We start from the raw sequence: 286790 nt of genomic DNA, 5'->3' as shown, positions 1-286790 counted from the left end.
AATCAATCCCTATACCAGTCTGCTGTTCCCACATGCTTCAAGAGGGCCACCATTGTTCCTGTTCCCAAGAAAGCTAAGGTAACTGAGCTAAACGACTACCGCCCGTAGCACTCACTTCCGTCATCATGAAGTGCTTTGAGAGACTAGTCAAGGACCATATCACCTCCACCCTACCTGACACCCTAGACCCACTCCAATTTGCTTTACCGCCCAAATAGGTCCACAGACGATGCAATCTCAACCACACTGCACACTGCCCTAACCCATCTGGACAAGAGGAATACCTATGTGAGAATGCTGTTCATCGACTACAGCTCGGCATTCAACACCATAGTACCCTCCAAGCTCGTCATCAAGCTCGAGACCCTGGGTCTCGACCCCGCCCTGTGCAACTGGGTACTGGACTTCCTGACGGGCCGCCCCCAGGTGGTGAGGGTAGGCAACAACATCTCCTCCCCGCTGATCCTCAACACGGGGGCCCCACAAGGGTGCGTTCTGAGCCCTCTCCTGTACTCCCTGTTCACCCACGACTGCGTGGCCACGCACGCCTCCAACTCAATCATCAAGTTTGCGGATGACACAACAGTGGTAGGCTTGATTACCAACAACGACGAGACGGCCTACAGGGAGGAGGTGAGGGCCCTCGGAGTGTGGTGTCAGGAAAATAACCTCACACTCAACGTCAACAAAACTAAGGAGATGATTGTGGACTTCAGGAAACAGCAGAGGGAACACCCCCCCTATCCACATCGATGGTACAGTAGTGGAGAGGGTAGCAAGTTTTAAGTTCCTCGGCATACACATCACAGACAAACTGAATTGGTCCACTCACACAGACAGCATCGTGAAGAAGGCGCAGCAGCGCCTCTTCAACCTCAGGAGGCTGAAGAAATTCGGCTTGTCACCAAAAGCACTCACAAACTTCTACAGATGCACAATCGAGAGCATCCTGGCGGGCTGTATCACCGCCTGGTACGGCAACTGCTCCACCCTCAACCGTAAGGCTCTCCAGAGGGTAGTGAGGTCTGCACAACGCATCACCGGGGGCAAACTACCTGCCCTCCAGGACACCTACACCACCCGATGTTACAGGAAGGCCATAAAGATCATCAAGGACATCAACCACCCGAGCCACTGCCTGTTCACCCCGCTATCATCCAGAAGGCGAGGTCAGTACAGGTGCCTCAAAGCTGGGACCGAGAGACTGAAAAACAGCTTCTATCTCAAGGCCATCAGACTGTTAAACAGCCACCACTAACATTGAGTGGCTGCTGCCAACACACTGACATTGACACTGACTCAACTCCAGCCACTTTAATAATGGGAATTGATGGGAAATGATGTAAATATATCACTAGCCACTTTAAACAATGCTACCTTATATAATGTTACTTACCCTACATTATTCATCTCATATGCATACGTATATACTGTACTCTATATCATCGACTGCATCCTTATGTAATACATGTATCACTAGCCACTTTAACTATGCCACTTTGTTTACTTGTTTACATACTCATCTCATATGTATATACTGTACTCGATACCATCTACTGTATGCTGCCCTGTACCATCACTCATTCATATATCCTTATGTACATATTCTTTATCCCCTTACACTGTGTATAAGACAGTAGTTTTGGAATTGTTAGTTAGATTACTTGTTGGTTATTACTGCATTGTCGGAACTAGAAGCACAAGCATTTCGCTACACTCGCATTAACATCTGCTAACCATGTGTATGTGACAAATACAATTTGATTGGATTTGATTTGATCTAAAACCATTGTCATTTATATTTACAATCCCCTCATCCAAACGGCTTACTCATTTACCTAGCTCTTATCAATTTAAAAATTACATTGCATGAAGAATGGTGTTATTTCTATCTGAAAAAGAAGAAAGTAGATGTTGTTCCACTTGGAACCGACAGGTTCCTCGACCTTATTCATCATTTCATTGTACGTAAAGGCGGTTGAATTATGTGGGAATTGAGTCAAGATCAGAATACCTCCGCAGCACCTTTAGGTCTTTGATCTCTACCCCAAACGAATAGTGGGTGAATCGCATGCTATTCTAATGTTTAAGTTCAAGGTCAGAATATGTGTAGAGAGAAAAGTGCATACAAATCTAATTACGTTCCATTTATGCGCACTTAGCTCGGGTCGGAATCAGATCCTTTGCTTTTAGTATTGCCATGTTTATATTTGCTATTTTATGTTTTACTCTGTAAGTGTCCTTGTATATCTTGAAAGGTGCAAATAAAATGTATTGTTATTATTATTACTAGGTGCCTGACTTCTAGGGAGTTTTTCCTAGCCATTGTGCTTCTGCTTTTGCCTCCGCATTGCTTGTTCATTTAGGCTGGGTATCTGTAAAGCACTTTGTGACAACTGCTGATGTAAAAAGGGCTTTAAAAAATACATTTCATTGATTGTTGTTTTATATTTGACAACACTCGGCAGCTCACAGGGCCAACAAAAACTCCCCCCAACCTCCCTGCCTGTACACTGTCTATATGTTAAAGTTGTCCTCCTATCCCTCTCATGTTCTCCTTTCCATCTTCCCCTGCTAAAGTGACCCCTGTTGAGATGGAGAGAAATGGTCTTAGGTGACAGTCATAATGAACAGGATCATGTTCACTCAATAAATCTAGGGGCCCGTGCCGTGCTTTTGAGCGTAAATCAGTGAAATGGTAAGGCCACCTGTCTGTCTCCATCCGTCATTTCCACTGTCACCTCCCGCTAGTCTGATGGATCACAGTTGCTGTAAAATTAGACAGCCTTGAATCTAATTTATTTTCTTCACTCCTCAGCTGCAATCTCAATCGCTGTGGCTAGCTGACATGCGAACGTCTTCCATTCATTGAGGGGAATCTAGCTCAGACAGATAGGGACTGACTAACACAGCTTTATCTTCTCTGTGTGTGTAATGTGTGTGTGTGTGTGAAATGTGTGTGTGTGTGTGAGTGTGTGTGTGTGTGTGTGTGTGTGTGTGTGTGTGTGTGTGTGTGTGTGTGTGTGTGTGGCTGACACGCGGAGGTCTTCCATTGAGCCTCAGACAGATAGGGGAACTAACACAGCTTTATCTTGAATGAGGAAAGGGGATTATAGTCCCTGACTTCAGTGCATCACAATGGAAGGAGCGTGTAGGTGTCAGATTTCCTTAAATGCCTTAATATTTAACATTCAGTTGATGTTTAAAGATTTGAACGAGTGGTTCTTTTAGTTAAATCAAATGTTATTGATCGCGTGCACCGCTGAGTAGGTGTTATGCCGGTTGCAGCGAAATGCTTATGTTCCTAGTTCCTATCAATCAATGCAGTAAATGTCAACAAGCACACAATAATCCAACATTTTAAAATAATCAAACATTTTGTACAGCAGAAGATATATAAATAGTACGTAAACATAATTCAAGTGGCTAGTGTTCAATGACTATGTACATAGGGCAGAAGTCCCTAAGGTGCAGGGTACAGTGCCCGGTGCTATCTGGCAAGTGACAGTGACTGAGGGGCAGAGTAGGGTACTTGGCAGAGGGCAGGGTATTGAGCAGAGGTCATCTAGTGGTGGCTGTTAATCAGTCTGATGGCCTGGATATAGAAGCTGTTTCTCGGTCTCTGGTTTGGGAAATGTCATAATTCCACTGTCCCGCAGCCCATGCAGGAAATTCATAAACGTAATCTCGCTCAGGAAAAAAGCACCTACACATTATTTTTTCCTTATTACTATTTGGTTCACAACAGTTGGGGGTTGTATAAACCTACCTGTATGCCTCTACGGCCTGTGCAAGCATGTATCATTTTCCAAACGCGATCTTTCCCATGCCAGTAGGCTAGCTAGCTAATAATTCACCACGGAAACCGGAAACCATTAGAATTCCATTCATTCATTAACCAGTGCAGTGCGACCTATGTAGGCCTATTATCATCGTTGAATCTCTGCTAGCTAGCTACATGCCAATGATTTGTTTAGCATAGCAACGTCAAATGAATAGAATGATTCGAATTAACGACTGGGTCAAAACATGAGAAAATAACGCCCAGCCCCGCTTTGAGGATAACACCGTGCCACCGACGCCGCCCGCTACCAAGAACAGTGGGCTCTCATTCTCCATGGCCGTTAAATTAGTCATAACTGAGTCAGATTTGTGGGCCTCCTTGCTCGCACACGCTTTTTCAGTTCTGACTTTGTTGTCTTTAAGCCATTTTGCCACAACTTTGGTAGTATGCTTGGGGTCATTGACAATTTGGAAGACCCATTTGCGACCAAGCTTTAACTTCCTGACTGATGTCTTGCTTCAATATATCCACATAATTTTCCTACCTCATAATGCCATCTATTTTGTGAAGTGCACCAGTCCTTCCTACAGTAAAGCACCCCCACAACATGATACTGCCACCCCCATGCTTCACTGTTGGGATGGTGTTCTTCGGCTTGCAAGCCTCCTCCTTTTTCCTCCAAACATAACGATGGTCATTATGGCCAAACAGTTCTATTTTTGTTTCATCAGACCAGAGGACATTTCTCAAAAAGTACGATCTTTGTCCCCATATGCAGTTGCAAACTGTAGTCTGGCTTTTTTATGGCGGTTTTGGAGCAGTGGCTTTTTCCTTGCTGAGCGGCTTTTCAGGTTTTGTCAATATTGGACTTGTTTAACTGTGGATATAGATACTTTTGTACTTTTTTTTGTACTTTTGTACTTTTGTTTTCTCCAGCATCTTCACAAGGTCCTTTGCTGTTGGGCCCATGGTGTTTATACTTGCATACTATTGTTTGTACAGATGAATGTGGTACCTTCAGGCATTTGGAAATTGCTCCCAATGATGAATCTGACTTGTTGAGGTCTAAAAAAAGAATTCTGAGGTCTTGGCTGATTTCTTTTGATTTTCCCATGATGTCAAGCAAAGAGGCACTGAGTTTGAAGGTAGGCCTTGAAATACATCCACAGTTACACCTCCAATTGACTCAAATGACTTGAACTGTATGTGTATACTGTATCCTATACTATTCTACTGTATCTTATTCTATGCCTATCTGATATTGCTGGTCCATATATTTTTATATTCTTAATTCCATTCCTTTACTTAGATTTGTGTGTATTTGGGTATCCAGGTCCGTGCAAAAGTAGTCATCCCCCTTAGCGTTTTTTGAATTTTGTTGCAATACAACCTGTAATTTATTTGGATTTCATGTAGTGGACATACACAAAATAGTCCCCAAATGTATTTTATAAAAAGTTAATAAAAAACGGAAAAGTGGTGCGTGCATATGTATTCACCCCCTTTGCTATGAAGCCCCTAAATAAGATCTGGTGCAACCAATTACCTTCAGAAGTAACATAATTAGATAAATAAAGTCCACCTGTGTGCAATCTAAGTGTCACATGATCTGTCACATGATCTCAGTATATATACACATGTTCTGAAAGGCCCCAGAGTCTGCAACACCACTAAGCAAGGGGCACCACCAAGCATGCGGCACCATGAAGACCAAGGAGCTCTCCATACAGGTCAGGGACAAACTTGTGGAGAACTACAGATCAGGGTTGGGTTATAACAAAACACCCCAAACTTTGAACATCCCACAGAGCACCATTAAATCCATTATTAAAAAATGGAAAGAATATGGCACCACAACAAACCTGCCAAGAGAGGGCCGCCCACCAAACCTCCAGGCAAGGAGGGCATTAATCAGAGAGGCAACAAAGACACCAAAGATAACCCTGAATGAGTTGCAAAGCTCCACAGCGGTGATTGGGGTATCAGAGCTGGGCTTTACGGAAGAGTGACCAGAAAAAATCCATTGCATAAAGAAAGAAATAAACAAACATGTTTGGTGTTCGCCATAAGGCATGTGGGAGACTCCCCAAACCTCTGACCAGAAGGTACTCTAGTCAGATGAGACTAAAATTGAGCTTTTCGGCCATCAAGAAAAATGCTATGTCTGGATCAAACCCAACACCTCTCATCACCCCGAGAACACCACCCCCACAGTGAAGCATGGTGGTGGCAGCATCATGCTGTGGGGATGTTTTTCATCAGCAGGGACTTGGAAACTGGTGTGAAGGAATGATAGATGGTGATGGATGGCGCTAAACACAGGGAAATTCTTGAGAGAAACCTGTTTCAGTCTTCCAGAGGTTTGAGACTGGGACGGAGGTTCACCTACCAGCAGGACAATGACCCTAAGCATACTGATAAAGCAGCGCTTGAGTGATTTAAGGGAAAATGTCTTGGAATGACCTAGTCAAAGCCCAGACCTCAATCCAATTGAGAAACTGTTGTATGACTTAAGGATTGCTGTACACCAGCGGAACACATCCAACTTGAAGGAGCTGGAGCAGTTTTGCCTTGAAGAATGGGCAAAAATCCCAGTGGCTAGATGTGGCAAACTTATAGAGACATACCCCAAGAGACTTGCAGATGTAATTGCTGCAAAAGGTGGCTCTACAAAGTATTGACTTTGGGGGGGTGAATAGTTATGCACGCTCAGGTTTTCAGGTTTTTGTTTCACAATAAAAAATATTTTGCATCTTCAAAGTAGTAGGCTTGTTGTGTAAATCAAATGATACAACCCCCCCAAAAATCTATTTTAATTCCAGGTTGTAAGGCAACAAAATAGGAAAAATGCCAGGGGGGGTGAATACTTTCGCAAGTCACTGTATGTTGTGTAATTGTTAGATATTATTGCACTGTCGAAGCTAGAAGCACAAGCATTTCGCTACACCTGCAATAACATCTGCTAAACACGTGTATGTGAACAACAACATTTGATTTGAACTGTTGAACATCTGATCTTGTGGTTGTTTGTGGGGGAAGGGTGGGGAGTGTGTGTGTGTGTGTGTGTGTGTGTGTGTGTGTGTGTGTGTGTGTGTGTGTGTGTGTGTGTGTGTGTGTGTGTGTATGTGTGTGTGTGTGTGTGTGTGTGTGTGTGTATCCCACATCTGTAACCCACAGGGTAATAATGTTAGGAACAATATAGGATGAATCACAATAATTGCTTGCCAAAAATGTAATTGTTGTAATGCCAATCCTGATTATAGGTAACAATCCTTCATATGAAATTACATTATTACACATATTACTTGTTAATTGTGGAAATAAATTAAGATATGCTAGATTTTCAAATACACAGCACATTTGTAAAGTATTCAGACCCCTTGACTTTTCCACTTTTTTTTCGTTAAAATGGATTATAAAAATAAAATTCCCTCATCAATCTACACACAATACCCCATAATTATAAAGCAAAATCTGTTTTAAAAGATATTTTAGCAAATTTATTCAAAATAAAAACTGAAATGTCTCATTTACATAAGTATTCAGACCCCTTACTCAGTACTTTGTTGAAGCACCTATGGCAGCGATAACAGCCTTGAGTCTTGTTGGGTACACCTGTATTTGAGGAGTTTTTGGGGTTCAAGTCCGGGCTCTGGCTGGGCCACTCAAGGACAATCAGAGACTTGTCCTGAAGCATTGCATTGCATTGTCTTGGCTGTGTGCTTAGGGTTGTTGTCCTGTTGGAAGGTGAACTTTTGCCCCAGTCTGAGGTCCTGAGCACTCTGGAGCAGGTTTTCATCAAAGAGCTCTAAAAACATCCCCACAGCATGATGCTACCACCAACATGCTTTACCATAGGCATTTTCTTTTGAGAGACCATCCTCTTACAATGGAAAGTATAAGGTCATGCTGATAATTAGCTCCCTGGATGCAATTCCTATGGCTTCCACAGGGTTCAAGGTATGTTCAAGGTTTCAAGCTGGTAACTTCAAAAATGAATAAAAAATATCACTTTTAGTACAGGGACACTGTCTTGGAAATGTGTGTTTGCACGCGCTATGTAGACAGGACGCACCTGTTAAAATCGGTTTCCTGTTGAACATACTTCCTTCCGTAAGAAATATTATAGTTTGATTACATTTTAGGGTATCTGAGGAGTAATTTGTAAGTCGCTCTGGATAAGAGCGTCTGCTAAATGACTTAAATGTAAATGTAAATGTAAATAGAAATGTATTTTGACTTGTTGAAACAAAATTTAGGGGTAGAGTTTCAGATTCCTTTATCTGCATGTTGAAATTGAGCCAACTAAACAGACTTTTTGGGATACAAAGAAGGATTTAATGTAACAAAACAACACTACATGTTATAGCTGGGACCCTTTGGATGACAAATCAGAGGAAGATTTTCAAAAAGTAAGTGAATATTTAATCGCTATTTGTGAATTTATGAAACCTGTGCCGGTGGAAAAATATTTTGATTTGGGCCACCATCCTCAAACAATCGCATGGCATGCTTTCGCCGTAATAGCTACTGTAAATCAGAAAGTGCAGTTCGATTAACAAGAATTTAAGCTTTCAACCGATATAAGACACTTATATGTACCTAAATGTTTAATATCCATAGTTTTTATGATTATTTATTTGACTTGCGCACCCTCCCGCTAGCGGGACGCCTAGACTTAGGAATTAAGAATGATGGAGGCCACTGTGTACTTGGGGACATTCAATGCTGCAGAAATGTTTTGGTACCCTTCCCCAGAGCTGTGCCTCGACACAATCCTGTCTTGGAGCGCTACAGACATTTCCTTCAACCTCGTGGCTTGGTTTCGCTCTGACATGCACTGTCATCTGTGGTACCTTATATAGACAGGTGTATGCCTTTCCAAATCATGTCCAATCAATAGAATTTACCACAGGTGGACTCAAATCAAGTTGTAGAAACATCTCAAGGATGATCTATGGAAACAGCTCAATTTCGAAACTCATAGCAAAGGGTCTGAATACTTATGTAAATAAGGTATTTCAGTTTTTTTTATACATTTGCAAAAATTTCTAAAAACCTGTTTTTGCTTTGTCATTATGGGGTATTGTGTGTAGATTGATGAGGAACAGAATATAGTTCTCCCATGGGCAAAGTATTTCAAAAGGGTTGATGATATGACTTAGTAGATGGATTCTTTTTAAATTACGGTCCAAATAATGATGATCAACGCTTCTTTAAAAATAATAATAATAATTGATCAAGCTTACTCTGTTATTATGGTGGGAGATTATAATATGGTTTTAAATACCTCAATGGACCCTAAAGGAAATCACACTACAAACTATTACCCTCATACACTTAAGGAAATCACGAATATCATGGATTTATTAGAACAAGTGGATTCATGGAGGTATACCAGAGAACTATTATTAGCATGTTTCAACCATAAAAATGATAGATTATCAGATTCTCAACAATAAGTTCTGAAACAGGACCCAAGTGATAGAAAAAAGATCCAGTCCATAAAAAAAATTGGAGGCCCCTTACACTTCACTGTTGTGATGCAGAAATTCTAGAAAAATGGATAGCATGTCCTGGATAACATGTCCTAACACTATGAAAAATCTGGGACACCAGGCCTGGTATTCATAGCTGACTTTGAAAATAGTTTTGATAAAGTACGACTGGAATTTATATATAAATGCCTGGAATATTTCAATTTTGGAGAATCTCTTCTTCAATGGATTAACGTTGTATGTATCGTTACCCTAGGTGTAAAATAGTAAATAATGGCTACTTCTCAGAAAGTATTAAACTGTCAAGAGGAGTAATACAAGGTTGTCCACTATCGGCATATCTATTTATTATGGCCATCAAAATGTTAGCTATTAAAATCAGACATAACCATAATATCAAGGGACTTGAAATCCAGGGCTTAAAAACAACGGTGTCATTGTACACTGATGATTCATGTTTTCTTTGAAATCCACAATTTGGATCCCTCCACAGCCTCATAGAGGATCTATACAATTTTTCTAACATCTCTGGATGACAACCAAATTATGATACGTAATTACTATATTACGTATTGGATCACAAAAAAATACAACTTTTACATTACCGTGTAGTTTACCAATAAAATGGTCTGATGGTGAAGTGAACATCCTCGGTATTCATACCCTGAAGAAAGAAATTATCTCACTACAATTTGTTTTATAGAAAGTTAGCAAAAAGAGATAAGCTCTTGTGACCATGGAAAGGAAAATACCTGTCCATTTGTGGAAAAATCTCCCTGATTAACTCCTTAGTCATATCCCAATTGACCTTTTTACTTATGGCCTACTTGTTTTTTAAATGAGCAAACCATATTCAATTTTACTTGGAACGGCAAGCAAGACAAAATTAAGCAGGCCTATTTATATAATGAATATGAATTCGGAGGGCAGCACTTATTAAATATTAAGCATTAGACCTCTCACTAAAGGCTTCAATCATACAAAACCAATACTTAAATCCGAACTGGTTCTCTAGCACATTAGGAAGGATGTCTCACCCCATATTCAATAATGGCTTTTTTTCCCCCATTATTCAGATTACAACCTCTAACTTTAGGTTATTTTCAAATGAAATAATCTAAAAAATATCGCTATTTTAAAAACAAGCCATTGAAGGTTGCAATTTCAGTTTAATCCACCAGAAAATACTGAACAAATATTACAACAAACATTATGGTTAAATTCAAATATACTAATAGATTTAAAAATATATATAATGTAATCTTTGTAAATTATATTATAAATATGACTGGTGGAGTTATATCACACATGCAGCTAGCAAATATATATGGAAATCAAATCAAATCAAATGTTATTTGTCACATACATTAGCAGATGTTAATGTGAGTGTAGCTTGTGCATCTAGTTCCGACAGTGCAGTAAAATCTAACAAGTAATCTAACAATTCCCCAACAACTACCTAATACACACAAATCTAAAGGGGTGAATGAGAATATGTACATGTAAGTATACGGATGAGCAATGGCTGAGCCGCATAGGCAAGGTGCAATAGATGGTATAAAATACAGTATATACATGTGATATGAATAATGTAAGATATGTAAACATTATTAAACTGGCATTATTTAGAGTGGAATTGTGTGAACAGGCAGTGGCTCGGGTGGTTGATGTCCTTGATTATCTTTTTTGGCCTTCCTGTGACATCGAGTGCTGTAGGTGTCATGGAGGGCAGGTAGTTTGCCCCCGGTGATGCGTTGTGCAGACCGCACTACCCTCTTGGAGAGTCTTGCGGTTGAGGGTGGTGCAGTTGCCGTACCAGGCTGTGATACAGCCCGACAGGATGCTCTCGATTGTGCATCTGTAAAAGTTTGTCAGGGTTTTAGGTGACAAGCCAAATTTCTTCAGCCTCCTGAGGTTGAAGAGGCGCCATTGCGCCTTCTTCACCACACTGTCTGTGTGAGTGGACCATTTCAGTTTGTCTGTGATATGTACGCCGAGGAACTTAAAACGTTCCTCCTTCTCCACTGCGGTCCCTTCAATATGGCTAGGGGGGTGCTCCATCTTCTGTTTCCTGAAGTCCACGATCACGTTGAGTGAGAGGATGTTTTCCTGACACCACACTCCGAGTGCCCTCACGTACTCCCTGTAGGCTGTCTCGTCGTTGCTGGTAATGAAGTCCACTACTGTTGTGTCGTCTGCAAAATTGATGATTGAGTTGGAGGCGTGCATAGCCATGCAGTCGTGAGTGAACAGGGTGTACAGGAGGGGGCTGAGCACGCAACCTTGTGGGGCCCCAGTGTTGAGGGTCAGCGAAGTGGAGATGTCGTTTCCTGCCTTCACCACTTGAGGGTGGCCCGTCAGAAAGTCCAGGACCCATTTGCACAGGGCGGGCTTGAGACCCAGGGCCTCCAGCTTGATTATGAGCTTGGAGGGTACTCTGGTGTTGAATGCTGATCTGTAGTCAATGAACAGCATTCTTACATAGGTATTCCTTTTGTCCAGATGGGATAGGGCAGTGTGCAGTGTGATGCGTCGTCTGTGGACCTGTTGGGGTGATATGCAAACTGAAGTGTGTCTAGGGTGGCCGGTAAGGTGGAGGTGATATGATACTTGACAAGTCTGTCAAATCACTTCATGATGACAAAAGTGAGTGCTACAGGGAGGTAGTCATTTAGTTAAGTTATCTTTGCCTTCTTGGGTACAGAAACAATGATAGCCATCTTTAAGCATGTGGGGACAACAGACTGGGATAGGGAGCGATTGAATATGTCTGTAAACACACCAGACAGCTGGTCTCCGCATGCTCTGAAGATGCGGCTAGGGATGCCGTCTGGGCCAGCAGCCTTGCGAGGGTTAACGCGTTTAAATGCTTTACTCACGTGAGCCACTGAGGAGTGGGGGAGGCGCAATCCTTGTTAGCGGGCCGCGACGGTGGCACTGTATTATCCTCAAAGCGGGCAAAGAAGGTGTTTAGTTTGTCTGGAAGCGTGACGTCGGTGTCCGTGACGTGGCTGGTTTTCTTTTTGTAGTCCATGATTTCCTGTAGACCATGCAAAATACATCTCGTGTTTGAGCCGTTGAATTGCGACTCCACCTTGTCCCTGTACTGGCATTTGTTAGATTGCCTTGCGGAGGGAATAACTACACTGTTTATATTCAGTCATATTCCCAGACCTCTTTCCATGGTTAAATGCAGTGGAACGCGCTTTAAGTTTCTTGTGAATGCCACCATCCATCCACGGTTTCTGGTTAGGGTAGGAAATGTCTGCTCTACTCAAAATTACAGGCAACTTATTGCAGCATTACGGCAAAAAATGGAAGAGAGCAAGTGGAAGGGGGAGAAAGTAAGGAACTTTTCTGCATTAAAGACCAAAATTGGTTAAAGAAAATTGTGAATAATAGAAAATTATACCAGTTAATTTTAAGGTTTGACAACTGTGCCATATAGATTGCAAAATAGTTGGGAAGAGATTTTCTTTGTACCGATTCCATGACACATGATTTATGAAAAACACTTGATTCAATTTCAATTTAAATGATTATACAAAATCTTTGGAACCAATAGAATGTTATATATAGGGGGGATAAACCATCACAGCTCTGCAGATTTTGTTGCGAAGAGACAGAACCATTAGATAATTTGTTTTGGTACTGTCCATACAGTATGTGACTTGATTTTGGTCACAGGTTCAGGAATGGCTAAAGAATTGCAACATTTACCGAACTCTGCAAATAGCACTAATGGGTGATGTAAAAAGTCATAGTCAATCGATCAATAATATAATAATGCTCTTAACCAAAGAAAAATGTAAGTTACAAACTTTAAAAACTATGAGAATAGAAAGGTTCAGAACTTGTGAAACATCTCAGCACAGTTGGAAAACAGAAATCAAAACTGGATGGTGTTCAGAGATAGATGGGAGGGGTTCAGTTGAAGGGTGGGACAAAAAACAACAAGATAACTAATGTAAAGAATACTGTGTCCGTAAAATGTACATAGTATGTATAAGCTGGAAGTAGTAGCCTAAATGTTGATGCCCATTAGTTTACTCCAATTAGGGAAGTAAAATATATAATGAAGCAACATATATACTTTTTAGAAAAGTGCATTCGGAAATTATTCAGACCCCGTCATTTTTTCACATTTTGTTACGTTACAGCCTTATTCTACAATGGATTACATAATTTTCTCCCCTCATCAATCTACACACAATACCCCATAACGTCAAAACAAAAACAGGTTTTTAGAAATTGTTGCTAATTTATTAAAAAATACAAAACAGATACCTTATTTACATAGGTAACCAGACACTTTGCCTCCATTAAGGGGTAAAGGTAATAACATGACTCAAAACAGCAGTTTTACTATCCATAACACACATTCAAGTTGGCTATTTCATTTGATCGGGGATCATGATGTTGAAAGATGTTGATATCAAACATTTTTGTCAATGAATTGTCCCCTAACTTACCACTGGAGCCTAAACAGTAAGACCACTATGGGGCACAAACCCAGCCCCTTAGAATTGGACTTGTCTTAGCTTTACAGTACGCTCTCAGGCTCACTAGAGGGAGTTAGATACCTCGCATTGAGACACGTTTGGTCGGGGTCGACAGAATAACTCAACGGCAACTGGACCAACCAACGTTGCGTTACTACTGCCATCTAACGTCATTAGAGTTGCATCCCACCACATTGCATTCTTTTGTTCAGTACTGTGCTCGGGATAACGATTTATTTTTGAAGCCATGAGGTGTTAATGCAATGTTGACTCAGGTACTGTAGAATCAGCCCGTGGACAGACAGTCACTACTTTAAATGAGCCACTGTCTTTGTCTTACTTTCCTCCCCTGCTTCTTCACGGTGCTATAGGTACACTAGATGGCAAGCAAGTGTTCCTCTAGTTTGTACAACAGACGAGCTGCAGTGATCTGACGCGACGAGAGGGATCAGATTCTCCTTAAACCGTGTTGATAAAAGTCTTAATCAAACGTTGTCCATCTCAGGCGTTTGCCTTATTGAAAAGTTATGATTGAATGTTAATCATGCCCTATTCCACATCCATTGTGTAGCAGCTACATCAAGTGGCGATCGATGTGTTACGTTAAGGGGATGATTTTGCAGTTTTGTCCTTCTACTCAGACACGGACCATTTGAGCGTTAACTTTAAGTTTTGAATAATGGTAATCCCCATTGACCTTTTAGTTGTTTTACACGGTTACACATATCGATGAGTTTTAATGGAAAAAAATGTCAACAGTGAAATATCAATGTTTTTCGAAAACAGGTACATGTATGAAAAAATCTGAGGCAAATGTTAAAATAAATACCATTAATGTAACACCAAATAAAGCAGACGATTAACTTGTTAAGTATTGACAGATAGTAAACAGGTGGGTAATATTTGGGAACACCACTACATTTCTATCTAGCTACAGATGGTATGTGTTAAAATGGCATCATGGTACATGATACTCGCACCACCAGACCAGGACCAGAAATAACTATGGCCACAAAGTGAGTGTTGTTTGTGTGTTGTCTGGGGTGGGATTGAGAGCAGTTGTGACAAATGGACTAGAAAGTTGTATTGTATTGTAAGAGAGTATACAGGGTATTTGACAGCATCGGCCAGTGGTTAATACCGATGAATGGAGAGACATTAGTGAGAGATGCTCCCCGCCAGACAAGAGGACAACAACTCAACTGAGAGACAGAGGGATGATGATGATGATGATGCAAAGGACAGACAAGGTTTCCCATTAGCACCTGTTTGATCTTTGGAACGTGGCAAGAATATAATGGTGTATCTCAAAGGGTCAACATACTCAACTGAGACTGAGCATAGGACACTAAACTGGCGCAGCAGTCTAAGGCACTGCATCGCCGTGCTAGAGGCTTCACTACAGACCCGGGTTCGATCCTAAACGGCTGCGATCGGGAGTCCCATAGAACAGTGCAAAATTGGCCCAGCATCGTCTGGGTTTAGGGGAGGGTTTGGCCGGGGAGGGTTTACAAGTAGACCGTCATTATAAATAAGAATTTGTTCTAAACAGACTTGTCTAGTAAAATAAAGGTTGAATAAAAAGCTATACAGTGTATTTGTAAAGTATTCAGACCCCTTGACTTACAGCCTTGTTCTCAAATTGATAAAATTAAAAAGTTTACTCATCAATCTACACAATACCTCGTATTGAAAGCATGAAAGCAGGTTTTTAGACATTTTTGCAAATGTATTAAGAATAAAAAACAGAAACACATTATTTACATAACTATTCAGACCCGTTGCAATGAGACTGTAAATTGAGCTCAGGTGGATCCTGTTTCCATTGGTCATCCTTGAGATGTTTCTACAACTTGATTGGACATGATTTGGAAAGGCACACACCTGTCTATATAAGGGCCCACAGTTGACAGTGCATGTCAGAGCAAAAACCAAGCCATGAGGTCAAAGTAATTGTCAGTAGAGCTCCGAGACATGATTGTGTCGAGACAGATCTGGGGAAAGGTACCAAAACATTTCTACATCGAAGGTCCCCAAGAACACAGTGGCCTCCACCAATCTTAAATGGAAGAATTTTGGAACCACAAAGACTCTTCCTAGAACTGGCTGCCTGGCCAAACTGAGCAATCGGGGGAGAAGGGTATTGGTCAGGGAGGTGAACAAGAATCCGATGCTTACACTGACAGAGCTCCAGAGTTCCTCTGTGGAGATGGGAGAACCTTCTAGAAGGAAAACCATCTTTCCAGCACTCTACCAATCAGGCCTTTATGGTAGAGTGGCCAGACGGTAGCCACTCCTCAGTAAAAGGCACAAGACAGCCCGCTTGGACTGAGACCATGACAAACAAGATTCTCTGGTCTGATGAAACCAAGATTTAACTCTTTGAACTGAATGCCAAGCGTCACATCTGGAGGAAACCTGGCACCATCACTACGGTTAAGCATGGTGGTGGCAGCATCATGCTGTGGGGATGTTTTTCAGCTGCAGGGACTGGGAGACTAGTCAGGATTGAGGGTAATGTTGAACAGAGCAAAGTACAGAGAGATCCTTGATGAAAACCTGCTCCAGAGTGCTAAGGACCTCAGACTGGGGTGAATGTTCACCTTCCAACAGGACAAAGACCATAAGCACACGGCCAAGACAACGCTGGAGTGGCTTCGGGACAAGTCTCTGAATGTCCTTGAATGGCCCAGCCAGAGCCCGGATTTGAACCCAGATGTTCGATCATCTGAAAACAGCTGTGCAGCGATGATCTACATCCAACCTGACAGAGCTTGAGAGGATCTGGAGAGAAGGATGGGAGAAACTCGCCAAATACAGGTGTGCCAAGCTTGTAGCGTCATACCCCAAAAGACTGGAGGCTGTAATCGCTGCCAAAGGTGCTTTAACAAAGTACTGATTAAAGGGTCTGAATTGTTATGTAAATGTTATATTTCAGTTGTTTTTTTAAATAATTTGCAAACATTTCTAAAAGCCTGTTTTTGCTTTTTCATTACGGGATAGTACTATAATAGAAAGCTTGTTCTTTGTATTTGCAGAAGCCATTAGATCATTTGTTTGTGTTCTGTGCACATTATATACTCTGGAGTTCTACCATCAACTATATACAGTTGACGTCGGAAGTTTACATACACTTAGGTTGAAGTAATTAAAACTAGTTTTTCAACCACTCCACAAATTTCTTGTTAACGAACTATAGTTTTGGCAAGTAGGTTAGGACATTTGTCCAACAATTGTTTACAGACCGATTATTTCATCACAACTGTATCACAATTCCAGTGGGTCAGAAGTTTACATACACTAAGTTGACTGTGCCTTTAAACAGCTCGGAAAATTCCAGAAAATGATGTCATCCAGAAGCTTTTGATAGGCTAATTGACATCATTTCAGTCAATTGGAGGTGTACCTGTGGATGTATTTGAAGGCCTACCTTCAAACTCAGTGCCTCCTTGCTTGACATCATGGGAAAATCAAAAGAAATCAGCCAAGACCCACCCAAAAAATTGTAGACCTCCACAAGTCTGGTTCATCTTTGGGAGCAATTTCCAAATGCCTGAAGGCACCACGTTCATCTGTACAAACAATAGTACGCAAGTATAAACACCATGAGGCCAAGCAGCCGTCATACCGATCAGGAAGGAGATGCGTTCTGTCTCCTAGAGATGACGTATTTTGGTGCGAAAAGAGCAACTCAATCCCAGAACAACAGCAAATGACCTTGTGAAGATGCTGCAGGAAACAGGTACAAAGGTATCGATATGCACAGTAAAACCAGTCGTATATCGACAAAACCTGGAACACCGCTCAGTAAGAAAGAAGCCACTGCTCCAAAACCGCCATAAAAAAGCCAGATTACGGTTTGCAACTGCACATGAGGACAAAGATCGTACTTTTTGGAAAAATGTCCTCTGGTCCGATGAAACAAAAACAGAACTGTTTGGCCATAATGACCATCGTTATGTTTGGAGGAAAAGGGGGGAAGCTTGCAAGCCGAGGAACACCATCCCTTCCGTGAAGCACAGGGGTGGCAGCATCATGTTGTGGGGATGCTTTGCTGCAGGAAGGACTGGTGCACTTCACAAAATGGATGGTATCATGAGGTAGGAAAATTATGTGGATATATTGAAGCAACATCTCAAGACATCAATCGGGAAGTTAAAGCTTGGTCGCAAATGGGTCTTCCAAACGGACAATGACCCCAAGCATACTTCCAAAGTTGTGGCAAAATGGCTTAAGGACAACAAAGTCAAGGTATTGGAGTGGCCATCACAAAGCCCTGACCTCAATCCTATAGAAAACTTGTGGGCAGAACTGAAAAAGCGTGTGTGAGCAAGGAGGCCAACATACCTGACTCAGTTACACCAGCTCTGTCAGGAGGAATGGGCCAAAATTCACCCAACTTAGTCTGGGAAGCTTGTGGAAGGCTCCCCGAAACGTTTGACCCAAGTTAAACAATTTAAAGGCAATTCTACCAAATACTAATTAAGTGTATATACACTTCTGACCCACTGGGAATGTGATGAAAGAAATAAAAGCTGAGATGAATCATTCTATCTACAATTATTCTGACATTTCACATTCTTAAAATAAAGTGGTGATCCTAACTGACCTAAGATAGGGAATTTTTACTGGGATTAAATGTCAGGAATTGTGAAAACTGAGTTTAAATGTAGTTGGCTAAGGTGTATGTAAACTTCCGACTTCAACTGTACCATAAAATCAATATAATTATGAATTTGAGAATTATTCAATTCATTGTCAACATTTGCGGGAAAAAATATATTTTAACATATTATTGGGCAAAAAAAGACCCACACAATTATTTTTTGGCTTTGCAAGGTTTATCAAGACGTCCATGCATGTCCAATTACCACATGGTTTTATCATCTTGGAGGGATGTTTTCTCCTTCCCTCGCTCTGCTATCTATCTGGCATATTCAATATTTTATAATAATATATTATAACTTAATATTATTGTATTTTAAAGCAGCTGGACAGTAACATGTAATTATAGAATGTTAGATCTACACTTCATAAGATTATTAGATTATTATAAATCTGGCCATGCATCTTTGCCAAGAGATTTCAGCAAAAACAAGGGAAACCAGGCAGAAAGCTCCACGCCACAGGGCTGTTACTGTAAAACCACGCTCAGTTTTAAAAAAGTACATTAAAAGTGATAGTGATACTTCATTATCTCTAGGATTTAAGGAACTCCTTTTGTTCTTCCCTTCATTTTAGCTGGAGATGAACCTGTGTTCAAGACAAAACCTTAGGAATGTTCAACTTGAAATAAACCACTTCTTAAAATCCTGTCATTGATTTGTGGTTGAAAACTGGTTAAATTATTATTATTACTTTTTGTGAATTCAACCCAAAAATCGATTGAAGGGACATTTCACAATTGTTCAATTTAAGGTTCATTATCTCTAGCCCTACCACAACATCAACAAATGTGAATACGGTGTTTTGTAGTCAAAAATATGCACACCAGATGATCAACAATGTCATTAGAAACTATTTTGACATCATCTGGTGTGCATTATGTGATTCTAACCAACTATAAGTAGGCAAAGGTTTGTAAACACTTATCTTCCTCTATCTTTCTGACCACAAAACATAGAAACACTCCATTATCACATAGGTTGAAGTTGGGGTGTTGCTGGAGATGATGAATATGAAGTAGAAAAATGTGTACGTTGACACGTTGATTCCTCTTTATTAAATAAGCTTATAACAGAAAGAGCATATCGGTAAAAGATCGGGTTTCTACTCACTAGTGAGGATCTTCCATGTCTTCTTCTCGTCATCGTAGTACTGGACCAGATTACTGGGGAGTCGATCAGGTCCAGGAGGCAAGCCACCCACCAACAACAGCATCCTCTTATTGGAACGAATCCTGGAGTAGTGTGGGTGAGGAGGTGTTGAGGGTTTGGGGGTGTAGAGGGGGTTGGGATTTGGAGCGATTCGGGTGGAGCGTTGGGGTGTGGAGGTGGGTTAGGGTATGGAGTGGGTTGGGGGGGACAAGAGCCGGGAAACATAGATTACATAACAGATATAGATTAAATAAAACAACCAGTTGCACACATAAACATACAGAGAACCGTTTTTTGTTGAGTAGAAAGCCAATTGTAACTAATCCCAACAACGTCATTGTGTTGGTAGTCATTGAATTGTAGCCCATTGTCGTGACTTGACTTTAACATTAATCTGAAGACTGTTATTTATCTAATTAACTAGATATGTTTAATTGTTGCCCAATTCAATTAATCATGTAACTAACTCATTAGGATCTGGGGCACCACGAGAGCGGTTCTTTATAGAGTTACCATCTCCCGAATTAAACTCTAAAAGGTCTTTCCCAGTCACATCTATAACCAGTCAACGTATTAATCAGAACCTCAAATCATGTCATCCTGAACAGTCGTAACCTTGCATCTGCAATAACCTGAGCCTTAATTATGATTCAGTACTACACAAATTGGTTGAATTATTTATTTACTTGCTACTTAAATGGGAATACAGATAAACGTACACACTCTGCACCGGTTATTGACTGGAGACTTAACACGCTGAAAATAGGTCCCTAGCGGAATGACAACAACATGGCTTCTTGTTAAAGAAAAGATAGAGAGACAGAGACACTTAACATTGCAACATTCAGAAACTACTACCACCTAAAGTAACCATATACGTTGCACACGAACCGCCGCCGGCTTTGAGAAACAAATCATGAATGTATTTACGTGAAATGCCTGGGTTCGCCCGGGGTCTCTCAGTGAACCGGGCAGCCTTGGAAAGGGGGTAGGGAATTTTCTCGGCATGCTTGTAAGGCTCTGATAATCCGAAATGGGTTCCAACAAGTCTTCTACTGTTGTCCTTCTTCGTAGTTATCCGGTATCCGGTGACTTGTCGTTGGGTCCTGAACAGAACTACAGAGTTGATGTTCCTTCCATTTTCTCTTGAAGATGCTTCTTTGAAGAAATAATGGCCAGCCGTATTGATAGTTCCCCAGTGTGGTGATGAGAGTAGCGTAATACGATGGTTTGAGCTTAAATTCACTTTCGAAGTAACTTTACTTAGAACAGCTAATCCGCCATACCAGTGATTGTCCGGGAGGTGAGTTTATCGTCTCCACCTCGCGTTGAGATTCAAAGTTCAAACCATTTTAAACATGTAGCTGAAGCTTCACACTTTTCTGGTCCCGTGTTAACTTCTTAACCCATCCTTTATACCCTTTGCTCGAAAGGGGCAGTTCCTGCAGGCTGGCACGCTCCCTGACCTCACTCCGGGGCGGTGATTACTCACTGTGCAAAGTTATGGAAAACACTTTTATCATTTTCATATTACATGCACAACGCATAGTGTGGAAACTTCATATATGTAGTGTGTATACTTTCCAAGTTACAGTATTTCCTTCATAACATTTTTAATGACATCACAAAATAACAAACAAAATTACATTAGTGTTCTATAGTTCGCCTCAGACCATTCCCCACGTTCTACGCTAGAAATATTGTTCCACTATTCGCTTTTGAACGTGTTAGAGTTTCAGCAGGAAAAAGGGTCTGTTGAAACAAAGCACATTCCTTTGGTGAATCTTGAGAGCGCAGGCCTGGACCTTCTCCCTTCATTTACAACTGGACGTGAATGTCAAACCCCACTAGTTATTTTCTCCCCCCTCTGTAGGTGAGAGGGGGTCTGATTGAAGTTATTCATTGCAAACCTTATCTATTTGGATTCTCTGGACAGTCATGACACCAGGGACAGCGCATTTGGAAAGTAGTCAGACCCCTTTCCTTTTTCCACATTTTGTTACGTTACAGCCTTATTCTAAAATGTATGAAATTAAATGTTTTCCTCACTAATCTACACACAATACCCGGAAATTACAAAGTGAAAACAGGTTTTTAGACATTTTTGCGAATGTATTCAAATAAAAAACAGAAATACATTATTTACCTAAGTATTCAGACTGTTTGCTAGGAGACTCGAAATTGAGCTCAGGTGCATCCTGTTTCCATTGATCATCCTTGAGATGTTTCAACAACTTTCATGGAGTCCACCTGTTGTAAATTCAATTGATTGGACATGATTTGGAAAGGCACACACCTGTCACCTATATAAGGTCTCACAGTTGACAGAGCAAAAACCAAGCCATGAGGTCAAAATAATTGTCCGTAAAGCTCAGAGACAGGATTGTGTCGAGGCACAGATCTGAGGAAGGGAACCAAAAACATTTCTGCAGCATTGAAGGTCCCCAAGAACACAGTGGCCTTCATCATCATTCTTAAATGGAATAAGTTTGGAACCAAAAAGACTTCCTAGAGCTGGCCGCCTGGCCAAACTGAGCAATCGGGGGAGAAGGGTCAGGGAGGTGACCAAGAACCCGATGGTCACTCTGACAGAGATCCAGAGTTCCTCTGTGGAGATGGGAGAACACAGCAGCCAGCTCACTCTGACAGAGATCCAGAGTTCCTCTGTGGAGATGGGAGAACACAGCAGCCAGCTCTTTGCAGCACTCCATCAATCAGGCCTTTATGGTAGTGTGGCCAGACGGAAGCCACTCCTCAGTAAAAGGCACATGACAGCCCACTTGGAGTTTCCAAAAGGCACCTAAAGGACTCTCAGACCACAAACAAGATTCTCTGGTCTGATGAAATCAAGATTGAACTCTTTGGTCTGAATGCCAAGCGTCACGTCTGCAGGAAATCTGGCACCATCCCTACGATGAAGCATGGTGGTGGCAGCATCATGCTGTGGAGATGTTTTTCAGTGGTAGGGACTAGGGGACTAGTAGCGCGCACTGCACCCGGCCCGCCACAGGAGTCGCTGGTGCGCGATGAGACAAGGACATCCCTACCGGCCAAGCCCTCCCTAACCCAGACGACGCTAGGCCAATTGTGCATCGCCCCACGGACCTCCCGGTCACGGCCGGTTACGACAGAGCCTGGGCGCGAACCCAGAGTCTCTGATGGCACAGCTGGCGCTGCAGTACAGTGCCCTTAACCACTGCGCCACCTGGGAGGCCCAAGAGTCTGAATGTCCTTGAGTGGCCCAACCACAGCCCAAACTTGAAACCGATGGAACATCTCTGGAGAGACCTGAAAACAGCTGTGCAGCAATGCTTCCCATCCAACCTGAAAATCTTGAGAGGATCTGCAGAGAAGAATGGGAGAAACTCCCTAAATACAGGTGTGCCAAGCTTGTAGCATCACACCCAAGAAAACTCGAGGCTGTAATCGCTGCCAAAGGTGCTTCAACAAAGTACTGAGTAAAGGGTCTGAATACTTTAAGTAAATGTTTTTTATTTTTAATACAGTTGCAAAAATTCTGTTTTTGCATTGTCATTATGGGGTATTGTGTGTAAATTGACAAGGGAAGAAAATTATTGAATAAAAATTTTGAATAAAACTGTACAGTAACAAAACGTGGAAAAAGTCAAGGGGTCTACTTTCCGAATGCACTGTAACTGTATTCTATATGGAAGATTTAGATAACAAAATAATGTTTCCCATCATGGTGGAAAATCCATATTGGCCTATGCTAAATGAGCTATATACAGTAGATCACAGCTGTAACATCTTAACAATCACGCGTATGTACATGATAATACTTCCTATGTATTTGGTAACAACATGTTAATAATATTGTAACCTCTAAATACAGAAAATCAACTTTGTAATATCACAGCTGTTTTTTCTCTGAATTTATGATAAAGCTTTCAATGGCTTGTTTTTCATTCGGTTTCGGTCTAAAGAGGGTTTACAGCCTAAAGATATCTGTTCAATTAGGTGTGAACTCATCAGAACTTTTCTACAGGGTGCCAGGGTTCCATACAGTGAGGCAAATAATACTATGACTGGACAATACACAGTAGCTCAACTACTACATAAAATCTTGCTATTCCATTGGCAAAGACTCTCCATGTGATAGTTCTGAGCCAATTGTGCAGCGTATTCTTGAGCTGTGGGGTTGGTTTGTGAAACACAATTTCAGGGCCACATACTTTACTGTACATTGAGTCCGGTCATCTAATTAAGTGCAATGCAATTAAACAACTAACCACAAAGTAACAGTCGTTTAAACAACATTGGCCATTAATTCCAGGCATTTGCATCCGTTCTCGTTTTACGATTGACTAAATGACCGCCCTCTCATGCACCCACTTGGATACTGGCCGACTCGTGTTTTGGGGGGTTATTCTCACCTGCAAATGGTCACTAAACATAGATAAGGCTAATTCATTGAGGGGAGACAAACAGTGGATTGTGATATGAATATGAGCAGTCTAGACCCTAGATCTGTGCTGTGTCTGGACCCATCTATGGGTATCTCACTGAGACTACGAGGCAATGGCTACATGCTACAGCACATGCAGGCCCTCTCCATTCCACATAACTTTTTATTGGATGTATTTTTTTGGAGTACTTTCCGAATGCACAGTAACCATTTTCTATATGGAAGACTTAGATAACAAAATAATGTTCCCTATCATGGAGAAAAGTCCATATTGGCCAACGCTATATGAGCTATATCCAGTAGATCATAGCTGTAACATCTTAACAATCATGTGAATGTACATGATAATACTTCCTAATAATAGTGTTACCTCTGAATACAGAAAATCAGCTTTGTAATATCACAGCTGTTTCCTCTCTGAATTTATGATAAAACTGTTAATTGGATTTCCACTTATGTGCTCTATAAAGATATTGTGAGAAATAAATAGTGAAATTACCCTGGTAAATAAATAGTACCCCACATAGGCAAGATAATTGTTGATTTCTATTTTCTACAATACTGTGCGAATATTTTTCCAATCATATAGTCTACTGTTTCTGAATGAAGCAGATAACGTTAGACAAATATAAAAGTCAAAATTGCTCCATAATACTTGAGACTTATAAAAACTAAATTGTGTTCTATAAACAACGGCATCATAAAGCACTGCCAATCAATCATCTTCCTGTCAACATCCTGTCCATTAATTATCTCTGAAAATGCTCATCATGACAAACAGACCATGACAAGCCTACCTGGCCATGCAGTATTGTATCTCCCATGGTTGTGTACTGTAGGTGAGGCAGACCAAGCAACTTTCCTAAGTATGGATCACTTAGACCTATAACTCTATAACCCATGAGTTGTTTTCCATTCCTTGCTAATGAAGAAATATACCTACTGGTTGTGTATAAATAGGTTATAAGTTATAGGTGATCTACCCAGGTTATGTCAACACAAATATTCATGTGCTCTTATGTCATATTTTTACATGTGTGCCTACGTTAAGTTATGAGTGACCTATATATTTTTGGAATATATAGGAAATAAGAATAATTTCTTATTTTAGAAGAAATGCCTGAATGTACTGTACAACTATTGACTAAATGTATGTTCCTCCATATGTTCTGCACTTAAAACCTTTACAGAGAAAAAACTATTTTACCAAGAGTAACTAAGTTATATATTGTAGCGTTGGAATTGAGATGGTATGCAAAATAAGGTAGACCATTCTAAAGCATCCTAACCTTATGCAAGTATGCAATATTAGTACCTTTACTAACCTTTGCTAACAACATCTTACACACCACTCCTAACCCTTATTTGTGTGTGTGTGTGTGTGTGTGTGTGTGTGTGTGGGTGTGTGTGTGTGTGTGTGTGTGTGTGTGTGTATCTGTCCTCACCTGCTGGCTGTGGTCTGCCTGCAGTGCTGTCTGAAGGGCATCAGGTGGTAGTTCATGGCGTCCATCAGCAGCTTCTGGCATACAGGGTCACTCCTCATGAAGTCAACCGACTGCACCCTCTCCACCAGCTCTGGGGCCGGGATGAGGGCGAAGCGCAGCCTCTTCATCAGGTCCGGGGCGTAGTGCATGCGAGTCTCCCGGTCATGCTCCAGCCAGAGGACCGACATCTGGAAGAGGGCCAGCTCCGACTCCACCGGGGGCGGCAGAGCATCCAGCATGGCGCACATCTCCTCAAAGTTCAGCAGCAGCACATCTTCCACCAGGTATTTGTTGGCCAGCTTCTTGGTCTCGTCCAAGCCGTGCAGCGCCGCGATCTTGCAGATCTGCTTGTAGTTCTGCACAGAGATCTGGTCGTTGAGGAACTGCACGCTGAGCTTGGTGATCTGAGGGACGTTGAGGATCTTGCTGACCGAGAGCACCTCTTCCACAGTGTCCAGGGAGAGCGTGACATTGGCAGTGTACAGGTACTCCAGCACTAGCCGTAGTCCGATGGAGGAGCAGCCCTGAAGGACTAAGTTGTTGATGGACCGGGGGCTGGCCATCAGCTTGTCATCTGGGGAGGAAGACGGGGTACCACTGCTCCCCTGGTCCTTGTTGTTGTTGGTCCCCTCGTTGTTGAGCATATGACTGCTGGAGAAGAGAGACCTGAAATACTGTGAGCAGGATGCCAGCACGGCTTTGTGGCAGTGGAACTGCTGTCCCTGGGCAGTGAGAGTCACATCACAGAAAAGCTGTTTCCTCCATAGCAGGTTGAGCCCGTGCAGCAGGGTGTCACTGTGTGTAGGGTCAAAGGTGGAGGTTCTATCACCGGATCTGGACATGACTTCCTGACTGTTAACGCCACCTAGGCAACAAATACACCATGCAAGCCATTTAGCCTACCGATAGCCCATTTATTTGTGAATAACATAACATGATATCATCATTACAGTCAGGATGGAATTGTCTCTAATACCTTCACGTTATACCGAGCAAAATGGTTAAATGGTGGATATACACACGACTGAACTTGTAAACCGTCATGCTGCTCCCTCCGATATTATTCTACAGTGAACAATATCGTTCAGTCCGGTATCATTTGAACTTTTGCTCAGGTCGGAAGAGAAAACAAAAACGTATAGTCCCAATAATGTGCTATTCCCTTGATATTGTCAGTCGTTCAAGACAATATCATTTTTAATGGACGCTGTTGTTTGAAGCGCACTGTCAAAACAAAAATATTATAGGAGATGCTGCATCGCCTTATTTATCTTCGATAACGCAATTTAAGTTGTTGGATAAGAGGAAAAGGCAACCCCTACGGTGCCGTGCACGGATACTATGCAGCATTCAGCTAACACTTATCGTTCTCCTCTTATCTTGCTGCACTCCCACAATGAGGAAATTTACACATCCACAAATGCACGCACGGAGTGATACAAAAGCAATTAGTTTGTCCCTCACACAGCCGACATCATCACTGTGCGTGTGCGTTTTCCCTTATACCTGAGTTACGACTATTCAGACTTGAGTACCAGAAATTATTAATTCAATGCAGCTATCCCTCAAATATAAATGAAACACGCACATGGGTATGTTGCTGTATAACGCCAAACATGCATTTACTGTATGAAATATGTTTGTAAACTTGATATAAGCGTCCTGTACTACCTCGTTTCATAGTCGCCACATTTTCTAAAGCGCCTGTCACAACTAAATGATGTGAGCAGCTTGCTTGAGAACAAGCCAAACTTACCTGACTTACGATCTTGACAAAAAAAGAAAGTAAAGCTTTAGGTTCCCAATATTCTCACTTGGCTTTCCTTTGTTCTCCTTTTTCTTTTGCTGTATTCCTTTCCTGTAAAAGTCTATGGTCGGTGCCTCAAAATAATGATTGATTTCAACTCATAAAGTCACTATTTCAGGTTATTTGTTGACGTTGGTAATTTGTTCTTCTGAATTAACAAGAAGTGTGTGAGTGTGTGAGAGGGAGCTGTGCTTTCTGCAAGAGAAGAAGAAGAAGAAATATACGTGTGACAAATTATGCTACCAAGAAACAACACATCATTATCCTTGGGCCTGGGGCTCAGTGAGTCGTAACGAGAGTAATAGGAAATCCACGGTTGGGGAGAGAAACGGTCGTGCATGGCCGGTGGAGAGAGACCATGCAGGGGTATGGATGCTGAAGAGACTCGCAAAATTATGGCTCAAGGCTATTGTAAAAACTGTCGAGCGTAAATGACTGCGATTTCAAACATCTATGGAAGAAAGAAAAGAGAAAGGGGGAGAAAAACCGAGTCTTTCCCTCGCTGTTATAGAGAGAACCGTCAAGTTTTAGTGCGCATTGCTAATTAGTCAATTTCTCTCTGCCTTCACAGACCGACGACTTTGCTGCTGAGCTGAAACTGCTAATTTCTGGGACCAGCCTTTTTTTGGCTGTGAACTGGATGGATGAATGGCTTGTCTCGCACAAATGACAAAAAGGCTGCCTTAATCTCCATCACCAAAATAACCCCTCATCTCATTCTGCTCCTGCTAGTCCTTCAAAAGATGCTCTATACAAACTTTAGTGCTTTATATGCATCACATTTGAACATAGAGTATCGTATTACATGTATAATACTGGTCAAAATTGAATTATGAAACATATTTGTTTGACAAATCATAAGGCCATCATTCCAGTAACCAGCCACATTGTATCAACTTAAATTCCTATGCATAAAAACATCCATTATATTATTATCTAAAAGCAGAAGTTAACTTTCAGATACTTGTAGCTTGATAGACTAATTATTGTGGCATGGATATAGTCCTGCATGGATATAGTCCTGCTGTAGAGCCTACACAATAGAAGGAATGAGTGTAATATGAACCGGACTCACATGATCCATCCTGTGTGGATAGGTTTGATGTAAGTAGATACTCTTTCTATATATTCCGCCTACACATCACTACAAATGAGCCCATACAAAATAGGCCTCAACCTATTTTGACAGCATTTGTAAGTCATTTCACCTTATAGTTGGTGTACAGATGCACTGTCAACTTGAATAAAGACACACCACATATTTGTCTGATATTTGGTATTTTATAACTCATATTCAGGTGGGTCAATGAGTCAGCCATCTTCAAGGCCTCAATGAAGGAGCTCTTGAACACATCCACTGTTATGTGCATGTTACATATGTTAAAAAGCCATACATAATTCTGTTTCTAAAAGTTTTGTTGTAACACTACACGCATCTTGGGAGGTAACATCTTATGTCCAGAACTATCTGGTTCAACTTTTTGGTGTTTCCACTATGTAGTACTGTATCTTATCACTTACAATTCAATTGTCATTCTTAATTGACTATATGCTGCATTAAAATGGATGCCTCATCACAATTGTCATATCAAGGGGCCATGTGTAACGAAGCAAGTCAATCAAACATGTATTTCACACAAAGTAAACAGTGAAAACAAAGCCTTCAAGCAAATCAATTTCAAATCTGTTAAAGCACTTATTAGGTTGGACTGAACTGTCAATTAAATGAAGAGCTCAATTGGAGCAAAAACCTGCACATCCAGTTGTCCCCTGGGACGAGAACTGACAGATACCTCCTCACAAGTTCGAAAATGACAGATAGGGATAAATGGGCTTGTTCACGTACTATGAAATAGAGTAACACCACAAGCAACCATCAGATAATAGCAGGCCACGCAAACAGTGGGTTTATAACGTTGTTCAAAGATAATCCTTCTTGATGCCTTTTGATGGTTGAATGTTTGACAACAGGACAGGACCACTTCTCAACTCAGTGTGGTGTATAAGATCATGTTGTTACCAGAGCCATTTGTTCTTGTAAAGTGGAACCAGGCCATCTGAGCATCCTGCGTACTCATCTGGTGCTTTGGCTGTACATGTTTCAAGCAATGTCCATCACTAGATATTGTTAAAGGAATTAGTGTTTTATCGTGTTAAAACACAATCGTTTTGGTTATACTTCAATCCTTCCAACGGACTCAACATACAGTATAATCACATTCTAGTGCCTAGCTATAACCCATTTTGTGGTATGTCTGGGACTATAATATTTGCCAAAGAAAATACAACAGTCAATTAGGATGGCATTACGCAAGTCTCGGGCGAGCCATTCTAGTGCTATGAAATGACAATTTCCAACTCTTTCAGCTATTTGTAGCAACTCAGTCTCCTGGGGCCACTGGTCTTCAAATTGCAGAGCATTTATATGGTGGTAGGTTGTTACAGTGAGGAGAGGGGGAGGGAGGAAGTGTGTGTGTGGGGGGGGGTCAGTCATCAGACAAGAGAAGAGTTTCTGGACTAATTAAACCCGTTGAGACAGAGAATCACAGTACAGTGATTTACAACTCTCTCTATACCAGTTAACCCAACTCATATTTATCTGTCACATTCATATTACATACACTGTACCGTATGTATTCCTTGAAGAGGGAATTACAATCTATTTTATGGAAGGTAATTGAAAAATAAGGTTGAACACTATATCTACTGTTATCAGAAGCAAAATGCTTTTACAACCACCTCAAGACATAATTCAAATATCAACTTACTTCTGTTGACCTTCTGTTGACCTCCTGTTGACCGGAATATCAACTTACTTCTGTTGACCTTCTGTTGACCTCCTGTTGACCGGAATATCAACTGACCTTCTGTTGACCGGAATATCAACTTACTTCTGTTGACCGGAATATCAACTTACTTCTGTTGACCGGAATATCAACTGACCTCCTGTTGACCGGAATATCAACTTACTTCTGTTGACCGGAATATCAACTGACCTCCTGTTGACCGGAATATCAACTTACTTCTGTTGACCGGAGTTCTGTTGACCTTCTGTTGACCAAGAATATCAACTTACTTCTGTTGACCGGAATATCAACTTACTTCTGTTGACCAGAGTTGACTTATTGATGTACTGCTTATGTATGGAATATATGAATGTGTTTTGAGCTTTAGTGTGAGCTCTAAGGCTGGGGCTAACCCTAGTAGTGGTTTTCAGTCCTGGTAATTGAGAACCACAGGGTATGCAGGCTTTTGTTCCAGCTCAGCTCACCTGATTGAAATAATCAACTAATTATTAGGACCTTGATTTGCAGAATCAATTCTGTTTGTGGTAGGCTGAAAGAAAAGCTGACACCCTGTAGCTGTCAAAGACTAGGGTTGCTGCCCACTGCTCTTCTACATAGAGGATATGCAGAGAAAGAAAACATATTTTGTGTGAAATATGTAGGAATGGTTAAGAAATGTGAATGCGATACGCTTTGTGCATCTCAACAAAATGTGAACTAAGCTGTTTACTTTTGTGAAAGATATCACTAAATATATCGACGCTCTTACAATGTCAATAATGTAAATAACATTGTGGCGATAGGCATATCAACAGCAATACATAGAAATACCGAAATAATACAAAACTGCTAAAATGATTACCGCCCAGAATGAACAGATAAAAGATCAAAGCATTCCATCTAATCAATCCCAATGAAACAAAACATGGAGAATCTATCTGGAAGTTAAAGCATAACAAAGTCTACCAGGCATAATTCATTTTGCTGGCTGCTGCAACAGCAGCAGAGGGTATGCTAAGATAGAAAGTATTATTTTCCTAAATGGAAGGTGTCAGATGGTCACGGAAATGTGATCGGCTGTTCAAGATCACTGCTTCCCATCTGCAATTTGTGACGTGTGAAAGATTCAGCCCAAATGTGCTCACAAACCGGAAATCCTCAGCACTTTCTCTTATCATGGAAAAGCAAGATAACCAGCTGTTTACAGATCACAGAACATATCATATTAATATCATGGAGAGGGTGATATCATCTTGTTTGTAAAAAATATTTTGTTAACTAAGTGTGGTGGTATGGCAACCTTGGATCAGAGGGAAAGGTCTAATTTAGAGATTTTCAATGTAAGTGTTCTAGGTTAAAGACTTTATATTCCTTTCTCCAAAAATCTTTGGAAAATGAATAAAATATGAAGATATTGCGATGCGAAGCACATTTCTAAAATCTCATTATGTGGCAAAAAAAACATTTTTTTGTGTTTGATCACCAACGCTATCCATTTTAACGTGCATAAATTATACACATCAAATAGTAATTCCATACAGAATGTCTGTTGTACATAACATGTGTACAATTCATGTTTTATGATCAGTTACTATTGATTTAACAGCTTTCATTGACAATTGACAACTGCAACTGCAGTTTTTCCCAGGTGTAACCTCAAATTACCTCTGCATCTGATGTCTACTGTAAACTCAAACACTTTCCTCTTTATTTAAACACTGCAGGCTTTCATTGTATTTGATAAGAGTTTCACTCCTGTTGGAGGGATATTATTAGTGTGAGTAAAGGCAGTTCAAGATAAAGTGGGGGGCAAATACAGTTCATGGTAAGGAGGCCCAAACACATCCCCATTCACATCGATGGGGCTGTAGTGGAGCAGGTCGAGAGTTTCAAGTTGTCCTCGGTGTCCACATCACCAACAAACTATCATCGTCCAAACACACCAAGACAGTTGTGAAGAGGGCACGACAACGCCTTTTCCCCCTCAGGAGACTGAAAAGATTTGGCATGAGTCGCCAGATCCTCAAAAAGTTCTACAGCTGCACCATCGAGAGCATCCTGACCGGTTACATCACCTCCTGGTATGGCAACTGCTCGGCATCCGACCGTAAGGTGCTACAGCCCAGTACATCACTGGGGCCAAGCTTCCTGATGTCCAAGACCTATATACTAGGCAGTGTCAGAGGAAGGCCCAGTCACCCAAGTCATAGACTGTTTTTTCTGTTACCACACAGCAATCGGTACCAGAGCGCCAAGTCTAGGACCAAAAGGCTCCTTAACAGCTTCTACCCCCAAGCCATAAGACTGCTGAACAATTAATAAAATGGCCACCCGGACTATTTACATTGACCACCCCCCTCTCCCTTTGTTTTTACACTGCTGCTACTCGCTGTTTATTATCTATGCATAGTCATTTTACTCATTACCCCTATGTACAAATTACCTTGACTAACCTGTACCCTCGCACATTGACTCGGTACCGGCTACTCCCTGTATATAGCATCATTATTGTTATCTTATTGTGTTACTACTTATAATTTTTTTTACTTTAGTTTATTTAGTAAATGTGTTTTTAACTCTATTTTTTAAACTGCATTGTTGGTTAAGGGCTTGCAAGTAAGCATTTCACGGTAAGATTGTTGTATTCGGCGCATGTGAAAAATACAATTTGATTTGATTCACTGCTCCAGAACCTTAAGCATTGTTAACTGTCTCCGACGCCAGTTTCACCAGTTCAATCATCTCCACTCTGCACAGTCTAGTCACAAAAAGAGCAGTTGGAATTTGCTGGAGACAAACTATTCCAGTTATAAACAAAGTCAGTTATTGGCCTGCTCTGTTATTGAAAATGATCCATAACCATGGGAAGGAAGTCCCTCATTTACACAGTGAAAGGTGCGGTTGTCTGTACAGCACCAGCTGCTAATACGTCACTGTAAGGAGAAGTAAAGCTGTGATTTATATAAAATTATCAACTCCTCTAATATGTGGACGGCTACAGTACAGGTTTCATGTCAGCGAAAAGTTAGTGTTAGTACTCATCTAAAGTCTACCGTGTATTAATTCTACTGCTGCCGTTGGTAACTCTGGGACCATGGAGAGGGCCTGCTGCTGATTTTTGAAACCCCCAGATCCTCACACATGGCGGAGTGTAGGCACCATAGACACAGACACGGCTCACAGAGTCAGCCAGCAGCCGGGAGGTGAGCAGAGAGAAGAACAGGCGGTGTCCCCTCCAGAGTGAACACAGGAGCGTACGTGTGTGTGTGTGTGTGTGTGTGTGTGTGTGAGAGGGAGCGAGGCATTCTCAAATGACAAAAGGAGAGTGGATGAGCGATAGAGGAGGAAAAGACAGAGGGGACCGGGAAGTGACACGGAGGGAGGAAAGACTCACCTAGGGAGAGGCTACTGGGACAGGAAGAGGTGTGGTGGAGACTGGAGAGGACATCAAGGTGTGGAGGACAAAAGGGGCCAACCAAAGCCACGGTGGTGTAGACTAGAGTGGTGTGTGAGGGCTGGAGGCTGGGGGGAGAAAGGGGGTGCCAATGTGCAGTCTCCCCCGCGTGATGCATCTACCTTCAGGGTGGCAGCAGACGTGGAGTGGGGTGCGGTGGAGCAAGCACGGGCTCAGTGGCGCGGTCACCTAGGGACGCTGGAGCTGCTGTTGCACGACTGATAGTTATTCCTTGGGAGAATTGTAAGATGAGCCCCATTGTATTAGCAAACCCCTCACTACCCCACCCCAAATTGTATCAATGCTGTTGAGCCACGAATGTCTTTTTTTTAAGGGATGCAAAGAAAATGTGGTATCTTCAAAACAAATGCTGTATTTCCAGTTTTGGTAAGATGTTTTTTTTATCCCAAATTATAGAATCAATCATTTAAATGGAACATACAGTCCAGTCCCTATAGTATTCATGTCAATTTAAACCAGTGGTGGAAAAGTAAAGTAAAAATACCTTAATAGAAAATGACTCAAGTAAAAGTGAGTCACCCAGTAAAATACTGGTATTTGGTTTTAAATATACTTAAGGATCAAAAGTAAATGGAATTGCTCAAATATACTTAAAGTATCAAAAAGAAAAGAAAAAGTATAAACCATTTAAAATTCCTTATATTAAGCAAACCAGATATCACAATTTTATTTTTTACATTTTTGTTGACGGATAGCCAGGGGCACACTCAAACATTATTTACAATCACAGCATTTGTGTTTGGTGAGTCAACCAGATCAGAGGCAGTTGGGATGACTAGGGATGTTCTCTTGATAAGTGTGTGAGTTTGACCATTTTCCTGTCAAAAGGTAACGAGCACTTTTGGGTGTCAGGGAAGATGTAAGGAGTAAAAAGTACATTATTTTCTTTAGGAATGTATAGTGAGGTAAAGTAAAAGTTGGAAAAGAGAAATAGTAATGTAATGTACAGATACCCAAAAAATGACTTAAGTAGTACTTTAAAGTATTTTTTACTTAAGTACTTTACGACACTGATTAAAACCATAGTAGTATGAAAGGGGATGTATAGCATACTTTTCTATCATAAAGCAGAGTTTGGCTGTGATACAGGACAGAACTGATATATAATATATAACAGACATAGTAAATGCTCTTGGCACCGAGGACCTTACACACGATGTCATATTGATTCGAAAAATTCTCAGACATTATGCCTTTTCATTTTTTTACTCTCGCAGTTGTATCTTTTAGAATATTCTTTGTGGCTAATATTGTCAGCACTCCCAATTATTCACTCCACTGACAAGTAAAACAAATGGGGACCAACCAGTGCATTCTGTATTATCCACACCCCTTGGATTCCCCAACAATGATTAATACAATGGCAAGCTGCTATGACCAACCCCGGGGACAAAACTAAACATAAGCTCTCCCATTTAGAAGAGCTCTTTGATAGAGAGGAAAATACTACTTCCTGCTAAATGAGAGGTTATAGCGAATGATGTAGTCACCACACAGTCCGTGAGGTCATCCTAGCTGATGATGTTGTCACCACAGTCCACAGCATGGATGGACAGACATGCTCAGTCTTGTTTCCGACCTTAGAATGGATATAGGTCCCATTACAAGACCTTATTAATATCATCAGGTTATTACCAGGTTATTGCTCACACCATTACATTGATAACGCTCTGGTGGATGGCAGGAACAATATGAATACAACCTGACCGTAAATATACAGTACAGTACATACAGTGCCCTTCATAGCACAGACTGTCCTGTCCTGTACATCATGGACATGCATCGATGTCCAGCAACTCAGGCAAGGTCATCACTGACCAGCACAGAGGCATGGTACTGTACATACAGGCGCATAGGTAGCACAATCCCACATAAAGAGCACAGCATACACAGACACAACACGAACACACATAACATAAATATAACCCAGGCTCAAGGTACAAGCACACAATCACCATACCAACACACAAGACAAAGTTTGAGGGGTTTTGGTAAGAGTCGCCAATACACATCATGCAGATCAAGTTTTTCCATTATAAAAGGAATACTTGTAACGTGTTGAATTCTTAGATCATCCAAAAAACGCAGTGACTCTCTTACACTGACTCTATGCACACTCACTGAACTCTACCCACACACTCACACATACTTACTCCATAAATTTTCCCTGAGACCCAAAAGTACTGGTAACATTTTAAATGCTTAGCAGGACAGTTGAATAGTCCATTTCACGTACTTATCAAGAGAACATCTCTGGTCATCCTACTGCCTTTGATCTGGTGTACTCACTAAACACAAATGCCTCGTTTGTAAATTATGTTGCTGGAGTGTGCCCCTGGCTAAATAAAAATAACAAGAAAGTTGTGCCGTCTGGTTTTCTTAATATAAGGAATGTGTAATGATTTATACTTTTACTTTTGATCTTATGTATATTTGAGCAATTACATATACTTTTGATACTTAAGTATATTTAAAAACAAATGCTCTTTGACTTTTACTCAAGTAGTATTTTCCTGGGTGACTTTCACTTTTACTTGAGTCATTTTCTATCAAGGCATCTTTACTTTTACTGAAGTATGACAATTGGGTACTTTTTCCATCAGTGTCCAACACACACACACACACACACACATATTGATGTCACACGCAGGCACATACACACACTTTCACACTATCCACATATCCTGTTGCTACTGTGTTTATTATACAGGCATATCCTGATTGTCTATTCACTTTTACCCCTACCTATAGTAACAGTCAAACGTTTGGACACACCTACACATTCAAAAGTTTTTCTTTATTTTGACTATTTTCTACATTGTAGAATAATAGTGAAGACATCAAAACTATGAAAAAACACATATGGAATCATGTAGTACCCAAAAAGTGTTAAACAAATCTAAATATATTTCATATTTGAGATTCTTCAAAGTAGCCACCCTTTGCCATGATGACAGCTTTGCACACTCTTGGCATTCTCTCAACCAGCTTCATGAGGAATGCTTTTCCAACAGTCTTGAAGGAGTTACCACTTGTGCTGAGCACTTTTTGGCTGCTTTTCCTTCCCTCTGCGGTCCAACTCTTCTAAAAACAATCTCAATTGGGTTGAGGTCGGGTGATTGTGAAGGCCAGGTCATCTGATGCAGCACTCCATCACTCTCCTTCTTGATCAAATAGCCCTTTCACAGCCTGGAGGTGTGTTTTGGGTTATTGTGTGGTTGAAAAACAAATTATAGTCCCACTAAGCGCAAACCAGAATGGGATGACGTATTGCTGCAGAATGCTGTGGTAGTTTCACCAGCAAAGCACCATCACACCTCCTCCTCCATGCTACACAGTGGGAACCACACATATGGAGATCATCCGTTAACCTACTCTGCTTCTCACAAAGACACTGTGGTTGGAACCATAAATCTCAAATTTGGACCTATCAGACCAAAGGACAGATCTCCACCTGTCTAATGTCCATTGCTCATATTTCTTGGCCCAAGCAAGTCTCTTCTTCTTATTGGTGTCCTTTAGTAGCGGTTTCTTTGCAGCAATTCTACCATGAAGGCCTGATTCACACAGTCTCCTCTTAACAGTTGATGTTGAGATGTGTTTGTAACTTGAACTCTGTGAAGCATTTATTTGGGCTGCAATCTGAGGTGCAGTTAACGTTAATGAACTTATCCTCTGCAGCCGAGGTAACTCTGGGTCTTCCTTTCCTGTGGCGTCCCCATGAGAGCCAGTTTCATCATAGCGCTTAATGGTTTTTGCGCCTGCACTTGAAGAAAAGTTCAAAAAGTTCTTGGAATTTTCCAGATTGACTGACCTTCACGTCTTGAAGTAATGTTGGACTGTCATTTCTCCTTGCTTATTTGAGCTGTTCTTGCCATAATATGGACTTGGTCTTTTACAAAATAGGGCTATCTTCTGTATACCACCCCTAGCTTGTCACAACACAACTGATTGGCTCAAATGCAATAAGAAGCAAAACATTTTTTAACAAGGTCCACCTGTTAATTGAAATGCATTCCAGGTGACTACCTCATGAAGCTGGCTGAGAGAATGCCAAGAGTGTGCAAAGCTGTCATCAAGGCAAAGGGTGGTTATTTGAAGAATCTCAAATTTAAAATATATTTTAATTTCTTTAACACTTTGTTTTACTACATGATTCCATATGTGTTATTTCATAGTTTTGATCTCTTCACTATTATTCTACAATGTAGAAAATAGTAAAAATAAAACCCTTGAATGAGTAGGTGTGTCCAAACCTTTGACTGGTACTGTACATGTACATATCACCTCAACTACGTCATACCCCTGCACTTTGACTCTGTACCGGTACTCCTTGGATATAGCCTCATTATTGTTATTTATTGTGTTAGTATTTTCTACTTTAATTTGCAAATGTTTTTACTTTTTACCTCTGCATTTTTTGAGAAAGGGCTCGAAAGTAAGCATTTTATGGTAAAGTCTACACCTGTTGTATTCGGCGCATATGACAAATACATTTTGATTTGATGATTTGACTGTATTGGCAGGCAGTTTTACCATGGGATATGAAAGGCTTTGAAATAATTGTGGATCACTTTTTCCCTCCCTTCTAACATCCATTAAAATAATGTCACACCATGTTTAAATCCCCACAGCCGGATTTGACATCAACAGAAAGAGGAGTGGATACTTTTTCTTTAACAGCTGTAATTTGTTGTTTCCCAATCGCCATGTTGATTTCTGCTCATTATACTTTGGTTTCACACCGGTAAGTGAGCAAAGTTTGGATTGATTGACTCTAATTAACAACAACAAAATTGAGAGCCATGGATTTATTATCATGCTAGCTAGCCACAAATGTCACAGACTTTCACAAATGATTATCCTGTTAAGATGAATGTATTGGACATCAAGGGAGTGTGGAAACACAGGGAACATGTAGTATTACTATTATCAACATGTAGTATTATTATTATCAACATGTAGTATTATTTGCGTTAACATGTAGTATTATTATTATTAACATGTAGTATTATTATTATCAACATGTAGTATTATTATTATCAACATGTAGTATTATTTGCGTTAACATGTAGTATTATTATTATTAACATGTAGTATTATTATTATTAACATGTAGTATTATTATTATCAACATGTAGTATTATTATTATAAACATGTAGTATTATTTGCGTGATACATTTTGTTTGGCATGTTTTTTACGTGTTGGTCACACGTTGCAAAAGTAGCCTGGAAACCTTATGTGCAGATTTCTAATTTCCTCTCAAAAGTCTGACTGAGAATTAACAACATTAATATATTGGTAGGCCTGCAAGATTGATATTGTTATCAATGAATGGAAAGTTATGTACTATACAAACTTCCGTTGTCTAATAGAGGCGTGTTAGTTACTTTAGATGTTTTATTGTCACATACAGCAGTTAGGTGCCGTTTTAAAGGGTCAGCCACAGTAGTACGGCACCCCTGGAGCTAAATAGGGTTAAGTGCCTTGCTCAAGGGAACGTCGACAGATTTTTCACCTTGGGTATTTGAACCAGCGCCCTTTCGGTTACTGGCCCTATGCTCCAACCACTAGTCTACATGCCACCCTTTTAGAGAACCCTCTTAGACATAAGGTTGCAGAGGAAATATATATTATTGGAAACTTTTGAAGTTTACCAGTAAACTACCAGAATTTTGCTATCTTTCAAGGATTTTATGTAATCTATCTCAAGACATCTAGTGTCCCTTTTGGGTACTTCAGATTATCACAGGTGTCTGTAATAGTCTCTGGCCCTCTGTGAGGCCTTGAACAAGATGATTTTAAAATAAAGAATAGAATGACAAAGCTGTAAAATACCATTGGTGTTTAATATGAGGGTTTCAGCAAGAAATATCCTTTATTTATATATATTTTATTTTATTTGACTATGTCAATATGTATTTCTTGTCGATATTTTGCCATCAAACTGGTTGAAGTAGTGAAAGAAGTCAATAGTTGGAAGAGTTGCAGAGTTAATTGAAAATAGTGGCATTGTTGATTAGCTGCTTTTTTCATTAATTAGGCTATTTTCTATCTACTAGAAACTCATGGACAATATGAATACAGATATAATAAATTAATACGATAAGAATATATACTTTTACAGTTAGTCAAGCATAAATTACCAAAGTTACGATAGATTGCCATAGATTTTCTGTTAATTACCAAAATTACTGAAGATTCCGGTAACTTTGGTAATTTACCGCAACCCTACTTGTATATCTCCCGAAAGCTTGAGAACTCTGCTTGGCTGCACTGTCTACACAATTACAAGTCTAAAAAGGTTAATCTAGGAACCTACAGTAGCAATTGGTCCTCTCTTTGTTAAGCACAGACCTTATTCCTGTTGTGTCTACTAAAACTTGGCAGCATCTCCCTCATTGATATGTTAGACACAGCTGCATCTCCAGTCTATTATTTCCTTGCCTCCATGAGCTCTCTACTGCTCTCAACTCCAGCCATTTTGAAACTAGCCTGGTCTCATAGACAAGACATAACATTAGTAAAGTCATTCAGGGACACTCAAATGAGTAGGATATGTTACGTTTGGTGTGGTTACATAAGACAGAAGGTCACTTACAGTAAGTTGAGGCAAAATTGTACGAATTGCAATTCAAAACGTATCATAGGAATTGTAATTGTAACATATCATATGGAAATGGATGATGCACATCGACAAATTAATACATGCAATACTAAATGTAACATATTATACTAGTTAGAGTGGCCCGGATATACATTTACTATGTTACTATGTCTACCCCTAAATCCAGGTTGTTGAAAAACATTTTTTTCTTCCTGTAAAACTTAGTAAAAAGCCTAATGGCACACACCGAAACAACTCTTTTTAAGTGATGGTCTCTCATGAACAACCAGAGAGGAAAGCTTTATGGGACAAGGAGCAAACTGACCCCCATTTTCCATGATCCCAGACAGACAGTATTAGACTACCTGTAAATCAGTTCCTCCCACCATATCTTTACAACCCGTCTGTTTGAAATAGTGAAAGCCCCTTCACTGACTGTGACATGTCACAAATTATGGCAACAATAAAAATGCCTCAGGTACCATAAAGTGCGTGTGCTGTTTTATGTTTGCAAGACATGCTCTTAATTTTGTTTGCTCATCATAGACTTTACATAATAATACCAGTGTGTATATAACATGTAATAAATGTCAAATATTGTACAGTAGGCCTACATGTGTATATCTCAGTTGTCAAGCATTTTTTCCCATCAATATCTCCACACACTACAGTAGTGCACACACAAGTATACATCAGTACACCCACTAAAATGTAGCAACATTCAGGTGTTGTGTACCTTGAGTCTAGCCTCCAGACAAATGTGATGACAGCCGGCGCCGGTTCAGTGTCATTTATTTGGGGGATTGATTAGATGCGAGGAGAGGAGATGAATGTGTTGGGGCGGTGCCTTCATTTGATATATTGCCATATAATATTTAAGAGATAGCAGACAGTCAGTGCATTTTTCAAAACACTCCCATGTCCTCAAGGTGCTTTTAGAGAGTGAACCGGTTCCCACCTTAGTAAGACGCTGATCTGAAACACGGTCTTAGCACCATTAACCGATGTGAGCGTCTTAGACATGTCTGTTGAGGAATCGGATGATACAATACAACAATATAGCAAGGTTCCTCAACTGTCGGCCGCGTGCCAAATTTGTCCCGTGGGTGATTTTCTTTGACCAAAAAATCTCTCTATTTTTGGGGGGGGGGCACATAAACCACCAAAAATCCGCTCCAAGTAATTTGCATTTTCGAAATCTGTTCCAAAGTATTCCCATGCATAATAAAGCGATATAAGTGATCGTATACAAATGTAAGCAAGGTTTGAAATATCATTGTGCTCTTGGGTACATTTTTTATTTTGGGGGCAATTTCAGCAGAAATGTTGCAGATCGGAAGGTTCAAAGTCCTTCGTGAGACACTAATGGAGAATGGAGTATGGCGAGAAGAAATGGAAGAATGATGATTTACTGGGGATGATGGGTTGATCTGTGGCTGTCTGAAGGGTGGAATTGATGTGTGTTGGAATAATTATATACACAAATGCACAGTGTAAGTGTTTGAGGTCCTCCAATCATGTCGAGGGTGGGGATGTGATTATTGTATGTCTTGCTTTTCGTTATTTATGTTTTGTGTTTTGGCTTCATGCTGTGAACGGTGTGTGTGCTGGTCCTGGTAGTTATGGGTGCACTCGCTTCCACGCCTGCGCGGGCGTCGGGCAGGGCTTGGTTTTCCCCGGCTGTGGAAAATCCCTTTGGTCCAAATCCCTTTGAGCCTTGCTCAAAGGGAGCGGTGGGAGCGGCCATTTGTATAGTCTGTATTTATTGTATTGTTTTTAATTAATAAAAATATTTTTTTGTCAAATACAGTATTATATCTGTTGGGGCTTCTTGCGGTCAATTTGCATGTCTACAAATGATTTGTTATTGTGTTTACGGCCACCTGACTATCCGCTCAAGAAAGAAAAAACGGCCCTTGGCTGAATCTAGATGATGATCCCTGGTCTATAGTAAATTGAATTGTTACCCTTTACATGTGATGAAAATAACACAACTTAGTAGTATTGCACCTAGGGTGCCTCCTTCCCCGAACAGGAACATCTTTAAAGGCCCAACGCAGCCATTTTTAACTCAATATTAAATCATTTCTGGGTAACAATTTGTCACATGCCCTGAATACAACAAGTGTAGACCTTACCGTGAAATGCTTACTTACAAGCCCTTGACCAACAATGCAGTTTAAAAAAATAAAATAACGAGGCTATATACAGGGGGTACCGATACCGAGTCAATGTGCGGGGGTACAGGTTAGTCAAGGTAATATGTACATGTAGGTAGGGGTAAAATGACTATGCATAGATAATAAACAGCGAGTAGCAGCAGTCTAAAAAGAAGCTGTTAAGAAGCCTTTTGGACCTAGACGTGGCGCTCCGGTACCGCTTGCCGTGCGATAGCAAAGAGAACAGTCTATGACTAAGGTGGCTAGAGTCGTTGGCAATTTTTAGGGCCTTCCTCTGACACCGCCTGGTATAGAGGCTCTGGATGGCAGGAAGCTTGGCATCAGTGATGTACTGGGCCGTACACACTACCAATGGTGCAGCTGTATACATTTTTGAGGATCTGAGGACCCATGCCAAATCTTTTCAGTCTCCTGAGGTGGAATAAGTGTTATTGTGCCCTCTTCACGATTGTCTTTGTGTGTATGGACCATGTTAATTTCTTTGTGATGTGGACACCAAGGAACTTCAAGCTCTCAACGTGCTCCACTACGGCCTCATCGATGATGCCTTCTTTTTCCTGTAGTTCACAATCATCTCCTTTCTCTTGATCACATTGAGGGAAAGGTTGTTGTCCTGGCACCAAACTGCCAGGTCTCTGACCTCCTCCCTATAGGCTGTTTCATCGTTGTTGGTGATCAGCCTATCACTGTTGTGTTGTCTGCAAACTTAATGATGGTGCTGGAGTCATGGGTGAACAGGGAGTACAGGATGGGACAAAGCTCGCACCCCTGAGGGGCCCCCATGTTGATGATCAGTGTGGCAGATGTGTTGTTGCCTACCCTTACCAACTGGGGGTGGACCGTCAGGAAGTCCAGGATCCAATTGCAGAGGGAAATGTTTAGTCCCAGGGTCCGTAGCTTAGTGACAAGCTTTGAGGGCACTATGGTGTTGAACGCTGAGCTGTAGTCAATGAATAGCATTCTCACATAGGTGTTCCTTTTGTCCAGGTGAGAAAGGGCAGTGTGGAGTGCAATAAAGGTTGCATCATCTGTGGATCTGTTGGGGCGGTATGCAAATTAGAGTGGGTTTAGGGTTTTAGGGATGATGGTGTTGATGTGAATCATCACCAGCCTTTCAAAGCACTTCATGTCTACAGACGTGAGTGCTACGGGTCAGTAGTCATTTAGGCAGGTTGACTTGGTGTTCTTAGGCACAGGGACTATGGTGGTCTGCATGAAACATGTAGGTATTACAGACTCAGTCAGGGACAGGTTGAAAATGTCAGTGCAGATACTTGCCAGTTGGTCAACGCATGCTCGGAGTACACGTCCTGGTAATCCGTCTGGCCCTGCGGCCTTGTGAATGTTGACCTGTTTGAAGGTCTTACTCACATCGGATACGGAGAGCATGATCACACAGTCATCCGGAACAGCTGTTGCTCTCATCCATGCTTCAGTGTTCCTTGCCTCGAAGCACACATATAAGTAATTTAACTCATCTGTTAGGCTTGTGTCACTGGGCAGCTCGCAGTTGGGCTTCCCTTTGTAGTCCGTAATCGGTTGTAAGCCCTGTCACATCCGATGAGAGTCGGAGCCAGTGTAGTAGGATTCACTCTTTGTCCTGTATTGACACTTTGTCTGTTTGATGGTTTGTCGGTGACCATAGCGGGAGTTCTTAGAAGTGTCTGGGTTAGAATCCTGCTCCTTGAAAGTGGCAGCTCTACCCTTTAGCTCAGTGCGGATGTTGCCTGTAAATCATGGCTTCTGGTTTGGGTATGTACGTACAGTCACTGTGGGACGACATCATCGATGCACTTATTGATAAAGCCGGTGACTGATGTGGTAAACTCCTCAATGCCATTGGATTAATCCCCAAACATATTCTAGTCTCTGCTAGCGAAACAGTCCTGTAGCTTAGCATCTACGTCATCTGACCACTTCCGTATTAAGCGAGTCACTGGTACTTCCTGCTCTTGTTTTTGTTTGTAAGCATGAATCAGGAGGATAGAATTATGGTCAGATTTGCCAAATGGAGGGCGAGGGAGAGCTTTGTACCCATCTCTGTGTGTGGAGTAAAGGTGGTCTAGTTTTTTCCCTCTGGTTGCACATGTAACATGCTGGTAGAAACAAAGTAAAACGGATTGAAGTTTCCCTGCATTAAAGTCCCCGGCCACTAGGAGCGCTGCCTCTGAATGAGCATTTTTGTTTGCTTATGGCCTTATACAGCTCATTGAGTGTGGTCTTAGTGCCAGCAGGAGTTTGTGGTGGTAAATAGACAGCTACGAAAAATATAGATGAAAACTCTCTTGGTAAATATTGTGGTCTACAGCTTATCATGAGATACTCTACCTTAGGTGAGAAAAACCTTGAGACTTCCTTAATATTAGATTTCGCACACCAGCTGTTATTGACAAATAGACACAGACCTCCACCCCTTGTCTTACCGGTGGCAATTGTTCTATCTTGCTGATGCACGGAAAACCCAGCCGGCTGTATATCATCCATGTCGTCGTTCAGCCACCACTCAGGGAAACATAAGATATTGCAGTTTTTATTGTCCCATTGGTAGGATGGTCTTGAATGGAGCTAATTCAGTTTATTCTCCAATGATTGCACGTTGGCCAATAGGACGGATGGTAGAGAGGCGACTAATTCTTACAAGGCACCCTGTATCGGCGTCTCTTCTTCATGCGATGAAGGGGAATTGGGCCTGGTCCGGTGACAGCAGTAAATCCTTCGCGTCCGACTCGTTAAATAAAAATCTTTGTCCAGTTCGAGGTGAGTAATCGCTGTTCTGATATCCAGAAGCTCTTTTCGGTCATAAGAGACGGTGGCAGAAACAATATGTACAAAATAAGTTACAATGTGAAGAAACACACAAAATAGCATAATTGGTTAGAAGCCCATAAAACTGCAGCCATTTCCTCCGGCACCATTCTCATTACTTTGATTGTTTTCAATTAAAATTGTCAAAAGAAACAAAGGAGCAAAGAGCAATTTCTTAAGCAAAAATCTTGCCAGAGGTTTCTGGGAGTGGTCTGATTGGGGAGAGTAAACTGAAGACTAGCTGTTATTGGCAGAGGTTTGGAACTCCATTTCTTATTGGTCTATTAACTAAATTTAACTAATTTTCTGGTGATGTCACCAGGCAGGTCAGAACTTTCAGGAAGTCTTTTCAAGTCTTTTCAAACACCAAAAGGGCATTATCATAATTTTCACAATTTCACAGTATTATTCCAACCTCCGTGTGGAAATACATAAAACACAGGAAAATCACATTTTGACTGCACTGGGCCTTTAACTTTAACTCTATCTGTCTTTACATTTAAAAAGACCAAATTATCAAATTGAACACACACTTTAAGATGCTATTCTATGACAAAGCATGAACGTGGACATGCTAAGGAGGAAATGGAGCTTGTCTTGCTAAAGTCAATGGTGATGTCAATGTCTCCCTCTCTCTCTCTCTCAGCTTGTTGTTTCATACTGCCCCCCTCTGTCCTGGCTGGCAGGCAGGGAGGGGAGAGAGGCCTCAGTGCCATCGACAAACAAACAACGTCTCTATCAACCACACAGCGAACCAGAAGACAGCAGACCTGAATGGACCAACAGTATCCATCACCTGGCTGAGTGACACTGTCACTAGTTCTTGAGTTGAGTTCAAGAACATCTTGGTGAGAAAATATCATACATAAATCCAATGGCCATCTCCATAGCCGAATAGCTCATTTCCGCCATAGTTTGAAATTGTATCATCACAATAATCTAATATAAACAATGTTGTCGAACAATATTTGTATCACAAATTTTATCAAACAGAAAAATCTAAATGTAATAAATATTAATGTGCCACATCATTAGTAGGCCTATAAAGCAATGGGAACATGCTTGATGAAATAATACATTTTCTCCTACAAATAAATACTATGTGGGATTCAGCCTAAATTGAAAGCAGCTTTACCTGGGGGGTCTTCAGTTAGAAAGCCAGTAGGATACTGCACCCGCTACACAACATTATTTTATAATGTGCACACTATTTACCCCTAGATTGCTTCAGGCTAATGTCTCAATAATTTTTACTCCTTTTTTCAGGTCCTTCACACAAAGGACTTAACTAATGATCCATGGACAAAATGAAGCATTTAAATTTATTCATTAATCATTCATATCCAGCTCATTGAAAATGCTAAACTTCCACAAAATGAAGATTGAACATTGAAAAGTGATTGAGGGAGACAGCTTTCTAGGAGAGCACAGAGTGGTGAGAGAGAAAAAGGGAGAGGGAGAAAAAAATGAAACAACAAAAACAGGGCTTAATGTCTACTGAGAGGAAGTTTTTTTGCTTCGGCATTGGTCAGGGTGGTCGAGGTGATGTACTAAGTGCTAGTTAAGGTCACGGAGGGTTTTAGTAGTCGTAATTAGATCTCGAAATCTGGAGAAGCGTAGAGTTTCTGTCAACACTGCCTGTAATTATTCTCTTTTCCAATTAATGGTGACATAGATTAATTATCTGATGAGGCAAAGCCAATTGCAATCATTCACCCAGCTAAAATTAGATCAGTCCTGACAGCAGCATGAAAGTCACCTGTTTCATTGTTATGGATCTGCTGCTGGTAAGAGAGAGGGAGCATAGTGAATTAGTGAAGCGTGCTGGGGTAAGTAAGTTGTCTGGGACCAGGTGAATGTCCAATTACACTGTTATCTGAACTGTAGGAATCTTCTTCTTGTTCAATCCAATGGCATCCGGACCCGCTTGTTTGTTCTCTGCTGCTGTCTCTATTGTCGCAGCATGATCACTGTTACTGTAGTTGAGTCATCTGCCACTGACTGCAGGAAAGCAGAGACGCGCTGAATTGCTTCTGACAACTCCTTCTGTTTGAATGAGGGAGCAAACAGAGTCAATGAATACCAGCTAATTAAGAAAACAGAGTGACGACAGCCGATGGATGACGTTGAGTCGAGGAGGCTAGAGAGGAGAGAAGCAGCCGTTTTGGCGACAGACACAGACATACAGATAACTCTAGTGTTGATTTGATACTCTTTCGGTTCTCGGTCTATCTGTTTCACTACTTGCTGTTTGCTCATCAGGCTGTCTAGAGATAGTGAGAGTAGGTTACACCCAGCGTCTTGAAGGAGAGAGCAATAATGAGAACAAGAGAGAGAGGCTCCTGGTTGAATCGTGGTAAAGGTTCAGTGCGCCTCTGTTTTAAAAACCTCAGAATCCAGTTTGTCTATTAAACTGCCTGGCACTGTCAACCAGCTTGGGAATCTGAACCGGCCTAGCCATGCAGACATTCTCTGACTAACAATTATATCAGAAACAGGATTTTTGGATTACTGTCTCTGGAGACCGGGGCTAGTGCTCGTCTGCTGCTATCATTACTGGCCATTCAACAAGCACTCTGCACTGTGAGCCTTGCCGCTGTTAACCATTGTCAATTATGCCATCCCTGGTGAAAACTGGCAGAACACAAAAATTCAACTCCCAGTTCTGGCAGCGGTGTTACAGGATGACAGAGCCTCCACCACACACAAACGCACCCATACGCCCACCATCCCACACTCCCCGGGTTTCCCAACCCACCGCCCACTGCCTCCTTGTCTGTGAGGCCATCACAATCTGTATTTACAGTATGCAGTTTTCAATAATGGTTCATAAGGCCGGCCTGCGATTCAAATATATATACAAAAGAAATATATATATTTCTTGTTAAAAATTATAATTTTAGGAATATCACTAGCTGCAACAGAATATCATTGTGGATACCGTTATTATGTCTCTGTGCCCAGTATGAAGGAAGTTAGAGGTAGTTTCATGAGCCAATGCTAACTAGCGTTAGCGCAATTACTGGAGGTCTAGAGGAACAGTTCGCATGCTAGCTGTTCGTGTTCATTCAACTCTTGGCAAGTATATAAATGGCTTCATTGCCAAAATCTCGAACAATCCCTTTAATATGGAGGACATTACAGTCATTGGAGGGTTTTTTTCTGAGAAGAAAATTCTTAGGCAGGCCACCTAAGAGGTAATTTTGGGGATTGAAATACAGTTGAGAATCAAAATAAAATCCAAGTTTATTGGTTGCATACACAGATTTGCAGATGTTATCACAGGTGCAGCGAAATACTTGTATTTTTATCTCCAACAGTGCAATAATAAAACATACCAATACTAAACAATACTCACATAATCCAAAAAGATAAAATAAAAATTAAGGACTATCAGAACGAGCAATGTCAGAGTCCGGAATATATATATATATATATATATATATATATATATATATATATTTTTTTTTTAAAACTTTATTTGAACTTATTTTAACCTACATTTGAAGTCGGAAGTTTACATACACTTAGGTTGGAGTCATTAAAACTTGTTTTTCAACCACTTAACAAATTTCTTGTTAACGAACTATAGTTTTGGCGAGTTGGGACATCTACTTTGTGCATGACACAAGAATTTTTCCAACAATTGTTTACAGACAGATTATTTCACTTATAATTCACTGTATCACAAATCCAGTGGGTCAGAGGTTTACATACACTAAGTTGACTGTGCCTTTAAACAGCTTGGAAAATTAAAGAAAATGATGCCATGGCTTTAGAAGCTTCTGATAGGCTAATTGACATAATTTGAGTCAATTGGAGGTGTACCTGTGGATGTATTTCAAGACCTACCTTCCAACTCACTGCCTTTTTGCATGACATCATGGGAAAATCAAAAAGAAATCAGCCAAGACCTCAGAAAATAAATTGTAGACCTCCACAAGTCTGGTCCATCCTTGGGAGCAATTTCCAAATGCCTGAAGGTACCACGTTCATCTGTACAAACAATAGTACGCAAGTATAAACACGATTGGACCACGCAGCTGTCATATCGCTCAGGAAGGAGACGCATTCTGTCTCCTAGAGATGAACGTACTTTGGTGCGAAAAGTGCAAATCAATCCCAGAACAACAGCAAAGGACCTTGTGAAGATACTGGAGAAAACAGTTACAAAGGTATCTATATCCACAGTAAAACGAGTCCTATATCGACATAACTTGAAAGGCCTCTCAGCAAGGAAGAAGCCACTGCTCCAAAACCGCCATAAAAAGCCAGACTACGGTTTGCAACTGCATATGGGGACAAAGATCGTACTTTTTGGAGAAATGTCCTCTGGTCTGATGAAACAAAAATAGAACTGTTTGGCCATAATGACCATCGTTATGTTTGGAGGAAAAAGGCTGAGGCTTGCAAGCCGAAGAACACCATCCTAACTGTGAAGCACAGGGGTGGCAGTATCATGTTGTGGGGGTGCTTTGCTGCAGGAGGGACTGGTGCACTTCACAAAATAGATGGCATCATGAGGGAGGAAAAAATATGTGGATATATTGAAGCAACATCTCAAGACATCAGTCAGGAAGTTAAAGCTTGGTCGCAAATGGGTCTTCCAAATGGACAATGACCCCAAGCATACTTCCAAAACTGTGGCGAAATGGCTTAAGGACCACAAAGTCAAGGTATTGGAGTGGCCATCACAATGCCCTGATCTCAATCCTATAGAAAACCTGTGGGCAGAACTGAAAAAGCGTGTGTGTGCAAGGAGGCCTACAAACCTGACTCAGTTACATCAGCTCGTTCAGAAGGAATGGGCCAAAATTCACCCAACTTATTGTGGGAAGCTTGTGGAAGGCTACCTGAAACGTTTGACCCAAGTTCAACAATTTAAAGACAATGCTACCAAATACTAATTGAGTGTACGTAAACTTCTGACCCACTGGGAATGTGATGGAAGAAATAAAAGCTGAAATAAATCATTCTCTCTACTATTATTCTGACATTTCACATTGTTAAAATAAAGTGGTGATCTTAACTGACCTAAGACAGGGATTTTTTTAATAGTTTAAATGTATTAAAGGTAAGGTGCATGTATACTTCCGACTTCAACTGTAACTACTCATTCAGGGGTTTTTCTTTATTTCTACTATTTTCTACATTGTAGAATAGTGAAGACATCAAAACTATGAAATTACACAAACAGAATCATGTAGTAAATCGTTAAACAAATCAAAATATATTTTATATTATACAGTCTTCATGGTAGTCACCCTTTGCCTTGTGACAGCTTTGCACACACTTGGCACTCTCTCAACCAGTATCATCTGGAAAGCTTTTCCAACAGTCTTGAAGGAGTTCCCACATATGCTGAGCACTTGTTGGCTTCTTTTCCTTTACTCATCCCGAACCATCTCAATTGGGTTGAGGTCTGGTGATTGTGGAGGCCAGGTCATCAGCACTCCATCACTCTCCTTCTTGGTCAAATAGCCCTTACATACCCTGGAGGTGTGTTTTGGGACATTGTCCTGTTGAAAAACAAATGATAGTCCCACTAAGCGCAAGCACCCCCACAGCATCACACCTCCTTCTCCATGCTTCATGGTGGGAACCACACATACGGACATCATCCCTCACCTACTCTGCATCTCACTAAGACACTGTGGATGGAACCAAAAAAAGTTGGGTTCTTTTAATATAGACTGTACTATATTGACTCTGTTTTACAAATCCTTTATTGAGAGTATTTTAACTTTTTGTATTGTTTGTTGGTTTGGCAATGCCACTGTCAGCCAGAGAAACATGCTGAGAAGGATTATTACCAAAAAAGGTAATAAAGAAGAAGAAGAAAGGTACTTGGAAGAAAGGTAGAAGAAAGGAAGAAAGAAGAAAGAAAAAGAAAGAAGAAGAAAGAAGAAAGGTACTTGGAGTCAAACAGACAGGCCTGGATGAGATCTTTAAGGTCAGGGCCCTCCGTAGGGCTCACAAAATCATTTTAGACTCTGTACCTGGACTTTGAATTACTCCCCTCTGGGCGCAGGTATAGGGCACCCCTCAGCAGGAAAAATAGAACGAGACAATCATTTGTGCCAGGTGTGATATCCCTCCTAAATAGCTCGGGCGAATGTTCCCATTGACCCCGTAAGGCCAGCAGGCTAGTCTTAAAAAAAAAAAAAGATTGTTTCATATTTTTTTAAATGTTTTATTTCTTATTTCTTACTATTATTATTTTAATTGGTGCGTAACTGTTATGAAAGTTGTTTTGTCAATGGTGTTTTGTATTTAAACGCCACTTTGAATGTGTACATGACACTGCAACAGAATTTCCCCACGGGGACAATGAAGTCAGTAAGTAAGTAAGTAAAAATCTCAAATTTGGACTCATCAGACCAAAGGACAGATTTACACCAGTTTAATGTCCATTGCTTGTGTTTCTTGTCCCAAGCAAGTCTCTTCTTATTATTGGTGTCCTTTAGTAGTGGTTTCTTTGCAGCAATTCGACCATGAAGGCCTGATTCACGCAGTCTCCTCTGCAGTGTATGTTGAGATGTGTCTGTTACTTGAACTCTGTGAAGCATTTATTTGGGCTGCAATCTGAGGTGCAGTTAATGCTAATGAACTTTTCCTCTGCAGCAGAGGTAAATCTGGGTCTTTCTTTCCTGTGGCGGTCCTCATGAGAGCCAGTTTCATCATAGCGCTTAATGGTTTTTGAGCCTGCTTTCCGGATTGACTGCCCATCCATGTCTTGACGTAATGATGGACTGTCGTTTCTCTTTACTTATTTGAACTGTTCTTGCCATAATATGGACTTTGTCTTTTACCTTACCTTGTCACAACACAACTGATTGGCTCAAACGTATTAAGAAGGAAATAAATTCCACAAATTAACTTTTAACAAGTCACAACTGTTAATTGAAATGCATTCCAGGTGACTACTGCATGAAGCTGGTTGAGAGAACGCCAAGCGTGTGCAAAGCTGTAATCAAGGCAAAGGGTGGCTACTTAGATTTTTTGGGGGGTTACTACATGAGTCCATATCTGTTACTTTAGTTGAAAACTGTTGTTCTGATTAAAGAAGCAATAAAACTGGCCTCCTTTAGACTAGTTGAATATCTGGAGCATCAGCATTTGTGGGTTCGATTACAGGCTCAAAATGGCCAGAAACAAATAACTTTCTTATGAAACTTGTCAGTCTATTCTTCTTCTGAGAAATGAAGGCTATTCCATGCGAGAAATTGCCAAGAAACTGAAGATCTCGTACAATGCTGTGTACTACTCCCTTCACAGAACAGCGCAAACTGGCTATAACCAGAATAGAAAGAGGAGTGGAAGGCCCCGGTGCACTACTGAGCAAGAAGACGTTTACATTAGAGTGTCTAGTTGTGCTAACATCATTTCAAAAGGGTTTTCTAATGATCAATTAGCCTTTTAAAAAGATCAACTTGGATTAGCTATTGGAACACAGGAGTGATGGTTGCTGATAATGGGCCTCTGTATGCCTATGTAAAAATTTCACTGAAAATCAGCCGTTTCCAGCTACAATAGTCATTTACAACATTAACAATGTCTACACTGTTTTTCTGATCAATTTGTTGTTATTTTAATGGACATAAAATGTGTTTTTCTTTTAAAAAACAAGGACATTTCTAAGTGACCCCAAACTTTTGAATGGTAGTGTATATATAATCTATTTTAGAATACGGCTGTAACGTAACAAAATGTGGAAAAAGTTAAGGGGTGTGAATACTTTCCGAAGGCACTGTATATTTTTAAATAATATCATCTTTGAGAACTAACAATCAAATAAAAGCTTGACAATCAGGGAGAATCGAGAGAAGAGAGAAGAAAACAGCATACAGGGCACATGTCCATATATTTTGTTCTAAAGTTTGAGCAGAGGAACACAGCATTAGCGATAGCACAATGCATAGAATTGCAGGAAATTGTTGAACAGCAAAATTTTCTCTACCAAGATACCTTGACCTTTCTATGTTAGTTTTACACTCCTCTTCCAATTGACTGTGGGGAGGTCAGGATAATGAAACTGTCTAGAAAATCTATTCATTTACTTGCCATTATTATTCACCTGATGATAAGACAAGACATTATTTATTTATTGTTAGCTAACAAACGATGTAGGTCCCTGGGTCGCTGATATGCGTGGGCGGGGGTCGCTGATATGCGTGGGCGGGGGTCCCTGGGTCGCTGATATGCATGGGCGGGGGGGGGTCCCTGGCGGGGGGTCCCGCTGATATGCGTGGGCGGGGGTCCCTGGGTCGCTGATATGCGTGGGCGGGGGTCCCTGGGTCGCTGATATGCTTGGGGTGGGGGTCCCTGGGTCGCTGATATGCATGGGGTGGGGGTCCCTGGGTCGCTGATATGCGTGGGCGGGGGTCCCTGGGTCGCTGATATGCGTGGGCGGGGGTCCCTGGGTCGCTGATATGCGTGGGCGGGGGTCCCTGGGTCGCTGATATGCGTGGGCGGGGGGTCCCTGGGTCGCTGATATGCGTGGGCGAGGGGTCCCTGGGTCGCTGATATGCGTGGGCGGGGGGTCCCTGGGTCGCTGATATGCGTGGGCGGGGGGTCCCTGGGTCGCTGATATGCATGGGGTGGGGGTCCCTGGGTCGCTGATATGCGTGGGCGGGGGGTCCCTGGGAAAGAAAAGTTTGAAAACTCCTGTGGAAGGATGTTTTGGGCACAAAGCATGTGCTTCTCTGAGGGAATTTGGTTTTAAAGTGTACACTTCTCAGAGGGTCTTTGTGTTACAAGTATGCATTGCTTACGGCCTTTATTTTTAAGTGTACACTACTCATGCACAACTCGGCATGTCTCTTTGTTAGTGTGGACTATTCTAAGGGGACTCTGTTAAATTGTGCATTACTCTTAGTAAGGACCCTGAGTCTAAGCTGTGCGTAGTGCGTAGTAAAACTCTGCTCTAGTCTGGAGGAGCCGGGTTGGGGGTTTAAAGTGAGGAGCTGCTCTGCTCTGCTCGGAGGGACCCTGTGCTGGGCTGTGACGGGTGACGGTGCGCTGCGCTTCAATACACCAGCTCTTTTGTCCTTCACACTCTGCAGCTCCCTGATAGCTCCTCCCTCCTCCCCCTCCTCCTTTTCCTCATCCTCCATGCTCCACTCCTCCCTGCTCTGCTCTCCCCTCTGCTCTGCTCTGTGTTCAGCTGCCTTGGGCCTCCCCTCAGCCTCCCCTCTGCTCCTCGGGGCTAGGCCTGGGAGACATGACTGCACCCTTCCTCTCTGAATGACTGACTGGCTGTAATGTCTGGCTGGACAAGACCCATCAAAAAGCATGTTGGCAATAAAAATGGGGAAGGAATGGATGGAGAGGAAAATCATCACTAAACGTGTTATTGCTCACTGTGTAGAGAAGAACAGAGACAGAGGGTCTGAAATTATGTTGAATGAGATCAATTCTATTTGGGAATAAGTCTGATCGAATCAAATCAGTTGAATTATATTTGAATCGCAATACTTGTATTGTCTAGGTCTGTGGGACTGTGACCTAGGTAATAGTAGTGCTAGATTGGGAACAGCCGATCGACATGGCTGATTGTCACACCGGGAGAGCAAGGAAAGGAAACAATGCTAACTGTAAACACCTCTGCATAAAATATATAATGGCTATGAGAAAATGTGAATGGTTCCATGGTTGAATGGCACCTACCTGCTACAGTATGACGGTCGGTGAGGGTGCTACAGGACAGGACATTTGATAAAGATTCATCACTCTCCTTCTGTCCGCTTTGACCTCTCACATCCCACCACATATTAGCCACACCCATTATCCAGTAATTGAAGATCTCCACTTCTCCATGCAACCCTGCAGATTCAGAATACGTGCCTACTCTTTTTGAGAATGGTAGCTTGGGGTATTACCATAGATAGGTATCCCAGCAGTAACACCCAACACAGCCAAAGCCTGAATGAGAAATGAGGTAAACTCATAACGTAGCCTATACACAATAAAAAACAGAAGGTAGGCTAACTACACAGCCAAATGTAATGTAGTGAATAAATAGGTGACCTAATGGTGTGAATGTATAGATATAGTTATCTGGAGAGGAGACAGAGCTAGCCTCAGACACCGGGTCACCGCATGCCATTGGCGCTCTCGCCGACACATCATCAATCACGTCACTGTGCTGGCGTTGTGACGACTGTATGTATGGCGGCGGCGTCTTTAACTCTAGTGTGATGACACCACAGAGGGCCACGGTGACCGGTGAATGTTTTACTGTGGGTTAGTGCACTGGTTAGTTCCTTGCAAATGAAGGCATGACGCTCAGCTCGCCGTGTTTTAGATGTGGGAGGCCACACATGCTCAGCATTATATGAAGTTATTATACCGTTATAAATGATTATACTCCCATTCAATTAAAACATCTACTCAAGCCATGGATCTTCCCAACCCTTTAAATATACTGTAGGACTAGGCAGGCAGATTGAAGAATAACCCATTAAACTGAATGGTTATAATGTTGTCTAGGTGTGGATCCACACGGGAAAGAAGTTCTATGGAACACATACATACCTGGATGGTTTTTATTTTCTGGTTGTTCTCGTTAGAGAGGTTCTGGAAGCGGGCCAGTTCAGCCAGGCTGTAGAGGCTGCGTTGTCTGAAGTATTTCACCACAGCTCTGTGCATCCTCTTCTGCAACAAAGAAAGCTAGGAGGGTGGGGGAGACAGGGAGAAAGAAGGAAAGAGGGAAGGGAAAGGAAAGGAAAAGAGAGAAAAAGGAATTGGTAAGGCAGGAGAGGAAATTAATGGCAGTGTTCAAGAAGAATGATGGAGGGGAATAGAGAACGCAGTCAATAGCCCATTCTGCAGTACACGGGCCTGACAGGAATTTCACAGTCTCTTGGTTTCTCTGCTCACTCGTGTGCAGTCATCAGAATCCAGTCACATCTGGCTGCCAGGATGGGGGGTTAATTTTCTCTAAATGCTTCAGCAGTTTTGTTCTAGCCGAGGCAAACTCTGTGACTGCAAAGCTGATGAGTAAAATATTTCTACTTCACCCAGTTTAACTTTATACCAATCCCCTCAAGACATATTTTACACATACACACAGTCATGAACCCCCCACCGAAACTAGAAATTATTCCTAGTCTATTGGAAAGACATGCTGCTCGCTTTATTATTTGAACACAGTTTCAAGCAAAATGGTTTCTTTCAATTCTGATAGATGCCATTGCTTTTTCTTCCTCCCTCCATTTCTCTTCTCTCCCTACAAAGCTTATCATTGCTTGGCAATGTGTTCCCCAGTGCATAGAGAAACTAAAGCAAATTAGCTCAGCCATCAACTGCTGAAGGAAAGACAATAACAGGAATGCTCTTTATGGCGTACCCTGTTAAAAACCTGTGCAGAGAACTCCATCCACATAAACAAAACAATGCTTAAATGCAGTGATAAGAGGACACTTACATGAACCATAAAGTAACTGATCCTATTGGAGGAGAAATAACACAAACCATTTTTAGGTTAACACTTGAGGAAAAGTGTTTGGTTGGAGCATTGAAGCATTTAGCTATTTGCAGGTGATTCAAAAAATAAACCCAACGCTAACATGAACTTACTATTTATGTCAACTAATTACAAATGCCTACATTCAGAATGCGTACGGTGTCTTAACAACGGGTGAGGTATCTGTGTGAGTACAATGTCTTATTACCATGGTGCTACATGTGTTTGTATTATAACAGGCCAATGCCTGTAAAACCATGGTTTGATGAGTCAGAGCTTCTATTGGCTCCCTCTGCTGAATATCTAACATTTTACCGGCTCTTCAAACAACTGAGAACTTGTAACATGTTTGGAGGGAGCCATGTCATTCCTGTATACAGTATTGCTATGGGCTGTCAAACAATGTCTGCCATGATATGATCCCACCAGTGTGCTGTGTCCTTGGCAACTAGTCTTTCTTCTCTGTTAGCCAGCTACTATGGAGAAAAAAAATGTGTCACATTGTGTATTGAGAATGGCAACTGATAGAAATGAGATTGGCAGAGGGATATGAAAATCAGCAAATCAATCAAAAACCAACAATTCACTACATTACCTTAAATCTGTTTTGTATTTTTAATGAGAAAATTTGAGATTTTGGTTACCTAGGTAAACACATTAATAAGTCTAGATGAGATTTTAAAAAACAACACTGAGAAACATTGTCTATTCTATAATGATAGTCAATTTAAGTAAATTACAGGCATATTATCAAGCTTAATTTGGGTAGAGAACGTGAATGCTGGGACGGTGGTGCTATTCTAAACCTGTCTAGAGTTTGAAACAAACAGAAATGGTTGAGGGAGGCTGAATCCAGAGTAAAAGAAAATCAGGCTTTGATCATGAGCGTGGAGAATCCTGTCCACAGGATTTTATTTCTGCATGCATTTCTCACTTGATAACATTCATGCAGTCAGATGACGAATTGCTCAAGTAAAGGTATTAGTCATTTTGGGAAACAAATCATGTCTATTGCTTATTGCCAGTGCAGTGCCGGGCAGTGCATGTTTTATTTCCTGGTTAGGCTATAGAATATGGTTGTCATCTGCAATTCCTCTCAAGATCAAAGTTAAATTGCGTCCCGGACCATAAAGACCAAAACGATTCTGTAGTCTCACAACTATTCAATACCTTTGGGAGTATAAGTTGTTCTGTAGTTTCTAATTTAATACCTTTGGGAGTATTAGCATTGCAAGTGCATTCTCTTTTTCTATTCTTTACCTGTGCTTGCTATGGTTCTCTCTCCCATTGACCACCTAGTGAACAGAAGCTAATGTGTAACATAAACATAATGAAACATGTCACCTTGGAACACCTTGAAAGACAATTCATGCAAACGCATAAAGACTAAGGAGGCATCCGAAATAGCACCCTATTCCCTTTATAGTGCACTACTTCAGACTAGAGCCCTATGGGCCCTGGTGAAAAAGTAGTGCACTATAAAGGGAATAGGGTTCGATTTCGGATGCATCCTTATTCAGAGACCCATTCAAGACTGCATAGTGAACTTAGTCTTTATGCGTTTGCATGAATTCCATCCACCCATCGCCTCTCTCAACTCCCCCTTGGCAGAAATACTACTCTATCACATCCATAATCCTCCTACACTAAAGTTATCGCATTAAGATCAGATTACTGCAGTAACCTCCTCATTGGTTGCCCAACTAAAACCATCCGAAAATAACTGACCATGCAAAGAAACAATCCAATCAACTGGCAAACTGAATATAATATACACTTAACGCCCAGTTAATTAGGTATACCACCCCAATCACAAAAATGGATCGCTCCTACAGACAGTGAGTCACTTGGCTTGCTATATAATGCAGGCAGACAGGCATCGAGGCATTCAGTTACTGATCGATTGAGCATTAGAATGGGCAAAACAAGTGACCTAAGCGACTTTGAGCATGGTATGATCGTCGGTGCCAGGCACGCCGGATCCAGTATCTCATAAACGGCAATCCTCCTGGGCTTTTCACGCATGACATTGTCTAGGGCTGCGAAAACAGCTCGTTGATGAGAGAGGTTGAAGGAGAATGGCAAGAATCGTGCAAGCTAACAAACAGACAAATGAAGGCGCAGTACATATGTGGTGTGCAATACGGCATCTTGGAATGCACAACTCTTCGATCCTTGTCACGGATGGGCTATTGCAGCAGATGACCATGCCAGGTTCCACTCCTATCAGCTAAAAACAAGACGAAGCGGCTCCAGTGGACATTGAGGAGTGGAAAAACATTGCCTGGTAGGACGAATCCTGGCTCCTGTTGCATCATGGACCCATCCTGCTTGGTGTCAACCGTACAGGCTGGTGGCGGTGGTGTACCGCCATCCAGTTTGCAGTAACTGTGTGATGCCATCGCGTCAGCATGGATAAAACATCCCTGTGGACCATTTCCGACTTGTAGAATCTATGACCCGAAGAATTCAGGCAAAAGAGTGGTCCGACCTGGTACTAGATGAGTGTGCCTAATAAACTGGCCAGTGAGTGTAATTTCATATCTTATCATATCATGATTTAAATGTATGATTCAATGGTCATTAAAAAAAAGCCTCAGTTTGGTTCCTTTTGTCAAACACACACACAGCCTCCCGCTTGGCGATCATGAAGGCATTCTTAAGTTCTCTGTACTCATGGGCCAACTCAACCTTATCTTTAAGGGATACCTTTAGGTCAGCCTACAACACACACAGAGAAACACAAGTTCAGTTATACTTTTTTTTAAACCAGGTTTCATATATCTTGATAACAAGGTTTCCTGTCACATCAAGCAGTTGACAGGGCTTATGAGAATGGTCACAGAGAGTATTGGGGAGACATGGCAGGTTGCAGTTTTCTAAGTGAGTACAGTATGCCTGAGGAGTTCCATCATGATGGTTGGTTCCATCCATCCTCCTAGTGGAGGAGAGCTGCTACAGTTCTACCAAAGAACAACACATGCTGAAGCAGAAGTTATACTGTACTTAATACAGTACACGTTGGATGTCAGATACTATATAAGTCATCAAAGATATGGATCACTGTCCCAGGTTGGGCCTACAGACAGGAGAGATATGCATTCTTATGATCCCATAGACCTGGGAGTGAAGTCATGGATTTATGTATTTAGGAAATACTGTACACTCAGCATTATGACGAGCTTACAATTGATTTCCAATAACATATTTTGTCATAGGCTGTTTAGGAGATGGAACGTGTACATGTCTGTGAGACTGTCTCTGTATGTGCTCGTAAGTGTATACCGGTGTACGCGTGAGTCTTACAAACTAGGGCACACAGGGACAAACACAGACAATTAAACTGGACACTATTCGGGGGGGAATCAAGCAAGCAAATAAATAACAATCTCTCTCTCTCTTTCCTCTTCTCGCCGCTCCTCCCCCCCTGTATCCTGGTGCCTATCTCGACTGCACTGTACTATACTGTACCTGCAGAACGAAGGAACATAATGAAGTGTGTCTCTGCAGTAAAACACAACAGCAGCAGCACTAAAGTGATGAGTTTAACCCAGCAGAAAGAGAGGGAGAGAGACGGGCCGTAAACATGACAAATGCCTGCTATTGATTTCAGGTTTAATTACAGCAGGCAAGGCATGCAGCACTACTGACAAAGCCCATCTGATGGGTGCTGTTTTCTGAAGTGTAAATTGAACAAATTACACTTCATTGCCCATAAGAAACTGATGGCGTCTGCGGTTTGTTTGCATTGTTTACTTTATCCACAGTGACTACGTCGAACGTCAGCTAACCGCTTGATTAAATTAACGAAGGACGACACTGTATTGATGGTGGAAACGCTTCGGAAATGTTTGGGTTTGGGGACTGGAGATGGCAGCCAGCTTACCTGCAGGACAACAAGACAAGCTGATTCCATTTAATTTAATTTAAACTGACTCAGTGTTACTCTTTGTTAATGTGTCTACAGTATATACAAGCAACAGAGGTGAATTATGTTTGTTGATGCTGAGGAAACCCGATGAGCATGCCATCAAAAACACACACACATACACACACACACACACTCCTCCTCTGAGCTGATAGCCATGCTAATTGGCTCTACCTGACAGTTAACATCCCAACAGTCAACATCCATAGTGACCTCCAGGGCCTTCCAATGATATGAGGTCAGCATCTTTCTCCTGTGTAATTTCATATCTCAAACGTGTCCAGCCATTACAGTGTGTGCGCCATTCTCTGAGTCACGCACGGCGGTTCCCAAATGCTTCGTGTGCTTATTATGTTACGCTAATGTGGATATTATGTGAGTGCTTTATATTGAACCTAATGATCAAAGTAACCCATTTCCTTATAACGTAGCACTCTCTCTAACTCTTGATCTTTTCATTTGGTGAGAGGGACTATAGGTCTATTGTTGTTTCCATTTGATTTCTTCAAGTGAAAAAGGCTAAAGCTCTTTTTGCATGACTGCCTTTTATCAGGCTAATGGGACTTGTATCTATAAGGAAGACTTCCTAATTCTTAAATTGTCTCACGCCAACAACTTCTTTAAAAGTTGCTGCGCTCGCGGATGCATGGCGGCCTAAGCTCCATTGCCTTTTCTTGTTTTGAACTAATGCATTCTTGATCACCGTTTAATGAAACTCTATACCACATGGCGATTTCACATTAGATAAGCCATGTGAGACTCCCATCAGCCACGAGGCCCTGGCTGGGCTGATCATCCTATCCTGCATGCTGTAGATGAAATCCTTACAATGTATAAGGCTTTAAAACAAAGCATTTAAATATCCAATAATGTACAAGACAGAAAATCTAGTATTTTTTTCCCCACTCATATTCTTTTTGAGGTGAATACCAAAAAATATTAGAATGATGAAAAGGTGTTTTTATCACTGTGCTGTCAATGGTGTGAGGTTGAAAATAATAGCCTTTTGTTGAAATGAATATGATGTTTTAACATACAGGTAACTGAAAACGGCAAATGTCTAACCAAGAAAGATTCACCAATACAGGAGAGACCTAAAACCACTCATCAGTTATTTGTGACTCCTATAAAATAAAATAAAAAGATTGGCCTTGGCTTGTAATTTTAATTGCTGTTGTTGTCTTCTCACAACGGATTGTGGTGAGTAATTCTACTGACGCTAATCCACAAATAACTACACAATAAGCTGAAGACCCTTTCAGACTTTCTCTTGTGTTTGTTACCAATATACAGTACCACTCTGAAAACAAATGCCAATGGGCATGTTTGAAAACAAAACCTTGTGAGTTTCAAGCACTCAGCCTACCTGACGTTAAAACAAGTGGCAAGTCAACATTTCAGGGGAATCAGAATTGTACATGGTCTCAATTCCAGCTAAATGCTCTGTATTAGGAATAACAGTGATACTAAAGTCAAATACAGTGAGTACAACATAAACCAAACCACCTTGTTTTCAACCAAATGACCCAGTATTTAGTTACCTTGGTTTCCTCCATTTTCTCCTGTCTGGTTGTGAACAGAGTAGTATGAGTTTCCACTGTTGACTACAGTTGGTGATATCACGTTCCAAGGTGTTCATGATCAACATAGCTGTTTGGTTTTGAAACTCTACGGCATCAAAGACGAACCTGATAAATGTGAAATACAGGTGAACGGCAATCAATTGATTTGGAATAATGCCAAGCTGATTCCTGTGGCGATATCAATGATGGAAAAGCCAAGACTTCAAAGTTAATAGTGACGCTTCACGCTCTGAGAACAGCATGAATCAAACTAATACATTCAAGCTTTCCAGGGTCTCTGGTGCAACAGGCTTACAATGATAATAAATTCCAAATACTCTAGATAGGGTAGAAGGCCTATTATATTATATTGGCAGAACAGAGGGTGGTTGTGAAGAGAGGAGAGATTCTTACTGTAGTTCTTCAATGACATCTGGCATAGCGGCTGCTGTTTCCTCCATGTGAGGGCCTGTTCTGTACTCTTTGGACTTAGCACTGAGGTCTGCGATCCTACTCAAGGCATGGTTAAACCCGTCGGTAACAGCTTGGTGTAATTCCTATCAATGATAAATGAGATTGAAATGAACGAACCATGAGCCACAAAGAAAATTGGCAGCCTGATTTCAACATCAATAACTTTCAACAAGTCCCACCCACCTTCTGATTCAAAATACATGACCGTATAACTTGAAAATGATGCATGTCTATTAGATGTAATAGATGTTATGGAATGTGTTGTGCTATCCATTACATTTCTCACTATTTTGAAAATGAAACACAGTGGTAAGTGACTCTGTGTAAACCCTTGCTTTATCATACCTTGACTGTATTTGGATGGGCAAGTTTTAGGCTCCGTTCCTTTTACAGACAAACTGAAGTGTTGTTGTGTTCCGTAGGAGAATCACTGAGTTGCTCCCTTAAACTTCACACTTTCTGAAACAGAGAAATTAATAAGCAATTGAATTTGAAATACTCAACATCTCTCACTAAAATAGAAATACAATAAACTGAACATAAAACGTTAGATTACCTCAGATTTATCATTGTAAATCTTTCTCAGTTTTTCCGTTTCAATTTCCAGTTGTTTTGTAGCTGATAACGCCTACCTCAAATTCCTTATGAAGTTCCCATCTGGTGTTTCCTGTGTTGGTTTGCTCCTGGTGTAATTCTGCTTCGATAGTTGTTCTTTTATCCTGAAATACAGTTCAAAACTGAAGAAACTGTTCTACACAACGAATCATATCAGTCTCTTGTCACACTGTTTTTATAACACACCTGAGAGTAAAAAGATACTCGACAGAACCAACCCGTGAAACTCAAAAAACTGTAAAAAAAACAGACAGAAGAGATTTACCTTCAGAATGGCCAGGGCTTTCATCTCGCTCGTCTTTCTTAGGATTCTCAGTCACTTTCTGAGGAGATACTGATGTGTTGCATCAGTAACACTAGTAAAGAAGCCCATTCCATCATTGTACATGGATCTATCTGAACGTCTATCTTCAAGTGCTCCTTTCCTTTCACAAACCCAACTTGTTAGTGAGTCTCCATGCATGGATGAATCTCTAAAAGTATGTGCTTATTTCACTGACAACTAGTGCAGATTATGTGATCGGCAATATCTAATGGTCAAAGCGCTGAATCTAAACATTAGACGTGTCGATAAGGATATGCCACCTCTATATCTAGGATGGATTTACTACAGGTTAGAGTGCATGGATGTCTAGCTAAGTGCATGGCTCTTCTCACACATACTCGCATCCTCTGCTCCACCATGAAGGTCTTCTGCTCCAGCTCCTCCAAGTTGACCTTGGCATTGGGGTGCAGCGTAGCCATCTGGGACAGCTCCTCCTTAGCCTCTGCTCTCCGGTCCTCGTTCACACTGAACTTCTGCTGCATGTGCTTCCTGTTCTTCTGAAGCTGCTTCGCTGACTGTTCACTGAATGACACATACAGAGACACACTCTCGTACGTAGGTACACACACATACATACAGGTATGTAGGCACACACGCGCACGCACGCACACACGCACGCACACGCACACACACACACACACACATGTCAGAGGGACCCACCATCAGAGCAACACTGACCAAGTTCTTGATACTGCAGTGTATAATGGTGTTACGGATTCCTTTCCTTAGTGATTAGTATTAGATAAATATAAATATTGTGATATGAACGAAGTGATAAACCTCTCACTAGATCTTTTTGCTGTAGTCCTCAATCTCCAGTTGATACTCTTTGTTTTCCTCATGAAGATTCAAGTTATCCTGATGTTTCTTTTAAGGAGAGACCGCCGCTTCACCTGCAAGTCTCTGGAATATGCCCGGACACAACATTAGGAGGATATCGTATGCAATAAATTAAATATTGTGAAAAATATGATATGTCAAATACATTGCTAATTCTCTGTAAACAAATTAACAACAGACTTTCAGCATGCTTATAGAGAAGGGCACTCAACATGTCCTGTACTGACACAAATGACTGATGATTGGTTGAAAGAAACTGATAATAAGAGGATTGTGGGAGCTGCACTGTTAGATTTCAGTGCAGCCATTGATATTATTGGACATAATCTGTTGTTGAGAAAACTTGTGTTATGGCTTTTCAACCTCTGCCATATCATGGATTCAGTGCCATCTATCTAATAGAACTCAGAGGGTTTTCTTTAATAGAAGCTTTTTTCTTTTCGAGAAGCTTTTCTAGGGCTACTGAGTGGTGCAGCGGTCTACGGCATTGCATCTCAGTTCTAGAGGCATCACTACAGACAACTTGGTTCAAATCCAGGCTGTATCACAAACGACTCTGATTGGGAGTCCCATAGGGCGGTGCACAATCGGCCCAGCACTGGGTATGAATGGTGTAAGCTGTCATTGTAAATAAGAATTTGTCCTTAACTAACTTGCCTGGTTAAATTTTAAAAAATGTAATGTAAAGTGTGTTGTCTCCTATCCAAAGGTAACTCGAGAGGGAAACACAGAACCAATTGGTAACGCTGATAGTGACAGTTATTTTTCCGATAGAGAGGAACATGAAAATATTACTGAGGAACAAGATGTTTCTGAGCCAGTTCATGCAGATGATTCTGTGAAGTGCCCGTTCCTGCTCCACACAGAAGTACCAGTGCAAATGCTTGGGTACAATCAAACCCGTATAACGCTCCTAAATCAGCTTGTAATAATGCAATTTCACTCAGTCCCGAAGTGTTGTACCAGGTTATAACCAGTCTGGGTACTGTGTTCTTCAGAGAAGCTGTAAGAGAAGTTCGAAATTTGTGCTAAGTCACCAAGGACGTTGACTTTGTAGCAGGGGAGAATGTAGCCAGGTGGTTAAAGCACATAGCTGTATTCCTTTATATCCACTAGATTGCATCAAATTGTATTTGTCACATCTGCTGAATACAACAGGTGTAGCCCTTACAGTGAAATGCTTACTTCCAAGCCCTTAACCAACAATGCAGTTTTAAGAAAAATACTTTAAAGAAAGAAATGAAATGAACAAATAATTAAAGAGCAGCAGTAAAATAACAATAGCGAGGCTATATACAGTGGGTACCAGTACAAGAGTCAATGTGCAGGGGAACCGGTTAGTCAAGGTAATTGAGGTAATATGTACATGTAGGTAGAGTTATTAACGTGGCTATGCATAGACAATAAACAGAGAGTAGCAGCAGTGTAAAGGGGGGGGGGGGCAATGCAAATAGTCTAGGTAGCCATTTGATTAGATGTTCAGAAGTCTTATGGCTTTGGGGTAGAAGCTGTTTAGAAGCCTCTTGGACCTAGACTTGGCACTCCGGTACCGCTTACCGTGCGGTAGCAGAGAGAACAGCCTATGACTTGGGTGGATGGAGTCTTTGACTATTTTTAGGGCCTTTGACGTCGCCTGGTATAGAGGTCCTGGAAGGCTTGGCCCCAGTGATGTACTGGCCCGTGCCAAATCTTTTCAGTCTCCTGAGTGGGAATAGGTTTTGTCGTGCCCTCTTCTCGACTGTCTTGGTGTGCTTGGACCATGTTTGTTTGTTGGTGATGTGGACACCAAGGAACTTAAACCTCTCCACCTGCTCCACTACAGCCCCGTCGATGAGAATGGGGGCATGCTCGGTCATCCTTTTCCTGTAGTCCAAAATCATCTCCTTTGTCTTGATCACGTTGAGGGAGAGGTTGTTGTCCTGGCACCACACGGCCACTTCTCTGACCTCCTCCCTATATGCTGTCTCGTTGTTGTCGGTGATCAGGCCTACCACTGTTGTGTCATCGGAAAACTTAATGATGGTGTTGGAGTCATGCCTGGTCATGCAGTCATTAGTGAACAGGGAGTACAGGAGGGGACTGAGCACGCACCCCTGAGGGGCCCCCGTGTTGAGGATCAGCATGGCAGATGTGTTGTTACCTACCCTTACCACCTGGGGGCAGCTGTCAGGAAGTCCAGGATCCAGTTGCAGAGGGAGGTGGTTAATCCCAGGGTCGTTAGTTTAGTGATGAGCTTGAGGGTACTATGGTGTTGAACGCTGAGCTGTAGTCAATGAATAGCATTCTCACATAGGTGTTCCTTTTGTCCAGGTGTGGAGTGCAATAGAGATTGCGTTATCTGTGGATCTGTTGGGGCGGTATGCAAATTGGAGTGGGTCTATGGTTTCTGGGATAATGGTGTTGATGTGAGCCAATGACGAGCCTTTCAAAGCACTTCATGGTTACAGATGTGAGTGCTACAGGTAGGTAGTCATTTAGGCAGGTTTCTTTAGTATTCGTGGGCACAGGGACTATGGTGGTCTGCTTGAAACATGTTGCTATTACAATGTGAGACCTGTTTAAAGGTCTTACTCACATTAGCTACAGAGATCGTGATCACACAGTCATTCGGAACAGCTGATGATCTCATGCATGTTTCAGTGTTACTTACCTCAAAGCGATCATAGAAGTAATTTAGCTCATCTGGTATGCTTGTGTCACTGGGCAGCTCACGGCTGTGCTTCCCTGTTACTCTGTAACAGCTTGCAAGCCATGCCACATCCGACGAGCGTTGGAGCCGGTATAGTACGATTCGATCTTAGTCCTGTATTGGCGCTTTGCCTGTTTGATGGTTCGTCAGAGGGCATAGCGGGAGTTCTTATAAGCTTCCGGGTTAGAGTCCCGCTCCTTGAAAGCGGCAGTTCTACCCTTTAGCTCAGTGCGGATGTTGCCTGTAATCCATGGCTTCTGGTTAGGGTATGTACGTACTGTCACTGTGGGGACGACGTCATCAATGCATTTTTTGATGAAGCCAGTCACTGATGTGGTGTACATACTCCTCAATGCCATCGGAAGAATCCCGGAACATATTCCAGTCTGTGCTAGCAAAACAGTCCTGTAGCTTAGCATCTGCTTCATCTGAGCACTTTTTTATTGCTTCCTGCTTTCATTTTTGCTTGTAACCAGGAAACAGGAGGATAGAATTATGGTCAGATTTTCCAAATGGAGGGCGAGGGAGAGCTTTGTACGCGCCTCTGTGTTTGGAGTAAAGGTGGTCTTGAGTTTTTTTTCCTCTGGTCGCACATTTAGTAGGCTGATAGATATTAGGTCAAACGGATTTAAGTTTGCTGCATTAATGTTTGCCTGCATTAAAGTCTGCGGCCACTAAGAGCGTTGCTTCTGGATGAGCGTTTTCCTGTTTGCTTATGGCCATATCCAGCTCATTGAGGCCGGTCTTAGTGCCAGCATCAGTTTGTGGTGGTAAATAGACAGCTACGAAGAATATAGATGAACACTCTCTTGGTAGATAGTGTGGTCTATAGCTGATCATGAGATACTATACCTCAGGTGAGCAAAACTTTGAGACTTCCTTAGATATCACGCACCAGCTGTTGTTTACAAATATACATAGGCCGCTACCCCTTGTCTTACCAGAGGCTGCTGTTCTATCCTGCCGATTACATAAATAATGTGTGTAAGCCATTATGGGATTGCGCATGCGCAGTGTATAAGAGTGAAAGCAAGCAATTACACTGGAGAGCTGTTGAAATCCATCGTTGGTCCAACCTCACTTTATTTTTTATCCTACTCTTGTACCCGAGTAGGATCATCATCTGCAGTTTATAAGAGTTTGTTTTGTAATATTTATGCCAGATGGTCATGTTAGCCTGTTGATACTTTCAGATTGACATGAGGATGTTAGCTTCTTCCTAGCTGAATACCAGTGCTCTCAGAACCACTTTGTGGAGTTGATAACACTATTTGAAGTGTGAGTAATTATCAGAATGACGTTTGATTTCATGTAAAGACTCACGGTGTTGTATTTTGTTTCATTTTTTAATTTAAATGTATATAGTGACATACTTTTGTATACTGTATATAGTGTATATAATTTCCCCCAGTGCTATATGGGTGTGGTGAGGATCTACTGTTCCATGTGGGGTTTGGGTATCAAGTAGACAGTGTGTTTGTAAGTACTCATATTGTTTTATTACTAAATGTATTTTTGTTTTTCATGCAAGATGTCATTTTGTTTCTGGACATCTTGTACTCAGACATTTGAAAAATGTTAGAAAGTCTATTCTAGTCTATTCTAACTGTGAACATTGTGGTCTGTGTATTTTCTTGTGTATTTTATAGAAAGCAGAGCCATTACCATTTATGCATTTCTCTTTGTACTTATTGTACTCAGATTGTTTTTATGCACTTTACTAACACATTTACTTCACTTGATGGTGATTTAGACTGAACTTTACTTTATGGTGACCACCTTGCAGTGATTTCCGTCCTACATTGTCCTATTTTAAATGCACGCTTCGACAGAATAAACAACCCCAAATGAGTCTGTGTCCTGTGCTAGGTTTACTTTTGCCGGCTACATTTATGCCACTGACTGACCTTTCTGGACGGCTGCTTCCACCGTGAAATAGTATACATTTTTCTCCCAAAAGTTCACCTCCTCTTCTTCTCTGTTTGTAGTGCTTCCTCTGCATCCTGGCGATCAGCGTCTAGATGTTCAATCAGATACACCAACTTTGTAGTTTCCTTACACAGCGGAGACAACAGGCCACCTTCTGTATGAATTAAGAAAGATGTTTGTACAGTATACGTATACCAGTAGCCTTATCTATTGAAAAATATTGGTCATTATCAGTTAAACTAACCTAAACGAAAATACACTACAAGTGGACTCATTGCATCTGCAAACAACAGGGGCTGTACTGCATATGGACGATTCAGAATAATGTGCACGTTATAGATGCCATTACACTGGACATTTTTGTTACTAGAAATATTCCATTGTGTTCATGTGGCACGAGGCTGTGTACTGTATCCCTCTCATTTGAGAAAAATAATTCACTTCTTTCGGTTCTTGCACTTAGCCCAATGTCTTCAATGTATAACTCAGTAGACATAATTGAAGACTTGGATTCACTGGAATGAAATCTGAAAAAGACGGAACACATTTCTTCACATACCTGAAGAAATAGGCGTATTAAAGGGATAGTTCACACAAATTACAAAATTACATATTGGTTTCCTTACCCTGTAAGCAGTATATGGACAAGGTAAGAGGGCTATCCTATCCTATCCATGCTTTGATTTAGTTTCCCTGGCACAGATTCCGAATGCTAACGTTTAGCATTTGTGGCACAAATCCCATTCAACAAACAAATTAGCATTCGTTGGCAGCATGTTTAAATCATCTATAAATGGGTTAGCTGACAGCGTTACGAAAACGATGCGCACACTTCAATGAGGCAGAAGTCTTTAGGATGTTGTGATTCTGGATGGCCAGGTAGCTAGCAACAATGACAAGAAACTGCCATGTGGGGAAACGTAGGTCGCTCGTTTCCTGCTGGAGCGCGTGCTACAGGTGGGTGTTGCTATGGTGACCAGTGAGCTGAGATAAGGCAGGGCTTTAACTAGCAAAGACTTATAGATAACCTGTAGCCAGTGGGTTTGGCCAGCAAACGAGAGCATACAGGTCGCAGTGGTGGATAGTATATGGGTCTTTGATGATAAAACGGATGGCACTGTGATAGACTACATCCAGTTTGCTGAGTAGAGTGTTGGGGGCTCTTTTGTAAATTACATTGCCAAAGTCAAGGATCGGTAGGATAGTCAGTTTTACGAGGATATATTTGGCGGCATGAGTGAAGGAGGCTTAAGGAGGCTTTGTTGCGAAATAGGAAGCCGATTCTAGATTTAATTTTGGATTGGAGATGCTTAATGTCAGTCTGGAAGGAGAGTTTACAGTCTAACCAGACACCTAGGTATTTGTAGTTGTCCACATATTCTAGGGCAGAACCGTCCAGAGTAGTGATGTTCGTCGGGCGGGAGGGTGCGGGCAGAAATCGGTTGAAGAGCATGCACTTAGTTTTACTATTATTTAAAAGCAGTTGGAGGCTACGGAAGGAGTGTTGTTTGGCGTTGAAGCTCGTTTGGAGATTTGTTAGCACAGTGTCCAAAGAAGGGCCAGATGTATACAGAATAGTGTCGTCTGCGTAGAGGTGGATCAGAGAATCACCAGCAGCAAGAGCAATCATAGATATTTACAGAGAAAAGAGTCGGCCCGAAAATTGAACCCTGTGGCACCCCCATAGAGACTGCCAGAGGTCCAGACAACAGGCCCTCCGATTTGACACACTGAACTCTTTCTGAGAAGTAGTTGGTGAACCAGGCAAGGTAGTCATTTGAGAAGCCAAGGCTATTGAGTCTGCCGATAAGAATGCAGTGATTGACAGAGTCGAAAGCCTTGGCCAGATCAATGAAGACGGCTGCACAGTACTGTCTTATATCGATGGCGGTTATGATATCGTTTAGGACCTTGAGCGTGGCTTGACCAGCTCGGAAACCAGATTGCATAGGGGAGAAGATACGGGGGGAATCGAAATGGTCAGTGATCTCTTTATTAACTTGGCTTTCGAAGATTTTAGAAAGGCAGGGTAGAATAGATATAGGTCTGTAGCAGTTTGGGTCTAGAGTGTTTCCCCTTTGAAGAGGGGGATGACCGCGGCAGCTTTCCAATCTCTGGGGATCTCCGACGATACAAAAGCGAGGTTGAATAGGCTAGTAATAGGGGTTGCAACAATTTCTGCAGATAATTTTAGAAAGAGAGATTGTCTAGCCCGAATGATTTGTAGGGATCCAGATTTTGCAGTTCTTTCAGAACATCAGCTGTCTGGCTTTGGGTGAAGGAGAAGAGGAGGGGTTTGGACAAGTTGCTGCAGGGGGTGCTGAGATGTTGGCCAGGGTAGGGGTAGCCAGGTGGAAAGCATGGCCAGCTGTTGAAAAATACTTATTGAAATGATCGATTATCGTAGATTTATCGGTGGTGACAGTGTTTCCTATCCTCAGTGCAGTGGCCAGCTGGGAGGAGGTGCTCTTATTCTCCATGGACTTTACAGTGTCCCAAACCTTTTTGAATTAGTGCTACAGGAAGCAAATTTATGTTTGAAAAAGCTAGCCTTAACTTTCCTAATATCAATCTCATGACTTGGGATTTGGGATTTGTGCCACAACTACTAAAATATGAGCATTTGGAAACATTACCAGGGAAGCTAAACCAAAGGACGGATTGGTGTCATATCTTGTACATAGACTGCTAACAGGGTACGGAAACCAATATGGGTGAACTATCCCTTTTAATTGCTGTAAATGTAAAGCTTTGGATGAAGACTAACATTGGATAAACACGACACTACTTACATAAAAGTTTAGCTATTTTTCTGTTTTTCATGAGACATCTGATGCTGAACATTTCCTGACTGATAGAGGGGACAGGACAAATTACAGAAATGCATTCAACCTTACAGTATTTCTAGATAGATTGGATCATTTGTTAATATCACTGATATTTGCCCCATAGTTCTCTCTCTCTCTCTTGCATGATCACACTATGACATCAGCATCTTACCTGTTGACACCAGTTCTCCAGTTGCCTCTTCAGCTCCTGAATATGGCAAACAGCTTTGTTGGCACACAGTGAGGGGGTGTTAACCAGGGCACAACTGCGACGTCTGCTGGGGCACACTGCTTGAAGATCTGCCTGATCTTAAAAGATAACAGAAATTACGAGCCGTAAATCAAATTGAAGAGTTATGCCCCAAATCATGTTTCCTTTTGGTTGGCATGATGAAAAGCCAAAAACACATAACTGATTTTCATAAATACTATACATACAAATAACAGTATGACTGTATAGCATAAGGAATGAACATGAAATGTCTATCCCTTCAAATTAGACACAAAGGTGCATATGGTATATCGGACATGTAATCCACTATGTATGAAAGAGACATAGTATTATAAAAAGCAGTGATTGACTTGGGCAGGAGCTCACCGGCACTGAGTATTGACACATCAAATGATCTACTTCTTGTGATGCACAGCAGAATATTAGCTCAGAAGTATTGTGGAGTTCCTGCACCTAAATATGAACAATACAGGCATCCAAAATTAGTACAGTCACCTATTTCAGTCCAAGTCATGCACTTATTATGACAATAACATAATGAGCTTATGTCCTTCCAGTATCACCCATAACTGTTCATAACCAATCGCCGTATTGTAAGCATCAATAAACAGGCCAGGGAAGCTTAATTTGAGCCTCATGTGGCAATATAGACTTGGTGGTTTAAGGGCGCCATCTGGCTGCAGTATAGTTCCTGGCCTAAATACAGAATATTGAAACAGATATCCTACCCAGTCTAACATGCACTTTAGGCCGGTGCTTTCAAGGTACAACATACTTGCAAGTGGAGTGCTCATAGGAAACGTTATTAAGCAAGTGAGTGACTCACCTTTTGTCATGGTCTGTAATTTGATACAGTACATTACACCGGTGGTGTTGTGCCAACCTGTCTCATTGTCTGGGAGCAAGTCAACGTGTGATGACAGAGTATAACCATAGTAGAAAAATGCGAACCACTATCTCTGTTCTGTTTCAACTGCTTTTCAAGTGTTCAGGTATGTGTGCGTGGGGAGGGGTATATCGTGCAAAATATAATTAAAACCTAGTAATCTCGGCCCCCCTTCCCTGGATGGAAATTAAGTGGTTCCATTTAAGGCAGTAGCAGTATGCAATCGCCACAATCCTGTGCAAAAACAAATTGTTAGTTAGATCATTGTTAGTGAAATGAAATCTATTATTTGATACCTACTACATCTTGCCACTGTGTAAACTAATGGCAAAATTTAATCTTAGCTGGCTAGATGTGTGTCATGTGGCATGAAGGAAGGTAAAAGCGTGGTTAATTTAGCCTTGTCTGAAGAGAGTTGAGTTGGCTATGAATTTACTTGTTCCCAGAATGGATATATCCTCGTTTTTTATTTATTTTGTTTTTTACATGTCAACGTCCTGATTCGGGCGCTACTGTAGCACCCACAGCTACTTTTACTGTCTACAACATATCCTGCAAAATGTTCAAAAAAGTATTTTCTGACTAGCTAGCTAGCGGCTACATAAAATACAATAATGCCCCATAAGATTCTATTCTACCTTGAACGGTTGCGTAAACTACCGTGACACGTTGTTGCTAAGCAACACGCAGGTTCTCAACGGGGCTGCATCCAAGAGCACTAGCAGCGGAGGTTTGTTCACTTTACAAAATGCCAAATGTTGCAGTTGTTGTCGACCGCTCGAGGCCCTTTGCATGGTACATGCATAGCTCATCATCTGACATTTTAAATTAGGGGACGTGATGCATTGTATTAATTCAGAGGTTTACACCAAGGTTAGACAAGTGTCTATACATTTTGAGACACTATCAACATTTAAAGCAGGGGTGTCAAACTCGACGCTTTATCGACGTCTAAGTCATCGGGGTCCTGGGTACAGATGTTTGGGGTTAATGCCTTGCTCAAGCGCGGAATTGCAGATTTTTCCACCAGCTACCTTTCGCGCTTACCCGCTAGGCTAACTGGTTGAATATTACGTTTCTGGAAGTTTTACAGTTGAATTGTTTTGGTTAGGAGTCAAAGGGATAACCGATACATATGATTATATTGGGGTAATGCTTGTAGAAATATGAGTCACGAAGCAAGTTTTGATAGCATATTAATTAAATGAGACTCATCCTGATTTTCACGTTTTGTGCTAAAGCTGTAATTACACCATAATTAATGTAATAAAGATGATCTGTTATTGATCATTAATTGATTAAATACTAACACCTAAATGTCAGCTATATCAAGGGTTGGGGTTAATTCAACTAATTCAATTCGAGTTCAATTCCCTCTGTGAATTCCTTGTAATTCAATTCAAATTCCAGGTCAGCCTTTGAATTCAGAGATAATTCAATACCTCTCAATTCCAAGGTAACTACATTTCAATAATTCAATTCACAATGAAATATTATCCCAAACAATTCCACAAATTAAATTACCTCAGGCTTTCAGGCTGATCATGTAACTTTTCAGACAGCCTTACTATAATGGAAATATAAATTATTTAAAACAAATCCTTCAGTAAATGTTTGATACAAAGTGCATTCATTCCTTTAACTGGGAAATTTACAAATATTGACTTGAAATCTAATTCCAAAAATCAATTGTTTTTATAATTCCAATTCCATCAGTGCAAATAGTCTAAATCCAATTCCATAACTTTAAGATTGTTGGAATTAAAATTGAATTCAATGTAAATTCTCCACTTTATGAGTGAATTCAAGAATTGAATTGGAATTTCAAATTAAATTGCTATTGACCCCAACCCTGTTTATGTCCTTATGGCAATCAACTCCACTTGAAAGTCCAATGTGCGCTACAAGTTAAAGAGCAGATATAGGCCTACTATTGGTAGATTTATAACAAACATGTTCTAGGATAGGCCTGGGTCATAAAGACCTCAACTGGATACTGGTATGGAAGCAACACAGGATTATCACAACATTTATAGATTTTATTACAACTTGAATTTGTACAGTTCTACAAAGGCAAATATTAAGGGTAATTACAGCAAACTGATTTTCCGTGCAACACAGCAAACAACACAATATTCAATCAATATGAAAGATCTTAACAGACTGAAGTGTTACGATCATAAAACTGGCCACAAAATCACAGTATAAAACACAAGGACTCATTTCTGTCATCATGACGTGCTTTGAGAGGTTAGTTATGGATCATATCACCTCCATCTTCTTCTGCCTTCAACACAATCCAGCCTTACATTCTGGCACAGAGACTCATTCAGGACTTCTCCTTAGATGGACTTGTGGTTGTTGGACTTCCTGAGCCAGCGATCACAGCGGGTCAAAGTCGGTCCCCACGTGGCAGACATGCGCACCACCAACTCAGGCTCTCCTCTGGGATATGTTTTGTCCCCACTCCTGTACATCTTGTACACTAATAGTTGTACTAGATCCCATCCTGACAGACACCTTGTTAAGTTTGAGATGACACAGCCTTGATCAGCATGTTGCGTGATGACGAGGAACAACGTGGCCTGGTCCTAAATGACTTTGTAGAGTGATGTGACGAATCACACTTGGTCCTCAATACCAACAAGACCAAAGAGATAGACTTCAGGAAGCGTACAACACCTACCTCTGCAACATCTATCAGAGGTCAGAACATAGAGATTGTAGAGGAATACAAATATCTGGGTGTCCCCTTGGACAATAAGCTTCAGTGGAGTAAATGTACAGATCTGATCTACAAAAAGAGTCAACAGAGACTCTACTTTCTCAAAAAGCTAGAGTCCTTTAATGTTGACTGTACTATACTGACTCTGTTTTCCAAATCTTTCATTGAGAGTATTTTAACTTTTTGTAATGTTTGTTGGTTTGGCAATGCCACTGTCAGCCAGAGAAATATGCTTAGAAGGAATATCACCACAGCAAGCAATGTACTTGGAGTCAAACAGACAGACCTGGATGAGATCTTTAAGGTCAGGGCCCTCCGCAAGGCTCACAAAATAATTTTAGACCCAAGCCACCCCCTGTACCCAGACTGTAAACTACTCCCCTTTGGGAGCAGGTATAGGGCAACCCTCTGCAGGAAAAACAGAACTATACAATACTTTGTGCCAGGTGTGATATCCCTCCTAAATAGCTTGGACTAATATTCCTACCGTCCCAGTAAGGCCAGCAGGCTAGTCTCTTTTTATTGGTATGTAACTGTTATGAAAGTTTCAATGTCAATTTGTTTTGTATTTAAACGCCACTTTAAATGTGTACATGACACTGCAACAAAATTTCCCCATGGGGACAATAAAGTCAGTAAGTAAGTACCTGACACCCTAGACCCACTACAATTTGGCTAACACTTTACTTGACACCCAGCATCATAACACTTTATGACACGGCCATAACCATTACATAATATGTCATACCAGCTGACATAACTTTTCATAACCTGTCATTATATGGTCATAACACTGTCATAACCCATATATTTACACCTGTTGTGATATATATTGTGTTATTTTATGGCTGGTTATGACACCTACATAAGAGTGTCAAAACCCACATTTATTTAAATGTTTTTTCTCTGCCAAGAAGTTTCCTTTTGTTTGAAAGTATGTTTCGTAAGTCATTTCTTGTTGTTGTAAGGAATTATTTACAGTCATCTTTTTTTCCATCATAATTTAAATAACATGTAGAAAATACCCTTTATAACACTGTCAAGAATCATTTTGACCATCATAATCATGTAAGTCAGATAGGACTATCACATACAAGCCCTTATGTCAGTCACCAGTCAAAAATAAGGTGTCTTGTCCTGCTCCTGAAATCTGCTCCTGCATTCATCCCAGTCATCAGCAACAAAGCATTGGGGTAGGTGTCAGTCTGACATCAATGTGTGCACTATTACAATGATTATTTAGTATGGTCAATTTCAGATAATTGTATATAACATAAACATACTGTTGACAAGCAGGCTATGGTGTAATGGAATGTTTTGCCTTGTGTGGTAGGTTTTGACACTCTTATGTAGGTGTCATAACCAGCCATAAAATAACTACCGCGGTAGGTTTTGTGGGTTTTAACACTCTAATGTAGGTGTCATAACCAGCCATAAAATAACACAATATACGTCACAACAGGTCTAAATATATGTGGCATGACAGAGTTATGACAGGTTATGACAAGTTATGTCAGCTGTTATGACATATTATGATATCGTTATGACCGTGTCATAATGTGTTATGCTGGGTGTCAAGTAAAGTGTTACCATAATTTGCATACCACCCCAAAAGATCCATAGATTACGCAATCATCATTGCACTGCACACTGCCCTATCCCATTCTGGCCACCATTCATAGCCTGGTTCCTCTCTAGGTTTCTTACTAGGTTCTGGCCTTTCTAGGGAGTTTTTCATAGCCACGGTGCTTCTACACCTGCATTGCTTGCTGTTTAGGGTTTTAGGCTGGGTTTCTGTACAGCACTTTGAGATATCAGCTGATGTAAGAAGGGCGTAATACATACATTTGATTTGATTTGATCTGGACAAGAGGATTACCAATGTAAGAATGCTGTTTATCGACTCAGCCATCAACACCATAGTGCCCTCCAAGCTCATCACTAAGCTCAGGGCCCTGGGTCTGAACCTTGCCTTGTGCAACTGGGTCCTGGACTTCCTGACGGGCAGACCCCAGGTGGTGAATGTACGCAACAGCACTTCTGCCATGCTAATACTCAACATGGGGGCCCCACAAGGATGCATCTTCAGCTTCCTCCCCTACTCACTTTTCACCCATCTCCAACTCAATCATCAAGTTTGCTGACGACACAACAGTGGTAGGCCTGATTAGCAACAACGACAAGTCAGTCTACAGGGAGGAGTTGTGGTCCCTGGCGGAGTGGTGACAGGAAATAACCTCTCCCTCAATGTCATCAAAACAAAGGGGCTGATAGTGGACTTCAGGGGGTTAGGTCAGCCCAATGCATCACGGGGGGCATACTGCCTGCCCTCAGGACATCTACAGCACCCAGTGTCACTGGAAAGCCAAGAAGATCATCAAGAACCTCAGCCACCTGTGCCATGGCCTGTTCACCCCGCTATCATCTAAAAGGCAGAGTCAGTACAGATGCAGGGGGAGGGTGGCACATACATTTTTTTGTCACTCGGGGGGGTTTAATTCCGATTTTTCAGGGGGTGCTGCAGCACCTTCAGTACAGCTATGGGCTCATCCTATATTTGATTTATTTCACCTTTATTTAACCAGGTAGGCTAGTTGAGAACAAGTTCTCATTTGCAACTGCGACCTGGCCAAGATAAAGCGTAGCAATTCGACACATACAACAACACAGAGTTACACATGGAATAAACAAAACATACAGTCAATAATACAGTAGAACAAAATAAAACAAAAAGTCTATATACAGTGAGTGCAAATGAGGTAAGTTAAGGAAATAAATAGACCATGGTGGCGAAGTAATTACAATATAACAATTAATGTGCAGGTAGAGATACTGGGGTGCAAAGGAGCAAAATAAATAAATAAATACCCGTATGGGGATGAGGTAGGTAGATAGATGGGCTGTTTACAGATAGGCTAAGTACAGGTGCAGTGATCTGTAAAAATGCTCTGACAGCTGGTGCTTAAAGCTAGTGAGGGAGATGTGAGTCTTCAGCTTCAGAGATTTTTGCAATTCGTTCCAGTGATGGGCAGCAGAGAACTGGAAGGAAAGACGACCAAAGGAAGAATTGACTTTGGGGGTGACCAGTGAGATATACCTGCTGGAGCGCGTGCTACGAGTGGGTGCTGCTAAGGTGACCAGTGAGCTGAGATAAGGCGGGGCTTTACCTAGCAGAGACTTATATATCTACTGCTGTACACACCTTTCCTATTCATATACTGTTCATACTGTCTATGTTTATATTCCGGACTCTGATATTACTCATTATGATATTTCTTTATTTTGGGATTTGTGTGTATTGTTGGAGCTAGAAACATAAGCATTCCGCTGCACCTGCGATAACATCTGCAAAATATGTGTATGCGACCAATCAAATTTGATTTGATTTGAAGAACTACATCTGCTGGCTGTCTCCAAGTCCACTCCAAACACCCACCAACTAAGTTGTACTGAGAATACCTCCAATTACTACTTTACACGCACACAGAAACTGGAAAAGGATTATTCAATGTGACTGAAGGGCTGCATTTACACAGGCAGCCTAATTATTATATAATTTTTTTGCCAATAATTGGTCTTTTGACCAATCAGTGTAGATATTTAGCGAATAATTAGGCACAAAAAAAAATCAGGGGTGCGTTCAGTTTGATTAATCACTTGCTACGTTGCATGACGGTTTTACTGAAAGACACATTTTACAAAAACGTTCTTCAACGTTCTTGAACAGACTTTGAGGTACGTTTGCTCCGTTTTGTGGGGTGTGGCTTGAAGCAATGAGTGATGGTATTTAGAGGGCAGCAGAGCGTTCCCAACCCACCACCCAACCCCTTTCTGTTCTGAACGCAGCCCATAATTGGGCTGCCAGTGAGGGAGTTTGATTAATCTCGCCCCGGCGCCCGTCTGTAGATGTGTTTTGCACTGGCTGAAAGTCGAAAGCCCCACTGCAAAGTCGGTTCAAAACAGAGGTGATGTAATTAAGCACGTGTAGTAATGAGTAGGATTCTGTGTTTCACATGCAAAAGTGATTGCTTTTGATGGAAACTCTTTATCTACCTTTCCAATGGAAACTATTTTGAAAAGTCAAACATTTATTTTTGTTTCACATGCAAAAGTGATTGCTTTTGATGGAAACTCTTTTATCTACCTTTCCAATGGAAACTATTTTGAAAAGTCAAACATTTATTTTTTTGAAAAGATGATGCCCCATGTTGCGTTGTTGGCAATTTGACCAAACTGCATAGATTACGTTAGTTTGAGAACGGCTTTCGCCCGATGATGTGACAAGCCATAGCGTGACAAGGTAGCGTAAACTATATTTGTATCTGTATTTAACTAGGCTAGTCAGTTAAGAACAAATTCTTATTCTTATTTACAATGACAGCCTGGCCAATTGTGCGCCGCCCTTTGGGACGCCCAATCACGGCCAGTTGTGATTCAGCTTGGATTCAAACCAGGGTGTCTGTAGTGACACATCTAGCACTGAGATGCAGTGCCTTAGACCGCTGTGCCACTAGGAGGCCCCAGCATTATCTTTGGTAGATTATATTAAATTATATTTGTTATTAGTTATTAAAACAAGACAGTTAACCCACTGTTTCCCGTAATTGTAAATAAGAATTTGTTCTTAACTGACTTGCCTAGTTAAATAAAGGTAACTTTTAAAAATACAATTACATGATATAGACATAGGCCAACTGTAACCAAGTCCTCTAAGGAAGTGCTATTTTGTTGTCCTCTGCATCCTCTCTATCTGTGTGAGGTAGCCTGTGCAGCCTAGTGTGGGCTATGGATCTCGACTATTGTCTGGGTTTAATGTGCCCAGCCTAGAACAATCCAGATCTTTCACCGGATGCACAAATCTGAAGCATCCGGTTGGCGTTTCCACTCTTTAGCAAATGTGGTGGTTAGAGGGAGCCCAGTGGCCGGCAGTGGGAGAAAATAGAGCGAGATTGATTTTGGACGACCAAAAGCATTCTCTATTCCGGCTGCAAATACATCGGTTTCCTCCTTAACTTGCTTTAATGGTGTGCCGCGTGATATTTTTTTTATGTCTGTACTGTATTAATAAAACATAATTTTGCACCACCATTTTGAGATTTTTAGACAATTTCAGAATGTTTCATACCGCGTTCAGCCAATCCGGTTACAGCAGTCGGTTGTTTACCCTTAGTTGAGGTGGCCAACATCATGAAGTAGCATTAGCCACTTTAGCATGGTGGTGGAAAATTACGCACATTTTTTCATTTTTTTACCACAGTGGCACGCAATTAAAATTAGATAAGGAGGAAACCGATGACTTTGCATTGTGAATGGAGGATGTTTTATGTACGAACCGTTCGCCGGGGGCCACCAGCGTAATAGCCGCTGGTCACATAGCCTAGAATGATAGTGAAGATCAATAGCTCCCACTAACGGTTTCCCAGGCTATGCATGTGGAGTATGTTTTGTCTTATTTGTTCATTTCTAAACTGTGCTTATCTGACTCCGATGTGATGCAAATTTCTCTCATCAGTTTCTCACCATTCAAAAAATGTATTTATCAGATGGGGATTGTTTCCACAGACCCCACAAGCAGTCAGCACTGACTAGTACAACTCAGAGACAGGGCAGTCCAGTGTAATACACTCCCAGACACACAACACCAAATTGTTGAGACTTCTTATTTACTGGCCATATATGTTACTATAAACACTTTGATGTGATACAGATTTCTCTCATCAGTTTCTCACCATTTTTTAATTATTATTTTTTAGATGTGGTTTGGTTTCACAGACTGCACTTATCCTTCCTGTGCATTGTATTAATGGGTTTATACAGTAAGTATATGGCTGAATCAATATGTATTTGTATGTTTATTTTGTCAACTTCAACATTTGTAAAGAATACACTGACGCAAGTGAAGAGATTCCGCATTACGTCATCGGCAGAAGCCACACGTACTCGAGGCAAATGCTGGGTTGCGCTACTCGAAAATTTCCATCACATCACCGCTACAAAAAGCGTTCGTAATTACAGGAATAGACCGTTCTAGGGGTATTGTACAATTGACCTAAATTAATCGTAATCACATCTATGGACACGGCTGACACGTCTATCCTGGATGTAAACAATGCAGTTTTATTCCTCGAAATCCTGGTAAGTATAGACAGCACAAGTGCACTGGAACGACCTTAATATCACTCGTGTAAAATCCAAGTTACTGTATAGGAACTAGTGAGATCTAGATTTGTTTTAATCCCGAGGCAAATTGCATGTCAACTGTTAGAATTGAAGGATTGACAATTTGGGGGTTAACCGTTATTACGCCTCATTTGTAGTGCCTCTGTCGTAACGGGATACAGATTATCGCAATGGATGTGCATATAAATCTGTCATATACAGCCTGTTGCCTTTCTTCACTCATCATGTGTGTTTGACAAGAAATGTTGACAAATGATGCTCTTGGTATTTCACACTGTCAACCATAGTGTTTCTCAGTTCTTTCTGAAATACACCAGAGCTGAGCAGGATCCATTGTAATTAAAGTAACCAAGTCATTGACATGGCTATCATGGCTCGTTTGTAAAACTGTTATGGCATCATCAACCAACAGTTTGGTACACTACATGACCAGAAATATGTGGACACCTGCTCTTCAAACATCTCATTCCAAAATCATGGACATTAATATGTAGTTGGGCCCCCCCTTTGCCGCTATAACAGCTTCCACTTTTCTGGGAAGGCATTCCATTGGATGTTCTACAAGAGCATTGGTGAGGTCGGGCACTGATGTTTGGTGATTAGGCCTGGCAGTCAGCATTCCAATTCATCCCAAAGGTGTTCGATGGGCTTGAGGTCAGGGCTCTGTGCAGGCCAGTCAAGTTCTTCCACACCGATCTCGACAAACCATTTCTGTATGGCCCTTGCTTTGTGCACTGGGGCATTATCATGCTGAAACAGGAAAGGGCCTTCCCCAAACTGTTGCCACAAAGTTGGAAGCACAGAATGGTCTAGAATGACATTGTATGCTGTAGCATTAAGATGTCCCTTCACTGGAACTAAGGGGCCTAGCCCGAACCATGAAAAACAGCCTCAGACCATTATTCCTCCTCTACCAAACTTTACAGTGGGTACTATGCATTCGGGCAAGTAGTGTTATCCTAGCATCCACCAAACCCAGATTTGTCCGTCGGACTGCCAGATGGTTAAGTGTGATTCATCACTCCAGAAAACGCGTTTCCACTGCCCCCAGAGTCCAATGGCTGCTAACTTTACACCACTCCTGCCGATGCTTGACATTGGGCATGGTGATCTTAGGCTTGTGTTTAGCTGCTCGGCCATGGAAACCCATTTCATGAAGCTCCAGATGAACAGTTATTGTGCTGGCATTGCTTCCAGAGGCAGGTTGGAACTTGGTAGTGAGTGTTGCAACCGAGGACAGATTATTTTTACGTGCTACACGCTTCAGCACTTGCCGGTCCCATTCTGTGAGCTTGTGTGGCCTACCATTCCATGGCTAATTGTTGTTCCTAGACATTTTTCACTTCACAATAAAAGCACTTACAGCTGACCGGGACAGCTTTAGCAGGGCAGAAATTTGACGAACTGACTTGTTAGAAAGGTGGCATCCTATGACAGTGCCACATTGAAAGTCACTGAGCTCTTCAGTAAGGCCATGTTACTGCCAGTGTTTGTCTATGAAGATTGCATGGCGGTGTGCTCGATTTTATACGCCTGTCAGCAACTGGTGTGGCTGAAATAACCAAATCCACTCATTTGAATGGGTGTCCACATACTTTTGTATATATTGTATAAATATCAGCATATTCCCACTGATCCAGTTTTTCTGTTGTTGCAGCAATTTCCCGAAGCAGTTTCACTAATCACCTTTGTAAAGCAGCCAGTATCAGAGTTGTTTTTCTTCCAGTAAGGAGCTCACATTGGGACACAGGGTCAGTTCAGGAACAACAACCACAAACATGTTAAAAAACGGATAGAATGCTTTCTGGATTATGGAGCAAAGAACCATGGTGATCAGACGCCCCACAGGCAGGCAGCATTTACTAGTACAACTCAGAGACAGGCAGTGGTGAAAAAGTACCCAATTGTCATACTTTAGTAAAAGTAAAGATACCTTATTAGAAAAAGACTCAAGTAAAAGTCAACCAGTAAAATTCTACTTGAGTAAAAGTCAAAATATTTGGTTTAAAAAAATACTTAAGTCTCAAAAGTAAATGTAATTGCTAAAATATACTTACGTATCAAAAGTACAAATTATAAAAAATCCTAATATTAAGCACAAAAAAAAGCTGTCATCTAGGCAAAGGGTGGCTACTTTTGAAGAAACTCAAATATAAAATATATTTTGATTTGTTTAACACTTTTTTGGTTACTACATGATTCCATATGTGCTGTTTCATAGTTTAGATGTCTTCACTGTTATTCTACAACGTAGAAAATAGTACAAATACAGAAAAACCCTTGAGTGAGTAGGTGTGTCCAAACTTTTGACTGGTCCTGCAATTTCAATATGTGATGGGTGTTTTTGTTGACGATTGTTGTACAGTTAACTTCATTACTGAACAAAGCAGGCAGCTTTACACACAGCTCTACCCTGCGGTTCTAAATCTGATATCAATTATAATCTTATGGTGTAAAATAACACTGGGCAATCAGTGGATGTAAGTAAATACATGAACAGCTGCAATATATAGCTGATGTCTAAGTGGGGAAAAATATGGGGAAATACAGGGCCATAACTCAAACAACTGCTCATGTCTCAGAAATACTGTACCCCTTTGCTTTTCTTTCTTTGACTGTGGTAAAAAAAAAGAGCCATAATATACATAAGAGACTTATAAGGGAAGGGTTCAGCGTGCCTGAAATTCAGTTAATAACTGGGCAAGAGAGTTTATCTATCCACTGCAGGAAGAAATGTTATAGTTTTAATATTGCTAAGAGAAACTGTCTTTATAGCCTTGGTTTGATTCTGGCAGGGGTGGAGTGTTACAAGTTTTCTGCAATGTTTATGGTATACAATGATTTGCTCATTTCAGGGCAGTTATTTTTAATACTGCAAGTGTATGTGAGCTAGCACAGAGCAAGAGTAATGCTCGCTGGGTGGGCGCCAAGTGAGAGGTTGGAAGGGGCTGCAACTGGAGAGCCAGTAAAGCTGTACAAGAATGTCAAGCCTGCTCATTTGAAGTTAAAGATAGAGGCAGCAGCACAACCTGTGTCCTGACAGTTTCTAATTTCAGATATGTGACTGTAGCTAAGCTAACCCCTTCCAACTGGGGCTGGCTGCTTTTTGTTGTCATGTTTGCCTGGTAGAGAGGGCTTTATATACTCTGTACAGTTGTTATCAAGAATGACAAGCCTTTGGAGTAGCACACAGACAGACAAGGAAACAGAGGACCATGGTACATTCTGAAGGGTATGTTCAACATTGACAAGTTTGTTATCTCCTGAGTTGTGTTGCTTGTGGTTGTTTTCAATCTTCAAAAGGGGAATAGTAGTTTGTGTCAATCTTAGCTATTTATTTCACAGATTTAGAATAGCATTCGTAAGGTCAAATACTTGGCACAAGAGCTTGGCTCTGTTCCTTTGTGATATGAATTGGCAGTTTGAGTATGTTACATTGTTATTATTAGTTAGTTAGTTGCTATGCGTTTGTTGTACTATATGAGACTCAAGTAGATTGTGCTTGGATGATTAATGAATGATTCACTCAAAAGTGTTTAACATTGTTGTAACTTACTTAAACTAAAACGTGACATTACAGACAGATAATGTTTGTTTGCAGTCATCTTTATTGTGTGAATACAGTGTCTAGGAGTGAATGCGCTACTTGCTACCAATTTGATCCAGTGTTACCATAGAGGGCGTTACTCTGCAGAGAAGGGTCTATGTGCAGACATTGTTTTCATTTTTGTGTATGTGTACAGTACCTTCAATTAGCATTTGGCATGAAACATTTGGAAGTTTCTACATGTAACCTGAGGCCACTGCATAATATTTGCATATTTATTTAATTATTCAATTAACTTCTACTTCATTGGTGAAAAGTGGCCAGTCGTGGGAGAAAGAGTATAATGAATCGTTTATAATTTTGTTGTCATTGATGTTTTGCTCCACAAAATCTGGTCCCATTTAAAATGAGAGAGAAGGGGGGGCATTGCACCCTGTTTTTTAGGAATGGAGTGACTGGGTTCTTTGCTACCATGGCAACTTACCACATGACTAGGTGTATTAGATTTCCTTGGACAGTGTGCAGCGAGGCATAGTGTGAGCATTCGCTAGCTGCTGTGAAACGTTCGTCCTTGTCTCGCTCAAGTTTTTCAATGCCCTGTAGGGACTGTCCGCAGGCTACAGTTTTAACAAAAATGCATGATTTAATATGTCCCGACGGTCACCAGGTAAGAAATGATGTGTCATGTTGCCATTTATTCAAGTGAAAATGGGCAGTGTGAGGTGGTCAAAAGTTATTAGCGTTGATGGAAAAAAATGACTCTGGGTTGTGTCAGTCATGTCACAGATTATGTTTAGTGAAGGACTCTTGGTACTAATGATACAGTATCTTGTGGTGATTCAGGCTATGAAGTGAATTGAGATAATAGAGTGTGGATGGGGATACAGTACGTAGAGATAACCAAGAGGATGGTAGTGTTGCTGTTGTAGAAGGGGTGTCAGATACTTAGTACTGTAGTGTTGCATTGAGACTAGCATATACAATACCGTTCAACAAATGTGGGGTCACTTAGAAATGTCCTTGTCTTCCATGAAAACATACATGAAAATGAGTTGCAAAATGAATAGGATATATAGTCAAAACATTGACAAGGTTATAAATAATGATTTTTAATTGAAATAATCGTTGTGACCTTCAAACTTTGCTTTCGTCAACAATCCTCCATTTGTAGCAATTACAGCCTTGCAGACCTTTGGCATTCTAGTTGTCAATTTGTTGAGGTAACCTGAAGAGATTTCACCCCAAATTGGATCGGCTTGATGGGCACTTCTTACATACAATACGGTCAAGCTGCTCCCACAACAGCTCAAAAGGGTTGAGATCCGGTGACTGTGCTGGCCACTCCAGTATAGACAGAATACCAGCTGACTGCTTCTTCCCTAAATAGTTATTGCATAGTTTGGAGCTGTGCTTTGGATCATTCTCTTGTTGTAGGAGGAAATTGGCTCTAATTAAGCGCCGTCCACAGGGTATGGCATGGCGTTCCAAAAATTGAGTGATAGCCTCCCTTCTTCAAGATCCCTTTTATTCTGTACAAATCTCCCACTTTACCATCCCCAAAGCACCCCAATACCATCACATTGCCTCCACCATGCTTGACAGGTGGCGTCAAGCACTCCTCCAGCATCTTTTCATTTTTTTCTGCGTCTCACAAATGTTCTTCTTTGTGATCCAAACACCTCAAACTTAGATTTGTCCGTCCATAACACTTTTTTCCAAATTTCCTCTGCCCAGTGTCTGTGTTCTTTTGCCCATCTTAATCTTTTATTTTTATTGGTCAGTCTGAGATATGGCTTTTTCTTTGCAACTCTGCCTAGAAGGCCAGCATCCCAGAGTCGCCTCTTCACTGTTGACGTTGAGACTTGTGTTTTGCGGGTACTATTTAATGAAGTCAGTTGAGGACTTGTGAGGCGTATGTTTCTCAAACTAAACACTTGTACTTGTCCTCTTGATCAGTTGTGCACCGGGGCCTCCCACTCCTCTTTCTATTCTGGTTAAAGCTAGTTTGCACTGTTCTGTGAAGGGAGTAGTACACAGCATTGTACGAGATCTTCAGTTTCTTGGCAATTTCTTGCATGGAATAGCCTTCATTTCTCAGAACAAGAATAGACTTTTTCAGAAGAAAGTTCTTTGTTTCTGGCCATTTTGAGCCTGTAATCAAACCCACTAATGCTGATGCTCCAGATAGTTGTCTAAAGAAGGCCAGTTTTATTGCTTCAACAGCTTTCAGCTGTGCTAACATAATTGCAAAAGGGTTTTCTAATGATAATTTTGCCTTTTAAAATGATAAACTTGGATTAGCTAACACAACATGCCATTGGAACACAGGAGTGATGGTTACTGATAATGGGCCTCTGTACGCCTATGTAGATATTCCAGCAACAATAGTCATATACAACATTAACAATGTCTACACTGTGTTTCTGATCAATTTGATGTTATTTTAATGGACAAAAAATGTGCTTTTCTTTCAAAAACAAGGACATTTCTAAGTGACCTCAAACTTTTGAACGGTAGTGTACATTAAATGATAGTAGTTGCGGCTGAACAGTGGCACTATTATGAGTAATACTACAACTACTAAAGCTGTTGAGTTAGTAGTGTTATGTTAATGTATTTTTTTGTTGTAAAATGACCACCTGGGAAGCAATATTGTATTGTCTGCACACAATAATGACCTAATCATTGATCCATTACAAACGTGTCACTATTAGGACTCAAGTACTGAAAGAATAAAATAAATGTGTATTTTAATTCAAACTGTCATGGCCCAGTGAGTGTAAGTCATTACTCATGAACAGTTTTAAGAAACCAATAACTAGCCTACTGATTTTGCTGCACTCGTTATGTCTAGGGGTGTTAGGCCTAGCTACATTGTCTGTAACCTGAATGAATGGCTGCTTGAATGTGAGAAATCAGTGTTTGAGGACCGTGTTGGATGCACATGTGCCCAGGGAGACAGCAACCTTACCTTGGTCCAAGGCTAGCTCTGTCTCTCTTGACCTCTTGGTTGGCCAGTCCAAGCAGATTATTATTTGCTCAGATGGTGACAAAACAGAAATATGTACAAAAAGGAAAAACACCAAAGGCATACCCAAAGTAAAGACTCAAAAACAAATGGAAAGCCTGATGGCCACCAAGCAAAACCAGCAGCTTTGTGGCTTGCAAGCTGGGACATTGACTGACAAACCTAATTGACAGTACCTGATATGCTTATCGAGCCTTGGCTCAGCACCTAGACACTGCCACCTGTGGGATGGAGTGTGGAAGTGTGTCCTGGATAGTGTGTTTGTCTTTGTCCTAACACTAACCTTCCCTCATATCATCTGTTTCCTCCTGATCAGAATGATTGAAGATCGTGGGAGGAGTGGTGACATAATGGCGGAGAGACGACAACTGTTCGCAGAGATGCGTAAGTGTACAGGGCGATCTCTGAAAAGTAGTGAACCACACTCATAGTATTATAACTGTTGTATGCATAATAACAACATTCACCAGGTTATTAATAACATTTACCAAGTCATTTACCATGCTACCTCAAAGAAAGATTCCAGTATAGGATCCAATATAGGCTAACACAGCTTACTTTCATTAGCAATAATAGACAGGAATCTATTGTTAATGACCACATGGATGCACTCTGCATGGACAGTGTGTGAAGCAACACTCTTCCCCCAGTAGCTCCACAAAGTCTCATCATCACCAGCATTCCTGCGTTACTGTCTGTCATATTACCTTGCACACAATTTTTTTTTTCCTACAGGGGCACAAGAGTTGGATTCCATAAGATTGTCCACGTATAGGACAGCTTGCAAACTCAGATTCGTTCAGAAGAAATGCAACCGTGAGTATGGCGTGATGTCCTCTGTCTGAGGTTTGATTGGGATTGTCTTGTGTCTCTGAAAACACGTGGCTAAAAGGGAAACGTGTCCGTGCATTTCTATTCTGTCTTTTCACAGTCCATTTGGTGGACATCTGGAATGTGATTGAGGCGTTCAGAGAGAACGGCCTGAACACCATGGACCTCAACACAGAGTTCACTGTGGCTCGCCTGGAAGCAATACTCTCCACCATCTTCTACCAGCTCAACAAGCGCATGCCCACCACCCACCAGATCAATGTGGAACAGTCCATCAGTATGCTGCTCAACTTCCTGCTGGCTGCCTATGACCCGTGAGGATCCACCATGACCGCATCACTGTGTGACGGTCACTGAGCGTGATGATGGGGCAATTGTGTTGCATGTGTTTGTGTACGTGTGTGGCGTGTGTGGCGTCTGTTCACACACAGTCTTTCATGGGAGAACGAAATCCAGACTGACTGTTGTTTTAACAATGTAATGGTCTCACAATAGTCTTGTGTCAAGTGATACATCTTTAGTTCTGATGAAAGACAAGAGAAAGTAAACAGTGAAAATGACATAGTGATGATGATAAATACATTTGAACCATTTCTTCTTGTTTTTACTGCTGTAATTACAGTGTATTAGAGCAACTTAAAGGTGATACACATAGAAATGTTGGTAATTTTTGCGTTGTAATTTCAGAAAATGTCCATAATATATTTGTCACTAATAGTGGAATAATACTGTTTCACAGTATTACTTACCCGCCAGTGTTGTGACTGGCTGTGATATTCGTCTATTTATTTCTCCTGCCAGAGTATCATCTGTCAAACCGGGAAAGCTGTTCTGACCTTGTTTTCTCACATAAACTGAAATTGAGCGAACAGTGTAGAATTGTAGCAACCGGGAAATGACAGAGCGATTTCCACTAGATAACACAGCCAAAAAGTCAGAACAGCTTTCCCAGTTTGACAACAGATGCTGCTCCGGTGGGAGAAATCAATAGGCGAGTATCACAACCATTCAAAAGAATGTAAGTCATACTGTGAAACACTATCATTCCACTATTAGCGCCAGATATATTAATAGACATTTTCAGAAATTATAATACAAAAAAAAAATCCTAGGGGTAGCACCTTGAATGTGAAAGTGTTTAGATTATTGCAGGTATTACCATTGTACTGCATATTCTTGACTTTTTCACAAATACACAAATTATACAAATTATACAAATCTGAAAAAATACTAAACACATTTCTTCTTTTAGGGAAAGCCTCGGAAAAATCTCTGTCTTTGTTGTGAAGATGGCCCTGGCAACCATCTGCGGAGGGAAGATTTTGGATAAATTAAGATGTAAGATACATGGTTAATATTTCTTAAGATTATAGATTAAGATGAAGATGAATGAATCATTTACAGAGAATGATTTGCCCAACATTACTGTCCAGTGTTTACAGATTTCTATTAAATATGACCTATAATTAATTACAATATTAGTGAAATAGTTTTACTTCCAAGAAATGCTAATTGAGTATGCTAAAAAGCATATTTTCTGTGTTGGAATGATGTGGGCATTAGTGGTGCGTGGGTCAGCTGTTTGTGCACCTGCACCCTCCCGCAATTGCTAATAACACATCTGCAACCGCCGGACTATATGTGATAAAGTGAAAATCTGAGGCCTGCACCCGACCGACCCTAACCTGCTAAGACAGAAAATGCCCTGTAGGCTACAGTCAGAGAGCGGAGTGATTTTTTAACAAGGGGGTGCAGGATATCTTTGCCTGATTTAGATATGTTGTTGCATATAATTTCAGACGTTTTTGGTAGGCTATTTGTTTGTCAAGTTGTCTATAATTAGATACATGCAGCTTATCTTCTCTTATTATACACTGAGTGTACAAAACATTAAGTACACCTTCCTATTATTGAGTTGCACGCACACCTTTCTCCCTCAGAACAGCCTCAATTCGTCTGGACATGGACTCTACGAGGTGTCGAAAGCATTCCACGGGGATGCTGGCCCACGTTGACGCCAATGCTTCCTACGGTTGTGTCAAGTTGGCTGGATGTCCTTTAGGTGGTGGACCATTATTGAAAAACCTAGCAGTGTTACAGTTCTTGACACAAACCAGTGTGCCTGGTGCCTACTACCATACCCCGTTCAATGCACTGGTGGCACTTTATAATTGGATAGGACGGGCTTGTGATAATGGCTGGAGCGGAGTCAGTGGAATGGTATCAAACCAACACATGGTTAAATATTTTGTTTTTCCCATTCACCCGCTGAATGGAACACATACACAATCCATGTCTCAATTGTCTCAAGGCTTAAAAAGCCTTCTTTAACCGGTCGCTTTCTCTTCATCTACAGTGATTGAAGTGGATTTAACAAGTGACATCAATAAGGGATCATAGCTTTCACCTGAATTCACCTGGTTGGTCTGTAATGGAAAGATTTCTTAATGTTTTGTATACTCAATGTATGTTGCCCTAGAAGACTAAATAAACCCTTGCTCACCAGAATAATGTAAAAGATCGATAGAATGAAAGCTTCAATCTAGTTGAGATTGGTCAAGTTTGCTCTGTCATCTCTGCTTCTTTCATAGATGTTTAGGGACCAGGGAGAAAATGCAATAACCCTAAAAAAAACGGAAAATATTTTCTTAGGAACATTTCCAAATGACATCAGTTTGACCGGTTGTAAGGAAATAGAAAGCTGTGAAAATGACCCAACATGTTTCTGATAAGATTTCAGTTTGGCTTGGATGCATATTTTATGTGGTTGCAATATGATCAGCTTTTATGATGCTGATTAAGATAGCACCTCCACAGACAATATCTAACTGCACATTCACATTCTCTCAAGATGCCAAAAGAAATAAATTTCTCCACGCCTGTTCCCGAGTTAAAATGTAGCCCACATTTGGTGTATCATTTTACTGCAAGAAATGTTTCATTCTGAGGGAGTTAATATTAAGGCTATGTGAGAGGTTGTAGACCTACAGTCAGTGTTCAGATTTCAGTTTCCATTTAACCCATCTGACCAGTAGGCTACAGTCCTTTTGACGTATCATAGGCCTACAGTCCCTTTGACGTATCATAGGCCTACAGTCCCTTTGACGTATCATAGGCCTACAGTCCCTTTGACGTATCATAGGCCTACAGTCCCTTTGACGTATCATAGGCCTACAGTCCCTTTGACGTATCATAGGCCTACAGTCCCTTTGACGTATCATAGGCCTACAGTCTCTTTGACGTATCATAGGCCTACAGTCCCTTTGACGTATCATAGGCCTACAGTCCCTTTGACGTATCATAGGCCTACAGTCCCTTTGACGTATTATAGGCCTACAGTCCCTTTGACGTATCATAGGCCTACTACAGTCCCGTGAAAAAGTATTTGCCCCCTTTCTGATTTTCTACATTTTAGCGTATTTTTGATACTGAATGTTATCAGATATTCAACCAAAACCTAATATTAGATAAACGGAACCTGAGTTTACAAATAACAAAAAAAGATATACTACTTATATTTATTTAATTAACAAAGTTATGCAACACCCAATGCCCCTGTGTGAAAAAGTAATTTCCCCCTTACACTCAAAAACGAGTTGTGTCACCTTTAGCTGCAATGACTGCAACCAAATGCTTCCTATAGTTGTTAATCGGTCTCTCACGTCGCTGTGAAGGAATTTTGGCCCACTTGCCTGCAGAACTGCTTTAACTCAGTGACATTTTGGGGTTTTCAAGCATGAACTGCTCGTTTTAAGTCCTTCCACAACATCTCAATTGGGATTAGGTTTGGACTATATCAACAATGGACAAATAATGAAACAAATACCAAATAACTATTCATGGCTGGGAGAAGTAATTATTTATAATAAAAAGGATAGGGCTTATTACATAATCCACTAATTTATTGCAGCAGAGCAGCCACAGCTACTCATAGGGAAAGTAAATGATAGGTTAGGGCATTTTAGCTTATGTTTTGTGGTAATTACTACGGATTGCTACCCAGCTCTCATTTGTTTTAGTTTTTGTTTCAGTGATTGCACTGCCTATTGCTGCAATTAGCTAACAATGGTGACAGCTGACAATTAATTTGATCAATTAATTATATATTTTGGAGTAAGCCCCCCCATTTTCTGCCCAGATATTTTTTCACAGATATCAGACCCTGGTGGCATAATGGTATACTCCCAATTTGACCAGTTTCTGAGGGAAGTTCTCAAATTACCAATGACTGTTTTTGAGGCACCTTCCTTTGGCTATACTGAGCAAGCCACAAGAACTTGCTTTGCACAACAGGTGAGAGTCCCATCTACACAAAAAATGAACATCAATGTTCAAGTAAATTGAATGTACAGTGCATTTGGAAAGTATTCAGACCCCTTGACTTTTTCCCCTTGACTTTTTCCACATTTTGTTACGTTACAGCCTTATTCTAAAATTGATTACATTTGTTTTATTCCTCATCAGTCTACACACAATACCCCATAATGACAAAGCAAACTGGTTTTTAGACATTTTTGCAAATGTATTTAAAAAAAAAATGAAATATCGTATTTGCATAACTATTCAGACCCTTTACTCAGTACTTTGTTGAAGCACCTTTGGAAGCGATTACAGCTTCGAGTTCTCTTGGGTATGAGACTACAAGCTTGGTCTGAGAGTCCTTTAGGTGCCTTTTGGCAAACTCCAAGTGGGCTGTCTTGTGCCTTTTACTGAGGAGTGTCTTCCATCTGGCCACTCAACCATAAAGGCCTGATTTGTGGAGTGCTGCAGAGATGGTTGTACTTCTGGAAGGTTCTCCCATCTTCAGAGAGGAACTCTGGATCTCTGTTAGAGTGAACAACCGGGTTCTTGGTCATCTTCCTGACCAAGGCCCCTTTCCTCCGATCCCTCAGCTCTAGGAAGAGTCTTGGTGGTTCCAAACTTATTCCACTTAAGAATGATGGAGGCTACTGTGTTCTTGGGGACCTTCAATGCTGCAGACATTTTTTGGTACCCTTCTCCAGATCCGTGCCTCGACACATTCCTGTCTCGAAGCTCTACGGACAATTTCTTCGCTCTCATGATTTGGTTTTTGCTCCGACATGCTCTGTCAACTTTGGGACCTTCTATAGTCAGGTGTGTGCCTTTCCAAATCATGTCCAATCAATTGAATTTACCACAGGTGGACTCCAATCAAGTTGCAGAAACATCTCAAGGAGAATCAATGGAAACAGGATGCACCTGAGTTCAATTTTGTAAATAATTTTGTAAATAATGTAATTCTGTTTAAAAAAAAATAAAAAATCACTTTGTCATTGTGGGGTATTGTGTGTAGGTCGATGAATAAGGCTGTAACGTAACAAAATGTGGAAAAAAGGAAGGGGTCTGAATAGTTTCTGAATGCACTGTATACAACACGCTATTGGTATAGATACTGTATAGTGGGTGGATGTTGTAATTGTGTATGAAACATCCCATCATATTACTGTATTTTCTTTCTAGTACTACCCCATATGCCAAACCTGTATTTGATGTGTAACCCCATCCTCTACTGTATGTTGACAGAAAAAGGTCTCCCTCAACACATTCCTGGACACGCTGATGTCAGACCCTCCTCCTCAGTGTCTGGTGTGGTTACCACTCATGCATCGCTTGGCTAATGTGGAGAATGGTGAGCCACCACAGCATATTTAACACATTCATGGGATGGCTGCGGGTAGGAATGATAGGTAATTTTGTCTCATATCATCGCATTGAGTCACTACACAGTAGACATACAGAGCTCGCGCTCAGGAACCCATGCCCGAGCGCGAGCACACACACGCAGCCTTCCACCATCGCCCACCTCCCAACCCCTCATGAATGACAAGGAACTGACAACAGAATTAAAGTCTTACACACACTGATGATCACAGAACACCCTCCCTTATTTGATGTAAATCAAAAGAATGCTGTCTAATAGACCTGCAAAACATCCCAGTGCCATTGTTTTTTTATAAAGATATTGGTTGCACCAAATATGTATTTGTATCAACAACCGTTGGTGTGTGTGTGTGTGTGTGTGTCTGTGTGTGTGGTATATATATGCACATGTGTGTGTGTATGTGTATGTGTACGTGCATGCACGTGTTTGTGTGTGTGCCATGCCCCCTGCAGTGTTCCACCCGGTCGAGTGCTCTTACTGCCACAGTGAGAGTATGATGGGTTTCCGCTACCGCTGCCAGCAATGTCATAATTACCAGCTGTGTCAGGACTGCTTCTGGAGGGGGCATGCCAGCGGTTCCCATAGCAACCAGCACCAAATGAAGGAGTACACGTCATGGGTAAGGGGGGTGATGGGGTGGGGAGAGAGAGGGGGGCGTGACAGCATCAGGCCAGCCAGCCAGTGCAGCAACCATTTCTGCTTTGCTTCACCCAATGCAGTGCTATGGGGATGGTGATGAGACTGTGATTCAATTCTCTTACATTTTGGTCAATGACATCAAGTCCTGTATCACATTTTTGAAAGTCATTACTCTGTTTTTAAGTGCCTCTCCCTGCCCTCTCGAAATCAGACGTAGCATCTTTTTGGGTTTCTCCCAGAAATCGCCTGCTAAGAAGTTATCTAATGCTCTCAGCAAGTCTCTGAGCTGTGCATCCAGCAGAGAACCTTTACACCCTATGTTTCCCGACATGCCAGAGAAACCTCTGAACCTAGCCCACATTGTGTAAGTATGGTGTAAGTTGTGTAGGTATTCTATTATATTCCTACAGTAACATAGTAAAACTTGTATTCAATAGCACAATCCTCCTTTTCAATTTCAATACATTTCACATCCATCCCATCATCCCTAACTATCCCCTTATCCCCAAAGTAAATGTTGAAACGTTGTGAATTGTACGTACTGTATATCTACATGTTTTGTAATTGCCTTTATATACATTACACTACATGCTTCTAACACTCAAGTAATAACAATCAGTCAGTTGTCGGATGCACATGATCAATTCATGAGGCGGTAGGAATAACCACAATTGGTAAAACAGATGTTTTATCTTTGCTCAGTTTTTTGTGGGAAAATCAACAAAGACAATATGAAGACAAGGTCTTCTAGAACTACAGTATGTCTTTGATACATTCTTATACAAACCCTTAACAGCCTAAGCTGAGCCCAGTCTGTAGTGTGGCAATTCATTCTAATGGCTGACAGACAAATATTGATTTGGTCATCTAGACCCTTTTCATGTGGAAGTGAATTCAGTTGTACCACTTCACTGTGGCCTTTGTAGTGCATGCATGGGTGATCGTAACACATGTCTTTGTTCTTTTCTTGCTGCAAAATAGAGACACTTGGTAAGTTTGCTTTGAATATTTGCCTAGAATATGTAGAATATGCCTGTAGTACATTTAATTAGATCAACTCAAGTAATATAGAAGGTAGTGTAATATATTACTAGTAGCTAGTACAATATTATTTTGTCCTTATACAGTATACTATGCCCTATAGCTCCTGAAAGTCACTTCAGTTTTAGCACAACCTACTTGTGTGCAGTTTACTACCGATTTCTGCATCAGTTATCCCAACTCTCCTTTGTGCCACATGTGAATACCTTTTTAGGTCATGTAAACAATAAGATTATGAGGAGTCAATGACCTTTGGATGAGTGAAGAGGGAATCCACACCCACGCATTGTTTACATAACAATATTGTCACAATCAGAAACTGCCCTGACTCCCCAGACCCATTCAATGCTCCGTCAGACTTCTGAGACCTAGATCAGAAAGACACAGGCACACACACACACACTATCTCTCTCTCTCTCTCTCTCTCTCTCACACACACACACACACACACACACAGACTCTCTGTCATGTTGGCTGTTTGAACATGATAAAGTTTGTCTCCTGCACAGGCCTCCCAGACCAATGAACAGCACCAATGACTTCATGCTCTCCCACTCCATGCCCACGTCAGGGAACCCTTACTCCACTAAGAAGTAAGTATCTGAGATCAGAAAGACTGCAACGAGGCCTGATGCAGAATCAGGTTACCTGACTACATATTCATCATGATTAAAGATTACTACATCCACTTAAGTCCCCTGAAAGTCCACATATACATATTCATTCTACTAACCAGTCCTTATTTCTGTAAACCTGTATGGTTGTATCTGGCTGGTTGGTACAGGGTAGAGTGTTGGTGGAGGTGTGTGTGAGTGTGAGTGTGTGCCTGGGTCAATTGTTGTGTTTGTGTGTGTTGCTCCTTTCGCGGTCTCACTCTTTTGTCTGGTGTAAATAGCTTGCCTTATAAAACCAAGAATAATGAAGCTGAGCAGAGAAAACAGTTGGCTAGGGCTGCTCCAGATCTGTTGAAAGGAAGGGGGTAAGTAAACCCAGTGACCCAAGGGTGCCTACTGCCTGTGATAATGGTTTGGTGACTCAAATGCATGCACAAACTAATTTAGATAGATATAGGCTTTAATTGAAATGGAACAATATTCCTTATATAGCGCATTACTTTTGACCATGCTCAGGCCTGTGGGGCTCTATTATAGGGAATATGGTGCCATTTCAGACGTAGATATAGTCATTGTAGAGCGTACGCTGTAGTGCTCATTGTCCCAGTGGAGCCATTCACTCTTCTGGTTTCCTACAGTGTAGATGGTTTTACACAGTGATACTCAAGGGGCTATTTGAAAGATGCTAGATAGTGCATGTATAACAAAGACCATTGACCATTCATTAGGGTAGAGTATCTTCTATTACAGTCATTTTCATACGTGTCCCACGTTACCTGGGAGAGTGAAGCTAACTTCTGCAAGTCACTAATATTAGCTTGGAGTCTCTCTCTCAAGTTTCTTTTTACAATGATTAACATACAACTACACTCCTTTTGACTTACTTTTTGTATCCTTTTATTTTCTGTTTCGCTGGCTGGTAGTGTCAGCCTTGGACTCAGGAATAGTACAAGTGCACGGTAGATACACACACACACACACACTGAGCGAGCCAGGGAAATTTACAGGAGAAGTTACATGCATAGTTATCTGGCGTCAGTGAGTCCTCATCTCTATGTATCGGAGCTGCACCTGTACTTGATGCTAGTTTAAGGAAAGAGACAAAGGACTCCATTGGTTTAAACACTGACCTCATTTGTAGAGCCAGGTTTCTAAAGATATGTACCTTCAGTGGATGTGATGATTAGTAGAGGTTGTACGGGGTCATTTGTTGACGATGTGGTTAAGGTGGGGTTTTGGTCTTGTAAGTCAGTGGTAAACAAACAGTACTTAGCAAAAAATCACTCATTCTTGTCTTGACAATCTTATTGAAATCATTAGCTTTATCAGACAGAGTGGCAGTTAGTGCATGACGACGCTTTGCATCTTGGCGCTATAGGTTATTTAGCACATTTTTCAAAATGTCAAATGAACGACATATCAATGTTTTGACATTCATTTCACAGTTTTTCAATGTTTTGACATAGTACTTTCACAGTTGAAAACCTAAACACTGTCTATTCAGATAACAATTCCCATAAAGGGATTATAATACAGGATTAGAGATATAAATGCATGTTTTCTTTTCTCTCTGTGTACTGTAAATGATTTGAAAATGCAGTACGGGTACAGCATCACCTTCCTATCCATAGTATTAGTATCTAAAGAGAATACAACAGGGACAGCATAACACAGTTTTGTGTTTTCTTCTATTGATCATTCAAAGACTGAGAAGACATTGTGTCTCTCTCCAGACCTGTTCTTGTCCGGTTCTCATCATGTGTGCCGTTTGTGTTTGTGTTCTGAAACCCTACACTGTTCCAGGTTAAACTACAGTCTCGATGTGGCCGATAGACTGGCTGATGAACATGTTCTCATTGGGTTGTATGTGAATCTCCTACAACACAACCCCACGTCATGGTTAGTCTGGATTCCTCTGTCTGTAAAGTAACAGTGGAAAGTACGAGCTACAGTGCCTTCAGAAAATATTCTTACCCCTTCACTTATTCTTATTTAATAATTTCACCTTGTTTTCCCACACACCTGGTTCACATTCCCTCATCAGACTAAATGTATATTACCCTCTGTTTCCCCCATGTCCGTGTGTGGAATTGTTCTTCGTGTAGGGTGTTACACTACAGGCTAGCTTGTGCTAGGTTTGTTTGTTTTGTTTAATCCAGTTCATGTTACCGTGGTTGTGCTTTGTGCTGCCTCCTCGCCTGTGCCTTTGGGCCAGGGTGTATATTAAAGTTCTCCTGTTATCACCCATCTCTGCTCTCCTGACTTCCCGGGCAACCAGTCACTCACCCCGTTACAGTAAAAAATGATAAAACATAATTCCACTTTTACATTATGGGGTATTGTGTGTTGGCCAGTGACACAAAATCTAAATGTAATCCATTTTAAATTCAGGCTGTAACGACAAAATGTGGAAAAAATCAGGGGGTTTGAATACTTTCTGAAGGCACTGTATTCACATTGTATTTACACCACCCCTGGCACGGCTCTCCCTTTATTAATTGGAGCTACAAGCTTTAATACTGCATACACTACTCACATCAAGCAGAATAAATGAAAAGTGTCTATTCACAAACCATTGACGTGTCTTTTAACAGCTGACATACAATAATGTAGCTAAGCCATTCGAAAATGTAACACTTTTTTCATTCACCATAATGCTTTTGCCAGCTGTTGTGCTACTTAGCAATCATTTTTGAAGGCTAAATCAACATTATCTTGCTCATTAAGTTGTTACAGGGCTGTAGAAAGTTGCATTTGTTTTGCTCTTCACATAGTAAAAATCTAGTTTGCTGCCCTAGAATTGTCATTTTAATGTGCTTATGATGACAGCTTGGAATTTGCTGCTTTTCCTTTGCTTTGATAAGTGGCAGTAGTCAGTTCTTTTCAGAGAACATCTGTGTATGTTTGTCCTCTATTAAGAACAACTTGGGCCGTTACATTAAATAGTTTGATTGGATTTAGATTCTTGGACTAGTGCGTGTTCATGAGTTGCAATAAATGCTGTACAATAGATCTCAGTGTTTTCAACAGTTTTGGGATTGTTCCTTTTCTCTGAAAGGAAACTCAGACCTTAACAAAATGATCCAGTGGAAGCTACTGACCGTTTACTGAAGCATCCATCCAAATGGACTATTTTGTAAGGGTGCTAAGATTGTTGGAATCATCTGCTTTAGTCCTTGCTGTTCCTCTCTCCTGCTGCCTCCGCCTCTCTTGACTCTGTGTAGTAGGATCATCTTAGAGATCTTTCTGCAGATTCGAAAATACTTACAGTTTCAACTGCATGTTACCTTCCTTAGCGTTTGTATAAGCTTAATGTTGTTCTTTAGTGCGTATAGTATGTGTGTGTGTGTGTGTGTGTGTGTGTGTGTGTGTGTGTGTGTGTGTACGTGCGTTGGTATCTAGCTGCTTTAAGGCTTTGGCAAAATGGCTATAATTTGTCCCTAAATAGCATCACCAATTGACAAACAAACTAACAGTGTTTGCATGTAAATACTGTGCATTATACTTAACTAAACAATCACACAGACACACTGTTCCAATTATCATTTCCATGAGGAAATTCCCATGAAATATTCTTTCCCAATGTATATACAGTAATGTAAGTACAGTACAGAACTACTTTTTATATTTGGCTGCGGTAAATATATAGGTGGAAGTGTGACTCTGTCTCCTCTCCTCTCTCCACCTGTAAACAGTTTGCTGGAGAGCAGTAACCACCAGGATGAAGAGCACAGTCTCATCGCCCGCTACGCTGCTAGACTGGCCTCTGACGGAGCCGCCGTGGTGAGACGCATGCTATCTGAGGGCATAGAGGGAGAAAATACCATGAATAGCAACCTGACATCTTTATGTGCACAGCACAAATACACATTTGTTCCAATTGTCTGTCTCTGAAGATAAAAGTTGAGCGTGGGCCCTGAGTCAGGCCACCCAGTCAGGAAAAACTTGTGCCCCTAAGCGTATGAGGTGGTTTATGAGTAACTTTGAATAAGGAAATGACATCAGCAGGATTAACCTCAGTACAATAGATAATGTCATGTGTCCCTGTGTGTTATGGTAATGTCATGATCAAGTCATGTGCCTCTGTGTTTTACAGCAACAAGCCCAGCAGCAGAGGGTCCCCAACGACATCTCTTTCACTCTGGACGCCAACAAGCAGCAGAGGCAGCTTATTGCCGAGCTGGAGAGCAAAAACAGGTCAGGGATGGATTCCCTCTGAATTCGCTTTTCTCTCTCTGTTCGCCTCTTTTTCACAAACCTGCCAATCGTGCCAAATTACAAGAATGGTGATAGCTTACTTAATGTTCTACCCAATGTGCTTCTCACACAAGCTGTGGTCGCAAGTTATTCTAATAGGCTGTAGTAGGGCTGTGACAATTATGGAATTTTGGGTAACAGTCAATTGTCATGCAAATAGCCACGGTTATTATCATAATTGTAATTGGTTGTAAAGTGTTTTGAACTTCTAATGCATTTTTCAAAATTAGCTACGACACTAAAAAAATGCAACAACACAGCTTTATGAATGGTTTTGAACGCTTGGAACTTTTGGAAATGAAGCATATCCTCCCGACCATGCCGTTCTGCTTGTAAAATGAGCAGAACTGCACCAAACTTTACCCACTTGTACAAATTAAACTGCTATTGGGTGAACTATATCTACTTGAATATAAAGTTGAACTCCCCTTCTTTTAAAATTATTTTCACGATTGTGACGTTGTTGTTTTGTCGGTTACACGATTATACACGTTCATACCGTGCCTGTGCCATCCCGGGTATACGGTATTACCGGTGATACAAAAAAAAAAAAAGTCCCCAATGGGCCTCCCCTCCCGAATGGCGCATGCGGTCTAAGGCACTGCATCACCACAGATCCTGGTTCGATACCGTGCTGTGTTGCAGGCGGCCATGACTGGGAGACCCGTGAGGCAACGCACAATTGGCCAAGCGTTGTCCGGGTTAGGGGTGGGTTTGGCCGGCCGGGATATCCTTGTCCCATCGTGCTCTAGCGACTCCCGTGACAGGCCGGGCGCATGGGGAAAAAGCCCCCAAGAATTCTATAACCAAAAAGCTAACCAGATGCTAACAAGTACTAAGTATATAGTGGATGCTAGGTAAATGCTAACGAGCTCATAAATGTATTCAAGATTCTCAAAAGGCTACTTACTCACATTTTGCTGCACACACAAAACAAATACAATACGGCAGGGATGTCAAGCTAGGAGGGGATTTTCTCTACTATTACCAAGATTTAAGAAGCTTGATCTTGCAAGGTAACATCAGCCCCTTGGCTAGCAAGTTAGAAAACCAAGTACGCAGCTGGATAGAATTTATTTGGTACATCTTAATGAGTTATTTGGTAACTTAATAGTGATAAGATATATAGCTGACAAAACAGTCAATTTCATACAAGTTTAACTTGATCATCTCCTTAACTTGCGCTGCAGGGGAATATGACTCTGTTCTGCTTCTTTGTTAACAACCACACGTGACTGGCTCAACAGCTGTTTCGGTGAACTACCGGTAAGCTTCACGATAAAACATGATCTAACAGGTGAAATGAAAAATGCGATTTGCTTCATCTATTTAATGCACAAGTTGACTGCAGGTATTTATTTAAAAAGTACGCATTTGAAAATGTATTCAAAAACAAAACCACACATTTTTTCCTACGGTATTGAAAATCATACCATGAGCATTTCAAAATACTGAGGAATACGGTATACTTCCCAACCCTAGTGACAGCCCTTGGCTGTAGCCCTGTTTTCATGGTAGTACCAGAACAATTTGACAGCAAGTCAAATTACTTGATGTGGTTGTGGTAGACTTAATATAGTCAAGCTAGCTGTTAATAATAATAATAATAATAATTTGGTGCTTAGGAAATGTCCTATTTCACACATGTACAAGTTTATATATTATATGCATGTGTGAACTGGAAATCTGTTTTTTTGCATATCCCAACTCCCCCTAAAGTGGTTCACGGCCAGGGTCAGTCATTATCAACAGCAACCCTGGAGCAATTAGGGTTAAGTCCCGTGCTCAAGGGCACATCAACAGATTTTTCACCTTGTCAGCTAGAGGATTCAAACAAGCAACCTTTTGGTTACTGGCCCAACACTCTAACCACGAGGTTACCTTCCGTCCCTAGACCCCACCTGTAAGCCAAAACACACCATCTTAAATGCACAAAACAAAACTATACTGAACAAAAATAAAAATGCAACATTCAACAATTTCAACGATTTTACTGAGTTACAGTTCGTTGAAGGAAATCAGTTAATTTAAATAAATAAATTAGGCACTATTCTATGGATTTCACATGACTGGGCAGGGGCGCAGCCATGGGTGGGCTTGGAGCCAAGCCCACCCACTGGGGAGCTAGGGACAGACAATCAGAATTTTTGCTCACAAAAGGGCTTTATTACAGACAGAAATACTCCTCCTCAGTTTCGACGGCTTATGGTAAATTATCTTGCAACAATTCTGGTGGACATTCTTGCAGTCAGCATGCCAATTGCACACTCCCTCAAAACCTGAGACATCTGTGGCATTGTGTTGTGTGACAAAACTGCACATTTTAGAGTGTATTTTTATTGTCCCCACCACAAGGTGCACCAGTGTAATGATCATGCTGTTTAATCAGCTTCTTGATATGCCACACCTGTCAGGTGGATGGATTATATTGGCAAACGAGAATTGTTCACTAACAGGGATGTAAACAAATGTGTGCACAACATTTGAGTTAATTAAGCTTTTTGTGCTTATGGAACATTTCTTGGATCTTGTAATTCAGCTCAGGAAACATGGGACCAACACTTTACATGTTGCGTTTATATTTTTGTTCAGTTATACTTCAGAAAGTTTACATATGTGATATACTAGCTTCAACTGGCATGTGTGTACGTGTGTGTCACAGAGAGATCTTGCAAGAGATCCAGCGCCTGCGAGTGCAGCACGAGCAGGCCTCCCAGCCGCCAACGGGCACCGCCCAACAGAACCCCACTCTGCTGGCCGAGCTACGTCTTCTCAGGTAGACCCATATCAAGTTTATTTAAAAAAAATAATTCCTGACCATGTAAAGGGACATTTAAATGTGTGTGCATATAAACTCAACAAAAAAATAAATGTCCTCTCACTGTCAAATGCGTTTATTTTCAGCAAACTTAACATGTGTCCATATTTGTATGAACATAATAAGATTCAACATCTGAGACATAAAGTGAACAAGTTCCACAGACATGTGACTAACAGAAGTGGAATAATGTGTCCCTGAACAAAGGGGGTGTCAAAATCAAAAGTAACAGTCAGTATCTGGTGTGGCCACCAGCTGCATTAAGTACTGCAGTGCATCTCCTCCTCATGGACTGCACCAGATTTGCCAGTTCTTGCTGTGAGATGTTACCCCACTCTTCCACAAAGTTACCTGCAAGTTCCCTAACATTTCTGGGGGGGAATGGCCCTAGCCCTCACACTCCGATCCAACAGGCCCTAGACGTGCTCAATGGGATCGAGATCCGGGCTCTTCGCTGGCCATGGCAGAACACTGACATTCCTGTCTTGCAGGAAATCACGCACAGAGCGAGCAGTATGGCTGGTGGCATTGTCATGCTGGAGGGTCATGTCAGGATGGGTACCACATGAGGGAGGAGGATGTCTTCCCTGTAACGCACAAGGTTGAGATTGCCTGCAATGACAACAAGCTCAGTCCGATGATGCTGTGACACACCGCCCCAGACCATGACGGACCCTCCACCTCCAAATCGACCCCGCTCCAGAGTACAGGCCTTGGTGTAACGTTCATTCCTTCAACGATAATGGTGAATCCGACCATCACCCCTGGTGAGACAAAATTCTTCAGTGAAGAGCACTTTTTGGTCTGGGGCTGTTTTTCATGGTTCGGGCTAGGCCCCTCAGTTCCAGTGAAGGGAAATCTTAACGCTAAAGCATACAATGACATTCTAGATGATTCTGTGCTTCATTTTGGGGAAGGTCCTTTCCTGTTTCTGCATGACAATGCCCCTGTGCACAAAATGAGGTCCATTTAGAAAGGGTTTGTTGAGATCGGTGTGGAAGAACTTGACTGGCCTGCAGAGAGCCCTGACCTCAACCCCATTGAACAGCTTTCGGATGAATTGGAACGCTGATTGCGAGCCAGGACTAATCACCCAACATCTGTGCCAGACCTCACTAATGTTCTTGTAGCTGAATGGAAGCAAGTCCCTGCAGCAATGTTCCAACATCTAGTGGAAATCCTTCCCAGAAGAGTGGAGGCTGTTCGCTATAGCAGCAAACGGGGGACCAACTCGATATTAATGCCCATGATTTTGGAGTGACAAGTCTGATGAGCAGGTGTCCACATACTTTTGGTCATGTAGTGTGTGTGTGTATATATATATATATTATGGTTGTTTTTCCTCAACCAGGCAACGCAAAGATGAGCTGGAGCAGAGGATGTCTGCTCTGCAGGAGAGTCGCAGGGAACTCATGGTACAGCTGGAGCAGCTGATGCTGCTGCTGAAGGTGCGTAAGAACGCACTATGCATGCCATACAGTTTAATTTCTACTATAATATAGGTCTACTCAGTCCCCTCTAGAATTCGCGATTCTGTGATCGCAACATTTTTGCAAAAGTATTTGCGAGGGCTTGAAAATTGTACCAAACACCGCACTATTTCTGCATAAAACTGACCCTGCAGCGCAGTACAAAAAGAGGGCTCGCAAATTCAACCAATCAGCGCACATTTACCACGTTTTTTAAATTATTATTTTTTAACCTTTATTTAACTTGGCAAGTCAGTTAAATAATAAATTCTTATTTACAATGACGGCCTACCCCGGCCAAACCCTAACGACGCTGGGCCAATATGGTTCAATCAAGTCAAACGTCAACAAACGTTTCCTCGTCAGTGCATTTTTTGCGACAAATTGGACAAAATCATTGCATATTACCATGCTAAATATCAGAATTGCCGCTGCAAAATCAAGCATTTTTTGCCCACAAATATTAGCTGGAGGGACTGGGGAGGAGAGAAAATAGAACGCACATTTCATTATTTGCCCACTAGAGGGCGCACTTCAACTTTCTCTGCGGAACTTCCCTGGTGTTAGTAAATCCTAAAGTGTTGCTCTGGTCTTGATAGGTCTTCCCTTCTCATCCTCTGACCATAGCCCATAACTCTGTCTTTATCAAAAATGACTTTGTGTTCCCCAATTTCTTCCATGTCAAGATATCGAGATATACGATTTAACAGACCTTCTTCTGGTCTGTCTACCCAAGGACATTGTTTTGATCATAGGATTATGACCACTGACAATATACAACCAACATCACTTTCACATAATAAAACAGTATATAGGATACTATTCAGCCGGAGTCAGTCACAACAATAATGGATAGAATTCTGACATAAACTGCTTACTCTACTGGCTTAAGTGGTAAGGCTATCAGGATCAATGCAATTCCAGTTAGCTCTACCTAGCATTAGAATGCTAGCATCAGACTTGCTTTAGGCCAAGGCAGAAAATCCCAATAGGTTTTTACATGTGAAAGAAATTGTCTTCATTGAATGATTATGCTATTGTGTGTTTTTTGGGACAGTAAATGAATAACATTTTTTCTTAACAGGAGGAGGAAAGGAAGCAAGCTGTAAGTCTGTCTGTAAAACCTAAAAATAACTAATGCTTCTTTCAAAGAGATGTGAAGAGACTTGAGGACAAATGAATGTGATTATATTGTGTTTGTTTGTGGTTTTGCTGACAATATGTGATCAGCTCTCATTGGAAATGAAAATGCAGCAGTCAGTTGAACTAACAGCATGTTAAATGTTTAGATCATTTTGATTTCATGAAAAGTGCTACTAAATGAACTTACAAGTCATTATGGCATGTGTGCTATGTTTGTTGCTCACCATTTATGGATGTATTTTAAAAATATTTTTTTTATATGCATAACCTAACAGCTTTTTCAGCACAGCTGGTCTGAACTTGAGGATTTTTTTTGCTCTATTACTGGGTCTTATAACATTGTAATTGACATATGGGAATGATAACATATAATTATTGGAGGTTTTAAGCAGTGATGATGAGTAGGACCGTGAGCTTTTCTTGACCAAAGCTACAATCCCCACTTTAATTTCCCCATACAGACCTATAGAGATTCATAACAGAATCATTCAGTATAAAAATAGCTCCACCAACATTAGATAATCACTGGTTGTTACTGCACTGGTGTACTACTACTACTACTACTACTACTACTACTACTACTACTACTACTACTACTACTACTACTGAAACAGTGACAGGAAGGGACACCTAGAGTCACACTAAAACCCCTACTTCCTGTTTCAGACTCAAGGGCCTGGCTCCCCCCGCTCATCCCCCAGCCACGCAGTCAGCCGGCCCATCCCCATGCCAACCCAGTCAGAGTCTGCCGGCACCACACCCACTCACACCCCTCAGGACTCACTCATGGGTGTGGGAGGAGACGTGCAGGAGGCCTTTGCTCACGGTAATACACACATGCATGTATTCACACACACACATACACAACTTTACAGATGAGAGTGGATTGGCCTACTCTGGTTCTGGAGAGCCACAGTCTTCACAGAGGCTCTGTTCTATCTCCAGGCCCCAGGAGAAACTTGAGAAATGACCTTCTCGTTGCTGCTGACTCCATCACCAACACCATGTCTTCATTGGTTAAAGAGCTCAATTCAGGTGATACTATAGTCTCACTGTTTCTATCTGACTTTTGAAAGTATACTTTGCTCATCGTTTCAACAGTTTAACACTGTGTTGTCTCCGTCAGAGGCTGGAAGTGAGACAGAGAGCAACATGGAACTGGTCTCCTCTCCCACTTCTGATCTTCTAGCACAGATGACCACTAAACCACGGTAAATACAGTATGCCATTGTATAGATGTCGCCGAAGAGGATGGCTGACGTTTTACATGCTCATAACCAATTGTGCTATTTTGCTAGATTTTTGTATGGTTTGTAACTTATTTATTTACTTATTTTGTACACAATGTTGCTGCTACCCTCTATTATGACCAGCAATAACTTTTGGACATCAGAACAGCGATTACTCACCATGAACTGGAAGAAGCTTTTTCCTTTCACGAGTCTGACGAGAAAGATATACTGCTCTCCCGGGAACAGGCCCAGATCCCGGTCATTTGCGTGAAGAAAAGACAGAGTAAAAGAGGACGCAGATCGGGCTGCCTACTGAGAATCCATAGGCAAGCGAGTAAACTCCTACTGCAATCCATTCTACTTGCTAACATGCTATCATTGGAAAATAAAATTGATGACCTACGATTGAGATTATCCTACCAACTGTAGGATAAGAACTGTAATGTCTTATGTTTCACCGAGTCGTGGCTGAACAATGGCACGTATAATATAGAGCTGCCGGGATTTTCCATGCACCGGCAGAAGAGAGAACCTACGTCTGTAAAGACGAGGGGTGGGGTTGTGTGTCTTTTTGTCAATAACAGCTGGTGTGCGATGTCTAATATTAAAGAAGTCATCGACAACGTTGTCCCCACAGTGACCATACGTACATATCCCAACCAGAAGCCATGGATTACAGGCAACATCCGCATCGAGATAAAGGCTAGAGCTGCCGCTTTCAAGTAGTGGGACACTAATCCAGACGCTTATAAGAAATCCCGCTATGCCCTCAGACGAAACATTAAACAAGCAAAGCATCAATACAGGATTAAAATTGAATCCTACTACACCGGCTCTCATGCTCGTTGGATGTGGCAGGGCTTGAAAACTATTACAGACTGCAAAGGGAAACCCAAACGCGAGCTGCCCAGTGACGCGAGCCTACCAAACGAGCTAAATCTATCCGCATACCGCCCCAACAGATCCACAGATGACGCAATCTCAATCGCACTCCACACTGTCCTTTCCCACCTGTACAAAAGGAACACTTACGTGAGAATGCTGTTCATTGACTACAGCTCAATGTGAGCAAGACAAAGTAGCTGATTGTGGACTACAGGAAAAGGCAGGCCGAACAGGCCCTCATTAACATCAACGGTGCTGTAGTGGAGTGGGGTCGAGAGTTTCAAGTTCCTTGGTGTCCACATCACCAACAAACTATCATGGTCCAAACACACCAAGACAGTCGTGAGGGCACGACTGAGGGCACGACAAAACCTTTTCCCCCTCAGGAGACTGAAAAGATTTGGCAGGGGTCCCCAGATCCTCAAAACGTTCTACAGCTGCACCATCGAGAGCATCCTGACCAGTTGCATCACTGCCTGGTATGGCAACTGCTCGGTGTCTGACCATAAGGCGCTTCAGAGGCCAAGCTTCCTGCAATCCAGGACCAATATACTAGGCGGTGTCAGAGGAAAGCCCATAAAATTGTCAGAGACTTCAGTCGCCCAAGTCATAGACTGTTTTCTCTGCTACCTCACAGCAAGCAGTACCGGAGCACCAAGTCTAGGACGAAAAGGCTCCTTAACAGTTTCTACCCCGAAGCCATAAGACTGCTGAACAATTTCTCAAATGTCCACCGGACTATTACATTGACCCCCACCCCCTTCCATTTCTTTTGTACACTGTTGCTACTCGCTGCTTATTATCTATGCATAGTCACTTCATCCCTGCCTACTAACTCGTACCGGTACCCCCTGTATATAGCCTCGTTTATTGTTATGTTATTGTGTTACTTTTTATTATTTTACATTTTTTACTTGAGTTTATTTGGTAAATATTTTCTTAACTCTTCTTGAACTACACTGTTGGTTAAGTGCTTGTAAGTAAGCATTTCACGGTAAGGTCAACACTCGTTGTATTCGGCGCATGTGACAAATAAAGTTTGATTTGATGCAGTATGCAGTATGTGGATCAGTACTTGACTTGGGCAGAAGCTCACCGGAACTGAGTTCTTGCACCTCATATAGAATATTAGCTCAAAAGTATTGAGGGGTTTCTGCACCTGAATATAAATGGTACCGGCACCCAAAATGAGTACTGGCACCTAATTTCAGTCCACGTCAAGCACTGGAGCAGATCTAGGAATCTATAAAGGCTGCACAATCATATATAGTATATTTTAGTATGGTAATGTTGGATTTACCTCCATAGTGTTGGTGGCAGGAACACTGGTGGAGTTGAGGAGGAGTGCTATGAGAACGATCTGGTTCAGGTGCTGGAGGATGAGCTGAAGATGGAGGAACTACTAAAACACAGACAGGAGCAAGAGAAAACCAGCATGGTGAGCTATGGTTAAATATATTTAAAATGAGGGGAAATAGTGCATTACAAAACATATTCCTAATATTATTCTTTGAAATCTTCTCTCTTCGTCTTGGCTATGTTCCTGGTGCTATACAGGTGACATTGCAGCAATGACCATGCTGAACCAGTTTTGTGGTTAAGTAGCCTAATTAATTTCTCTGTGGTCTTCTACATCTTCTCACAATTTCTCACTACACTATATGCCAACTCAGATGGGCAGAGTATTTAACTCCCTATCCTCTGAACAGGTAAACAATATGCGAAGCAACATAAGTAGAAAAACACTGGAAGATGGATGAGAAGAGAAGGCACTGAGAGGCTTATGAGGAGATGATGGTCTGCGAGCATGCATGATCTCCAAGTCAAGCTGAAGAAGAAGTGACAGGAAGGAAGGATCAAAGTTATGACACTGCTAAATCCAACAATAGAATACATAGTTATATTATGTAAAGATCTATTTTTAAAACCAACAGCATATTTAAGTGAATACTGTGAACCGATATGGAGAGATCATATAACAACAGAGCTGTCTATTATACCACCGGTGCCATAAAATCAAGTAACTTTATTGGGAAGTATTTGTTGATTTTTAATCATATTATGTTTAGGTAAGAGCTGAATTGTGAAAGTATATGTTGTTGGTGTATGGTGGACAAACCAGGCCGTTGTGTTTCAGTGAGATGCTTTTGAATCCAAATATTAACCTGGTGTATGTGTAAACTGAGGCACAACTGTCTATAACCTAGAGGTTAGCTATAGTATGTCTGACCGCTATGACCAGGTTGGCCTACCAGTCCAAGGATTTTTAACTACTGGTGTTGTTTGGCTTTTGTATGTGTTGTTTGACCTTTTATCTTTGCTTTTAACCAATTGAAAGAGTGGCTTGTCAGAGAATGTATTTCTTTTGACATATCTCATATTGTGTGCACTGCCTTAGCTGATTAGCCGAGCTCACCTTTGGATGGGGTACAGACAAACCTTCAATGCAACATGTAGCTAACATTGTTTCTGCCACTGTTAAAATGCAAATGTTCATCACTGTCAAAATGACATTGTTTAATTCACCCATAAATATAGTAGTTAAATAGTACTAGCTATATTAGGTAAGAACTTTGTGGCAGAAGGACAATGTTATTTATGTCTTCTGCATTTTGTGTTTGCCACATTTCATATTTAACTGAATTCCACCTGGTGTATTGCGCCTGTAGGTGATACTAAGCGAATGAGACCGTATAGGAAGAACAAGCTGAACTTTTTATAAATCTGATGCTGGAAAGTGATATTGTCTACTGGGGGATTTCGTTAACTAATAGCTATATGTTGATGAAGAGTTATAGTTGAGTTTATTTTATTAATACCTGCTTGAGATTTAAAGATGTGATGACAGACATGAAATTGGAGTAGGAAGTACAATACCTTAAAGAAGAAAAGAATGGAAACATTGTTCATAGCACTTCAGTTTCAAAGGTTTACACTTGCAAGAACGGAGAACATTGTTTGTTTCCCATGTTTCAGAATCAATATCTACTGTCTTACCATAGATTTTGAAGTTGCTTTTTCATTTAAATGTTCTGACCAAATTATTTGCATTTTTTCTGCTCACTCACACACAAATCTCTCTCAAACATACACTCAAAGACACTCACAGTCACACTCTTGATACCTGAGATCTGTGTGTGTAAAATGTTACCCAGGTGCAAGCCAATTTGAAATCATAAATGTGTGAAATATATGTAGTATGATTTTCGAGCTAGTTCATATCAGTGATTTTGCATGTTGGTGATGATGCATAATAAAGAATTGACACAACATGAGAATGTTGTCTCTATGAGCTCTTTCTTGCTTCTTTTTTCCATCACTTATGAAAGGCACCTGGCACTGCATAGCCTGGAATCAACTGAAACAATGGTGAAATGGAGCACATCAGTTTGTATTCTGGGCTAGCACTATGAATTCCCATAGGCGTGGTTTACTGCTCCACATTTATTATCTGACACTAGTTCACTGCTGACAGCTCACGGCCTCTAATTCATCACATACCATCCCAGCTAGAACAAAAAAAGCAGACAACCATTGCTAGATGAGATCATTGCACTCATACTTTTGTATAACTGCCCACATACAGTAGGTGTATCTCTTGGCTTTTATTTTTATTTCACCTTTATTTAACCAGGTAGGCTAGTTGAGAACAAGTTCTCATTTACAACTGCGACCTGGCCAAGATAAAACATAGCAGTGTGAACAGACAACACAGAGTTACACATGGAGTAAACAATAAACAAGTCAATAACACAGTAGGAGAAAAAAAAAGAGTCTATATACATTGTGTGCAAAAGGCATGAGGAGGTAGGCGAATAATTACAATTTAGCAGATTAACACTGGAGTGAAAAATGATCAGATGGTCATGTGCAGGTAGAGATACTGGTGTGCAAAAGAGCAGAAAAGTAAATAAATTAAAACAGTAGGTAAATTGGGTGGACTATTTACCGATGGACTATGTACAGCTGCAGCGATCGGTTAGCTGCTCAGATAGCAGATGTTTAAAGTTGGTGAGGGAGATAAAAGTCTCCAACTTCAGCGATTTTTGCAATTGGTTCCAGTCACAGGCAGCAGAGAACTGGAAGGAAAGGCGGCCAAATTAGGTGTTGGCTTTAGGGATGATCAGTGAGATACACCTGCTGGAGCACGTGCTACGGGTGGGTGTTGCCATCGTGACCAGTGAACTGAGATAAGGCGGAGCTATACCTAGCATGGACTTGTAGATGACCTGGAGCCAGTGGGTCTGGCGACGAATATGTAGCGAGGGCCAGCCAACTAGAGCATACAGGTCGCAGTGGTGGGTGGTATAAGGTGCTTTAGTAACAAAATGGATGGCACTGTGATAGACTGCATCCAGTTTGCTGAGTAGAGTATTGGAAGCTATTTTGTAGATGACATCGCCGAAGTCGAGGATCGGTAGGATAGTCAGTTTTACTAGGGTAAGTTTGGCGGCGTGAGTGAAGGAGGCTTTGTTGCGAAATAGAAAGCCGACTCTAGATTTGATTTTAGATTGGAGATGTTTGATATGAGTCTGGAAGGAGAGTTTACAGTCTAGCCAGACACCTAGGTAATTATAGATGACCACATATTCTAGGTCGGAACCATCCAGGGTGGTGATGCTAGTCGGGCGTGCGGGTGCAGGCAGCGAACGGTTGAAAAGCATACATTTGGTTTTAATAGCGTTTAAGAGCAGTTGGAGGCCACGGAAGGAGTGTTGTATGGCATTGAAGCTCGTTTGGAGGTTAGATAGCACAGTGTCCAAGGAAGGGCCAGAAGTATACAGAATGGTGTCGTCTGCGTAGAGGTGGATCAGGGAATCGCCCGCAGCAAGAGCAACATCATAGATATATACAGAGAAAAGAGTCGGCCCGAGAATTTAACCCTGTGGCACCCCCATAGAGACTGCCAGAGGACTGGACAACATGCCCTCCGATTTCACACACTGAACTCTGTCTGCAAAGTAGTTGGTGAACCAGGCAAGGCAGTCATTAGAAAAACCGAGTCTACTGAGTCTGCCGATAAGAATATGGTGATTGACAGAGTTGAAAGCCTTGGCCAGGTCGATGAAGACGGCTGCACAGTACTGTCTTTTATCGATGGCGGTTATGATATCGTTTAGTACCTTGAGCGTGGCTGAGGTGCACCCGTGACTGGCTCGGAAACAGTAAGCTATTGTCAGTAAGATAGGATCCCTATCAAATAGGGAATTATGTCAACTTGAAGACTAAGAATTAAAAACAGTCTAGAAAAAAATGCAGGCATCAGTTGGTATTGAACATCTGAAAGTCTGTCAAATAATCCCTTGGGCCAAAGAAAAGACCTTTGACTAATCACTTCAGCCAAGGTCATCTTGCTAATGCTAATGTTTTTCATGCTTTCTTGCTCCTGATTTTTGAAACGGATACCATCGTCTCATTGATTTGCCAGCTCTGTCCTCTGTGTCTGCTCCCCTGCTCTTGCTTGACATGCCACTCCATCATCTGTCTTCCTCCTCTCTACGTAGGACTTGATTGACTGCCCCCTGCAGAGGAAGAAGTATCTCAGCACCCAGAACCAAATAATGTCTGCAACACAACAATTAGCTGTGTTTCTTTCCTACAAGCAGTGGTTCAACCAGCCTTTGGGTCCAAGACAAATTATTCCTCTTGTCATTCACTTTCATAGTTTTTTTTTGAGGGCCTGCACAGACATTGTTACACACACTGTGATGATATATACCTGAGAACCTTAATGGCCCGTTTCCTGGACACATATTAAGCCTAAATGCGTTCTTAATGGAGATTATCCATTGAGTTTAATCTGTGTCTGGGAAACAGGCACCAAGAGCAGTTGTTCCCTCCCTTCTAAAAACCAAAGTTGCACCCCTGACCCAGAGTATACACTTTTGCAAATGGCAAACTATGATTGACCAATATCTGATAGATTTTCTGTGACAATTTATATAATTTCTGTGTGCTAAGAGAAATGCCAAGGGAAATATTTTTTTTAATGATAGTGTAACCGATGTGAAATGGCTAGCTGGTTAGCGGTGGTGCGCGCTAATAGCGTTTCAATCGGCGAAGTCCTCGCTCTGAGACCTAGAAGTAGTGGTTCCCCTTGCTATGCAAGTGCCGCTGCTTTTATGGAGCGATGGGGAACGATGCTTCGTGGGTGTCAGTTGTCTCGAGGTGACGGATTAAAGTTAAACTGTTACAATTAGAAAAGTCTATATGGTATTCCTAGCCTCACAAGATACGTTTAAACAAACACATGGAATTTGTTTGGATTTAGAGCTTAATTTAGCAAATGTGGAAACTATATATACTGTACTTATCATATCCAACTTGGAATAGGAATCTTGAAGGTTAAACCCTTAATTTGAAGTACAAGATGCATAGTTGCGTAATATAAAATAAATATAAAATATAAAACATGAAGCATTAAGAAATTAAATAACATATGGCATTATCTGTAAAAATGGTGTTATTGTATGATAATAAAATAAATGCGCGCATGCATTATTTATCATGTACAAAACAAGGAGAGGGAGAGGCACTTGAGCGCTTAGGTTACTTCGATGCCCACATACAGCTGTCCTCAATGAGCAATGCATCAAGTTATGACAGGTCGAAATCACTCCAGATCAAACCCATCAACTTCAGCAACGCTTGTCGAAGAAAATATGTGTCGGTTGTCCACGTCATCAGCTTCTACAATCGGTGGATTCGATTATGCTGAGCCGCGTGACACCGATCTATGGCCCATGACGTGACCGGGCAAAAGCGGTGAGTGAGTAGCACCATTCTCAAATCGAACAGTAATCTGTGAGGCTGTGCTGCTGGGTCATGTTGTCTATACCAGGCAGCTTGGTGCATTGTCCAGAAACATACAGCATCTATTTTCCATAAAATATAGGCCTTTGCTATGTTTGAATTTTCAAACTAGTTTTCATTGGGAAGGCAGATAAAGTGTTTTTATCAAAAGCAATCACTTTTGCATGTGAATCCCACTCATTACTCCCAGTGCTTAATTAAATTGCTTTGTTTTGAGACGTCTTCACCCTGTCCGTTTTTGTTCAAAAGAACTGGGAACTCGGAAATCTCCGACTTCCGACTTCAGTACGTTCAGACAACTGGGAACTCGAGAAACAACTCGACTGGGAAAAATCGTTTTAAAAACGGTCATCCAACTTGAAATTCCAAGTCGGAAAATCTAGCATATTTTTTTTTTAGAGCTCCAACTTTATGGCCTGAAGATAACTGACATCATTATTTTACCTAATTTTTCCACGACTTCCGATCAACTTTCACCCGTTGCAAAACACTCCAACACGGGAACCCGGGCCGGATTAATCGTATCCCTTCATTGAATGGAAAGAGGTGGTGAAATACAGCAGTTTTTTTTTAAGACGGAGTAACCTGGGACCTGAGTTCACTGGTGAGTTAAAGATCTACGGTTGCAATGTGTGATAAAAAATATATATTAATAATAATAAACGTGTGGGATATGTTTCAGGACATGTAACACTTCAGTGTTATGTTTTTGAATTATACTCGATGTAATGTGGTAAATATCTTGGCCACTAGTTTCTGTCAAAGTGAGTTTGTAATTATTGCTAACTGGTTAGCTAGTCCAGTGTACAGTACACTAGCAAAGATGGTGTATAAATGAAGATGTCCCACTCTGGCCGTTTACCGTAGAAAAAATTGGTCAGTTCCGGTCATCTTTAACGGGGCACCAATGCATTAAAGCAGCTAAGGTCTGGTCTGCTAGTTAATTGACAGTATATGAACCAGAAAGAATTAGGCAGTTGGATGTCTCGCTTCCTCTTCCGCCTCAGGTGCTAGCTACCGAAGCCGATGATGACTAATTATGCCTCGATTAAAAGGCTAGCATGCTAACTGTTTGGTTTGACAGCTGGCCAACTAGCAAGTACGTTTCAGTCACGACTCCACTTTCACTTTGGTCTGTGTGTCGTTTTCACAATTGACACTTATGCACATTTAAACCACTGTGCGCGGGACAGGGGACTGCACGTTTGTAGCCAAAACTCTCTTGCTAAAGTTGCAAGAATGTCAAACTTGGATATCGAAAAACAAGCAAAAGCTTGTAAAAAATGACGTTCAACTATTAAGTTCATTGCAAGTCTCAGCCACCAGAGATATATCCTAATTGTACTGTTGTTCGGGTTCAACACATTTAACAATGACACCACAATGGCACGGTGCTAATAAATGTTGCAATTCAGCTGCAGCCAGCAAGGTGGCCGAGACAGCTGATGCTGCACAGCAGCTGCTAAAAAATGCATGTTGAGATCTGAAATTCTCAGGTCAACTTGGCATTTTTGCCTTATGGCATGATTTCTGCAGGCATTATGGAACACCTATGTGGCAAATCATAATAATTCCATGCAATCTCTTTGGACATTATTTTATTAATCATGTGTGCACTGACTGAATAGTCCACTGTGTTCTAGTTTACCAAAAATAAACAGTGTGGGCACTGTCAGAAGATTACAATTTAGGCTGGCTTCTATTTCATTCCAATTGTATATATAAAAAGAAAACAAGTTCCAATTCGTTGTTCAGAGATGATCAAAAGATCCATTCTATATTCACACATTGAGGTATGTCAATTATGCATAGGGTTGCAAAAGGGAGGGTATATTACTGGGAACTTTAGAAGTTTACGAGTAAACTAAAGTAGACTACATGACCAAAAGTATGTGGACACCAGCTCATCGAACATCTCATTCCAAAATCATGGGCATTAATATGGACTTGGTCCCCTCTTTTCTGTTATAACAGCCTTCACTCTTCTGGGAAGGCTTTCCACTAGATGTTGGAACATTGCTGCGGGGACTTGCTTCCATTCAGCCACGAGCATTAGTGAGGTCGGGCACAGATGTTTGGCGCTTATGCCTGGCTCGCAGTCGGCTTTCCATTTCATCCCAAAGGTGTTCGATAGGGTTGAGGTCAGGGCTCTGTGCAGGCCAGTCAAATTCTTCCACACCGATCTCGACAAACCATTCTGTATGGACCTCGCTTTGTGCATGGGGGCATGCTGAAATAGGAAAATGCTGAAATAGGAAAAGGCCTTTACCAAACTGTTGCCACAAAGTTGGAAGCACAGCATCATCTAGAATGCCATTGTATGCTGTAGCGTTAAGATGTCCCTTCACTGGAAGTAAGGGGCCTAGCCCGAACCATGATAACAGCCCCAGACCATTATTCCTCCTCTACCAAACTTGACAGTTTTCGCTATGCATTCAGGCAGGTAGCGTTCTCCTGGCATTCGCCAAACCCAGATTAGTCAGTCGGATTCCCAGATGGTGAAGCGTGATTCATCACTCGAAAGAACGCTTTTCCACTGCTCCAGAGTTCAATGGTGATGAGCTTTACACCACTCCAGCCAACGCTTGGCTTTGCACATGGTGATCTTAGGCTTGTGTGTGGCTGCTCGGCCATGGAAACCCATTTCATGAAGCTTCCGACAAACATTTCTTGTGCTGACGCTGCTTCCAGAGGCAGTTTGGAACTCTGTAGTGAGTGTTGCAACTGAGGACAGGTGTTTTTTACACACTACGTGCTTCAGCACTTCTGTAAGCTTGTGTGGCCTACCACTTCGCAGCTGAGCCTTTTTTGCTCCTAGATGTTTCCATTTCACAATAACAACACTTATAGTTGACCTGGTTAGCTCTAGCAAGGAGGACATTTGATTTACTGACTTGTTGGAAAGGTGGCATCCCAGGACGGTGCCACGTTGAAAGTCACTGAGCTCTTCAGTAAGGCCATTCTACTGCCAATGTTTGTCTATGGAGACTGCATGGCAGTGTCCTCGATTTTATACACCTGTCAGCAACGGGTGTGGCTGAAATAGCTGAATCCACTCATTTGAAGGGGTGTCCACATACCTTTGTATATACACTGCTCAAAAAAATAAAGGGAACACTTAAACAACACAATGTAACTCCAAGTCAATCACACTTCTCTGAAATCAAACTGTCCACTTAGGAAGCAACACTGATTGACAATAAATTTCACATGCTGTTGTGCAAATGGAATAGACAACAGGTGGAAATTATAGGCAATTAGCAAGACACTCCCAATAAAGGAGTGGTTCTGCAGGTGGTGAACACAGACCACTTCTCAGTTCCTATGCTTCCTGGCTGATGTTTTGGTCACTTTTGAATGCTGGCGGTGCTTTCACTCTAGTGGTAGCATGAGACGGAGTCTACAACTCACACAAGTGGCTCAGGTAGTGCAGCTCATCCAGGATGGGACATCAATGCGAGCTGTGGCAAGAAGGTTTGCTGTGTCTGTCAGCGTAGTGTCTAGAGCATGGAGGCGCTACCAGGAGACAGGCCAGTACATCAGGAGACTTGTAGGAGGGCAACAACCCATCAGCAGGACCGCTACCTCCGCCTTTGTGCAAGGAGGAGCAGGAGGAGCATGCCAGAGCCCTTCAAAATGACCTCCAGCAGGCCACAAATGTGCATGTGTCTGCTCAAACGGTCAGAAACAGACTCCATGAGGGTGGCATGAGGGCCCGACGTCCACAGGTGGGGGTTGTGCTTACAGCCCAACACCGTGCAGGACGTTTGGCATTTGCCAGAGAACACCAAGATTGGCAAATTCGCCACTGGCGCCCAGTGCTCTTCACAGATAAAAGCAGGTTCACACTGAGCATGTGACAGACGTGACAGAGTCTGGAGACGCCGTGGAGAACGTTCTGCTGCCTGCAACATCCTCCAGCATGACCGGTTTGGCGGTGGGTCAGTCATGGTGTGGGGTGGCACTTCTTTGGGGGGCCGCACAGCCCTCCATGTGCTCGCCAGAGGTAGCCTGACTGCCATTAGGTACCGAGATGAGATCCTCAGACCCCTTGTGAGACCATATGCTGATGCGGTTGGCCCTGGGTTCCTCCTAATGCAAGACAATGCTAGACCTCATGTGGCTGGAGTGTGTCAGCAGTTCCTGCAAGAGGAAGGCATTAATGCTATGGAATGGCCCGCCCGTTCCCCAGACCTGAATCCAATTGAGCACATCTGGGACATCATGTCTCGCTCCATCCATTGCACCACAGATTGTCCAGGAGTTGGTGGATGCTTTAGTCCAGGTCTGGGAGGAGATCCCTCAGGAGACCATCCGCCACCTCATCATGAGCATGCCCAGGCGTTGTAGGTAGGTCATACAGGCACGTGGAGGCCACACACACTACTGAGCCTCATGTTGACTTGTTTTAAGGACATCAAAGTTGGATCAGCCTGTAGTGTGGTTTTCCACTTTAATTTTGAGTGTGCTCCAAATCCAGACCTCCATGGGTTGATAAATTTGATTTCCATTGATAATTTTTGTGATTTTGTTGTCAGCACATTCAAGTATGTAAAGACAAAAGTATTTAATAAGAATATTTCATTCATTCAGATCTAGGATGTGTTATTTTAGTGTTCCCTTTATTTTTTGAGCAGTGTATATTGTATCTCTGTCCCTCTGTATGGCCTTAACACATGAAATATATAAAATAATCAAATAAGATGATAAAAACATTTGGACAAACCTGTAAAACATTATCCTAAATATAAACCAACTTAGTGAATACCATTGGTGTTTAATATGAGGGTTTCAGCATGAAATATTCTTCATTTCTTTCACACACTTATTTATTTTGCAATGTTAAAGGTCCAATGCAGTCATTTTTATCTCAATTTCAAATCATTTCTGGGTAACAATTGAGGAACTTACTGTGATTTTTTTCAATTAAAATTGTTAAAAAGAAACAAAAATAGCATGTTTTTTTCCAGGAGTGGAGTTGGCCTACATGTAGCTATCTAGGCAAGCTATATGTAGGCCTACACAGCATAAAAAAAAGGAAAACACGCCTCCCGATTGGTGCAGCGGTCTAAGGCACTGCATCGCAGTGCTAGAGGCGCCACTACAGACCTGGGTTCGATTCCAGGCTGTTCGCAGCCGGCCGCAACCGGGAGACCCACGGCGCACAATTGGCCCAGCGTCGTCCAGGTTAGGGGAGGGTTTGGCCAGCTGGGATGTTGTTGTCCCATCGCACTCTAGTGACTCCTTGTGGATGGCGCCTGTACTCTCACTCGTGTCGCCAGTTGTATGGCGTTTCCTCGGACACATTGGTGCGTTGGCTTCCGGGTTAAGTGAGCTGTGTGTCAAGAAGCAGTGCGGCTTGGCAGGGTCGTGTTTCGGAGGACGCATGGCTCTTGACCTTTGCTTCTCCCGAGTCCATACCGGAATTGCAGCGATGGGACAAGACTGTAACTACCAATTGGATATCATGAAATTGGAGAGAAAAAGGGGTAAAAAGTACAAGGTAAAGACAGTCAGGCTGTCAATAGCAAACATTGGCTATTGTTGGGAGGCAGAGTTATTTTTTCAGCAACTCTGGCTATGTGGCAGCATAAAGCTTTCATCATCACACAAAACGCTGATCGTTTTTCCCCAATGCAATATATAGACGGCATCTTGCTTGTTCTATGGCAATATTCGTTAGAACAGACCAAAAATGACTACAACTGCAATAGATTGCCATATATTACCTGTTAATTACCTAAATTCCCATAGATTCTGGTAATTTTAGTAAATTGCTGGTAGTTTTGCAACCCTAACTCTGCATGACAATAATCATTGGAATGGTTGGAATGTCTAACCCTGGGAGAATCTGTCGGGATTCACAGGAATCAGTCAACTGGCAACCAGAGGTTACTGGCATCACTTTCTCAGGTGCAACCTACAACTATTGTGTCCTTGAGCAAGGCAGGTCTTTACGCGCCCAGCCTAACCAGGTGCTGCCCCACAGCTGACCCTTTACTGCTCCCAGCCTGCCATGTGGCGTGTCAGTGGGGCCAGTGTGGCCCGCTATGTACAGTACATTCAGAAACTATTCAGACCCCTTTAAATTGTTTTTTCACCTCATCAATCTACACACAATACCCCATAATGACAATGCAAAAACAGGTTTTTAGACATTTTTGCAAATTTATTAGAAATAAAAGACTGAAATATCACATTTACATAAGTATTCAGACACTTTACTCAGTACTTTGCTGAAGCACTTTTGGCAGCGATTACAGCCTCGAGTCATCTTGGGTATGACGTTACAAGCTTGGCACACCTGTAATTGGGGAGTTTCTCCCATTCTTCTCTGCAGATCCTCTCAAGCTCTGTCAGGTTGGATGGTGAGTGTCGCTGCACAGCTATTTTCAGGTCTCACGAGAGATTAGATCGGGTTCAAGTTCGGGCTCTGACTGGGCCACTCAATGACATTCAGAGACTTGCCCCGAAGCCACTTCTGTGTTGTCTTGGCTGTGTGCTTATGGTTGTTGTCCTGTTAGAAGGTGAACCTTCACCCCAGTCTAAGGTCCTGAGTGCTCTGGAGCAGCTTTTTATGAAGGATCTCTCTGTACTTTGCTCCATTCATTTTTGCCTCAATCCTGACTAGACTCTCAGTCCTGACTAGTCTCTCAGTTCCCTGACGCTGAAAAAAATCCCCACAGCATGATGCTGCCACCACCATGCTTCACCGTAGGGATGGTGCCAGGTTTCCTCCAGAAGTGGCCAAAGAGTTAAATCTTGGTTTCATCAGACCAGAGAATCTTGTTTCTCATGGTCTGAGAGGCCCTTAAGTGCCTTTTGGCAAACTCCAATTGGGCTGTCATATGCCTTTTAATGAGGAGTGGCTTCTGTCTAGCCACTCTACCACAAATACCTGATTGGTGGAGTGCTGCAAAGATGGTTGTCCTTCTGGAAGGTTCTCCCATCTCCACAGAGGAACTCTGGAGCTCTGTCAGAGGGACCATCGGGTTCTTGGTCACCTTTAAACTAGGAAAACAGACTCTTAATCTTAGATTTGGGACCACACAGCCACTCCACTGAATAGCAGGCTAATGATTGCTTTGCAATGCTTGCAGTTAGCCACTAAATCCTTCCAAACCACTCTTTGTTGAATTTGCGATTTCCTACTTGTTGTGTAATGTTTATGCCCAATGGCCCAGGAGCAACTTAACATTTTATCTATAATTTCTCTTCATATGACAAGGATTAAAAAGGATTTGCCAGCAGATTGTCGACTTGATTCATGATGATGTCTGCTAGCTAAGATTTTAAGTGTGATGTTGACATGATCAGTCCAATCAAAGCTAATGTAGATATAACGTGATTTGACGTCATTCTATCTGTGGCCAATGACCTTGAGCCTTCTTGGATGGGCACTTCTAATGTAACTCTATGGTAGCACTCAAGGGGCCTGAATTTTCGAGCTCTACCCATAGTGTCCCCATTAGTGACTGAACACTGAGCCAATCAAGCTGCAACGCTCCGTATTTTACAATGGCTTGCCCCACCACACAAAGCACTGAGCTAGGCTGAAACACCTGCATTTTGGAGCCACCAACAGCGTCATTGCATTTTGGTACACCAGAATCACATTAATTTCCAATGAAACGCTGCGCATGCCTAGTGGTGCAAAGGTTGGATTTATCGAACGTATGCTTCAAACTGTATGCGTAGACGGCTTGACAGAAATGGTAGCAGAAGGTGAATGTTGAACTTTTGTTGCATACATATTCAGATGATGCTGTGTACTATTTTGTGCAATGACGCTGTCGGTGTGATCGAAGCGTTACTCAAGAAAACAAAAAATAGACCATGTTTGTATGCGGCTTTATTAACTTAATGATATATATTTTTACATTGTTTGCTATATGATATGTGACACATATTAATGCCAAAATAACATGCAAAACGGGCAAGCCTAAAAAAAATATGATTTTGTATTTTTTTAATGTGGGGCTCAAAACCGGTAAATGACAAGTCGCCACTGAGCACAATAGATGCATAATCTTATAATTTAGTCCTGTCATTTTAAATATCTACAAGTAGACCAGCTATTGAAGCAGAGACACAAAATAAAGAAAGCATTTTAGCATATGAGTGAGAAAGTGGCCATATGCCCCACGCTCCTCTCAATTTACATCAACAACATAGCTTTGGCAGTAGGAAGCTCTCTCATCCATTTATATGCAGATGATACAGTATTATACTCAACTGGCCCCTCCCTGGATTTTGTGTTAAACACTCTACAACAAAGCGTTCTTAATGTCCAAAAAGCTTTCTCTGCCCTTAACCTTGTTCTGAACACTTCAAAAACAAAGGTCATGTGGTTTGGTAAAAAGAATGCCCCTCTCCCCACGAGTGATTACTACCTCTGATGGTTTAGAGCTTGAGGTCGAAAGTTTGAGTGTTTGGCTAGACGGTACACTGTCCTTCTCTCAGCACATATCAAAGTTGAAGGCTAAAGATTTTTTAAAGATGTTTTAAATGTAAGCTTTATTAAACTAGGCAAGTCATTTAAGAACAAATTATTATTTACCATGACGGCCTACCGGGGAACCGTGGATTAACTGCCTTGTTCAGGGGCAGAACAACAGATTATCTCGGGGTCAGCTCGGGGATTCGACCCAGCAACCTTTTGGTTATTGGCCCAACGCTCTATCCACTAGGCTACCTACCACCCCCTAAGTTAAATCTAGAATTGGTTTCCTCTATCGTAATCGCTCCTCTTTCACCCCAGATGCCAAACTAACCCTAATTCAGATGACCATCCTACCTGCTAGATTACGGAGACGTAATTTATAGATCGACAGACGTAATTTATAGATCGACAGGTAAGAGTGCTCTCGAGCGGCTAGATGTTCTTTACCATTCGGCCATCAGATTTGCCACCATTGCTCCTTATAGGACACATCACTGCACTCTACTTCTCTGTAAACTGGTAATCTCTGTATACCCTTCGCAAGACCCACTGGTTGATGCTCATTTATAAAACCGTCTTAGGCCTCACTCCCCCCTATCTGACATCTACTGCAGCCCTCATCCTCCACATACAACACCCATTCTGCCAGTCACATTCTGTTAAAAGTCCCCAAAGCACACACATCGCTGGGTTGCTCCTCTTTTCAGTTCACTGCAGCTAGCGACTGGAACGAGCTGCAACAAACACTCAAATTCAAAGACCTATTCAATGACATTCTTACTGACAGTTGTGGCTGCTTTGCGTGATGTATTGTTGTCTCTACCTTCTTGCCCTTTGTGCCGCTGTCTGTGCCCAATCATGTTTTACCATGTTTTGTTCTGCAGCCATATTGTGTTGCTACCATGTTGTTGTGTTGCTACTATGCTGTGTTGTCATGTTGTGTTGCTACCATGCTATGTTGTCGTCTTAGGCCTCTCTCTATGTCGTGTTGTCTCTCTTGTGTGTTTTGTCCTATATTTTTATTTAATTTATGTATATTTTTAATCCCAGCCCCCCTCCCGCATGAGGCCTTTTGGTAGGCCGTCATTGTAAATAAGAATTTGTTCTTAACTGACTTGCCTAGTTAAATAAAGGTTTATATATATATATATGTGTGTGTGTGTGTATGTATGTATGCTATGTCCCTTCGTTTTCTATTCGTGGAATTCTCCGTCCACTGTCCAAGAAGCGCGCCCCCATCACCAGTCACGTGGTTGGTTAGGGTGCACCTACGTCACCAGAGTCAGATTTGTGAAGAATAAGCAGACCGGAGAACGAGCCCGAGGTGCGGCACTTTATATCGCATCGTCCTTTCAGAGAGAGAGAACAGGTAATCTGTTCAATATTTTAGAGACCCAATGCCAGGGCCCACCCAAGCACTGTCCCCAAATGGAGAGAATAACAACGACATCATCCCAACGGACGGATCCAACTGCATTCCTTACAGAAAAAATACAGTGCGAGGAGAGCGCGCCTACAGGTAAATCAGTGCAAATGCCGCATTCGGCGTGGCTTCACAGCAAGGCTTTGAGCAATAATATAAGGTTGCTGCAAAACTCTGAACATTTGTTTCAGGAGCATTGGATTTTTCCACGCCATCCGCTCGCTCCTTTTCAATTCTGTTACAATGTATCAGCTCGTGCATAACGTTGGATGTATTTCCTTCTTGGTGACTGTTTCTTGACCATGGCGTAAATTGTCTTGAGGAGGCCCATGCAAGTTCACAATAATGCCAAAGCGAAATCGGTGACATTTAAACATAAAATAACACACATTGTCTGGCCAGTTGGAAAAGGGACCGCTGTGGGGAAAAATTAGCAATTTAGCTTGCTTCATTGTCAAATACAGTCACTGTCTTGACTGTAATGATAGCACTAGCTGCTAGAATATTCTTGTTGGCCCCACGCTACCCAATCGTGTGTTCTGGGAAAAGGGGCACCGTTATAAAAAAATATATACTCGTTTGTTGGGTCAAGTAGAGCCAATGAGCTAACAAAGCTAGCAGTACATCCGCTTTGTTGACACGAGAACGGCTGTCCGATTTTCTGTCTCAGTGCGCAATCAATGGAAGAGGATAGTTGGAAAACGGAACTCCAGTCCACTCTTGTCAGCTTTTGCCATTCATGTTTAGGGTTTAGCTGTTAGGATGTTGACTATGCGCTTGATGTAATTGTAGACTAACGTTAGCTGTTACCATATTTTTATTAAATGGAAATGCTTTGTCCGTCGCATTATAGCCAGCATTATCAGTGACAAACGATTTAAACGCATTAGCTGAATGTTTGCATTTGGAATGGTGGAGCGATAGATAGTGGTAACGTTAGACATTTGGCTCATATGTCCTAAGCACCAGGCCCGTTATTTTCTTCGGGTACCCATTTGCGAATATGATATGTTGCAACAGCAATTCAGGTCTTACATTTTGACATTATATGCTCCAGCCTGCTTCATCATTAGAATGAAAATATTCCAAATACCAAAGCTGTGAAAAACGTAATTTTTTTTGCTGCACTTTACAAGGCGTTTGCATAATGTAGGCTACACTTAAATACCATTTTTGCATTTACTGTGAAGGGTGGTCAACAGTTTCAAACATTTGTTTGCAAGTCATCACTTTCATGTCACTTTGCTCTGTTGATGTTTCTGAAGATAACATCTCAACTCTTCATTATGAAAATGATAAATTCTCATCCAATCTGCTCCTCATCCCATATAGATTTTGTGCTACACCCACACTCAAACTCCTTCTATGAGTGTGTTTACAAGAGTCTGTATACATTTCAGCTAAATTGGGCATCCCGATATTATAACCGCATTACTAACATGTTATTACATTACTGGACCTAACATGGGATATGCATGGAGATAAATTGTAATAGATGTTGTTAAGCAATTTGACAGTGGAAATTGGTTGGAATGAAAATCAGCATACACACTGATCTCACATAATTTGATTTGAGACCAGTGTGCCTTTATTTCGTTACTAGTAGCTCTGGTTATAGGCCTAGGTTTACTGGCTTGCTGTCGAGTTTCCCCTTGATGGTTTGTATTGTTGTTCTTCTTTACATTTACATGTAATGTTAGTAGTTGAAAATTATATGGTGGCTTTTATCTGTTGGTCAACAATTGTGTGTACAGAACATATTGGCTAACCATTCTGTAAAAGAGATTACCAAAAAATCCTCATTTTGAGATGGTAATGTTTTGGAGAAAATGAATTGTAACTAACTGCTTAGTGCCTTTTCTATCTTTTGCAGTTGGGGAATGGCGGTCAATGTATATTCTACCTCAATAACCCAGGAGACTATGAGCAGGCATGACATCACTGCCTGGGTTAACGATCTTCTCGGTCTGAACTACACTAAAGTGGAGCAGCTCTCCTCAGGTAAGAATAATTACCCTGTTAACCTTGCTGTAAACTGTTCTTCCTTCCAGACCCAAGGACCTCATTATGGGCTCAGGATATAGGCCTAGCATAGAAAGGGAGATGCAGGATGAAAGGGAGAGTGATGTCCATGCTTTTCCTCTGTTCCACACCAAGCTTCTGCCAATGACCTAGTAATAGGTATAGTAATGTGTATAGTCAAAGAAACCTGGTGTAAACCTAACCCTGCTCCTAACCTATCCTTGCTCTGACAGAGAAGACGGACAGTGCTATTAATACAACTAGTTTGCGCACTTGCTGTGGCTACCATGCCATGGCTGCCCCAAGTAATCCAATCTCTGCTGAACCACACACAGTCCTGTAGCAAGGTGTGCTAATGGTACTATTTTGAGGTTAAAGCTGCTTGTCACTTCCAGCGCTGTCAAGCCTGTTGTGTCTGGTCTGCCGTAGGTAGTGTTGTGCTAGGTTGGCTGAAAAATATAAATTGTTCATTATCATTTGTTTCGAACCTGTATCAGAAGAGAAACAATTTGTAGTTTTGTGTCACATCTTCTGACGTGGTTTTGTTTTCATTCACTTGTAGGAGCGGCCTACTGCCAGTTCATGGATTTGCTCTTCCCTGGCTGCGTCAGTCTTAAGAAGGTTAAGTTCCAAGCTAAATTTGAGCATGAGTACATTCACAACTTCAAGCTACTGCAGGCCTCCTTCAAGAGAATGAATGTGGACAAGGTGAGAGAATGAGGCTGAGTGAGTAGTGTCCTGAAGGGACCTACTGTAGCTACTTATAACAGTTTACCATTAGATAGGGCTTTTCTTTAGTTACTATGGCTAGCCCAGGCTATATTTGATTGAACAAACACACACACACGCGCTCACTTTGCTCCTAAAAAATATTTTTAAATGAACGTGTCATATCACGTGAAGTGCAGATTATAAAACAGGTACCCCAATTTTTTGTTCTTGATCATTTCTTTCCACTTCTCTATGCAGATTATTCCTGTGGAAAAGCTGGTGAAAGCTAGATTTCAGGACAACCTTGACTTCATCCAGTGGTTCAAGAGGTTCTTTGACGCCAACTACGACGGTAAAGATTACGACCCACTTCAGGCCAGACAGGGTCAGGATGCCATCCCCCCACCTGACCCCGGTGAGCAGATCTTCAACCTGCCAAAGAAGTCTCAACACCACGCAGCCAGCTCCCCCACTGCAGGTAAGAAGACCAGCCGCCTGAAGGGTATAATACAAAGCACGATCAATGAGTTAGCCAGTTTACTTGCCTAAATACTCTGAAATAACAGTTTATTTTTGAGAAAGATAAGCTTGAAATGGGTATGGTCAAATTGACTTGACAACCAAAAACAAAGTGTAGCTTTCTTAATAAACCAGAAAATGTGTAGTTCATTCTGGTAAGTTAGCTGGCCAGGAGTTTTGAAATAGGTGGTACGGATGAGTAAGGTGGGGGGGATGCCTGTAAAGGGGGCTCTGTCCGCCCTTGGACTCTGAGATTTTTGCATTTTTGAACACCTAACTGCCATTTCCTGCAATCTCGAGCCTTAAATGATAACAAATAAAGTAAAAAACAGTTTGCATAGTGGCGCAGCAAGTCCACAAGGTAGTGCAGTGCCCATCTTATATTATTTTGGAAGAACTCTGTGTTGATTGTAGTATATCCCTCTGTACAGCAGATGAGGAAACTGACTGACTAACCTATATTTGTGTTCAGGAGCCACCAGGGCGAGCGCAACAACGCCGAAACAAAACCCTTGCAGCCCCCATCCGTCCTCCAGACCCTCTTCAGCCAAAAGAATCCCAGTTGCAACGACAACTCCGGCCAAAGGAGAGCGGGAACTGGAAGCACAGGTCACATTGCTCAATGACCAGGTAAAAAGCCACTACTACTGCATCATAACAACTTCATATATATAAGTTACTACAACCATGTCATTACAACTTAATATATCTAAGTTGGACTCACTGGTAAGATTTGTAAGAAAGATGTGTATTGTTTTTTGGCAGAACCAAAATGCTAAGTAATTCCAAACTGCCTTGAATGATAATTCCATAATCCTGATTTTACAAGGATTAGATTAACAGAAACATGAAAAGGGTCCGAGAAACAATAAATTGGGGATCAGAGGAGCAGCAGTGTATAACAGCAATAGTTTTATGATGGCGCACGTGACCATTTGGATTTGATTGACAATAGAAAAATCATTAATACTGCAAGAATAGTTTACACACAGACAAATGTTGTTGTTTAAAGTCAAATAGCAAGATATGAAAGGAATATCAATTTGTCTGTCTCGTTTTGTGTGCAGGTGAACACATTAAAACTTGCACTGGAGGGGGTGGAGAAGGAGAGGGATTTTTACTTTGGAAAGCTGCGGGAGGTGGAAGTGCTGGCACAGGAGCAAGGTCAGGAGAGCGCACAGTTCGTGGAGAGGCTAATGGAGATCCTGTACTCTGCAGACGAACAGGTCAATCGGCTGTTATTGACTCTTCAGTGATTATTCATGGGAGATTCCCGAAGGGGATTGGGTGTGGGATGTTGTTGTGCAACATTTGTTTTAGATTCTAGAATGTTCGTACTGGATTGGGCAGTAAATGTTTTGATACTAGTTCTTTTCTAGGGAGATATTTTCTTTGTAATCACAGGCCTGATTAATTGAGCAATTGATTTAGGTTACCTAATGCTGTTAATTACTTTGAAATATCTATGGCGGTTGTTGCCCTAACATTTTGCTATGACCGCTTGTGTCCCCTTAGGAAGGTGCAGGAGAGGGGGAGGACGTGGACCCAGGGGTCCATGAAGAAGAGGTTCCTGATGATCAGCAGGATGAGTACTGACTGCCATCACTCCGTGTCTCTACCACCATGCCCTTTTACTTTGTGAGAACTTTGTTACAGGTATCATTTTTTTGTTTCTTTTTATTACATTTTTTCTACCCTAATGGTTTGTTTCTTTTTCGTTCTCTTGAAGACTGAGCACATGAAGCAACCTCGTGAAAAGAAGCACGACCCTCGTTTTTTATTTTTTAGATATCCCTCAGACGTTCTGCATTCTGTGTGTTTTGTTGACTGTCGGTGAAATGCTGTGGCCAGGTTGCTGTTATTACATACCGCCACATGCAGAAAAGCTCAGACCATCACAGAAGTTTCCAAGGCCATTGAAAAAGGGTGAAGAAAGTATGTAATTCTCTATTTGATGAAATTGTAATATGGAGTAGACAGTGTTTTTATCTGACAGCACGTGTTCAGTATGTTGCCAGTCTCGGTCGGTCCCATGATCCATCCATTATGTACGTTGTTTAAAAGTTATTGTTTATTTTAAGACTTGTACATATTAATCATGAGAACGCAATAAGCAAAACCCTGAAGGGCCGGTAGTAGCTCCTATTTAACCTTCCTCCATATGTTGCACTGTCATTTGACTCTGGAATGGACAATCTGTCCATAGATTCTCACAATACACACAATTACAAATTGAATTGCAAAAACAATATTTATTAAAAACTAAGGAGACTTGATATTGCCTTTACGCGATGGGAGGCAGTTTAGTCCATGATAATTATTAATGAAAAGTAGTAGTAAGTTAGTTAGACAAATTATGAGTAGCATGTGACTGTCTTCAGCAATTCAAAGAATTTTGATAATCAGTGCGTACTCAAAAATGCCTTATTTGGTGCTACAGTGACAGAAACAAGGTCGATTCATCAGTATGGCTTCATCATAAGGGAAAGGGTTTGTGTAGACTAGTATGATCACAGTAAACATTTTTTTTAAACTTCAAGAGCAACTAGCCACCATCGTATTCAATGGAAGTCGGGTATATTTCAGATGTTTTCGTATGACTTATGAACCACAGGTCTTAGGGAAAGTTGTGAGTCAGTTCACTGAGTAATTTGACATACTATATTCCAAGTACGTATATTGTATACCCTTTCTTAATGTTGCATTTATTCTTATTGAACTCAGCAGTGCACCATAATACTTTAGTCGTATGTTGTGTAAATGAAAAGGAATGTAAACATGTACTGTCAATAATTATAAATAGATCATGTTTTTCTTCTGATGTCCCACTCATTATGCATTCCCCAAAATGTGTTGCATGTTTGCATTTTATTTGTGAATAACTTGACCTGCTTTTTACATATTTAATAAAAAACAACTATGTTAATTAACTTAAGTGAGCTGTGTTTTGTATGTTTAACTTGCTATTTAAAACTGTTGAGATTTGGATGGATTTGCTGTAATAAAACCTTTCATCTTTTCAGTCAAAGGGAGTGTTTCATTACGTTGTCTTATCCATCAAATAACCAACCTTCACTCCTGCTCCCCCTCGCCGGCGCTCAACGTCGCCAGTCTACTCACCACCGGTCCTGGCAACCCATCTATACGCACTCCTGCGTCTCATCAGTCACACCTGGACTTCATTACTCCCTGATTACTTACCCTTTATATAGCACTTGTTATCAGTTACCAGGCAGCATTGGTTGTTTCCCTGTCAGACATCTCTCTACCACAAGTCCAGCCAGCACCCCAGCCCATCCAACAGTCTGCCCAAGTCAGCGATGCCCGTTTGTCCCTCTCAGACAAATATGACGGGTCTCCCTCCAAATGCTGTGACTTCCTACTCCAGTGCTCCCTCTATTTCACTCATCATCAGATGGGAGCCCCCACCATGGAGAGGTCTGAGGTTGCCACGGTTATTTCCCTGCTGACCGGACGGGTGTTGGAGTGGGCTACTGCTGTCTGGGAAAGAGGAGAGGAGGAGCTGTGTTCCTATGAGGGGTTCAAGGCTCTGAACCTTGGACACACTCATCGCGATGGCCATCTGTCTGGGCAACCTTCTTCGGGAGCGCCGGCACCTCCATCGCCTCTCTCCCTCCTTCGTTGACCGTCAGAGCCTGAACCCATGGAGATAGGGGCCACACGTCTCCCCACGGCTGACCTACGCCATCAGAGACAGTTAAGGCTCTGTCCCTATTACGACCGGGAGGGGCATCAGCTTCAACGGTGTCCTGTATGTCCCAAACCGGAATCCACGAGAGCAGAGGGACGGCACTGTGATCATCCGTCTCCTATGTTAGGCATGAGTTCTCCATCACCTTTTTTAGTCTCGATTTCACTCATCTATTGTTTCTATAGCTCTAGTGGATTTCGGTGCCGCAGGGAATTTTATTGACCAGGCCCTTGCCTCCTCCCTGCACTTCACCTCATACCCGTTCTCCACTTCGTTTCCGGTCCAAGTGTTGGATATGCGACCATTGGGATCCAGCACTATTACGCACGTCACAGCTCCTCACCCTCACCGTGGAAACCAAGCACCAGGAAAGCCTTTCCTTCCTCATCACTTACACACCCATGCACAAAGTCATCCATGGCCTCCTGTGGCTCCAATTCCTGGTCAGAGAGGAGGATTACTGCCTGGGGACCAGGATGTCGGAGGACCAGCTTTCCCGCACCCTGTGGTTCCACGTCAGTGGAGGGATCTGTGAGTGTACGCCAGCCCATCAATCGGTCCTCCCGTATTGTTGCCCCGTGTTTTGGGACATAGATGTGGACATCTGCCAGGCTCTGGAGAGGGATCCCACTCCTGACACCTGCCCTACGGAGCACATCTACGTCCCCACGGGGGTCAGAGATCGGTTGCTGACCTGGGCACACACGTCCCTCACCACTGGACACCCAGGTACCAATCCCTTTCTGAGAAATACTGGTGGTCCACTTTGGCGCAGGACGTTGCACACCATGTCTACTCATGCTCAGTATGTACTCAATCTAAATCTCCCTGGTACGCTCCAGCTGGAAGACACCTTCCCCTTCCCGTGCCTCAGTGTCCCTGGTCTCATCTGCCCATTGATTTTGTCACTGATCTCCCCTCTGATGGTTTCACCACCATTTTGGTGGTTGTGGATAGATTCTCAAAATCATGCGGTTTCATCCCTCTCTCTGGTCTCCCTACCGCTGAGGCATTGATCCAGCAAGTCTTCCAGCACTATGGCCAGCAGATATGGTCTCCGATCGTGGCCTCCAATTCACATCACGTGTATGGAAGGCTTTCATGGAGAAGCTGGGGATCACGGTCAGCCTCACCTCCCTCTCCGCCTGTCCTGTAAGAAGCTGAGTCCCTGGTTTGTGGGGCCGTTCAAGGTCCTCCCGAGGGTCAACGAGCTAACTTACAGATTACAACTCCCACTAACTACCGGATCTCACCATCCTTTTCATGTTTCCCTCAGGCCGGTGGTTCCTGGTCCCCTGGCTGACGCCGTCCCCCACGACACCCCTCTGCCTCCCTTGGACATCGAGGGGAGCCCCACCTATGCCGCCAGATCAGTCCTGGACTCCCAACATCATGGGGGTTGGCTCCAGTACCTGGTGGATTGGGAGGGGTACGGACCAAAGGAGTGGTGCAGGGTTCCGGTGGACGACCTAGATCCCAACCTCACCCGAGAATTCCACCTTCGCCGTCTGGACTGGCCCGCTCCTCGTGCTCTACGTCAGTGGTCTACTAACCATTGGTCCTGGCAACCAATCTTTACACACTCCTGCATCTCATCAGTCACAACCTGAACTTCATTACTCCCTGATTACTTACCCTTTATATAGCATTCTTTTGTTATCGGTTATCAGCCAGTATTGGTTATCTTTCCTGTCAGACGTTTCTCTTGTTTTGTATGTTCATTAATATTAAACGCACTAAGAGCACCTGCTTCCTTACTCCCTGTGTCGACGTTACACCTGAGTTTTGATGTAGGAATCAATCAAGAGGTATTGATGACCAAAACATGCTCTGCCTACCTGTGTGTGTACTGAAGGAACTGACTCCATTTGGGTTGAGAGAGTATAATCGTTCTCGTGCTCCTGTTCCTGTCTATTGTATTTAAATAAAAGTAGGGCACTGTAGAGTATACTGAAGTCATTCAAATGACCTTCCCGCAATGAAGCCTCGAACATTTGTCAATTTAGCCATAGACTCAGAGGTCAGACGGTGGTAGATAAATAGCCTCTTGCTATTCACTTGCTAAGTAATTAAACATCAATAAATCATCAAATATATTGAACAAAAATAAATGCAACATGCAACAATTTCAAAGATTTTACAGTCAGTTCATATAAGGAAATCAGTCAATTGAAATGAATTAATTAGGCCCTAATCTATGGATTTACATGACTGGGAATACAGATATGAATCTGTTGGTCACAAATACCTTAAAGGTGGGGGCGTGGATCATCAAACCAGAAAATATATTGGGGAATACCATTTGTGTCATGCAGCGAGACATCTCCTTCGTATAGAGTTGATCAGGCTGTTGATTGTGGCCTGTGGAATGTTGTCTCACTCCTTTTCAATGGTAATGCGAAGTTGCTGGATATTGGCGGGAATTGGAACACGCTGTTGTACACGTAAATCCAGAAGGTCCCAAACATGCTCAATCTGTGACGTCTGGTGTGTATGCAGGCCGTGGAACAACTTCAGCTTCCAGGAATTGTGTAAAGATCCTTGCAATATGGGGCAGTGTATCATGCTGAAGGTAGCCTAGTGGTTAGAGCATTGGACTAATAACCAAAAGGTTGCAAGATCGAATCCCCGAGCTGACAAGATAAAAATCTGTTGTTCTGCACTTAAACAAGGCAGTTAACCCAGTGTTCCTAGGCCATAATTGAAAATCATAATTTGTTCTTAACTGACTTGCCGAGTTAAATAAAGGTCAAATAAAAAAACATGGTGATGTCAGTGGATGAACGGCACAACAATGGGCCTCAGGATCTTGTCACGGTATCTCTACATTCAAATTGGCATAGATAAAATGCAATTGTGTTCGTTGTCTATAGTTTATGCCTGCCCATACCATAACCCCACCATGGGGCACGATGTTCACAACTTTGACATCAACAAACTGCTCGCCAGGCACAACACTATACACGTGGTCTGAGGCTGTGAGGCCGGTTGGACGTACTGCAGTGTTTCTTCTGGAAAATGTGTTAGCTGTGGGGGAAAAGTTAGCTGGGGGGGTTCAAATAAGTACTGAAAAGTTTGGATCTGGTGATTTTTTTTTAAGGAAAATAATTCTAATAAACCATCTGAAATATAATTTCCACCCCCAGAAATGAGCTCAATAACGTATTGGTAAAATTATTATAGTATACAAGATGCAATTTAAGGTTGAGTGCTGCAGCTATCTAAAGAAACACAACAGAGACCGTCTTTCCGAAATAAAAAAGTTTATCATCTTGACAAAATGAACAGAGGAACATTTGATTGAACAAGAATGAGAGCTCACTAAGAGCCCACTCATGAGAGCCCACTCATGTTCATACCAAAAGGAGGACGTTGGAAATCTCTTTCAAGGTTCTGACAAAAACCTAGTTCTGACGTAGTTTACAGTCTTGGTCAGAGCACTTTATTATTCTGGGCTTTTGGAAAAAGATTTCCAACGCCCTCCTGTAATTGAGCTCCTTGATGGGAGGCCGTTGATGGAGAGCCGCATGCAGGCGGCTAGATGCTCTCCCTGCACTCTGTTCCTTAAGTCTGTTTTGTGTTGACCCTTCTTTTTCAAGACCTCTGCGATCCGCCCAGGCATGCTGTCAATTAACTTCTGGACCACATCCTGACTGATGGCAGCCCATTCTTGCATAATCAATGCTTGGAATTTGTCAGCATTTGTGGGGTTTTGTTTGTCCACCCGCCTCTTGAGGATTGACCACAAGCTCTCAATGGGATTAAGGTCTGGGGAGTTTCCTGGCCTTGGACCCAAAATACCGATGTGTTGTTCCCCGAGCCACTTAGTTATCACTTTTGCCTTATGGCAAGGTGCTCCATCATGCTGGAAACGGCATTGTTCGTCACCAAACTGTTCCTGGATGTTTGGGAGAAGTTGCTCTCAGAGGATGTGTTGGTACCATTCTTTATTCATGGCTGTGTTCTTAGGCATAATTGTGAGTGAGCCCACTCCCTTGGCTGAGAAGCAACCTCACACATGAATGGTCTCAGGATGCTTTACTGTTGGCATGACACAGGACTGATGGTAGCGCTCACCTTGTCTTCTCCGGACAAGCTTTTTTCCGAATGCCCCAAACAATCGGAAAGAGAAAATGACTTTACCCCAGTCCTCAGCAGTCCAATCCCTGTACCTTTTGCAGAATATCAGTCTGTCCCTGATGTTTTTCCTGGAGAGAAGTGGCTTCTTTGCTGCCCTTCTTGACACCAGGCCATCCTCCAAAAGTTTTTGCCTCACTGTGCGTGCAGATGCACTCACACCTGCCTGCTGCCATTCCTGAGCAAGCTCTGTACTGGTGGTTCCCCGATCCCGCAGCTGAATCAACTTTAGGAGACAGTCCTGGCGCTTGCTGGACTTTCTTGGGCGCCCTGAAGCCTTCTTCACAACAATTGAACCGCTCTCCTTGAAGTTCTTGATGATCCGATAAATGGTTGATTTAGGTGCAACCTTACTGGCAGCAATATCCTGCCTGTGAAGCCCTTATTGTGCAAAGCAATGATGACGGCACATGTTTCCTTGCAGGTAACCATTGATGACAGAGGAAGAACAATGATTCCAAGCACCACCCTCCTTTTGAAGTTTCCAGTCTGTTATTCGAACTCAATCAGCATGACAGAGTGATCTCCAGCCTTGTCCTCATCAACACTCACACCTGTGTTAACGAGAGAATCACTGACATGATGTCAGGTGGTCCATTTGTGGCAGGGCTGATATGTAGTGGAAATGTTTTTTGGGGATTCAGTTCATTTGCATGGCAAAGAGGGACTTTGCAATTCATCTTATCACTCTTCATAACATTCTAGAGTATATGCAAATTGCCATCATACAAACTGAGGCAGCAGACTTTGTGAAAATGTATATTTGTGTAATTCTCAAAACTTTTGGCCATGACTGTATAGTCAGTCCGATTGCTGCCAGCTGGCTAAAGCAGGGGTAGAGCTGCCCCCATTCATCAAACTGCGAGGCCAGCTTTGTCATTGTCGTCAGCTGGTCCAACCTCTGAAATACATGAAACACTAAAAGACGTACAGCATTATAGAAGAGCCAACAGAGTGGTAGTTCAACAGGAAATAGGGTTGGCCAACACTAGCCTAAAACGTTATCTTCAAAAGATTGTCACACTCATGCCATACCTTGAATGCTCCAACTAGCACATGTTGCTTGTGAGAGTGCCACTCTTGCAGCACAGCAGCCTCTGGCGCTTGCAAGAACTGCCTGGAGAGGAGGTCCAGGTTAAAAGGTGTTTATCCTCTCACTAGAGAACACAGCCTAAGGTCCCAACACACTGAAGGTCCCCAGAATCTCCAGGTGTTGGAACCTCCGGTCTAGGCTGTCCTGGAGGCTAACAAGATATGGATCCATGACCTGATTACAGCACAAAACAGACAATAAATGATTAATAGCTGTTTGTTTTAGTTTATCCAACACCCATGATGTAACATTGGTTTCATCACAGCATTTGAAAACAAATGTTCTTACCTCCTCTCTGAAACAAGCCCAGAACTGCTCCCTGGTCTTGGTCTTCTCCACCTGGCCTCTCCCTCTCCCTGATGTTGAATGCCCCCAGACCCATTGGGTCATAGAGGTCCTGGTGGAGTTGGCTCAGAAATGACCCCAGGGGGTTGGGAATCATCAGAATTGTTTTATAGCAAGGAGTGATGCCATTGTCACAGGGACCTACAACACGAGTTATTTTGCTTGAAGTTATAATGAAGTGTCAGTAGTTCTTAAATATTTAATTGAGTCGTGCTGTTAAACTGAGACATTTGCACACATTTGAACATGAAGATAGAAAATAATGTACCCGCTCTTTTATGGCCTGGAAGTTTACATCCTCCTTTTGGAATACTTTTGAAAGCCACGTCAGGCGAGGCAGCACGTCCGCCTGCAGGTAAAGTGCTGCCACAAATCTGTAGAGTTAAAAAAAGTGTTTCACTCCACAATGATACATCAATTGACAGTACAAAACAGGTTTTAAAAGCCACACGGTGGACCATTCAAATAAGAGTTTTGAGACACTGAAAGCAGTAATAGCAACATAGTACATTTATTTAATTTGGAGTCCACTATAATCTATAATACATTTAGGCCTACCTGTACGTGGCACAGAACGCATAGTGGCCCTAAGCAGTTGGGCACCGGTTCACCTCCACCTCCTCAAACTATGCAGCCAACACTGCGCTGAGGTTTCGCTGAAGATTAGCCACGGCCAGGTGCTGGGACAGTCAGCGAACATTCTTTACTTCCTACAAAATACATTTATTTTGAGTGTAGATGCAGTAGGTAAACAAGAGGAGACCAGACTAGCCAAGTGAAGAAATGTGATGCATAATCTTACCTTAACTTTTAAGTACTGAAGGCCCAGGGTCGCTGAAGCAGCTTTTAAGACTTCTGTCTTGTTACTGCTTTTGGCAAATTAACTATGAAGCTGCTGCAGGTGCTCCTTGAAAGTGTCCATATAGGAGACCTCAGCTGATGCATCTTTACAGGCCAGAACAAGGCGGTGGGCTGCACAAGCCACAGACGCCATCCACAGGAAGGCATCCTTTAGCTGTTTTGCCACACCACTATGTTGTCGTGTTCGAAGACGAGGAAAATGATTTGTATCACAAGACCTACTGTAAATAATAATAATAATCATTTAATTCTAAGACCTTGTGTTGTGTCCATACCAGTCATCACTGCAGCTCTATCAGTGCCCAAGCCGTACAATCTCTCTGTTGGTATCTTTCTGATGTGCAGCACCTCCTTGATGGCAGGAGTGTCTGCCTTGCCATCAGGGACTGACACCAGGTCCAGGAACTGGTTGTAAAGTTGAACCTCTTGGTCCATGTATCTGGAAAACATTTAAAAAATCCACACACATTATAAGTCATGTGACTGTAGAATATTACTATTAAAAATAATTTTGTAACTATTCTTGAAATAATACCTGACATGTAAATCCAGCTGCTTATTAGTTGCCATATCTGTAGTTTCATCAGCGTCCAGGCCAATGGCTACAGATGTCTGGATGTCATGACATTGAGGATAGGCTCCTCCACAAGTTTAGCCAGAATCTTCAACATTTCGTCCACTATTATGTAGGACCTGTAGTTTGTGTTCTTGTCAATCTTTAAGTAAATGAGAACAATGTGAAATAAGTCTGGTGACATTTAAATATCAAGTGAAGAAAACATGAGCAAAAACACAGAATTGTGGAGCAGTCATTCACCTTGAGCTTTGTGAAATAGTCACAAGCAACCCAGCAATTCAGCAAGGTCCAGCAGTTCTGGGAAGTTTCTGTGATGGGCCTGCTCCCGCTTTGTTAGATGGCGCAGACATTTAAAACCCCCAATGACGGCCTCGTGCTCAAGCACTGTGCTTGGCTAGATGCAACCATGACTGAGGAACCTGTGAACAGCAACAGGCATAATGTGTTATTATTGAGCCACGATTATTGCACAACCTGAGACATCTTTTACATTAGAAGACATTTTGAGAAATGGAAGGATCCAATAGAACAATCTTTACCTTTGGCCAGCATTGCATGAGCCCTCATACTTTCCATGTGGTGCTCTGTCCCTGGGTGCTGGTTAATATAGTCCAGCTGTAGTTATGTAGAGTGTAGTTTAGTGGAATTACTGGTAGCTGGAGCAATACCTATTACAGATAGCAAGCATTACAACACTACACATAATGCTACAGACTAGTACAGTCTAAATATGCAGAAACATTTTTAGCCCTTAGCCTAATTAAAGGAAATATGACTAACAATATGGTGTATTATATAGCCACGGCTTCAGTCTGTCAATTTTAAGCCACTTTGGGTCCCATCCGGATTGCCGGTGGTGCACTCTTGGCCTTACTACTCGCTCCTCTCCTTTTATCAACTCCTTCCCTCTGCTCTCCTCTCTCCTTTTCTCCTTCCATCTCCCCTCCTGGCTCTCGCCTTTCCTCTGTTCCACTCTGCTCTCCTCTCTCCTTTTCTCCTTCCATCTCCCCTCCTGGCTCTCGCCTTTCCTCTGTTCCACCCTGCTCTCCTCTCTCATTTTCTCGTTCCATCTCCCCTCTTGGCTCTCTCCTCTGCTCCATTCTGTCCCTCATATATCCCTACCTCACTCCCCGGATTATGCCTCTTCTCTGTCTAGTAAAGTAAGCCATACACTTGTTATAAAAATGATAGCTTAAGCTTTTAAAGAGTTAGCTAACTAAAGAAAGTTTAATTTAATTCAGGCTGATTTCACATTAGCTAGCTAAGTTAACATTAGCTGATGCTCTTGTCCCTGCTCCCTCTTTCTCTTTCACTGCTGTGGCTGGAAATATTTCAATTTCAAACTCATCTGAGAAAGAAAAAATATAATCGAAGACGGATAAATGTAACCATCTTGCTTGCACTTGATACAGTTCCAAATGAACTAGCTAGCTAACTTGCTAGACTAGTAACGTTAGTTAACCATGTTTCTGTCATCAACATACTTGTGGATATTGGGTAACTAATTGCCGTTACAATTGTGGCAGCAATATTATAGATCTAAATGATGTTAGTAGAGTTTTTAGGTTATAGCTAGCTTATGTAGTTAACTAGTTGGCTAGGTAACGTTAGTCAAACAAACAAACTAACATACTTTCCTTGCAGTTTCTCGCGCAGGTGCACTCTGAGGTGATTCAAGTTAATTTTATTTCATGCCACAGAGCTTCTGTATTGCGCACTGGTAATAAGTGCATGAATTAAGCATCGGGAAGCTACTGATACCTCTCATCAAGTCACCGAACGTCTTCCTATCACCATAAAATACCGCCATGAATTAACATGGACTGTCAATGGAGAAACATTTTTTTGTAAGGCGTCGAACTGCTGAAGGGTTCACGGCACGTTCATGTCACGTGACACGTACACGTCATGTAGACGTAGTAAGGCGTTGGTATGACGACATGTTAGTTAAACGCAGACGTCCACAGACATTAGTAAGGTGTTGGTATCATGTCATATCAGTCAGATGTTCAATGGTAGGCGACAGCCACACGTTGGTACGGTTGCCTAGGCTTAATTCTGGCACGTATCACCCCCCATACAAGTGCATTCTGAAGTGATTCAAATCCAGAGTCTTTATCAAGCACTGGTCACTCGCACACTGGTCATTGGCGCACTGTGTTTCTTGAGTTGCAGGCTGCCTGCCACCACTCACAGAGCTAAATAACCTTCAGAACTGTGTTGAACCCAGACATATTATCTATTTACCAAGAAAAGCAAATGTGCTTTACATAACTTTATTGAAACTATGTTTGGTAGAAATAGGATGTTTATTTTTGTGCGGCGGCAATGATTCTGCTGTGGCACAGCGCCACACTTAAATGAATGCAGAGGAAACACTGGGTTGTACGGGCAAATTCTCTAAAACAACATTGGAGGCGGCATATGTTAGAGAAATTAACATTAAATTATCTGGCAACAGCTCTAGTGGACATTCATGCAGTCAGCATGCCAGTTGCACACTCCCTCAAAATTTGAGACATCTGCACATTTTTAGAGTGGCCAATTATTGTCCCCAAATTGCAATGGTGCAATGATTGTGCTGTTTAATCAACTTCTTGATTTGCCACACCAGTCAGGAGAATGAATTATCTTGCCAAATGAGAAATGCTCACTAATAGGGATGCAAACAAATTTGTGGACAAAATTAGAGAGAAAAATTATTTTGTGCGTATGGAACATTTCTGGGATCTTTACATGTTGCGTTAATATTTTTTTGCTTCCAGCATCTTCCCTGGTTGAATCTAAGGACCGTGCTACAAGCAAATTACTGGAGTAAAGATGAGTAACAACCCTTTAGTACTGCATTTCCCAGGAGCCAAAGATGATTTGACCACTTCCGGAAAGCTTCACGTGAACAAACGTCGCCAGTGGCGCGCCAAGAAGAAAAGTTGTGGAGAAGGCAGCTACCGTTAGTGGTCATTTCATATACTGGCTAAAATACTGTATATCACAATATTTTAATATGTTTGGACATTTTATGTCATACCCACTCATACAAAACGACATGTAACCATTTGCCAACATGCCTTTTCAAGGAAAGGTACGTTTCTCTAAGTCTATTCTGCTTGGTAGCTAACGTTAGCTAGCTAACTTAGACTGCTCTGTGTCTGGTTCAATTGTGCGACGACAACAACGTTCTAAGAATTCTTTCAGAGAGGGTTTTCCCCACGATTCATGTTTAGTGACTGGCATCATTATACTTTAGTAACTCACCAAAGTGAATGTTGATAGAGTGCAGAGCCAAAATACGAAATAAACACATTTTGAGCACGCCAGAATAACTTCGGTCCACGCGTTTTCTGGGATGCGAATGCATCTGGTAGTGCAGATCCGACGCTTGCACATGGATCAGAGTTATCTAGCTAACTAGCCAGCTAACTAGATAGTTTAAGTAAATATAAACTTTCCACTGTTTTACATATGAAGTCATTTATTTTTCAGCGCAAAAGATATTCCAAGGACATACAGTGTATGTTCTTTCCTGATGTCAAAGTTGGTGTCAGAAAAGGGGGACGAGGGCCTTCAATCACTGACAGTTCTGCTACCAAGTCCTGGGAGAGTTGTGGAGACAGCTTTTTGGACACTCCTGTGATAAAGGTGGGTAATGTACACAGACTATATGATCTAGAAGCAGTCTGAACTACTGTACTTCATGTTGTCATTCCAATTAATCTCCATGATGCTGAGTTGCTCATATTGCTTCAAACATATCATTGTGGATTTATTTTAGAACCTAAGTTCATCTGGGAACAAATGGCGAGCTGTACGACGACTGGCACAGTCACCGGCACAAGGTATTGTAAACAATAGTTGAATAGTCAACAATACGGTTGGGCAATATTATTATTCTTGGTCTATCGCCGATTGACAGCCATCTTCAATGGTGACGACATTGGGACGATCGTTTATCCTATTTTAAGTTGACTGGCTTCCCTATCTGCTATCGCCTATTTCAATAAATATGTACAGAACGACACAGAGGAATGGAGGCTCAAAAGTTGAAGGGTTTTTCTTTATTTGTACTATTTTATACTTTTCAGAATAATACTTAAGACGTCAAAACTATGAAATAACATATGGAATCATGTAGTAACCAATTTTTTTTTTAACAAATCAAAATATTTTTATATCTGAAATTCTTCAAAGTAACCACCCTGCCTTGATGACAGCTTTGCACACTCTTGGCATTCTCTGAACCTGCTTAATTAGGAATGATTTTCCAACCGTCTTGAAGGAGTTCCCAAATATGCTGAGCACTTGTTGTCTGATTTTCCTTCATTCCAACTCATCCCAAACCATCTTAATTGGGTTGAGTTTGGGTGATGGTGGAGGCCAGGTCATCTGATGCTGCACTCCATCACTCTCTATAAACTGCGTGTACAAAACATTTCCATGTCATAGACTGACCAGGTGAATTTTGGTGATCACTATGATCCCTTATTGATGTCACTTGTTAAATCCACTTCAATCAGTGTAGCTGAAGTGGTGGAGACAGTTTAAAGAAGGATTTTTAGACCTTGAGACAATTGAGACATGGATTGTGTCTATGCTCCATTTAGAGGGTGAATGGGCAAGACAAAATATTTAAGTGCCTTTGAATGAGGTATGGTAGTAGGTGCAGGGGCACCGGTTTGTGTCAAGAACGGCAACGCTGCTGGGTTTTTCACGGTCAACAGTTTCCCGTGTATCATGAATGGTCCACCACCTGAAGGACATCCAGCCAACTTGACACAACTGTGAGAAGCATTGGAGTCAACATCTCAAAGTTTGAATATCCTAAAAACACAAGGTAGCCAAACTAATGATTAGCATGAGCAAACAATATCAATAGCCTATTGAAAAATCGAATGACAAGTTTAATCAATTTAAGTTTATTAAGGAAATGATCCATGTAGGGAGGAAAAATTCATCCATGCCAGGTTGAAAACCAAATGGCCAAAACCTATCATAAAAGCTTTAAGACAAGGTAAATTAATGAACAATAACCTATTTCCCAAATATTGTAATAGCCTAAGGTGTCCAAAAGTTTCCACTTTCAAAAAGAACAAGAATGAAAGTTTGAATCTACAGGCATAGGCTTTTCTCAATGACAGTTTTATGAGAGATCCAGAGATTAAACAATGTTAAGAGAGGCGGATTACTCAAATAAAGCAAATATTATCCAGTTCTGAAGACAGTAGACTTTTAGCTTTTATCCAGCCCATGATTTATAACCTTGCCTAACTCACTACGGCAAGGCAATGCGAACAAGTTCTCAAGAATATGGTGATTGACAGAGTCGAAAGCTCTGGCGAGGTCGAGAAGATGCACAGTACTTCCTCATCGGAGACGGACACGCACAAACCTGTTTCATGCTGAAGCTCCACCAGAAGGGAATATTAGAAAAGATTTCCCTGCCTCACCGGAAGGGAATATTAGAAAAGATTTCCCTGCCTCATCAGAAGGGAATATTAGAAAAGATTTCCCAGCTTCACCAGAAGGGAATATTAGAAAAGATTTCCCTGCCTCACCAGAAGGAAATATTAGAAAAGATTTCCCAGCTTCACCAGAAGGGAATATTAGAAAAGATTTCCCAGCTTCACCAGAAGGGAATATTAGAAAAGATTTCCCTGCCTCACCAGAAGGAAATATTAGAAAAGATTTCCCAGCTTCACCAGAAGGGAATATTAGAAAAGATTTGCCTGCCTCACCAGAAGGGAATATTAGAAAATATTTCCCTGTCTCACCAGAAGGGAATATTAGAAAAGATTTGCCTGCCTCACCAGAAGGGAATATTAGAAAAGATTTGCCTGCACTTAGCCTCTGTCCAGGGTTTCAACAACATTCTCTTTTGTCATGATTCGTCTAGTTGTAGAATGCAATTTCACACTATAGCCCAACAGTGGTTAAGTTAAGCTGAGTTTTAAAATAACACAAATATTTGGTTGGCCAATAGGGGGCGATACCATTGCATATCAATGTTTTATGATTACCTAATCACAATAGGACAGCAATGCTTCATGATGTTTACTTGTCATTTGTGTCTGTGTCTAGTGATAACTAACTTGTCAAAAACGTTCTACTATACTGATTTAAAATATGTATTGGAAGGTTCTATAAGTGCCTGATGCAAATCCATTGACAATCCATTATTACTGAAAATGCTTTATTATTATCCATGAACATCCATTAAAACTTTGTATCGCATCCAGTGCAGTGCAGTGGTCTGCAGTGTGATGAGGACCCAGTGCACATCGCCTGGAGCTCCAGTGAGAGTGAGCCTTCTGACAGTGAGCCCCAAGGCCAGCAGCCTCCTCCAACTCACCCCAGCAGCATTGTGGCTCAGGTGCACCGCGGGCCCGGGAGACAAGGAGCCTCCATCCAGTCCTACAGCCGAGCCCAGCGCATGCTCAGCACTGAAACAGGTACTTGAAATGGGTGCAATGTTTAGTGCTCTGTTTGCATTCAGCTTGCATTGTATGACACAATCTGTGGTTGGTATTTTGATTTCAATATGTATTTGTCTTTAAATGGCATTCAGAGAATATACGTCAATGCCTCCTCAGTGCAAAAACTGCAGTCGAAAAGGCTGTAATTAAGAATTGAATATACTGTAGTGATGGGGGAAAAATCGATTTAGTAGAGTATTGCAATATTATTTTTGCAGATTTTATATCGATACTGTGATAATTTTTTCCCTGGGTAGTTAATGTTAGCTAACACTATAGTCGCCTGTACCTGCACCAAAAATGTTTTTTTTTTTTTGTGACCAACTTTTATTTAGTTTTGTCATCTTTTCAGAAGGGTGGTACAGGTATAACATCCAAAGTAATATTCATTCAGATATATTCATATATTTTTGCAGTTTGATATTTTCTTGTACCTGTGTGCTGCCACAAAAAGAAAACAGAAATATGAAAAATGCAAATAAAGAACAGTATCAACAGTTTTGTATTATTTTGTATGCAAGGAAAATAAACAAAGGCTCCCCCTCCCCAACCCAGTCCTCCCCTCAGTCCCCATCCACCTGTCTGCATTCTCCCTCCCCACCTGGAAACTGGGTTTCCCACCCTGCCTAGCCCCCATTCTCCCGCATCGTCATCGAACTCCCCTAACCGAAGAAAGCATGCCTCCCACCTCTTTCCATCCCACCCAGTAACCAAGGTTGCCCCCCCCCAATAACGACCAGAGAACCCTCAAAAAGCATTTAACTGCAGGGCACTCCCGCATCATGTGAAGGAATGTGCCTACGTGATTTAGTGAACATAAGGGGACAATTTCATTTATACATCTTTATTGTGTGTTAGTCATAGCTGACCTAAATTGAAGATAAAGAAAAAAAAAGTTACCTTGTAATATAAATGCGTCTTTCAGACTTGGAATGTCTTCAAACCATTACTATCCATGATATCGACAAGGGTACGGATACTTCATTTGGCCATTGGGGCGATATGAAAGGCCGTCCTTCTGATTGCAATGTGTTATTGTTAAATATAGAAGTCATGGCATACCATTTTTCTTCTTTTAAATTTTGCACCTAATAGAAATTGTGAGAAATTATAGGGCCAAAGTGTAAAGATTTTAAATGCAATCGCATGTTAAACTTTGGTGACCCCGATTTAAAAAGGAGCTATTTTTTTCTTTTCAATCTCAACTTGTAAAGCGTGCCTCCCATTCGCCATTCGGATGCATAGGCTATAGCCAGCCTACCGTTGACTATCAACGCATCACCCACCACTTTACAACTTGAGCTTGAGGCAGCATAATTGTTTGATGAAACCTGAACCTTTTACTTTAAATCCAATAATGAGGCATTTCTTACCTTGTTTCAAGTATTAGTATTGTCCTTGTACGAGTGGACAAGTTGTTTGCACATAACCTAGGCTACACATTTGAGAAAAGTTTTGGTTTATTTCATTCCAATTACTAATTTTCAATTTATTCATTGTCTTTTTGTTTGGAGCGCATCTGTCAATCTTGAGTAAGGACTCACCTGATTACGCATAGAAGTAGGCTACCTGGCCTGTGTGCAAATGTAGGCCTATATATGTGCTGATTTGGGGATCTGATACTATTTCTGATTGTCTTAACTCACCATCACTGTTAAGCTTCTCAGATAAAACATTTATTTGCCTCATTTACATTTTTACATTTAAGTCATTTAGCAGACGCTCTTATCCAGAGCGACTTACAAATTGGTGCATTCACCTTATGACCTCCAGTGGAACAGTAGTGCATCTAAATCTTTTCAGGGGGAGGGGGGTGAGAGGGATTACTTTATCCTATCCTAGGTATTCCTTAAAGAGGTGGGGTTTCAGGTGTCTCCGGAAGGTGGTGATTGACTCCGCTGTCCTGGCGTCGTGAGGGAGTTTGTTCCACCATTGGGGGGCCAGAGCAGCGAACAGTTTTGACTGGGCTGAGCGGGAACTGTACTTCCTCAGTGGTAGGGAGGCGAGCAGGCCAGAGGTGGATGAACGCAGTGCCCTTGTTTGGGTGTAGGGCCTGATCAGAGCCTGGAGGTACTGAGGTGCCGTTCCCCTCACAGCTCCGTAGGCAAGCACCATGGTCTTGTAGCGGATGCGAGCTTCAACTGGAAGCCAGTGGAGGGAGCGGAGGAGCGGGGTGACGTGAGAGAACTTGGGAAGGTTGAACACCAGACGGGCTGCGGCGTTCTGGATGAGTTGTAGGGGTTTAATGGCACAGGCAGGAGCCCAGCCAACAGTGAGTTGCAGTAATCCAGACGGGAGATGACAAGTGCCTGGATTAGGACCTGCGCCGCTTCCTGTGTGAGGCAGGGTCGTACTCTGCGGATGTTGTAGAGCATGAACCTACAGGAACGGGCCACCGCCTTGATGTTAGTTGAGAACGACAGGGTGTTGTCCAGGATCACGCCAAGGTTCTTAGCGCTCTGGGAGGAGGACACAATGGAGTTGTCAACCGTGATGGCGAGATCATGGAACGGGCAGTCCTTCCCCGGGAGGAAGAGCAGCTCCGTCTTGCCGAGGTTCAGCTTGAGGTGGTGATCCGTCATCCACACGGATATGTCTGCCAGACATGCAGAGATGCGATTCGCCACCTGGTCATCAGAAGGGGAAAGGAGAAGATTAATTGTGTGTCGTCTGCATAGCAATGATAGGAGAGACCATGTGAGGTTATGTCAGAGCCAAGTGACTTGGTGTATAGCGAGAATAGGAGAGGGCCTAGAACAGAGCCCTGGGGACACCAGTGGTGAGAGCACGTGGTGTGGAGACGGATTCTCGCCACGCCACCTGGTAGGAGCGACCTGTCAGGTAGGACGCAATCCAAGCGTGGGCCGCGCCGGAGATGCCCAACTCGGAGAGGGTGGAGAGGAGGATCTGATGGTTCACAGTATCGAAGGCAGCCGATAGGTCTAGAAGGATGAGAGCAGAGGAGAGAGAGTTAGCTTTAGCAGTGCGGAGCGCCTCCGTGATACAGAGAAGAGCAGTCTCAGTTGAATGACTAGTCTTGAAACCTGACTGATTTGGATCAAGAAGGTCATTCTGAGAGAGATAGCGGGAGAGCTGGCCAAGGACGGCACGTTCAAGAGTTTTGGAGAGAAAAGAAAGAAGGGATACTGGTCTGTAGTTGTTGACATCGGAGGGATCGAGTGTAGGTTTTTTCAAACAGCAAGTGAAAGTCTTTTTACATCCTTGAGAACAATAAGTTCCTAAATGTAGCCTATTTGAAAAATCTTTCCAACTCTCTCCCTTTCGATAACTACTCAGCGTGAAAGGGTAAAAAATGTCATGCTCTGGTCCGGTTGAAACGTCATAAAATAGTTCTACCTGATTACTTCTTATTCCTTGCGCAAATAGCCTACAACTCTGTCTGTCCGGAGATCACTGGCTCATGAAACTGAGGGTCCAAAATATTTGATACAATGTTGTACTTTTGCTAGCACAGCCTTTGGGCTAGACCAAGTTAATAGTTGATACAATGTTTCAAGTTCCTTGCATATAGGCCATGTGTAGCCAAACATCATAAGCTATTTATTTTTGTCAGGATATGTTTTACCTGTGGGCTGCAATGTTTTTATTTGTTGGCTTTATGTAGGCAATTTTTACATATTGGCAATATAAGTTACTTTTAGATGTATTATTTTCATTTACAGTACATTCGGAAAGTATTCAGTCACAGCTTTATTCTGACATTTTTTTAAATGATAATTTTCCCTCATCAATCTACACACAATACCCCATAATGACAAAGCGAAAACAGGTTTTTAGAAATGTTTGCAAAAAATGAAATGCCTTATTCACGTATGTATTCAGACTCTCTGGTATGAGACTCGAAATTGAGCTCAGGTGCATCCTGTTTCCATTGATCATCTTTGATGTTCTACAATTTGATTGGTGTCCACCTGCGGTAAATTAAATAGATTGGATATGATTTGGAAAGGCACACACCTGCCTATATAAGATACCACAGTTGACAGTGCATGTCAGAGCAAAAACCAAGCCATGAGGTCAAAGGAATTGTCCGTAGAGCTCCGAGACAGGATTGTCATTTGGGGAAGGGTACCAAAAAATTACTGCAGCATTGAATGTCCCCAAGAACACAGTGGCTTCCATCATTCTTAAATGGAATACGCTTGGAACCACCAAGAAAGACTCTTCCGAGAGTTTGCAGAGATGGTTGTCCTTCTGGAAGACTTCAATTTTGGTTTCATCAGACCAGAAAATATTGTTTCTCATGGTCCGAGAGTCCTTTATGTGCCTTTTGGCAAATTCCAAGCTGGCTGTCATGTGCCTTTTACTGAGGAGTGGCTTCCTTCTGGCCACTCTACCATAAAGGCCTGATTGGTAGAGTGCTGCAGAGATTATTTGCCTTCTGGAAGGTTCTCCCATCTCCACAGAGGGACTCTGGAGTTCTCTCAGAATGACCATCAAAGTAATGAAGGAAGGAGTGCCAATAATTGTGGCACAAATATATTAGAGAAAAATATTTGTTTTATGATGAATATTGACATATTTTTTTCTTTCAATTATTTTACTTCAAAGGTTTGATTTTTGTGAATATGTTTAATGAAAGACTAAGAGGATAAACAGCAAAGACATTTTTTTTCACAGCCCGTTTTGCTCATATTTACGAATGGTGCCAATATTGCAAATAAGGCATTTCTGTTTTTTGTTTTTAATACATTTTTCAAAATTTCTTAACATGTTTTCGGTTTTTCATTATGAGGTGTTGTGTGTAGATTGAGGATTTTTAAAATGTAATCCATTTTAGAATAAACATTTTAGAAACAACAAAATGTGGAAAAAGGGAAGTGGTCTGAGTACTTTCCGAATGCACTATATATGGAAAAATACACGTAAAAATGTTGGCCAATTGACTGGTCGAAAGAACAGATGACTCTCGGTCGACCAAAATTGTTTTTAGTCGGGGACAATAGACAATAGAAATATTGTAGGTGAGATGGGATCACCTTTCCTGCTACTTCTATTAATTCTGAACAGGATGGTTGAGGGATTAACCTTTTAGTATTTTAATCATATTATTGAATTTGGAGCTAAGTCCCATATGTTCTGAAACCGACCAAAGATATGACCATTCTTGCCTATCAAAAGCTTGTTCTGTGTCCAGAGAGAGAACTGCTCAAAGAGCTTTGGTTTCTGATGAAGCATGTTAGATATGTAATAGATGACGGAGGTTATCTGAGGAGAATCGATTTTGAACAAACCCGCAATGGTCTGTATATACCATTTTGGTTAAGTAAGTTTCGAGATGGGATGACAGAATTTTAGAACATCTTTTTGAGTAATAGTGGACCTAATTGGTTCCAAAATGTTAAATGGAACTCAGGAGGAATTCCTTTCCAAACAGGTGATTTGCCTTTATTCATGTTATCCAATGCCCTTTTGTGTTCATGTTGAGAGAAGAATAGTTCTTATCTTTTAAAAAGGACTCAATCTGGCTTGATGTGGATTTACAATCAGTGTATAATTCTTTATAGAAACCGGAGAATCTTTTGTTGATTTAAATTGGGTTCTGATAGTAATTCACCTGATTTCAGATTCAATGGTTGTAATATCTGCTAATTGATCATTACTCCCTAGCTTGTTGGCCAGTAAACGAATGGGATGTGTACCATGGGAGTATTGGAGAGCCAATAATATACACCAACACTAGACTACTGTCAATAAAATTAGCAGTAAACATGTACAAGTTAAACTTCTAAACAGATATTTATATTATTGTGTAAGTGTTTATTCATATCCTTGATTTGCACAACGTGCATTACATAAGCTCCCACAGTGCTTATAAGCGCGAACAAAAAATACATGTGTCCTATGAAAAGAATAACCCACATTGTATTGTATATGCTAAAAATGACAAAATAAATAAAGCAAACAAAATAAGAATTAACCAAATAAATTACAGTGCAAATAAGTTTAAGGCACACAACATAATTTTGTAGCATAGGCTACATTTATTTAGAATAAAACGCATCTGTGAATACAGGCTTTGAAAATTATACAAATGAAAAGCACTGTTTAATCAGCTTCTTGATATGCCACACCTGTCAGCTGGATGGATTATCTTGGCACAGGAGAAATGCTCACCGACAGGGATGTAAACACATTTTGAGAGAAATAAACTTTTTGTGCATATGGAACATTTCTGGGATCTTTTTATTTCAGCTCATGAAACATGGGACCAACACTTCACATGTTGTGTTTATATTTTTATTCAGTGTAGCTGGCAAACATTTAGTTGTGCATTTCATACTGTAATTAGCTAATCTGGCACATGCTGCACAACAGTGAATGACTCACAAGGCTCCGGTCTCTCCTTTGTGTGCTTGTAACAAACAATATGTGATTGGGGACTACCGTAAGCTTCATAATAATGTGATAGGTGAAGTGAAGAACGCAATGTTCTTTACCTCCTAACTTATTACACAAGTTGACTGCAGGTATTTACTGAAGTAGCTACAAATATTAAAATGTCTTAAACTTAAAATAAATAGTTTAATCAGTATTGAAAAACCATCCTGTGGCTTTTTCCCAAATACCCCGGTATACGGTATACTACCCAAGTCTACCAGTTTGTACAAATGGTTATCTGTTCTATGTGTGTCGTTTTGGAGTGAATGTGTTTCTTGGAGCCTTGTTATGTCAATATGGTTTCTTGCTAGAATATCAAGACACCTGGAACATTTGATAGGACTATTAAGGCCTTTCTAATATCACTAGAGAATAGCTAGTCTTTCCATTGTGTTCCTAATGTTTGCTATATTATTTATTATTATTATAATAATAATAATAAAGTAAAACATGAAATAATTAACCAATTCAGACCTTTACAGTTGTTGGCAGGAAATGGAAACAAAAAGACGAGTGATATGCAAGTCTAATGCATAAACAGACCAAAAATATGATAGCTGTAGAAGCAATAGCACTTAATCCATTATCTTGATTTATTATTAGCAATATGATTTGAATGACCTTAAACATTAAATGTGGCCTCATTTAAAGAAAAAAAAAATAAAGAAAAAAAAGAACAAAGGTATGTGCGGAAAGTGAAGTATATCCTCGAGATTGTATGTAGTAGTTCACTATTGCATGTAGGGCACGTCCTCCCTGGAAGTTAAATTCAGTATCCCATATTGGACTGGCCATCTCTCCTTGCCAGTAGCAAAACATCTATCTAAAATAATTTGTAGGGAATAGCTACCAACTTATATTGCCATATTTAGTTAGCCCAAATGGATTCAATGCGCTGTAGCCACAAAGGAAAGCAGTCCCAGTATGTAGACACCTCCATATATTGTTCATTAATTGGCTTCTTTTCCATCAGTGTCTAAATGGCCTGGATCATAGGCAATATAATTTTAACTAGTTCAATGGTCATTAATAATTGCAATATTTTTCCTTGTACCCTAACATGAAGGGGTGTCCTCATTGTCTTATACTGTGGGCAACATCAGGGCAGCGGTTCGCAATGTTAATCAGTGGCATGGGACCCAACTTCTCCTGACCGAACAGTTCATAGAAATGACTACTCATGAAGGTCAAAACTCTAGTATTTCTCATCCTATAGCTTGTTCTCTATCTTCTTCTTTAATGTTTTAAATGGTGAGCCAACATGTTTTGGACACTTTATCTCAAACTTCTTTCTCATGGCTCTCTTTTCACTCTTCAGCACACATTGAGAAATGTGTTTGGAACATTAAATCTCAGTAAATTCACAGTATCGAATCGCAAATCATATTGTATCGATACCTAAGTATCGTGATATCATATTGTGATGTCCCCATGAATTAACAACCCTAATATTTTGTGTATGTTCATTATGTTATCAGCCACATAGTGGGGCAAAAAAGTTTTTAGTCAGCCACCAATTGTGCAAGTTCTCCCACTTAAAAAGATGAGAGGCCTGTAATTTTCATCATAGGTACACTTCAACTATGACAGACAAAATGAGAAAAAAAATCCAGAAAATCACATTGTAGGATTTTTAATTAATTAATTTGCAAATTATAGTGGAAAATAAGTATTTGGTCAATAACAAAAGTTTATCTCAATACTTTGTTATATACCCTTTGTTGGCAATGACAGAGGTCAAACATTTTCTGTAAGTCTTCACAAGGTTTTCACACACTGTTGCAGGTATTTTAGCCCATTCCTCCATGCAGATCTCCTCTAGAGAGCAGTGATGTTTTGGGGCTGTTGCTGGGCAACACAGACTTTCAACTCCCTCTAAAGATTTTCTATGGGGTTGAGATCTGGAGACTGGCTAGGCCACTCCAGGACCTTGAAATGCTTCTTACGAAGCCACTCCTTCGTTGCCCGGGCGGTGTGTTTGGGATCATTGTCATGCTGAAAGACCCAGCCACGTTTCATCTTCAATGCCCTTGCTGATGGAAGGAGGTTTTCACTCAAAATCTCATGATACATGGCCCCATTCATTCTTTCCTTTACACGGATCAGTCGTACTGGTCCCTTTGCAGAAAAACAGCCCCAAAGCATGATGTTTCCACCCCCATGCTTCACAGTAGGTATGGTGTTCTTTGGATGCAACTCAGCATTCTTTGTCCTCCAAACACGACGAGTTGAGTTTTTACCAAAAAGTTTTATTTTGTTTCGTCTGACCATATGACATTCTCCCAATCTTCTTCTGGATCATCCAAATGCTCTCTAGCAAACTTCAGACGGGCCTGGACATGTACTGGCTTTAGCAGGTGGACTCGTCTGGCACTGCAGGATTTGAGTCCCTGGCGGCGTAGTCTGTTACTGATGGTAGGCTTTGTTGCTTTGGTCCCAGCTCTCTGCAGGTCATTCACTAGGTCCCCCCGTGTGGTTCTGGGATTTTTGCTCACCGTTCTTGTGATCATTTTGACCCCACGGGGTGAGATCTTGCCTGGAGCCCCAGATCGAGGGAGATTATCAGTGGCCTTGTATGTCTTCCATTTCCTAATAATTGCTCCCACAGTTGATTTCTTCAAACCAAGCTGCTTACCTATTCCAGATTCAGTCTTCCCAGCCTGGTGCAGGTCTACAATTTTGTTTCTGGTGTCCTTTGACAGCTCTTTGGTCTTGGCCATAGTGGAGTTTGGAGTGTGACTGTCTTTTATACTGATAACAAGTTCAAACAGGTTCCATTAATACAGGTAACGAGTGGAGGACAGAGGAGCCTCTTAAAGAAGAGAGCCAGAAATCTTGCTTGTTTGTAGGTGACCAAATACTTATTTTCCACCATAATTTGCAAATAAATTCATTAAAAATCCTACAATGTGATTTTCTGGATTTTTAGTTGAAGTGTACCTATGATGGAAATTACAGGCCTCTCTCATATTTTTAAGTGGGAGAACTTGCACAATTGGTGGCTGACTAAATACTTTTTTGCCCCACTGTATGGTAAAAATCACTGTCCAGTGTTTCCAGATTTCTTTCCAAAAAATTGTAATTATTTATGATAAAAAGCAGCTTTTCTGTGTTTGAATGGTGTGGGCCCAACCCAACAACAGAATGTTGTCGGCGTATACCGGTAATTGCAATTATTAATGTGAGAAGACCGCTGATTAGCCAGCTTAAGCCTCCTCAGGAGGCTGACATGTTCTATGAGGAAATGGCAAGCATTTTTGAAGCAGCCTGTTTGAGATACAAGTTTTAATTAAAAAAAAAATTTTTAAGTATATTTTTTCTCTCCAATTTATGCTTAAACCACGTACGAACGAGTATAGGAAATAGTCAACTACATCATTTGGGTATCAGTTAACAGAATAGGAACTTTTAAAAGTGAGATTTTCAGTGGACACTTGTTAAAAAAATATATATATTTATTTTTAGATGAGCTTCCGACGATAGACACGGATAGCGATGTGGATGAGGCTGAAGATGATCAGGGAAAGAAGGAGGACGGTGTGGGGGAGATCTCTGACTGTGAGTCGGAGCCCTGCGCTCGGGAACCGAAAGAATCATCACCTAAACCTACAACTGTGAGTAAACGAGAGGTTTACTCACACTTTACCAATATTACAAAAAACAAGATAAAATACTGTATGTGTAATCACATCTAGGAATACTAAACAAAAATTATAATCTTTATTGAAATAAATAGAAACTCAGACATTTCACATTGTTTAAGACAAATATACTATTGCTAAAACACTGGACACAAACTATACTTTACGTCTACAAAAATGTACAGAGGCACATTAACAGCTATGGCATTATGAGTTTCAGCCATGTTCAATGACACTAGGTGGTGCTATGCACCTTACAGTGCATTGTTTTGTTCCCTCTGCCTTTATATGACAGTGCTGTGTTTACAATTGTCTACCCCCAGTTTAATCTAACCTCCCTTCACTCAGTATGAGCGTAAAGGTAAATATGTGCACGTGTATAGCAACATGTCAATAGTGGCATGTTGGTTTCCCGTACCACCTGTCAGTCAGTGTGTCCGCAGGGCCACATGGTTTGCCCATTAGGCTACTGCCCTTTCCACTCAACTCATGACGCATGTAAACACAACACTGTGTAATATACATTTAAGGAAACATATATTCATTTGAATGCAACAGGACTATTTTATAGCACTAATCTGAACATCAACAAGGTCTAGTTAGTTATATTTTTATGATATACCTTGTTAGATATTCTACCACTAGGTGGAGTATTCAAAAACAAACGGACAGAATAGGTCTGTCAGGCCAATACCAACACAGTACAATGCAGTGCACTTTCCTCTGTAGCTCAGTTGGTAGAGCATGGCGCTTACTATGCCAGGATAGTGGGTTCGATTTCCGGGACCATCTGTACGTAAAATGTATGCACGCACTACTAAGTTGCTTTGAATAAAACATCTTCTACACTGAGTGTACATAACATTATGAACACCTGCTCTTTCCATGACATAGACTGACAATGTTAAAGCTATGATCCCTTATTTATGTCACTGGTTAAATCCAGGATTTTCAAGCCTTGGGACAATTGAGACATGGATTGTGTATGTGTGCCGTTCAGAGGTTGAATGGACAAGACAAAATATTTAAGAGCCTTTGAACGGGGTATGATGTCAGGTGCCAGGCGCACCGTTTTAAGTGTGTCAAGAACCACAACACTGCTGGGATTTTCATGCTCCACAATTTCCCGTGTGTATAAAGACTGGTCCACCACCCTAAGGACTTCCAGCCAACTTGACTCATGTGGGAACTGTGGGAAGCATTGGAGCATCCCTGTGGAAAGCTTTCTTTCGACACCTTGTAGAGTCCATGCCCTTACGAATTGAGGCTGTTCTGAGGGCAAAAGGGGGTGCAACTCAATATAAGGAACATGTTTCTAATGTTTTGTACACTCAGTGGTGTATATTAGTTCAGGTCATGTTCTAAATTGTAACAGTTCACAAGTTGACCCCAAGTGGTTTTGCTGAATGGAGCACTGTCTATGTGGGGAGAGAGTAGGGCACGTTCCCAAACGGCCAGCAGCCACTTAACCAATGTCCATGTATCAATAAACTCAAATCTATTTCAGGTAATATACACATGTTTAACCTAATTTCTCTGGAAGGTAGAATTTTTTTGGCCTCTAAAGTTTTCTATATTTAATTGTGGAAAGGGGGATATTTTTTTGTGCTGCCTGACCTAGGTTATGTTATTTACATCGTGAGATACAAACAGCCTATTAGATGACACATTATATTTTGCATTCAACATTGTTAGTGTTTGACATATGTCAATCTATTATATTTTATGATGGAAATATGTTTATCTTTAGCCTACCCGCTCACTTGTAGTGACTGAACAGGGAAAGAAAGGTGCCTTTATGTCATGTGTTGTACAGTGGAGGCTTGCATTATGTCAGTCTTCAGAAGTCATTCAGGGGTGTTTGTTAAAGGTTGGCCAGGCACCTTGAGAATGTACAAGGAGTGGTGTTCTGTTCACTCCGATGTTTTCCAAAGTTCTAGAATATTCTACTATGTGGCTTTGGGATTGTTCAACTAGCGGCCCACCTGTGGTCTGTGCTGGTTCCCGCCCACCATGACATTTGATTGATCAATTAACTCATCGATTGGTTAAAGCTTAGGAGGTAAGGATGGAAATAATAGACTCTGACCCTCTTGAGGACTAGAGTTGTGTTGAACCCTCCAGATGAGGATTAAAGTGCCTTCAGGAAGTATTCACACCCCTTGACTTTTTCTACGTTTTATTGTTACAGCCTGAATTTTAAATTAATTAAATTGAGATTTTGTGTCACTGGCCTATACACTATACCCTATAATGGCAAAGTGGAATGAGGTTTTCACAAATGTTTACAAATTAATAAAAAATGAAAAGCTGAAATGTCTTGAGTCAATTAGTATTCAACACCTTTGTTATGGAAAGCCTAAATAAATTCAGGAGTAAAAATGTGCTTAACAAGTCATAGTAAATTGCATGGACTCACTCTGTGTGCATTAAGTTTTTAACATAATTGTTGAATGACTACCTCATCATTCATCATACAGCAGGTAGCCTAGTGATTAGAGCGTTGGACAAGTAACCGAAAGGTTGCCAGATCGAATCCCATAAAAAGCTGTCGTTCTGCCCCTGAACAAGGCAGTTAACCCACTGTTTCTAGGCCGTCATTGAAAATAAGAATTTGTTCTTCACTGACTTGCCTAGTCAAATAAAGGTAAACAAATAAATAATAATAAAATATCTCTGTATCCCCCACAAAATAATCTAAGGTCCCTCGGTCAGCAGTGAATTTCAAACACAGGTTCAACCACAAACACCAGGGAGGTCTTCCAATGCCTCTCAAATAAGGGCACCCATTAGAAAATAAGTTAAAAATTAGGCAGGCATTGAATACACTTTTGATGGTGTATCAATACACCCAGTCACTACAAAAATACAGGCGTCCTTCTTAACTCAGTTGCCGGAGAGGAAGGAAACCGCTCAGGGATTTCACTGTGAGGACAATGGTGACTTTAAAACAGTTACATAGTGTAATGGCTGTGATCGGAGAACTGAGGATGGATCAACAACATTGTAGTTACTTCACAATTCTAACCTAATTGAGTGAAAGAAGGAAGCCTGTACAGATTACAAATATTCCAAAACATGTATTCTGTTTGCAATAAGGCACTAAAGTAAAACTGCAAAAAAATATGGCAAAGAAATTAACTATATGTCCAGAATACAAAGTGATTGGGCAAATCCAACAACACATTACTGAGTACCACTCTCCATATTTTAAAGCATGGTGGTGGCTGAATGATGTTATGGGTATACTTGTAATCGTAAAGGACAGGGGAGGTTTTCATGGTAAAAAAAATCTAATGTAATAGAGCTAAGCAAAATCCTAGAGGAAAACCTGATTCAGTCTGCTTTCCACCAGATGCTGGGAGATGAATTCACCTTTCAGTAGGACAATAACATAAATTGTGCTGAGCGATTTCGTGCTTTTTGAGGTCTGTTCAATTTCAATCATTTGTTTTACATAAAATGCATTATCAAATAAAATAAAATGGTATTAGTCACATGCACAGAATTGTAGACCTTACAGTGAAATGCTTACTTACAAGCCCCTAAACAACAGTGCAGTTTAAAAAAATATGGATAAGAATAAAATAACAAAATTTACAGGGGGGTTCCGGTACAGAGTCAGTGTGCGGGGCACCGGTTAGTTGAGGTAGTATGTACATGTAAGTGGAGTTAATTAAAGTGACCATGCATAGATGACATCTGAGAGTGGCAGTGGTGTGGAGAGGGGTGGAAATGTAATTAGTCTGGGTAGCCATTTGACTAGATGTTCAAGAGGCTTATGGCTTGGGGGTAGAAGCTGTTAAGAAGCCTCATGGACCTAGTCTTGGCGCTCCGGTACCACTTGCCGTGCGGTAGCAAAGAGATCAGTCTATGACTAGGGTGGATGGAGTCTGACAATTTTTAGGGCCTTCCTCTGACACCGCCTGGTGTAGAGGTCCTGGATGGCAGGAAGCTTGGCCCCAGTGATGTACTGGGCAGTTCGCACTATCCTCTGTAGTGCCTTGCGGTCGGAGGCCGAGCAGTTGCCATACTAGGCAGTGATGCTCTCGGTGGTGCAGCTGTAGAACCTTTTGAGGATCTGAGCACCCATGCCAAATATTTTCAGTATCCTGAGGGGGAATAGGTTTTGTCGTGCCTGCTTATTATGTGGGTTGAATGATGTAACACAGAGTAAAACAATAAGCCACATGATGGTAGTAACTGCCCATTACTGCTCATCACTTAACCATTTATTCACAGTATATTAAGAAATATTTTATTTAAAGTCATCTCATTTCTATAGAGCTGCTGCCTATGCTGTCTGACCAAATCACATTTGTTTTTAAGTTCTTCAAATAAACTTTTGACTGCTGAATACCAACTATCAATCACTTAGATCATGTATGTTCAGGCTCTCAAAGCAACTGCTTTCTATCCCTGTAGGTTGCACGTTCTCCCTTCTCTCAGTCTCCATGTCTGCTCTGCACAGACCGAGTGCATTGGATTATGGTCATTGTAGTTAATTCCTATGTTTTCTACACTAAACTAACCAAAATGGCAGTTAATCGCTCAGCACTACCAAATCTACACTAGAGTTTCTTACCAAGAAGAGTGAATGTTCCTGAGTGTCAGACTTACAGTTTTGACTTAAATCTGCTTGAAAATCTATGGCTTGGAAATGGTTGTTTAGCAATGAATAACTACCAATTTGACAGAGCATGCATTGACTCTGTAATTTTTATGTATTTAGTTTTCAATACATTTGCAAAAATGTCAAACATGTTTTCACTTTGTCATTATGGGGTACTGTGTTTAAAAAGGATGATTTTATATATATTTTTAATCCATTCTGAATTCAGGCTTTAAGACAACATTTGAAATACGTCAAGGGGTGTGAATACTTTTTGAAGTCACTAAGGCACTTAAGCCTATGTTTAATGAAGATACTGAAATATGTATGGCCAACGAGAAGCTACATATTAGCCCTAGCTCTGTTGCCAGAGACCATGTTAAAAGGAATACTGTTGCTTGAGATTGTTTGCTGTATGCACACTGGATTGGAGTTACATTGTATGCATGTGTTGTCTTGACAAGTTAGAATGTGCCTCTGATGGAGTTCTCTGTTAGTTGTAATGCAGTCGAGGCAATGTTCGTGAGGAAGCCTCACGCATGTAGTCAGATAATCATCACCCCCACAGACCATGTAGCCATTTCCCTCTTACTTTCACAGCTGCTATCAGCAATCTGGGAGTCAAAGGTTACCTATCTAACCTCCCTGAACTGGAGGCTTGTGGTCTGAGGCCTCACAGAAACCAAGAGATTATCTCATAAAGCTGAATTCACCTAACATGTGAAACATTAAAAGTTGAACGTTTTTCTTAAGATCGGGTTTTGATGTCAATGGGAGATTTGCTTGAAGGTTTGAGTTATCGAGTTATAGCCTAGGTTATTCTCAGGTTTGTCCTATTTTCAGTGTAGCTTTTTCTGTTCTTTGAAGCCCTGGTTTAATTTGGGGTTACATATATTTTACATTTATGCGTATAAATGATAGATTTTATTTTTAAGTTGTCACGTGCTCCGAATACAACAGGTGTACGAGACCTTACAGTGAAATGCTTACTTACAGGCTCTAACCAATAATGCAAAAAAGGTATTAGGTGAACAATAGGTAAGTCAAGAAATAAAACAACAGTAAAAATACAGGCTATATACAGTAGCGAGGCTATAAAAGTAGCTAGGCTACATACAGACACCGGTTAGTCAGGCTGATTGAGATAGTATGTAGATGTGGTTATAGTGACTATGCATATATGATAAACAGAGAGTAGCAGCAGCGTAAAAAGAGGGGTTGGGGAGGGGGGCACACAATGCAAATAGTCTGGGTAGCCATTTCATTACCTGTTCAGGAGTCGTCTTATGGCTTGGGGTTAAAAACTGTTGAGAAGCCTTTTTGTCCTAGACTTGGCACTCCGGCACCGCTTGCCATGCGGTAGTAGAGAGAACAGTCTATGACTGGGGTGGCTGGGGTCTTTGACAATATTTAGGGCCTTCCTCTGACACCGCCTGGTGTTGAGGTCCTGGATGGCAGGCAGCTTAGCCCTGATGTACTGGGCCGTACGCACTACCCTCTGTAGTGCCTTGTGGTTAGAGGCCGAGCAATTACCATACCAGGCAGTGATGCAACCAGTCAGTATGCTCTCGATGTTGCAGCTGTAGAACCTTTTGAGGATGGCAGGACCCATGCCAAATATTTTTAATAGTCTGAGGGGGAATAGGCTTTGTCGTGCCCTTTCACGACTGTTTTGGTGTGTTTGGAACATTCTAGTTTGTTGTTGATGTGGATACCAAGGATTTTGAAGCTCTCAACCTGCTCCACTACAGTCCCGTTGATGAGAGTGGGGGCGTGCTCGGTTCTCCTTTTTTTGTAGTCCACAATCATTTCCTTAGTCTTGGTTATGTTGAGGGATAGGTTGTTATTCTGGCACCACCCGGCCAGGTCTCTGACCTCCTATCTATAGGCTGTTTCGTCATTGTCGGTGATCAGACCTACCCTGTTGTGTCGTCTACAAACTTAATGATAGTGTTGGAATCGTGCATGGCCATGCAGTCGTGGGTGAACAGGGAGTACAGGAGGGGACTGAGCACGCAACCCTGGGGAGCTCGTGTTGAGGATCAACGTGGCAGATGTGTTGCTACCTACCTTCACCACCTGGGGGCGGCCCGCCAGGAAGTCCAGGATCCAGTTGTAGAGGTAGGTGGTTAGTCCCAGGATCCTTAGCTTAGTGATGAGTTTTTGAGGGTACTACGGTGTTGAACGCTGAGCTGTAGTCCATGAATAGCATTCTCACATAGGTGTTCCTTTTGTCCAGGTGGGAAAGGGCAGCAGTGTTGAGTGTAATAGAGATGGCATCATCTGTGAATCTGTTTGGGCGGTATGCAAATTGGAGTGGGTCTAGGGTTTCTGGGATAATGGTGTTGATGTGAACCATTACCAACCTTTCATAGCACTTCATGGCTACGGACGTGAGTGCTACGGGTTTTATATTCATTTAGGCAGGTTGCCTTTGTGTTCTTGGGCACAGGGACTATGGTGGTCTGCTTGAAACATGTTGGTATTGCAGACTCAATCAGGGACATTTTGAATATGTCAGTGAAGACACCTGCCAGTTGGTCAGCACATGCCCGGAGCACACGTACTAGTATCCGTCTGGCCCCGCAGCCTTGTGTATGTTGACCTGTTTAAAGGTCTGAAGCTGATGCGCTCATGCATGCCTCAGTGTTGCTTGCCTAGAAGCAAGCTTAGAAGTGATTTAGCTCGTCTGGTAGGCTCGTGTCACTGGGTAGCTCGTGGCTGTGCTTCCCTTTGTAGTCTGTAATAGTTTGCAGTCCTTGACACATAAGATGAGCGTCGGAGCCGGTGTAGTATCTTAGCCCTGTATTGACGCGTTGCCTGTTTGATGTTTCGTCGCCGGGCATATCTGGATTTTTTGTAAGCTTCCGGGTTAGAGTCCCGCACCTTGAAAGCGGCAGCTCTACCCTTTAGCTCAGTGCGAATGTTGCCTGTAATCCATGGCTTCTGGTTGGGGTATGTACGTACAGTCACTGTGGGGACGACGTCCTCTATGCACTTATTGTTAAAGCCAGTGACTGATGTGGTGTCCTCCTCAATGCCATCGGACGAATCCTGGAACATGTTCCAGTCTGTGATAGCAAAATAGTCCTGTATTTTAGCATCTGCTTCATCTGACTACTTTTTTATAGACATAGTCACTGGTTCTTCCTTCTTTAATTTTTGCTTGTAAGAAGGAATCAAGAGCATAGAGTTGTGATCGGATTTACCAAATGGAGGGCGAGGGAGAGCTTTGGACACGTCTCTGTGTGTGGATTACAGGTGATCTAGATTTTATTTTCTCTGGTTGCACATTTAACATATTAATATTTATTTGGTAGAACTGATTTAAGTTTCCCTGCATTAATGTCTCCGGCCGCTAGGCGCGCCGCCTCTAGGTGAGTGTTTTTGGGTAGGGATTCGATCTTGCAACCTTTCGGTTACTAGTCCAGCGCTCTAAGCACTAGGCTACCTATCATTCAATTTCAAATATATTGAAGGCCAGCATCCCGGAGTCGTCTCTTCACTGTTGCCGTTGAGATTGGTGCTTTGCGGGTACAATTTAATATAGCTGCCAGTTGAGGACTTGTGAGGCGTCTGTTTCTCAAACTAGACACACTTATGTACTTGTCCTCTTGCTCAGTTATGCACCACTCCTCTTTCTATTCTGGTTATAGCCAGTTTGCTCTGTTCTGTGAAGAGAGTAGTACAAATCGTTGTACGAGATCTTCAGTTTCAATTTCTCGCATGGAATAGCCTTCATTTCTCAGAACAAGAATAGACTGTCGAGTTTCAGAAGAAAGTTTTTTTGTTTCTGGACATTTTGAGCCTGTAAATCAAACCCACAAATGCTGATGCTCCAGATACTCAACTAGTCTAAAGGAGGCCAGTTTTATTGCTTCTTTAATCAGGACAACAGTTTTCAGTTGTGCTAACATAATTGCAAAAGGGGTTTCTAATGATCAATTAGCCATTTTAAAATGATAATTTAGCTAACACAACATGCCATTGGAACACAGGAGTGATGATTGCTGATAAGTGGGCCTCTGTACACCTATATAGATATTCCATTAAAAATCAACCGTTTCCAGCTACAATAGTCATTTACAACATTAAGAATGTCTTCACTGTATTTCTGATCAATTTGATGTCATTGTAATGGACAAAAAATGTGCTTTTCTTTCAAAAACAAGACGTTTCTAAGTGACCCCAAACTGGTGAATGGTAGTGTACATTGGAGGCAGCTTATGGTAGAGAAATGAATATGAAATTCTCTGGGAACAGCTCTGATGATCATTCCTGCAGTCAGCATGCCAATTGCACACTCCCTCAACTTGAGACACCAGTGGCATTGTGTTGTGACAATTGTGTCATTTTATTGTCCTCAGCACAAGGTGCACCTGTGTAATGATCCAAATTTGAGACAAATAAGCTTTTTGTGCGTATGGATAATTTCTGGGATGTCAGCTCATGAAACATTGGACGAACACTTGTTTGTTTATATTTTTGTTTGGTGTAAAAGCTAGTGTTTCCCTATCCTATTCTGATCAGTGGCTATCCATTTTGCTTTCCTTTGACTACAGTTTGGGTCAGAAGGGTAAGTGTTAGTACTTCCTACTCTCTGCAAAGGATGAGGTGGTTACTATCAAACTGTAAATCAAACTGGATCTAACAGGAAATGGACTTTGAGGTCTCAATCCAAAAGGACCGATTTATTGTTCCATATAAAGCTATGCCCATTGATGAACAAAACACAAAACGCTGGCAAACACTTTATCTGTGTTTGCCAGCGTAGTACTCATTTCGTTTTTATTGTTGATCTAGAACTGTGTGGTTGGTAGCGAGGAAGAGCAGCATGCCTACTGATGCTTTATTTCAAGAGTACATGAGGATAGCCAGCTAGCCACTTCCCAGATGAAGGCAGATCCACACCCAAGCTCAAGCTAAACCTCCAAAGCCAAGACCTGGGTTTAATATTATTTGAAGTATTTTTCAAATAGGTGTAATTGATTGAGTGGGATAGAAAAGTCTCCAAAAGTACAAACTCCACCCACCTGGGCTGGCATTCCAGGCACTGGCAGGCTAAAGTGATCACTCAAACTATTTGAATGAGTTCCAATAGTATTTGAACCCAGGTTTGCCTCGGCTATCAGCAGCCGACAGGGTGAATAACCTGCACCCCATCTGCGCCGTGCAATCAGTGTTGTAAACTTGCCTTTTACTACTGTTGGTTCAGCAACAACATGTCAGCTAGGAGGCAGGACCTCTCCCTCGTAGGCTGTGTGAGAGAGCTGTGTGAGCTCTGTATTTACTTACAATGCATCCAGTGCCGTGCAGGCAGGGTGAGTGAACACATTTTTGAGCACGGGCCAGGAACATCGTGTTCCTGCTCTCTAGCTAGTTAGTGTGACATCTGCTGGCACTCCGCCTAGCAGGGTCAAGTTGAATCAAATAAGAGAGCACGCTGCTCGGCTGCTGCGTAGGCTGGGGTGGTGTGGGTAGCTAACAGGGAAAGGGGGCTGGTATGCTAGTCTTGTCTGCACATGACAGGGTGGAGAGTGTTTTGGATTTCTCTACATGGGAACTGATATCCTCAGGTGTGCTGTGTGTGTGCCCAATGAGACAGAGCGTTCTGTTATTGTTAGTGTAACGGCTTGTTCCTATCTGCCCGCTCTTAATGGTTCCACATGTGTACCTTAATCCTCATTGATGACAGTTTTTAAGAAGGGTTTTTGATCATATTGTACACAACACTTGATATGTGCTGATATGCCACATATTAGCACCCAAGTGTTAGATCTAAGATGAAAACATACTCCTTTGAATGAAGGAAAATACTTCTGCCAAAGTATGACCTTTTGGAATGAACATATTGCACTGATATCATGTTATGTGTAAAGATTATAATAATAATAATAGACTAATCATCCCCAGGTGACAGACACTGACATCTCAGACTACCTGTCTGATGGAGAGGAAGAGAACCATGACACCCTGAGCCTGAACAGACTGGAGGCTGGGGTTATGGCTGAATGTCCTCTGCAGGCTGGGGAAGGGGAGGGCAGCAGAAGGTCAGTCAGTGACTGGGTCAGGTCCGCTCAGGCAGCGCTGCAGACGCCCCAGAAACAGACAGACAGGAACTCCAAGACCCCAGAGGACTCCAGCAAAAAGAAAAGGACGTTTCAAAGGTTCGACTACTAAAGAACAAATATTTTTAAGAATCATTTATGATCTCATAATAGGTTCGATCAGGGATAGGCAACCCTGTACCTGGAGTGTACTGCTGGATTGTGTTCCAACTCGGCACCACACCCGACCAACTGAGCTAATTGATCAGTTCTGTGATTGCCTAAATTCAACACACTTGGTCTTCCAGGTCAGGTAAATCAAAAACGTTAAGTCTCTGCTGCATTCCAGGACCAGGGTCGCCTACCCCTGGGTTAGCTCTTGGATAATGAGAAGCAATGCGAGAGAAATAATCATCATGATCATCTCGAGTCACATTCACACACACACACCGTCTGCGGATGTTTCCAGGGCGATGCTGCTGATCAAAGGGCCACCTGGGTGACGACATGTGGGTGCCAAATGTCACTGTCATTGTCTTATCCGAGGGTCTTAACTATCTTTCTCCACAGAGTACCATGACAAACTACTGCTTTGTGATTCCTTTGTATTTCTACAGTTGATCAAATAGAATTGTATTTGTCAAATGCGCCGAGTACAACTGGTGTAGACTTTACCGTGAAAGGCTTGCTTACGAGCCCTTCCCAACAATGCAGAGTTGAAGATAAGAATAAAGTAGTAACACGGAGAATCAAATAAAATACAAGAATGGAGCTATACACAGGGAGTACCATTACCAGATCAATGTGTATGAGGTTCGAGGTAGATAAGTACATGAAGGCAGGATAAAGTGACTATGCGTCAGGATAGATATTATTATTACTATTATTATTAAGAGTAAAATAAAGAACAGAGCAAAAGAAGCAAAGTATGAGTATTAGCATGTGTGTGTGTGTGTGTGTGTCTGGTGTCAATCTGCATGTGTGTGTTGTGTGTATGTACTGTGTGTGGGAGTGTCAATGTATTGTGTGTGAGGTTTGTACACTGAACAAAAATATAAACACAACCATTTCAAAGATTTTACTGAGTTACAGTTCATATAAGGAAATCAATTGAAATAAATGAATTAGGTCCTAATCTATGGATTTCATATGACTGGGAATATAGAAATGGATCTGTTGGTCACAGATAGCTTTTTTTTAAAGGTAGGGGTGTGGATCAGAAAACCAGTCAGTATCTGGTGTGACCACCATTTGCCTCATGCAGCGCGACATATCTCCTTTGCATAGAGTTGATCAGGCTGTAGATTACGTCCTTGTGGAATGTTGTCCCATTGTGGCCTGGTGGAATGTTGTCCCACTCCTCTTCAATGGCAGTGTGAAGTTGCTGGATATTGGCGTGAACTGGAACACTGCTGTACACGTTGATCCACAGCATCCCAAACACAGAAGAACTGGGACGTTTTCAGCTTCCTGGAATTGTGTACAGATCCTTGATACATGGGGCTGTGCATTATCATGCTACAATATGAGGTGATGGCGGCTGATGAAGTGCTCGACAATGTGCCTCAGGATCTCATCACAGTATCTCCGTGCATTCAAATTGCCATCGATAAAATGCAATTGTGTTCGTTGAATGTAGCTTATACCTGCCCATACCATAACCCCGCCGCCACAATGGGGCACTCTGTTAACAAAGTTGACATCAGGAAAAAACGCTTGCCCGTCCGTCTGCTATATGCCCGGTACAGTTGAAACCGGAATTAATCCGTGAAGAGCTAATTTCTCCAGTGTGCCAGAGGCCATCGAAGGTAAACATTTGCCCACTGAAGTTGGTTACGACGCCGAACTGCGGTCAGGTGAAGACCCTGGTGAGGACAACGAGCACGCAGACGAGTTTCCCTGAGATGGGTTCTTACAGTTTGTGCAGAAATTATTCAGTTGTCCACAGTGGTGTAAAGTACTACTAAGTACTATGTATTTTGGGAATGTGTACTTCACTATTTATATTTTGGACAACTTTTACTTCACTGCATTTCGAAAGAAAATTATACACTTTTTACTCCATACATTTTCCCTCACACCCAAAAGTACTTGTTACATTTTGAATGCTTAGCAGGACAGGAAAATTGTGAAATTCTCACACTTATCAACATCCCTGGTCATCTCTACTGCCTCTGATCTGGCTGACTCACTATACACACATGCTTCGTTTGTAAGTTATGTCCGAGTGTTCCACTGGCTTTGTGTAAATAAAATCGGGTTTACATAAGATAAGGAATTTGAAATGATTTCTACTTTTAATTTTGATCCATAATTATGTTTAAAACCAAATAATTTTAGACTTTCATTCACGTAGTATTTTGCTGGGTGAGAGAATTTGGTTCTCTGTGTGTACAGTGCAAAAATGATCACATTTACAGTTTTCAGACCCTTTACTCAGCATCTTTGGCAGCGATTACAGCCTCGGGGTCTTATTGGGTAGCTCTGGAGCAGGTTTTCATCTAGGATCTCTGTATTTTTCTCTGTTTATTTTCCCCTCGATCCTGACTAGTCTCCCAGTCCCTGCCGCTGAAAAACATCCCCACAGCTTGATGCTGCCACCATGCTTCACCGTATAGATGTTGCCAGGTTTCCTCCAGATGTGACTCTTGGCATTCAGTCCAGAGTTCAATCTTGGTTTCATTAGACCAGAGAATCTTGTTTCTCATGGTCTGAGAGTCTTTTATGAGCCTTTTTGGCAAACTCCAAGTGGGCTGTCATGTGCCTTTTGCTGAGGAGTGGCTTTCATCTGGCCACTCTACAATAAAGGCCTGATTGGTGGAGTGCTGCAGAGATGTTTGTCCTTCTGAAGGTTCTCCCATCTCTGCAGAGGAGCTCTGTCAGAATGACCATCGGGTTATTGGTCACCTCCCTGACCAAGGCCCTTCTCCCCGATTGCTCAGTTTGGCCGGGCGGCCAGCTCGAGGAAGAGCCTTGTTGATTTCAAACTTCTTCCATTTAAGAATGATGGAGGCCACTGTGTTCCTGGGGACCTTCAATGCTATAGAAATGTTTAGGTAACCTTCCCCAGATTTGTGCCTTGACACAATCCTGTCTCGTAGCGCTACGGACAATTCCTTCGACCTCATGGCTTAGTTTTTGCTCTGACGTGCACTGTCAACTGCGGGACCTTTATATTGATAGATGTGTGCCTTTCCAAATCATATCCAATCAATTGAATTTACCACGGGTGGACTCAAATCAAGTTGTAGAAACATCTCAAGGATGATCAATGGAAACGGGATCCACCTGAGCTCAATTTCAAGTCTCATAGCAAAGGATCTGAATACTTATGTAAATAAGGTATTTCTGTTTAATTTTTTTATTCCCCAAAATTATTTTAGCCGTTTTAGAATAAGCCTGTAACTTAACAAAATGTGGAAAAAGTCGAGGGGTCTGAAAACTTCTCAAATGCACTGTATACTGAACAAAAATATGAATGCTACATGTAAAGTGTTAGCCTCATGTATCACAAGCTGAAGTAAAAGATCCCAGTAATGTTCCATATGCACAAATGTTTTCTGTCATTGTGAACAAATTTGTTTACATCCCTGTTTAGTGAGCATTTCTCCTTTGCCAAGGTAATCCATCCATCTGCCAGGTGTGGCATATAAAGAAGCTAATTTAAACAGCATAGTCATTACACAGTGGCACCTTGTGCTGGGGACTCTAAAATGTGCAGTTTTGTCATACAACACAATGCCACAGATGTCTCAAGGGAGTGTGCAATTGGCATGCTGACTGCAGAAATGTTGCCAGAGATTTGAATGCAAATAACTCTACCATACGTGATTTTAGACAATTTGGCAGTACGTTCAACCGGCCTCGAGAATTTGGCAGTACGTTCAACCGGCCACGAATTTGGCAGTACATTCAACTGCAGACCACGTATAACCACTCCAGCCCAGGACTTCCACATCTGCCTTCTTCACCTACGGGACTGTCTCAGACCAGCCACCCGGACAGTTGATGATACTGAGTATTTATGTCCGTAATAAAGCCCTTTTGGGGGGGAAACTCATTCTGATTGTCTGTGCTCTTGCCCAGTCATGTGAAATCTATAGATTAGGGCCTAATTTTTTCCAATTGACTGATTTCCTTATATGAACTGTAAAACTGTTGAAATTGTTGCATGTTGCGTTTTTATGTTTTTGTTCAGTGTATATACATGGTCTAGTGAGTGTGTGACATTTCAGTGGAAGATAGTCAGTGCAGGTAGTTTGGGTAACATTTAATTGACTATTTAGCAGTCTTATGGCTTGGGGTGGGGGTAGAAGCTGTCTCAGAGGCTGTTGGTCTGAGAACAAATGCTCTGGTACCATTTGCTTGATGGTAGCAGTCTATGGCTTGGGTGCACTGCACAGTTGGATGCACAGCACAGAATAATGTCCACTTCTTTAAAATCGATTTAAAGTACCTTAGCCTGTATTGAGCGCTGTTTATACAGTATTCTTGAGGATATTGACGTTGTGTGTGTGTTTCCTACAGTGGCGGCATGGCGGAGCGACTGAACCGACTCCAGTGCAGACAGAGGTCAGCCATCAGCTTCTGGAGGCACCAGTCCATCTCTCACACTTCTACTACAGCCACAGGTAATACAGACAACAAACAAACGCACAAGTCCGTGTTTGACACCACTGTAGTAGGGCTGGCAGTGGCCAGGGACCTCACGATACGATAGATGTGATATTATCACGATACTTTAGTGCCGGTACGATATGTATTGCGATTCTCACGATCCGATATGTATTCTGTTTCGACACTGCAAATTTATTGCGATTTGATGTTCCAAACATATTGCTCACCGTATGTCTGCTGCAGAGGGACAAGAGAGAGCCATGAGAACTAGTTTTGATTGAAAAACAAAATTGTCTCTATTTAAAAAGATGGACAAGACGCTATGAAGGAAAAATACTGAACTTTTGGTAAAGATACAACTAACTGGCGCAAAAATAGTAATGCGATGGTCAAAACGATACGATATATTGTCAAAAATAATATCCTGATTTGTTACTGTATGGTTTTTTTTCTCTCCCCATTACTACACTATAGGCACAGGTATTAGGCTACAGAGCTTTTTATTTGACATGTAAAACTGAGAAACAGCAACAGACATGCAGAAGTAACCATGTGCTCTGCGAATATAGAAACCCAGACGGGCTTATGAAAGGATCCCCAATCACCGTTACCACACATTCCTATATACGCTAAGTATTCTCCGTTAATGGTTCAAGATTAACTTTGATTTGATGCGTTCTCTGAGACAGAAGTCAATCTCTCAGGCAGGCGTGATTTTTCTGCTCAGATCTGTGGTCACGTGAAGACTGGAGCTGGAGCGCGTGGAGGAAGTGCTGGTTGCTCGTTGATAATTGTGACAGCAGTGAATTTGTTTGGTCGGGGCCAGTATGTAGGTGACAGGAAGCACTCTGCTTACTGACTTATGTTTTCTTTCCATGGTGCTACCAAAGCATGAGTCTACCCTCATTGTCATTGGCTCCTAGATAATTAGGTTAAACCACTATTTTAATGTGACAGTTGATCGTGGAAAAAAACAACAACCAAAAAAAAAAACGTCTACCTTTTCCAACTCCCGTTCAGTCTGTAGGTCAGTTAGATGGCTTGATTGTCTTTCATCAGAGTGCGAGAAGAACTTGTAGAAAATAGAATGTTAAGGAGAAGAAGTTTGCTCTAACTTGGCCTCATTTTTAGACTTGTGACATCTAGTGAGAGTATTTGGCCCTCGTCCTGGATCATAACAATGTTCTGTGTGCTATACTGCGTACTAGTGTTGGCACTTTTGTTTGTTGACTTTCTCACCTTGATTTACGAGCACCTGCACTTAAACAATAACACCGGCAGTTATTACAACACAACTAGCTTCACCTATTATTAGTGCTGAGCGATTAACAACTAAAACTTAAGTTTAATGATGAATTCCATTAATAAATAAATAAATATATATGTATATATATATTGTGTGCTCGTTGCTCAGTTTCTTTAGATGAAGCACAAACTGTGTGATTTAGTAGGTACTCATAGTTTCCAACCGGCCAATATTCAACATAATTAACATGTTTTCTGCTATAAACTAACTACAACGATCATAATCCATTGCGTGCCTACTTAGCCGATCTGTGTTTTTTTTGTTGTATGATACATAAGAGACAAGAATGCGCAATCAAGAGGGATCGAGAGCAGTTGCTTTGCACGGTGCAGTATCTACCTGAAAGTACAGTATCTAAGTGATTGATAATTGGTATTCAGCAGTCATAAAAGTATGCCGTATTTACTTTGCAGAACTAGTCAGATTGATTTTGTCTGACAGCAGCTCTATAGAGATGAGATGATGACTTGGAATGAAATAAAGTCATCAAATAAAACAAAGTGATGAGCAGTCATTACTATCATGGGACTTTTATTAATAGTTTTATTCTGTGTTACAGCAGTCAACCCACAATGAATAGTGCATTTAATGTTTTTTTAATTTAAATGATTTTTTAATAATTGAAATGAAACTGAACCAATCTCAAAAACCAATAACCGCTCAGCACCAGCTATAACAAGCATGTTCATCCTCACGAGAATAAGCTGTGTGTGTGTTTGGCAAAAGTGTGTGCGTCAGTCATTGATGTTATTTCTTCACACACTATTCAACTTTAGATTGATTAGTTTATTGCAGGTCAGAAAGAGGACTCCATTCAGTCTTTCCTGTATTCACCTGCCCACTAATAAAGGGTTCACTATCATTGTTATATACTGAACACGAATATAAACGCAACACGTAAATGTTTCATGAGCTGAAATAAAAGATCCCAGAAATGTTACATACGTGCATATAAAAAGCTTATTTCTCAGTCCTGTTTACAGTCCTATTAGTAAGCATTTCTCCTTTGCCAAGATAATCCATCCATCTCACAGGTGTGGCATATCAAGAAACGGGTTAAACAGCAGGATCATTACACAGGTGCACCTTGTGCTGGGTACAGTAAAATGCCACAGTTTTGTCAGAACACAATGCCAAGTTTTTGTGGGAGCGTGCATTTGGCATGCTGACTGCAGGAATGTTCCAACGCTGTTGCCAGATACTTTAATGTTCCTTTCTCTACCATAAGCCACCTGCAACTTCATTTTAGAGAATTTGGCAGTATTTCCAACCGGCTTCACAACCGCAGACCACGGGTAACCACGCTAGCCCAGAACCTCCATATCTGCCTTCTTCACCTGCAGGATCGTCTGAGACCAGCCACCCGGACAGCTGTTGAAACTGGGGGTTACCTAGACTAAGATTTTATGCACAAACTGTTAGAAACCATCTCAAGGAAGCTCACCTGCGTGCTCGTCATCCTCACCAGGGTCTTGACCTGACTTCAGTTTGGCGTCGTAACCGACTTCAGTGGGCAAATGCTCACCTTCAATGGCCGCTAGCATGCTGGAGAAATGTGGGGGAGTATTTCTGTCTGTAATAAAGCCCCTTTTGGGGTAAAAACAAATTCTGATTGGCTGGGACCTGGCTCCCCTGTGGGTGGGCCTAGGCCCACCCATCACTGCACCCCTGCCCAGTCATGTAAAATCCATAGATTAGGGCCTAGTGAATTTATTTCAGTTGACTGATTTCCTTATATGAACTGTATATCGTTGAAATTGTTGCATGTTGCGTTTATATTTTTGTTCAGTATAGTATTATAGTATGTCTTGTGTGCCAAATGGAGGAACATTTCTCTGGATATGATACATGTTCTAACAATTCCTTCCACTTAGTGCTGACTTTGATTTACTCTCCTGTTGACAATCCCCTCAGGCAAACATCAGTGATAGTTACATACTCCAACGTAGAGCTGCTTTGTCTTGCATTGAATTGGAGTGCACTGATATGGTCTTGATTCACATCACAAACGGCATGATAGATCGTCAGTGTTACACACACACATTACATTGAGCTAAGTCACACTCTGCTTATTTGTTTATGACAGGTTTGTTTGAATTGGGACGTTGGGCATGTTTTGTTCTTTAGAGCCACTCTCAGCTTGCTGGATGCGGCAGGCACACAAGATTGACCCAATTGCATTTTGCAAGAACCTCATTGAATGTATGAGCTTTCCAGTTTCTGCATTTCATAATAGTTATAGCCTACTTTATTAATTCACATAATCACTGTCATAAGAGATATTACATTATGAGTGACACTGAGTGAAACTGTTCTGGAATACTTTTTTCAGATCCAGGAAGTGAATTTCTATTTAACTTCCTTAATTGAAAACTGAATTGACCCTAACCCTGTGAGGCAAGTGACCCACATAGACACTCACATCACACACCATCTGTGTTGTTCTTGTCTCTCCTCCAGTCGATAAGCCTGGGGTGCTGGTACTGGAGGTCCTGTCAGTCCAGGAGGAGAGCTGCATGCAGCTGGCCCTGTGTGAGCAACACCACCCCCCTGCTACAGGCCACCACAGGCCTCCATCCAACACCACCACCACTATGACAAGACCTGAACAGCACAATCCCTCTGCTACGGACCACACCCCCCCTCTCTCCACCAGAAACGGAGCTCGGGTCCTGGTACTGTTCAGTAAGGAGACGACTGCTCAGCTCATGCCTGTGCCTCGAGACCTCATCCATATATACCCACCATGGTGAGAGAGCATTAGTCTGCAATAGTTAATAATGCAAAGTTATGGTGTCAAGTAAAAAATGTAATATTAAAAGCGGAAATGCCCAAGTCATTATGTTATCTACACATCTTCCTCATGCAGAAAAACTGTAGTCATTACGTTTCCTGCACTTGTCTTTTCTACTATCTTCTCCTATTTTCTACTGTCTTTTCCTACTATCACTGACTTTGCTGATAATTACTTTGAGGGAGAATGTACTTTGACTGTGATATGTGGTTGTCTCACCTAGCTATCTTAGAGGGATAGTTACCCAAATTGCAAAGTTATACTGATCATAATCGGCGTGAGGTCAAAATCAAAGTAAGCATATGGCGTTTTAAAACACCTGATTTTCTGAGCAATAAAAGGCGTTCCAGTGTATTTGATCTGTGCCTGTGCTAGCACTAGCCGAGCGAGCCTCCCTCTTCAGCGCAAGTGAAGAGTTCAGAACTACTGAATGAATGCGTCTTAGAAGTAGTTTTCACATACAAACTTTATATGTCCGAACTCCGAATCAAATATGCTTCCCAAATATAACACGGTTGCTGTGGTATAATGCTTATTTAGATTTTCTGCATTTATCAGTGCCATCGGGTAGCTTGATTTCAGATGTGTCCATGTAAACAGGATTATTTGGGAAATATTTCTTCTTCCAGAGAATGTAAACATTTTACTCAAATGATTATATTAATCTGACTGTCCGCAATATTCACATTATTGTGTAAAAGTACTCACATTAAGCAGTCTATTGACAAGGTATGACAGCAATTCATGTTTTGGTTTAGTTTCCCTGGCACTGTTTCCACATACTACAGTTTTAGCATTTGTGGCACAAATCCCATTAAAGTCTTGGGACCGATATTAGCATTTTTCACGCACCATGTCCAAATCATCCAAAAGTATCTCAAATTGATTGTGAAGCGCAACAGTCACTTATACAGTGCATTTGGAAAGTATTCAGACCCCTTCCCTTTTTCCACGTTACAGCCCTGTTATAAAATGGATTAAATAAAACATTCCCCTCATCCATCTACACACAGTACCCCATAATGACAAAGCGAAAACAGGTTTTTAGAAATGTTTACAAATGTACCTCGAGAGGATCTGCGGAGAAGGATGGGAGAAACTTCCCAAAGACAGGTATGCCAAGCTTGTAGCATCCCCAAGAAGACTCAATGATGTAATCGCTGCCAAAAAAGTACTTAGTAAAGGGTTCAAATACTTGTGTAAATGTGATAATTCAGTTTTTATAAAAAAATAAAAAATAATCTGCAATTTCATGGTATCCAATTGGTAGTTACAGTCTTGTCCCATTGCTGCAACTCCCGTACGGACACGGGAGAGGCGAAGGTCGAGAGCCGTGCGTCCTCCGAAACACAACCCAGCCAAGCCGCACTGCTTCTTGACACAACGCCCGCTTAACCCAGAAGCCAGCCGCACCAATGTGTCGGAGGAAACACTACACCTGACGGTTGTGTGCTTCTACACCTGCATTGCTTGCTGTTTGGGGTTTTAGGCTGGGTTTCTGTACAGCACTTTGAGATATCAGCTGATGTACGAAGGGCTATATAAATACATTTGATTTGATTTTGATTTGGTTGCCTGGCCCGCCACAGGAGTCACTAGTACGCGATGGGATAGGAACATCCATGCCAGCCAAACCCTCCCCTAACCCGGACGACGCTAGGCCAATTGTGCGCCGCCCCATGGGTCTCCCGGTTGCGGCCGGCTGCAACAGAGCCTGGACTCAAACCAGAATATCTAGTGGCACAGCTAACACTGCGATGCAGTGCCTTAGACCACTGTGCCACTCAGAAGGCCCCAGTCTTATTTTTAATGTTTAAAAATGTCTACCTGTTTTTGCTTTGTTATTATGGGGTATTGTGTGTAGATTGATGATTGATGATTCAATTTTGGCATAAGGCTGTAATGTAAGAAAATGTGGAAATAGTCAATGGGGCTGAATACTTTGAATGCACTGTAGATGATTTGAATATGTGTGAAAAGTGCTAATAACAGTCACATGACTTGAATGCTAAAACATTTGCATGTGAAAACAGTGCCAGGGAAACTAAACCAAACCATGCATTGCTGTCATACCTTGTACATTGACTGCTTACAGGGTAAGGAAACCAATGCCATGTTGTAATGTTAATTTGGGTGAACTATCCCTTTAAGATGAATACACTAATTGTAAGTCACTGTGGATAAGAGCATTTGCTAAATGACTAAAATGTTAAATGTAAATCTCAATTATATTTTCTAATATAGGCCTACCTGTACTTTCTGTTTCAAAATGTGTTATAATGCGTTACTGGAACTTATGCAATGGTGTAGTGTATACACAGTCAGAGTAGTTGGGGTGTGTGAAGTTGTTGGGGCGCAAGATAGAGGCTGGTTCCAGCTGTTGGGGGTTTAGTTTGGGAGTCCAGCATGCAGCTCTGGAATATCCAGGCTCTGAGCTGGCCTGGCAGAAGTCCAAGGGCCTACTCTGTACTCTGACGTCAAAAGCTGCTCCAGGGAATGCTGCTTCGGATTCCTCTTCCTGGCAGTGGAGTAGTTAGGTCATTTCCAGCAAGCCGGCCCGGGTAAAAACACTGGGCTTTTTTTCTGGAGCATTTGGGAACAGAGTGGAAGAAGTCAAGAGGACAGGATTGAAAACACATGCGGCTCTTATTGCGCACACACACACACACACACACACACACACACACACACAGTGTAGTGTATCAGTGGTTTAGCAATATCATAGCAGTTCTCTTTTCTCTGTATTGTTTTTCACCAGCAGTGGAGAAGAGTAGTCCCCCACTGACTTATTGAAAGCAAAATCAATCATTTATACTGAACAAAAATATAAACCTAACATGTAAAGTGTTGGTCCCGTTTTTTTTTATAGCTGAAATAAAAGTTCTCAGAAGTGTTCCATATACATAAAACGCGTATTTCTCTCAGATTTTGGGCACAAATGTATTTACATCCCTGTTGGTGAGCATTTATCATTTGCCAAGATAATCCATCCACCTGACAGGTGTGGCATATCAAGAAGCTGATTAAACAGCATAATCATTACATAGGGGCACCTTGTGCTGTGGACAATAAAAGGCCACTCTAAAATGTGCAATGCCACAGATGTCTCAGGTTTTGAAGGAGTGTGCAATTGGCATGCTGATTGCAGGAATGTCCACCAGAGCTATTGCCAGAGAATTGAATGTTCATTTCTCTACAAGAAGCCACCTCCAATGTCTTGGGAGAATTTGGCAGTATCTCCAACCGACCTCACAACCGCAGACCACGTGTAACCACGCAAGTCCAGGACTTCCACATCCGGCTTCTTCACCTGCAGGATCGTCTGAAACCAGCCACCCGGGACAGCTGATGAAACTGAGGAGTATTTCTGTATGTAGTAACGCACTTTTGTGGGGAAAACTCATTCTAATTGGCTGGGCCTGGCTCCCAAGTGGGTGGACCTATGGCTGTACACCTGCCCAGTCACGTGAAACCTTATATACAGTTCATATATTTCCTTATAACTAATTTCTTGTAGCTCATTTAAATTGTTGAATGTTGAGTTTATATATATTTTTTTCAGTGTATAACCTACAGAATCTGTTCTTTAGACCCAATTTCATATTTTGGTAATGAGATATAGACCAACTATTAATCTAGCTTATTTGCCTAATGCTGAACCTCGTAGCCATTCATTCTCTTACATTTCAAATCAAAGTTGATTTGTTACGTGCGCGGAATACAACAGTGAAATGCTTACTTACAGACTCAAAAAAGGTATTTGGTGAACAATAAGTAAGTAAATAAATAAAAACAACAGTAAAAAAGACAGTGAAAAATAACAGTAGCGAGGCTATAACAATAGCCAAAAAGAACAGCCAGAAGTGGAAAAACCCAGGAATTCATCAAATTAGCGATGCTTGTAAAATTGATCTTTTGTCTTATCGGCTTCCTGTGTGACACGTGAATTGTTCCCTCCCCCATACTCCTTCACTGAGTGGGCCGGGCCCCTCCCTCCTTCCGCCTCCCACTCCTTGTGAGTGGGCAGAGTGCACAGACAGCCAGCAGCAGAGTGGAAATACCTGCAGACATTATTCACCTCACTGACTCGGCCTCTGACGAAAGCAGCCGCTCCTTAACCTAACTACCTGTCTGATGACACGTAGTGAACGTGTACTAGTTCCCAACAGTCACCTGCACTGTGCAGGGTCACACTTCCTGTTGCTCCTTTAGGATAGCCTTGACACTGATAGATTAAATGTAGAAAATAGGTTTTTCAAAACCTTAATACTGACACTAATTGAGTGTAATGAAGCACCCTTTTATATTAATAGGCTTTATTAACATTGATAAGTCTTAGGCTAAATGATAACTAAAACATTGCACGTGTGGAACTATAGTGTGTGCACTTGTTCACTTCTGGACAACATTTAAAACAAGTTATTATTTATAATTTCCTGATGATTGACACTACCAGAAATGTGCACCTACTGAATATTAGATAACATATTTTTTTTTAAAGTTGACTCAATTACCTCAAATATCAAATTTGTAATATTGAAAGCAACTGTAGTCTACATTGTATGAAGTGTGATTTTATTACCCTGGCTCCTCCATCTTATCACCAGTCAGAGGCAGGCTGGCACATGTAAGCTGAAGCCACAGAGACTGCAGTTGACCCTGAGTCAACTATAAGCCATGTTATTACCTATGTCACATCAAAATAAATATTGAGTCAGACCTTTGTATCATCCACATAATAAACACTTAGAGAAATAATGCGATCTGAATTAGATGGATTGCTTTCAAAGGATGGACATTGTCTGGTAAATTATTGTTCAGATGGGTGTGAAGTGAATATTCTTAACAAGCTGAAATGCTTGACTGTTGATAAAACATGTTTTAAGTATTTCTCTAGCTACTTGATTAATATGAGTATGGTTTCTCCTGATATAAAAGGGAAACAAAAAATAGACATTGATCAGCCTCTTTACATGCAAAGGATCGTCAAATGACATGCAATGTACACATTTCCTTTCTAGTTTTATTAAGCCCCAACTGAAATGTACACAGGCTGCTATTCTGAATTTGAATTGAGGGTGTTTATAAAAAATAACAGGAAGAAAGAAAGTGTTAACAACCACATAAAAAAAACAGCTCCACTATCTCAGGGATTTGGAGCGTACTGTGAAGCATGTTTGGTCAGGCTTGCCGCTTTTCACAGTATCCGGAACAGCCTGTCTGAATTCACTGTTGTGGAAAAGAAAAATGCAGCTTTCTATACAGCGAAAGATTCCAAACTTATCAGTTCAATTGCATTTTTCCATGGAGCATGGAGGCAGGCTAACCCACCTGAATCTGCTACGTGCCTGGGGGTAGGGTGTTTAGAGAGTGAGGAGACCGATGGAGGTGGAGGCGGCTGCCTGCTTATCAATCGATCTACATTTGACATTCATCATACGTCTTCTTCAGCCTTCCTGCCGCTGCAGTCTTATGCAAGAACAGAGCCCCCCCTAAATCTATACTTTTAGTTTACTCAATCTTTCCACTCCTTTTAACCTGAATGTTGCGTGTGTGACAGATGACCGAGTCAAATACCATCTATAGTTTTCTGTCAATTTACTAAACAAGATTTGGTACAACACAACTTCTACTCTATATTTCAAAATTAACCCTTTTTTTCTCTACAGGCAAAGTCTCATGATTGAGGGCCAACATAATAGCATTATTCTCAACACACACTTCAGCCAGAAGGTATACTCAGACACCAAGCAAACCAGCATGTCCCTCCCCAGAGCCCTGGTCCCAGTGGAGAGATGCAACCCATACTCTCTGACCAGGTCATTTGGCCAGCTTGAGATCAACAAGACTTCACCAGAGGGAGATGGCACGGTCAAACAGGTGGGTTGGGTTTCACTATATTTACTGGCAGATATTCCACCTAGAATGGACAATAAAGTTATATTCTATCGATGTTAACCCAGGTTTGATTAGCCCTATTATTTTGGTGGTCTGCACTCTACACAGTCACAATTAGTACCAGTGGGGTAAAGTATAGTGTGGGCTAACCTGCTATGTTGTCAGTGTCTCAAATCTTAATTCGGTAACACAAATATTCTCCCATGTTTGTCCAGGTACAATATGATGTCCGGGTCCAATAAGTGTGTTTTTTTCCTCTATCCAAATCTCCAGTCTTTATGCAGCCAGGGTGGCTCAGGTGCAGCCAGCAGCGGAGGGTGTCATTCGCTCCTAGAGGCCATCGAGGGCCTGGGCCAGGCTGGGTCAGTGGGGCAGGATGTGGAGGTGGTGGTCCAGAGGGTCTACTGTACCCCCATCATGGAGCGCTCCACTGGGGCTTCACTCAAGTCCAGAGCTCCTGGCCGATCCCCTATAGTGCCGCCTCCTCTCCAGAAGGGCAAGAGCAGGTAGAGTTCAGCAACATGTCTGATATCTTGTTTAATCTACCATGAAGTCCCTATGAGGTTGAATATGATGGCCTGTTGTATTGGCTGGAAACATTTGAGGCTGCTTTGAGTCAGGCTCGTTTTAGCTATGTTAACAATCTAATCACATTGTTTTCACAAGACTACGGGGTATGTAGAATCCTCACAAGAGCCGGAGTTCTTACTGGTTGGTAGGTGATCAAATACCTATTTCATGCAATAAAATGCAAATGAATTACTTAAAAATCATACAATGGGATTTTCTGGATTTTTGTTTTAGATTCCGTCTCTCACAGTTGAAGTGTATCTATGATAAAAATTACAGACCTCTACATGCTTTGTAAGTAGGAAAACCTGCAACATCGGCAGTGTATCAAATACTTGTTCTCCCCACTGTAGTTGATTCCCTAATAAGGTCAATATTTTTTTTTTATTGTTGATTTCCGTTTTTATGGCTGGATTCTGTGAGGGCACAAATTTTCCAAAATTTGGACCAGAATGAGGTTCTCCGTATACCTATTGTTCCTGCAGTGATGAAAAACAATATATATATATATATATTTAATCTTTATTTTACTAGGAAGGTCAGTTAAAAAGAACAAATGATTATTTACAATGACTGCCTACGTTGGCCAAACCCAGACGATGCTGGACCAATTGTGCGTTGCCCTATGGGACACCCAATCACAGCCGGTTGTGATACAGGCTGGAATTGAACCAGGGTGTCTGTAGTGACTCCTCAAGCACTGAGATGCAGTGCCTTAGACCGCTGCGCCACTCAGGAGCTTTCTTCATCAAATGTTTTCATAATTGATATGCAGATAATCACCAAAAGGCTTCTGCCTACCAGTAACCTATGCAAATTAGGGAGCCAAATGAATGGCTCTCTTACTGATGGATTCGGTAGGCTACATCTTTCACATAGGATTTATGGTATTTTGCTTGTTAAAAAAAAAAGACCAACCAGCTTCATGAGACAGTCACTTGGAATGCATTTCAATTAACAAGTGTGCCTTTAAAAGTTCATTTGTGTATTTATTTCCTTCTTAAAAACTTCTTAGGGCTGCAATCCCGTTAACGGGGTCGATATGACAACAGCCAGTGAAAGTGCAGGGCGCCAAATTCAAAACAATAGAAATCTCATAATTAAAATTCCTCAAACATACATGTATTTCATACTGTTTTAAAGGTAATCTTGTTGTTAATCCCACCTCAGTGTTCGATTTCAAATAGGCTTTACAGCGAAAGCACAAACGATTATGTTAGGTCTCCACCAACTCACAGAATAATTCAGCCATTTTTCCAGCCAAAGAGAGGAGTCACAAAAAGCACAAATAGAGATAAAATTAATCACTAACCTTCGATGATATTCATCAGATGATACTCATAGGACTTCATGTAACACATTACATGTATCTTTTGTTTGATAAAGTTCATATTTATATAAAAAAATCTCAGTATACATTGGCGCGTTATGTTCACTACTTCCAAAAACATCTGGTGATATTGCAGAGATCATTTTACAGAAATACTCATTATGAATGTGGATAAATACAATTGTTAGACATGGAAATATAGATATACCTCTCCTTAATGCAACTGCTGTGTCAGATAAAAAAAAATAAAAAAATGCAATCTGAGACGGTGCTCAGAAAATAAGTAAAATGATCAGAAATCGCATTATAAATATTCCCTTACCTTTGACGATCTTCATCAGAATGCACTCCCAGGAATCCTAGTTCCACAATAAATGCTTGATTTGTTCGATAATGTCCATTATTTATGTCCAAGTAGCTACTTTTGTTAGCTCGTTTAGTACACACATCCACAAGCTCGTGCAGGTCCATCCGAACGCCGGAAGAAAACTTAAAAAAGTTATATTACAGGTCGACGAAACTTGTCAAACTAAGTATAGATTCAATCTTTAGGATGTTGTTATCATAAATCTTCAATAGAGAATTTCTATGTCTGTAGAGAAGTCGTGGAACGCAGGTCGCTATCATGTGAAATGCGCTTCACCAGGACCTGGCTCTCTGCCAGACCACTGACTCAACGAACTCCCATCTGGCTCATTCACGTTTCTAAAGACGGTTGAAATCTAGTGGAAGCCCTAGGAAGTGCAACTTTATCCATATGCCACTGTGTATTCAATAGGGGCTGGGTTGAAAATCGACCAACCTCAGATTTCCCACTTCCTGTTTGGATTTCTTCTCAGGTTTTCGCCTGCCATATGAGTTCTGTTAGACTCACAGACATCATTCAAACAGTTTTAGAAACGTCAGAGTGTTTTCTATCCAATACTACTAATAATATGCATATATTAGCAACTGGGACTGAGGAGCAAGGCCGTTGACTCTGGGCACCTCTGGGCACCTTTCATCCAAGCTACTCAATACTGCCCCTGCAGCCATAAGAAGTTTTAATGTGTTTGAGCCAATCAGTTGGCCCAAGCAAGTCTCTTCTTATTATTAGTGTCCTTTGGTAGTGGATTCTTTGCAGCAATTCTACCATGAAGGCCTGATTCACACAGTCTACTCTGAACAGTTGATGTTGAGATGTGTCTGTTACTTGAACTCTGAAGCATTTTTTTTGGGCTGCAATCTGAGGTGCAGTTAACTCTCATGAACTTATCCTCTGCAGCAGAGGTATCTCTGGGTCTTCCTTTCCTGTGATATGGACTTGGTCTTTTACCAAATTGGACTATTTTCTGTATACCTACCCTACCATGTCACAACACAACGGATTGGCTCATGCATTAAGAATGAGTTTTTATCAGCCACACCTGTTAATTATAATGCCATCCAGGTGACTACTTCATGAAGCTGGTTGCGAGAATGCCAAGAGTGTGCAAAGCTTTCATCAAGGCAACGGGTGGCTACTATTTTGGTTACTACATTATTCCGTTAGTGTTTTTCCATAGTTCAGATGTCTTCACTAATATTCTACGATGTAGAAAATAGTCAAATGAAATAAAAACCCTAGAATGTGTACGTTTGTCCAAACAAAGTTTACATACACCTTAGCCAAATACATTTAAACTCAGTTTTTCACAATTCCTGACATTTAATCCTAGTAAAAAGTCCCTGTTTTAGGTCAGTTAGGATCACCACTTTATTTTAAGAATGTGAAATGTCAGAATAATAGTAGAGAGAATGATTTATTAGTTTACATACACTCAATTAGTATTTGGTAGCATTGCCTTTCAATTTTTTAACTTGGGTCAAACGTTTCGGGGAGCCTTCCACAAGCTTCCCACAATAAGTTGGGTGAATTTTGGCCCATTCCTCCTGACAGCTGGTGTGACTGAGTCAGGTTTGTAGGCCGCCTTGCTCGCACATGCTTTTTCAGTTCTGCCTTCAAATTTCCTATGGGATTGAGGTCAGGGCTTTGTGATGCCCACTCCAATACCTTGACTTTGTTGTCCTTAAGCCGTTTTGCCACAACGTTGGAAGTATGCTTGGGGTCATTGTCCATTTGGAAGACCCATTTGCGACCAAGCTTTAACTTCCTGACTGATATCTTGAGATGTTGCTTCAATATATCCACATAATTTTCCTGCCTCATAATGCCATCTATTTTGTGATGTGCAACTGTCCCTCCTGCAGCAAAGCACCCTCACAACATGATGCTGCCACCCCCTTCACGGATGGGATGGTGTTCTTCGGCTTGCAAGCCTCTCCCTTTTTCCTCCAAAAGTAACAATGGTCACTATTTTTGTTTCATTTCTCCAATACGTGCAATCTTTGTCTCCATGTGCAGTTGCAAACCGTAGTCTGTCATGTTTATGACGGTTTTGGAGCAGTGGCTTCCTCCGTGCTGAGCGGACTTTCAGGTTATGTCGATATAGGACTCGTTTTACTGTGGATATAGATACTTTTGTACTGGTTAACTCCAGCATCTTCAAAAGGTCCTTTGCTGTTCTGGGATCCATTTTCACTTTTCGCACCAAACACGTCTCTTTTCTGAGCTGTATGACAGCTGTGTGGTCCTATGGTGTTTATAGTTGCGTACTATTGTATGTGCAGATGAACGTGGTTCCTTCAGGCGTTTGGAAATAGCTCCCAAGGATGAACCAGACTTGTGGAGGTCTACAATTGTATTTCTGAGGTCTTGGCTGATTTCTTTTGATTTTCCCATGATGTCAAGCGAAGAGGCACTGAGTTTGAAGGTAGGCCTTGAAACACATCCACAGGTACACCTCCAATTGACTCAAATGATGTCAATTAGCCTATCAGAAGCTTCTAAAGCCATGACATAATTTTCTGGAAATTTCCAAGCTGTTTAAAGGCACAGTCAACTTAGTGTATGTAAACTTCTGACCCACTGGAATTATGATACAGGGAATTATAAGTAAAAGTGAAATAATCTGTCTGTAAACAATTGTTGGAAAAATGACTTGTCATGTACAATGTAGATGTCCTAACCGACTGGCCAAAACTATAGTTTGTTAACAAGAAATTTGTGGAGTGGTTGAAAAACGTGTTTTAATGACTCCAACCAAAGTGTATGTAAACTTCCGACTTCAACTGTACATACATACATACATACATAACTGTGTGTGTGTGTGAATCTACAACAATTCTCTTGATACTTCCTTTCCTTGTGAATAACCTAGTGCTATTTGTTTACATTGCGCTCCACGAGGAGACTGCATGGCAGGCTGACTACCTGTTATGCGAGTTCAGCAAGGAGCCACGGTAAGGTGCTAGCTAGCATTAAACATATACTATAAAAAACAATCAATCTTAACATAATCACTAGTTAACTACACATGGTTGATGATATTACTAGTTTATCTAGCTTGTCCTACGTTGCATATAATTGGTGTGGTGCCTGTTATTTATCATTGAATCATAGCCTACTTTGCCAAACGGTTATTTAACAAGTGCATTTGCGAAAAAGCACTGTCGTTGCACCAATGTGTACCTAACCAATAACATTAACGCCTTTCTTAAAATCAATACACAAGTATATATTTTTAAACCTACATATTTAGTTAATATTGCCTGCTATTATGAATTCCTTTTAAATAGGGAAATTGTCACTTACCTTGCATTCTGTGCAACAGAGTCAGGCTATTTGCAGCAGTTTGGGCCGCCTGGTTCGTTGCGAACTGTTTGAAGACCAAATTCGCCAAACGGGGGATGACTTAACAAATGCGCATTTGCGGAAAAATCATAATCGTTGCACGTATGTAGCTAACCATAAACATCAATGCCTTTCTTTAAAATCAATACAGAAGGATATATTTTTAAACCTGCATATTTAGTTAAAAGAAATCCAGGTTAGCAGGCATTATCAAACTAGGGAAACTGTCACTTCTCTTGCGTTCATTGCACGCAGAGTCAGGGTATATGCAACAGTTTGGGCCGCCTGGCTCGTTGCGAACTAATTTGCCAGAATTTTACGTAATTATGACAATACATTGAAGGTTGTGCAATGTAACAGGAATATTTAGACTTATGGATGCCACCCGTTAGATAAAATACGATAAAATATTTCACTGAAAGAATAAACGTTTTATTTTCAAAATGACAGTTTCTGGATTTGGCCATATTAATGACCTAAGGCTCGTATTTCTGTGTGTTATCATGTTATAATTAAGTCTGATTTGATATTTGATAGAACAGTCTGACTGAGCGGTGGTAGGCAGCAGCAGTCTCGTAAGCATTCATTCAAACAGCACTTTCGTGCGTTTGCCAGCAGCTCTTTGCTGTGCTTCAAGCATTGAGCCGTTTATGACTTCAATCTATCAACTCCCGAGATCAGGCTGGTGTAACCGATGTGAAATGGCTAGCTAGTGAGCGTGGTGCGCGTTAATAGCGTTTCAATCAGTGACGTAACTCGCTCTGAGACCTTGAAGTAGTTGTTCCCCTTGCTCTGCAAGGGCCGCGGCTTTGTGGAGCGATGGGTAACGATGCTTCGAGGGTGGCTGTTGTCAATGTGTCCCTGGTTCAAGCCCAGGTAGGGGTGTGGAGAGGAATTTCCCTCACGCTTCATAAAACGTGGCACCACTTCTCCTCGCAGACCCTCACTGGAAAGCTCTGCAGGCAGAATCAATCATCCTGTTTGTTGACGTCAAATTGTTGTGGAAATTTTACACAGGGACACTCGAAGTCAGTCTTAAATTAATCATTTTGTTTATTATCAGCAAGCTGGAGAGGTTCCAACCAACTGAGTGCAGCCAGTATACATGTCGATCAGGAGCTGCAATGGGGCAGTCCCGTTAATTATTTTATATACTGACACACAAAGTAATAATTGCATGATGTTGCTTATTCATTATTCATAATTATTATAAGCGGAGACCTTGAAACTGAGAGATCGTTCTCAAATCAAGGGTTTGGGAGTACTGCCAAATTGCAGATACTACAGTGAGGATTTTACCCGGGTGTTAATTTGCATGAACACAGAAATTGGTTATTAAAAAAGCACAAAAATAAAAATGTCCATCACAGTGCTTAATTCCGTCGATATATATCCAAAATGTCCGTTTATTTGGCGCGTTTGATCCAGAAAAACACTGCTTCTAACTTGCTCAACTTGACTACAAAATATCTCAAAAGTTACCTGTAAACTTTGTCAAAACATTTCAAACTACTTTTGTAATACACCATTATGTATTTTTTAACGTAAATAATCAATAAAATTTAAGACGATGATCTGTGTTCAATACAGGAGGAAAACGAACTGTAGCTAGCTTTCTGGTCATCCGCCTCCATCTAACAGTATACTTCAAGTGACCCATGTTCAAGAATTCCGTACTTCTTCATTACACAAAGGAAAAACCTCAACCAATTTCTATCGACTGTTGACATCCAGTGGAAGCGATAGGAACTGCAAGAAGGTCCCTTAGAATTCTGGATTCCCAATGAAAACCCATTGAAAAGAGAGTGACCTAAAAGAAAAACTGAATGGTTTGTCCTCGGGGTTTCGTCTGCTAAATAAGTTTTGTTATACTCACATACATGATTAAAATAGTTTTAGAAACTTCAGGGTGTTTTCTATCCAAATCTACTAATAATATGCATATCTTATCTTCTGGGGATGAGTAGCAGGCAGTTGAATTTGGGCATGCATTTCATCCGGACGTGAAAATACTTCCCCCTGTCACCAAGAAGTTAAGGTTGTTGTCCTGTTGGAAGGTGAACCTCCGCCACAGTCTGAAGTCCTGAGCGCTCTGGAGCAGGTTTTCATCAAGGATCTCTGTACTTTGCTCTGTTCTTCTTTCCCTCAATACTGACTAGTCTCCCAGTCCCTGATGCTGAAAAACATGCCCACAGCATGATGCCAACACCATGCTTCACCGCAGGGATGGTATTGGCCAGGTTTCCTCCAGATGTGCCGCTTGGCATTCAGGCCAAAGAGTTCAATCTTGGTTTCATCAGACCAGAGAATCTTGTTTCTCATGATCGGAGTCCTATCGGTGCCTTTTGTCAAACTCCAAGCGGGTTGTCGTACCTTTTACTGAGGAGTGGCTTCCGTCTGGCCACTCTACCATAGAGTGGCCGGGCGGCCGGGCCTAGGAGGAGTCTTGATGGTTCCAAACTTCTTCCATTTTAAGAATGATGGAAGCCACTGTGTTCTTGGGACCTTCAATCATTTTTTTCATACCCTTCCCCAGATTTGTGCCTTTGCACAATCCTGTCTCGGAGCTCCACGGACAATTCCTTCGACCTCGTGGCTTGGTTTCTGCTCTGACATGCACTGTCAACTGTGGGACCTTATATACACAGGTGGGTGCCTTTCCGAATCATGTCCAATCAATTGAATTTACACAAGTAAGCTCCATCCCATGCTGGATCGAATCCCCGAGCTGACAAGGTAAAAATATGTTGTTCTGCCCCTGAGCAAGGCAGTTAATCCACTATTACCCGGGCGCTGAAGACGTGGATGTCGATTAAGGCAGCAGCCCGCACCTCTCTAATTGAGGGGTTGGGTTAAATGCGGAAGACATATTTCAGTTGAATACATTGTTGGACAACTGACAATATATCCCCCTTTCCCTTTCCAATCAACTTGTAGAAACATCTCAAGGATGATCAATGGGAACAGGATGCACCTGAGCTCAATTGTGAATACTTATGTAAATAAGGTATTCCTGATTTTTATTTTTTATGAATTAGAAAAAAATTCTAAGCCTGTTTTCACTTTGCCATTATGGGATATTGTGTGTAGATTGATTGGGGGAAATGTTATTTAATACATTTTAGAATAAGGCTGTAATGTAACAAAATGTGGATGAAGTTACATATAACAAAATGTGGAAAAAGTTACATATAAAAATACATATTTTGACCAATCGAGTTGTCGAAAGAACAAATGACTTTCGGTCGACCAAGATTTTTTACAGTTGGGGACAGCCCTACAAATATACAAATGCAGATTCGGTGGAAACAATAATCTGACATTGATTGATTTATCGAGACGAGTTCCCACACTTGTCTCAAAGCAGCGCGATGGCGCTGTCCTAATCAAAATCGTGCTGAAATTATCATCTGGTTTTCCACACGTGGGTAGGCTATTGCTTCAAATGTATTAGAATGGTTGGATGACTTTGGGAGTTTCAGTAAGCAACAATTTGATACATGCCTTCAAATGCATTAGCCTACTTTATTCCAATATTTTCAAAATTCAGTGATATTTATTCCCACATTAATTCTTTATGGATCCATCCAGTTGTGGTTAAGAAAACAGCGCATGCTTAGTGGTGGGCTATGTGAAGAGATGGTAGAAGTGAAATGCTTTGCAAAGTTAACTACTGGCAGGAGGATGGTTAACTGGCGCTGCCTAGTAACCATCAAGAGTTTAAGAGCGTAGTGCGTGCCAATGCAGCCTCAGCATTACGGCTACGTTTCATACTAAGCTGTAGTAGAAGTTTACCGAACTGAACAAAAATATAAAGAATTTCAACGATTTTCCTGAGTCTCAGTTCATATAAGGAAATCAGTACATTTTTAATTAATTAATTAGGTCCTAATCTATGGATTTCACATGACTGGGAATACAGATATGCATCGGTTGGTCACAGATACCTTAAGAAAAAGGTAGGGGCGTGGATCAGAAAACCAGTCAGCATCTGTTGTGACCATTTGCCTTATGCAGCGTAACACATCTCCTTCGCATGGAGTTGATCAGGCTGTTGATTGTGGCCTGTGAAATGTTGTCCCACTCTTCAATGGCTGTGCGAAGTTGCTGGATATTGGCATGAACTGCACCATGCTGTCGTACATGTCGATCCAGAGCATCCCAAATATGCTCAATGGGTGACATGTTTGGTAAGTATGCAGGCCATGGAAGAACTGGGACATTTTAAGCTTCCAGGAATTGTTTACAGATCCTTGCGACATGGGTCCATGCATTATCATGCTGATGGCGGTGGATGAATGGCACAACAATTGTCCTCGATCTCGTCACGGTATCTCTATGCATTTGTCAAATTTCTATTGACAAAATGCTATTGTGTTCGTTGTCAGTAGCTTTTGCTTGCCCATACCATAATTCCACCGCTCGCCCATACCATAACCCCACCATCACTACAACGTTGCTGATGTCACAACGTCGAAATCAGCGAACTGCTTACCCACACAACGCCATACACGTGGTCTGCGATTGTGAGGCCTGTTGGACATACTGCAAAGTTCTCTAAAACAGCGTTGGACGTGGCTTATTATGGAGAAATGGTCTCTGGTGGACATTCCTGCTGTCAGCATGCCAATTGCACACTCCCTCAAAACTTGAGACATTTGTGGCATTGTATTGTGTGACAAAACTGCACATTTGAGTGGCTTTTTATTGTACCCAGCACAAGGTGCACCTGTGTAATGATTGTGCTGTTTAATCAGCTACTTGATATGCCACACCTGTCAGGTGGATGGATTAACTTGGCAAAGGAGAAATGCTCAGTAACAGGGATGTAAACAAATGTGTGCACAGAATTTGAGAGAAATACGCTTTTTGTGCATATGGAAAATGTATGGGATGTTTTATTTCCGCTCATGAAACATGGCACCATGTTATTCAAGTCTTGCTCTTCACGCGGGCAGTTGCCTGGCCTACTCCCAACCAAAAGCCTGTGACTTGTCTGATTATCAATCAATGTGATTTTCTTTCACTGAATCGGTCTATATATTTGGATCATTTATGTCAGGACAAGTGGAAGTGGTATCTCATTTATTTGTTTGATCATCTATCTGATCAGAAACTTTTAGCATGCAATAATTTAGCCTAAGTCAAGTGTATTATTAATATATTTATTGACTCATGTAGTAGCCTTATATAGCCACTTGTAGAGCCTAGGCTAGTTTCTTATCGTCCCAATCCAACAAACTCAAAATCATGACTCCTGTCTCACATGAAAATTCCTTACTTTATTATGTAATCCATATGTTGCATTATCAAAACATGTCTTGCCTTTACATGTCAAAATACCGCTATAACATGTCCCACGCTTCTCTGCGCTGTCTCGTAATTGCTGCCCATATGAGAGCTTCGGTATAGAATGTGTGATCAACGAACGTTATGAGAGTAGAATGGTCCCCGTTAAGATACCTTGATATTGAAACAATTTCCTCTCTCCATCTCGCTGTTATTCATGTTCTGATCTGCTTTCTTTATAATCATCAACTCGATTTTGCCAAATAGGACATTCTGTCATTCGTTAGAAGTTATCTCGCAACCTTAGCAACTTTGGTCATTTAACTTTTGTTTGACTGCTGTTACAAAGTTTGTATGATTTAACAACTCTATAGTCTACTCTGGGTGCGTCCTGAGAGTGCTCTGTGTCTAGATAGCCTCGACCTACTGCTGAAATTCACAGAATTAATTGAGGAACATTATAATGCTCTGAATTTATAAGCGGCCTGCTTCGAAATGTACAACGTCATTGGCGATCAAAGTTACACTATGATTACTAAGTATCAGGTTCACTTGATGTGAAATCTTTGTGGCGCAGCGACATGAATCCTTAGTATTGACCACATCTTTACTAATGCTGCAGAAATGTGCTCTAAATCAGTATCCACACCCATCAGATATAGTGATCATAATATAATAGTCATATCTGGGAAAACTAAAGTTCCAGACGGAACCAAAAATAGTGTGCAAGTTGTGGCCAAAAGTTTTGAGAATGACACAAATATTAATTTTCACAAAGTTTGCTGCTTCAGTGTCTAGATATTTTTGTCAGATGTTACTATTGAATACTCAAGTATAATTACAAGCATTTATTGACAATTACATGAAGTTGATGCAAAGAGTCAATATTTGGAGTGTTGACCCCTCTTTTTCAAGACCTCTGCAATCTGCCCTGGCATGCTGTCAATTAACTTCTGGGCCACATCCTGACTGATGGCAGCCCATTCTTGCATAATTAATGCTTGGAATTTGTGGGGTTTTGTTTGAGGATTGACCACAAGTTCTCAATGGGATTAATGTTTGGTGAATTTTCTTGCCATGGACCCAAAATATCAATGTTTTGTTCCCCGAGCCACTTAGTTATGACTTTTGCCTTATTGCAAGGTGATCCATCATGCTGGAAAAGGCATTGTTCATCACCAAACTGTTCCTGGATGGTTGGGAGAAGTTGCTCTCAGAGGATGTGTTGGTACAATTCTTTATTCATGGCTGTGATCTTAGGCATAATTGTGAATGAGCCCACTCCCTTGGCTGAGAAGCAACCCCACACATGAATGGTCTCAGGATGCTTTACTGTTGGCATGACACAGGAATGATGGTAGTGCTCACATTGTCTTCTCTGGACAAGCTTTTTCCCGGATGCCCCAAACAATTGGAAAGGGGATTCATCAGAGAAAATACTTTATCCCAGTCCTCAGCAGTCCAATCCCTGTACCTTTTGCAGAATATCAGTCTGTCCCTGACATTTTTCCTGGAGAGAAGTGGCTTCTTTGCTGCCCTTCTTGACACCAGGCCATCCTCCAAAAGTTTTTGCCTCACTGTGCGTGCAGATGCACTCACACCTGCCTGCTGCCATTCCTGAGCAAGCTCTGTACTGGTGGTGCCCCGATCCCGCAGCTGAATCAACTTTAGGAGACGGTTCTGGCGCTTGCTTGACTTTCTTGGGCGCCCTGAAGCCTTCTTCACAACAATTGAACCGCTCTCCTTGAAGTTCTTGGTGATCCGATAAATGGTTGATTTAGGTGCAATCTTACTGGCAGCAATATCCTTGCCTGTGAAGCCCTTTTTGTGCAAAGCAATGATGACGGCACGTGTTTCCTTGCAGGTAACTGTGGTTGACAGAGGAAGAACAATGATTCCAAGCACCACCCTCCTTTTGAAGCATCCAGTCTGTTATTTGAACTAAATCAGCATTACAGTGATCTCTAGCCTTGTCCTCGTCAACACTCACACCTGTGTTAACGAGAGAATCACTGACATGATGTCAGCTGGTCCTTTTGTGGCAGGGCTAAAATGTAGTGGAAATGTTTTTTTGAGATTCAGTTCATTTGCATCGCAAAGAGGGACTTTGCAATTAATTTCAATTCTTCTGATCACTCTTCATAACATTCTGGAGTATATGCAAATTGCCAACATACAAACTGAGGCAGCAGACTTTGTGAAAATTAATATTTGCGTCATTCTTAAAACTTTTGGCCACGACTGTATATGCAATCAAACAAGGTTTTGAAATGATTCCTATTTTGAAAATGTGAAAAATTATTTGTTGGTCTGATTGATGTGTAATGAGGAACATCCCAATGCTGCACTTGAATAATTTAATGAATTGCTTATTTCAGTTACTAATAAGCGTGCACCCATTATTAAATGACTGTAAAAACTGTTAAATCCCTGTGGATTGATGAGGAATTTAAAAATGTTATGATTGAATTGAAATTATTTGTGTAACAGACAGATCACTTAAGTATTAATTAAAACACTTGATGGTTAAAAACAATAACAAATATAATGATTGAAATGCAATTATATATATCAAATATATATATATATATATATATATATATATATATATATATATCAAATATATATATATATCAAATATATATATATATATATATCAAATATATATATATGTATAAAGAATGATAATAAAAAATAATGTGCCACCTTAAATGAAGTTTTGGGCAAAAAGGCAAACTCGGCTCCATTCATTGAATCAGATGGCTCATTCATCACAAAACCCACTGATATTGCCTACTACTTTAATGATTTTTCTATTGGCAAGATTAGCAAATGTAGGCATGACAACAAGTTCTGAACCTACACATCCATACATAACTGACCAAATTATGCAAGGCAAACATTTTAATTTTGAATTCTGTAAATTGAGTGTGGAAAATGTGAAATATTTGTTGTTTTCTATCAACAATGACATGCTGCCTGGGTCTGGCGACTTGGATGGAGAATTACTAAGGATAATAGCGGACTGTATTGCCACTCCTATTTGCCCTCTCTTTTATCTAAGCCTACAGGAAAGTGGAGGCCTGGAGGAAAGCAAAAGTCTTTCCGCTAATAGCAAATCACCCTTTACTGGCTCAAACAGCCGACCAATCAACCTGTTACTAACCCAATGTAAACTTTTGGAAAAATGGTGTTTGACCTGATACAATGCTATTTCACAAACAAATTAACAACATAATTTGCACACTTATATGGAGGGCTTTCAACATGTGTATTGTACCTTACACAAATGACAAATGACAGATTTTTGGATGAGAGAAATTGATAATAAGAAAATTGTGGGAGCTGTTTTGTTAGACTTGTTAGGAATACATGTGTGTTTTGGCTTTATATCCCCTGCTATATTGTGGATTGAGTTACCTTTCTAACAGGACACAGAGGGTGTTCTTTAATGTAAACCTCCAACATAATCTAGGTAGAATCAGGCATTCTCCAGGGCAGCTGTTAAGGCCCCTTCATTTTCTCAGTCTTTACTAATGACCTGGCACTGAGTAATGCCTGTGTGTCTATATATGCAGAGGACTCAACACAATACACGTCAGCAAACACAGCAAGTGAAAGAGCTGCAGTCAGTTTAAGAATGGGTGGCAAGAAATAAGCTGGTCCTAAATATTAAGCAAACATTGTATTTGGGACAAATCATCCACTAAACCCTAAACCTCAACTAAATATTGTAATGAATAATGATGAAATTGAGCAAGTTGAGTTGACTAAACTGCTTGGAGTAACCCTGGATTGTAAACTGTCATGGTCAAAAGGTATTAACATGTTGAAATGTCTGAGCTGTCTAAGCAACTAGCGCACAGCTCAGACACCCAAACATACCCCACAAGACATGCCACCAGAGATCTCTTAACAGTCCCCAAGTCCAGAACATACTACGTGAAACGCACAGTACTACATAGAGCCATGACTACATGGAACTGTGTTCCACATCATGTAGCTCAGTCAATCAGTAAAATCTGATTTGATAAAACTACACCTTATGGAAAAGTGTGGACTGTGAAGAGAAACACCCACACACACAGCATTCGCAAAAATATGTGAACAGACACACTACTCACACACGCATTTTAATATTGTTATTTTGCTGTATTGATTTGATTGATTTTGGATTGTATATATGTTATGGTTGAGTAGTGTGTAATATTGTGGTGTAATGTATTGTTTTATTATATGTAATTTTGCTGGACCCCAGGAAGAGCTAATGGGGATCCAGAATTTAAAAAATACAAATACCATGGCACGTTGCATGATTTATGAATGGCAAATGGAATAGGAGATCAACTTTATTTCGTCAGTTCGACAGTTTTTTATTTATTTTTATCAACTATAGTCAACACTTGCTGTTCATTTGTCAATCAACGTACAGTAAATATGTGTCATGACTCCGCGTGGCTGGCTTATGTGAAACACATGAAATGTGTGAAAACAATTAAGCTGAGTCGTGGATTTTGATTCATTGTTACCACCTGCAAAGTCACGAACATCATGCTCTCTCACCTCCATGTAGGCCTAAAGAAATTTGACTGCAACCAGAGATCTGTATATAATGATGAGATGCTAATGTCTCTGCCCTAGCAATGGCAGTCGTTGTCCCAAAGACGGGAAGGAAGGCGACAAGCTCCGGTCCAAAATAAGCCCATAGAAATGCATTGGCCTTATTTTGGACCAATTTTGGGGAGAATGAATACTCTCTCTTCGCCTCTTCCTCTCTGCTGCGTTTCCGTGTCATTGCGCAATTTGTGTCTGACAGGCAGGTGCCTCCTATCAATAGATCCCTAGAAAATGCAGATAGTTCATTCTAGTAGGTTCGACAGAGTAGCGAATTGAAACATTTAAATAAAAAGTAGCCTACTTACTTTGAAGTGGAAAATGTAGCTGGCTGAAAATGAGTCGACCGACTGATTTAGCCGACAGCCGGCGCTAATGGAAAACACTATAAGGCGTCTGCTAAATTACAAAATATAAATGTAAAAATGTAATGGTAGAGAACTTCAGAGAAAGATGTGAATCGCTTGCTATTTTCTTATGCTTACTGAAGCCCAAACTGTGTGTTGGCTATATAGGCTGATACTTCCCCCTTTTGATAATGTTACTTTCTAATGTTATTTTGGTTCTTGACCATATTCAATGTTTATTCCATTGTTTATTCTTTCCTGCAGAAAGTTCCTCTGCCTCTCCATGGACATTTGCCTCGCCTTGGTGGCAACATGTGCCCCAGCTTAGTTCTTAGCTATTGTTAAAGTAACTGTCCAGTAAAAATCTGTAATATTCTGTAAACTCATACTGAAATAATGTTGTTGACTCATCCTATACTTGCCTTTGTAGCCAACGCATAAATATGAGAAGGGAAAAAAACTAACATCAACAGACCATTTAAAAAATGTTTGCTATTTCCTCATAGGATGATGTCATCCTCCCGAGGAAGGATGAGCTGGCCAATCAGCAGACTATTCTCACAAATATTTTTATTTACCAGTATACACCCACAGTGTTCTTTTGTTGTGGTATGCCCACACCATTCCAACACAGATAAACTGCTTTTTGAAGTACTTAATTACAATTTCTTGGAAGGAAAACTATTTTACGCATATTGTTATTAATTATAAGTCATATTTCATAGAAATCTCAAAACATTGGACAGTTAGCTGAACAGACCCCCTCCACAGAGGGCTGTCTCTTTACTCTCCAGCCATATGGCATTGCTTGACAAAGGAAATAAACATTTATAATTGAAGCCAGACCTGCTGTGCTGTCGTGATCCACCAGGCCAATTCTCTGGAACAAAAGACGACATGTTGTTGAGCTCCAGGGAGGGTCCTGCTGGGTCCTGGCTGCAGCAGTAGGTGAGGGAGGAGATGCCCAGTAATGCCCACTGGCCACAGGGTGGCACAACGCTGCCTAACCTATAGCTTCCAGGACTGCCAGCAATAAACTTTGATTGACGAGCAGACTACATAAAACCAATTTCCATTTAATTACCTTGTTCAGAGAGCGAATGGCTATTTGCTTGAGGGGAAAGCTTGTTTTTTTAACGCTATTTTTTATGTTAGGCAGACTTGACAGTTGCCTGAACATGGACTGGAGCTCATGATAGAATGCATGGTCGTTGAGAGTACTAGTAGTACTTCCCTTTATTATCCCACAATGGGAAATTGGATTGCGGCAGTTTTCAAGAGACAAACATGAAAATCATAACATAAAATATATATATCACTAAAATACATCTATACTGAACAAAAATATAAAGGCAACATGTAAAGTGTTGGTTTCATAAGGTGAAATAAAATATCCCAGAAATTTGCCATAAGGACAAAAAGCTTTTCTCCCCCAAAAATTGTGCACAAATTTGTTAACATCCCTGTTAATGAGCATTTCTCTTTTGCCAAGATAATTCATCCAACTGTCAGGTGTGGCATATCAGAAGCTGATTTAAACAGCATCACCATTACACAGCTGCACCTTGTGCTGGGGACAATAAAAGGCCACTCTAAAATGTGCAGTTTTGTCACACAACACAATGCCACAGATGTCTCAAATGTTGAGGGTGCGTGCAATTGGCATGCTGACTGCAGGTATGTCAACCAGAGCTGTTGCCAGTACGTCCAACCGGCCTCCCAACCGTAGACCACGTGTAACCACACCAGCCCAGGACCTCCACATCCGGCTTCTTCAACTGTGGAATTTTCTGAGACCAGCCATCCGGACAGCTGATGAAATTGTGGGTTTGTACAACCAAAGAATTTCTGCACATATTGTCAGGAACTGTCTCAGGGAAGCTTATCTGCATGCTCGTCGTCCTCACCAGAGTCGGGACCTTACTGCAGTTTGGTGTTGTAACCAACTTCAGTGGGCAAATGCTCACTTGCAATAGCCACTGGCACGCTGGTGAATCCCGGTTTAAACTGTATCAGACAGATGACAGAGTGTATGGCGTCGTGTGGGCAAGCGGTTTGCTGATGTGGGGTTATAGCATACGGACAACGAACACAATTGCATTTTATCGATAGCAATTTGAATGCACAGATATACCGTGATACCTGTCATCCTCCGCCATCACCTCATGTTTCAGCATGCTAATGCACGGCCCCATGTTGCAACAATCTGTACACAATTTCTGGAAGCTTAAAATGTCCCAGTTTTTCCATGGCCTGCATACTCACAGGACATGTCACCCATTGAGCTTTTTTGGGATGCTCTGGATCAACATGTACGACAGCGTATTCTAGTTCCCACTAATATCCAGCAACTTCGCACAGCCATTGAAGAGGATTGGGACAATATTCCGCAGGCCACAATCTACAGTCTGATCAACTCCATGTCGAAGGCGATGTGTTGCGCTGCATGAGGCAAATGGTGGTCACCAGATACTGACTGGTTTTCTGATCAACGCCCCTACCTTTTTTATCAGGTATCTGTGTTCCCAGTCATGTAAAATCCGTAAATTAGGGCCTAATGAATTTATTTCAATTGAATGATTTCCTGATGTGAACTGTAACAGAATTTGTTCGGTGTGTGTATATACAAATTGCACTGGATGGACTGGAATAAAGTGCTGGGATGTGCAATCATGGCTTCTGCCATTTGAAGTATTATGTTTCTTTAGGAGCCATATTGTTGAATTGCTACCATGCTTTATTACCTTTTAATCAGCCATTAGTCATATAATTACCTCTGATGTTGAACCCAAGATATCATTGACAATTATTGCACTCAAATTGTAGGTGACTTTAAAATAACTTTTATTGAGGGATGGGATCCAAGGCAGGGTGCGGAGGGGGATCACTGTGAGCTGCACGTGGGGACTGGAGTGGTATTTTAGGGTGGTACTGGAGTGGTACAAGAGGGTAGAAGAAGGGGAGTCCCGGTCAGCTGACTAGGCTGTCACTAATTGACTGACCGGCAGTAGTAATTTGACACTTCTGCTCCTGTCCCCTTTGCTCCTGCCATGCTGCTACAGCTGGTAAGCAAACACCACCTCTCACAGGAAACACATGCATGCACACTTTGAAGCACACTTTGTAACACAGTGCACAGCCTTCAGCCTGACTGCCTCACTAGTCAACAACCAGATTGAGCTGGCTCAGGTGGGGGTGTGTCCTGGATGTGGCCATGAGGTCTGGAATTTCAGAATGAACGCCTGCCTGCCTGCCTCTGCTTGAGTCTGTTAGTCAGTGTCCGTATTGCACACTTTGTTGAGGATAAGAATTTGCCATCTCATCTTGTCAATTTAAATGATAAATGATAATGTAGTAATGTGTACTTTGGCTGTAGTAATCCAACATTTGAAATATTTGTTCTGTTGTTTTAATTTTGTGTTCAATTTGTTTTTTTTAGTTAAAAAAATATATAGGTTAGTGCAATGTAGGCCTAGTCCATTATCCACTGGCCCAATGTCCCCATTTAAGTGATCAAAGAAAGTAGGATGAGTGACCTATGGACCTCTGTTTCCCTCTCCCCAATTTCTATCTCACTATTCTGGGTAGCCACTTTTCTCTAGTCCTTTTTGTTGTTTGATTTTATAGCCTGTTCCTTTCACATACACAGGGGAGAGAGGAAACCAGGATTATATTTATGCTAGAAGATGTTTAGTTCCAGTAAATTCAGAATTGAATAAACAAGAAGATTAACTGTTTGCAGGGAGGGAGTGGGGAATAGAGAAGGTGGGGTTGGAGGAGAGGCAGAAAAGAAGACAAGATGAGGGGGAAAGGAGAGGGAGGGAGTGAGGAGGAGGAGAGCATGGGGAAGGAGAGGAGGAGGAGGCTGGCTATTTTCACAGAGCTTGGAACACAATGTGCTGCAGGGATCCTGTTACAAGCATGTTTATCACTCTGCGACGTGATTGGTGGACGGTGCAGAGGAAGGAATCCCTCCTCAATGCCCCCTGTCAATGAGGCCTCTCGGCTGTGTTAATGTGTGGGTCTCTTACTTACTGTGGGGCCAAGTGGTGTGTGTGTGTGTGTGTATAAGAAGGTGTGTGTGTGTGTATTTGGACACGCTCAATGGATCGTAATTCCTGGAAGAACCCCAGAGTTGCTGAGAGTTCTTGTGATTGCTCACAATAACATATTCTGAAATCAGCCTGTGACTGAAACTGAGTGGTACTGGAAAAGGCTAAAAAGAGAGGCTGAATGGGGTATAGTTTTAGTTTAGGGGCTGGATAGATGGGTGGTTATGTCAAGATGGTAATACCACAAGACTCCCCCCTCTTACCTTTCTCCCAACTTTCTCTCTCTCTCTTCACCGATTAGCTTTCACTTTAGGATTTCAGGTTTGAACAGGCTCTGCTGTTAAAAAAAAGAAAAGAAAGAGAAACCTGTGTAGGCTAAGTTTTGTGCCGCAGTTGACTTTAAAACAGTGACTGTTTACATTGGACAAAATTAGCTATTCCAGTTAAGACTATTTTATGCATGCTCTGATTTTAGATCTCTGTGGTTATTTTTCAACATTTGCAAAATAGAAGTTTAGTCAGAGAGTACTACAGGATATTTTTCAGTTCTGTCCAAAATGAAAAATCTCCCAAATGAATGTAGCTATTAATGTGTATTTGGTGGAAAATATGCACTAAGATAAACAAATGCACAAATGTCTTGACCGGAGCGCAGAGATACTAGCTGTAACTGGAGACATATGTCAACACTATATTTAGTGTCACTGTAAACAATTTAATATTAGACTGCTTCTCTGTCCCTCCCTGTGTTGTTTTATTAATCATATTAGATTTAAAACAGATAGGATTACACTCTTATAACTGAATACAGCATTACTACACATGGAGGATGATTACCTGATTACAGCCTGAAAGTATTCAGACCCCTTGACTTTTTCCACATTTTATTACTTTACAACCCTATTCTAAAATTTGAGATTATTTTTGTTTTAATCCATCTACACACAATTGAAAAAGCAAAAATAGTTTTTTAGACTTTTTTGCAAATGTATTAAAAATAAAAAAAGCAGGTAACTAAGTTTTCAGACCCGTTGCTATGAGACTTGAAATTGAGTTCAGGTGCATCCTGTTTCCATTGGAGTCCACCTGTGGTAAATTCAAACTGAGCAATCGGGGGAGAAGGGCTTTGGTCAAGGAGGTGACCAAGAACCCGATGGCCACTGACAGAGCTCCAGAGATCCTCTGTGGAAATGGGAGAACCTTCTAGAAGGAAAACCATCTCTGCAGCACTCCACCAATCAGGCCGTTATGGTAGAGTGGTCAGACGGAAGCCACTCCTCAGTAAAAGGCACATGACGGCCTACTTGAAGTTTGCCAAAAGGTACCTGAAGGACTCTCGGATGATCATTCATGAGAAGCAAGATTCTCTGGTCTGATGAAACCAAGATTGAAGTATTTTGCCTGAATTCCAAGCATCACGTCTGGAGGAAACCTGGCGCCATCCCTACTGTGAAGCATGGTGGTGGCAGCATCATGCTGTGGGGATGTTTTTCAGCGGCAGGTACTGGAAGACTGGTCAGGATGGAGGGAAAGATGAACGGAGCAAAGTACAGAGAGATCCTTGATGAAAACCTGCTCCAGAGTGCTCAAGACCTCCGACTGGGGTGAAGGTTCACCTTCCAACAGGACAACGACCCATAAGCACACAGCCAAGACAACGCAGGAGTTTCTCTGAATGTCCTTGAGTGGCCCAGCCAGAGCCTGGACTTGAATAGGATTGAACATCTCAGGATTGATCTGAATAAAGCTGTGCAGAGATAAATGTTTTATAATTTATTTGCATATTTTTTTTGTGTGTGTAGATTGATGAGGGGGAAAAAAACTATTTAATACATTTTAGAATAAAGCTGTAACCTAACAAAATGTGGAAAAAGTCTAGGGGTCTGAATCCTTTCTAAATATACTGATTGATAGATGCCCAGTGTCTTAAACGTTGTTTAGTTACGATCAGTATTCCGATTAGGATAACTTTAGATTGCTTCACCCAAGAGTAGTGTTTTGGCTTGATCTGATTGACAGCAGATGATAATATTTACCACGCAAAAGTTCAATTTCTCCCCTTAGGTCATCGCTAGATAAATTACCTGACAAATTGTTTTCCCTAAAATCTGTATGTTGTTAATGGAGATACACTGAGTATATCAAACCTTTGGAACAATTTCCTAATAATGAGTCGCACCCCCCCCCCCTTTGCCATGAGAACAGCCTCAATTCGTCGGGGCATGGACTCTACAAGGTGTCAAAAGCGTTCCACAGGGATGCTGGCTCATGTTGACTCCAATGCTTTCCACAGTTGTCAAGTTGGCTGGATGTCCATTGGGTGGTGGACCATTCTTGATACACACGGGAAACTGTTGAGCGTGAGAAACCAGCAGCGTTGCAGTTCTTGACACAAACCGGTGTGTCTGGCACCTACGACCATACCCCGTTCAAAATCACTTTTGTCTTGCCAATTCACCCTCTGAATAGCACACACAATGCATGTCTCAATACTTTAAAATCCTTCTTTAACTTGTCTCCTCCCCTTCATCTACAGTGATTTTGGAGTTGATTTAATTAACAAGTGACATAAATAAGGGATCATAGCAGTCACCGTAATTCACATGATCAGCCTTTCATGGAAAGACCAGGTGTTCTAAATGTTTTGTATGCTCTCTGTATATTGCCATGAAATGCATCATGATCCACATATTCAGACTTTTTCAGACATTCCCCATGGACCTCCCATGTATGCAGTTCCATAATTTAACTGATAACACCTTATAGTGTAGAAGAATGTTTCTTCTTTTGATTATTGGACTCAACCATTTACAGCACTGTGTAAGTAGGTTATGGATTGGTAATTGTTAACAATAAAACGCTGTACTGTTCCCTAGCAACTTGGTATGATGTAGATGAGAAATAAACACAGACCAATGTTTACAACACAGTTTATATAGCCAAGCAGGTGGCTGGAATGGAAACCAACAGACTCAAAACGTTCCTAGTGTCTGGGAAATGCAAATGCTTGGTTAGCCTTGAACTTTCGTCCATTACACACCTCTCCTTCCTACTCCTCCCACTGTTTTTCCTCCCCCTCTCCTGACGGAGGGCATAGAGCACTAAGAGTCCACTCCCCTCTCTGGTATCTTTTAACTGGGGGTTATGAACAGCACTGTTTACCCTCTAAGGACTGGTACAGTACAGCGGCTGTGTCTGGACTTGAAGGGCTGACTTGAAATCCTGTCTTTTTCTGCTATCTCCTTCTGCTAACTCATATTAACTCCTCCTGTTGACTCCCTCTGATATCCCGCTGTTAGTCCTAGTAACTCCTTCTGACTACTTCTAGTAACTCCTTATGATACCGGTTTTATAGCTGCACCATCGAGAGCATCCTGACGGGTTGCATCACTGCCTGGTATGGCAACTGCTCAGCCTCCGACCGCAAGGCACTACAGCCACCCTCTTCTACGCTGCTGCTACTCTCTGTTATTATCTATGTATTGTCACTTTAATAACTCTACCTACGTGTACATATTACCTCAATTACCTCGACACCAGTGCCCCCGCACATTGACTCTGTTCCGGTACCCCCTGTATATAGCCCCGCTATTGTCATTTACTGCTGCTCTTTAATTATTTGGTATTCTTATCTCATACCTTTAAAAAAATATGTTTTTTAGGCATTTTCTTAAATCTGCATCGTTGGCTAGGGGCTTGTAAGTAAGCGTTTCACTGTTAGGTCTACACCTGTTGTATTCGGTGCATGTGACAAATACAATTTGATTTGAACTCCTTCTGCTATCTCCTTCTCTTTCTTGGTTGCTGAGAGCAGCAGAGTTCTGTGGCAGAACAGCACATCTTGTTTACTAGGCCAACGGTTCTCAATCTCAGCAGCCAGCCTGTCAAACCAACCTCCAACACCTCAACTTTAAAATGTCAATACAAGCCCAAATCACAAAGCTTTGAGTTTGGTTCATAATGTGTGTTCAGTTAATGTTGTATTCTTACACCCTCACCAACACACATTAATATACCAATACAGATTTGAAATAATAGTCAATGGACTGGCAAATGACTAACTTGTCTTGCAGCCCTCGGTTTATTTAACTAAATTCTACCTGTTTCTATGAGGCCCAGGCTGTGTGTTACGTTCTCCCTGTGTTTGTGTGTTCCAGGCTGTGTGTGCTGGTCCAGGACGGCTATGGGATGTTCAGCATGGTCCAGCTCCACCCTCTGCCGTCTGAGGACCCCCTCCACCTCTACACCAGGAAGTGGGAGGGCCGGACCTGCGTCCTGCGAGCCATCAAAGTGGTGCAGCGGGTCACTCGGGAAAGGTGAGAGAGTCACACACACACTGCAGGCCTTTCGTTTGAACTTCAACCCAGGGCTACAGACTATTGTTAGCCAGAGGTATGTATTTTCCTGTATTAAGATTCAAATATGTATTAAGATTTTGATGATTATTCGTGAGGTTATCTGTTCTAGGTCCCGAACAAGGCCAACGTAGTCCTGGGCTTAGGCCTGAGGTTAAAGCTACAAAAACAGGTGTGAACTGTGAACGTTAGATATCTACCATTTGTGTCCCTGATATGAAATCCATGGCCAGTTTCCACTGCCCTCATTTAACCTAGAGTGCATTCGGAAAGTTTTCAGGCCCCTTCACTTTTTCCACATTTTGTTACGTTACAGCCTTATTCTAAAAATTTATGAAATTGTTATTTTTCCTCATCAATCTACACACAATACCTCAATGACAAAGGGAAAACAGGTTTTTAGAAATGTTAGCAAATGTATAAAAAAAATCAAAACAGAAATACATTATTAAGTATTAAGACTCTTTGCTATGAGACTCAAAATTGAGCTCAGGTGCATCCTGTTTCAATGGATCGTCCTTGAGATGTTTCTACAACTTGATTGGAGTCCACCTGTGGTCAATTCAATTGATTGAACACAATTTGGAAAGGCACACACCTGTCTATGTAACAGGGATGCAAACTAGACACTTTTTGGCGAAATTCAACGTTTTTAATCCAAAATAGGTAAACTACGAGATTTCTGTAGATCTGATGAGTAAATGTACACATTTTTGGGTGCGGGCTTGTCTAATATGCGGGTTCGGGTCACTAATGGCTGTAAGTAGAACCAGTGATGCACGTTTGGAGCAATACTGTATGTATCCAAGCATGCGACTGAAGAGAGAAGAGACAGCCAACTTGCTAGTTACAGCTTCAGCGCGCGCTCTGGAAAGACAGCGGACAGTGGGAAGGCAGTTTGCCAGATACAACACACTAGTGAGTCCCCTGAATGACAATGAAGAGGTAGGTGAGAAGCCTAGAGACTGAGTTGAGAAGGTGATGCAGCGTACTTCATGAGCTGTAACCGAAAAACTGGCATTTGGAAAGTTTGAGGTGAGGGAACAAGTGTGGTGGAACAAGAATTGTTAGGATTGTTAAGTATCTTGCTACAGTAGCTGGATTGAATTCTCTTTTGGCTAGCAAGATAAATGTTGAGCAACATTAGCTAACTTAGCTGATCAAATAATTTAGTTTATGGTGTGAAAAGTTGTTGCCTAACAAGGTCAGTCAGACCGTTAGCTAGCTAACGTTTCAACGTCAAATCAAATTTTCTTGGTCACATACACATGGTTAGCAGATGCTATTGTGAGTGTAGCAAAATGTTTGTGCTTCTAGTTCGGACAGTGCAGCAATATCTAACAAGTAATATCTAACAATTCCACAACAACTACCTAATACACAAAAATCAAAGTAAAGGGATGGAAAAAGAATATGAACATATTAATATATGGAGGAGCGATGACTTACCGGCATAGGCAAGATGCAGTAGATGGTATAAAATACATATGTGATAAGTAATGCAAGACATCATTATTAAAGTGACTAGTGATCCGTTTATTCAAGTGGCCAATGATTTCAAGTCTGTATGTAGGCAGCAGCCTCTGTGTTAGTGATGGCTGTTTAACAGTCTGATGCCCTTGAAGTAGAAGCTGTTTTTCAGTCTCTCGGTCCCAGCTTTGATGCACCTGTACTGACCTCACCTTCTGGATGGTAATTACGGGGTGAACAGGCACGGGCTTGGGTGGTTTTTGTCCTTGATGGTCTTTTTGGCTCTGGTACTGTAGGTGTCCTGGAAGGCAGGTAGTTTGCCCCTGGTGATGCGTTGTGCAGACCGCACCACCCTCTGGAGAGCCCTGCGGTTGTGGGCTGTGCAGTTGCCGTACCAGGTGGTGATAAAAAAATCAATCAATCAAATGTATTTATAAAGCCCTTTTTACATCAGCCGATGTCACAAAGTGCTAAACAGAAACCCAGCCTAAAACCTCAAACAGCAAGCAATGCAGATGTAGAAGTTATTATTATTCAACCATGCTGGTCATTTATGAACATTTGAACAGACGTTCTGTTATAATCTCCACCCGGCACAGCCAGAAGAGGAGCCACCCCACAATGCTCTCTCTAATTCTCTCTTTCTTTCTCTCTCGGAGGACCTGAGCCCTAGGACCTAGGACTACCTGACAATGACTCCTTGCTGTCCCCAGTCCACCTGACTGTGCTGCTGCTCCAGTTTCAACTGTTCTGCCAGACCATGCTGGTCATTTATGAACATTTGAACATCTTGGTCATGTTCTGTTAAACCTAGCACAGCCAGGAATGGCCACCCCACATAGCCTGGTTCCTCTCAGGTTTCTTCCTAGGTTTTGGCCTTTCTGGGAGTTTTTCCTAGCCACCGTGCTTTTACACCTGCATTGTTTGCTGTTTGGGGTTTTAGGCTGGGTTTCTGTACAGCACTTTGAGATATCAGCTGATGTACGAAGGGCTATATAAATAAATTTGATTTGATTTGATTTTAGAAGCACTGTAGCTAGGAAAAACTCCCTAGAAAGGCCAGAACCTAGGAAGAAACCTAGAGAGGAATTAGGCTCTGAGGGGTGGCCTGTCCTCTTCTGGCTGTGCCGAGTGGAGATTATAACAGAATATGGCCAAGATGTTAAAACATTCATAGATGACCAGCAGGGTCAGATAATAATAATCACAGTGGTTGCAGAGTGTGCAACAGGTTAATACCTCAGGAGTAAATGTCTGTTGGCTTTTCATAGCCGAGCATTCAGAGGTTGAGACAGCAGATGCGTTAGAGAGAGAGTCCAAAACAGCAGGTCAGGGACAAGGTAGCACGTCCAGTGAACAGGTCAGGGTTCCATAGCCGCAGGCAGGAGAGTTTAAATTGGAGGAGCAGCATGACCAGGTGGACTGGGGACTGGCAGCAAGGAGTCATCAGGCCAGGTAGTCCTGCGGCATTGTCCTAGGGCTCAGGTCCTCCAAGAAAGAGAGAATTAGAGGGAGCATACTTAAGTTCACACAGGACACCGGATAAGACAGGAGAAATACTCCAGATATAACAGACTGACCCTAGCCCTCCGACACAAACTATTGCAGCATAAATACTGGAGGCTGAGACAGGAGGGGTCGGGAGACACTGGCCCTGTCTGATGACTGGGCCAAACAGGCAGGATATGACCCCACCCACTTTGCCAAAGCACAGCCCCCACACCACTAGGGGGTTATCTTCAACCACCAACCTACTACCCTGAGACAAGGCCGAGTATAACCCACAAAGATCTCCCCCACAGCACCAGCCCGAGGGGGGCGCCAACCCGGACAGGCAGATCACGTCAGTGACTCAACCCACTCAAGTTACGCACCCCTCCTAGGGGGGAAGGGTCCCAAAAAATTTCTGCAGCATTTAAGGTCCCCAAGAACACAGTGGCCTCCATCATTCTTAAATGGAAGAAGTTTAGAACTACCAAGACTCTTCCTAGAGCTTGCTGGCCAAACTGAGAAATTGGGGGAGAAGGGCCTTGGTCAGGAAGGTTACCAAGAACCCGATAGTCACTGACAGAGCTCCAGAGTTCCTCTGTGGAGATGGGAGAACCTTCCAGAAGGAAAACCATCTCTGCAGCACTCCACCAATCAGGCCTTTATGGTAGAGTGGCCAGACGGAAGCCACTCCTCAGTAAAAGGCACACGACAGCCCGCTTGGAGATTGCCAAAAGGAACGTAAAAGGCTCTTCATGAGAAACAAGACTCTCTGGTCTGATGAAACCAAGAATGAACTCTTTGGCCTGAATGCCAAGTGTCACGTCTGGAGGAAACCTGACACCATCCCTAAGGTGAAGCATGGTGGTGGCAGCATCATGCTGTGGGGATGTTTTTCAGCTGCATGGACTGGGAGACTAGTAAGGATCAAGGGAAAGATGAAGGGAGCAAAGTACAGAGCGATCCTTAGGATCTCAGACTGAGTTTAGGATCTCAGACTGTGATGAAGGTTCACCTTCCAACAGGCAGTGACCTTAAGCACACAGCCAAGACAACACATGAGTGGCTTCGGGACAAGTCTTTGAATGTCCTTGAGTGACCCAGTCAGAGCCTTGCCTTGAACCCGATCGAAATCTCTGGAGAGACCTGAAAAAAGCTGTGCAGCGATGCTCCCAATCCAACCTGACAGAGCTTGAGAGGATCTGCAGAGAAGCATGGGAGAAACTCCCCAAGTACAGGTGTGCCATGCGTATAGCATCATACCCAAGCAGCTCAAGCTGCTTCAACAAAGTACATAGTAAAGCGTCTGAATACTTATGTAAATGTGATATTTCAGTTTTTGTATTTTTTTGGTTGTCATTATGGGGTGTTGTGTGTAGGGGGAAAAAACTATGTAATCCATTTTAGAATAAGTCTGTAACGTAGCAAAATGTAGAAAAAGTGGAGGGGTCTAAATACCTTCCGAATACACTCTAACTCTCATAACTTTCCAACCTGAGTTCAAGATGGCCACCCGCTGATCATCCTGCCATGTCACTGTCCCATGTTTACATGTAAAGTGATACATCATTGGTGCTCGCACTGGACCTATGATTTACTTTCTAGGAGCTCAGATTAGAAACATTTTGGCGAACTGGTGTGGGGACATTTAGAGGAGGGGTTAGTGTGTTTACGGCTTCATTTATGCCAGAAAGCATCCCATAATGTGGTGGTGGGGAGGCGGGGGTTGTTGTCTACAGTCCGCCATGAGGGATATATCCCCTTCAGGAGCAAGCACCTCTATGCCCTATGCACTTGAGGTCAAGGTGGTGCGATAACTATATTACTTACACCTGTAAAATCCTCTGATTTCCTGAAGTGCGTAGTTTAGGTGTCAATTTGGGATTGGTCCAAACGCATGTAGCCACCATCTTATACTCTTATCTTAAACAAAACATTCCTGCCATATCAGGGCTCTACACTGACTTTTAAAAAACATATATTTTTTTTTTAACAAGGAACACTTATGTTGCTAAGTTGAAAAATGTAGGCGCACACAAAGAAATATAGGAGCACAATGAAAAATATTTGAGGTATTAAAGCTAGAATCCTTCGTTTATCTTGGCGGACTGGGGCTCCTAAATTAAAATTCCAGGTAGCACTGTGGAACCCTGAATATACAGTAGCTGGGGCTTGATCTTTAAATAAGCCTTTATCAAAGCTTAAACAAGTGTTTTTGATGTGTTGGCACTTAAGAATCTCAATTTGAATCATCATTAAATCGACAATTTGATCATGTTACTGTAATCATGTCAAATCAGTTTTTGATAAATGTTAGTGTTGTCACTGAGTCCTTGACTCCCTCTTTTCAGTACTCACATACTACTGTACTTAAACAGCATTCTTCAGTAGGCAAATCAGCCTACTTGTACAATGTTACAATAAAGCTACAGAAAGGTCTCGGTAACAAAGTCAGTGTTGTGTGAGGTGAGCTCATTCTTCATCCTGACCTGTTGGACCAGCCCGGGGTGCAGAGCCAGTTCTGTACACAGACACCCTGTGGAACCGGTTTTTAACAACCAATGAGGCAGACTGAGTTCACAGCACCAAAGAGGAGGAATAGTAATGACATCAACCCAACCTCTCTCACACACACACACACACACACACACACACACACACACACACACACACACACACACACTGACTAACTGGTGGCCCTGAACTCAAGGACAGGTTTAATTTATTTTGTTTCTGGGCATTTAGGTTGGGGGTTGAAGCATTGCTATTTTCGGTCTTCCTCTGTTGGTCCCCTAGTTGGATTTTCTAGACGGGGCACCTCAAAGCAACACCCAGGCCCTCAGGTGTCAAAATTGTCAGTTGAAACCAACAATTGAAACCAATAGAAGCCAGACTTGTTTTTGTGTGTGATTTACATAGCGCGGGTGAAAAGATGCTTTGGTGATGAAATTTCACTTCATTATGTTATAAAATACATTTTACCAAGACAAATATGATTCTTCATGTTCTGAATCGTTCAGTGGGGTCTTTCTCTAACATGTCATTAACATTAAATCCAAGAAGTCCGATTTCGTAACATAATACATCCGATAACAAGTACTGGGCTCTGTTGCCCCGAACTGAATGAATTGTTAAAGGTTTTGACAATAAAAGTCTTATGGTACGCTCAGTGCTCCGTTGACATTTCAGAGATACGCTTGTTTTTGTGAGAACTCTTTTAAAACTGTTGCATTAATATGAAAAGCTTATACTAAAATATGAAAATGTTTAGTGTCACGTCTCAAAATCGATATCTATCTCACCTCTGTGGTTTTATGTCCTCCGGATTTGAGAAGAAAGACAAGTTCACCGGTGAGCCTGTCAGTCTAAATTCTGTCAGTCTAAATTCTCGCACCGCATCTGTGCTAGCTGACACAATGCTATTTTCCAGATTTATTACCACTTTTTTTTCCTCTGGCCTCCATTGATTTAGTCACTCTAATTTTGGCCAGGGTAGTAACTACAATAACTTTTGAATGGATTATGATCGAGACATAAGGTTGGGACCATTCATTTTCTTAGAAGAGTATCTACACAATTAAAATGATTTTACTCATTGGTCTAAATATGTGTTTTTGATTGGACACCCTACATAAGGTGTTTGCTCGGTTAAATGTTTTGGTGTGTGTAAGAAATGTTTTCTTCACATACACAGTTTACAGCGGGTATGAAAGGTGCAGCGAAATGCTTATGTAATAGCTTCCTCAACAATGCAGTACATTAACCAATAATAGCGATGAAAAGAGTCACAATAACAAGTAGTAGAAGTAATAGACAAATGAAATTGGTATGCATAGTAATAATGGACTGGATTTACAAATATAAAGTGGGTAGTGGAATCAATAGTATATAAAAGAACAGCAGCAGTGTGAGTTCTGAGTGGGGGTGTGTTTTGTTTATGGGTGTTTGTGTGTAAGGGTTGGATGTGTGAGTAGTCTGCAAATCATCTCTAAGGTGCATGTAGGCTCTCTGCAAAAAGTCTTTACGCTGCAGGTCTATGCAGGGAGACGGCTAGGCTTGTCTTTTCAGCAGTCAGATTGCTAGTGATAAAGAGGTGCGAGAGAGAGCGCGAGAGTGTGTCTCTCGCACCAGTCTCGGCATGTTTTCTGTTGATTCGGTGAAAGCTAAAAAGTGCCCTGTCTTAACAGATCTGTCATTCCGTAAAAGGGAAACAAACTGATATTGTTGCACCTCCCTCTCTGTATACCCTGTCGTTCACTGTCTTTTCCCTTTCCAACCCCTCTCTCACTTTCTTCTGCTCTCGCTCTCACAGGTGGACCAGACTCTTCAGCCTGATAGACAGCCTCTGGCCACCAGTGATGCCTTTCAAAGTACTTGGAGAAAACCAGAGCTGTCAAGGTGTAGGTTATTCATTATTCCGTTGTGAATCATATCCTGCCTTTTCCCGCAATTGAAACTCAATTACGTGAACAATGTATATACAGTATTTCCATTTGATATTGATAACCCATGTTATTATGGTTAATTTATGTTAGAATAAGAAACTGGCTATGAATACTGCCTGCACGTAGTGGATTATAATCTTGATTCTGTGTGTTTGTTTTGTTTGTAGGACAGCAGACACAAAGGCCCAGCTCCAAGCTTCTGTTACCTGCTGTCAGGCCAAGAGGGCTCTGTGGAGCCTGTAGAGGGACAGCCTTTATCCTCTCTATACCTGCCTCCTACAGAACAAACCCTCAGAGACATACTGCAGGTAACTAGTGACACACAGAGAGAGAGAGGGCGAGAACTGAATTCTAACTCTCTGTTTACCTCCCCAACTATTCCTCCAAACATTTGAGTTGTTGAGACCAGATGACACATTTTTCCTTCGCTCTGACTTTGTTGAGCCAGTAGCAATCGATCAAATATGAATTGTAGTAACGGCCTGTCACATCTATTTCAGTGTGAGCTCAACAGCCATCGTTGTAGCTTTGTCGCCACTGTCATCTACAAGAGAACGCAGGTACTTTCAAATGCATCCTTGGATTTCAATGAGAATGTATAGTCTGACTGAGAAACTGTTATCTGTATCTTATCTTATTAGAGACGGGTAGATGTAACACAACATATTTAAAGAGTTGACAGGAACATGATCACATCCTGCTGTGGTGGACAGTGGGGAATCATTTGAACTTGCTGTGTTGACAAGACGAGGCAAACTGCCTTCGCCATCTGTATGCATATTAACCTACATTAACCTACATTATCTACCAGTTTTTTTTTTTACTGTTGATCAGTGAAACCTTTACACTTTGACCACCGGGAAGGAGATAACAGGCCCAGAACAGAGCGTGTGGCGAAGTCCAACGCTTTTTGTCTATACCACTCTGCTTTTCATGTCAGTCATCAAATGGATGATTCCGAGCAACCAGACTGAGCCAGCAGAGACTCATGCTTTTTGTTTGATGCACATACAGATACAGACAGAAAGGCGTTTATTCACTAAGACACTTAGAAAGTAAGCTCATAGTCTCCCATACCATTTTTCTCTCTCTCTCTCTCTCTCTCTCTCTCTCTCTCTCTCTCTCTCTCTCTCTCTCGTTGTCTCACACTCTCTCATTGTCTCTCTTTCTCCCGTTGTCTCTCTCGCGCCTTGTCTCTCTAATAATCTACACTAACGACTGATCCCCTCTTTCTCTTCCTCTCTTTATTATCATCTTGGTCGATATGAATGATAGCCCCCACCATCTCTGTCTGTCCCCCCATCTCTCTCCCCTCCAGTCTCAGAGTAGTGATCAGAGCCCAGGGGAGGTTTGGCTGGTGGTGACTGACCCCAGTTTGCAGGAGGAGCAGCAGTCCGATGGGCCACCATGCAGACGAACGCTGGCTGTGTGTGTGACCACTTCCTGTGTGCTCTCTTCCTCTGTCGCCAAGGCAATAAGCACCCCCAGCACCTTCCGCTTGTCATTCAGGGACGCAGTCAGAGAGCATGGTACTGTTTTACTGCAATATCATGGCTACTCCCCAAATGGCACCCTATTCCCTATGTAGTGCACTTCATATGGAATAGGGTTCCATTTGGGACGCATACATGGTGTTATTCATCTAGTCTGTCACTATATAGTGTATATTGCATTATCCACTATGTATTGTATACTGTAGGACATCTGAAGTCACATGGCTACTGCTTCCCCAAAACTTAATAATGAAAGCACCTCCAATGTCAGGTCAAACTACTGTTTTATGAAGCTATGCAATGATTTCTCTCCAGGTGGGATCCTGTGTGTGGAGCAGTCAGTTGTGCAGCTGCGGCCTCTGGTATCAGTGTGCTGCCCACATACCGAGAGCACGCTGGGCCCAGGGTCTCTGTCATTGTCCCAGGAAAAGCCCTTACCTCAGCCCCTACCTCAATCCCAGCCCCATGTCCTTCCTCAGGCCTTACCACAACATGTGACGCTGGATCCCCTGGGTCCGGAAACACCACCCAACTCCCTCTGCATGTTCTCGGGTCAGTCACGCTCTCCTCTTTGATCAATTATTTTTCAGGGTTAGCCTGGATAATTGTTTTATTGGAGAGACAGACAAACGGTTTTGAGTGTGTTGTGGCTGTTGCCTGTTTGTCTCGCACAAAGTAACAAATACAGAGAGGCCTTCTTGTGTTTAGTCGAAGGCATTGTGTTCTTCCACTCTCATTCACAGTTTCCCTCAAGTGGTTGAGCCACTGGTTGTGACAACCTTTCAAGGCCCACCAATGCAACTAGCTGTGGACTATCTATCTGTAATCAAGTGATGATACTGTTATCCTAAACTCAGGGATAATGGTATGAATCTGATTAAGGGATCCAATCAAACTACATAGCCCTTAAGATACTGGCACAAAATGCATTCACTGTCTGTCTACAGTCTATTTTATATGCAACTCTTATATGCAACAAGGGAATCTTGAGTAAGTCATGATAAGTTGCATCTGTTAGCACCCTGTGTCACAGGAGAGATCAAAGGTGAAACTGTGAACCCTTTGGATTAGTTCAGGTCTCTCTCACTCGTCTTCCATGTTGGATCAGCTGGCTGAATAAAACAAACACCAATGCCTGATTCACACTATTCACGCCAACCCGAATGCTGTGCTGAACCCGTGCTTTGCTGGCTCAGATAGTTTATTTTCAAATGGTCATTTCCAGCACGGCTCCAGACGCTATGGTAGATGCATAACCAGGCCAGCACGGTACAGTTGTGCTTGGCTCTGTAGTGTAGAATAGGGTATTTTTTCTCTATTTTTTTAACCTTTATTTAACTAGGCAAGTTAGTTAAGAACAAGTTCTTGTTTTCAATGACGGCCTAGGAACCATGGGTTAACTGCCTTGTTCAGGAGCAGAACGACAGAGTTGTACCTTGTCAGCTCGGGGATTTGATCTTGCAACCTTTCGGTTACTAGTCCAACGCTCTAACCACTAGGCTACCTGCCATATAATGTGTCGTTATCTGCACTCGTAAGCAAGTTCTAACTTATGGCAGTTTGCCTGGCTCTGTGTGAAGGCAGAATTTTTATTTTTATTGGTTGTTAAATATGTATATATTTTACATAAGCTGTGTGTTGAGGGGGGGGGGGCATATCTCTAGTTGTTAACTATGATTGTGTCAGTTCTTTAAGGGAGTAAATACTTGCTATCCATTTCAACGCACAGATAAGAATATCTGGGGCTGCAAACTTGATTTGTTTCCCCTTTGACCCTAAAATGTCATTCTTATCTTCTTACTGAGCTTGTTTTATCTTTCCTTTTTTCATCCATACCACAGTGACCTCAATAATATTGATACAATTGTTACACTGCTCAGTCCCAGTTTCCACCCATGTTGCTTGCCAGTTTAGTCAGTGTGGTGCCCTAGAGAGGTTTGTTTCTCTGGCTAGTGCTGATGTTTGTGTTGGTGATTTGTAGGTGTGATAGTTGGTGTGGATGAGGACACGGCCTACTCCTGGCCAGTTTGCAGCCTGTGTGGGAGCGACCGCTTGGAGATGGCACCCCAAAAGCCGTAAGTCTTCAATTCACCTGCTGATGACCTATAGAGGATAAGCCTAATTAACTGATTGAATCTTATTGGTTTACCAATAGAATAAAATTTTAAAAAATCGCAAAGGGAACTTGTGTATTGTGGTTGAAATGTGATGTCAGTATCTGCATTATGTCTTTTGTCCCCAGTCAAGCATTCCTTTGTGTTGCTTGTGATTCACTGGTTGACCAACCAACCATGAACATGCAGCTTGATGTGTTCATGAATTGTTCTACACTGAGAGACTTCACTGTGAAAGTAAAGGTGAGACAAGATTTTGAGTTTAGGTTGTGTGTTGGCAAATGTCTGTGTTTTCAATGTGTTACATAGCAGTGCAAAAGTATAAAGTAATATAAAGGGAAGGTTGATCTAATATTAATCAAGATGTGTTCTCAGATCTTTTCACTTGAAGTGTATACCAATAGTTCTGTATTTTCTTAGTGTCACTGTCAAATATAGTCTTAGATTGTATCATTAATGGAAACATGAAACTGTTGAAAATGCTATGACAAAGTCAATGCTCATAACAGCTTATTACGTTATTATATGGTATGTGCTGTAATGTAATATGACATAATTGAATAAAACTGATAATATGAAGAAGCTTAGTCCAATCCAGACCATTTATTCAACTAGTATGATGACTATTCTCTCTACTGTAGCTCCAGCAGAGCACCATCATGTCTGTGTTGAACTGTGCAGCCTCTGGCCATGAGGTGAGCTCTCTCTCTTTCTCACATGTTATGTAATACGCTGTACCTGCCTTTTTATGCAGACAGTACTTACCTCTCAGTTTAGTGCACCGATATAGCATTTTGATCCTCCTATGTGTCAGACTGTCAGTATGTTTGCTGAAAGTGACATCATTGTCATCTGTCTGATATCCCATAGTTAGACTGTGTTAAGGGAGCTGTTTAGAACAATGGCGGGACTTACTTACACAGAGCAATACTGTAAGAAGAGCCAAATGATACTAGTATCGCTGGAGTTGGATCTATATTTCCTTATAATCTACAAACACTGGTATCACCACATACCACCATCAAAGCCAAATATCTAAATATAAGGCTCTGACATCTAAATATATGGCTCTGACCACCATATACAGTGCATTTGTAAAGTATTCAGACCCCTTCCCTTTTTCCATATTTTGTAACGTTACAGCCTTATTCTAAAACTGATTCGATAAATACAAATCCTCATCAATCTACACAAAATACCCCATAATGACAAAGTGAAAACAGGTTTTTAGAAATGTTTGCAAATGTATTAAAAATTATAAACAAAAATACCTTATTTGCATACAGTACCAGTCCAAAGTTTGGACACACCTACTCAAGGGTTTTTCTTTATTTTTTAACATTTTCTACGTTGTAGAATAATTGTGATACATCAAAACTAACGCATATGGAATCATGTAGTAACCAAATAAGTGTTAAACAAATCCAAATATATGTCATATTTGAGTTTCTTCAAAATAGCCACACTTTGCCTTGATGACAGCTTTGCGCACTCTCGGCATTCTCTCAACCAGCTTCATGAGGTAGTCATCTGGAATGCATTTCAATTAACAGGTTTGCCTGGTTAAAAGTTCATTTGTGCAATTTATTTCCTTATTGCGTGAGCCAATCAGTTTTGTTGTGACAAGGTAGGGTTGGTATACAGAAGATAGCCCTATATGGTAAAGGACCAAGTCCATATTATGGCAAGAACTGCTCAAATAAGCAAAGAGAAACGACAATCCATTACTTTAAGACATGAAGGTCAGTAAATCCGTAACCTTTCAAGAACTTTGAAAGTTTCTTCAAGTACAGTCGCAAAACCATCGAGCTATGATGAAACTGGCTCTCGTGATGACCGCCACAGGAAAAGAAGACCTAGAGTTACCTCTGCTGCAGAGGATAAGTTCATTAGAGTTAACTGCACCTCAGACTTCATCCCAAATAAATACTTCACAGAGTTCAAGTAACAGACACATCTCAACATCAACTGTTCAGAGGAGACTGTGTCAATCAGGCCTTCATGGCCAAATTGCTGCAAAGAAACCACTACTAAGGAAACCAATAAGAAGACGAGACTTGCTTGGGCCAAGAAACACGAGCAATGGACATTAGACCAGTGGAAATCTGTATTTTGGTCTGATGAGTCCAAATATCACCCCTACCTTGTCACAACACAACTGTTTGGCTCACACATTAAGAATGAAAGAAAGGGGCCTCCCGGGTGGCGCAGTGGTTAAGGGCGCTGTACTGCAGCGCCAGCTGTGCCATCAGAGACTCTGGGTTCGCGCTCAGGCTCTGTCGTAACCAGGCCGCGACCTGGAGGTCCGTGGGGCGACCTACAATTGGCCTAGCGTCGTCCGGGTTAGGGAGGGCTTGGTCGGTAGGGATGTCCTTGTCTCATCGCGCACCAGCGACTCCTGTGGCGGGACGGGCGCAGTGCGCGCTAACCAAGGTTGCCAGGTACACAGTGTTTCCTCCGGCACATTGGTGCGGCTGACTTCCGGGTTGGATGTGCGCTGTGTTAAGAAGCAGTGCGGCTGGTTGGGTTGTGTATCGGAGGACGCATGACTTTTAACCTTCGTCTCTCCTGAGCCCGTACGGGAGTTGTAGCGATGAGACAAGATAGTAGCTACTACAACAATTGGATACCACGAAATTGGGGAGAAAAAGGGGTAAAAATAAAAATAATTTTTTTTAAAGAATGAAAGAAATTGCACAAATTAACTTTGTTAAGCTGATTGCGAGAATGCCAAGACTGTGCGCAAAGCTGTCACCAAGGCAAAAGGTGGCAACTTTGAAAAATCTCAAATATAAAATATATTTTGATTTGTTTAACACTTTTTTGGTTACTACATGATTCCATATGTGTTACTTCATAATTGTGATGTCTTCACTACTATTCTAATATGTAGAAAATAGTAAAAAATAAATAAACTAAATGAGTAGGTGTGTCTAAACGTTTGACGGGTACTGTAAGTATTCAGACCCTTAGCTATATGACTTGAAATTGAGCTTAGGTACATCCTGTTTCCATTGATCATCCTTGATGTTTCTACAACTTGATTGGAGTCCACTTGTGTTATGTTAAATTGATTGATCATGATTTGGAAAGGCATACACTTGTTTACACAAGGTCCCATAGTTGACAGTGCATGTCAGAGCAAAAACCAAGCCATGAGGTTGAAGGAATTGTCCATAGAACTCTGAGACAGGATTGTGTCAAGGCATAGATCTGGGGAAGGGTACCAAAACATTTGTGCAGCATTGAAGGTCCCAAGAACACAGTGGCCTCCATCATTCTTAAATGGAAGAAGTTCGGAACCACCAACTCTCTTCCTAGAGCTGGCTGCCTGGCCAAACTGAGCAATCGGGGAGAAGGGCCTTGGTCAGGGAGTTGATCAATAACCTGATCTTCACTCTGACAGAGCTCCAGAGTTCCTCTGTGGAGATGGTAGTACCTTCCAGAAGGAAAACCATCTCTACAACACTCCACCAATCAAGCCTTTATGGTAGAGTGGCCAGACGGAAGCCACTCCTCAGTAAAAGGCACATGACAGCCCGCTTGGAGCTTGCCAAAAGGCATCTAACCATGCGAAACAAGATTCTCTGGTCTGATGAAACCAAGATTTAGCTCTTTGGCCTGAATGCCAAGCGTCACGTCTGGAGGAAACCTGGCGCCATCCCTACGGTGAAGCATGGTGGTGGCAGCATCATGCTGTGGCGATGTTTTTCAGTGGCAGGGACTGGAAGACTAGTCTGGATTGAGGGAAAGATGAACAGAGCAAAGTACAGAGAGATCCTTGATGAAAACCTGCTCCAGAGCGCTCAGAACCTCAGACTGGGGTGAAGGTTTGCCTTCCAACAAGACAACGACCCTTGGCACACAGTCAAGAAAACACAGGAATGGCTTTGGGACAAGTTTCTGAATGTCCTTGAGTGGCCCAGCCAGAGCCCGAACATGAACCCGATCGAACATCTCTGAAGAGACCTGAAAATAGCTGTGTAACGGCGCTCCCCATCCAGCCTAGCCTGGCAGAGCTTGAAAGGATCTGCAGAGAAGAATGGGAGAAACTCCCCAAATACTGGTGTGTCAAGCTTGTAGCGGCATACCCAAGAAGACTCAAGGCTGTGATCTCTGCCAAAGGTGCCTTAAGAAAGTACTCAGTAAAGGGTCAGAACACTTATGTAAATGTGATATTTTTTTTAAATAAATGAGCAAAAATGTCAACCTTATTTTTGTTTGTCATTATGGGGTATTATTGTGTGTTGATTGATGAGGGGGGAAAACTATTTAATCTATTTTAGGAAAAGGCTGTAACATAACAAAATATGGAAAAAGTCTAGGGAGCTGAATACTTTCTGAATGCACTGTATCATCCAGCATTCTAGAATGGATATTGTTGAAAACCTGGCTTACATCCATTATTGAAAACCAGGGCAAACCAACAATCCAGGTTAATTGAGGTGGATCAGCTCCACATACCCAATACAAATATTTTCTATTGAGTTTTTGCACTGGATGCCCCCCCCCAATCTAATAACAATATATTGTCATTATAAATTATATTATAGAGTGTATCTAACTTTTGATGCTTCGCTTAGCTCCAACTTTTGTTCTCATTGAGCATGTCTAACTTGTGTTTTTACAGTTGAAGTCCGAAGTTTACATACACATAGGTTACGCTCTTCTTGACATTTATGTTGCCTATTTGTATAGCGTCACAGTGTTTATTGAATGTTATTAGGTAACATGTTTATTGTTAGCATGAGTGCTAGTTGTGACTCGGGTTACTACAGTTGAAGTCGGAAGTTTACATACACTTAGGTTGGAGTCATTTAAACTCGTTTTTCAAACACTCCACAAATGTCTTGTTAACAAACTATAGTTTTGGCCAGTCGGTTAGGACATCTACTTTGTGCATGACACAAGTCATTTTTCCAACAATTGTTTACAGACAGATTATTTCACTTATAATTCACAGTATCACAATTCCAGTGGGTCAGAAGTACATACACAAAGTTGACTGTGCCTTTATACAGCTTGGAAAATTCCAGAAAATGATGTCATGGCTTTAGAAGCTTCTGATAGGCTAATTGAGATAATTTGAGTCAATGGGACAACACCATGGGACCACGCAGCCGTCATACCGCTCAGGAAGGAGAAGCGTTCTGTCTCCTAGAGATGAATGTACTTTGGTGCAAAAAGTGAAAATCAATCACAGAACAACAGCAAAGGTCATTGTGAAGATACTGGAGGAAACGGGTACAAAAGTATCTATATCCACAGTTAAACGAGTCCTATATCGACATAACCTGAAAGACTGCTCAGCAAGGAAGAAGCCACTGCTCCAAAACCGCCATTAAAAAAGCCAGACTACGGTTTGCAACTGCACATGGGGACGAAGATCATACTTTTTGGATAAATGTCCTCTGGTCTGATGAAACAAAAATAGAACTGTTTGGCCATAATCACCATCGTTATGTTTGGAGGAAAAATGGGGAGGCTTGCAAGCCGAAGAACACCATCCCAACTGTGAAGCACAGGGGTGGCAGCATCATGTTGTGGGGGTGCTTTGCTGCAGGAGGGACTGGTGCACTTCACAAAATAGATGGCATCATAAGGTAGGGAAATGATATGAATATATTGAAGCAACATCTCAAGATATCAGTCAGGAAGTTAAAGCTTGGTCGCAAATGGGTCTTCCAAATGGACAATGACCCCAAGCATACTTACAAAGTTGTGGCAAAATGGCTTAAGGACAACAGAGCCAAGGTATTGAAGTGGTCATCTCAAAGCCCTGACCTCAATCCCATAGAAAATGTGTGGGCAGAACTGAAAAGGCGTGTGCGAGCAAGGAGGCCTACAAACCTGGCTCAGTTACACCATCTCTGTCAGGAAGAATGGACCAAAATTCACCAAACTTATTGTGGGAAGCTTGTGGAAGGCTACCTGAAACGTTTGACCCAAGTTAAACAATTTAAAGGTAATGCTACCAAATACTAATTGAGTGTATGTAAACTTCTGACCCACTGGGAATGTGATGAAAGAAATAAAAGCTGAAATAAATCATTCTCTCTACTATTATTCTGACATTTCACATTCTTAAAATAAAGTGTTGATCCTAACTGACCTAAGACGGAATTTTTACTAGGATTCAATGTCAGGAATTGTGAAAAAATGAGTTTAAATGTATTTGGCTAAGGTGTATGTAAACTTCAGACTTAAACTGTAAGTCTTACTCTTAGACTAGCCTATGCCTATAGATCCATAGTTAGATTGATTGTTCATGTGCTGCAGTTCCCAGGTTACGAGGTGGAAAATGTGTTGGGGAAGGAGGTGGGCCCCCTCAGCGCTTATGTCCGCGTGGTCACCAGGAAACCTGCCCTGTCGATCGGTCTGGAAGAGATCTGCCTCAGAGGCTGTCAAAGTGTGGATTGGGATCTAGTGAAATCAATCTGTAGGACTAGGAGGTCTCCTCAGCCCAGCCAGGCTCTGTACAACGCATGAATAGTTAGGCTGGAAAAAATAGATCTGTTTGTGTGTTACTGATATGTTAGGACCCTGGAGATGACAGCCCAAGGTTAGAACTGGACAAGAGAGGAGTAACATATGTCAGACTTTGTCACGTGGGTCCAAATGGTGACTGTAAAATATGCCTGTTTGCTGTATATAGCCGCACATTTCGATTCAAAGTGTTCCCTTGAATTTCTACCCCCTAATCTTTCTCTGAAGATGAATGGTGCTTATACTGTGTCAATAAACCTTGTATTATAAGTTAGCATATTTGTTTACCTTTTTCTGTACTTTCTTCCGCTAGCTGTGAAAATGTTATTCTAGAGAGGTGGCCCAACTCCAACTGAGGTAGATTCTTGGCACCAGCAAATCCATATAAAACATACTTTAACCATGCCAAGTAATTTATAATCACATATGTACTAATATGTTCATCCCAAACACACTCATAGACGATGTTGATTTGTATGACTTTTCAGCACTTTTATTAGAGATTCCATAAGACAAATATTTAATGTTTTTTTTATATAAACTATATAAAATTCAAACATGCTCTTGCTCTTACAAAGTTTGGAATTATAAAACATGTACCATATCTGGTATAACAACAACTAAATGAAGTAGTAAAATAATTTAATATAGAAAAAAAAATCCCCCAAAAAGATTATGGCAACAATATGGGAGGAAGCCTACGTTTCCAGTACATTTCCAGTGCCATAAATGTAAGCTTGTTTATAATGCATCTGTTACAGATGGTAAGTCTGTGTTGAGGTATGTAATTTCAAAAGTTCAGTTAATTAGAAAGTAAGATTAATTGGTCACCGCCTGGCCCCACCCGTGGTCCCCAAAAACGAGGAGCTGTGATTGGGAAGCTGCTTGAAGAAATCTCTCAGGCCAGTGAGCTCACTGGTTAGTTGATCGATAGTTTTGTGTAATCTGTCATTCTCTGAACCCAGTTCAAGCATTTTTTGCTGCATTTCCACGTTGCGTTGCTTTGCTTTGTCCCTACTTTTCCTCACTGCAACGTTATTCCTCTCACGTCTCTGGCGGTACTCTTGGCTGTACCTGTCAAAATTCTTCTTCCCTTTCTCCTTGCCGACCTTCCGAGGAGAGGAGTGGGCTGATTGGCTTGAGAGGGGCTCTGGGGTTGATGGTGGAGTTGGTTGTCCCATGGGAAGGCTCACGGAGGTCTGCGCGCAGTTTTTGATCTGGGAAGGTAACGACGAGGACATGTCATTGTCGCTCCAGTCCGATTCCTGTTTAATCGGTGCACTGAAGACCCCTTTGTTGTCAAATCCACCCTTGAGCTTCCTCTCGAACTCTTTTTGGCTTCCAACTGCGTATGCGTTGGTTGAACAGTTTGACAGCTGCTGCATATTGCTGGACGACGTAGTCGAGCTTGGCATGTAGAAGTCTGTCTTCTCTTGCTTCACAGTGTTGAATAAGTCAAGGAAAAGTTCATCGTTGCAGAGTTCCAGGTGTGGTACTGCTGTCATCGACTCTATGTAGGAGCTGAAGTCGATGGCACTCTCGTCGTCGTACATTGCAGGGGCTGTGTTCAGCTCGGCCATGGTTGTGTCCTCGCCCGTGCCATGATCACTTCTCCCGGGTTTGCAGACCCCCTGAAGACCGCTGCTCAGCTTATTGTCGTAGAAGTTTGTAGGCTCCATCGCCCAACTCATGTTGCATTGTGGAGACACGCACTGAGAATCCAGGCTGTATATATCACACATGAACTCTGCTTTCTGCCCTCGTGGGATCGGACGTCAATAGATTTCGTTACTTAGTAGCCAGGTAGTTGGAACAAGCTTGATACAATGTATCACGCTCACTGTATTACTGGAGCGTCCTCTTCCCTTTCCCCAACGTTGCTTCTTTTAAGTGGTGTTTAGGTTTATTCTAAAATAGTGGCGGTATATTAAGGTCTGTAACTTCTCTGAAGCCTCTGTATTTCGCGGAGTGTATTTTGTATCTTTCCTCTGCTTACGTCAAAGGTTTACCTCCCCCTTTGACAAGCCAGTAGAGTCTAGTTTGAATCACGTGGTCTCCCTAGCTCCCATTTGAGGAGAGAAGGGTGTGCGCACATGCCACCCTCTTTCTATACTACGAGTGCATTGGGGGGATTCGATTATGCTGATCCGCGGGGCCACCGGTCTATGACCCATGAGGTCAACGGGCAAAAGAGATGAGGTAGCTGCGCCCTCTCAAATCGAACAGTAATCTGCGCCGCTCTGCCATGTCAACGATGCAGCATGGTGCATTGTCCAGAAACACATCACTTTTCTATAAATATATGTTTCAATTTTCAATCTAGTTTTCATTGGTAAAGGCAGTTAAATAAGTGTTTTTCTCAAAGTGATCACTTGCATGTGAAAACATAAACTCCTACTCATTATGCCACATGCTTAATTACTTAACTTTAGTTTTGAGGCGACTACGCCGTGGGCTTTAAACGGCGAACCTGGCTCACGCCCGGGAGGAAGCCCGGTTCCAAAACGAATGCAATCAACTTTCACCCAGGGCAAAACACGCCAAGGCGCCCGGGCCAGATGAATCGAATTCCCTAACTGACAAGCGCACAATTTCATGCTGCGTATGTGGAGCCAGCGCTTTTATAGGCATCATCATGTAAATCGGTGGTTCCCAACCGTTGGTACCCCTAAAGTACCCCCTCATGTAGTTTTTACCAGTAGGCCTATGGTCTCATTGAGTCTTTTCAAGTACCCACTGTGGGTAGGCCAAGTACCCTTGGTTGGGAACCATTGATGTAAACTGTCAAGTGCACGTCTCTGGTCATATGACATTGTGGGCAGTGGAAATGTTACATAAATGAACAATATTTTATATTCACCGATTTTTGTGTACAGTACATGCAGTACACGTCTATAAAATAAATTAGATGTCCTTGATGGCCCTGGAAAGTAGGTTATCATGGTTATTCATTTGATATAAAGGCATTGTTGCTATATAGAAGAATGCAGAGTAATTACTTATGGTAAGAGCAATTCTGCATGTTTGATGTGTTCCCGGAATTTGTTTCATGCCATTCCCATAAATTCTATGAAAATCTAAAGAAATGCTTGTGAGTGATCGTCAAAAAATGTTGACACATTTCTCATGGCACATGCGCCACCTTGTGGTAAAGGTTTACACTAGCGCCCCTGAGTGGAATATTTCGGGTGAAACGATGTCAGATTGATGGGGGGATTACCCAGACCTTTAGGTGAACACAATTATTACAATGCAAACTCCTGATATAATAATGAAATACTTACAAAAATAAGAGTATTAAGGTATTCCATTTAAAATGTTAACCGTACTGATTGTAAAGACACTCCGGAACCCCCTTGATGTGCAAATGCTAATGGTTAGCGCACAAGTACTTAGCTTCGCTATTGGTGCAAAGTTTCCCGGGACTAAAACGTCACACCCACCATTTCGCGCCAAATTCATTGCGGTATCACTACGTACTAGGTAAGACAAGTAATTTACTATAAGTATAAGTATTTACTATACTATAACTATACTTAATTTACTTTAAGATACTGTAGCTAGCTATTTCTAAGGTTTTCAAAAGCTAAATGAACTAGGTCGTTGTTTATTAAATGTTTTATGTTAGAGCAAATTCATTACCTAATTTATGTGTTTGGGAGTGTTCACCGGATTTTTAAAATAAAATCAGACGGGGTTTCCTCGGCAAGTAGTAGTTGGTGCCTTTCATGCAAAGATACTAACATAGTAGCTTTCTCTCTATTGTTAACTTGCACTAGCTAGCTACTGTTTTACAATGAACATGCCAGCCATCAAAGTATTTGATAAAAAAATGATTAGGAATATATAATTAGAGAATGTACCTAGTTAAGGATTTTACAATCAATATTTTATTTTTAGTTTACAAGCTCTTTCGGATGTTTAGTTGACTTCCCAGCTAGCTAACTGGCTATGATGCATTGTTTCATTACACGTCGAAAAGAATGCAAGTAGCTACCAACAATTAACTCGTTAGCTAGTGACATAACTAACTACTGGCTTTGTTATTAGCTAATTCAAGCTCAACTCCGCTATGTGTTACTTTCTGTTTGTATTATGTTATTTTACGAGTCAAAGACTCATACATTTAACGTTATTTAACTTTTTTTCCCTTCCGTATAGTCAACCAGATTTCTTTTCTAGGACCTGTGATCATTCAGAATGTCTTCACCAACATCAACTCCCGGTAGACGCAAGCGCAACAGGGATGACATTCCAGCCACTCCTAAGTCGACAGGAAAAGGTTCTGAGTACCATAAACTATATTTACAGTTTGATTTTGTACAGAGATATTCTGCTTTTAATTTAATATAACACTCAAGGACATATAAATCACATGAAAGGAAGCAGTCTAACCTAACCAACTATTTATTTTTCTGTCTCTGTAGCTGGCAGTGATGGCCTGGTCTCCCCTCCTTCCCAGCGGCGGAGAGGTCAAGACTCCTCCAACGGGGATCTGCCGGCCATGCCCACGTCTCCAGCCACAGACATTGCCAGCCCTGCTGTCCATGACACCTCTCTGTTCTCCAGCCCGCGCCGCTCAGGTAACTAACTGCCTCTCCAGCATTAACACACAGAATGATGCTGTTTGAGTTAGTCTTTTTTTTTGCAGTCGCATAAATGTACAGTACCAGTCAAAAGTTTGGACACATACTCATTCAAGGGTTTTTCTTTATTTTACTATTTTATACACTAGAATAGTAGTGAAGACATCAACACTATGAAATAACACACATGGAATCATGTAGTAATCTAAAAGTTAAACAAATCCAAATAGATTTTATATTCTCAAAAGTAGCCACCCTTTGCTTTGACAGCTTTGCACACTCTTGGCATTCTCTCAACCAGCTTCATGAGGAATGATTTTCCAACAGTCTTGAATGAGTTCCTACATATGCTGAGCACTTGTTGGGTCCTTTCCTTCACTCTGTTGTCCAACTCATCCCAAACCATCTCAATTGGGTTGAGGTCGAGTGATTGTGGAGGCCAGATCATCTGACGCAGCACTCCATCGCTCTCCTTCTTGGTCAAATAGCCCGTACACAGCCTGGAGGTTTGTTTTGGGTCATTGTCCTGTTGGAAAACCAATGATAGTCCCACTAAGCGCAAACCAGATGGGGTGGCATATCGCTGCAGAAAGCTGTGGTAGCCATGCTGGTTAAGTGTGTCTTGAATTCTAAATAAATCACAGACGGTGTCCCCAGCAAAGCACCATCACACCACCTCCATGCTTTACGGTGGGAACCACACATGCCGAGATCATCCGTTCACCTACTCTGCATCTCACAAAGACATGGCGGTTGGGACCAAAAATCTCCAATTTGGACTCATCAGACCAAAGGACAGATTTCCACCGGTGTAATGTCCTTTGCTTGTGTTTCTTGGCCCAAGCAAGTCACTTCTTATTGGTGTCCTTTAGTAGTGGTTTCTATGCAGCAATTCGACCATGAAGGCCTGATTTCCCACAGTCTCCTCTGAACAGTTGATGATCAAATGTGTCTGTTACTTGAACTCTGTGAAGTATTTATTTGGGCTGCAATCTGAGGTGCAGTTAATTGCCCATTTCTGAGGCTGGTAACTCTTGATGAACTTATCCTCTGCAGCAGAGGTAAATCTGGGTCTTCTTTTCCTGTGGCGGTCCTCATAAGAGCCAGTTTGATGTTTTTTGTGACTGCACTTGATAATAATATATATTTTTTGTTGTCAATTGCCACCCCAATTCACATACCACCCCAACAGATCCACAGATGATGCAATCTCTTTTTCACTCTACACTGCCCTTTCCCACCTAGACAAAAGGAAAACCTATGTGAGAATGATATTCATTGACGACAGCTCAGCTGTCAACACCATAGTGCCTTCCAATCTCATCACTAAGCTAAAGATCCTGGGTCTAAACACCTCCCTTTGCAACTGGATCCTGAACTTCCTGACGGGCTGCCCCCAGATGGTAAGGGTAGGCAATAACACGTCTGCCATGCTGATCCTCAACACTGGCCCCTCAGGGGTGTGTACTTAGTCCCCAGCTGTACTCCCTGTTCACTCATGACTGCACGGCCAGGCACGACTCCAACACCATCATTAAGTTTGCTGACGACACAACAGTGGTAGGCCTGATAACCGACAACTATGAGACAGCCTATAGGGAGGTCAGAGAACTGGCAGTGTGGTGTCAGGACTACAACTCCTCCCTCAATGTGATCAAGACAAATGAGCTGATCGTGGACTACAGGAAAAGGCGGGCCGAACAGGCCCCCATTTAACATTAACGGGGCTGTAGTGGAGTTGGTCGAGAGTTTCAAGTTCCTTGGTGTCCACATCGCCAACAAACTATCATAGTCCAAACACCAAGACAGTCGTGAAGAGGGCACGACAAAACCTTTTCCCCCTCAGGAGATGGGGAAAGGAGCTCGGCATCTGACCATAAGGTGCTACAGAGGGTAGTGCGTACGGCCCAGTACATCACTGGGGCCAAGCTTCGTGCCATCCAGGACTTATATAATAGGGGGTGTCAGAGGAAAGCCCATAAAAGTGTCAGCGACTCCAGTCACCCAAGTCATAGACTGTTTTCTCTGTTACCGCACAGCAAGTGGTACCTGCGCGCCAAGTCTAGGACCAAAAGGCTCCTTAACAGCTTCTACCCCCAAGCCATAAGACTGCTGAACAATTAATCAAATGGCCACCGGACTATTTACATTGACCCACATGAATAGTCACTTCACCCTTACCTACATGTACAATTACCTCAACTAACCTGTACCCCTGCCCGCACACTGACTTGGTACCGGTACCCCCTGTATATAACCTCGTTATTGTGTTACTTTTTATTTCTATTTTTACTTTCTAGTTTATTTGGTAAATATTTTCTTAACTCTTCTTGAACTGCACTGTTGGTTAAGGGCTTGTAAGTAAGCATTTCACAGTAAGGTCTACACTTGTTGTATTGGGCGCATGTGACAACTAAAGTTTGATATGATTTATATGGACAGATCCAAGATCAGCACTCCTACTCTGAGATGCTTTGTGGAGACGGGCCCAGATCATTTGTGCAGCACAACTGCAAAAAATAAACTGGAACTGTACCTAAAAGAACTGAGATTTTGACCCTGTGACGTCACTCGGAATGTTAAGTCAATGTCTTCTCCTCAGTTCTCCCAAGTGAGGTGGACATGAGCTCCCCTCTGATGTACGGGACTCCGAGCTCCAGGGTGGAGGGCACCCCCCGTAGTGGTGTGGGTGGCACCCCAGCCAGACAGCGCCCTGACCTGGGCTCTATCAGGAAGGCCCCCCAGGTGGACCTTCACTCTGAACCGGTGAGTAGAGAAACTCCTATATGGAGAATGATAATCAGGAAATGTATAACCACTAATGCTATATAGATATAGAATGATATTGTTAGCAAATCTGTAACAGCTAATGCTATTTATTTTAGAAAGTTGGCGTTAAGAGATTTGCTAACGGCTTATGCTATATAGAATGACATTGTTAGGAAATATATAACAGCTAATGCCATTTTTGTCCTCCACCAGCCAAGTGCAGATGGTGCAGTAGCCAGTGAGCAGGCACTGGGTCAGAAGCTTGTTATCTGGGGCACTGATGTCAACGTGGGAACGTGCAAGGAGAAGTTCCAGGTATGGAAATGAACCTTTAGGGCTTTGCTTTCATTGGTGTAGAAAAATAAACAATACAAATATAATTGATAAGAAAAAAGGTGGGTTCAATCTGTTAGATCATTTTATCTGAATGCTATTATTGTTCATTTTCCCCACAGAGATTCCTGCAGAGGTTCATTGACCCGACTTCCAACGAGGATGAGAATGCTGGTTTGGACCTGAATGAGCCTCTCTACATGCAGAAGCTGGAGGAGGTAGGGTCCCCCTCCCCCTAGCACCATGTGACACCAATAACAGTGATCAACCATTAACATCTTGTCTTGAGACTAGTATTGCACTTATTCTTTTGCAGTGATAATTTTCTACTTGTGTTGTCCCTCTAGATCAGTGTGGTTGGTGAGCCTGTGCTGAACGTCAACTGCAGCCATGTGCAGTCCTTTGACGCGGACCTGTACAGGCAGCTCATCTCCTACCCCCAGGTAAACGCGCACGCACCAGACGGTCTCACATATGAACCCTCTCGAGTCTAAGTGGGGGGTGTGTGTGTAAGTTCTACTAAGCTAGCATATGGAATTACCAAAGGTCATTTAGATATTTGATTTCTAGCTTTAGGACCTCTTTAATATTAATGGGAGATAATGGGCTATGAATGCTAACTTAAAATGTTTGCCGTATGACAGCGTTAAATCAAATTGTAACCGCTAGCAAAGGTGGGTTGGTGTAATATTTGTCTGCTAAATATTTTTCTACCATTTATTACCATGGGCATAGAAATTACAATATGTTTAATTACATGCGGCATACCAATAAGAATGGTGATTCATAATGTTGTTTTTCCTATATCTCTTTCACAGGAAGTCATCCCCACGTTTGACATGGCTGTCAATGAGCTGTTCTTTGAGCGTTTCCCAGACTCCATCTTGGAGCACCAGATCCAGGTGCGGCCGTACAACGCCCTGAAGACCAGGAACATGAGGAGCCTGAACCCTGAAGGTAATAGGACTGTGGCGGTAATTACATTTTGTCAGCCGGTAACTGTCATGCAAATAACTGCTGGTCTCACTGTTGTTCACCGTTAATTAACATAAACACGTTTAACATCTCCGGACTTCCACACACATAGCCTACAAGACACTGATATCGGACCTCTGGAACATACACTTTAAAATAGGCTAATGAATCAATTGAATATAGCCTACACCAACACAATAAATCCATTATTTATTTGAGGCATTTCTAACTCCAATTCATCCCAAACCATCTTAATTTGATGGTATCTGGGTGATTGTGGAGACCAGTTCATCTGATGCAGCACTCTCCTTGGTCAAATAGCCCAAATAACAACCTGGAAGTGTGTTTTGGGTCATTGTCCTGTTGAAAAACAAATGATAGTCCCACTAAGTGCAAACCAGATGGGATGGTGTATCGCTGCAGAATGCTATGGTAGCCATGCTGGTTAAGTGTGCCTTGAATTCTAAACAAATCACAGACCGTGGCCCCAGCAAAGCACCATCACACCACCTCCATGCTTCAAGGTTGCATCACTGCCTGGTACTGCAATTGCTCGGCCTCCGATCGCAAGGCACAACAGAGGGTAGTGCGTACTGCCCAGTACATCACTGGGGCTAAGCTGCCTGCCATCCAGGACCTCTACACCAGGCGTGTCAGAGGAAGGCCCTGAAAATGGTCAAAAACCCCAGCCACCCCAGTCATAAACTGTTCTCTCTACGACCGCATGGCAAGCGGTACCGGAGTGCCAAGTCTAGGACAAAAAGGCTTCTCAATAGTTTTTACCCCCATGCCATAAGACTCCTGAACAGGTAACCAGTGGTTACCCGGACTATTTGCATTGTGTGCTCCCCCAACCCTTCTTTTATGCTGCTGCTACTCTCTGTTTATCTTATATGCATAGTCACATACTACCTCAATTGGCCCGACCAACCAGTGCTCCTGCACATTGGCTAACCGGGCTATCTGTATTGTGTCCCACCACACGTCAACCCCTCTTTTTACACTACTGCTACTCTCTGTTCATCATATATGCATAGTCACTTTAACCATACCCACATGTACATACTAGAGGTTGACTGATTAATCAGAATGGCCGATTAGGGCCGATTTCAAGTTTTCATAACAATCGGAAATCTGTATTTTTGGGCGCCAATTTTCAATGATGGCCTAGGAACGATGGGTTAACTGCCTTGTTCATGGGCAGAACGACAGATTTTCACCTTGTCAGCTCGGGGGATCCAATCTTGCAACCTTACAGTTAACTAGTCCAACGCTCTAACCACCTGCTTCTCATTGCACTCCACGAGGAGCCTGCCTGTTACTTGAATGCAGTAGAAGCCAAGGTAAGTTGCTAGCTAGCATTAAACTTATCTTATAAAAAACAATCAACCATAATCACTAGTTATAACTACACATGATGATATTATTAATTTATCTAGCGTGCATATAATCGATGCAACGCTGGGGGATGATTTAACAAAAGCACATTTGCGAAAAAAGCACAATCGTTGGACGACTGTACCTAACCATAAACACCAATGCCTTTCTTAAAATCAATACACAGAAGTATATACACTGCTCAAAAAAATAAAGGGAACACTAAAATAACACATCCTAGATCTGAATTAATGAAATATTCTTATTAAATATGTTTTTCTTTACATAGTTGAATGTGCTGACAACAAAATCACACAAAAATTATCAATAGAAATCACATTTATCAACCCATGGAGGTCTGGATTTGGAGTCACACTCAAAATTAAAGTGGAAAACCACACTACAGGCTGATCCGACTTTGATGTAATGTCCTTTAAAACAAGTCAAAATGATGCTCAGTAGTGTGTGTGGCCTCCATGTGCCTGTATGACCTCCCTACAACGCCTGGGCATGCTCCTGTTGAGGTGGCGGATGGTCTCCTGAGGGATCTCCTCCCAGACCTCGACTAAAGCATCCGCCAACTCCTGGACAGTCTGTTGGTGGATGGAGCAAGACATGATGTCCCAGATGTGCTCAATGGGATTCAGGTCTGGGGAACGGGCGGGCCAGTCCATAGCATTAATGCCTTCCTCTTGCAGGAACTGCTGACACACTCCAGCCACATGAGGTCTAGCATTGTCTTGCATTAGGAGGAACCCAGGGCCAACTGCATCAGCATATGGTCTCACAAGGGGTCTGAGGATCTCATCTCGGTACCTAATGGCAGTCAGGCTACCTCTGGCGAGCACATGGAGGGCTGTGTGGCCCCCCCAAAGAAATGCCACCCCACACCATGACTGACCCACCGCCAAACCGGTCATGCTGGAGGATGTTGCAGGCAGCAGAACGTTCTCCACCGCGTCTGTCACATGTGCTCAGTGTGAACCTGCTTTAATCTGTGAAGAGCACAGGGCGCCAGTGGCGAATTTGCCAATCTTGGCGTTCTCTAGCAAATGCCAAACGTCCTGCACGGTGTTGGGCTGTAAGCACAACCCCCACCTGTGGACGTCGGGCCCTCATGCCACCCTCATGGAGTCTGTTTCTGACCGTTTGAGCAGACACATGCACATTTGTGGCCTGCTGGAGGTCATTTTGCAGGGCTCTGGCAGTGCTCCTCCTGCTCCTGCCAAACGTCCTGCACGGTGTTGGGCCACAGCTTGCCACAGCTCGCATTGATGTGCCATCCTGGATGAGCTACCTGAGCCACTTGTGTGGGTTGTAGACTCCGTCTCATGCTACCACTAGAGTGAAAGCACCGCCAGCATTCAAAAGTGACCAAAACATCAGCCAGGAAGCATAGGAACTGAGAAGTGGTCTGTGGTCACCACCTGCAGAACCACTCCTTTATTGGGGGTGTCTTGCTAATTGCCTATAATTTCCACCTGTTGTCTTCCATTTGCACAACAGCATGTGAAATTTATTGTCAATCAGTGTTGCTTCCTAAGTGGACAGTTTGATTTCACAGAAGTGTGATTGACTTGGAGTTACATTGTGTTGTTTAAGTGTTCCCTTTTATTTTTTTGAGCAGTGTATTTTTAAACCTGCATATTTCGCCAAAATAAATCCAGGTTAGCAGGCAATATTAACCAGGTGAAATTGTGTCGTTTCTCTTGCGTTCGTTGCACGCAGAGTCAGGGTATATGCAACAGTTTGGGCAGCCTGGCTCATTGCGAACTAATTTGCCAGAATTTTACGTAATTATGACATAACATTGACGGTTGCGCAATGTAACAAGAATATTTAGATTTAGGGATGCCACCCATTAGATAAAATACCGAAAGGTTACGTATTTCACTGAAATAATAAACGTTTTGTTTTCTAAATGATAGTTTCCGGATTCAACCATGTTAATGACCAAATGCTCTTATTTCTGTGTGTTATTATGTTATAATTCATTCTATGATTTGATAGAGCAGTCTGACTGAGCGATGGTAGGCAGCAGCACGCTCGTAAGCACTCTTTCAAACAGCACTTTCGTGCGTTTTGCCAGCAGCTCTTCGCAAGCACAGCTCTGTTTATGATTTCAAGCCTATCAGCCTAATGGCTGTTGTAACCGATGTGAAATCTAGTTAGCGGGGTGCACGCTAATAGCGTTTCAAACATCACTCGCTCTGAGACTTGGAGTAGTTGTTCCCCTTGCTCTGCAAGGGCCGCGGCTTTTGTGGAGCGATGGGTAACGCTGCTTCGAGTGTTGTTGTGTTGTTTTTGCATTATTTAAACCAAATTGAACAGGTTTCCTTATTTATTTGAGGCTAAATTGATTTGTATTATTAAGTTAAAATAAGTGTTCATTCAGTATTGTTGTAATTGTCATTATTACAAATAAATAAATAAAAATCGGCCGATTAATCTGTATCGGCTTTTTGTGGTCCTCCAATAATCGGTATCGGCGTTGAAAAATCATAATCAGTCGACCTCTAGTACATACTACCTCAATAAGCCCGACTAACCGGTGTCTTTATATAGCCTTGCTACTCTTATTTTCAAATGTCTTTTTCCTGTTTTATTTCTTTACTTACCTACACACACACATGCCTTTTTTCCGCACTATTTGGTTAGTAAGCATTTCAGGAGTAAGTCAGCACTGTTGTATTCGGCAAAAAAAGTTGAATTGATGCGTCACATTTATTTGGGCTGCAATTTCTGAGGCTGGTAACTAATGAACTTATTCTCTGCAGCAGAGGTAACTCTCGGTCTTCCTTCCCTGTGGCGGTCCTCATAAGAGACAGTTTCATCATAGGGCTTGATGGTTGTGACTGCACTTGAAGTTCTTGAAATTGTCCGGAGTGACTGACCTTCATGTCTTAAAGTAATGGACTGTCGTTTCTTTGCTTATTTGAGCTGTTCTTGCCATAATATGGACTTGGTCTTTTACCAAAAAGGGCTATCTTCTGTATACCACCCCTACCTTGTCACAACACAACTCATTGTCTCAAATGCATTAAGAAGGGCATTAATTCCACAAATTAACTTTTAACAAGGCACACCTGTTAATTGAAATACATTCCAGTTGACTACCTCATGAAGCTGTTTGAGAGAATGCCAAGAGTGTGCAAAGCTGTCATTAAGGCAAAGGGTGCCTACTTTGAAGAATCTAAAACTTTTTTGGTTACGACGTGATTCCATCTGTTATTTCATAGTTTAGATATCTTCACTATTATTCTACAATGTACAAAATAGTAAAAACAAAGACAAACCCTGAAATGAGGTGTCCAAACTTTTGACGGGTACTGTATGTGTGAAATTAGTTTTGATTTAGGGCCATTATCATGCACCTGTCGGAAACAGGGTCAGGGGGGAAAAAAGGTCATCCTTGTGCATTTAAATAGCGAATAGAGGACATTTTCACCGTGGTTCTTTTTCATGCCAGCCATGTAGGCTACTCCGGTTGTAAAGCGAAGCAATGTGCTTAATATTAGGAATTTTAAGAAATAAATATAGTAGACCTAGCCTATAGAAAACTTATGGTATCCCTCTTTTTAGCAGAGGGCATCAACTCAGTTTTGTCATGCAATTGCATAGCCTATAGAAATGTTGCGCAACATGGGCTAATAGGAAAACTTACTTCATTCAATACATCAACCAGCTATTTACATTTTAGTCATTGAGCAGACAGTCTTATCCAGAGCGACTTACATTTAACCCATTGGGACAACCACATATCACAGGCATGGAAAGTACATTTTTCCTTTAACGTAGCTGTCAGAGTCGGCGCTAGAAGAGGGGGTCAAGTGCAAGTGCTGGTTAAGTGTTTATTTAAACATTTTAAAAATGAGAGGGGGGGTCGAGGTGAGGAGGATTATTTAAGATACTGTTTGAAGAGGTAGGGTTTCAGATGTTTTCAGAAGATGGGCAGAGACTCTGCTGTCCTAGCTTCAGGGGAAAGCTGGTTCCACCATTAGGTTGCCAGGACAGAGACGAGCTGCCATCCCGTAGGGGTGGGAGGGCCAAGAGGCCTGCGGTGGCAGAACGGAGTACTCGGGTTGGGGTGTAGGGTTTGCACATAGCCATAGGTAAGCACCATGGTCTTGTAGCTATGAGGAGCTGGCTCTCACTGTGCAACAGGCAATCCTATTCCGCTCAAACTCTGAATGCCAGGGCTCTCATGAAGTGTTTGATTAGAATTTCGATTGCATTTGCACCGATGTCAGATGAAGACCTACGGGTCGAAATGTTGTTAAAAATAAATCTCACCTGGGAGCATCTGATGGATGTCTAGCTTCCCTGAACAACACATGAACATCTATTGCACTATAAACCATATGAAGAGTGAATTATACTCAATTTAACATTGATTTTCTTTCCAAATTGAGCGTTTGAATGAGCCTGCGGCCTAGAGTGCCAGATGATTTGTACTTTTGGGGCTGACATTGATTCCATTTGTCCCGGGCAAGCTCAGTCAACCATATCTAAAATGTTTGAAACAAGGACAATTTGAAGCCATATCTGGTGCTATAGTGCTCAGTACTTAATACAATCTTCCTCTGTCCCTCTCCTTCCAGACATTGACCAAATGATCACCATTAGCGGCATGGTGATCAGGACCTCGCAGCTGATCCCAGAGATGCAGGAGGCCTTCTTCCAGTGCCAGGTTTGTGCCTTTTCTACCCGCGTGGAGGTGGACCGCGGCCGCATCGCAGAGCCTGCCGTGTGCCGCAACTGCAACACCACCCACAGTCTGGCCCTCATCCACAACCGCTCAGCCTTCTCCGACAAACAGATGGTGAGATATGGGGTGAAAGCGTTTTTTAAAGTTGGTCAAGATCATGCAGGGGGCTGTTATACTTTAAGACAGTCTGCTTACTTTAAATGGAAGATACGATTTGTTTGGATGCTGCTGAACAGAAAACTGAGGATAGTGGTTTAGTTCAGATACCCGTTAGTCCATAAAAGCTTGTCTTCCTGGGTTAGAACACAAATCCAATATTAGTGTATTCCCAGACACAGCTCTGAAGAAGCAGAACTCCTGTTTTCACTCGGATTCCTTTTTTTCCCCCTCCATCTCCCCTTTTCAGATCAAAGTGCAGGAGTCTCCTGATGACATGCCTGCTGGGCAGACCCCTCACACCACCATAGTGTACGCTCACAACGACCTGGTCGACAAAGTACAGCCAGGAGACCGCATCAACATCACTGGTGAGCTGTTTACCCCGTAGAAAAACTGGCTGTGAAGCGATAATGTATAGCTTAGCTGTTGGATATGGTATGTGGAAGAGAGCAACCCGGCTCTACGTATTTTACTGGTTTGTGAGCCACTGACTCCGTCCCCGGTTAGAGGGGAATAAAGCAGCCCAAGAGTTAGCACACATGAACTTTATTTAAACACCCTGAGAAAGGTCCTGTAAAGGTACAGAGAGAAGATGAATATGCTATACAGGATATAAATACACTGCATAGATATGTGCAGAGTGCTATGTATGAAGGAATGATGAATACAACTGGAGCAAAGGACTATCTAATAACCATATATTACATAGAGTTGAAGTCGGAAGTTTACATGCACCTTAGCCAAATACATTTAAACTCACTTTTACACAATTCCTGACATTTAATCCTAGTAAAAATTCCTTGTTTTAGGTCAGTTAGAATCACCACTTTATTTTAAGAATGTGAAATAGTATAGTATCTTTCATCACATTCCCAATGGGTCATATGTTTACATACAGTATAGTATCTTTCATCACATTCCCAATGGGTCATATGTTTACATACAGTATAGTATCTTTCATCACATTCCCAATGGGTCATATGTTTACATACACTCAATTAGTATTTGGTAGCATTGCCTTTCAATTGTTTAACTTGGGTCAAACGTTTCAGGTAGACTTCCACAAGCTTCCCACAATAAATTGGGTGAATTTTGGCCCATTCCTGCTGACAGAGCTGGTGTAACTGAGTCAGGTTTGTAGGCCTCCTTGCTCGCACACGCTTTTTCAGTTCTGCCCACACATTTTTAATGGGATTGAGGTCAGGGCTTTGATGGCCACTCCAATACCTTGAAGTTGTTGTCCTTATTAAGCCATTTTGCCACAACTTTGGAAGTATGCTTTGGGTCATTGTCCATTTGGAAGACCCATTTGCGACCAAGCTTTAACTTCCTGACTGATGTCTTGAGATGTTGCTTCAATATATCCACATATTTTTCCTGCCTCGTGATGCCATCTATTTTGTGAAGTGCACCAGTCCCTCCTGCAGCAAAGCACCCTCACAACATGATACTGCCACCCCTGTGCTTCACAGTTGGGATGGTGTTCTTTGGCTTGCTAGCCTCCCCCTTTTTCCTCCAAACATAACGATGGTCATTATGGCCAAACAGGTCTATTTTTGTTTCATCAGACCAGAGGACATTTCTCCAAAAAGTAAGATCTTCGTCCCCCATGTGCAGTTGCAAACCGTAGTCTGGCTTTTTTTATGGCGGTTTTGAGGCAATGGTTTCATCCTTGCTGAGCGTCCTTTCAGGTTATGTCGATATAGGACTAGTTTTACTGTGGATATAGATACTTTTGTACCTGTTTTCTTCAGCATCTTCACAATGTCGTTTGCTGTTGTTCTGGGATTGATTTTCAGTTTTCGCACCAAAGTACGCTCATCTCTAGGAGACAAAACACGTCTCCTTCCTGAGCGGTATGATGGCTGCATGGTTCCATGGTGTTTGCACTTGCCAACTATTGTTTGTACAGATTAACGTGGTACCTTCAGGCATTTGGAAATTGTGGTAGTGAATTATAAGTGAAATAATCTGTCTGTAAACAATTGTTGGAAAAATTACTTGTCATGCACAAAGTAGATGTCCTCACCGACTTTCCAAAACTATAGATTGTTAACAAGACATTTGTAGAGTGTTTGGAAAAACTAGTTTTAATGTAAACTTCTGACTTCAACTGTAGTAACCCGGGTTACAACTAGCGCTCATGCTAACAATAAACATGTTACCCAATAACATTCAATGAACACTGTGAAGCTATACAAATAGGCAACATAAATGTCAAGAAAAGTTTATCTCTACTTGGAGCACATATGTGGTAAACACGTCCAACAGGCATAACAATAGTGATACAAACTTATGTTTTCACACATCCCCATATCCACCGGTTCAACCATGCTCACAGACTGGAAAAAGACTGTTCGGGTACGGGCCATATTTACTCCCTTGGGGAGTGTGGGTCAGGCTGGTTAGCCAATCAGGGCTCGGAGAGACTGCATGGCTAGAGCGTGCAAAGGGGTGGGATACATGGCTATTGTCTAGTTGGCTGAAGCCACGAGCTGGAGATGTTCAATCTCTCATGCGAGGGGGAGAAAGGGTGAGGATGAGTGAGAGCCAGACAGCGCGGCTCCAGAAAGCAAATAAACAAATGCGTACACAATGATGTGGCGCCCACGGCAACAGGATTCTGTAACAGGCTATAAAGTGCTTTCCAAAAAGTGTGCTCTAGTTAAAAGGGCAATCTGAAGTTGCCGCATCCATTTCTGGACTTATAAATAAATGATATTCAGTGATTTCTTGTAGAATATAACTTGTAAGTGCCTCATGCGCTTAGTGCAACTACCGTATCCCATGTTAGTAACAAACACTGTTTCGACTTAAAATATGCTTAACTATAATTGTGATACTTTAGTGGTCAGTCCTTGTAATCAATAGCGCTTTGTTTGTTTCAACTGCTGTTTGCCCCCCCCCCCTTTTTTTTAAATGTATTTTTAAAGCCTATAACCGTGGGCTTAGTTTTTCTGGTCAGGTCACGTGGTAAGGAAAAACAATTAGCCGTAGTCATGCATACTGCTGCTGTGCCTTACTAGAGTTTGAATAAGAAGACATGGTTCTATAGACTCATTTCTCTGCTGCGTCATGAAAAGTTGAGTGTGCAGTTCGTCATCTGTGTACCTAGCAGTGGATACGATTGCGTGCAACTTCAAATGCAGCTCGTGCAAGTAAAAAAAAAAAAAAAAACGTACTCAGATGGTTACCGTCAACAACGCAGATGTCAGAGGATTGATAACCTAGCAAGCCAACAAGGCAAGGGGAAATATCACAAATAAAGCTAGATAAAGCCATAAGAATAATTTACTTGAACATTAGAAACAAGTTGGGACCTGTTCAGGGAACCGAAAACCGGGAAAGACCGAACTTTTTTTTTAAGAAACTGAACCGAGAAAAAAAGTGACCTTTTACTGTTCTGGAGCAGTAAAGAGAACAGGGGAAATAAAATGAGTCATGATCCAGGGCTAGCTCTGGTCCAACATTACGATAACTCTCTGAAGTTATGTTCCAGGGCTAGCTCTGGTCCAACATTACGATAACTCTCTGAAGTTATGTTCCAGGGCTAGCTCTGGTCCAACATTACGATAACTCTCTGAAGTTATGTTCCAGGGCTAGCTCTGGTCCAACATTACGATAACTCTCTGAAGTTATGTTCCAGGGCTAGCTCTGGTCCAACATTACGATAACTCTCTGAAGTTATGTTCCTTCATAGAAGTCACTCCTCCGTAGGTATAATTATGTGGGCCTAATTCAAATAATGTATGTCATATCAACAAGTTACCCAGCGCTTCATGCCCAGTGCTCTCCTCACCCACAGCATTTCATTCACATGTCGCCCCCTACATTTGTCTGTAGCTTGCCTGCTCCATAGCAAGCTCCCGTATCCATTGGTGAAGTAATTTAATGTCGAGTTGAATGTAAAAAGGTTTAAAAAGGAACAGAAATGAACAATATAAACGTTACATTTTTTTGGTTTAAATCGGTCCAGAACTTATTTTGCTGGTTGGAACAGTGTAACGGAACCAACAAAAATAATAGTTCTGTTCAGAACAAAACGATTGGAGAATAATTTTGGTTCCATCCCTGCATAGCAATAGCTGTCAGTCTTGTGTGTTTTCATGGTCATCACTCACTCACTGTTAAATTTCTCAAGGTCCCGAGACTCCCGACATCCGTGTTAGCTGTCCTGCTACAGAGCTTTTTGATGTTGGGATGCAAGAAAATGGTCCTATTGTCGTGACGAAACTCCTCAACTCCCCCACAGGTATCTACAGAGCGGTTCCTATGCGTGAGAATCCTCGCCAGAGCAACGTGAAGTCTGTGTATAAGACCCACATCGATGTCATCCACTTCCGCAAGACTGATGAGAAGCGCCTTCACGGGCTGGATGAGGATTCAGACCAGAAGCTTTTCACTGAGGAGCGCGTCCAGATACTGAAGGAGCTGGCCTCCAAACCAGATGTATACGATCGTCTCTCCTCCGCCCTGGCCCCCAGCATCTATGAACACGAGGACATCAAAAAGGTCAGTGAAAGCAAAGTTGTAGCACAAAGATCATTTTCTATATTGCCTGCTATGTAATTAAGATGTTTGTGCTACAACGCTTTTGGGAAACTCACCACGGGATCGTTGTCTCGTCAAATGAACGTGGGGTCCTCTGTTACCAGGGATGTGGAACTGCTGTCTTTCAGATTACAGTGGATTTTGCTTTCATTCAACATCCATGAACAGTACTATAAAGTTTCATTCTTTTCCCAGGGTATTTTGCTGCAGCAGTTGTTTCATTTTTGACTGAGTTTAGATTAGACTTTTATTCAAAATGCACAGTACTATAAACTTTCTCTTCCTTTCCCAAGGGTATTCTTCTCCAGCTGTTTGGGGGCACCCGTAAAGACTTCAGCCAGACAGGCCGCGGTAACTTCCGTGCCGAGGTAAACATCCTGCTCTGTGGAGACCCCGGCACCTCCAAGTCCCAGCTGCTGCAGTACGTGTTCAACCTGGTGCCCCGCGGTCAGTACACGTCTGGGAAGGGCTCCAGCGCCGTGGGACTCACAGCCTACGTGATGAAGGACCCAGAGACCAAGCAGCTAGTGCTGCAGACGGGAGCCCTGGTGCTCAGTGATAACGGGATATGTTGTATTGATGAGTTTGACAAGATGAGCGACAGCACGCGCTCTGTGCTGCATGAGGTCATGGAGCAGCAGACTCTCTCCATCGCCAAGGTTGGTATAAAAAATAAATAAAAGAACAAAATAAGATCAGGGGATGAACTTTCCTTTCCTTGTTAAATAAAAAAGTTTACTGGTGTTTAAGTTTCAGCACTAGGTTCAAGACTATTCACAGAAACGATGCACTTCACAGAAACTTATAGGCTCTTCTTGAATTTTAATGTTAAATGTGGTGTTGCTAACATCGAATGATTAAATAGTTTCACTACTGGAGAAGCATTATAATTTTGTTTTCTGTTTTGTAAATAGTCTGTTAGTAACGGTGAACTACAGGGTAGTTTCTTACAAAGCTCTCTCTTTATTTTTGTGCAGGCGGGAATCATTTGCCAGCTCAATGCACGCACCTCCGTCCTGGCAGCAGCCAATCCCGTGGAGTCTCAGTGGAACCCCAAGAAGACGACCATTGAGAACATCCAGCTCCCTCACACACTGCTGTCAAGGTAAATATTACCTGATAGGTCAACCACTCTGGACACTCTTATTGATAAATTATATTGATTGTCAATAATATCCTTAGGGTCACTGAACCCCAAACAATGACTTCTCCACTGTAACTAAATGCACCTTATTGCCAAAAAATATATAAAATAAAAACAACTCACAACATGCATATGACCTACTATTAAAAAATGTAGTATGTGAGGCATTAAACATAATATATCAAAAAATAAAATGCTATTTTCCCCTACAGATTTGATCTGATCTTCCTGATGCTGGATCCTCAAGACGAGGCGTACGACCGTCGCCTGGCTCACCACCTGGTGGCGCTCTACTACCAGAGCGAGGAGCAGATCGAGGAAGAGTTCCTGGACATGGCTGTGCTGAAGGACTACATTGCATACGCTCGCACTTACATCAACCCCAGACTGAACGAAGAAGCCAGCCAGGCACTCATTGAGGTACGATATAAGCATATAATAATAACAAATACTCTAAGTTGAAAGGGGTTGTGATGTAGATGTAACTTCAGGGCCTGACAGCACCAAATACTGGTAAAAAAAAGTATTAAGTGGTTGGCTAGGTTTGTTTCAGGCCCTGAATGTAACAAGTTCTGTGCTGGTTCCAGGTTTAGGTTATATTAAGCCAGATGAAGCCCTGGTCGATATCCTGCAGTAGCATTCAACAGTGTAAAGGTTTTATAAATAAATTGAATGGATTGTATGGGTATTTTTCTTCCAGGCCTACGTGGACATGAGGAAGATTGGCAGCGGGCGGGGGATGGTGTCTGCCTACCCCAGGCAGCTGGAGTCTCTGATCCGCCTGGCTGAGGCCCATGCCAAGGTGCGCTTCTCTGACAAGGTGGAGAACATCGACGTGGAGGAGGCCAAGAGACTGCATCGCGAAGCCCTCAAGCAGTCCGCTACAGACCCCAGGACTGGCTTTGTCGACATCTCCATTCTCACAACCGGTATGGAGGATTTAGTCTATTTGTAATTATTTACTATGACAGCTCTTCAAATTCCTTTCGGATGTCTGCCATGTTAAATGTTTCAAATATGTTTTTGGATTGGTTGGATGTGCGAACCATGTTACGAATTTGTATGTCTCAGTGTCTTTGATAATGTGCAATATGGTGCAAATATTATCTTGTCTTTTTGTTTTTACTCAACCCAGGAATGAGTGCCACGGCCCGTAAGCGTAAGGAGGAAGTGGCCCAGGCCTTGAAGAAAATGATCCAGTCCAAGGGAAAGACCCCTGCCATGAAGTACCAGCAGCTGTTTGATGACCTCCGAGGACAGTCTGAAGCTGTAAGTAGTACCTCCCAGCTCTGCTTTTCCTGTTGAGAACGATCAAAACAGTCCTCACAATTACCCTAAAACAAGATTTAAATGTGTGTTTTTCTGTACATTTGAATTGGATGATAAGCATATCCATCTTCTGAATAGTGTTTCTGTCTCCTAATGTGTTAACTTTCAGGCAATAACAAAGGATATGTTTGAAGAGGCTCTGCGCGCCCTGGCAGATGAAGACTATCTGACTGTCACTGGAAAGACTGTTCGCCTGCTGTAAAGAAACTCACGCCTCCCCTTACCTTGTACAGTCATTGAATTTGCACTTATTTCCCTGAACCAGCAGCTTTCTCTACAGAATACTGTGAAGAATGTTTGACCACATTAATGTTAATGACTCAGTCAGGACTAGCATTGTATGCTTCGTGATTACTGATAGTGCTTGGTTGCTTTGATGTTTTGGTGAGCAATAAAGAAATGCTTTTATATGTCATTTGGGATGTTTCAGGTTTGGAAGAATGCTGATGCCAGGGCTACAATGCAACACTATGACAAGGTGTGCCATGATTACAGGCAGTGTGCACTTAGGACTACTGTGTTACCCAGCACATGGCAAAAGCATAGTAGACAGGAAAAACTCCCTAGAAAGGTTTAAACCTAAAGAGGAACGGAGAAGAGATCTGGCTGTACCAGTTTGAGGTACTGTATGTTCATAGCATTCTCAAGCTTATTTCGTATGCAGTTGGTGTAATGTGCCTCTCCTGATTGTCCCAATGCAAGACCACCTTGTCAGCCACATTCTTGGTATGCCTTTTGGCTTTAATTGAATCTTGTCCAACCCCCCAACTTAGTATATTCGAATACATGGAAAGACCCAGCGGGGCCTGAGCCGTTTCTGCATACATGCCTGAGGCCCAACACACCCTATTTCATAGACTGCGGTCAGATAATCGTGATGTCACTGCTTCTGGATTTGGCTGAAGAAGATGGCGGCCTCCTCAGGTTTGTCTGCTACACACTGGGCAATATGTAAAGATTCTAAATGATTATTTGTCCTTGTGACTCATAGTATGTATTTACTTGAACACAATCTGAAAGATGCAGGGGGTCTGAAATGCTTGCAGCAAGCTAGCTATCGGCAATTATTGGTGAAGGTTAGCTAATTTGTCAGTAACAAACTTGTTTTGCTAACAGCCACCAGATTTATCTGATAAGATGTGTATTTTCATTATATGAAGTTGGTCAAACTAGCATAATTATTTGATAGGTCAACCTAGCCTACCACCAAGTAACTTAGCATCTCTTTGCTACAGTAACGTGAGTTAACGGTTATATAGCTAACTTGGATCATGGATGTTACAATTAGCTTGCTAGTTAAAAGCAAACAGAATTTGCCCTATTTCAGAATAGACCACTGGTTTTCATAATTTGCTAGCTAACGTTTCTCCACACGTGTGTGTATCACTAGCTACAGAATGATACAGATGTGATTTAACAAAATATTTGTATCAATTATTACTGGGAGGTTACCGAACTGTACTGGATGGCTGAGGAACGTTCAATTCAGTCGATACTTGTAAGAATATACCTTCTGAAAACGCTTACCTGTACCTATGTTTGTCCTGTACAACCGTGGTCCTTCTGCAGTGTGCTCAAATGCATACCTTTTAATAACATTTATCGAATATAACCATTGACATTTTCATAATTTCTGTAAAACTGTAGACATAGCGGCCTTGAGTATGTAAGTTGAGCAAAACAAATGAGGAAAAAGTCAGTGGTTGTATTCAATAAAACTTAATTTAGTATGAATTTCAGCTCTCCTCAGAAAGACAGCGGGTTGTACAGGACAAATAGGCTTAGCCGTGGTATATTGGTCCGTTATTACAGGACTAAAAGGCCCACTGCATTACTTTTGTTTAGATTTATGCTTTTATTATTCTAATTCTTCAGCGGCCTACTTCCCGCGGCTATAAACATATTGTTGGTACAGGTTTCAGAATTGACATTTTTACAAGTAACGTTATTGACTGATGGTGACTCAATGTTGTTGCTATCAAATCGCACGAACGGTTATAAAAACTACTCCGCCTCTATATAAGAGAACGGTTTGGTGTAGCACCGACAATTCTAGACCAACTTTAACGTGGCAACATTATCTTCGTTCTCGAGCTGCCAAACATATATCTTCTAAAATTGCCGTGTCCAGTTGCATGTGGTGCGTTTGTATTTAGAAAATGTTCCTGAATAAAAATAAATATAACGGAAGTAATCCAACAGTGTGTACTCCATTTAGTCAATTTCAAATCTTCTCTCATTGATTGAGAGAGGTGGATCTAATTGATACAAATTCACATAAACACATTACCGTGACTTTTTTTAATGTACAATCCCTTAACCAACAATGCAGTTTATTTTAAAAAGCACGAAAAATGTGCTAAATGGAAAAATAGTAACACAAAATAATGAGGCAATATGCAAGGGGGTATCGGTACTGAGTCAATGGGTACGGGTTAGTCAAGCTAATTGTGGTTATATATATAAGACACATCCTCTCACTGTCAACTTTATTTTCAGGAAACTTAACATTTGTAAATATTTGTATGAACATAAGATGCAGCAACTGAGACATAAACTGAACAAGTTCCACAGACATGTGACTAACAAATGGAATAATGTGTCCCTGAACAAAAGTAACGGTCAGTATCTGGTGTGGCCACCAGCTGCATTAAGTACTGCAGTGCATCTCTTCATGGACTGCACCAGATTTGCCAGTTCTTGCTGTGAGATGTTACCCCAGTCTTCCACCAAGGCACCTGCAAGTTCCCGGACATTTCTGGGGGAAATGGCCCTAGCCTTCACCCTCCGATCCAACAGGTCCCAGACGTGCTCAATGGGATTGAGATCTGGGCTCTTCGCTGGCCATGGCAGAACACTGACATCCCTGTCTTGCAGGAAATCACGCACAGAATGAGCAGTATGGCTGGTGGCATTGTCATGCTGGAGGGTCATGTCAGGATGAGCCTGCAGGAAGGGTACCACATGAGGGAGGAGGATGTCTTCCCTGTAACTCACAGGGTTGATATTGCCTGCAATGACAACAAGCTCCGTCCGATGATGCTGTGACACACCACCCCAGACCATGATGGACCCTCCACCTCCAAATCTATCCCGCTCCAGAGTACAGGCTTCGGTGTATCGCTCATTCCTTTGACGATGAACGCGAATCCGACCATCACCCCTGGTGAGACAAAACCGCGACTCGTCAGTGAAGAGCACTTTTTGCCAGTCCTGTCTGGTCCAGCGACAGTGGGTTTGTGCCCATAGGCGACGTTGTTGCCGGTGATGTCTGGTGAGGACCTGCCTTACATCAGGCCTACAAGCCCTCAGTCCAGCCTCTATCAGCCTATTGCGGACATTCTGAGCACTGATGGAGGGATTTTGCGTTTGTGGTGTAACTCAGGAAGTTGTTGTTGTCGTCATCCCGTACCTGTCCCGCAAGTGTGATGTTTGGATGTACCGATCCTGTGCAGGTGTTGTTACACGGTCTGCCACTGCAAGAATGATCAGCTGTTCGTCCTGTCTCCCTGTAGCGCTCTTAGGCTTCTCACAGTACGGACATTGCAATTTATTGCCCTGGCAACATCGGCAGTCCTCATGCCTCCTTGCAGCATGCCTAAGGCACGTTCACGCAGATGAGCAGGGACCCGGGGCATCTTTCTTTTGGTGTTTTATAGAGTCAGTAGAAAGGCCTCTTTAGTGTCCTAAGTTTTCATAACTGTGACCTTAATTGCCTACCGTCTGTAAACTGTTAGTGTCTTGACGACCGTTCCACAGGTGCATGTTCATTGAACAAGCATGGGAAACAGTGTTTAAACTCTTTACAATGAAGATCTGTGAAGGTATTTGGATTTTTATGAATTATCTTTGAAAGACAGGGTCCTGAAAAATGGGAAGTTTCTTTTTTTGCTTAGTTTATGTGTGTGGGGCGTCAGTGTGCGTGTGTGTGTTGGAGTGTCAGTGTAGTATGTGTGGTTAGAGTCCAGTCAGAGTACATTGAGCCTGTGCAAGAGAGTCAGTGCAAAAAATAAGGGGGGCAATGGAAATAGTCAGCGTAGCCATTTCGTTAACTGTTCTGCAGTCTTGTGGCTTGGGGGTAAAAGCTGTTAAGAAACCTTTTGGTCCCAGACTTGCTGCTCCAATACCGCTTAACGTATGGTAGCAGAGAGAACAGTCTATGACTTGGGTGGAAGGAGTCTTTGACAACTTTTAAGGCCTTCCTCTCACACGCCTGGTATAGAGGTCCTGGATGGCAGGACGCACAGCCCCAGTGATGTACTGGGCCGTACGCACTACCCTGTAGCGCCTTGCGGTCGGATGTCAAGCAGTTGCCATACCAAGTGGGGATGCAACCAGTCAGGATGCTCTCGATAGTGCAGTTGTATAACATTTTCAGGATCTGCGTTCCCATGCCAAATCTTTTCAGCCTCCTGAGGGGGAATGGGTGTTGTGTCCTCTTCACGACTGTGTTGGTGTGTTTGGACCATGATAGGTCCTTAGTGATCTGGACACCAATGAACTTGAAGCTCTCGACCCGCTCCACTAAAGCCCCATCGGTGTGAATGGGGGCATGCTCTGCCCTCCTTTTCCTGTAGTCCACGATCAGCTCCTTATGTATTGCTCACGTTGAAGGTGAGGTTGTTGTCCTGGCACCACACTGCCAGGTCTGTGACCCCCTCAATGCTGTCTCATCGGCGATCTGGCCTACCACCGTCGTGTCGCCTGCAAACTAAATTATGGTGTTGGAGTCGTGCATTAACAAGGAGTAAAGGAGGAGACTAAGCACTCACCTATGAGGGGGGGGGGGGGGGGCGTGTCGAGGGTCAGCGTGGCGAATGTGTTGCAGAGGGATTTGTTCAGTTTCAGGGTACTTAACCCCGCAACAGCAAGTGAAAGTGCAAGGGCGCCAAATTCAAAACAACAAACATCTCATAATTAAAATTCCTCAAGCATAGAATTATTTTACACCATTTTAAAGATACAATTCTCGTTAATCCAGCCACAGTGTCTGATTTCAAAAAGGATTTACAGCGAAAGCACCACAACCTATTATGTTAGGTCACCACCAAGCCACAGAAAAACACAGCCATTTTTTCCAGCCTAAGAGAGTAGTCACAAAAAGCAGAAAGAGATAAAATGAATCACTAACCTTTGATGATCTTCATCAGATGACACTCATAGGACTTCATGTTACACAATACATGTATGTTTTGTTTGATAAAGTTCATATTTATATAAAAAAAATTGAAGTTTACATTGGCGCGTTACGTTCAGTAGTTCAAAAACATTGTGCAGAGAGCCACATCAATTTACAGAAATACTCATAATAAACATTGATAAAGATATGACTATTATACATGGAACTTTAGATAAACTTCTCCTTAATGCTACCGCTGTGTCAGATTTTTTTTAAACTTTATGGAGGAAGCAAACCATGCAATAATCTGAGTACAGCCTTTGGACAACAAAGCAGCCAAAAGATACCTGCCATATTGGGTAGTCAACATTACTCAGAAAGAGCATTTTAAATATTCACTTACCTTTGATGATCTTCATCAGAATGCACTCCCAGGAATCCCAGTTCCACCATAAATGTTTGATTTGTTCGATAATGTCCATCAGTTATGTCCAAATATCTTCTTTTGTTAGGGCGTTTGGTAACAAATCCAAAAGCGCGTTCAGGTCGCGCCGAACATCGGACGAAAAGTCCAAAAAGGTCCGTTACAGCCCGTAGAAACATGCCAACCTAAGTATGGAATCAATCTTTAGGATTTTTTTAACATAAAACTTAATTAATGTTCCAACCCAGACAATTCCTTTGTCTGTACAAATGAAGTGGAACGTAGCTACCTTTCACGTGAGCGCGCCAGACAGGCTGTGGCACTCTGCCAGACCACTCACTCAAAGAGCTCTTATGAGCCCCTCCTTTGGAGTAGAATCATCAAAACAGGTTCTAAATACTGTTGACATCTAGTGGAAGCCTTGGGAAGTGAAACATAACTAATATCACCCTGTATCTTCAATGGGGGCTGAGTTGAAAAACTACAAACCTCGGATTTCCCACTTCCTGGTTGGATTCTTTTCTCAGGTTAGGGCAGGGGGCAGATTATGCAATAGTCATGTAAACCTTTCTCTTACCTTAATTGGCATGAGGTCCAAATTAAAGTAAACATACGCCAATTTAAACACCTGGTTTTCTGAGAAAATCTTTTGAATTAAGACATGTAAACACCTTAATCTGCGTTCCGACGTATTTGATCTGTGCCTGTGCTAGCACCAGCCAAGCGAGCCTCCCTCTTCAGCGCAAGTGAAGAATTCAGAACTACTGAATGTATGCGTCTTAGAAGTAGTTTTCACATACAAACTTTACTTCCAAACTCACAATCAAATATGTTTCCCAAGAATAACTGTCGTGGTGGTTGAAAGTTTATTTTGATTGGCCATTTTCTGCATTTACCAGTGCCATCAGGTAGCCTGATTTCAGATGTGTCCATGTAAACAGGAGTATTAGGGAAATTGTTCTTCTTGCAGAGCAAGTAAACATTTAAATCAGACTATTATATTAATCCACAGTTGAAGTCGGAAGTTTACATACACCTTAGCCAAGTACATTTAAACTCAGTTTTTCACAATTCCTGAAATTTAATCCTAGTAAAAATTCCCTGTCTTAGGTCAGTTAGGATCACCACTTTATTTTTAGAATGTGAAATGTCAGAATAATAGTAGTGATTTATTTCTGCTTTAATTTCTGTGATCACATTCCCAGTGCGTCAGAAGTTTACATACTCTATATTTGGTAGCATGGCCTTTAAATTGTTAAACTTGGGTCAAATGTTTTGGGTAGCCTTCCACAAGCTTCCCACAATAAGTTGGGTGAATTTTGGCCCATTCCTCCTGACAGAGCTGGTATAACTGAGTCAGGCATGTAGGCCGCCTTGCTCGCACACGCCTTTTCAGTTCTGGCTACACATTTCCTATGGGATTGAGGTCTGGGCTTTGTGATGGCCACTCTAATACCTTGAATTTGTTGTCCTTAAGCTATTTTGCCACAACTTTGGAAGTATGCTTGGGGTCCTTGTCCATTTGGAAGACCCATTTTCGACCAGCTTTAACTTCCTGACTGATGTCTTGATGGTGCTTCAATATATCCACATCATTTTCCAGCCTCATGATGCCATCTATTTTGTGAAGTGCACCAGTCCCTCCTGCAGCAAAGCACCCTCACAGCATGAGACTGCCACCTCTGTGTTTCACGGTTGGGATGGTGTTCTTCGGCTTGCAAGCATCCCCCTTTTTCCTCCAAACAGTTATATTTTTGTTTCATCAGAGGACATTTCTACAAAAAAGTACGATCTAGGAAATAGAACTCGTTTTACTCTGGATATAGATACTTTTGTACCTGTTTCCACCAGCATCTTCACAAGGTCCTTTGCTGTTGTTCTGGGATTGATTTGCACTTTTCGCACCAAAGTACGTTCATCTCTAGGAGACAGAACGCGTCTCCTTCCTGAGCGGTATGACGGCTGCGTGGTCCCATGGTGTTTATACTTGCGTACCATTTTTTGTACAGATGAATGTGGTACCGTTAGGCATTTGGAAATTGCTCCCAAGGATGAACCAGACTTGTGGAGGTCTCCAAAAAAATATCTGACGTCTTGGCTGATTTCTTTTGATTTTCCATGTTGTCAAGCAAAGAGGCACTGAGTTTGAAGGTAGGCCTTGAAATACATCCACAGGTACACCTCCAATTGACTCAAATGATGTCAATTATTCTATCAGAAGCTTCTAAAGCCATGGAATTTTCCAAGCTGTTTAAAGGCACAGTCAACTTAGTGTATGTAAACTTCTGACCCACTGGAATTGTGATACAGTGAATTATAAGTGAAATAATCTGTCTGTAAACAATTGTTGGAAAAATGACTTGTGTCATGCACAAAGTGGATGTCCTAACTGACTTGCCAAAACTATAGTTTGTTAACAAGAAATGTGTGCAGTGGTTGAAAAACGAGTTTTAATGACTCCAACCTAAGTGTATGTAAACTTCCGACTAACTGTCCAGTTGCTGGTGGTGCGTTTGAATTCAGAAAATGCTCAGTTTTTAAAATTAAATACTTTTTTTGGTCCATGAAGTAATCAAATAATGAGTACGGTTACATGCACACAATAATGTGATTATTTTGGACAGTTAGTCGGAAGTTTACATACACTTAGGTTGGAGTCATTAAAACTCGTTTTTCAACCACCACACATTTCTTGTTAACAAACTATAGTTTTGGCAAGTCAGTTAGGACATCCACTTTGTGCATGACACAAGTCATTTTTCCAACAATTGTTTACAGACAGATTATTTCACTTATAATTCACTGTATCACAATTCCAGTGGGTCAGAAGTTTACATACACATTAAGTTGACTGTGCCTTTAAACAGCTTGGAAAATTCCATGGCTTTAGAAGCTTCTGATAGAATAATTAGAAGATACAGTATGTTTTGCCGAAAAGAGTACAAAGATAGTATCGTTAAGGTTGGTTGAAAATTCTCTGTGCTACACCAAACTGTACCTAACCTAAAATTCCCAGTAATGGATACCAAAACTGTTTGGTTCAAATCACATTATCTGGTGTATCAATCAGTGCCTTCAGAAAGTATTCACACTTCTTGACTTTTTCCACATTTTGTTGTGTTACATCCTGAATTAAAAATGTATTCATTTAGTTTTGTCACTGGCCTACACACAATATCCCATAATGTCAAAGTGGAATGTTTTGGGAAATGTTTAAATTAATTAAAAAGTATCCTTTTGTTATGACAAGCCAAACTATAAGTTCAGAAGTGAAAATGTGCTTAACGAGTCACATAATACATTGCGAGGACTCTGTGTGCAATATTAGTGTTTAACATTTGATTCCCTCTTCCGACTGTCCATCAACTCCTGTCTGAACCCTACGTCACAAACAACAACACATCGTAACGCAGCAGGAGATGGTTTCGTTGCTGTAGCACATTCATAGATTGATTTATAGCCAGTAATCTAAAGTAATTAATAGATTTTAAACAAACACCATTTTCTGTTTGTCATAGTCATACCGTACTCATTGTTACATCCAGGCTGTATCACATCCGGCCGTGATTGGGAGTCCCATAGGGCGGTGCACAATTGGCCCAGTATCGTCCGGGGTAGGCCGTCATTGTAAATAAGAATTTGTTCTTAACTGACTTGCCTAGTTAAATAAAGGTTCAGTATTTTTTTAATAATAAAATGGACAGAGAATATTAATATGAGATGAAAGGTGAGTTCCTAACGAGTTCAGGAAGCCAAGCTAGAGCTCGGTGAGATGTTCACAGCAATGAAAAGATGCAAATGTTCTCTAACACTAAATACACATATGTATTTTACAGTTGTAAGGCAGTTGAAATCTTAGTTAGTCATTTTATAAATTGATTATACTATATTTAGAACAAATATAAGTCATTTCAACATTTATACAGTTTTGTTGAAGAAATACATCATACAATTTCATATTTTAACATATTTGTAATGTGTACATGAGTTTGTGTCATTAAAAGTGACCACACCTCAGCAATTTATAACTATTTTTACCAGAAAGGTTAGATTTGAACCGTTCTTGGATTATGCAGCATTACTAGTAATTGTTTATGGCACTTTCATGATAAATAATACATTTTGGGGATTATGTCATTACATTTAGTTACATTTAAGAGGTTTAATGGCTGAGGATGGATCAAATCAAATGTATTTATATAGCCCTTCTTACATCAGCTGATATCTCAAAGTGCTGTCCAGAAACCCAGCCTAAAACCCCAAACCGCAAGCAATGCAGGTGTAGAAGCATGGTGACTAGGAAAAACTCCCTAGGAAGAAACCTAGAGGAACCAGGCTATGAGGGGTGGCCAGTCCTCTTCTGGCTGTGCTGGGTGGAGATTATAACAGAACATGGCCTTACATATATTTAGAAAATTTACTCAGACATCTTATGAGCATTTTGCATGCATTTAATTTCAGAAACTCACATTTTTTATGAGGTGCGAGACTCTTTCATAGGAGTAGATTTCCGTTTTTACGGGCTGGTGAGATCAGCCGTTCACAGGTGTAATTTTATGGTGCAATTACAAAGATTGACCCCCCCCCCCCAACCCGAGATGACAATGTAAAAATCTGTCATTCTGCCCCTGAGCAAGGCAGTTAGGCAGCGATGACGTGGATGTCGATTAATGCAGCCCCCCGCACCTCTCTGATTCAGAGGTTGGGTTACATGCGGAAGACGTTTCAGTTGTACAACTGACTAGGTATCCCCCTTTCCAATTTGAATGAAGGGACCTAACGTGTGCCAGGAAAACATTCCCCACACCATTACACCATCAGCCTATACTGTTGACACCAGGCAGGATGCGGCTGTAGACTCATGCTGCTTACACCAAATGTTGACCCTGCCATCAGCCTGACGTAACAGGAACCGGGATTCGTCAGGCCATGTTTTTCCACTCTTCAATTGTCCAGTGTTTGTGACTGTGTGCCCACTGGAGACACTTCTTGTTTTTAGCTGATAGGAGTGAAACCATGTGTGGTTGTCTGCAGCAATAGCCTATCCATGACAAGGATTGACGAGTTGTGAGTTCCGAGATGCCATTATGCACACCACTGTTGTACTGTGCCGTTATTTGTCTGTTTGTAGCCCGCCTGTTCGCTTGCAGGATTTCTGCCATTCTCCTTCGACCACCATTCTCGGTAAACCGTAGACACTGTCGTGCGTGAAGCCCAGGGGGGTTGTTTCTGAGATACTAGATCTGGTGCTCCTGGTACCGAACGATCATACCATACCCAAAGTTGCTTAGGTTACTCATTTTGCCCATTATAAAGTTCAAATCGATCAGTAACTGAATGCCTCAATGCCTGTCTAACTGCTTTACATAGCAAGCCACGGCCACGTGACTCACTGTCTGTAGGAGTGATCCATTTCGTGATCGGGGTAGTGTACCTAATAAACTTGCCGGTGAGTGAGGGCTTTAAAAGTTTAAAGGTGCAATATGCAGAAAGTGCTCCACCATTTCTTGGTTGCTAAAATTCTAATAGTTTGTCTAATTTCAATAACAGTTTGTGACAAAACAAGCAGTGTATAGTGTAGAGAATCATTGTACCATGTAAACCACTGAAATATGTTATCAGTAACCAGAAATAATGTATTTTTTGCTGTTTGAAGCTAGTTACAAAACCGAAAGTAAAAGACAAAGCGAAACTTATGAACGGGAAGCATAGAAATAGTGCACAAAGAACAGATCTACCGCTTCTTAGACTTGCTTTCAATGAGTGACAGATTTTGGTCGGGTCGCCCAAAAAGTTACATATTGCAGCTTTAAAATCGTCAGAATTTGAATCAGATTTTTTGGGAGTGGCAGCAACGATTGAATATAGGGGAAACACTGCTTTCACAGTTGGCCGTTTGGCTTGCGCCTGTTTTCAGCATAAAGGAAGTTAGTGCAGTGGTGGATTTTGAGGAATCACGACAGCTGCATTCCATTACTTTCAAAGCCAAGCACAGAGTGCCATATCTCTGGTTCCACCCTGGCATGCAGAATGATCCAGAACACAACACCCACACTGACACACCCCACTTAAAATTGCACATAGACATGTACCTCATTATTCCCTCTCTGGAATCATGTAGGATGAGGTTAGTCCTGTTCCATCACTAATTATCCAGTGTTCAATAGGCTACAGTGTTAGGATGATCTCTTAATGATGATTTGGAAAGATTGAGGCAGGTCAGAATTTGATACTTTGCCATCAGTGTACAGTTAAAATGGTAACCTACACTGACATCGCATTTACCCATTAGAAGGAAGTGTTCATTCTAGTGACTTACAGCACATGGGATGATGACAGTTATAGTTGGTTGCCTGTTTTCAGCCACTAGCAAATACTAAATTCAAGAAGTAGTTGCAGATAACTTGTTGAGTCAGCAGTTTTATATGGTTTTGTTGTGCAGTGTTGCGGCCTGCGCAGTTGTTAGCATGGGGGTAGCATGGACAAACCCACCCCAGGATAACCTGTCTTCTAGTTTTTAATATTGTATTGTTTTTATTTCAGGAGTTAAAGTTCCACGTAATTTTCGCTTGTTGGAAGAGCTTGAAGAGGGTCAGAAAGGTGTTGGAGATGGGACAGTCAGCTGGGGCCTTGAAGACGATGAAGATATAATGCTAACACGGTGGACGGGCATGATCATCGGACCGGCACGAGTAAGTGTGACTGCAGCAGGAGTAAGTAAGAGTTGTCTACGCGCCACATTACTGTGTAAAAGTCAGCTGAGCTAAAGTAACAAAAGTCTCAGGCAACGTTACACAGCACTTAATGTTTGATCAGATGGTGGATAAATGAAGATGTCCACTCAGACTGTTTACCTTTTTGAAAAAAAAATTCCCGTCTGCTAAAAGAATGACTGCCCCTAAAAAAACAACTAATCCCTTTGAAAACAGTATATGTGGCATTAAACATTTATTGTAGTTTAAAAATTGACTACAAAATGTAAATATAATTTACGAGGAAATTAATGTTAGGTTTGGATTAACATTATGTTAATTGTTAACATTATGTCAACAATTCATGCCCCCTTTTGCCTATTAACACGTAGTGTTTGTTCTTTGGGAAAAGAACGGGCAAGTATGCTTTGCATGGTCCGGTACCCCGGGTGGGCGGAGACCTTTCCTTAGAAGGACCATGAGCAAACCCCGCCCACCCGGGGCACCAAGTCACGCAAAACAAACTCGCCCACTGGAACGTCTTCCCCAGATAGTGGTTAGTACTTGCCCATGGTCAGGAAATACCTACTCAAAGGCCTCCCGGGTGGCGCAGTGGTTAAGGGCGCTGTACTGCAGCGCCAGCTGTGCCATCAGAGTCCCTGGGTTCGCGCCCAGGCTCTGTCGTAACCGGCCGCGACCGGGAGGTCCGTGGGGCGACGCACAATTGGCCTAGCGTCGTCCGGGTTAGGGAGGGCTTGGTCGGTAGGGATGTCCTATTCTCATCGCGCACCAGCGACTCCTGTGGCGGGCCGTGCACGGTGTATCCTCCGACACATTGGTGCGGCTGGCTTCCCGGGTTGGATGCGCACTGTGTTAAGAAGCAGTACGGCTGGTTGGGTTGTGTATCGGAGGACGCATGACTTTCAACCTTCGTCTCACCCGAGTCCGTACGGGAGTTGTAGCGATGAGACAAGATAGTAGCTACTACAACAATTGGATACCACGAAATTGGGGAGAAAAAGGGGTAAAATTCAACAAAAAGAAAAAAACACACACAAAAAAAGGAAATACCTACTCTAGGGAAAACCGGCTTCCATAAAGTTGTTCAACAATCTTGGCCGAATGCCAAGGATATGGATTAAGTCCGATGAGCTTCGGCTTGGGCTGTCAACCGTGTAGCTACATTTTGTTAGCTAATAGCATTATGTCATTATTTGATAGCCTAGTATCATAGGGGCATAGCCTAAATACAAGCCTCTCCCTTACATGTAATGTTAGATGAAGATTTGCATAGCTAATGTTGCATCTGAAGACAGGTTTGATCCCTGCTAACTGATGTTAGCAAGCTAGTTCTCACAATCAAGCAAACCCGACGACATGTTTTATGCAGCTTTCTTTCAATAATGTTTAAACTCGAGCTGGCTAGCTACTGTCCTTGTTTGTTGTGAAACGCCCACATCAAACCACACCCCCAGGACAACTCTCATGAGCATTGATGAAAAACAAGGCTAAATCAGGAAGTGCAGTTGACCTTTAATGGGTCACTGCCCTTCCTTTTTCATAATTTCTTTTTACCCCCTTTTCGTGATTACTAACTTGTCTCATCGCTGCAACTCCCCAAAGTGCTCGAGAGAGGAGGAGGTCGAGTCATGCGTCCTCCGAAACATGACCCGCCAAACCGTTCTTCACCCGCTCACTAAACCCGGAAGCCAGCTGCACCAATGTGTCAGAGGAAATACTGTTCAACTGAAGATCAGCCTGTAGGCACCTGGCCTGCCACAAGGTGTCGCTAGAGCGCAATGAGCCAAGTAAAGCCCCCCCCGGGCAAACCCTCCCCTAACCCGGACGACTGGGTGCCTGCAGGCTGATCACGGCCGGTAGTGAGATCAAACCCCAGGCTGTAGTGACGCCGCAACACTGCGATGCAGTGCTTTAGACTGCTGCTCCACTCAAGAGGCTCTGTACTTCCTGTTTTGCCCTAATTTTAGATTTGGTTAATTAAGAAATGCTAGGGGCCAAAACTGAATTCAAACATGAGTTGGTTTTGTGGTGTGGTTTGATGTGGGTGTCTCGTGTATCTTTGCAGGTAGAAGAGTTATCCAAATTATTTCACCAATTAGCGTCAGCCGGCTGATGTCTGACCGTGGCAGTTGGTTTGACTAGTTTGGCTATTTAAGGACCGTCAATAAATTACACAATGTAAGTGGGACAATATTTTAATGTAGAACATATTTAGGTTCTCATACTTTGAATATATGTATATACATTTCTACAATTTTATAGTTGGTTTCAGGTTTTTAAATAATTGAAAATTGGAGCTTTTGGAATTTAAACATTGTCCCATGTACATTCTGTAATTTAACAAAGATCCCTAACTAGCCCCATAGGGATATCCAAAGTCAATTCAAATTTACCACAGGCATTACGATTGGGTTGCGTGCAACTGCACTCCAAATTGATGATTACTTGTGTGTTGTGGGCAGGATTGAAACAAACCCAACATTTATTTATTTTGTGATGTAGTCACAACCACAAATCTATGTTTTGGACAAGACTGACTTCATGACCAAAAGTATCCTATTTACACTTTGTAGTCAATTTTTATAAATGTTTCGGACTCATATTGATTTTCTAAATGAGAAGTTGTTTTTTAGGGGCAGTTGCTTTTTAAGGGGGTGGCACTCCCATAGGCACCAATGCATTAGCAGATGGGTCTGGTCTGCTTAGTTTATTGACTGTATATGAACCAGATATAGCGAGTGGGATGTCTTGCTTCCTCTTGTCTCTGGTTTGATTACCGAATCACCTCTGTAACATAAGCACCTCTAAATCTGTTTCCACCAGGGAAGTGGAAGAGTAATATGTGTGTGTAAGACCATACTGTGTCTGAATTGTGTTGTTGAAAATTCTTGAAAAATAACCAGTAAGTCAAAACCGGCATTGTAATGTACATACAGTGAGGGGGGGGGGGAGTATTTGATCCCCTGCTGATTTTGTACGTTTGCCCACTGACAAAGAAATTATCAGTCTATCATTTTAATGGTAGGTTTATTTGAACAGTGAGAGACAGAATAACAACAAAAATACAGAAAAACACATGTCAAAAATGTTATAAATTGATAGTTATAAAGGTGCTTCTACACCTGCATTGCTTGCTGTTTGGGGTTTTAGGCTGGGTTTCTGTACAGCACTTTGAGATATCAGCTGATGTACGACAGGGCTATATAAATACATTTGATTTGATTTGCATTTTAATGAGTGAATTAAGTATTTGACCCCTCTGCAAAACATGGCTTAGTACTTGGTGGCAAAACCCTTGTTGGCAATCAGAGGTCAGACATTTCTTGTAGTTGGCCACCAGGTTTGCACACATCTCAGGAGGGATTTTGTCCCACTCCTCTTTGCAGATTTTCTCCAAGTCATTAAGGTTGAGGCTGACGTTTGGCAACTCAAACCTTCAGCTCCCTCCACAGATTTTCTATGGGATTAAGGTCTGGAGACTGGCTAGGCCACTCCAGGACCTTAATGTGCTTCTTCTTGAGCCATTCCTTTGTTGCCTTGGCCGTGTGTTTTGGGTCATTGTCATGCTGGAATACCCATCCACGACCCATTTTCAATGCCCTGGCTGAGGGAAGGAGGTTCTCACCCAAAATTTGACGGTGCATGGCCCTGTCTATTGTCCCTTTGATGCGGTGAAGTTGTCCTGTCCCCTTAGCAGAAAAACACCCCCACAGCATAATGTTTCCACCTCCATGTTTGACGGTGGGGGTGGTGTTCTTGGGGTCATAGGCAGCATTCCTCCTCCTCCGAACACGGCGAGTTGAGTTGATGCCAAAGAGCTCCATTTTGGTCCCATCTGACCACAACACTTTCACCCAGTTGTCCTCTGAATCATTTAGATGTTCATTGGCAATGTATATGTGCTTTCTTGAGCAGGGGGACCTTGCGGGTGCTGCAGGATTTCAGTCCTTCACGGCATAGTGTGTTACCAATTGTTTTCTTGGTGACTATGGTCCCAGCTCCCTTGAGATCATTGACAAGATCCTCCCGTGTAGTTCTGGGCTGATTCCTCACCGTTCTCATGATCATTGCAACTCCACGAGGTGAGATCTTGCATGGAGCCCCAGGCCGGGTGAGATTGACAGTTCTTGTGTTTCTTCCATTTGCGAATAATCGCACCAACTGTTGTCACCTTCTCACCAAGCTGCTTGGCAATGGTCTTGTAGCCCGTTCCAGCCTTGTGTAGGTCTACAATCTTGTCCCTGACATCCTTGGAGAGCTCTTTGGTCTTGGCCATGGAGGAGAGTTTGGAATCTGATTGATTGCTTCTGTGGACAGGTGTCTTTCATACAGGTAACAAACTGAGATTAGGAGCACTCTCTTTCAAGAGTGTGCTCCTAATCTCAGCTCGTTACCTGTATAAAAGACACCTGGGAGCCAGAAATCTTTCTGCTTGAGAGCGGGTCAAACACTTATTTCCCTCATTAAAATGCAAATTGATTTATAACATTTTTGACATGCGTGTTTTTCTGGATTTTGTTGTTGTTGTTCTGTCTCTCACTGTTCAAATAAACCTACCATTAAAATTATAGACTGATCATTTCTTTGCCATTGGGCAAATGTACAAAATCAGCAGGGGATCAAATACTTTTTTCCCTCACTGTAACTGATCACCTTTACCCTGACCAAGCAATGTTTGTTTCTTTGTTTTGTTTTCCAGACTAATTATGAGAACAGGATATACAGTCTGAAAGTGGAATGTGGTCCAAAATATCCTGAATCACCACCGGTCGTTAGATTTGTAACAAAAATTTGCATGAATGGGATAAATAATTCCAATGGGATGGTAAGTTACATTACATACAAATTTTTGCTCGTACTAATGATAGACCTAAATCTGTTAAATTATTAGTGTATATTTGTTCTGGTAAATGTAGTGCTCTTCAAAGGATGTTCACTGATTTGCCGCTCTCTCTCTATCAGGTGGATACCCGAAGCATACCAATTCTATCTAAATGGCAAAATTCTTATAGCATTAAAGTTGTTCTTCAAGAGTTAAGGCGTCTAATGATGTCCAAGGAGAATATGAAGCTCCCACAACCACCAGAAGGACAAACCTACAGCAATTAATTGTTCACGGATTGTTTACTTTTGACCCCTATTGTCTTAAACCTTATTCTCTTAGAAAAATATTCCCTCCACCATTCCAAGAATTTAGACTGAGAGCCATGTTGGATATTCCTCAAATTGGACATTCCTTCTAGTTAGCTCATTCTAGAATGTCCCCACTGAGAGTGAAATTATGTTTTTAAGAACACAGTTATTCCTCTTCTATTGACCTTAGTGTGACCATTCACTTTCTGATCAAGAGATGTATCAAGTTGGCTTCCCAAGAGAAGCATAGCACCAAGTGGAGACCCAAGTCAGAACAATTTATCTTTCGAATGGCAGGTCACTGAAATAAAGAATTGAGGTGTGTGTATGATGGCATGTTCCAACTAAGAAATAGACAAAAATACACCAGTTGTAATTTGTAGGTACATTGAATTATTATGAAGATTAAAATGTGGCTGTAGGCCAGAAGTAGTGTCACCGGGTGTGAAGGATTTGTTTTATATTTTTTATTTGACACAACGTTTCTGTTCTGCTGCTTTTTGACTTGTAACAGACCTTAGCCTGTTTGGTTCCGAAAAAATACCCCTTGCATTTAACTTTTAGTGAAAATGACAAGTGTATGTATGACATTGTGATTTTTCTGACATTAAAATCAATATCTGAAAAATATGTTGTAAACTGCATACATTTTTACCCAATCTATTATGAAATATCTGTTGAATATTATACTGTAACAGTTATTTAAGTAATAAGGACTGAGGTGGTAAATGGCCAATATATCACGGCTAAGGGCAGTTCTTAACACAACGCGGAGTGCCTGTATACAGTCCTTATTCGTGGTATATTGGCCATATACGGCAAGCGGTACCGGAGCGCCATGTCTAGGTCCAAAAGGCTTCATAACAGCTTCGACCCTCAAGCCATAAGACTCCTGAACAGCTAATCAAATGGCTACCCAGACTATTTTCATTGTCCCCCCCACCCCCTCTTTTATGCTGCTACTACTCTGGTTATATATGCGTAGTAACTTTAACTATACCTACATATTACCTCGACTAACCTGTGCCCCCGCACATTGACTCTGTATCGGTACCCCCTGTATATAGCCTCGCTAGTGTTATTTTACTGCTGCTCTTGAACTATTTGTTATTTGTATTTTCTACTTAACACTTATTTTTCTTAACTGCATTGTTGGTTAAGCATTTCACTGTAAGGTCTACTACACATGTTGTATTCGATGCATGTGACATAAAAATTGATTTGATATACCACAAACACCCTTATTGCTATTATAATGGTATCGCGCCGTCCCAACCTTCGCTCTCTCTCCCCCGCTACTCTCTCCTCTTCCATCCTATCATCTCTTCCCTCTGCTCAAACCTTCTCCAACCTATCTCCTGATTCTGCCTCCTCAACCCTCCTCTCCTCTCTTTCTGCATCCTTTGACTCTCTATGTCCCCTATCCTCCAGACCGGCTCGGTCCTCCCCGCTCCGTGGCTCGACGACTCATTGCGAGCTCACAGAACAGGGCTCCGGGCAGCCGAGCGGAAATGGAGGAAAACTCGCCTCCCTGCGGACCTGACATCCTTTCACTCCCTCCTCTCTACATTTTCCTCTTCTCTCTCTGCTGCTAAAGCCACTTTCTACCACTCTAAATTCCAAGCATCTGCCTCTAACCCTAGGAAGCTCTTTGCAACCTTCTCCTCCCTCCTGAATCCTCCTCCCCCTCCCCCCTCCTCCCTCTCTGCAGATGACTTCGTCAACCATTTTGAAAAGAAGGTCGACGACATCCGATCCTCGTTTGCTAAGTCAAACGACACCGCTGGTTCTGCTCACACTGCCCTACCCTGTACTCTGACCTCTTTCTCCCCTCTCTCTCCAGATGAAATCTCGCGTCTTGTGACGTCCGGCCGCCCAACAACCTGCCCGCTTGACCCTATCCCCTCCTCTCTTCTCCAGACCATTTCCGGTGACCTTCTCCCTTACCTCACCTCGCTCATCAACTCATCCCTGACCGCTGGCTACGTCCCTTCCGTCTTCAAGAGAGCGAGAGTTGCACCCCTTCTTAAAAAACCTACACTCGATCCCTCCGATGTCAACAACTACAGACCAGTATCCCTTCTTTCTTTTCTCTCCAAAACTCTTGAACGTGCCGTCCTTGGCCAGCTCTCCCGCTATCTCTCTCAGAATGACCTTCTTGATCCAAATCAGTCAGGTTTCAAGACTAGTCATTCAACTGAGACTGCTCTTCTCTGTATCACGGAGGCGCTCCGCACTGCTAAAGCTAACTCTCTCTCCTCTGCTCTCATCCTTCTAGACCTATCGGCTGCCTTCGATACTGTGAACCATCAGATCCTCCTCTCCACCCTCTCCGAGTTGGGCATCTCCGGCGCGGCCCATGCTTGGATTGCGTCCTACCTGACAGGTCGCTCCTACCAGGTGGCGTGGCGAGAATCTGTCTCCTCACCACGCGCTCTCACCACTGGTGTCCCCAGGGCTCTGTTCTAGGCCCTCTCCTATTCTCGCTATACACCAAGTCACTTGGCTCGGTCATAACCTCACATGGTCTCTCCTATCATTGCTATGCAGACGACACACAATTAATCTTCTCCTTTCCCCCCTCTGATGAACAGGTGGCGAATCGCATCTCTGCATGTCTGGCAGACATATCAGTGTGGATGACGGATCACCACCTCAAGCTGAACCTCGGCAAGACGGAGCTGCTCTTCCTCCCGGGAAGGACTGCCCGTTCCATGATCTCGCCATCACGGTTGACAACTCCATCGTGTCCTCCTCCCAGAGCGCTAAGAACCTTGGCGTGATCCTGGACAACACCCTGTCGTTCTCAACTAACATCAAGGCGGTGGCCCGTTCCTGTAGGTTCATGCTCTACAACATCCGCAGAGTACGACCCTGCCTCACACAGGAAGCGGCGCAGGTCCTAATCCAGGCACTTGTCATCTCCCGTCTGGATTACTGCAACTCGCTGTTGGCTGGGCTCCCTGCCTGTGCCATTAAACCCCTACAACTCATCCAGAACGCCGCAGCCCGTCTGGTGTTCAACCTTCCCAAGTTCTCTCACGTCACCCCGCTCCTCCGCTCTCTCCACTGGCTTCCAGTTGAAGCTCGCATCCGCTACAAGACCATGGTGCTTGCCTACGGAGCTGTGAGGGGAACGGCACCTCAGTACCTCCAGGCTCTGATCAGGCCCTACACCCAAACAAGGGCACTGCGTTCATCCACCTCTGGCCTGCTCGCCTCCCTACCACTGAGGAAGTACAGTTCCCGCTCAGCCCAGTCAAAACTGTTCGCTGCTCTGGCCCCCCAATGGTGGAACAAACTCCCTCACGACGCCAGGACAGCGGAGTCAATCACCACCTTCCGGAGACACCTGAAACCCCACCTCTTTAAGGAATACCTAGGATAGGATAAAGTAATCCTTCTCACCCCCCTTAAAAGACTTAGATGCACTATTGTAAAGTGGCTGTTCCACTGGATGTCATAAGGTGAAAGCACCAATTTGTAAGTCGCTCTGGATAAGAGCGTCTGCTAAATGACTTAAATGTAAATGATAAACTGGTTTCCAACGTAATTAGAGCATTCCAAATCATTTTTTGGGTCATGCCCGTGGTATCAGCATTCAGGGCTCGAACCACCCAGTTTATAAAATGAAAAATAAATTCTGAATGTCTTGTACTGACTGACCTGTCTAACAGCCAGATTATCAACACTATCAACGATTCTTATAAATAAGTTCAATCTTTTCTAGCTTATGTCCATCTGTGATGCGATATATACACAACTGTTCAAAAGTTTGGGGTCACTTAGAAATGTCCTTGTTTTTGAAAGAAAAACATTCTGTCCATTTAAAATAACATAAAATTGATCAGAAATACAGTGTATACATTGTTAATGTTGTAAATGACTATTGTAGTCTACATAGATGTAATCGATCCCACAAATGCTGATGCTCCAGATACTCAACTAGTCTAAAGAAGGCCAGTTTTATTGCTTCTTTAATCAGAACAACAGTTTTCAGCTGTGCTAACATAATTGCAAAAGGGTTTTCTAATGATCAATTAGCCTTTTAAAATTATAAGCTTGGATTAGCTAACACAATGTGCCATTGGAACACAGGAGTGATGGTTGCTGATAATGGGTCTCTGTACGCCTATGTAAATATTCCATAAAAAAATCTGCCGTTTCCAGCTACAATAGTCATTTACAACTAACAATGTCTACACTGTATTTCTGATCAATTTGATGTTATTTTAATGGACAAAAAAACCTTGCTTTTCTGTCAAAAACAAGAATTTCTAAGTGACCCCAAACTTTTGAATGGTAGTGTATATATAATATTTCATAGATCTTGTTAGCCTTGATATACAATTGCTTTCATGCTTTAAATGGGGTTCAGGGATTAACCACTAGCAATTGGCACCAAAACAATTACAGTGGTGATATCAGGCCATTTGGACAGTGTTTAATAGCCATTTGCCAAGCCATAGCAGATAATAAGAAAATGATCCGTTGGACTGAAAACACAAGCTCTTTTTCTTCATACAGTTGAGTTTTATGTGCAAAAGGCCATTAACTTTGATTAATAATACTGATTAATTCATGATTTTGGACAGTGATTATACACTTTTTTCCATATACTGTCTGTCAGAACTCTGGATTGCAGGAGTCAGTATCCTAAAACAGTACAGCTTTCATGTTACAGAGGATTGTGTGATGTGACACTCAGGGTGATAGACTGTAATGGTTAGTGACTGTAAGGCCACCATGCCAGTCCTCGGCATGGCCTGACCACCATAGATCTCTCCCACTGCAGTGGCCTGACACAGAGCAGCTTGACTGTCTTGGGGCTGAGCATCACATTCACTGCAGACTAGTAGACCGCCCACATCTCACACACACACACACACACTGTATAACCTCAGTATGGGAGAGCTCATTGTCAGCCACAGAAACATTTCCTTTGTTGGATGTGTTCATTCATTCTCTCTGCTGTATTTGTGTATAGATCTCATCTCAAGCTGATAGGTTTACATAAACAAAGGATATATTCGCAACAGAACAACACAGGATAAATGGTATCCCAAAAGATGAGAAGATATCCCATATCCAAATATTTTCTGTATTGTAAATAACACTGGCGTTGACCTATGCACCAGCATGGCCATTTTAGTAACAGCAGATTAACTAATGAATTAAAACAACCTAAATATACAAAGGAAGCATCTACTCGAAAAGCACACAGTAAAAATGTGCTTAGTCATATGTACAGATGCTGGGAGGAAACCATCTTTGAAGAGAGTGGTTGTGGGAAGAGTTGGTGGAGGATTTCTTCCCTGGTGGACTAAATCAAAACAGTGGTGGAAAAAGTACTTGAGGAAAAGTAAAGATACCTTAATAGAAAATGTCTAAAAGTAAAAGTTAGTCACCCAGTAAAATACTACTTGAGTAAAAAGTCTTAAAGGGTATTTTGTTTTAATTATACTTTAGTATCAAAAGTAAATATAAATATGTATCAAAAGTAAAAGTATATGTTATTTCAAATTCCTTATATTAAGCAAACCAGACAGAACAATGTGTTTTTTGTTTTAATTTACAGATAGCCTTGGGCACACTCCAACACCCAGACATGATTTAGGGAGTACTATTGGGTTCCAGGGAAAATGTATGGAGTACAAATGGATTTATTTTATTTTGGAATGTAATGAAGTAAAAGTTGTCCAAAATATAAATAGTAGAGTACAGATACCACAAAAAACGACTTAAGTAGTCATTTAAAGTATGTTTACTTACCTACTTTACACCACTGAATCTAAATAGTATTTCCTTGATTCCTTGTGTCCTCTCCATCCTGGACCTCCAATGTGATTTGTGAAGGAGCTCAATGAGGAATCAACTAAATACAATTGATATTCTCCATGAGGAATCAAGGAAATAGGATTGAGATTCACCCCGTCTTGTTATCAAGCTTCAGCCATTCTATAATTAATCAGCTCTGAAATCATACCCTAGAGGGAGCTATATGCCTGTGAGTTCACACTACTGGGTGTTCTTGGAGCGCTTTCCATTCTAGCTGGGGTTTCTACTCTTGGGGTCATAACTGTTCTGAAAGGCAGGGGCAGCAGTATGATGCTGCTTAGGTTTGTCTCCAGTGCCTCCATTGCCGCATGTTTACATTACTCTTTAGAAAGAGATGCTTTAGACAGAGCTGCTCACCAGAGGGAAAAATGATATGCATGATCTTGTTCCAAGATGGCAGCGCAGTAGGACGTGTATATCTGTCTTTGTCTTATCCTATGTCCTATCCCTTGTAAATAGCCAGTCTTTTTCGTATATATCTTAATCTCACTTTCTATCTACGAACGAAATATACTTTCCTGCAACCCGCCTCACCCAAGGTCGTACGGATAATTGCTAAATTGTCATTATTTCGCCACTATGGCTTATTTCTAGGCCTTACCTCCCTCACCTTACTTCATTTGCACACACTGTATATATACTTTTCTATTGTGTTATTGGCTGTATGTTTGTTTATTTCATGTGTAACTGTTGTTGTTTGTGTCGCACTGCTTTGCTTTATTTTGGCCCAGTCGCAGTTGTAAATGAGAACTTGTTCTCAACTGGCCTTCCTGGTTAAATAAAGGTGAAATAAAATAAAAATATTTGCACTAGCTACTCGTGCTGTGCAGTGCTGCCTGCCTGTTAGCCGGCGTTCACCATGTGTCTTCATTGTGCTTTTGAATTGGTGTCCAAAGCAAAGCACCAACTATGAATGATTAATATATGTAATTAAGGCGTCATTCTGGACACCCGCAAGTGATTATTTCTCTCACAAGCTGTCCTCTCTTGGAGACTTAAAAGCAACCAGATAGAGAACACAATTATTCCATCATTTGTCAGGAGCCTTTGAATGTAGTTATTGTCTGAGTGCTGATATATTTGACCAGGGTTTTGTATCAATAGATGGTTTCACAGGAAAACGGGAGAAGTACAGTATGTTACAATATATTAGAAGTATGGTAACATACTGGAAGTATTGCTAGTATAACTTCTTACTTGATGTGACCTGATGTGATATGGAGTTCCCTACGTGCAAAGCCCCAAGCCAGCAGCCCTGTGGGTTGGCTGGTGTATGGGTTAATTATCACAAGAATGGGGAGTAAGGTCATTGTGCATTTTTACTAGTCATTACATAACAACGCAATCTTCTCGATAAGTTCTTGAATCTGGTCTCAGAACATGCAATAAAGTACCTGCTGCTGAGGTTGGATGATGAGGATTTGTTTTTTCTAAATAGGAGTGCGAGGTAAAGACATCCAACAGACTTTTTTCTTTTGACCACAATAACCACGCATTTACTGCAAGTATCCATTTGAAGTCATTAGTAGAGCTCAGATTTACTTTACCCAAATTTGAAGAACCTTCCAAATTCCCAGTTACACGCAGAGGAAATACACTGAGTTTACAAAACATTAGGAACACCCGCTCTTTCTATGACAGACTGATCAGGTAAATCAAGATGGAAGCTAAGATCCCTTATTGATGTCACCTGTTAAATCCACTTCAATCAGTGTAGACGAAGGGGAGGAGACAGGTTAAAGAAGGATTTGTAAGCCACTCAGAGGGTGAATTGGCAAGACAAAAGATGTAAGTGCCCTTGAACGGGGTATGGTAGTAGGTGCCAGGTGCACCGGTTTAAGTGTGTCAAGAACTCAGTGTATGTCTGAAGATAATGTAGGGGCTGTTGTAAAAGGTCCACTGTAGCGGTTTTCATTTAAAATGGTCAAAAATAAACTAAAATAGCTTCTTAACAAAGAGTCATTTCTCAAGCAAGAATGGACTGTTGGGGTGGTTTGAGTGTGGAGCGGAAAACGGAAAATTTGCTGTTATTGGCAGAGAGGTTTGGAACTCTTAAACAGGCGGAAATTTCAAACAGCTCTTACACTAAAAGGGCATTATCATCCTTTTCACAATTTCACAGTGTCAAGAATGGTCCACCACCCATCCAGCCAACTTGACACAACTGTGGAAAGAATTGGAGTCAACATGGACCAGCATCCCCGTGGAACTCTTTCAACACCTGGTAGTCCATGTCCTGACAAATTGAGGCTGTTCTGAGGGCAAAAGGGGGTGCAAAGTCAATATTAGGAAGGTGTTTGTAATGTTTTGTACACTCAGTGTATATTATTGCATTCTAACAGAATGTGTTTACTAAAAAGGCTGTCTTATGAAGACTTCTCTGCACATAATATAGTATTTAACCTGAGAGAGATTCATCTTAACAATAGGAGCAGCAAATCCACACCTGACTGTTTAACCTCTAGCACCGTCACGCTAATCTGAATTTCAACTCTGAACACCTCAATAAAGACTTCAAATTTAATCCTTTTTCTTATTTTCTCAAGGCTCTCTCTCTCTCCCTCTGCAGGAAGCTCAAGTGGAGGCTTATACTGACATTGTTTCACTTTTTACATCCTCTGTCCTCTCACGCTCAGCTCTCTACCCATGCAGTCAGGCAACCAGTCTCCCACCTTTTCGAAAACGTGTGAAATTAGTCCATGTTGCTTTGGGTTTGAGTGACTGAGCTCAATGTAGCCTGCGAGCGTTTCAGTGATCTAAGTTGGGAAGGAATGTGGTGAGGAGGACATGATGCTAGTCTACAGACTGGCTTCTGGAGCCAGCCCTCCTTAGTGGATTCCCAGAGTTCTCACCTTCTGCCCTCCTGGGACAAAAGGTCACATCTTCCGTCTGTCCGTACTGTAAAAAGCTTTGTCTCTTTTTACAGCCCACAGGATAGGAGGAATGAGTGGAGATGGAGAACGTGTCTATCGCAAAAACATTTTCACATACATTTCACAGGATTTACCCTAGTGATTGTCTGAGCTTGTGCAAATTGAGAGTTAACATATACAGTGCCTAGAAAGTCTACACCCCCCTTCGATTTCTTCATATTTTATTGTGTTAAAAAGTGGGAATCTACAAAAAAACGTATCCTTTGTCAAGGTGGAATCAATGTACAGTTGAAGTCAGAAGTTTACATACACTTAGGTTGGAGTCAATAAAACTCGTTTTTCAACCACTCCACAAATGTAATGTTTACAAACTATATTTTTGGCAAGTTGGTTAGGACATCTACTTTGTACATGACACAAGTCATTTTTCCAACAATTGTTTACAGAGAGATTATTTCACTTATAATTCCCTGTATCACAATTCCGGGGGTCAGAAATCTACATACGCTAAGTTGACTGTGCCTTTAAACAGCTTGGAAAATTCCACAAAATGATGTCATGGCTCTAGAAGCTTCTGATAGGCTAATTGACATCATTTGAGTCAAATGGAGGTGTATCTGTAGATGTATTTGAAGGCCTACCTTGAAAATCAATGCCTCTTTGCTTGACATCATGGGAAAATCAAAAGAAATCAGCCAAGAGCTCAGAAAAAGAATTGTAGACCGCCACAAGTCTGGTTTATCCTTGTGAGCAATTTCCAAACACCTGAAGGAACCACGTTCATCTGTACAAACAATAGTACGCAAGTACTGTCACGATCGTCGTACGAACTGGAAATATACTCAGACCAACGTGCAGCGGGATTTGGGTTCCACATGTTTAACAAAGGAAACTCACAAAAACAGCAACCGAAAGGTGAAGCTCAAACAGTGCTCAAAAGAAACTACACAGAAACAAGATCCCACAAAAACCAGTGGGGAAATGCCTGCCTAAATATGATCCCCAATCAGAGACAACGATAAACAGCTGCCTCTGATTGGGAACCATACCAGGCCAACATAGAAATAAATGCACTAGATTACCCACCCTAGTCACACCCCGACCTAACCAAAATAGAGAATAAAAAGGCTCTCTATGGTCAGGGCGTGACAAGTACAAACACCATGGGACCACTCAGCCGTCATACCGCTCTGGAAGGAGACGCGTTCTGTCTCCTAGAGATGAACGTACTTTGGTGCGAAAAGTGCAAATCAACTCCAGAATAACAGCAAAGGACCTTGTGAAGATACTGGAGTAAACAGGTACAAAAGTATCTATATCCAAAGTAAAAACGAGTCCTATATCGACATAACCTGAAAGGCCGCTCAGCAAGGAAGAAGCCACTTCTCCAAAACCTCCATAAAAAAGCCAGACTACGGTTTGCAACTGCACATGGGTACAAAGATTGTACTTTTTGGAGAAATGTCCTCTGGTCTGATAAATAAATAGATAAAAATAGAATTGTTTGGCCATAATGACCATTGTTATGTTTGGAAGAAAAAGGGGGAGGCTTGCAAGCCGAAAAACACCATCCCAACCGTTAAGCATGGGGGTGGCAGCATCATGTTGTGGGGGTGCTTTGCTGCAGGAGGGACTGGTGCACTTCACAAAATAGATGGCATCATGAGGTAGGAAAATGGTATGAATATATTGAAGCAACATCTCAAGACATCAGTCATGAAGTTCAAGCTTGATCGCAAATGGGTCTTCCAAATGGACAATGACTCCAAGCATACTTCCAAAGTTGTGGCAAAATGGCTTAAGGACAACGAAGTCAAGGTATTGGAGTGGTCATCTCAAAGCCTTGAACTCAATCCTATAGAAAATTTGTGAGCAGAACTGAAAAAGCGTGTGCGAGCAAGGAGACCTTCAAACCTGACTCAGTTACACCTGCTCTGTCAGGAGGAATGGGCCAAAATCCATTGTGGGAAGCTTGTGGAAGGCTACCCGAAACGTTTGACCCAAGTTAAACAATCTACAGGCAATGCTCATAAATATTAATTGAGTGTATGTAAACTTCTGAGCCACTGGGAATGTGATGAAAGAAATAAAAGCTTAAATAATTAATTCTCTCTACTATCATTCTGACATTTCACATTCTTAAAATAAAGTGATGATCCTAACTGACCTAAGACAGGGAATTGTTACTAGGATTTAATGTCAGGAATTGTAAAAAACTGAGTTTAAACGTATTTGGCTGAGGTGTATGTAAACTTCCGACTTCAACTGTATATACAGTATATACAGTGGGGCAAAAAAGTATTTAGTCAGCCACCAATTGTGCAAGTTCTCCCACTTAAAAAGATGAGAGAGGCCTGTAATTTTCATCATAGGTACACTTCAACCATGACAGACAAAATGGAAAAAAATCCAGAAAATTACATTGTAGGATTTTTAATGAATTTATTTGCAAATTATGGTGGAAAATAAGTATTTGGTCAATAACAAAAGTTTATCTCAATATTTTGTTATATGCAATGACAGAGGTCAAAAGTCTTCACAAGGTTGTCACACACTGTTGCTGGTATTTTGGCCCATTCCTCCATGCAGATCTCCTCTAAAGCAGTGATGTTTTGGGGCTGTTGCTGGGCAACACGGACTTTCAACTCCCTCCAAAGATTTTCTATGGGGTTGAGATCTGGAGACTGGCTAGGCCACTCCAGGACCTTGAAATGCTTCTTACGAAGCCACTCCTTCGTTGCCTGGGCGATGTGTTTGGGATCATTGTCATGCTGAAAGACCCAACCACGTTTCATCTTCAATGCCCTTGCTGATGGAAGGAGGTTTTCACTCAAAATCTCACGATACATGGCCCCATTCATTCTTTCCTTTACACGGATCAGTCGTCCTGGTCCCTTTGCAGAAACACAGCCCCAAAGCATGATGTTTCCACCCCCATGCTTCACAGTAGGTATGGTGTTCTTTGGATTACAACTCAGCATTCTTTGTCCTCCAAACACGACGAGTTGAGTTTTTACCAAAAAGTTATATTTTGGTTTCATCTGACCATATGACATTCTCCCAATCTTCTTCTGGATCATCCAAATGCTCTCTAGCAAACTTCAGACGGGCCTGGACATGTACTGGCTTAAGCAGGGGGACACGTCTAGTACTGCTGGATTTGAGTCCCTGGCGGCGTAGTGTGTTACTTTGTTACTTTGGTCCCAGCTCTCTGCAGGTAATTCACTAGGTCCCCCCGTGTGGTTCAGGGATTTTTGCTCACCGTTCTTGTGATCATTTTGAACCCACGGGGTGAGATCTTGCGTGGAGCCCCAGATCGAGGGAGATTATCAGTGGTCTTGTATGTCTTCCATTTCCTAATAATTGCTCCCACAGTTGATTTCTTCAAACCAAGCTGCTTACCTATTGCAGATTCAGTCTTCCCAGCCTGGTGCAGGTCTACAATTTTGTTTGTGGTGTCCTTTGACAGCTCTTTGGTCTTGGTCATAGTGGAGTTTGGAGTGTGACTGTTTGAGGTTGTGGACAGGTGTCTTTTATACTGATAACAAGTTCAAACAGGTGCCATTACTACAGGTAACGAGTGGAGGACAGAGGAGCCTCTTAAAGAAGAAGTTACAGGTCTGTGAGAGCCAGAAATCTTGCTTGTTTGTAGGTGACCAAATACTTATTTTCTACCATAATTTGCAAATAAATTCATAAAAATCCTACAATGTGATTTTCTGGATTTTTTTTCACATTTTGTCTGTCATAGTTGAAATGTACCTATGATGAAAATTACAGGCCTCTCTCATCTTTTTAAGTGGGAGAACTTGCATATATTCAGTGAGGAGAACAAGTATTTGATACACTGCCAATTTGACAGGTTTTCCTACTTACAAAGCATGAAGAGGTCTGTAATTTTTATCATAGGTACACTTCAACTGTGAGAGACGGAATCTAAAACAAAAATCCAGAAAATCACATTGTATGATTTTACGTAATTAATTTGCATTTTATTGCATGACATAAGTATTTGATTACCTACCAACCAGTAAGAATTCCGGCTCTCACAGACCTGTTAGTTTTTCGTTAAGAAGCCCTCCTGTTCTCCACTCATTACCTGTATTAACTGCAGCTGTTTGAACTCGTTACCTGTTTAAAAGACACCGGTCCACACACTCAATGAAACAGACTCCAACCTCTCCACAATGGCCAAGACCAGAGAGCTGTGTAAGGACATCAGGGATAAAATTGTAGACCTGCACAAGGCTGGGATGGGCTACAGGACAATAGGCAAGCAGCTTGGTGAGAAGGCAACAACTGTTGGCGCAATTATTAGAAAATAGAAGAAGTTCAAGATGACGGTCAATCACCCTCTGTCTGGGGCTCCATGCAAGATCTCACCTCGTGGGGCATCAATGATCATGAGGAAGGTGAGGGATCAGCCCAGAACTACACGGCAGGACCTGGTCAATGACCTGAAGAGAGCTGGGACCATAGTCTCAAAGAAAACCATTAGTAACACACTACGCCATCATGGATTAAAATCCTGCAGCGCACACAAGGTCCCCCTGCTCAAGACAGCGCATGTCCAGGCCCGTCTAAAGTTTGCCAATGACCATCTGGATGATCCAGAGGAGGAATGGGAGAAGGTCATGTGGTCTGATTAGACAAAAATAGAGCTTTTTGTTCTAAACTCCACTCGCCGTGTTTGGAGGAAGAAGAAGGATGAGTACAACCCCAAGAACACCATCCCAAACGTGAAGCATGGAGGTGGAAACATCATTCTTTGGGGATGCTTTTCGGCAAAGGGGACAGGACGACTGCACCGTATTGAGGGGAGGATGGATGGGGCCATGCATCGCGAGATCTTGGCCAACAACCTCCTTCCCTCAGTAAGAGCATTGAAGATGGGTCGTGGCTGGGTCTTCCAGCATGACAACGTCCCGAAACACACAGCCAGGGAAACTAAGGAGTGGCTCCGTAAGAAGCATCTCATGGTCCTGGAGTGGCCTATCCAGTCTCCAGACCTGAACCCAATAGAAAATCTTTGGAGGGAGCTGAAAGTCTGTATTGCCCAGTGACAGCCCCGAAACCTGAAGGATCTGGAGAAGGTCTGTATGGAGGAGTGGGCCAAAATCCCTGCTGCAGTGTGTGCAAACCTGGTCAAGAACTACAGGAAACGTATGATCTCTGTAATTGCAAACAAATATTAAGTTCTGCTTTTCTGATGTATCAAATACTTATGTCATGCAATAAAATGCAAATTAATTACTTAAAAATCAATACAATGTGATTTTCTGGATTTTTGTTTTAGATTCCGTCTCTCACAGTTGAAGTGTACCTATGATAAAAATTACAGACCTCTACATGCTTTGTAAGTAGGAAAACCTGCCAAATTGGCAGTGTATCAAATACTTGTTCTCCCCACTGTATATATTATTTTTTAGATTAATGTTAAATAATGTTAGAAACACCTTTGGCAGCAATTTCAGCTGTCAGTCTTCTTCTTAGGGAAGTCTCATAAGAGCTTTTACACACCTATATTATGCAATATTTTACCCATTTATACTTGTTATGGCTGCAATCCCACTAACGGGTTAAGTGTCATCAACAACCGCTGAATAGCATAGCGCTACATTCAATAAATATTACTACAAATATTTATATTCATGAAATCACAAGTGCAATATAGGAAAACACAGATTAGCCTTTTGTTAATCCACATGTCGTGTCAGAATTTGAAATTATGCTTGACAGCGAAAGCAATCCAAGCGTTTCTGTAAGTTTATCGATCGCACGACAAAACAAGTACACTTAGCATCAGGAAGCTTGGTCACGAAAATCAGAAAAGCAATCAAATTAATCGTTTACCTTTGATGATCTTCGGATGTTTTCACTCACGAGACTTCCAGTTACACAACAAATGTTCCTTTTGTTCCATAAAGATTATTTTTCTATCCAAAATACCTCCGTTTGTTTGTCGCGTTATGTTCAGAAATCCACAGGAAAGAGCGGTCACGACAATGCAGACAAAAATTCCAAATGGTTTCCATAATGTCCACAGAAACATGTCAAACGTTTTTTATAATCAATCCTCAGGTTGTTTTTAAAATATATAATCGATAATATATCAACCGCAAATGCTTTTCACAGTAGGAGAGGGAAAAGCAATACCTATCCAAACTCTGTTGCGCGAGCAAAACTCATGTGACCACTTGACCCGATGTTATTGTTCTGGCTCATTTTTCAAAAATAAAAGCCTGAAACTATGTCTGAAGACTGTTGACACCTTGAGGAAGCTGGTTCATATCCCTTTAAATCCAGCAAAGGGAGGCTATGGAACATGGAGGTTTCAAAATAGAAGCCACTTCCTGTTTTGATTTTCCTCAGGGTTTGGCCTGCAATATCAGTTATGTTATACTCACAGACAATATTTTGACAGTTTTGGAAACTTTAGAGTGTTTTCTATCCAATGCTAATAATAATATGCATATATTAGCAACTGAGACTGAGGAGCTGGCCGTTTACAATGGGCACCTTTTCATCCAAGCTACTCAATACTGCCCCTGCAGCCATAAAAAGTTAATATTTTCAAGCTCTGTCAAGGTGTTGGAGATCATGGCTAGACAGACATTTTCAAGTCTGGCCATAGATTTTCAAACAGATTTAAGTCAAAACTGTAGCTTGGTCACTCAGGAACATTCACTGTCTTGGTTAGCAACTCCAGTGTAGATTAGTCTTTGTATTGTAGGTCATTGTTCTGCTGAAAAATGAATTGTTCTCCCAGTGTCTGGTGTAAAGCAGACTGAAGCAGGTTTTCCTCTAGGATTTGACCTGTGCTTAGCTTCATCCTGTTTCTTGTCATCCTGTAAAACTCTTTGCCGATGTCAAGCATACTCATTAGCATGATGCAGCCACCATCATGCTTGAAAATAAGGAGGCAGTTACTCAGTGATATGTTGTATTGGATTTGCCCCAAACATATTTTTTTATTTCACCTTTATTTAACTGGGCAAGTCAGTTAAAAACAAATTCTTATTTACAATGACGGTCTACACCGGCCAAACCCGGACGACGCTGGGCCAATTGTGCGCCGCCCTATGGGGCTCCCAATCACAGCCGGTTGTGATACAGCCTGGCTTTGCATTTCGTCCAAAAAGTGTATTCCTTTCCCGTGTTGTTGTGCAGTATTATTTTAGTGCCTTGTTGCATACATATGCATGTTTTGGACATTTTATTTCTGTACATTTTTATTCTGCTTTTCACTCTGTCATTTAGGCCATTAGACCACTCCCGAGTGGCGCAGCGGTCTAAGGCACTGCATCTCAGTGCAAGAGGTGTCACTGCAGTCCCTGGTTTGAATCCAGGCTGCATCACATCCTATGGGAGCCCCATAGGGCGGTGCACAATTGGCCCAGCATCATTCAGGTTTGGCCGGTGTAGACCGTCATTGTAAATAATAATTTGTTATTAATTAACTGACTTGCCTAGTTAAATAAAGGTTAAATAAAATATATATATATTTTTTATTGTGGAGTCACTACAATATTGTTGATCCATCTTCAGTTTTCTATCACAGCCATTGAACTCTTGTCGTTGCTTTAAAATCACCAATGGCCTCATGGTGACATCCCTAAGCAGTTTCCTTCCTGTCCTGCAGTTCAGTTCAGAAGGATGACTGCATCTTTGATGTGTCTGGGTGGTTTAATACATCATCCACAGCATAATTATTAACTTGACCATGCTTAAGGATACAGTAAATTCAATGTCTGATTTGTTATTGTTACCCATCTACCAATCACTGCCCTTCTTTATGAGGCTTTCGAAAAGCTCCCTGGTCTTTGTAGTTGAATCTGTGCTTGAAATTCAATACTTGACTGAGGGACCTTACTGATGTTATGACACAAAGCAAGACCAAGATGCACACACAGGAGGCAGATGGTTGGAGTCTTACAATGTTTATTCATCCAAAAGGAGTAGGCAAGAGAATGGTCGTGCACAGGCAAAAGGTCAAAACCAGATCAGAGTCAAGGAGGTACAGAGTGGCAGACAGGCTCATTGTCAAGGCAGGCAGGTACAAAGTCCAGAAACAGGCAAGGGTCAAAACTGGGAGGACTAGAAAAAGGAGAATAGCAAAAAGCAGGAGAACGGAAAACCGCTGGTTGACTTGGAAAAACATACAAGACAAACTGGCACAGAGAGACAGGAAACACAGGGATAAATACACTGGGGAAAATCAATGACACCTGGAGGGGGTTGAGATAGTCACAAGGACAGGTGAAACAGATCAGGGCGTGACAAGATGTATGTATGGGGGACAGAAGAAGGGGTCGTCATTCAAAACTCCATATGACTTATTACGATTTCTTAAGCCAAAGTTTATTTCTGAACTTATTTAGGCATGCCTAAACAAAGGGGTTGACTATTGTGCAATGACTATATTTGAGTTATTTACATTGTATGTAACGGCCGTCGTCGGTGGAATAAGGTGAGGACCAAAGCGCAGCGTGGTACATATTCATCTTTTTAATAAAGTAAACTGAACACTGAATAACAAAACAACAAAGAAACAACCGGAACAGTTCTGTCTGGTGTAGACAAACAAAGACTGAAAACAACCACCCAAAAAACACAATCGAAAACAGGCTACCTAAATATGGTTCTCAATCAGGGACAACGATTGACAACTGCCTCTGATTGAGAACCATACCAGGCAAAACACAGAAATAGAAAATCATAGAAAAACTAACATAGACAACCCACACAACTCACGCCCTGACCATACTAAAACAAAATACAAAACAAAGGAACTAAGGTAAGAACTTGAATTGTATTAATTTGTATTAATTTGTAGAAATGGGTAGAATTTTCTTTTCACTTTGACATTATGGCATATTTTGTGTAGATCAATGACATTTTTTAAAAAATGAATTCTATTTCAGTCACAATTTGTTACGCAAAAGAAAATGAACTTTCTGTAGGCACTGTAATAGGCCTAGTTGAAGTCAACAAACAAAACAAAAAGATAAAGATAATTTACTTGTTCTAAGATTGAAGCAATTTGAGGCCCATTTTCAGAGAAAGGAGGCACACACTGTATTTCAACAATGGTAACCTGGAACTACAGAGAACAAGATATTTCTCACTATTAGGCTTGTTATTTATCTATAGATGAGAATTTTTTGATGTTGATGATAACAGAAAAAGGCATGGTTTTCTTCTGAGGGGGGGGGGATTTGCTCACACATTCAAGTGCTGCATTTACAGTAGTGAGCTAGTACATGAATGGCCTCTTCTCATTGTGAGAAAAGGGACAGATTGGAACCGCATGTCTGCTTGCCAGGGATATTGACAGGCACTTCACAGACAAAGTACAATACTCATGCAGAGAGCTGGGCTTCAGTCAGCCTGTTTATACTTATGGCACGTTGTGCTCACGGCTATTGGAATCCAAGATCCATAGAATGATATATCAGTTAGTCAAGGGGAAGTTCGCTGATATCTTATGGCTGATGTTGTATGATGATAATAAACATACTATCTGAAACATCAATTCAAATAGCCTATTTATTGCCACTTAATATGTGGCCAGTGTGATATTAAAGAGGGCCTCACATCAACTGACTGAATGTTGAGAAAGGAGGTAAAGAAAAAAAATATGAACAAATAAGCTGTGTACTTATTGCATTCCAAGTTATTTATACAGAGGAGAGAAAAGTCAGTAGACTTCATGTCTCTACTCTGCGGGAACTATTAAATTACGTCTGGATGTTTCTAATTACCTCACTATAAATGTTGGAACACAACACTTCTCCAGTGTTAGAAGGCCCTTATAATGCCTCTTCGTATGTTTAGGGAAGCACTGGCCCATGGTGGTCCTTGTATATGTGTTTCTGGCATTTGGAATGTGGCTTTTAGTGAAAGAAAAGTGAGCATTCCTGCTGCTGGCGCAAGGGGAAAGGAAATGGGTAATAAAACCCCCCCCAAATAACCTCCCTCGCGCCGCAGCACGCTGGAGCCAGTGATTCTGACTGGGATCCACTTAATTGCTCTTAAATGAAAAAGATTGTTGCCTTCCCGTTTTTCTGATGTTTAAGAAAGTCAAGTCAAATCCCATGTGTATGGCAGCCAAAGCAGGGACCGCTGCGGCCGGCCGGCGACTCTCATCCAGCAGTTTAAGCACTAATCCTGCTCTCAGTGCGATGCCATCAGTAACATTATTATTAGTATTGAGCAGAGGACTGTGTGCAACAGCAACCAAACTCTGGAGGAGTCAGAATGTCCAGCCTGCTTTGCTCTTAAACATACGGCCATATGGAATGTGCAACATGTTGAGGTGGTTCAGTCCATCACGTCATTTCCCCCAGTGTTATATAAAGCAGTCTATGTATAATATAAGATATTATGATATTCTGTATCCGTATTGACCTGTGACGAGCGCATTCTGTTTATATTCAGAACCAAAATACACTATATATACAAAAGCATGTGGACACCCCTTCAAATTAGTGGATTCAGCTATTTCAGCCACACCCGTTGCTGAAAGCTGTATAAATATGAGCACACAGCCATGCAATCTCCATAGACAGACACTGGCAGTAGAATGGCCTTACTGAAGAGCTCAGTGACTTTCAACGTGGCACTGTCATAGGATGCCACCTTTCCAACAAGTCAGTTCATCAAATTTCTGCCCTGCTAGAGCTGCCCCGGTCAACTGTAGGTGCTGTTATTGTGAAGTGGAAACGTCTAGGGGCAACAACGGCTCAGCCACAAAGTGATAGGCCACACAAGCTCACAGAACAAGACCCTCCAAGTGCTGAAGTGCGTAGCGTGTAAAAATCGCCTGTCCTCGGTTGCAACATTCGCCAAACTGCCTCTGGAAGCAACGTCAGCACAAGAACTGTTCGTTGGGAGCTTCATGAAATGGGTTTCCATGGCCGAACATCCGCACACAAGCCTAAGATTACCATGCACAATCCCAAGTGTCGGCTGGATTGGTATCAAGCGTCCCACCATTGAGAGCATTGGAAATACGTTCTCTGGAGTGATGAATTCCGCTTCAACATCTGGCATTCCGACAGACGAATCTGGGTTTTCGGTGGATGCCAGGAGAACGCTACCTACCCAAATGCATAGTGCCAACTGTACATTTTGGGGGAGGAGGAATAATAGTCTGGGGCTGTTTGTCATGGTTGGGCTCGGCCCCTTAGTTCCAGTGAAGGGAAACCTTAACGCTACAGCATACAATAACATTATAGACAATTCTGTGCTTCCAACTTTGTGGCAGCAGTTTAAGGAAGGCCCTTTCCTGTTTCAGCATGACAATGCCCCCGTGCACAAAGCGAGGTCCATACAGAAATGGTTTATCGAGATCGGTGTGGAAGAACTTGACTGGCCTGCATAGCGCCCTGACCTCAACTCCATCGAAAAACTTTGGGATGAATTGGAACGCCGACTGTAAGCCAGTCCTAATCGGCCAACATCAGTGCCCGACCTCACTATTGCTCTTTTGGCTGACTGGAAGCAAGTCCCAGCAGCACTGTACCAACATCTAGTGGAAAGCCTTCTATAGCAGCAGAGGGGGGACCAACTCCATATTAATGCCCGTGATTTTGCAATGAGATGTTTGACGAGCAGGTGTCCACATACTTTTGTAGTATGTAGTGCATCTAACCGTATAAATTCACTTTTACATACTGCGGGATAGATAGTAAAATAGGCCTATCACGACAAATCTGTCAGACAGAGTCCATCATGACTTTAATGTCAAGTTAGACTTTCATGTCGTGTCAGGCATTTTACTTTGTCATGTAGTTAATTGTTGAGGAAAAGAAGTGTGTCACATCCCCAGCAGTCATTGGTCACATCCCATAAAGCTGAGCTGAGCTGACTGCTGCTGTCTGTCCCCGTTGTCACACTTCCATGCCCAGGGCCTTGGGCATTGGCTGGTTAGTTGGTTGGTGCTATTGTGGCAGGCAGTGGCTACAGGACCACAGAGAGCTGGGACCCTGGCCTTGCAGGATGTCAAACAATGCTGGGAAGGAAGAGGAGGGAATCCTGGGCTTTGTGTTAGATGGAGCCTGGTGGTCATCATCAGCCCTGGTTGTCTTGAAGAGAGGAGCCTCCACCCCATAATGACTCCTCACCAGTGGAGGCTGGTGGGAGGAGCTATGGGAGGACAGGCTCGTTGTAATGGCTGGTATGGAATGAATGGAACGGCATCAAACACATCAAACATATGGAAACCAGATGTTTGACTTAGTTCCATGTATTCTATTACAGCCATTACAATGAGCCCATCCTCCTATAGCTCCACCCACCAGCCTCCTCGGCTCCTACATCACTGTCCCCCCGGGTCCTCTTGAAGAGAAGAAGACAAGAGAAGAGTGAACAGAGGATAGGAGGAGAAGGGAAAAGAAGAGAAGAGCTTTTTATGATATGAATGACTCCTCACTGTCCCCGGGGCTTGGCTTGAGTTAGCTTGGTCAGCATTCATCAGTCTCTTGTTGCATGCTCTGTGAATGATAATGAAGTCTTCTGTCTCTGGTTCGTGCCAACGTCTTTGATTAATATTTCAGCGTTTGGTTTGCTTTATTCTTTTCAAAACAGTATTTTCCAAAGCATTGACACAGAGCTGACATCGTTGCATTGTTGTTGTTCTCTTCAATGTAATTCACCTGTCATTCAACAGGCCCATATCTGTCAAATCTGCAGCATTACCCGGCTTGTCACAGTACTAAGGAGATGAAACTTACACGGAGGCCTGATTTTCATGGTACTCTCATGTGCTCAGAGGAGTGGCGTGTCCGGTCAGACCAGACCCCATCTGCCACAGAAGGGGGAAAAGTGGATTACGTCAAAATAATTCTCATGCGTTGATAACCAATTATAGCTGGAGTCTCTACACTCCAGAGCACATCAAACAAGATCAAACAGTGACCTTATACAGCTAGCTGCCAAACGGAAACCATGTTTACAGTTTATAGCTCTTTACTGTTATTTCATTGTGGAACATTGTGGTATATGATGAATCAATGTTCATATTCAGAGTTAAGAAAGGACATGGCATCATGGTTTGAATGACATATGCGTCAGCCTTACGGGACAAACTGGGATGCTGGGTCACATTTTTCTCATGTTGAGCGGTTCAAATGCAAGAAAAACAAGAGAGGCCAAACTTCTGAACGCTCTGCCTCCCTCAAGCCACATGAAAACGTGCCTCTTAACCACACAAAAAAATGATGCAGTTGGTTACATCGCAGACGAGCAGAGGGAGCAAAAAAAAGATGTCCAAATATTTCCATGGCTCCTGTGGCCTTCTGCTAGCATACTTCGGGCATGAGCCCATGTGTGCTGTGGCTAGTTTGTGCTCTCTCAGCACTGTTCCCTTCCTATAACTATCAGTGTTTTAGCTCAACTAGCCATCTACATTATCATCCAAGATGCTTTTCTTCCTCATTCACTCACTCACTCACTCACTCACTCACTCACTCACTCACTCACTCACTCACTCACTCACTCACTCACTCACTCCCCCTGAAACACCCTTGGGAGTGTTGTTCCACTGAGAGCCCAGGGTGGGGATTTTATTGTGAGAGGACATCATAGCCTACATAGTTATTCCATACGCTGAAACTGAACATGTGCAGCCAGAGTATCAGCTTTATCAAGATATTTATTCAAAATTAGGTTTTAAACATTGGTCCTCGGATGACAGTGGTCCTCAAGGGCTTGGGAGTCCTTATGATGACTTACAAAACTCAGGAGTCAACTGTTTCAATAAACTGTCTCTACCCCTTTACTGCATGTAATTGTGACTATAATTAGGGCTTATGAAACACTTATTCTTTGAATTCTTCCTGCAGTTATTTTTGTGAGCCCTGCATGATCCAAATAGGGGGAAGAAGTTTAGAAAATGTGACAGAAACCTTTTTTTTCAGGGGGTTGGGGGTTGAGCTTTTACTTTTCAACTGGATCGAGAGCAAATCTCAATAACAAAGAGTCTCTCTGTGGTATTAACCAACCATAAATTGACATGAAATGTATTCCTGATAATGCAACCATTGGGAACAGAGGAGCCAGAAATAACTCTCTCATGCAAGATGTGGAAGAGATTAGGACCGAACCAAGCAGCAAGTGGAGGCGGGGGTTGAAAAGAAGGGTGGAGGGAGTTAGGGGTGGAGGTGGAGAGTGGCGGAGTGTCACTCCACTACTCTGTGGAGGGTTAGAGAGAGAGAGAGTGAGGAGAAGAGAGGGGGGTGGCCCTGTGAAAAAGAACTCATAAAAGTCCCATTTGTTGGTGATGCATGAGGAAGTGAAGCCAGCTTTTACACATGTGTCTGTGGTGCTAAATTAACTGTTAACACAAATAATCAAAGTGCAGGGCCCATTGAGAGCTGGCGCCAGTGAAATGAGGGGGAGAGGCTGGCTTTGGAGGCGCCTCCATCCCTCCTTCCCTCTCTCTCCCTCCCTCTCTCCCTCCCTCTCTCCTTCCCTCCCTCCCTCCCCTCTCTCCCTCCCTCTCTCCTTCCCTCTCTCCTTCCCTCTCTCCTTCCCTCTCTCTCCCTCCCTCTCTTCCTCCCTCTCTCCCTCCCTCTCTCTCCCTCCCTCTCTCCTTCCCTCCCCCTCCCTCCCGCTCTCCTTCCCTCTCTCCCTCCCTCTCTCCTTCCCTCCCTCCCTCTCTCCTTCCCTCTCTCCTTCCCTCCCTCCCTGGGCTAACTAGCAGGTGGAGGTCTACCAGGGGCTTTCACAGGATGGAAGTGCTTACAAAACAGGCTGGCGGCCCACTGACAGAGGAAAGCACCGCCGCACTCCTGCTTTCCAGCTATTGTGTAGAAGTGTGCTTCTCTTTTTAGAACCTCACCTTTGTACAGTTAAGCACCGACACAGCTCTGAGAGCCGGAAGAGACACGGCACTGAGAACTACCTCACCTACTGTAGCTACATGCCTGCCTTAAGTTAATTACCATGTCACTATTAGACCTTGACTTTATTATTTTTAACGTGGTACAGTACAATTACTGCCCTAGCTCACTGAGGCAGAACGCTTTTCTGTAATATCACAGTGAGAATTAGGTAACACTTTATTTGAAGGGTACCTACATGAAGACCTAGCCTATATATAACACATCCATAAGCTGTATATAAGCGTTTCATAAACGCTTATGTCGACAACCTCAATGTAGGTGAAAGGGGGAGGACTGTTGTCTGATGGAGATAGTAGGGGTGCAAACTGTGGTCACAGAGCTGCTTCCTGTGTCGAAATGCTTCTCCAGACTGTTGCCAAAGGGCTGTAGAGAGAGGCTCCACAAACACAGATTTAAAAATGTAAAAAATCCTACTGAAGCCTTCAAGGTCTGTTAATATCTCAAAGTTTGTTGCCCATGATCCTAGAAAATAAATAGCTGCTAGTGTAATTATATTACTTAATATTATTATGCACATTTTTAAAAAGAAAATACACAAAATCAGTATTGAAATAGCTGATGAAATGATGGCAGAAATGGAGTTTAAACTGTAAAACAAAAGTC

General features: G+C 41.9%; 7 protein-coding genes and 1 pseudogene across 20 annotated transcripts; 5 read left to right on the top strand and 3 right to left on the bottom strand.

Annotated features, from left to right (window-relative positions):
- Window positions 1-19553: 19553 nt before the first annotated feature.
- Window positions 19554-26423, bottom strand: LOC135563108 (kelch-like protein 14). The gene is made up of 2 exons (XM_065006079.1): window positions 25472-26423; window positions 19554-19683 (listed from the first exon to the last, which is right to left on the bottom strand). Exons 1-2 carry the CDS (start codon window positions 26350-26352, stop codon window positions 19554-19556), a joined length of 1011 nt encoding a protein of 336 aa, XP_064862151.1. The 5' UTR covers window positions 26353-26423.
- Window positions 26424-59222: 32799 nt separating this feature from the next.
- On the bottom strand, window positions 59223-77719 carry LOC135563107 (coiled-coil domain-containing protein 178-like; annotated as a pseudogene).
- A 3893-nt stretch (window positions 77720-81612) lies between these two features.
- On the top strand, window positions 81613-112331 carry LOC115102969 (dystrobrevin alpha-like). Of its 9 annotated transcripts, XM_065005686.1 has the most exons (23): window positions 84859-85084; window positions 88744-88811; window positions 89163-89243; window positions 89359-89572; window positions 90511-90596; window positions 93397-93551; window positions 94803-94908; window positions 95394-95560; window positions 95820-95944; window positions 97131-97214; window positions 97517-97600; window positions 99039-99134; window positions 100931-101018; window positions 101332-101432; window positions 104155-104268; window positions 105662-105758; window positions 106864-106884; window positions 107589-107748; window positions 107868-107957; window positions 108049-108133; window positions 110348-110477; window positions 110597-110635; window positions 110749-112331. In XM_065005686.1, exons 1-22 carry the CDS (start codon window positions 85068-85070, stop codon window positions 110612-110614), a joined length of 2187 nt encoding a protein of 728 aa, XP_064861758.1. In that variant the 5' UTR covers window positions 84859-85067; the 3' UTR covers window positions 110615-110635; window positions 110749-112331. The 9 variants fall into 9 exon arrangements, with proteins under 9 accessions (XP_064861757.1, XP_029479331.2, XP_029479333.2 ...); XM_065005685.1 differs by lacking the exons at window positions 84859-85084; window positions 110597-110635 and adding an exon at window positions 81613-81807; XM_029623464.2 differs by lacking the exon at window positions 110597-110635.
- A 4046-nt stretch (window positions 112332-116377) lies between these two features.
- Window positions 116378-131900, top strand: mapre2 (microtubule-associated protein, RP/EB family, member 2). Of its 3 annotated transcripts, XM_029623460.2 has the most exons (8): window positions 125558-125814; window positions 127592-127719; window positions 128303-128448; window positions 128710-128929; window positions 129443-129600; window positions 130038-130196; window positions 130486-130608; window positions 130700-131900. In XM_029623460.2, exons 1-7 carry the CDS (start codon window positions 125693-125695, stop codon window positions 130564-130566), a joined length of 1014 nt encoding a protein of 337 aa, XP_029479320.1. In that variant the 5' UTR covers window positions 125558-125692; the 3' UTR covers window positions 130567-130608; window positions 130700-131900. The 3 variants fall into 3 exon arrangements, with proteins under 3 accessions (XP_029479322.1, XP_029479319.1, XP_029479320.1); XM_029623462.2 differs by lacking the exon at window positions 125558-125814 and adding an exon at window positions 116378-116456 and having other exon boundaries at window positions 130486-131900; XM_029623459.2 differs by having other exon boundaries at window positions 125557-125814; window positions 130486-131900.
- A 10683-nt stretch (window positions 131901-142583) lies between these two features.
- On the top strand, window positions 142584-223521 carry spidr (scaffold protein involved in DNA repair). 3 transcript variants are annotated; one of them, XM_029623451.2, is made up of 20 exons: window positions 142584-142777; window positions 143179-143334; window positions 143468-143531; window positions 145929-146141; window positions 156033-156181; window positions 166734-166987; window positions 171395-171498; window positions 175251-175539; window positions 181254-181464; window positions 181756-181988; window positions 205554-205712; window positions 213022-213109; window positions 213322-213462; window positions 213655-213714; window positions 214473-214683; window positions 214963-215199; window positions 216629-216722; window positions 216890-217004; window positions 217403-217456; window positions 223041-223521. In XM_029623451.2, exons 1-20 carry the CDS (start codon window positions 142760-142762, stop codon window positions 223248-223250), a joined length of 3060 nt encoding a protein of 1019 aa, XP_029479311.2. In that variant the 5' UTR covers window positions 142584-142759; the 3' UTR covers window positions 223251-223521. The 3 variants fall into 3 exon arrangements, with proteins under 3 accessions (XP_029479311.2, XP_029479312.2, XP_029479313.2); XM_029623452.2 differs by lacking the exons at window positions 142584-142777; window positions 143179-143334; window positions 156033-156181; XM_029623453.2 differs by lacking the exons at window positions 142584-142777; window positions 143179-143334; window positions 143468-143531; window positions 145929-146141; window positions 156033-156181 and adding an exon at window positions 166042-166141.
- Window positions 223522-223714: 193 nt separating this feature from the next.
- Window positions 223715-225223, bottom strand: LOC115102966 (CCAAT/enhancer-binding protein delta-like). Its single transcript, XM_029623456.2, has one exon. It carries the CDS (start codon window positions 224987-224989, stop codon window positions 224075-224077), a length of 915 nt encoding a protein of 304 aa, XP_029479316.1. The 5' UTR covers window positions 224990-225223; the 3' UTR covers window positions 223715-224074.
- Window positions 225224-226648: 1425 nt separating this feature from the next.
- mcm4 (minichromosome maintenance complex component 4) lies at window positions 226649-245593 on the top strand. The gene is made up of 17 exons (XM_029623454.2): window positions 226649-226730; window positions 227409-227529; window positions 227675-227830; window positions 230436-230599; window positions 230816-230917; window positions 231058-231153; window positions 231283-231378; window positions 231754-231892; window positions 237889-238109; window positions 238402-238522; window positions 242407-242666; window positions 242999-243364; window positions 243683-243810; window positions 244062-244269; window positions 244550-244778; window positions 244985-245118; window positions 245288-245593. Exons 2-17 carry the CDS (start codon window positions 227448-227450, stop codon window positions 245378-245380), a joined length of 2595 nt encoding a protein of 864 aa, XP_029479314.2. The 5' UTR covers window positions 226649-226730; window positions 227409-227447; the 3' UTR covers window positions 245381-245593.
- A 402-nt stretch (window positions 245594-245995) lies between these two features.
- ube2v2 (ubiquitin-conjugating enzyme E2 variant 2) lies at window positions 245996-263197 on the top strand. 2 transcript variants are annotated; one of them, XM_029623458.1, is made up of 4 exons: window positions 245996-246102; window positions 257265-257413; window positions 262134-262259; window positions 262397-263197. In XM_029623458.1, exons 1-4 carry the CDS (start codon window positions 246087-246089, stop codon window positions 262541-262543), a joined length of 438 nt encoding a protein of 145 aa, XP_029479318.1. In that variant the 5' UTR covers window positions 245996-246086; the 3' UTR covers window positions 262544-263197. The 2 variants fall into 2 exon arrangements, with proteins under 2 accessions (XP_029479318.1, XP_029479317.1); XM_029623457.1 differs by having other exon boundaries at window positions 257265-257434.
- The last annotated feature ends 23593 nt before the right edge of the window (window positions 263198-286790 follow it).

Source organism: Oncorhynchus nerka, linkage group LG20 (genome assembly GCF_034236695.1).
Source record: "Oncorhynchus nerka isolate Pitt River linkage group LG20, Oner_Uvic_2.0, whole genome shotgun sequence".
Taxonomy (NCBI): domain Eukaryota; kingdom Metazoa; phylum Chordata; class Actinopteri; order Salmoniformes; family Salmonidae; genus Oncorhynchus; species Oncorhynchus nerka.
The sequence above is the reverse complement of the archived record's forward strand: the minus strand, read 5'-3'. Positions and strand labels throughout refer to the sequence as shown.

Bases quoted from the DNA above. Each gene is read 5' to 3' on its own strand.
- LOC135563108 (XM_065006079.1), bottom strand. From the start codon at position 26,352: ATGTCCAGATCCGGTGATAGAACCTCCACCTTTGACCCTACACACAGT. The intron at 19,684-25,471 runs GTGAGGACAGAT...ACACTACTCCAG, and splicing joins AGGCAGACCACAGCCAGCAG to GATTCGTTCCAATAAGAGGA.
- LOC115102969 (XM_029623464.2), top strand. The intron at 94,909-95,393 runs GTGAGCCACCAC...TGCCCCCTGCAG, and splicing joins CTTGGCTAATGTGGAGAATG to TGTTCCACCCGGTCGAGTGC. The intron at 104,269-105,661 runs GTAGACCCATAT...TTCCTCAACCAG, and splicing joins GCCGAGCTACGTCTTCTCAG to GCAACGCAAAGATGAGCTGG.
- mapre2 (XM_029623459.2), top strand. From the start codon at position 125,693: ATGCCAGGGCCCACCCAAGCACTGTCCCCAAATGGAGAGAATAACAAC. The intron at 125,815-127,591 runs GTAAATCAGTGC...TATCTTTTGCAG, and splicing joins CGAGGAGAGCGCGCCTACAG to TTGGGGAATGGCGGTCAATG. The intron at 130,197-130,485 runs GTCAATCGGCTG...GTGTCCCCTTAG, and splicing joins TGTACTCTGCAGACGAACAG to GAAGGTGCAGGAGAGGGGGA.
- spidr (XM_029623451.2), top strand. The intron at 181,465-181,755 runs GTGGGTTGGGTT...CCAAATCTCCAG, and splicing joins GAGATGGCACGGTCAAACAG to TCTTTATGCAGCCAGGGTGG. The intron at 217,457-223,040 runs GTGAGCTCTCTC...CATGTGCTGCAG, and splicing joins GTGCAGCCTCTGGCCATGAG to TTCCCAGGTTACGAGGTGGA.
- LOC115102966 (XM_029623456.2), bottom strand. From the start codon at position 224,989: ATGTGTGATATATACAGCCTGGATTCTCAGTGCGTGTCTCCACAATGC.
- mcm4 (XM_029623454.2), top strand. From the start codon at position 227,448: ATGTCTTCACCAACATCAACTCCCGGTAGACGCAAGCGCAACAGGGAT. The intron at 230,918-231,057 runs GTATGGAAATGA...TTTTCCCCACAG, and splicing joins CGTGCAAGGAGAAGTTCCAG to AGATTCCTGCAGAGGTTCAT. The intron at 243,365-243,682 runs GTTGGTATAAAA...ATTTTTGTGCAG, and splicing joins AGACTCTCTCCATCGCCAAG to GCGGGAATCATTTGCCAGCT.
- ube2v2 (XM_029623457.1), top strand. The intron at 257,435-262,133 runs GTAAGTAAGAGT...TTTGTTTTCCAG, and splicing joins TAAGTGTGACTGCAGCAGGA to ACTAATTATGAGAACAGGAT. The intron at 262,260-262,396 runs GTAAGTTACATT...TCTCTCTATCAG, and splicing joins TAAATAATTCCAATGGGATG to GTGGATACCCGAAGCATACC.